Below are 285,680 nucleotides of genomic sequence, written 5' to 3'. Positions count from 1 at the left end.
ATGAGCTTTTTTATTTTTTTTTTCTTTAGGAATCCCAATCAGAATGATGCTGAGAAAGCAAGGATTTTTCAGAAATGTTTTAGTACAAGGCAAGCTAAGTAAAGTGGCCACATGATGCCAGCATTGTCTGGGAAACTGCAGAAAATCCTATTCCTAATCCAAGTATGTGGATTCGTTTCTTTTTCATTCTAACCATGGTTTTTAAAGTTTTCTTTAGTGTGCATAGATCCACCCTTTCACGTCTCATTTTGCAGCAACCTTTTAATCAAGACTTTACAGCCTGCTGGGATCACCCCATGCAGAGCATGAAGCACCTCCACTTTTTATTCTTCCAGTTCTAGAGTTTCAGCAAGCCCATGCTCAGGCATCTCGTGACTCTTGCCCCCTTCACAGCTTGTTTCTGCTTTCTGCTTTGCATGCCAAGCATCACCTCAAACTTTCTGCTTTTACATACAAGGAAACCCCACAGAAAAATGCATTTCCACCTCACTACTTGGGTTTGCTTTCAGCCTAAGTCTGAACATTCAGGTCATTACAAATTTTGATCTGGATTACAGGAAATAAAAGAATAAGCATGGGTTTTTTTTCCCCTCCAAAACAGAATCCTCCTGCTCATCACTGTTTCTCAGTTCAAAATTGTCTTGAGAGAACATCCAAAGTATATCCTTGCTCCCTTCCTCATAGACCTTGCTTTCAGCTTTGTGATTTTTTCATCATGTTTCCTTAAATGTTGAAGACTTTCAGAAAGAGCATAGAACTAAAATCATAGAATCTTTTAGGTTGGAAAAGACCTTTACACATTATCATGTCCAACCATTAGCCCAGCACGGCCAAGTCCACCACTAAACCTTGTCCCTTACTGCCACATCTACACATCTTTTAAATGCCTCCAGGGATGATGTCTCAACCACTTCCCTGGGCAGCCTGTTCCAGTGGTTGACAACACTCTTCATCAAGAAATGTTTCCAAATATCCAATCTAAACATCCCCTGGTGCAAATTTAGGCCATTCTCTGTCATCCTCTCATTGGTGGCTTGGGAGAAGTGGCAAACCTCTCCCTTGCTCCAGCCTCCTTTCAGGTGGCTCTAGCGAGACCTAAGGTCTGCACTCTCTGCTTCTAGAAAAACTAAATGTTCCCACAATTTGGTCCCTCTGCTCTGAGACAATAACCTAAAGAATTCTGAAGACATTGTTAAACAGAGGCTTCTTTTATTTTTTGAAAAAAAATTAAAGAGACTGAGCACTTCTGTTTTCACAGTGATATCCAGCAGATATAGACTTGCCCCATAAAGCTTTTTATTCTTCTACGTATATGGCCACACTTTTATAAGAACAATTTCTAGGTGGAGGAGTCCTATTTTGCATTTTTTAATGCATTTGAGATGCACTGATTGGCAGGCCAATTGCACACACCTTGAGCTACCCAAATAGAGCCACTGCAGGGCTGGAAGCTGTAACTTGAACAACTCCAGGCAGATCACGCTTGTCTCCCCTCTCTCACCCCTCACAGGACCTTGCTTTGCTTGCCTTCACTTCTCACTGTGCTGCCCTGAAACAGAGCAGAAGTACACCCACACCTGCTCTTCTCAGGCAAAAAAAAAAAAAAAAAAAGAAAAAAGAAAAACCCAAAAAACTAGCAAATCAGAACAGCAGCATTTCAAATCTCACGTTTTAGAGGAGAAATGCACAACACCCAAGGTCAGACATATCAGGTACAGACATTTGGCACAAGGATAAATACTTCCCTTTGAAAATCCTCAACAGAGATTACCTGGAGTCTTTTTTCAGCTAGACCGGCCATACAACCCTGGCATTCACCTCTCCTCATACCAAGTAAAATATTTCCAATGGCTCACAGCCAGGCTGATCTCAAGACTCACATCCTAGTACAACAGAAACTGATCCCTGTTAGCTCAGACTCTGTGCAATTGTGTCAATGCAGGTTTCAAAGGTGCATTCAAACTCCCTTCACAGAACCAGGAGGATGAGTAAAGATATATTTACCTCTTTCATTTCCTCATTATATTCCCCAGTGTCTTAACAAAAGAGGTGCTGCTAAAGAGAGCTGGTCAACAGCAACCTGCAGCACTCCCAGCCTGTCATGCAAGGGTAAAAGGCACCTGCTTTGTTGGAAAAGCCAGAGCTTTAACCCAGCTGGATCTTATTCAGTGCTGCCACCAACAATGACCAGTTGCAGCACACTTTGTCCTAGTACTACATCTACATTTCCTACAGCTTTGAAAATGCCACCACCCCATTCTTTTCTACTTCTTCAATTAAAAATCTCTCTTCTTTCTACACAGTGGGATAAGCCCATATTAGAGGATGATCAATATGAATTCAGAGAGAGCTCTCTGTGCAGAGTCGACTCCACAAGCTGAGCAAACAAGGAGGTGGAAGGTGGGCTAAGTGGCATGAGGCAGGAGAGGGGCAGACCTGGGTATTGCCATTGTCAGGAGCCTCCCCTGGACATCCCAGCAGTCACAGAATCACAGAATAATGAGGTAGGAAGAGACCTCGAAGATCACCAAGTCCAACCTGTGCCCTGACACCACAACTTGACCAAGTGTCAAGTGTCCAAGTGCACCAAGTGTCAAGTCCAGTCTTTTTTTAAACATATCCAGAGATGGTCATTCCACCACCTCCCTAGGAAGACAATTCCAGTATTTTATTATTCTTTCAGTGATTTTTTTTTTTTTTTTCCCTAATAGTGAAACAGCTGCTCCATCTCTTCCAGCCAGACTGATGAGGACAGAGTGATGCCCATGTCCTGAGCACCACCCACTGCCAGCTTGCAGCTGGGACTGAATCACAGTCCTTGGAGGCTCTGGGTGCCACAGTGCCACACTGCCCATTGATTTCAGCTTTACACAGAGTTTTGGAAAGCCTCATCATTTCCCTGCAGCCCCACTATTTCTCAAAAAAAATAAAAACAAGCTAGCATGCCTAACTCCCACAGTTCTGCAACAGGCAGGTGAGCTTTCCTATAAATGAGAGCACCTGCCCTGGAGGCAGATCCAAGCTCTCCTGGAGAGCCTCAGTACATGATTTTGCCAGAGCCAGGCAATAAAGCCAAAGGACCTTTGCATTCTTGGCCACTGCTCATCATTCCTTCATATCAGAGTATGCCCAACAGCTCTTCCACAAACATTTTTTTTTAGAATTAAAAACACAAATGAACTTTCAACACATTCAGCTTTCACCTGCTGAATTCCTTCTGCCCCAGAGGTATATGCTGTGAAACTGGGGCACTTCCAGGATGATGGGAAGACAACCAGTTTGTTCATGATACAAGAATCCATCACAACTTCATTCACTTCCTGATAAATAAGGCACCTCTGCTATTTGATTTACCCAGACATTTTCGGTACAACATCTAGAGCATTTGAAACAACTTTACCTTTCAAGAAAACTTTTTAAATGTTGTGAAAGGGAGGAGGATGGCTGCTCAAGCAGGCTGGATGATCCTGTTCCACATCAGAAATCTAAAAAAGTGACATAATTGAAGTGTCTGGAGAGTATTACAATCACTTGGAGTTCATTGTCTAGCTCTCAGTACCACATAAAGGAAGCTACCTGTTATGTAGGGAAAGAAAATGGTTTTGCATCAAAAGGTGCATCAGTATAAAAATCATAATGCACAAGTGTCAGCCTCTGCCTTTTATTCAGACAATGAAGGGAACAGAGAGCCTATCTTAATGTGAAAAGTTATATGCTTCTGTCAGAAAGACAAAGCAAATTTGAAAGTTGCAAAACAAAAAAATTGTAACACGTTCTTTGCATGAACTGAATTCAGTTACCTCTTACAAGATGTATATTTGGTTATTCTAAAAATCCCAGAAATGCAAATTAAATAGTGCAAGAAAATTCAGGTGACTTTTTGTTCCCACTTACTAACACCAACTGTTGAAGCAGATAAAGCTCTGCACCTCTGTTTTTCTTTTAATTTACCAATCTGTTCCTTTAAAATAGGAATTTCTAGTAGAATTTCAAGTCTTCACTGAATGCTACTTAAAACTTATAAGCTGACAAAATACTAATCAGTACTAAGGAGTCCACTCTTACTTCAAGAAGATGGGGGAAAAGCAAGAATTTATTTTACTACTGAGATATTTTTCTTATCCGTAAAGCCAAATCATTTAAAATACTCATATCTTGGCTACATTATGGCTTTCAACAGCATTGAAATGGAGAATACTCAGAATGCAGTTGAAGAGTTTTTCTAACAATTATTCTGGTCCAGACAGCAGCATATTTGCTATGCTTAAGGTTATGACAAGTGTCTGTCATCTGTTACACATAAGCACATATTTGATGTGTATCTTTTCATACAGCTCTGTGTCAGTTGGCCATTTGTTCACACTATGTTGATATTGGAAGAGAGTTAAATATTTTACCATATCGTGGCATTGCTTCAGTTTCCTGACAAAGATGCCCAATAAAATATTAAAAATAAAATAGCTGCCAGAGCAGCTTTGCAGAGTCTCTGGATTCTCTGCTTCCTTAAGAGACTTGGCAAATCTTTGCTAGCAAAGCCAGAGAATGCAGATGTGTCTGTTTGGATTCCTACCTGAGTTCATGGCAGAATCCTCCCAGCTTACAGCGTGCCAGGAGATGGGACATTTGTTTGTGCTGCTAGCACAGCGAGGTCTGAGACCTCTGGTACAGAACAGCAGCATCTGAGAGCAGAGGTTTCCTCTTCTTCTGTCCCAAAGCCCACATGAAGGCACTGCACCATCTGAACCCCCTGGGCAGCCCCTGGCCAGCCTGCATCAGAGCCAGGAGCTGGGCTCCTGTCCCTGCCACCCAGCTCTGAGGTCAGGACACAAAGTGAGGGAGAAGGGGGAGCCCCTGTATTGTTCTTAGAGGTTATTTGCTGTCTAAGACCTTGCCTCGTGGGGAGCTCCCCACGAAGGCAGAGAAGACTGTAAAAGCACATGATCACATAATATTGTAAAATCCCTGCCCCAGTGCACGGGTGGCTGTCAGGAGGTTCCTGTGCACACCCCCTCACATGCACACCTGCCTTGCTCTGCCTCCACCACACTGCCTGTTCACCTGGCCACTCCTGGAGAGAGGACAGGGTCCAGAAAAACTGGTGCAGCTCTTCAGGTGTGCTCACCATGGCACTGCTGGACCTACTTGCCCAGAAGAGTCTCCAATCCTGATCAAGTGAGTTCCTGATGACCAACACACACACAACACGTGGACGAGGCAGGTTTAAACAGCCTGGCTACAAGAGGCTCCACGTTTAAAAGGGCTCCATCTCTCCCAGAAATATCCAGGCCACAAGGTGCCAGCACGGTTCCTCCTGCCACCACGTGCCAGGGAACACAAGCATACACAGAGTACAGCTACTCTGCCTAGAGCTACCTGGACTGGCAAGATCATCTGTGTTCTCACTCCAGAACTAAAATCAGATCATATTCTTGTTGAGCAAGCACACAGATTTGTGCGTTCAGGTCCCTCAGTTTGTTCATCCAGCACTGAACTGTTTTGATTGCCATGTGTTAACACAAGGAATGTGTCTCTTAGGCACGAATGTGTTGACACCGTTCAAGAGAATTAAGAGGCAGCATTGATTATTCCTGCCAGAATGATGTGGAAAAGTGCACAGACATGCTCAGTGCCCGCAAAAGAGTCCCAGTCAGGGAAATAATTTCCAACTCAATCACAGATATAGACCACTACAAATCGCAACAAATAGGACAGTTCAAAAAAAAAAAAAAATTCCCTGAACAAACACCATTTTCTCCAAAATATTTTCATAATGATATTTTGTCTTTCAGAACCTAATGTCTTTTTTTGATAGAAGACTTCAAAATATATCCAAATTTCAGTATATCCATCAAGCTGTTCCTTTGAACAGTCACCTTCAGAGCACTAGGCTTTGAGCTGCTTCTCTGACAGTGTGACAAGGAGGAGGTGTGGCTAAATTAATGAACTCAAAGTGGGCAGGAAAAATGCAGAAATGAGATATCAGGGTTTGCTTCATCAGTTAGTTAAAGAGCCAGACTGCTTAATGAAGAAAATTTAGGGTAGTATCCTGTTTAAAGCAATTACTGAAAATAAGATAAAATTTACGACCCTGTGGACACCATAAAGTGGTGCACCCAGCCTGTTCAGATGGCTTTAAAACTCAAACCAGCACAGAGGATTTGCTTGGGCATTTCAAAATGCCTGCAACTCTACCCCTGCAGAGCATCTCCAACAGACCCGGAATAAACAGAAGAGGAGGTAGACAAAAAACAGGCGAAAAAGTGAGAGCGAATCATACCCTTTACTGAGCAGATGTGCTTACCAGGGATCACCAGCATCCTGCCCCTGGGGTCAGGCCCTGCTGGGAGCAGCTCCCCTCATCCCCCTGAGCTCAGCCTGTGCCCTCCCTCCTGCACGGTGAGCACACAACCTCCCCAGCCTCTCACCTGTGCTTCACCAGACTCCCGTAGCTCCCAGCCACCTATTACCAAGATAATTAAATCTTATTACATTTAATTAATAAGTTCCCTGAGAAAACACACACTTATGAGCAGGGTTTCTCCTGCAGCCCTTTATGGGTCAACAGCTTATTGGTCTGGACTGATTAGACTTCCAAAAGCTGCCGCCTGACGGGTGTTCCTGGCAGGGCAGGAACGGGCAGCACTTACCAGAACCCGTGTCAGCAAAGCCATTATGTCACCCGGCTCTGCTCACACCCTTGGCTGCCTGCCCTCCACAGCACCAAAAGGAGAAGAAAACAAAGAAAAATCCAAGAGGCAGCGGGCAGGAAGGCTTTGTGACCCCAAAGGCTTGGCCAAGTAAATACAATGGGAAAGGCTCTTCAGAGTAACCAACAGCAGGGGAAATATGAGGGGTCAGAGCATGAAAGAAAAGCTTGAGTTACAGGCACTGTTTCTTACTAGAGTGTGAACGTGGGGTTTGCTTTGGTTTGTGTTTTGGGGTTTTTCTGCTCTTTCCTTCCACGCAGGGACCCAGCCTTAGCCTGGCTAGAGCCGCTACAGAGATGTTCAAGCCATGATTCAGAAACGCTGGTTTTGAAGTTCTTGGCTCACACAGAGATTTCCTGCATGACCCTGGGCAAGTCATTTGTCTGTACAGCACTTCAGCTTCTAATCCATAAGGCAAAGACAATGCCTCACAGGCAAGTTATGAGGTTATTAGTGACTGCAAATAGCCATGATGATGGGAGGCAGAGAGGCAGTCAGGCAGATATGGAAAACTCCTCCTGATCCCTTGGGGATTTGGTCCAAGATCAAACCTCCCACAAGTAAAATGGCCACTGTCTAATTACCATTGATTTCCATGCCTGTTTCAGCCTCACACACTGAAATTGCATTTATTACTGCAATATGGCTAAATCAGAATAAGGTGGACTGTGGGTCCCGTCCCTACACAAAAAAAAGTTCACCAGCTGCCAGGGAAAGAAAAAGCCTCATCGAGTCCTTTGGTCTTCACTTTCTTGACTCCACACTCACTTTTCAGACTTGCCTCTCTTCCTCTCCATTTCCCCTCCTGCTAGAGGGGGCACAAATATTCATGATGCCCTGGTTAGAAAGGGTGATTAAATATTAAATTCTGCTGACTAGTGGAGAAGCAGATGCTCTCAAAGTCCTTTTGAGGCTTAATATTCTGTTCAAATTGCACAGCCCTGTGTAAATAAAAGCTCAGACAAATGTCCATCATCACCAGCCTCTTGGGGGTCTCCCATGAGGGTCCCCACCTTGCCCAGAAATTTCTGGGCCCTCCAGAGTCAGTCCAGCACAGCCATGGCACCAGAGCCCTCAGCACAGCTGGAGCAGTCCCAGGCAGGCACACAGGGTCCCTGGTAGGGATGCAGCTGATTTCTGGCCAGCTGTGGGGCCCCAGGCGTGGGCAGCACACCCTGGCAGAGCCACTCCTGTCCAGCAGCCAGGGGATCCCTCTATTGCATTAAAGCAGCTGAGAAGACATTCTAGCAACAAAGGGCTCGGTGGAGTAAATTCCGACCTGCTCCAGTCTACTAATTTGCAGCTGCTGTGTTCTAAGTGTTTTTTTGTCAATTCATACTGTATGATTACTCACTGGGCTGGTTTATGATGTTTTACCGAAAGAGTTATAATACATGAAGCCATAAATTAGGTAAAATCCAGTAAGTAGTTGTTAATTAATAACTTCAATCTATTGCAGGCTTTTGACCTTTGACCCCTTGAGCTAGAACCCTGAAAACAATCATCTTTGCTTTCCCTATTTTTGTTAGTTTTAGAGAGCATCCCAACTTGTGCTATTTATTTTTAAAAATTAAGCAGAGTGAGTGGACTTCTGCCCTACAATCTAAAACATACAACGTTCTGTGCTGACAAAACATCCCATGCTGTAAGTTACTGGATCATGACTAATTTTACATCATTACTTCAATGATGGTTTGACTGAAGAAAGAAAACATTAATCCAGATCACAAAAGACAAGTATGCAAGTTCAAAGCATGGCTGAAAACATTCCCAAGTGCAAAATGTCTTTCAGACTTTGAAATCCCAGCCTTCGCTTGACTTTAAATCACTGATGAGCCAGTTGTAAGGCTGAAAGAAATCCCCAGTAGCAATTCATTAAACTGATCAGGCTGACATGGAAAGAATTATGGACAATTTCACCAGAAACATGAGCACAGCTTATGAATTGCAGTTGCTTTTTCAAGAGAGCTTCATAACATATGTCCTTTGCATTTCTGTGCTGCCTAGAAGACCACTCTAGGAGCCACAATATCGTTGTCTTTCAAACCTTCATATCCTCTTGGACAGCATATTTTAAATTCTCAGACCAAGCTCTTGGGAGGACCTAATGATTTTGCTGCTCTTCTTAATGTATCTTAGCAGGACACAAGTTGTAGGAACTGAGTATTTGCTCTCTGAGAGGGGAGCTCCCTTTAACAGGAGTGATAGGAAGACCTAAAATTCTGTGGCTAATTTTGGAAGATACACCAGCACTGTCTTATTTAGAAGCCCACAAAGTCGTTCCTCTCTCCATCCTCCTGCCCTGGCAGCTCAGAGAGCTCCATCCTCCTCCTGCCCCCTCCCCAGAGCACAGACACACAGAGCGAGCCAAGGAGGTGTGAGCAGCAACGGGGGTGATGAGGAACAGAACTCCACAAGCAAGTGCAGGGTGACCCTTCAAAGGCATGGAACGCCTCAGCAATTGAAACAAGATGCTAAACACAAGGGTGACTTCTCCAGAAACAAACACAGGCTGAGGAAAAACAAAACAGCCCCAAACCAACAGCTCTGCCACTTGCTCTTTTGTTTGCACCTTGGTTTGGATTTCGGGCTGAGATCATATTCCCAGCATAATGAAAGCCTTAGGCAGCAGCAGGAGGGATTACACTGAAAAAGGGAGGAAGAGCACTTGGGAAATAGGAAGGAATGGACACCTTTGTAAGCACAGCACTGAAAAAATGTTCTCTTAAGCTATGTATGGCAAGTCCCACATGCATTTCATAAGACACGGGGCAATGGAAAGCCAAATCAATTCCATTCTTCTCACACTTAGAGGGACAGAACTTCCCTGTAAGTACAGCCAAGCAGCAGACAAAAAAGTTATTTCACACCTCTATGTGGTGTCTAGACCTGAAAGATTTATTTGCAGATCCGTGGACCCAACAAATCTACAAAACCAAGGTGGCTTTGAGGGTCAGTCCCATTCTGCTGTCCATAATTAACTGACTAGCCCAGCTCACTATCCAGTCACAGCTACAAAAATGCTTTGTGTTCCCTAGGCTCCCACCAAATGCTAACTAAGGCATGGTAAGAGTACATCTCTTTTGTAACAAAACCAAGGCCCAGGCTCAGAAACTTCTTAAACTGGGCTGGTTTTTATCAGAAGGAAATAAAACTATAATTGCTCAGAGAGGGCCATTATATCTGTCCATAGCTGCTACCAGTTCAACAGGTACAGGCAAATAATAGAGATAGCTTGAACTAATTACCAAATATTTCTTTAGAAGTCACACTGATATAAATTATTTACCTCCTCATGGATGAATTAGAAAAAACAAGGGCATTAAAGAGGCTGCAGCAGAGTCAAATGATTAACAAAAAATCAGGAAAAAACAAGTAAAGCATCACTAAAACTTTGCATAGCAAAGAAAAAGAAAAAGGTTCTTGCTGCCTGGAGAGCACACACAGAAATAAGGAATAATCATACCTTTTGGGTTAGGTCTTTGTCACCACGTAGCCAATAAGACTCATACAAGCACTCTCTTGGCCACAGCCATAGGGGGCAGGTCCCATCAGATCTTCCTGCCTCTATTCCATCCCTCTAGATGAGAAAATAAAAATGCACTAATGCATTTCCTTTTATAACCCAAAAGAGGCACCTTAACTGTTCACAGGTGATTCTCCTCTCTGCAGCACATTGATGTAACAATCCCCAGCCTCTTCCAATTTCCCCAGCCCTGCTGCTCCCTCTCCCTCCCAATGAAGCCCAGGTGGGCCACTGGATGTCATTCCCAGTTCCTTTAAAAAGCTGGTTACTTACCAGCAAAGGGGAATTACACTGGAATCGTGGGAAAGAGAGCCTGGAAAGACTCAGCCCTGCAGAAAAAACTCGTGGCAATAAAGACGGGGCCATTCTGTCTGAGCTGGATGTGGGCTGTACAATCTGTATCCTGTGTTGCTGGAGCCAACAACACCAATCCCCTGACTCCAGTGGGCACTGAATCCAGCTCCAGTGGGGTACAACCAAAAATTAGCCTGTTTCTTGATACATACTATTACAACTCAAACAGTACAAGCTTTCCAGTCCATGATTAATTATCATGTCCACCTTCCCCATCTCAAACTTTGAACTGATGGACAGAGTAATTGGCATGGGTTGGGAAGGAGAAATCTGCCAGCAGTGATGTGTACCCACAACACGTGCTCACGCACATCAGATGAACTGATGGGGCTTAGCACCACGATGATAAATACTGAGGCTATGAGTCAGCTATGACAAAGCAGTTTTTCATGCTACCCTTAAAAAATAAACAGAATTTGCAGGTACCATGTGTCATACCAGTGTAGAAAACAAAGTTACTCATGACTAAAGCTCGTGTTCACTAATGGAAAGCAGTAATAGTCAGCCACTCCTGAAAACTGGGCTGGAGAATAAAACACATAAAAAATAACCCACAGGTTCTGGCACACCTCTGGCAAAGGTCTTGTGATTGTTACTGTTTTTCTTAACAGTGCCAAGTATCATGCAATTAAGACAATCTGGACTCTCATTAAAACAAAATTAAGTTCCCGGAGCTCGGAACTGCTTCAAAGCAGGTATCTTTTAAGAATCAAAACCAAAGTCGAGTGAAACCTGAGTTTGTAAAAACATGTATGTTTAGATTGGTTTTAGAAGCTCAACTGCTAATTTGTGTGTGTGTTGGTGTTACAAATACTGGGCTGTGGAAGCATTTTGGGACACACACCTTTGATAAAGCTCAGAGCTAAACAGAGATATGAATGAGAAAGCAGATGTAGAATCACAGAAGGGTTTGGTTTGGAAGACACCTTGTCATCTCATCCAGGGCCACCATCCACTGGACAGGTTGCTCAGAGCCCTGGAATGTTTCCAGGGGTGAGGCATCCACCCCTCCTCAGGACAACCTGTTCCAGTGCCTCACAACCCTCATTGTAAAAAACCCTGCCTAACACCAAGGCCTAAATCATTAGTTTGTTTTTCTAGCCCATAAAAATTGGCCAATTGCAACAATCATACTCAGAGTCCAGATGTGCTCCCATACGTCTGGTTGGATATCCTAGGCATGGGTAAAGGAATATTGGAAAAAATAACAAGCCTACAACATGATTGCTTAGGACCTGTCAGTCCAACAGCATGAAAATTGCTGTTAATCAGTACATGTGTAGTAGCATAACCCTAAGCCAGGACAGCTAAATCCACTCTGATCTTAGGTTTGGTGCTGCAGAGCACTCATGCTTGCACAATACTTGGAGCAAGCCATTGTGCACAAGCATTTTCCAGCACTCCTTGTCACAGACAGTCCATTCACTTCTTTCAAACCTCAGCAGCTGGCCAAGAGGACATCAGCCCACGCTGGGCCTTTGCTGCCAGCAGTGGGACTCGCTGGTGCTGTGCCCTGCCCCGTGTGCTGGCTGGGCAGATCCCCTCACCAGCTCCCCTCACCAGCTCCTGGCACATCTCCCCTCACACAGCCTGGGCCTGAAACCCCTAAATTCAGGGAAGTTCTGGGAACAGAGAAGCAGACAGCCAGAGAGGTGGATGGCAAAAAGCCAAGGGCTCTAGTTTTTATTCTAGTGTGGATTTCTTCAGTTCAGCTCAAACACTGGTACAGCCATTAAAGGCACAGAAATAGAAACTCCCTCTTGGGTCATCTTGTTCACTGGCCTGGAAGCCAGCTCAGAGAAGGACAGCATGGCCCATCTAACAGCTATTTATTATTTATTTACAGATTTTATTTATTAATTTTCAATGAGAATCAATCAATCAACACATAATGCCAGACTGGCACTCTTAATACCTTCTCTAGTCATTTGTCCAGTCTTCTGTGAAAATCCTGACAAAATGGACCTCTTCCCCCAGAGTGTCTTCAATAAACACTTCCCTAAATTATAACTTTGCTGTCTGAGCTACTGAGGGTTACCTGTCTTTCTATGTAATCTTCTAGGCTCCTAAACACATTTCTCTTTCTTGTCAATGCACAGAACTGTTACCATCAGCAGCTTTTAATTATTGGGACCTGTGAGAATGCAATAACTCAGATAGATTAGAAAAAATGGACAATGAAGCTCCTAAACCCATTTTGTTTAGAATAGTAATCTACCTTGGCAAAACCAAAAAAGGGGGGGATACAGAACACAGTCATATTTGTGCCTGGGAGAGCTCAGCTGTGAGAGAGCATCAGCAATAGTCCTGCTCAGCATGGACATCTCAGTCCAAGGGACTCTAGGCAGGCTGGGTGCACATCTCTGGGATTTTTGGGAGACCCAGAGGCTCTGGCAGAGCAGCTGCAACTCCTCCCCTTGCTGCACTGTCAGAGGTCAGGAAACTCAACAGCAGATGCACAAACTTAGCACATTTTGGGGATCCAACAGCAGAATGCCCTTCCTTGCTCCAGAATACTGCCGATGAGAAGTGTTTTAGGGTGACAGCTTGGACCTGCCACCCAGCTCACTCAGAGCAAAGACAGATGTCACTCCTTGGGATGACTGCAGCAAAGACACACGGTGAGAGTTGCACACCTACCTGAAAAGATTGTTGGGCGCTGTTACCACCTTCTGATCACCAAACAACTCTGCCAGTGACACAGGGGAGGCTGAAGGAGAGGTGGGGCATGGCAGGAGCCACAGCACCTGCAGGTAGCACAAGGCAGAGGGAGAAGATGCTGCAGAGCTCTGCAGGGTCAGAGCAGGATTCAGTGTGCAGCTCCCCCACTCTTCAGGGCCACACAGAGAGCTCAGTCCCTTGGGGTGCAGTCAGTGCCAGCAGGACCTCGCACACCATGGGGGCAGCAGGGGAACCTGCCCCAGGGGACAGCTCCTTCCCTGTGCCCCTGGCTGGCAGGGACACCAGCAGCAGTGCCAGCAGCAGCACATCCCTTCCATCCCCCTGCAAGGGCAGCTTAGCGGCAGTGGGGTTAATTCATCCCTCCCAGCCATGAGTGGAGGATGCAGAAAAAAGCCAAGTGGGACAGGGTGCCCACGCCCTGTTTATTTTGGATAGCAGCGGCCAAGGTTCAGAGTTTGTGTTGTTTGTGTTCATTTCATTTCCCCATAATGCTGAGACGTCCCAGCACAGAGAAGAGTGGTGCCAAAATGGGGAGTGTGTTTTCCAAGCCTCTAGCTGAGCCTCCTCTGCAATAATGACTTATTTGAGGCAACTGAGCATCCTCCTTGGCCAGGCACAGAGGGGAAGTGCATCCAGCACCCAAACCTCCTCCCAGTGTGTGGCTATAGGACACGAGAAAGCACAACACGAGCCACTGCGATGGCAAGGTAAAAACGAAGAAAGTTTATTTTCTGACTCCAACTTTTATACTTTTCCAAAGGTGACAGTGGGTTGGAGAGTGAATGGGCCGCCTCTCCAATGACATTGGACAAACCACCAGTACATCAAATTTCTCCATCCCCATGAAGGAATGCAAAACAATATGTTGTTTATAGAAAATGTGTGGGAAAGTTTTCTAACAGAATGTAAACTCAGAAGGCTTTAGAAAATCTTAAGAATCAGGGTGACACCAGTGGGCACAGCTGCCCAGCCTCTGGCACTGCCAGCTGCTCTTGGCTGAGCGTGAGACTCCCCAGGGATGTCCAAGACCATGCCCAGCTAGAAGCTGTTCACTCAAGAGAGCAGCAGCTGTGTTTCCTGCAGCACGAGCTGGAGGCAAACTTCAGCAGCAAAGAGCAGCCTTAATTACCCAGCCTGACACATTCCACCCTAAGAGAGGTGTGGGGCAACTATTGCCTCCATGGGCCTCAGGAGTACAAGGCACAGTGCCCAGGGAGAGGGGCTGTGTAAGATAGGGTTTATAAAAAGATTTTATCATCTTGCCTTGTGGGAAACTGGGTTCAAAATATCCATGTTTTTCAAGCGTCTCTCCAGAATTAAATGAGACCATGTCAGCTGTCTCATGAACAGTCACAGGGATGAAAACTCTGCTTCTGAACACACCCAAATTTTGGGAAAGCTTGGGATTTTATGACTCAGTCCCATTTTCCAGTCCCCACCCCCTCACTCTGTAATGAATAAACACCGCTTGCAGTTGCTCTGTGGTACAGTGTTTCCTTTACACCTCATGGATTAAAATCCACAGGCTGAGGCTGAGAAATACACAGTTAACAGCATCATTCATCCTTGCTGTACTGACTATAACCTCACACTGGTTTGGTAAATTTAAAGAAACAATATTTTAAGCCAAACACTGCATAAATTCACAGCAGTTAGTAAATAGTTGCTTACATGTTAATAAGTGCTAAATCAGAAAAGAAGGAACTACAGAGACAAGTACAACAACATTTATTTTATAAATATCTGTGTCACATTATCATCACATTGAGGTCTGGATCACTTTTGTAAAGATCAGCCAGTCATCCAGACGGATCTTGAGCCGCTCTTTACTTCATGGCAGAGCCATTAGAACTGTGGTTTTCACTGTGGGTGGAGCAGCATGCTGACAATCTACCAACACCTTCAAAATTAAAAGCACATCTAGACGTCATGAAACCAAAAGTAAAAGTCTGAGTAACTCATCTTGCACATTTGATACCAGCACTGTTATCTAAAGCCAAATGACATCTGGGTTAAAGTTTAATGGTCCCTCATTCCCCATTTTCTGTTTCCTTGTCTCCCTCCTCGAAACCAGGCAGCTTGTCCTGGATTTGCCAAATTGTATGGCCATACCACAGACCACCTTCTGATATTTATTGTATGTGCCAATGCTCATTGCTGCATAGTAGGCTGAGACTTGTTTGCATGATTCATTATGAGGAAATTTTGCACATTCTTCCATTTTCCTTACGCTGATCTTCCTGACTTGTGATCTAATCCTCATCTTGTTCTTACTGCATAATGAGTCAGAAACACAAATTAAAACCGATCAATGTGAAAAATATTTACAACCTGTGAGCTGTTTATATATTGTTTAATGGTGCTGTGACATTTCCCATTGTGGCCAGTATTGCTCCTGTTTCCTGATGGAATGCCACTCAGGTGAAGGAGAGGTGTCCACAGACATGCTGGGAGGCACCACCAGGGCTCAGGACACTCAGCCATGCACAGACAAGGAGATACCTTTACAACAGGGCAGGGCAGATGATCTTGCAGCATGTGAGGATCTCACTGATATTTTCTACATGCCAGCAGAGTGGTTGCCTGCAGGTAGCCAGTTTATTTTTTAAAGACTGCAGCTGTGCTGTACTGTACACAATTGCTGCCCACAGAGGCTCTAGCTGAGAGATAAAAAGAGATATTTGCACACCCACGGCCATTCAAAATTCTTTGCAAAGGGAAAAAATTACACAAAATCCTGAAGTGACCAGGAGAAACAGATGTGCAAGACATGTATGCACCTCCCACAGGACAGGTGAGAAGAGTTTAAGGGAAAAAAGCATCCATGGAGGGGCACTGGGATGAGGACACCACAGTGCTTGCCTACCAGGCTCCCAAGGCTGATGGGGATTGTAAGATTCTGCTGAAAAATCTTATAAATGGGGCTCTGCTAGAGAAGTGCATTGTCGTGCTTGCAAGAGGAGGGGCACCCAGCCTCCACCCCACGCCCTCCACAAAACCAGCAGGGACCCAGCAGGTGTTAGCTCCCTCCCCTCTTCACTCCAGCCCCCAGGAGATGCTCCTAACACCAGAGAGCAGGGCTGTGCAGCTGCCCTGCCTCCTCGCCCTGTGCTGCTCCAAACCACCTCCTTGCTCCTGCCCCTGTTCCCTGCAGGGGGGAGATGGAAGCAGTCATCTTCCTGTGGCTCAGACTGCTCAAACCTCTGCAAAGGGAGTGGGCACAGCACTTCCTTCCTTCCCTCCCTCCCTCTGCCTCCAGAACTAGGTGATATCACATTGTCAGCTGGAGCAGAAAAACAAAAAAGTCTGTGGAACCAAAGGCTCACTCTGGGATTCAGCAATGCTCTCTAGACTGGCCGAGACCTTCTGTTTATTTGCTTTGTCAGATACTTTAGTTGTCTGGTTTCCCTTGTGCATCACTCTAACCTGTATGCAACACTCCAGCATGCATTATTCAGTCACAGGCCTGATCAGATCCTAATTAAGCTCTTTGTTCTTTATACCTGAGTGCAGTAACATTTGCTATGCACTGGGCCATGACAAAGGGGAAACTGCAGTTTTGCAAAGGGAAGTATCACAGAAACCAGCAAACCAAGCAAAGTGATCCTGCCCAATGCAGCAGCCCCTCTGAGCCCTGAGCTGGAGCAGGAGGTCCCATGTAGGAGACCATAAGGGAGCTGGGCTCTGTTGCCATCCCCAGCATCTATCCCAAACTGAGCTGGAGCTCAGGAAACAGGAGATGACCCAGTTTTGCAGAGGCACCAACACCTGCAGGGCAAGGACACAGATCTCTGAGGGTACCTGCCCAAGCTCTCACCTCACCCGTGCCAGGCTGAGGAGGAAGAAAAGTTCCACCATCACCTGGAGAATACCCACTGCCCCCACAGTGACAGCCCCAGCCCATGCATTTCAGTCACCAGCAGGTGTTGAAGGAAACATCTGCTGCTCCCTCGGGAAATTCTACCCCTGCAAGCTGGAAGGGCAGGGGGATGTGCCTGAAGCCATCTGGGGCTCTTAGCCAGCAGGGCTTCCGAGCTGCACCAGGGCTGCCTCTTGCCAGGATGTGGGCACTGCTCACCCTCTCACGGGAGCTGGTGGAGATGGCAGCCCCAGATACGACACATTTTGGGGCAAGGCTCACACAAAGCAGCGTGGGAGCACTGGCAGAGGTGCCATGCTAGGAGACACTTGTGGGTTTGGGAAGGCTGGATCCAACCCTCGCCAGTGCTGTTGGTGCCTCCAGGAGTCTGTGGCACGTTGCCAGGTGGGTTTTCCTTAACAAAGCACATTGTCTCATCTCACCAGCTTTCACATGCTGCCAGGTTTACTGCTGAACACTCCTGTGACAAAGCACAGCTCTCCCTTTTCCCTCTGAAACGTTTCCAAGGAGAGTAAAAGTGGCTTGTCAGACAACCAGATACAATCAGAGCCTACCAGAACATTCAAACACAGCTTTGATCCGAGCTTTCCCTCCTTCCTACCTCAGCATATGGCATGCAGGGTTTGCTGCAGGCCACCTGTCAGGGCTGATGGAAAAGCAGGAGAGACTGCTGCTGCTGAGCTGGGAGCAGAGCAGGTCTCCTCCACCCTGCCAGCACATGAACCCATGGAGTCAGCTCTTCACCCATGCCACCAACGTGCTCCAGTAAACTTGGGTTTGGGGTTAAAAGCAGATCTCTCTGACTGAACTAGATTGCCATTTACCTGGCACACAAAGGCTGAGAATTGGGATTGGAAGACTGAGAAAGGTGGGGTTGTTCAGCCTGATCCTGATCCTTAATGCAGCCTTTCTGTACCTGAGAGGGTCCAGAAGAGATGGAAAGGGACTTTTACAGGGGCATGTCATGGTAGGACAAGGGAGAGTGGCTGCAAACTGAAAGAGGGTAGATTTAGATCAGATATCAAGATTTCTGTATAGGTGGTGAGACACCAGAACCCAGAGGGGCTGTGGATAGACCATTCCTGGAAGTGCTCTAAGAAAGGCTGGATGGAGCTATGAGCAACCTGCTCTAGTGGAAGGTGTCCCTGCCCGTGGCAGGGGGGTTGTAATTAGATGATCTTTAAGGTCTGTTCCAACCCAAACCATTCTGTCAGATAGCAGAGACAACAGTGATTAATACCTCACCATGCATGTACTTTAGTCCAAAAGGTACATTGCACAATGTCTCTACCAAAAAAGGTGAAAAGCCACGTCAAAAAAAAAGATAACTTTAATACTCACTGTGTTTGCCACAAAAGTAGAAAACCCTTGGGAAGCCCATGAAAACTGCTATAAATAGGAACTTGTTCCACCTGTTAACAGTGGGAAGCAAAACAGAAGGCTGCATGTTTGCCAGGAGCTGGAATCAGCTGAAATGGAGAGCCAGCAGGTCAGAGCCTGGCCAGATCAGCTCTGCCAGGTGAGTACCAAGGTCCCCTCCGAGGGCAGCAGAGGGTGGCTGCTCCCTCCTTTGCCCTTCCCTGGTCAGCAGGGGCACACAGGCAGGCTGACCCGGGTAAGTGCAGCCTGTGAGTGCAGGGCTTGCAGGGGAGGGATGCTGCAGTCCCATCTCCTGCAGTAGCCCATGACCCTGGAGCAGCCCACACACGGACCAAACCTGCCCCACCCTCACAGCCAAAAAATACCCCTGGTGGGAGCAGACCTTTGGCTTCTATGCCCTGTTGAACCAGCAGGACAGGAGCTATGGGTCATGAAATGGCAGTGACAATACTTTGCTGACATTCCCTCCCTTGCACAGCCCCCTGAATATCAGGCTGGCCCAGAGGTCCGAGGCTGGGAGGGGAGGAATATCAGGAGATGGCAAAGATTCCCAAAAGAGGATCTTACCCCAGATATGTTGGTTCAGCTCTCTTTATTCTGTGGTGTCCATGTGGAGAGCGGGACAAAAGAAGACAAACAGAAAATGTCAGGGGTCTGTACAGACTTTGGACAGGGTGGGCTTCCCTGGCTCTCCACCAACCCTGTTGGGCAGGAAGGAGGGTCCAGAGTTATCTGATCAGAACCACAGGGTCCCAGGGAAGGGGAACAGAGTGCCCATGAGCTCACTGGAACACTTTGCTAAACATGATGTCACTGAGCTTTCCAGCACTCACAGCACTCATCGCTCTGCTGGTTCCACCACAGAGGGCTTCACCAAGCTAGTTTCTGATGCCTTCTCTTCTTCTGTCCCTGCTTCACGTGCTGGAGAAGTGTCAATTCACACACACCCAGGCTGTTACACAACAGCTGTGCTGTTTCCAAAGCAATCAAAACAGGGAAATCCATTTGATGTGACTGGAGGTGGACGTTGGGAGATGAGATTAGATGAACTTATGATGAGCAGCAGAAATAGGTCTGTGTCAAACTGAAATCCCCAGAGTGTTATTGTAACCTTCTCAGCCATGTTTGTGGTTTTACTTCCAGCTCGGAATGTTAAACTCCAGTAAATAAAGGCACAAAGCAACAAAACCCCAGTAACTGCATTTTATCATCAGAATGAAAGTGGTGGAACACAGGCCGAGCCAACTACAAGAAAGGCCAGACAGACTGAAATAACCAAAAGAATAATTTCTTAGAAAAGATCTCTCTGGAGGAGAGGAGCATGTTTTCTCATCCTGAATCCTAATTCAAGGAAGAGGGAGGGGGTTTTTGGAGGCAAACTGACATGAGAAGTTCATCCCAGGCAGAAGAACCTGGGTGTAGAAAGGCACCAGGCAAAGTCATGCTTCAGAAGAGCAGCAATATCTGACTTCAGCAAGCATTCAGGATTTGTTTCTTCAGGCTGCATTACTCTACAGGCACTCTGTTTTAAGCTTGGATTTCCTCCTTTCTGACAGAGAGCTCAGTTCTCCCTCAATGGGGGAAAATATCCTAAGCATCAGGCCTGGGGAAGGTGTGCCACTGCCACTGCCACCCAGGGTGGCTGAAAGTGAAGCTCCCACAGGAGAGCACACCTTCCTGACAGGTGAAAACTACACTTTGAGAGCTGTTGGTGTGTGCTCCAGCTGGGATGGCTCAGCCATGCTCACCCAAAGAGCTGCTTCTTGGAGACATGCATGGTTTCCCACCTTATTTCCACTCAAAAAACAGGTGGAGAAATGGATCTGGTTCTAACTTCAAACTGTAGGGCCTGAATGTAATTCAGTTGTAACCAGTGGTGACTGTGGCTATAAATCAAGGCTGTGTATTTGTTTTAATGTACCAGTTGAACTGGGGTGAAAACTTTGCTTTTCTCCCCTTCCACCCGCCCTTCACCAGGCTGATCCCCTCCCTGCTCCAGTTCCAATGCAGGCAGAAAACTGAATGGGGCTGTCAGCTAGCAAAGCCAAGAGAGTAACTTCTCTGGGGAAATGACAGGAAATGAGCTGCAGGATAGAGTTCATTCACATTATAAAGGCATGTTACTCCTTCCTACCTCAGCAGGCTGTATTACACAGAGCAGAAAAAACACACCAAAATAAGGAAATGCTTTCTGGTAGGTGACACATCTACAGCTGGACTGAAGCACAGTCACCCACAATTAACTATATAGGCCAACACAGTGCCACTCAGGAGTTTATTCTACATTTACAGCCCTGTATCCAAACAGAAGTGAGCAAAATTCCAGTCTGAGCCTCTGATTCACAAATTCACATCTAACCTAATGGTTGACTGAGGCCACTTCCTGCCAGCTTCCTCAGAATACAGTTTTACTGCTGTTCCAGGAGAGAAAGGAGACTAAGAGGCAATGAAATATCCTCTGGAGGCTTCCAGATTGTTTTCATTCATAATTCTGTCCCAGTACTGTAATTGAGATCTAAATAATCTCCTTGTTTCCACTTCAGTTACTTTCAACCTCTCCAGTGTGAGAACAGAATCTTGTATCTCTCAGGTACCTCAGAAAGAAAGTTATTGCACCAGAAAGCAAAGATGATTCAAAAACTATTTTCCACATCAGCTCAAATGATAACACAGTCATGCAGGTGTTGTATACCTGATATTATATTCAGAGTAGTTTACTTTGTCAAAGTGAAGTATAAACATTTCAAGCATACCTACTTACAAGAAATATGCTTACAAAGCATGATTACTTCCTATGAGGAAAAAACCCCCAAGACTCTTCTCTTTAAATGGGCAAACAATACATTTCCTCTTCCCATACCACAGCAAAGGCTTGCACATGCACACCACGTAAAGGTTCACATGTGTAAGATCCACCACAATCTAAAAAGGAAGGTGCCATGAAAGGACCCCGCAGTAATTGGGTAGCACATCTCCATGTAAATGAGAATATCTCGGGAAAGCTGCAGGCCTTGTAGTCTGGTTCTGCTGTGCTAACCACACGCAGACACACACACAACAAACTGCTTTCATGTTAGCTCAGCCCTCCTTCCACAAAGCTTGGTGCTAAAGCTCTCCCTCACATCCATCAAAGAAGAGACCGAGGAGGTGAGAGCTGATGAAAGTTTTGAATAGCCAAGGGAGCTGATGCTTCGAAGAACTTAATTCATCCCATCTTAAACAAAAGCTTGTTTCCCTGGGAACTCATCAGAGTAGCTGTTCTGAGAAAAAACTCCTTTTTTCTCCTTGCTGTACCCTGTCCTCAGGACAAAAGGATTCCTCTGGCATGTAGCTACCCATCTCAATTCCAGTGTGGGCAGCAAGAAGGGATATGCATTTTTGGAGCAGTCTTTGCCTCAGCCCAAAGTAAACATGTAATATAGGTCAGCTGAGTTACCCACCCCCCAAAATGCTGGGGCTGAATGCAGGAAGGAAGCATGGTCCCAGTCCAGAGGTTAAACCTGAGGACACAAACAGGGTGCACCATTCCTCCACCAGAGCACTGGACAGTTTCTTACTTCATCATACATCCTGCCACTATCTCTCCATCTGTCCCGGGGAGAGGAAAGGGCTTCCTCCGTGGCTCCTACATCCCTGATGCACCCCAGCATGGGTTTAGTAATAAGGGAAATGTGAATGGTGACTTGATCACCTTTCCAATCCCTTTGGACATGCTATTTCAGGGTCAGCTGGCACATGTCTTGTTAATTATTAAGAATTTTCTTCCTCTGCTGCACAATAACTTCAACAATTCGGTGCATTCCATTTTGAAAATTATCTAGGTGCTTACCCCCATTACACTGCTTGAGAGACTGATCCAGAGAGACTGATTTCACTGCTGGAGAGACTGATCTTTGAATGGTTTTACTAATTTCAAGCCTGAACTCCCTCATGACCAATTTCCAGCCAGTTGGGTTGGAGCCAGTAGTGTCACTTAACTCAAATGCTTCTTTTCCCTCTGTGATTTTCCCCTCTCTCTCTGTTCCCAAAAACATATTTATAAGGAGACATCATTAATGTCTCCAGTTTAAGAAGCCAGTGTTTTTTCATGGTTCTTGCAAAGGAAGATAGGACATTCTTCTCCCATTAACCATTTAATTAGTTAATCCTTCTGGACCATAGGTAACCAAAGTTATAAAAACAATTCACTGAAGAATGTCAGTATAAATGTACCAATACTTCCCTGTCTCTATTCAGAAAAAAAACCCTCACCTGCTAATCAAGTTTGTCATTGTTGCTCAGTAGGAAAAAAAAAGACACAGAGGTGTGGGACTCAGATTCAGTCAAAGAAAGAAACTGAGAGTTTCTAGCCAGGCAGAAGACTGGGAAAGAGCTGGGAAAGAATGTAAATAATTCTTTATCTCTCTTGTTTTTCACATTGTTTATAGTGAAGTTCTATCACTGTGCATCAAGCACTCTGCACCAATGCTGTGGGTTGTTTTCACTTCAGAACCAATGGAGTTGGTATAAAAAAAGCGGTGTATTTTGAATAAAGCAGAGTTTTACTCTCAGCAGCCTTCTGTGTCAAGCCTATTCATTCCCGTCCTGCCTCGACAGCGACACAGAGGTTGTTACAGCATCCTCTCACCAATCCACAAACGCAAACCTCTTTCTTCAGCTCATCCCTCCAGAGCAGCAGCTGCTGTGAAAGGAGAGCAGGGCCCAAAGCAGAGCCAGTGCTGAGCACTGATTGCAGAGCAGGGACAAAAAGGGACTTTGGGGCTGGCAGTGCTGGGCAGTGCTGAGCCCACACCAGCTGCTGGGAGGGGTGCTGTGAGCTCCTGGGCCAAGAGGCACAGCTCCCTCTGCCAGCCCCACTCTCCTTTCACTCCCCACTTCCCAGCCTGGCTTTCCCTCTCGAAAGGGACGTGGCTGAACCAATCCTCTTTGTTACACTGAGCTCATGGGCACTCTGTTCCCCTTCCCTGGGACCCTGTGGCTCTGATCAGATAACCCTGGACCCTCCTTCCTGCCCCAACGGGGCTGGGGGAGAGCCAGGGAAGCCCACCCTGTCCAAAGTCTGTACAGACCCCTGACATTTCCTGTTTGTCCTCCTTTGCCCCGCTCTCCACATGAACAGCACAGAATAAAGAGAGCTGAACCAACATATCTGGGGTAAGAGCCTCTTTTGGGAATTTTTGCCATCTCCTGATATTCCTCCCCTTCACAGCCTGCTTACCTCTGAGCTAGCCTAGGATATTTTGGGGGGCTGTGCAGGGAGGGTACATCACCTCTTCTCTCAGCTCCCCAGGTTGGTGCCAAGGACGTGCCAGCCCAGCAGCCAGTGCTCCTGCCATTATACCCCCAGACAGGAGCTGTGTTCTCTCTCTCCCTTTCCCATGTTTCCCTAGGAAAAAGGACAAAGTTAGCACACATAGGGATAAATTGAATAAATGCACGTTTACAACAGACCCTCGCTTCCCCCTTGTTTCCTGTTTCTTAGCAAGCCAGTGGGATTCAGCCCCAGCAGCCTGTTGGTTCTGCATGTTGAGAAGCCTTTCTCTGCCAGAGGAGCAAGGCAAGCACAGGGCTTGGCTCAGCCTGTGGTGATGGAGGCACTGCAGTGCCCGGAGCAGCACAGCTCCTGCCTGCAGCCCCAGGCACAAATGCTCCTCCAGCTACCCAAAAGAGCCTGTGCTTGTAAGGTCCAAAAGCACTCGCCCTCTTGGGACTTATATTTAGCCTGAGAACAAACAGTACTTTTGGCTTATGGCCTGGATTCTCATCAGAAGGAAGGAAAAAGCTGGTCTGAGAGGGTTTTTCAGCTGCTTTCCCTAAAACCATCTGATTTTACTCCTCTTCATGGAAAACATTTGTGGTTTTGTGCTAAGGAGTTCATTCATCAGTTCTCCAAAATACAAAAAAAAAAAAAAAAAAAAAAAAAAAGCAAAAAAAACCCCAGAGTTTTTTCTAAAAGGTGACAGAAGTATGAAAAATGAAAATATTTAATTCCAGCTATAATTGCTGGAGTTTTGCATTGTCATTCATTTTCCTAAGTAATACCCAAATATTTTTTCTCACTGTGCTGCAGCCAATACCCACTTGAGCTTTCATATGTGGCAAGTAAAATAGATGTGAATTATTCAAATCTAAAAGCACCAAATCAACCACTATACAAACTTAATGGTGCATACTGGCAATCTTGTACAAAAGTATCTATGACCTATGTCATTATCCTCTGTTGAAAGGTAATGAGGTGGGGGAAAGGACCACAATGAGATTATTCATAGAACTGGATATCTCACAGAGGGTTAGATGAGCCCTCAACCTCAGCATCAGCAGAGTTAATTAATGGGGTTATTGTTCCACTGGGGAAAGACCCTTTGTCTGATCCTTGACTAGATTAGTCCTACTCTGTGTACATCAAAGGAATCAAATCTGATAGGCAATGCTAGTGATCCCAGCTCCCTCAACCCTTTCTATTTTATGAGAAAAACAAATGAATTTAGAGCAAACAACTATCCTTGTTCAATCCTGTTCTGTTTCACCCCACACCAGTCCTAGTTCCATTAATTAAGGAGGGACTGCTGGACAAGGTGGCCTTTGATATAGATCCCAACAAGCAGGACAGCCACCTTCCAGAGGGGACAGGCAGGAAAGGTTTGCAATCAGATGGTGCTATACAATATCTTGTAACTCTTGATACATAAAATTTACGTATTTCATACCCACCACAGCTGGACCACAGCTGGTGACAGCACTCTGAGCCCAGGTGATGCTTTGGTAGCTGGAACTTGGTGGTAGGCAGGATTTCCAGAGGCATTCACACCAGGGAAAAGCCTGTTAACATAATGTTGCTACAACCTTGGTCATTGAGCAAAAACTTTGGGTTAAAGCATGAGTGTTGTCTCCCTCAGCAGCATGCTCAAAAGGATGAGTGAACCTGGAGTACAAGAAAAGTTTTGGGTTTTTTTTTTTTAACAAAAACTCAAACTTTCTGTCCCGTAAAAAAGAAATGAGAGCAGCCCTGTGGGTATTTTCTGGAAACAAGGAAATGAAGAGGCAGATTCATTTCTTTGCTGAAAGCATTTCACTGGGCATCCAGCAGCACAATTCCTGTGGTGCTGCAGAGCCTGTGGGGTAGGTAACTGCTGCCACAGCACTGTTGCTTTACTGACATGGGTAAAATGCAGCTGGTGTGGTGGCAAAGGCCCCACTGCATGGCACCCATGCTGAGCGACCAAGCCACATGAAATACACCTTCTGCTTCCTTTGCTAAATTCACATGACAGGCTCCCAAACCACTGGCATCCGTAAGAAAATCCTTTAAAAGTTCTAATGGAGTTCAGCTCTCAGCTCTGTTCAGTTGTATAAAGCAATGCACTTGACACTTTTGAAATTAATTATTGAAAAGACTGAAAGGGACTATTTTGCAAATATTTTGCTGTCTGTAGTTCATTTGTGGGGCAGTCCTGATTTCCAAGAATGTGTCAGTCATTCAGTTTGTTCTGCCACAGGGATGTTGAAACAGCTTGAAGCCCTACAGTTGGTTGAAAACACTTTTGTTCAACTGTTTACAAATCATTAAAATAGTTTTGTAATGCCAGCATTACTTCTGCCTTTCTGACTGAGACATTCTGAAAAGAAAAGTATGAATAATGATCAATAAATAACAGCACAATGACTATGGAAATAAATGCTTGAAACCACATACAGATTCAGGCATTTGTCTGAATGAAGGACAGCTTGCTGAACACACAGACAAGCAAAACCCAAGCTGCCTGGAGCAACCACCTTTCCCTCTAAGCCTGGCCTCTTCTGCATCCCTGCCTCTTCCCAGCAGCACATGGGACTTTTCATTGATGACTTTTCAGTGCTATCTTTTCCATCCAACATCTGGTACTTTGCTATCAAAATGCTTTCAGGCTAAACACCACCCCATATATACACAAAGTGACGTGGTCAAACAAGCATACCGAGGGCTGGGCAGCAAGGAAACTTCAAAGGTTTGCCTACCTAAGAGCTTCTGGGCACTTTGTGAAGTGCTGGAGCAAGGTTTGGGTTTGCCCGAGCCAGTATCTGTATCTAGCTGGTCCCCAGCAGCCTCATCCCTCTATCCCCCTGACACTCAGGTAGCCTGATGCTGGGTGCTGGCACTTTCTGCAGCACAGAGGGGAGCCAGCCCATGAGGTTGCCTCATCTCCCCTCTCTGAAGCCCTGGTGGTGTGTGGGACTCAGATTCAATCAAAGAAAGAAACTGAGAGTTTCTATCCAGGCAGAAGCCTGGGAAAGAGCTGGAGAAGAATGTAAATAATTCTTTATCTCTCTTGTTGTTCACATTGTTTATAGTTAATTCTATCACTGTGCATCAAGCACTCTGCACCAATGCTGTGGGTTGTTTTCACTTCAGGATCAATGGAGTTGGTCCTCGCGAAGCTCTGTATAAAAGAGCAGTGTATTTTGAATAAATCAGAGTTTTACTCTCAGCAGCTTCTGATCAGTCTCTTCATTTCTGTCCTGCCTGGACAGCGACAGTGGTGACCATGTCCAGTCAATTCTTCAACACCTCCAAGGGTGATAACTCCACCACCTCCCTGGGTGGCACATTCCAACACGTGACAACCCTGTCCATGAAGAAATTCTTCCTGATGTCCGACCCAAACCTCTCCTGGTGCAACCTGAGGCTGTGGCAGCTTGTCCTCTCATCTTGCCAGTCACTGCCAAGAAGAGATTGAGCCCCACCTGGCCACAACCTCCTCCTCCTCCCCAGCTGTATGAACATGCGTGGTGCCCCATTGTTTTAGGGAGCAGAAAAGGCCTGGGGGTGGGGATGGACATGTTGTACTTACAGAGACTCAGCACAGAGTCTGAGCAGTGCCCATCACTTATTGAACAGCCACTTCAGCCTGCTGCTCCTCAGGCCCATCACACACAGAGCCAGACCAGGGAACATAAGGGAGTCTCCTGTAAAGAGACAGCCCTGCACAGAGGAAAATTTGGTAAACATTTTGGAGATGGTTCAGTGACTGCAACACACAGTACAACGCTGCACTGAGCCAGCTGCAAAAAAAAACCTAATTCCTGGTTAAGGCCTCCTAGGACATGGTTAGAGTACACATGGTGCCATTTCCCAGAAATTTTTATAGACTTGAGTGGCTTTGGCAGAGGAACACGTCTGCTGTGCAGTTGCAATAGGTTATAAAGAAGAGCAGGAAAATATTTTTTCTGCAGGACATTTTTGGTACTAGGAGTCAGAGAGCTACAGCCCAGTGATGGCTGAGCTTCTGCCTCCACCTCTGGGAGCAGAGGCATCTAACAGCAAGAGCCAAAATTAAAAGCAAGACAGTGGAAGGAACTGAACATGCTCCTGAGCATGTCAAATCTATGGGCTATTGTCACTATTGGACACAAAATGAGCACACAGAAGCTTGGAAAGTTCAAAAGAGAAAAAGACACAGCTTTATTCAAACATCTGGTATTTCTAGAATTCCAAAGGTGACCGTGGATTGGAGGATGGAATTACCACCTCTTCAACCACACTGGTCCAAAGATCCATCAATCATTTCTCTCTACTCACAGAGAAATATGTAAACTATTTTATTTATAGATGAAATTGTATGGGAACTCTGACTCTCAAATATGTAAACATTATCAGAAGGATAAAGAAGTTTTATGAGAACTTTAAAACTTTCAAAAGAACTATAAAAGAAAATTTAACACTTTTAAAAATCAGGGCAACAGGCTATCTTCCTACCTTGCAGGCAATCAACAAGTTTTCAGATCGCTTTTCTCTGAAGAATATTAATTCCGAACATATCATTATTACCACCAGGACACTTAGGGGAACATAATCATGGGGAAGATACAGCTGAGTGTCACAGCCTAGCTCAAATTAAAACCATCCCACATCATGCCCAGAAGCTGCAGCACAAGGGTCTATCCAACATAAGAACCATGATTTCTTTTCTACACATTGACTCTCTAGAAAAATAATGGCTGGAAACTTGAGCCAAAGGTGTTTGGACAAGTCAAGCAAAAGAAATTGCATCCAGTGTTGAGCCTTAAAAAAAAAAAAAAAAAAAAAAGAAAAAAACAGAGAAGAAAACATTTCTGATAAATCAATATCTGTGGTAAATGCACATAATTTCTCTGCTTTTTCACAGCTGTGCTAAAATTTTAATTGCAATAAAAGCCCAGGTTCCCTGCTAACACAGGACAGCCCTCAGCTTCTTCCATATCAAGCCAAGGGAGCTCCATTCCATTGCAGTCAGCAAGTTAATGAAAACAGGAGTAATTAGGAGCAGGGGGGAGAAACGAGATCCAGTAAGTGTCTCAAGTAAGCAGTTTTTGTCAACTCAGTGTGAAGCTGAGTTATGTCTTCTATTTTGACTGACAAATGTTTTCCATTCTCTGAAATTTCTCATTTTCCTTTTTCAGAAACTATAGATTTCCATCTCCTACCCTAGCAACTATTTTGGTGGTTAATTATTTTTCCAGCCCCTTCTAATTTGTTCAGAAAACACAGATATGCCAGCTATAATAAACCATAGCAGGATGTGCAAAACCTCCACAAGAAATAAACATCTACAGTCTCTTCTTGCACCCACAATGAAACGTTAAACAAAAAGCAACCTGCCATGTGTGGGTGAGATCTGATTTCTAATCTAAACATCTCTTAAGCTTTCTGAGTGCTGTTTAATAGATTATCAGTTGGCCTCTTCTAGGCATAAAATGTCACTCAGAGACACAGCATTGTTTTGAGATGGCTGAAACCTCCAAAGGATGAGCTCTTGCCTCCCAAATCGAAGTTACAGTGAACCAAGAGTTTAAATTTTGTACTCTGCTTTTAAAGATATGTGCATGGGCTTTGCTTTTCAGCACTTACTCATCATCGTTTCTATATTCCCAAAAAGAAACACTGGATATTCATGAGCTCATGACATGTACTCCCTGAAACAGCCCTGGGCAGCCACCTCCTCCTCTGGCTCTCCTGGGAGTCACCCACTTCATGTGTCAGCAGAACCCACCTGACCTGTCACTCTGATACCCAGCAGACTCCTCATTATACAAATTATCTGTCATTACCAAGCAGATACAAAGCTCCAGAAAAATATTAATAAAAGGCTACATAAAAAAACAACAAAACACTCCAGATGGACCAGCAGCACACAGTTGTCCACCTTTTTGCCACCATTTGTGCCAATGCAAAATGATCAGATGGTGTTTTACGCAACACTTTAAATTACTTTTGAAGGCTTTTTCTTAAAATCATCAGCACAGAAAAGCACCCCAGTGATTTGGATGTAAGGGAAGTTGGGAAACATTACTAGCAGCTATGATTTAAGCAGTTTTAAACCCATAAGGCTCCACCACCTGAAGGAAAGTGTGAGACTCACCCAAAACTGCCACGCACCACATTTTCCAATCGTACAACCCATAACACGTTCAAGCTGAAACACCTGTAGGAAACTCAGGTTAAAGGAAAAGAAAAAAAATCAAATTATCTGCTCTGCTGACCCATTGAAACTGAACCCAACAGGTGGGCTGATCCTCAACAGCACTCCTCTGCTAGAAATTGCTTCAGCATCTTCCAAGGTGTTGCCAGCCTGGCCAAAAGCAACGACTGGGACATTACAAATGACAATCAGACATGCCTAAAATCCTCCAAGTTTCTGCTTCTTGCCATGTTTTGGTTGTGATAAACTGTTTTAGGGTTCAATGCTTCACCAAGCTTCCAGGATGCAATGCAATTTTGGTGAACAGGCTGATATATATATAAAAGGAGGAGCAGTCAAGGTTAATGGCCCTCTTCTCTAGAGGAAGCTTTGAACAACAAAAACAGCCCATGTTCATGTAATGAATTCTCCATGAGCTCTCTCACCAACATATAATTCTTGATGCAAAACCTTTTCAGGATAGGAGTTGAACACAGAAATAGGAGTGAAAGTCTGGTAAATATTCTTAAGGAAGCACTCTCTCATATCTGCCAGAGAGGAAAAGAAATGCAGCCTTTATTTTTCTCTCCATCCATGCGGACTCTGTAAACCTGTTAGAAAGAAAGTCAAGCCACAATCATTGCCCAGATTTGTTCAAAGTAAATTTAAGTATTGCTGGAGAGACATTGATCAGTAGTTTTGTCCCCACACCATGAGAGACTAAGTGCTCTTTTTAACACTTGTCTATTACAAAAAACAAAACCAAAAACCAAAACAAAACCAAAAAACCAAATATAATTCAGTTTGCTAGGGAGCTATGTAAACTTTGGTGTTAAAGTCACAGAGAAAGGGGTAGTATATTAACTGACTGCTTGGCCTGGGGAAAAAGGCTCAGAGAGTAATGTGGAGATATTGAAAAAACCCCAAAATAAACCACTTCTGAGTAAGTTACTTAACTGGGAATGCCTAGGTTGACTTTCCTCTGTCACCCTGGGAAAGTCACTTGTTCCTTGTGTCTACCCCAGCTGTAGGACCTCTGAAGCAGTAAGTCCCAGCAATGACCTAATGTGGAGAAAGTGTGCTCAGGTAACTCTCAGAAACAAAGGCTCTAGTGCAGGAGAAGCTGGTGGGAAAGGATTGAAAGAAAACACAAAAACAAGCTGGTTACCAGGCATTAGCAAGCCCATAGTAAATTCCTAGAAGAGATAAGGTGGCTGTGTTTTTTACCACAAGATAACTAATGAGGACAACTTGCTCCACTCCACCCATACCTAACCTCACCACCTTCTTCTCTTCACAGTGCTATGGCATTTGCAGTGAGTAACCATATGTAAACTGCAGATAGCATATCCCTAATGGGCTGCTGTGATCTGCATGCTCTTTAACTCAATTATATTAATCTCCTCATTAACATAAAAAGTCTTAACTGATGGTTTTGAAAGCTTCATTTCAAAAGGCTTCATTTTCCTAGGTGTGGATTGCCTCACTTCTCCCATAGACAGAGACACACAAAATCAGAACCAGCCTTTGAAATGGCAGACCTTCACTCCCACACACACATTTTCTTAAAAAATGTGAAAACCAAGGGCCGAGCACGGTCTCATTCACAGCCCCAGCTTCACAGTGGTTTTTCCATGTTCTTTAGTCAGTAACGTCTCACTGGAAACGTGGTGCCAAAAGGTCATAGACCACCATTTGCCTGTATATGGAAGTGGTACAGGCTATGGGGTTTCCCTGTAAGAGCCTGAATTCTCAAGCTTTGTCTGTAAGGCTTACAGGCTTTAAAAAAAAAAATAATAATAATAAAAAAAAAAGTAAAATCCCACTACTACCAGTTGTAGTTGTTTCGTTTAATGGAGCCTACCATATCATCTTCTTGTGCTTGAAGCCTGAGGGACAAAACAAGAACAAGACTCATGTGCAAGACCAAGCCCAGAAGTGAGGGCAGCTCCCCAGGCTTGGCTTGCATTTCCCACAGCTCTGCCTCTGCTCCCACCTGTCCTGCAGGGAGCACTTGTCTGTGTCCTTTCTGGAAGGGAAAGCAGTCTGGACTACCAAAGCAATGAGAAGGAGAGGTTCATTATAGCATCACAATTTTTTTTTTCAAGTCCTAAAAATCCTTTTAAGAGCCCTCCATGCTTTGGCACGGGTGGGGAAGGAGTGTTGTGCACTACAGCATCCAGGACAGAATTTCCTGTCCCATAACAGGTCTGACAAAAAAGACAGAGAACATCAGGGTGCCAAGAACTTCCAGATCTTCTCATCTATCTTGGAGCTTTCTTGGAGAGACAGTCCCCAGACCTTGATGGGTGTACCAATCTGACAAGCTGAATTAAGTGGGTAGAGAAAAGTTGCTGTGCTTCAGAGCTGCAGAGAAAAACTCAGGGAAAGACTTCCATGGCACCATTTGTAATTGCTAAAATCCTTTGCAATACTAGGACCTTGCAATTTTGAGTCACAGGACTAATTAGTGATGCAGGACTTGTGATTTGGATCGCAGATCCTGATCCTGTTTTTGATGTCCAAGAAGACAGCTGGACAGCATAGGTGACCAGAGCCCTGTGCAGGCTCCATGTCCTCCAGGACCTGCACTCACAAGCTCCCTAGCACCACGCTCAGCCACTCGGGCTGGGAAGCAGCATGAGCTTGTCCTCTAGCTTTGGAAACCCTGCATGCTGCAGAGGGAAACACTGGGGCTGGTGCTGGAGGTTCTGCCAGGCTTGGGTCAGCTGGGGCCAAACTGGCTACTGCCATGAGAAACAGGTCGTGATTTCTTGCTAAAGCTTGGCTGGAGCACGCGCTGCTCCCTCTCCCATCAGCAGCCCTGCCTATACCTGAGTCCAGGAACACCTTTCTCCTTCTCTCTCCTTCTATTCCCATCCCCTCACCATGGGGCAGTCCCCAGGAGCATCTGTCCCTTGGGAAGGTGGGCAGCTTGAGCAGAGCAGAGGGATGGCACCAATCCAGAAGTGCCTTGGTGCCTCCGTTTGCCACCAGCAATGCATGTCCCACCCCTGGGGTGACCTGCTCGTGTGGGGGGCTCAGCTGGTGGTCAAAGGGGTCTGGACATGCCCCCTATGCTGGCACAGCCACCAGTGCTGGGGAAAAAAAAATAGAAGAGGTTCTGGAGATGCTGAGCCAGAGCAGTACCAGGACTTCCCCACCGTGGTCAAAGCTGGGCTGACTGAGGCAGAGGTCACCCTGCAATTTTCCTGAAGTGACAGAGTGAGCTGTGACAAGATGCCTGCATCACTTCTGTGGCAGCACACCCTGGCAGGGGAAAACATTGATTTTCTCATTGCTCGGATCACAGTGAGGTAGAGAAGGTTCCCTCTTTACTGGCTGCCAGTTGGAATATGACAAACCACCCATGATTTACCAGGATCCCTTTTTAATGTACCCAATACACATAAACTGTAAACTCAGCCTTGCTGCTGCTCCTAGCTGTGGAACAGTAGCTACCACTTCTGCAATTAAGAGAAAAACAGAGCAGTTTATTAAGCACAGTTGTGGGAACGTAGTTTCAGTTTTCAGTGGGTTCATCTGAATATTTTTTCCATTTTAGTTCATGTAAGTTCACGCCCTTTGGGTTTCACATAAAGCCGTAGGGTCTGCGAAGCTCCAAAAAATCTCAAAATCAAAATGTCAAGTTGAAACGAAACCATAAAAGGTATTTGGATTTGCATGAAAACGGGCCCAGATTTGCTCCAGGAGTTCCTGAAGCCTGGTAAAGCTTTTGAAGAGCCTAATCTGAGTTTTGTGGTTTCAGTGCAGACAGAAGGCAGTGCAAGGGAGCAGATGGGCTCCTTCAGGAAGCCAAGGCAGAGGGGAATGATTGAGAAGCTATGAGAACAAGAACCATGGAGCAGGGGGGAAGTAGGGGTGGGGAGGGAATCTAAAAAATGTCCAAAACCAGATTTTCAATCGCTGGATACCTTATATCAGGATCTAAGAGATCATGGGTCACGTCAAGGCACTACAAGGTAGCAGACAGATCCTGATTCTGAGAATCAGAACAGAGGTTTGGAGATGAGTCCAGCCATGACAGTGCCTTACACCCTTCTGCCATACACTGAACATCCCTCTCCCCTTATAAGTAATGCTCTTCCCACAGTACTCCAGCCACACATGAGGCAGGAAAATAAAAAGAAAATAATCTACCAGGCTTATGCTCTCTGGTTAACACCTATAAACCTGTCCCAACATCAAATATTTTAAATTCTGGCTTTGATCTGTTTTTTAAATGAGTTATTTCAATTTCATATGCTCTAAATTTATCCTTATTGCATTCTTTTACTGACATAAAAATAAACATTTCAGAGTGACAAGTCAATTTAGCTGCTCACCTGAAAAGATGCAGAATAAATTTAATTGAGAAATTAACTTTTCTTTCCACTAGGAGTCTATACATCTCATTCAATTAAACTCTTTACATTAACATCTTTTACATTGACAGATGCAGAGGAGATTCATTGAAAAATTGAAATTTTTCAATTTCATTGATTGCTTGAGATTTAGTCTCCTGGCTGAGCAACTGGGTGTGTTAAAAACAGAAATCTCTCACCATGACTGACATAACAAGGGCATACAATGTTATGAACAATGTAAACAAACTGCAGCACTGACAAGTATCTTTCTTTGAGAGCATTTTACCTTCTAACTACATGAAAATTGAACATCTAACCAGCAAATTAAACTTCCAGTCTCCTCTTCCTGACTTTTCTGGGAAAAAAAAAAAAAAAAAAAAAAAAAAAAAAAAAAAAAAAAAAAAAAACAGAAAAAGAAATTTTCTTCTTTAAACAAAAGAAAATATAAATTTGGGCTGAAACACTGTGTTTTTTTCCCTTCCATCAAAAGGATCCATACTTTCATATCTTCTCATGAGTTCATCTTGCCAAAGAAAATAAAATGGTTTTGCATAGCTTCAGCATTTGCTTGAATTCTCAGGAACTTGGAGTGCTGCTGGCATGTTCTGTTATCCTCCCAGGAGCACTCAGGAGATGTGACACTCCTGCTGACATTGTCATGCAGCGTCACCACAGACCACAGCAGCATTTCCAGCATCTGCACATCTAATAACCATGGTTTGAAGAACAGGATAAATCATTACTTTGTTGTCCCCTTGCTTTGGCATTTCACTCTCTCTCAGGTTTACTTTCATGCAGGCCACTAAACTTATTTAACCTACAAAGCCATTTGCTCTCCTTACCCTTTCAGCACCTTTTTCTGTGATATAGAAGAATTCCATTGTTTGGCCTGAGCTCACAGCACCCACTCACAGCCATGGCTCTTTTTGAGAGTCCATCACAAGTGCTGTCTGGCACTGCAATTGTACCTTGGATCCATCTTTCAGGCAAGATGTTCTTTGCACTGTCAAGAGCTGTCTGCATCCTCCCAGCTAACACCATACCTGGCATTCAAAGGATGCTTAGTCAGGCCATTTCCATTGAAATCAATTTTTAAATGCTTAAGCATGCTTGCAGGCTGGGCCAAACAGTCTTTGTGCCTCATCCAGTAGATCTGCAGGCAAACACTACATTCCCACACCACAAGGATAACAACTAGGTTTGTTTGGAAAATTGTAGTGGAGCAGCTTCACTATCTGACAACTCAGCCCTGATTTCATCAATACCCTGGGTCAGAGTAAAAATGGTCACAAGGCAAAAGGTTCCATGCCCCAGTCACAGCCAACCAAACTACTGAGGAATCTTCTTTCCAAATTATAATGTCTCAATAAATTTTCTGTTAATTTCATAGAAATGGGCATAGTAAAATACACAACCTTAAGATGCAAGCCAAATCCCAAACCATAACAATTTACTTTAAACTAAACTAAAAAGTGTAATTTTCTGTCTTGGAAGGAAAGGTTACAGGGGGTAGTCTGAATTCTTGTTGTTCAAACAGTTTGGACCATCGTGCAGCAGTTTCAGAAGACACCCCAAATGATAACAGTCCAAATTCCCACCATTTCCACAAGCAGGATTTGAAGTGTCCAGCCTGGCCCTGGAGGGGGCCCAGGCAGCTCTCCACCCTCCACATCTGGCATCCCAAACAGCTCACTGCCCCCAGGGCCACTGAGCCCCCAAAGAAGCAGCTGATTCAAAGGAGCAGCTGCTGTGGCCACCAGATAAACAGGGCTCATTTCACAGAATTCACAGAATCATTAGGTTGGAAGAGACCTACAAGACCATCAAGCACAGCCCAGCCCTAATGTTGCTATCGGACACTAAAATGAGAGCACAGAAGCTTGGTATGTTCAAAAGAGAAAAAGACCCGGTTTTATTCAAACATTGGTATTTCTAGAATTCCAAAGGTGACCGTGGATTGGAGGATGGAATTACCACCTCTCCAACCACACTGGTCCAAAGATCCATCAATCATTTCTCTCTACTCACAGAGAAATATATAAACTATTTTATTTATAGATGAAATTGTGTGGCAACTCTGACTCTCAAATATGTAAACATTATCAGAAGACTAAAGAAGTTTTATGAGAACTTTTAAACTTTCAAAAGAACTATAAAAGAAAATTTAACACTTTTAAAAATCAGGGCAACACCCTAACACCTCAACTAAGCCATGGCACCGAGTGCCACATTCGGTATTTTTTTAGACACATCCAGGGATGGTGACTCCACCATATCCCAGGGCAGACCATTCCAGTGTTTTATCACTCTTCCTGTAAAAACTTTATCCTAATATCCAGCCTATATTTCCCTTGACACAGCTTGAGGCTGTGAGCTCTCGTTCTGTCAGTTCCTGGAGAAGGAGCCCAACCCCAGCTGAGCACAGCCACCTTTCAGGGAGTTGTAGAGGGTGATAAGATCACCCCTGAGTCTCCTTTTCTCCAGGCTGAGCACCCCCAGCTCCCTCAGTCATTCCCAACCCTCTCCCTGAGAATGTGTATGGACTATGTTAGGGTTACTGCTTCATCAGGGGGTGGAAATGGGGTCATGAGGATTATCTCAATCATAACTCAATTTCAGCTTCAGAAACTGGATGACAATTAAATTTGTTACTGCAGGGTAGTGAGAAGAAGGTTTTGGCAGCATTCCTGTTGGTTTCACAAATTTTCTACGAGCCTTTAATTTTCTTAGGTGACCTTAAAAGCCACTATCCAGATCCCAGCGTCACTGTAAATTGTCTTAGCAGCATAGAGGGAAAGAAGAGATGGTGGTGGTGATATCTCTAAATCATATTTTAAAAAGAAAGAAAAAGAGGAAAAAGCAGAACAAGGAGTCCTTGCATTAATCATCCATTAACAACATCTAACAGTCACAACAAAAAAAAAAGGAGGAAATGGGAAATAAAAATATTATACAGGGTAAGGGAAAACACAATAGAACAAAGGTATCACCCAAAGATTAGCTGGTCCCCACACTTAGCTGCGTGCATGAAGCAGTCTTGCTCACTAGCTTGTGGTAGGCATGGGGAAGGCTGCAAGCAGCTCACTGGGTTTGCAGTACTTGCTCTGAAATTTGCCACTGAACCTTGTCCATGGCCTAAAGCAAAACCAAAAAACAAATAAACAAAAAGAAAAGCAGAAAAAGAGTGAAAATGCTACACCACAATGTTATGTAAAAAGAGAAGCACAGCTGGAATCATTTAGAGAAGATTTGGGGTTTGTCCTGTGACCGGTTCATCTCTGTGGTTTTTCTCGGTACTGATGCAGTGTGAAAAGTGTCCAGCTGTACTTCCCTTCTTGAAAATCAACACACAGTCCTAAGCAGAAATCGCTTGGTACACAAGGGAGCCAATTCTGCCTGATGTCACCCAGCTCTACAGGCAGGAACTTCCCCAGAAGTGCCACTCTGGGCATGCGAGAGCCAGGCACGGGGGATGACACACTGGCACGGCGTGGTCTCACCCAGACCTGCCCCATCACACCCTGGGCACAGCACGGGGCCAGGCCTGAACAGAGGACACGAGCCATGGCACCCAAGGAAATGCAGCTCCTGCAGCAGGGCTCCAGCATTTCTCAGGAGCTCAGCAGTCCAGCAGACACCTAAACACAGGGCTGGTTTTTCCCATAGCTCAGCACCGTGCTCTTCGGAAAACCTGACTCACAACGTTGCCAGCAGCATCAGCAGCTCAAACCCTGTTATTTATCTGTAGGACAACAATGTCTAGAGGCCCCAGGCGTGGCGTAGCATGGCTCTGGCCAGGCACTGCACAATCCTGCTGGCTGCGAGCAGTACCTCCAGGAGAGCTGACCTGGCACTGGCAGCCACCATCAGCTTCCCAGGACACTGAGCAGGCGTGGCTGCCTGCCAGCCCTAAGCCATCCCATTTCTCTTTTCTGATCAATCACACCACTGCAGAGAACATTTAGCTCTGAAACTGTGAGAACCTTGCTCTGGGATCTCATCTGGTGGTATAATTTTTCCTCCAAGCCTTGCTTCCAAAGAAAAACTGTGCAGGTTCTTGCTGTTCGGTCTCAAGGCAGTTTATTGCAAATTATCTAAAAGATTTTCTTCTCAGGCTGTGGCTGCTTGGTCAGCAGCTCAGGCAGAGGCACACACACACCCTGACATCCTCTCTGTCTGCTGTCTTCTTCTTCTCTCCCCCCACCCAGGGCTGCTGCTATCTTTTATATGATATATTACGTGTTACATGTTTATAGTTTTCCCCCAATACCTACTACCTATATTACCAAGTGCTTTTCTACTCTAAACCAATCTGTGAGTGCCAGCATCACCAAGAACATGGAGGCAAGGAAGAAGAAGGAGGAAGAACAGGATCAGCCCACTTTCCTCCATCTTAGAACTTCTGACCCCCATGTACAAAGTAAAACCCCCCTGGACAGGTGCTAAACCCCCCCTGTACAATACTAAAAAAAATTTCCCTCTGCTTTGTAACTACTCTTACTATACTATCTAACCCTTTGTGACTGCTTGTTCCACCTCCAAAGTTGGTAACTCATTCCATGGCTCAAACCCAAAATCACAGCTGTTTGCAGCTGCCTGCCAGGGTCTAAAATGCTTCTGACCAAGGCCTGGAACCTCTAAAAATGTCTGAGGGACATTTTGAGTTCCAACATGAAACCACGATGCCAGGCTCCAGCAGCTCTGCTGCTGTTGGGGAGCATCCCAAGCACATTGCCTGGCTTAACTCCAGCCCTGCTAGCTTGGATCACAGGTGAGACAGACAAGGGCAGCCAACATCTTTTTCTATGGGTCATATATGTGCTCCCAATCCTCCATCAGCCCTTGGGGGAGAAGCTGCCACTGCTTCCCTGAGCTCACATTTTCTCCAGCCCATCAGGAGTTTTCCTCCAGCTTGCACTTAGGAAGGCAGCATGAGCTTCCATCCCTCTTGCTCTCCTCTTCCTGAAAAGATCTGGCTGTGGCTTCCCCTGTGCACAGACATTTAATGGGGACTTTGTAAAACAAAGCTCATGCCAATGGGGACACAGCCAAAATTCGTCTGGCATCAGTTTCACAATGAAAGGAACACAGAGGAAAAGAGGGAGGCAGCTCAATCTTTTGGCCAACACAGGGAGAGGGAGCTGGCTGGCAGCACCCCTCCAGGAGGAGACAGACCTGGCTTAGGGACGTGCAGCAGTGATTCCATTGTTCAAGAACCCCTAGCAGAAGGAAATGCTCTCTGCAAAGGAAGAAGGGGACTTTCTCAAGCAGACAAAGACGGAAAGACTGGTCTGGACCAGCGCAGCATATCAAGATCTAGATTTACTTCTGGTTTTCCCCCCAGCCTTCTCTGTGACCTTAGACAACTTGCCCTAATCTTTGAAGAAGTTTTGTGTGTTTTGCTCATGCACAGTAAGGGCCCAGGCTCAGCACCCTGGCAGACAGGCTGCGTGCCCACCTGCTTGCCACTGGTCATGCCAAGGACAGCATGGCACCACAAGGACATGGAAAGGAGCCCTGACCAGAGCAAAGCCAGGGCAGAGGCACCTTTTGTGTGAAACACTTCCAAAACAAAAAACATCTCATGTTGCCATCATGAGAGGACTGAAGTCAAGCTCTGAAAACACATAGACGACCTCTTTCAGAACTCAAACAGTGCTCCCCCATTCCCCAAACGTAAATATACCCAAGGGAAGGAGACTGGCAGCAGTGCTGTCAGACATCATAAGTCTTTTCAACCCATCTGGCCAAGAGCAGAATAGACCAGAAGAAGAAAAGCCCTTGCTGAACCATAACTAATGGTCTAGCAATGTTAGTCAGCAGGAACACATGGGTTTCTGTGGAAAGGAGGAACAGTTCCCACAGGATAAACATACCTTCATGCTTTTTGGTAAAAAAAAGTACCAAAAAATACTCATAGTAACCTGTTAGCCAGAAACCTGTGGTGGCTAACAAGACATCTGAAAATTGACCTGCAATTTAACTTTTGGCAGAAAATGAGCAACAGAATAGGTCCTTGTTTCAAGCCTACACCTCTAAGACAGATCTTGGACATTTATTACCAAATGTGAAACTCTTAGTTCAAGCTAAACAATAGAATTAAGGAAGTAATTTGTTTATTATATAAACATTGATGTTTCAGAATACACAGCTGGCAACAGGCACATCTCCAAGGGCTGCAGCTCATGGGTAGAGATCCCAAATCAGTATTAGTTGTGTACCATCAGCTCACTCACGTTTGCCTTGTTCCTTCCCAGTCTCAAAGGAGCAGACTATAAGAATAAGCCTGTGCTATCAGCTGGAGATTTTTGGCTTCTGTGTTTGGGGGCAGTGAGATTGCCCACCCAAATTCATCTCACTGCAGCACATGGACATTTGAAATTTGCTCTTGCCCCACAGACAGGAACAGTTCTGAGTCACGCTGAAAGCGACAGGGGATTTTCAGAATTATCACAACACAAGACGTCACCTTCCTCTGCTGGCAAGAGGGGTTGAAAATGACTGACCTGATTTCATAAAAATATCAGCGTGTGAGTGGTGTGTGCTCTGTTACTCCTCCACACTCCTGCGGTTTCTGGGCACGCAGCAGCAGCCTGCCTGCTACAGATTGTCAAGAAAAATACAGGTTGGGAAACTGAAAAAGGGGAAGAGGAACAAAACAGAAATGCCTGGACAGATCTGTACCCAGTGTAGAGCAGCTAACATTTGAATCAGAACAAAAGTAGTAGCTGAATGGGAAACGTTTATTTCCTCTCCTTCTGGAACAGCAGTAATATGAGGCACAGGAAGTACACATGCTCTCATGTTTTGATTTTCAAATAAACATCAGATGAAATGACATCAAGAAGAGATGGAATAAATCTGGGAAAGTCCTTTGTTTATTTTTTTTTTCTTTGTTTTCTTTTGCATAGAGGCAAGGTTTTGGCTTATTTCTACATTTGCAGATTCACTGAAATAATTTCAATCATACCTGTAATTCAGAATATATCACTACAAACTATTCAGCAACTGGGCTGGAAAATATTTTTATGACTTAAAACCATAGTTTACTTCAAAATTGAAGTATATTATCTCCTTATAAACATTTCAACAAGACAAAAAAAAAAATGGCAGGTTCCAATGCACAGGTATGAATTTCTCCAGTAAAAGCATAAAAATAATTTGGTTTTAAGTTATTTTTTCTTACATCATCCACATCCTGCCCTCAGCTCACTTTCACCCTCCTAGACCTCATGGAAAAGCCTCATTTCCAAAGCCCTTCACTGCTTTAAAATGTATTGAATTTAACAGGCTTGATGCAAAGGCATTGTTTTTACATTGTTCCCTTCAATTTCTTCAATTTCTGATTCAGTTTTGGGGTGTTTCCATGTCTTTTCACTCCAGTTTAATGCACTTCTGGGTATCATTTCAACTCTACACATTCAGAAGCAGCTTCTGTGGATCCACCAACCTCTCTGTTGCCACTGTTGGGAAGAGGGAGGGAGCAGAGCCCTCTGGCTGAGAAGGAACCAACCTTGTGGATGGCAGCCAGGGAATCAGAGGTGAGCCCACCCCCAGCAGCTGCTGGAGAGTTTGTGTTCCACAGGCTTGCTTCTCCTGAATGCTCTGATCCTCTGGGGTCTTGAGGCTAACACTGAAAATGCCCATTTTGGCACCACAAGGTGCAATACAAACACCCCATGGATAGCTGAGGTGGTGGCACACATCACCAGAAGCCAGAGATAATCTGATTTACTCCGTTCTGCTCAATCTCAGAGAGCCAGTGTGCTCCAAGCACTCACACTGACAACCATCAGAAGGGATGAGCACAAAAATGGAGCACTGATGATAATGTCCCAAAAACCAGCTAGGGATCTAGCACTGCTCAGGATGCACCAGCATCTTGAAGCAAATATTCAGCAGCATCTTGCTCCCTACGTGGTCTTCTCCCCCCTGCAGCAGGTTTGGGGCCAACTTCTGAAAAACAGATTAAAGGACTCATACCCCAAACCAGCTTCTGTCCTAAAAACTAAGAGCAAACTCTGGCCAGGTTCACTTTTTGAAGGTCAGAATAGAAAATGGGATGGGGCCCCTGGTCCTACAGGCTTGTTCCTGGGGAATTCTTCACTCTTCCAGGCTGGGGTGGCAGCTGCACTGACTGCAGCCAGCCCACACGCCCACCAATTCCTCTATCCAAGGACCCCTCTTCAACGTGTCTGCTCCCCAGCCAGCACTGAAGCTCTATCAGCTTCTTTACACCCATGAAATGGCAGAGGTATTATTGCCTTGAAACCCGTGAGCACAACCTCTGTGCAAGGTTAAAGCCAGGGCAGCTCTACCTGGCCCAGCAAAGAGCCTTGCAGCAGCAGCCCCTACAAGCAGAGTAGCTCATCTCTGGGAAAACCCTGATTCATAGACCAGCTATTCTTAAATCACAGTGCAGACACCTCTTGCTTTTAGGAAGCAGCCCAAATGTGCATGTGTCTCACCTATTTCAAGGGAGCTTTTTCTTAGTAATTCTTCCCCAGATTAGTTTGCAGCAAGAGGGCTCGCCAGAGCCTCCTACGTCATGCAGTGATGCCCCGTGTCAGACAGCACTTTCTGTTCTTAGAGAGAGAGAAACCAAGATCACTCTCATTTTCCTAAGGCACATTTATTGTGAGTGATTTCAGCAGTGTTGTAAGCTAACTTCAGAAAGGCAGGCTAGGTGATTCAACCAAGCCAAGCATCTTGGTAGTTACTGATTTTCCCTTTGCTCTTGTCACTTCTTCTTTTGGAGGAATTTATTAATTTTAAAAGTGATGGATATTCTTCTGTTTTAGAAGGTTACAGCCAGACAGAATTGTGGTTTTCCTCCCCTTTTGTGCAAGTTAAACAGCCTCCAGTGGGTGCTGGATTTGAAGAAGCCTGCTGGAGCTGGGAAGAAAAAATCATCTTCCAGTAACATGAGCATCCCAACACAAGAGGTGGAACCTGCCTGCACACAAAGCACTTCTCCAGCACATCAGAAACATAAGAGAAAGTGCAAGTTGAAAAGGCAGGGTGAGTGCAATATCGAAAAAATATCCTTGAACCAGTCTGCTTCGGGGTGTACTGCATAGCATCCATAGCAATTATACCAGTTTGCTATGGCCAGCTTATTTTCTCCCTCAGAAGAAGCCAGGCATGAAAAGCTTTGATTTGAATTCAATTACCAAGCAATATATTTTCCTGTAGTGATAAATGATGACCTTTCATCAAAATGTGCTTCAAATTTTGCATTCTAGGCACTTTCTGAAAGGGAAACTCCTTCATATTTGACTTCTGAGTAGAAGACAAGACTCTAACCATGACATTTTCTGCTATCTGGAAAGGACTCCAGGAATCCCCCACCTGAAGGTTAGTTTCAGATGTGCAAAGAGACCACTGGGTCCTGATTAGCTACTTGCAGAGGGAAATTTCAATGTGTTCCCCTTCTTTGCTCCTGCTAAAACCTTACTGTGAAAGCCTCACTGAGAATACCAGTTAGGAGGAAAAGTGGAAGCTGCAGCTGTGGTAGCTCCCAAGTACCTCAGGGTCAGAGAGGCTCAAAGATCAACCCCAGAAATTATATCTTCAGTAAGGAGAGACTGCAGAGTCTCTGCTCTCCAGCAAGAGAATTGCTGCTTTCATCACAAACAAGATAAGCAACTCTGAGTTGTGAAATGTCCTGTTTGACACTGAAACATGGAAAGCACATGAAGATCACAGGCAAGAACAGAAATGGCTTTGGTTGGCGCTCCCCATAGACTTTTCACACAGCCCATGGGAATCCAAACATAGATATCAGTGTTGCTTCCCATCAGATGCCAAGTCATCCTGCAAGTTAAAATATCCAAAAGCTCGGGGTCCTCTTAAACTACAACAGGCACTTGAAGATTTGCTGCCCTTTTTCTCATCCACCATTTAGAAATACAATCAGGCACCTCCCCACGGCTGCAGGTAGAAGCAGCTTCTCGTGTTTCAGCCCAGAACAACTCGGGGCACGTCCCACTGCTGCACATCACAGGCCACTCCAAGTCTGGAGTTATGGAAGGACAAGACTTCCACGTCTTGCTGTGTCAGCTCAACAGCTTAGCACCACAGCATGCCCATAACCTGCTTTCCTCCTTAGCACACTGAGCCACAATGGGCTCATTCCAAGAATTTACGTAGGTAAACAGGGCTGCTTTCATCTCCAGCGGGTTACAGATAACGAGTGGTTTTGCTGGCAGATCAAGTCAGGGCTTTGTGTTGTCTTCCTGCCCAGTAGCTTGCCCTGCACCTCATGCTGAGGGCAAGCCCCCAAAGCACCAGAGGCAGCTGCTTGCTCCAGGCAGGAAGATTGTGCCTGGGAAATGCTCCCAGGGATCCACCACGGCACACCGGAGAGGGCTGCTGCTCCTGCAGCTTCCTCCCTCTGCAACAGGAGCCAGTGGGCAGGCAATGGTAATATCTTCCTTTAGCACAGCTGGTTCAAAGTGAACTTGCCTTAAATTATAACTGAGTAAGCAATATTGCTTATCAAGATACTTGAAGGCAAAAAAGAAGTCTTCTCTGAAGAAGCAATCAACTTAGAATCCAGCTCTTATAAAACTACACCTTAAATTTGAGATTATTAATTTTGAACTCGGAGGTTCTTTGTTGCAAGACTGAGATGGAAAGGTCACTCTTAACACAATATTACCTTTGAGCTATGAAGTGAATATATTATCTAACTAGACAAGACATTGATAAATATCTAAGAGGGTGGGGCTTTTGGCAAGCACAATTTCTCATTTTCCACTGATGCAACAGATATTGCTTTTTTAAGTACTGTCTAATATTGTCCAAACTGAACATGCATCACAGACCACAATCTTGAGGCACACAGAATAGATGATCCCTGGTTCCAGGCTCCTCCAGTGATTTGCAGATGCCCCACATGCTCGTGACACCCACAAGGTGATCAGTGACTATCATCACCAAGCGTGGTATGCAAATTCCACAGTCTCTGCCCTTTGCTGAACCGTGGGCCAGACACCACCAGACCAGTCTGGGAGGCCATTTCAGAGATGTCAGTGCAGGTGGCCAAGTGGCCACCTCCTGAGGCAGAGACAGCACCTAATGTCCTTTCCCCAGGAATGAGCCACTTCACAGCACTGACTGTAGGTAAAGAAGTCTTCCTCTGGAAAAAACACACATCAGCCAAATGGAAATGTGAGCGAGGTTAAAAAGCAGATGTGTTTGTGAAAGGTTGGGGAGGATCATCACACATTAATGTTGAGCTAATTTTAGCCTCTAACTTAGGTGCTGTAGCAGGGCTAGGGACTCAGCAGAGTATCCAGAAGCTGACTCAGATTCCCAGAGCCCACCCTGGGTGCTCTGCCCTGCCTGCTCCCCTGGCACAGGGGGCACCTCAGGGGCTGTGGCTCTGCAGAGAAGCTCCCACCCTCCAGAAGAGAATCCCATTAAACCAGGGCTTCAGGAGACAACAGGAGAATGCACAGCACCCAGATCCAAAGAAGTTACCGTAGAAGTAGACTGATGATTGCAGAGCTAAAAGGCACATTGCCTACAGCCACCTTCTAGTGGAGGATGTGGAAGCAGAGCTGCTGACACCCCGGTCTCTGCTCAGACCCCTCCTGGCTCTGCACCTCCACACACCCTTTCTCTGCTGCCTGGGGACCTCTCCACACCAGCCCATGTGTTCAGGAGATTGTCTGCATGCTGAGACCCTGTGTTCTCAGCAGGGAGCAGCAATACTCAAAAGCAGCTCCTGGCCAGTCTTGCCCTCTCTGTCAAAGCACAAATGCTCTCTTCATGTCGCAGTCTGGAACAAATACTTTAATGGGAGCAGCTTCAGAGGACTTCCAGCTGCATGCTCAACACCTCTTCCAGACACATGAGGTTCTACAGATGGAAAAGTAGCCAAGCCAGCATATGCTTCCTCCCAAGTTTACAGGAGCCACTTTTTAGGAGGTGAGACTGAGATATACCTTCATCTAACCACCAGTCAAAGTTCCTGTCCAGGATTCACATGTAACTACCCCAATTTAAGAAACAGATGTCAGATGTTGGACTGCAGCCAAAAAATCATGCTGAAGAGCCTTCTTTTCAGGAATAAACACTATTCTCTGTAGGCTGGAGTTAAGCTACTCAGTTACAAGAGAGAGATTCATTATCAATGCCCAAAGCACCTACTGGCATGTGCAAGTGTGTTTTTTTCCTCTGCTGTGTACACATACACATGGTCACTTGCAGCAGCACCTGCAAGTTCACGGGCAGCAGTCACACACAAGGTAGCTGATCTGTGACTGTCACCCTCAAGTGTGGCACAAAAAAGTGCCAACCCATGGTCTCTGCCATTCCATGAGCCACAAACCGACACTGCCAGACTCTGCCAGGAAAACCATGTTAGAGATGTCAGTGGAAGTGGTCAACTGGCCACCTCCTGAGGCAGACACAGCACCCAACGTCAGCCACTTCCCGTGGGAAGCTCTGCATGGACCCACTGTGTGAGAGAGAGGAGGAGAAGAAAGACATTTGATCTATCTGACTTAGAGGCTTATCACTGTCAGGCAAGAAAGGCATTTTTGCCATCACAAAGCTGGTCAATGCATGGAAGAACCTCAGCAGAGGTGCAATGCCAGGCTCAGCATTTGGTATGACTTTGGTGAGCCCCAGATTTCCCGAGCCCAGAGGCAAACTCTTCTCCTGACTGGCCTGGACCCTCCACACACTAGGTGAACATGAGGAGTAAGGAAATGCCACAGAGCTGCCAGCCCCCGCCCAAACTGACAGCAAAAAAACTGGGGAGGAACAGTGCACAGATTTGCAACAAGTCACCTTAATTACCCTACAGGTTGCTTAAATAGTGAGAGCTTCCCTGGAGCACATGCTGGGTCTCCAAGTGCTCGTGAAACAAAAGCCATCGGTGTTTCCAATGTCTTTTGGAACATAGCATGTTCCTGCTGCTATTATAAAACAACAAGGGCTGGCAGGAGTCAATGGGGACCTGCCATTTCATATCAGCTGGGAGGAGAGCACTGAGTTACTGCAGTGCTGTTTTTCTCACATGACTGCTCTATATGATAAAACTTCTAATTAGCTGCATAAATGCCATGGGAAGACTCTTTTGCTAATTATTTCTATGCCTACAGGCAACAGAATAAAATCAATATGTAGCAAGAAAATGATAGTTAAATAACTGTGGCAACTTGTGCTGCAAGTAAATTAACAGTGTGGCAGCAGAAGGGAATGCCTCCACAAATCAGGGTGCTTCAGATGTGTGTCACCCACCAAAGCTGCCTCTGCCTCCTTCAGTACAGCCTCACAACTCCCTGCAATGGGGTCCTACAGATTCTGCTCAAAGCAGAATAGGCTTCCTACACTTTCTTGTATTGAAAAGTCTCTACTACATTTACTTGCTTTAATGCCACTGGAACAGCCAAAAGGAGAGGAAATGACCTTTGGAGGCAGGCAACTGGCACATTTCTTGTTATCCCTCACAGGCAAAACAATTTTTGGATTCAGTCACGTTTGTGTAAAACCAGGGCTCAAAACCGTGTAATTCTATTACCCCTCATCAGTAGTTACTTTCCCACATAGAAGGAAAGACGAGATTTTAAGGCTTAAACCCGAGGGATTTCTCACTTTGGAGCTCTGTTTTACTGCAGCCACTTTCCTCACGCTGGAGGGGATCTGTGTTTCCAGGAGCCACTGAAGTTTGCTCGGAGCTGGCACCTCTGAGAGCCGGAGCACGCTGGCTTTGACAGTCGGCCACAGCGTGGTTTCACAGATCTGGGCACCAGATAACCACTTACAAAACAAAACCACAACCACTTGCGAGCCCCGAGTGCCTCCATCTAAGGCTGCACCAATTCAGGCGTGGAAGTGCAGCCGAAGGGTGCCGGCGTTCCCTGGCGTCCAGCCCCATCCTGCCGCGTTCCCATGCCGAGCTGGCAGCGCCGGGGCAGGCGCAGGGCAAGCCTGGCAAGCCTGGCAAGCCTGGCAAGCCCGCTGCCGTGCCTAGCTCTGCCTTCCTGCCATAACAGCTCGCCCAGCCCCACATGGGCCTCGCCATGAATTCTGCCGCGTGGGTTCCACGAGCGGCAGCGCCAGGTCGGCGCTCGCTGCCGCTCTCACAGGCTTTCTGGGCCTGGGATATCCCCTGGCTCTCACACACAGCTCTGGTTGCTGTCAGGCACTTGGGCCAGGCCCGCTGCTCCACTACCAAGGCACTGCTTTTGTCCGTACCGGTACATCACTCCCAAAAATGCCCCATGGGCACAGAGTGCAGCAGGGCAGATGGGAGCACAGTGAAACCCCTTCCCATTAAACCACACCAACACACCCAAAAAGACACACAGGTTCTTCAAACCCAGTGCTTAGCAGCCTCCACCTGATAAATGCCTCCTCCCCTTCCATCTTTTCCCTCCCTCCATAATGTCCCAGAGTGATATACTTTGAAAGGCACGTATCATGGGTCCATACTGTCATTACACACCAGAAAAAGCCTTTGCAGCTTTCAAATCTTCAACAACAGAGCTTTCTTGGCTTTCAAACACAAGATCTCAGGCTTGTTCACAAGAATGAGCTTACATCAAAGCAAGCTGTCAGCAAAATTGCACTAACTGGCACAAATCAGGCACATCCAGCAGTTGTTTTCTCTGTTGGCACTAGTTCTTGCTTCCATTTCCTCCACGCCGTGCTCTTGGCAAAGTAAAATACTCATTTGTCCCAGGTCCTGAACCCCTTAGGATCATTTCCACAGCCCATGATTGGCTAGCTAGGAATAGCCACATAAAAATTACTGCTTCCCACACTGGGGGTCTCACCTCTGCCAAAGAGGAGTTGAGCAGCCCACCCTTGCCTGATTGTGGATCCCAGCATGGACTGGATAGGCAGAAGACAACCTGAGCAGGGAGATAGATACAAGGCTGCAGGCAGGGTACACCCAGAGGGACCAGCCCCAGAAAACAGACTGCTAGAAGAAACTTTTAACTTGGGTTTTCTAATGCCTGCCATCACTGGGCAATGATTTGCCAGCATTCACTGAGCCTAGAGTCTGTGCAGGAACCAGGGGGACCACCCTAAAAATAATGGACGGCTTTATTTCTCAGGGCCCTGTAAAGTAGAACCATGTCACTCTTTTTTTTTTTTTTTTTTTTTTTTGAGGATCCTCCTTGCCCTGATATCTTTAATTAAGAGGCCTGTGTGTTGTTTTTCTTTTACTGTGTGGTAGCTTTTATCTAACAGGCATATGTAAAAAGTGTGCCTGGGGAAAATCATATTCATGGGAACAAACTTAGCAAAGCCACTTTAACCCAGCTGCTTTTTTAAGAAGCACCTGAGGGCAAACCCTTGAAGATATTTATGCTCTATGGCGAGTCAGAGGCTTCTGAAAACTCCCACTAATCCCACTTCCCTTTATTCCCCTGGGTACAAGCAGTGGGAAGCACCACTGTCCCTCTGCTCTCAGTCTGGAACATTCATAAGGAGCTGCTTTAAATCCAGATGATGGGCTCCACCCTGTGAATTGCTGAGGGCCCCAGCCCCTCGCAGTAAGCCATGAGTGCCCCAGCAGCTCAAGGGGTTTGAACGTGATTGCCAAGCTCATGCAAATCTAAATAGCTGCATAAAACATTGATGACGAGCACCTTATGGCTACACCACACAGGCCAGGTACACATCACCAGGCTGGGGGATTTTTGGCCAGAGAAGTTGTCAGTCTGCAGCTGGGATGTCTACATGATGCAACTGGTGCTGGCAAAATGTAGCACAGCTGGTACCACAGTCACAGAATCACAGGATGGGCAACGTGGGAAGGGAGCACTGGAGGCCATCTGGTCCAAGCTCCCTGCTCAATGTGAGTCCCCCAGATCTATTACTCAGGATTCTGTCCAGACAGCTTTTGAATATCTCCAGTGAGGGAGATTCCACAACCTCTCTGGGCAACCTGTTCCAGTGCTTGGTCACCCACACAGTGAGGTGAGCTCTTGCTCATACTCAGGTGGAACTTCCAATGTTCCACTTTCTGTCCATTTTCTCTTGTCCTAGCAAAACCGCAAGAGAAATTAAGATTTTAAGTTACAGCTGGAGATTAGAGAGGTACAGGGCATTTTTACTATGCTTCATCATTCCTTTTATATAATATCAATCTGCAACATCATTTCTAGATTAGACTTTAGTTTCTGTTTAAAAAACTACAGAAGCTGCCTTAAAATCTTGATCCAGCTCCTCATTAAGTCCATGTGAAAAGGGTTTTCTGAAAGGATCACTCCCTAAGCAGCTCAGGTCTGTGCTTTTGTGGAGGAGACCTATCTGCATCAGAAGGAGGGGTAGATGTAATCACAGTGAACAACACAGTCCTGTTGCCACTTTCCCCAGCTTTAAGCATTCAGAAATTAGGGACAAGCCCCTTTCCTCTCCACAGCACAGATCTTTCCCACACCAGCTAAAAAAAAAAAAATCCCCACAAGGCTAGCTTGTAAGTTCAGGTCTTCAAGAGAAAAAAATTTAAAATAACAAAATCAAAAAACCCGAACATCTGGGCGGTTTGCCTCCAGGTGCCTGAGCGTGGGGAGTTTTCCAGCCACAACCCCAAATGCTTTCACCACAGCCCCGGGGCCCAGCAGAGCTCCCAGTCGAGAAGCAGAAGCAGCTGGTCAGCAGCAGCTCCTTGGCAGCCCAAATCCTGGCTGCAGGATGCCAGGCTGCTGCTGTGAGCTGTGACCCCGTTTACAGAAGCTGGCACAGCTGCATGGGATGCACCAGCATGTTTTTCCATCTGTGGACTGGAAGCCCTACAGGGAAAGGGGGGGAGAGGGGGATCCACTGGGCATTTTTTCCCAATGGAAGTTGGTGGAGTTAAAAATTGCCAAGAACAGGCTAAAAAGGGTTAGGCAAGGGGAATTCCGAGTGCATCAGGCAGCAGCTCGAGCACAAGAATCTGCATGGCACTGCCAGCCCTGCTGCCACTGGGCTCTGCCACCTGCACTGCACCCAGGCAGCACGGACCTCAGGAGAAAGAGTCCCAGCAAACTTCCAGAAACGCATGCAGGCCCTTGCTTGCCAAGGAGGATGGCGAGCGTGCCGCCATGCCCCGGGCAGCACCAGGCTCAGTGCTCGCTGCTGGGCACGATGCCGTCCTCACAAGCCCTGCCAGGATGCTCTGCTCTGGCACCTGGCCACCGAGCTGGGAGCCTGGGGGAGAGCAGGGCTCAGGCTGCTCCCCTGAGCCGAGTGCTGCAGGAGGGGAGGGTCTGACCTCCCCACCTTGGTCCCTCTCCCCTGCTCTGGGACAGGGCCAAGTCCCTGACCAAGCAAACCTTGCCTGACATTCACATCTCTGATATTAAACAAGCGCCGATTTCATCCCTGCTGAAAATTCCAGACAGGAACAGGAGTGGTTCCTTCCAGACAGCTCCTGTTGTTTTCCAGTGTTTCCTTTCTCCTTCACCATGGCACTTTTCCTGCTCCCTCTCTGGCTGTGGCACGGTAAGACTGGAGTGAGAGGGAAGGTGCAGGAGTGGGTTTTGCTGCTGAAAGGGACATTTAGACCCTCTCTAGCTGCCAAGGCATTTGGACATGGGCATGCCAGTACCATGCACTGGCATTCCCTCCGTGCACAGCTGCTCTCACCACATCTGCAGCACCAACAAAAGCAGAAAATCCCCACGTACACTCTGCTTGTGGGAAGCAAGCAGAGGAGCATGAACGTGATAAAATAAAACCACCGAGCACTCACACTGTTTTCTGTGCCCTCATTTACACTGCAAACATGGACAGCCACAGCCGGTCTCTTTGACTCTGGCTAAGCTGGGAAACAAAGGAGCCGGGGCCAGAGGCCAAGGCTGCTCCCCTGCAGCCAGCCTTCCTGCCCTCAGCCAGGAGATTGGCACCCATCCGTGCTGTCCTGGGGGACAGCCCCAGGGATCAGCGCCCTGCTGCCCCAGGGCCAGGGCTGCTCTCAGCGAGGCAGCACCCTGGCACTGAGGCTGGGTGCCCGCCCCGGGGACGTGCCCCTGAGCCTGCTCTGGCCCTGCTCCTGTGCCTGGTGCAGAGAGAAATCCTCTCCCTCTGTGTTTGTGCCGGGCATTTCACACAGGAGCCTCTGGGGACCACTCTGGGAGCCCCTTGCAGCCCACATCCCTGCCTGGCAGCTCTGAGGCTGCAGTGTCACCTTTGAGATGAGATGCACTTAATTCTCACCGGAGCAGGCAGAGTAAAAACTGTCCTACAGACCTCCCTGCGCTGCTGAGGTGTCCTGGCAACACAGACAGACTTCACAAGAGGCCCGGAGCAGCTGCTGATGCCATTCCAACACCACTTCTCTATGGACTGGACAGGGAGTCTGCTGAGGCTCCCAAACCAGGATACCAAAATACCAGGAAGTGCATATTGGCCAGGCTGGGGGTTTTGATACAGAAGATGGAACAGGGCTATTATCATTATTGCTGTTGTTGTTTAAAAAGTACCTTTTTTCCAGGAGGACTCAGGAGCTTCAGTCTTGCTCTGGACTCCATATGTAATAGGAGGATGTTCCTGTCCCAAAGAGCTGCTCAGCTCACCCCAGAGCACAAACCAGCAGCCCAAAGTAGCACAGGTAGAATCACAGGTGCAAGCTTTTATTTTCTACCCTCAGCCTGGTCAGTCAGGAATGAGCACTGCTGGGCCAAATCTCCTAAAACAGGCACAGGTGATGTATTACTACTTGAGATGTACTCCTAGTAGCAAACTAAGAGGCCTAAATCACATATCCAGGTATATAACACTGTAAAACACCTCCAGCACAATGTTATGTCAAATGTCAGTCCATTGAGAGCTTTCATATCAAAGGGCAAATGCTGATTGAAGAGAAGCAGAGAAGCAAATAAAAGGAAAGGTCTTAAGAGGCTTACAGCCACCCTGGTATAAAAGAATAATCTTTCAAGCTGATAAAAATATTGTTACATGCTCTGATAAGAATAATCTCTCAGGCTCTGATAAGACTACAATGAGAACAAGGCTTTTACAACACAGCATTAGTGAACCACAGCCCCATCCTGCCCAGAAATACCCTTTCTAGCTGCCGCTTCCTTTTGTTCTGCACTGGGGCAGGCACTGAAAAGAGCTGCTGTAGCTTTCTCCCTGTGGAGCAGGGACACAGCCAGGAGAGGACTCGGTGGACTCCACCCTATTGAATATGGAGCAATTCCCTCCAAAGCAACTAAAGCATGCAAATAATTGCATTGACTTCAAATGAAATTATTCCTATGTGTAAGTGCTCGACTGAATCGGGGCCAGGGTGCTTAACACTCTGGAGTATCAAGTCTTAAAAGTTTTGGAAGGCTTTAAGTGAGAGAGAATGGTTTGGGAAATGGGGGGGAGGAAAGTGGGTGGGAAGGAGTTCTCCCACTGAATAATAGGTCAATTATCTCTGAAGTCTGTGATGGGTACGATCAGATAGGAGAATTGGAAGGTCTGAATCTATTCGGGCCTCTGCCTTAACCATGACTTAGCACCCCAAATCCACACTGACCCAAAAACTGGACTGGCTTTATGGTTAGGAATTTGAATTTGGAAATACATCCTGTAGTAGCCTATGCACACAACTTATCTTCTTTCTTTCCTTATTTCCACCACAATACAAGAACCTATTCAGACAACCTGCTGTTCTTGAAGGGATGTGATGATTTCCATGGCATAAAAAGTGGCTGAAGAAGGTAGAAACTTTTTATTGAGTGAAACTTGAAGTCCATGAAGTTCCATGAAGCCCGCTGAGCAGAAGCACCTACTCAGGCCCTGTAATTCAGGGGGACAGCTCAATGCTGGAGGCCAGGCATGGAGCTGTTTTGCTGGGTTGGTCACACTGACAGCAGCAGATACAGGGATGGCTCCCCCAGAACCACTGGTTTGGCAGGTGGGAGCAGCACAAAAACCCAGTGGAAATGGACTACAGAGCTGAGTGCCACACGGGCATTTGGCTGCAGACATCCAAAGCAGCCTGGGGGCGAAATTAAGGGAAATATGAGGTGAAAATGGAAGGCCATAACTTCAGTTTAATGCTGAAAGACCAGGAATATTCTTTGGTGTGTTACACTCATGAAAGGTCTCATCCCAAGAATGTGGACATAGCCAACAGCTCATTCCCAAACATCTCCCAGCATCACTGGCTTCCCTCTGCCCTAACAGACACTAGTTGTGTGCACTTCTCAGGTCTGATCCCAGTTTATTCCAAAAACAGATGAAAGGCAGCAAGCATTAAAGTAAATAGGAGTTTTGCTCTCAACCACATTTGGAGCAGAATTTGACTCAGAATTAAGAGGACACTTTTTACTGGGGATCTAGCAGGTTTCTGATGCTGTTCCAGTAGCTCCAGGAGGCACACCTGCTCTTGGATCTGCATGGCAATTTCTGTGGTTTGGCCACTGAGGAGGGTTTTATATTATTTTTAAATGTTACCATTAAAAACAAGGAGCTATTTTTTTCTTTTCTCTTCACTTTTATTTTTTTTGCAAAAAGCTTGGACAGGACTGACTAAGCATGTAGGTGACAAAGTCATACATAAAATATTCTATACAGAAAATATGTCCCACAGTTGTTCTGGATTCTTCACCCAGCCTCAGCCTCTCATGCTAGAGCCCTTCCCTCAGCTCCTGCTGCTGCCTCTCAGAACTGACCCCCACGAGCCAACTGCAGCAGCAGAACACTGGCGCATCTGGTGTGATTCCAGAGGACCTCCCCAGCCCCTGCTCTGTGTTTCTGACTCACTTCTCTCTCAATAATCATGGGAATTGAATGGCAGGTGATGCCAAGCTGATAGACTCCAATAGCTTTTAATCCACCCATTACTATCCCACCTTACATAGGGAAAGCCATGTCACAGAGCCAGGCTGGGAAGCAGAGGCTGTGGTCTAGTGCTTCCCACCACTCATACCCTTGTGCTTTGGCCATTCATAAATGACACGAGATGGCATCTGCTGTAAATTACCAAATCAGAAGTGGAAATATTTATGAAAACGTAGGGTGATGTGGCGCTGAGCTGATATTGAAGCAGTTTTCCACAAGTGTCACCAGCAGTGCAGAGGACAGCTCCAGTTCAGTGAGGGCAGCTCACAAGTCCTGGTGAAACAATCTTGTATGATGTGCCTGTCAGGAGAAATAGGCCAGGAAATGGGACAAAAAAGAGAATCTTTAAGCCATTTCATATGATTTTAAACAGTTTTGGATAATAGCAAAATGATGCTGCGAAATGATGCTTAGGTATCCAAAACAATTTCTACATAAAATGGGGGGTGGGGGGACAAAAAAGATCCACACATTTAAATCAGAAAAAAAGGCCAAGCAAAGAGTATTTCACACCAAAAGAAATGAAACCCCCCTTTCAACATAACCTACCTAGAGCAGGAGCTCAGCCCCCAGGGAATTTACAGGCTGCCCTTCACCAGGATGTGGGGAGCAGCAAGGGCTGAGCAGGGCACTCCTGCCCGGAACCCACGGCGGGGCTGGCATTGGAGCCGGTCCCTGGCAATTAGTAACTGCTCCAGCAGCTGGGGAACGCCTGTGGCTGGATAAAAACTGTTCCTGATGCCAGTGCCTGCTGGGCACCGAGCTCTGCCCATCCCACCGGGGCAGCCGCGCTGGTGGCAGAGACGCTGCCGGGGTAAAGCTGCCCAGGAACGCAGGGCACACTCGGGACTGACGGCAGGAGATGCTGGGCCAGCCAGCCTGCTCCCTGCCAGTGTGCACAGCCTGGGCTGGGCTGGGGATTTCCACAGCCAGAGGCTCAGGAGCACGGGGAGTCACATCGCAGAGCAAGGATGCTCACTCTGGCCGGCAGAACTCAGAACGCCGGAGCTGCTCCTTCAGCCAGCTTATCTTCTAGCGTTGCACAAATCAAACTTGTTGATAAGTCATTTCTGGAAATGTGGAGAGTAACAACGTAGAGAAATTGGAGCTGGTATGGAAAATACTTTTACATTCTCTGTGATGAGGCATTTTCATGATTCAGCCTAGATCCGAAGGAAAACACTTCTACCATGTGTCACAAGTCAGGCAGTTCAAATAGCATCAGTGAGATGTGACGTGTCTCTCTGCTCAGCAGCTCTCAGGTATTCACTTCTCCATCATCAGGTAAACAACCAGAAAAAACCTGCCAAACCATTGGCTCTGAGGGAGTCATCCCTGGATCTGCTGCTGTCAACATGACAAAGAACATGCAGACCCCAATTTTAGCCCTACCAAAGAGGCAAGTGCTTTTAAATCATATACCTGGGCAATCTTTTGTACAACTTTAAAAAAAAAAAAAAAGAACTCACCATCTAGATATAGGGAAGGTTAGGGGAGACATTCAGAGGATTTTAGGCTTTTGGTGTGGCAGTGGCAAAGGCATCACTGTATACCAAGGACAGGAGACACAGGAGCAGGTGAGGCAGGCTGAGCACAGCAGCTCTCAGCAGAATTCGACTTATCAGAATTGATAAACCAGAGCTCTTCAGATATTGCTTTTTTTGCCCTCAATAATGAAACACCAAATATTGACTGGTGGCTAACTGCAATTCATGTAAAGTTTATTTCACTCCAAATTCACAGTTTCCCATTAAAAATTACATATCACTGGCACTCAGAGATGATCTGGTGAGAGATAAGGAGCAAAGGATCAACTATCTAATCCATATGGACAAAAAGAATAGTCAGAATTACTGCTGTAAAAGCATGGAAGAGTTACTCAGTCTCTGGTTTGGGCCTTATAATACTTAGATTATTAGTCATCTGATCTCATAGGCAAGATAATCCCGACTTTCACAGTTTTTGGATCACATCTCTAATAGTTTTTAGGTCCTGGCATCTGCTGTCCTATTTACAAACAAAACCATTAAAAAAAAAATGCTCATAAAATATTAAACAAGGCAAAGGAATACACATACTACAGAGCTGGAAGGAAAACCAGCTACTTAGCAACACCATCATTTTCCAGTAATCACTTCCAATAAAAAAAATTGTAATAATGTGAACATATTAATTCCAGATCCCTCCTACTTACAAATCTTAGATGTTTTCTGTGGATTAAGTCCACTGCTGATGTAATGGTCTGGAGCCAAGCAGAGCTCGCAGCTACCATGGCCTGGGTTCCACCTGTTTTTAGGTAAACCATTACTTCCTGCATTAGGCATATCCAAGAGCCAGAACATGGAGATAAACTGTTTGTTTTATTGCTTTGTCATGGCTGAGTTACACTGTCCTGACACCCAGACCCAGCTCCAAAAGGCAGCAGAAGTGCAGCAAACAGCCAGGGTGGAGAACTGTAATGGCTGTGAGAACAGGCAGGGGCAAGAGCATATTTGGCAGATAGGAAGGGTGTGTTGTAAGGGTTTAAAAAGTATTTCTGTGCCACAGAGGAAAGCTTTAGAGAGAGCAGGGGACAGAAGGAGAATAGTGAGCTGTTGCATTAAGCTATTAGTGCCTTTCTTGAGAGGACCTTGTATCACTGGTGTTCTCTTCCCATCACAAAAGCCTATATTTGAAAAACTCAGAATAGAAATCTACATTATTTTCCATCAAAAGGAAATCTCTCTGCAGGTCAGTGGTAACACTCACCTGCAAGCACAATCTCACAAGACTCCATGTGTCTAAACAACACCTCTAACCCCCAGACTCCTTGGAGTAAAGTAACAGGATAGCAGGTAAGAAAAGCAGGCTGCAAGAATGGAGCCCATTGCAGCCCTGCCTTGACACTTGACACCACTGCACATGCCTGGAGTCACAAATCGAGGCTTTACAGCAACCAGAGAATTCCTATCCAAGCACAGAACAATCTCTACTCAGCAGGAATACTTAACCTGAGCCAATAAGGGGAAATGCATGCCTCTTAGGAAGACCTCTTCAGTAGCAAGTAATGAAATTCATTTGATGCAAATGTAAGCCCCTATTAAGAAATACAAACCAGACATTGCTTGTGCATTTCCAAACCAGCATAGCTATTTTTATTTTCATTTTGCATACATCCTCACAGATTTTCAGAAGGTGTTTTCAACTGTCTGGATTTTGCTAGAGACTACATCCTTGACATCTTGTCTTTTTATGCATTGATTGGTTTGGTGTCATAAGAAGCAATATGTGCATTCTACCTCTTCAAGTATCCAATGTCTCAATTTTCCATATGGAACAAATTCCTATTTACCAGTTCAAGCAAATTATCGAGGGAGAAGGATGACCTTCATTTACTCACAATGCTTTCACATACTTTCTCTGCTTGCTGTAAGCCTAGAGCCAAGTTCTTTCTGGGTAAATATTTTTCCATCTAAGAAACCTTTTTTTTCCATTACAGGGTTATATAAGCTGTTAGCAAACCCTGTTTTAATCAGGAATTAAGCCCTGATGGAAATGAAGAAGTGCGTGAAATGCTGGGAAAAGGAAGTCTCTTTCAAAGGAAAATATAATGAAAAAGAAAAAACAAAAGAAAAAAAAGAAGGGTGAGGGTGGGGGTTGTCAATTGCTTAGCTTAAACTGGCTGGAGTGCTATGAGCATTTGCTGCCTCCTCTTACACTAGATGAGGTTGCCAAGAGACACCAGAGATATAGACCATCAAATTGTTCCTTACCAATTTCACTTTCCTAGCCTCTGGCCTTGAGGAGGAGGTGGGAGTCAAGGTGGGCAGCAAAATCTTATCAGTTCCCACACTGGTGGGCAGAGTGGGCAAAGAGCTCCCGAGGCCCCATCACCTGCAGCCAGCATCCACCAGCAGGCAGCTGGTGAGAAAGTGCCCTGGCCAGAGTGGGGCTGGCAGTGTGTGACAGGACCTGAAACCCTCCCAGGCACCCAGCAAACCCTCCCTGTGTGTGGCCATGGCCCCAGCCTGGGCTCTGCCCCGTCAGGCTCCAGGCTGCTCACTGGTGCCCAGCCAAGGCTGGCTCCTGGCTGGAGTTGAAGCTGTGTATTTGCTAGCACCCTTTGCTTCCCAAGAAAACCAGCAGCAAAGCAACCCAGAAGTTTGTATACCTCATACTGATCAAACATCAATACAGGAAACAACCAGACAAAAGATCAGTACAAAAGATAACCAGAAATAGTGTGCTATGTCTTCAGGACAGCAAATGCAAAGAATTAAGTTTAAATCATTCCATTCTTATTCTGCAAATAAATGATCCATTTCTTCCACTTCAGTCCAAACAGTTTATCAAACCAGCATATCACATACAGCAGCAGCTCCACCTCAAGAATTAACAATATAGTTACACAGATACATATAAGTGTGTATAAACACTCACATTAGCCAAGGTACAGGTCTAGCCTGCATTATATTGGATTGTATAATGTTAACTTGCTCTTGGTTTCTTTGCCATTCCAGCTGTTAAGCAGAATCCAAATATTTACGTGATTGCATGTTAGTTCAGCTAAAGAGCTGTTAGAAACATCAGCACAGAGCACAGACAGGGCTTATGTATAATTCATACAACAAGTTTTTTATCCCTGGCTGGATCCCACATGTTGCCCATTTGCAAATGCAGACACTGGATATCAGTTTTGGAAATGGATGTGTAACAAGTTGTAGTGTATAAACTCCTAAGGATCCTACTTATTTGTTCTGAATGATCAGAAATGAGATAGACTTACACCAGGATAAGAATTCATAAAAGGCATTGATTTGCATTAAGCCAGAACAATTAGGTCAAACCATCTCCTCTCTGACATCTACATGACCACCCAGCAGCACTGAATTTGACAGCGTGGAAGGAACCTGGGCAAGATAGCATCTGAGCTGCTCGAAGCACAGGCTCAGCCTGCACGACACAGCTGCTGCTTGCACAGCTCCTGCAGCCTGTCATTCACTCCAGCTATGCAGAACCAAATTTTCCTGGCCACCAAATACAGCAGCTCTGTGCAGTCAGTGGCAGGGCCAACACTGTGAGGTGACAAAATGTCCTGCCATTGCTCTGCTCAGGCAGCTCTGCTTCTGACACAGCTTTATGAGCCTTAAACTGCCCTGCACATGGCAGCTCTGCTGAGTTTTTCCTGAAAAGCAAAGAGGAAGACATGCTGATTAAGCAGGAATCCTGCATCTGGAGTCCATGTAAGACCTGGAGCAGGAGATCTCCAAACCTTTAGAAGGCCAAATAGATAGGATGTCCAGCACATTGCCAGGCTGTTCTCCCTGTCATCCTTCCCAGCCTGCAGTGATGTGCCTGGAGACGTCCAAACTCAGCCTCCACCTGCAGAGGAGCCCTAAGAAAGATGAGTTTACCACAGCATTGGTATTGAAGTCAGGGAAGTACCCAACCTAGCAACAAGAACATCACCCACCTACCAAGAAAAAGATGAATCACCTAGCTCACAAGCTACATGAAACCTTGATTTATTGGCAAATTGTGACAAGTGGGCTGGGTTCCTCATCTCTGAACAGGCTGTGCTGTTCAGACAAACACCCCCAAGCATCATTTGTGATGTGAAGTGCTGGTGCAGAGCTGCTGAGCTCATTGATGGGAAGGAACTGGCTTCCTCAAGTGTGGTTTTACTCTGAAGAAACTGCCTTGAAAAATTACCATCCCTCCTCAGGCTGTGTCTCTGCAGAGTGAGTCAGAGTGTAATAGATGTCTTGGGTGGCCAAGATAAGTTTGCATGGCCAGACACAGGCAACATGCTGAGCACATTCTGCATCCTGAGCTCAGAGCTCAGCCCCAGCTGTGGAGCAAGACCACCCACTCACCCCCAGGACAGGCTCCTTCCTGATGATCCAGGTGGCACAGCTATGCCTCATGCAAGCAGCCTTTCATTTCTGACTGCTTTCTATTTAAAGCACCTCCTTCTGGTGCATCCTGATGCTTTCTCCCTTGGGACATTAATCACAAAAGCAGTCACAAACAGCACAGCATTAAAATGCAGGAGACCCATTTCTGCTTCTCACAACACTGGGACATGAAGATCATTTGTCCCCATGATGTCTTGGGAAGCTGGATGTTCAGTCCTCAAGAGAGAGATTGTAGCAGGTGTGGAAACAGCCTGAGTGTGCCACATCACATAACTGAGTTAACATGGACCATGAAATTTCCTCTGAAGCGTCTGCTTTTGGTTCTCTCCAGACCCACATCCGTGGTCAGTGGCCTGAAGCAACAGATTATGATCACCAAAAGGTATTTTGTTAAAAGCCACATAGAAGAGGAAAATGCAGGCTCTCCAGTTAGCTCGTTTTTTCACTTGGATGTCTGGCTCACTTTTCCCCAGAAGGAGAGGTGGTGGGATTCCCCAGCTGGCTTTTGCTGCTAAACACCACTTCTGTCTGCCACATTTTTTCCTGAAGGCAGCCAAGCTAATAGAAGAAAAAGACTTGCAAAGCAGAAAAAAATTGTTTGCTGGAGACCTTGTTTGGCTGCATAGTGAAAATACCTGAAATACTTGGGAAAAAATGTCTTCTTGCTTTAAAAGAAAAGCCTGCAGATTATCCATCAAGGTTCAAGGAAAACTAGTCAATTACTTATTTCTTCATTAAGTTCCTGAACATATTCCAAGGAAATCTACTTACCTATGCAGTGTTTTTAATGTAGCCAAGTTATGAAAAAGGAGAACACTCAGTAATCTCTTTCTTAAGACATAAACTATGACAATCAGGCTGCATCTCAAGAATGTCCTCTTTTATATTTAATTTTAAATTTTTACTTGAAGTTACTTTCCTTTAGAATTTCTGAAAGGGAAAATAAATAGTTGAAAGAGGGACATGGAGATACTCTAAAAGCAGAGGGGAAAAAAGCACTGCTCCAAATTACCTTCAGATCAAGTCATTCTTCTAAACCCAGGTTCAAGCTAACCCTGGGTTAATACTGATCTAGCAAGAGCAGAACTCTCTGTGAAACCATTCACTCTCCATTTATATGTCAGGGTGAGGAAAATGAAATAGGAGAAAACACAAGCCTATGTACGAGGTCAGATCTCCTTAAGAAACCAAGAGCTGGGCTTTTTTTTTCCTTTTTTTGTCATCCATCTCGCCTTTCCTTTGTTTGCTGCTGCTCTGGAGCACGCACATTCAGGTTATCCACACTTGTGGCCCCACTGGAGACTCACAGATCTAAATGTAGTCAGTGCACAGATGCAGAGGGAAGGCCAAGCCCACGCCTGAGGGCTTTGGTGCAGGAAGGTTCACCAGCAGGCTCTGTGGCGGTGCCAGACACGGCTCTGACCACGCAGTGCCACGCAGACTGGGGAAGCCCTGGGAATCACAACGGGCACCTTCCCAAGGGCTCTCGGGACATTTCAAGCCTAATTCCAAGTGTAGTTGACTCGAGCACGGCCGCTGGCAGAGCTGCAGGCACCCCACGCGCTCGTGCTCCACCAGCTCCTGGCCATCTCTCGTCCCAGCACACCCACACCCCAGCCCAGGCCTGTAACGCCTCCATGGCTGGGACCTGGCCTCATCCCTCACTTCTAGGAGCCAGAGCTGCCCACACAACCCCTTTGCCACCAGCCATGACCCACCTCTGCACTCTGCAAGTGGGGATCTAATGGAAAGGTGAAATAAAATTCCCCCTCATTTTGTACATGGTGGAAGTGCTGTTGGACCCACCAGTAAGCACACTGGTGGACTGATGGACTTCTCTGAGCCATCCACAACACTTCAGCAGGATTCAGCCTTGCTGCCACCCTGTCCTCAGCAGAACAATGTTCCCAGAGCTGCCAGACTCTCAGGAGATAGATCACTGCTGCACAGAGCCACAGACAGAGAAAAACATGAGCTCATGTCACCCTGATTCTTAAGATTTTCTAAAGCCTTCTGAGTTTACATTCTGTTAGAAAACTTTCCCAAACAATTTTCTATAAACAACATATTGTTTTGCATTCCTTCGTGGGGGTGGAAGAAATTGATGTACTGGTGGTTTCTCCAATGTCTTTGGAGAAGTGGCCCATTCACTCTCCAACCCACTGTCACCTTTGTAAAAGTATAAAAGTTAGAGTCAGAAAAATAAACCTTCTTCTTTTTACCTTGCCATCGTGGTGGCTCGTGTTGTGCTTTCTCGTGTCCTGTAGCAACAAGCTCAGATCTACTGGCTGACACAAAGAAAGGCTGACAGTGGTGGGGTTCCCTGTGCAAGGGACCCAGCCTGGGCTGTGGCAGGCAAGAGAATGGGGAGAATCCCAAACCAGCCCTGGCACATCTACAGGGGAAGGAATCACGGTGCTGGCACCAAGTATCTACATCTTCCACCACAAACTGATCTTCATCAAGCACATTTCTGAGTGAGGGGGAAGTATTGGTATAAAGCATGCTGGTCAGGGAAAAAAAATCACCCTGAAAATTTGGGCAGACTAAGCAGAGCATATGAATCTTTTTCTCTGAAAACCCCATCAATGCCATTTGGCAGTTTGCTCAACCCTCCAAATTGTTGCTGACAATTTTGGGTTTTTCAGCAGAATTAGTCATGCCGTAAATTGTTACACTTGAAATGAGAACCACAATCAGCAGTTTATCATACATCTAATTAAAACAAACCTAAGTATTTCACGCTATATATACACTGTGGTGTTCATGTGCCAAACATCAAGATACAAAATACTTTGGAGTTCATATTGACGTCAGTTTTCTGCTTCAATCAACATTTACCTTTTAGCTCAATACATTTTTGTGTTTGCCATAACAGAAGCTAGAATCAACATGCTTATGTCTGTAATTATTTCATTTAACTCTTTCAGCGTTTGAAATAAAGTTTGTAAGGAAAAGGCAAAGCTGAATACAAGTGTGCAGTGGCTTTGCCTGGCCTTTTGCTCAGTTAAAATCAGAAAAATACTATTGCAGGGCTGTTATCTGGAAGAATCACCTTGTTCTTTGCCAGCACTGGCACAAAATACACAACAACATTGCCAGTAATATTAAATACCAGTAATAGCCCACCTGAATAGCCGGGAGACAAACATTCAGTTATTAAAAGTGATGGTACAGAATTGCCTCATTAAGCCCAGGAGCTCACTGTTTACAATGGGCTAGTGCCAAAACAAGAACACAGTTTTACAGCTTTTATTGCCATTGTCTCAGTGCATTGAAGTATCTGTTTTCAGATAACCTACAAAAAAAAAAAACAACCCAATTTTAATCAACCTGAGGTATTTGAACTCTGTGGCCATCATTTGATCCAGCCCTGCTAAGTAGGAGAATGTGTACTTATCTGTTTGGTTTATACAACAAGTAAACTTCTTATACTCTGCTGCTCTTGCCAGCATTACCAGTGCTGGCTGGAGAGCTGCTGGAGAAAACATCTGCCCAGGGATGGATGATCTGTGTTATGAGTGCCACAAAGGCTGGCAAACCATGACCATGGGTGCCAATGGCTTCCTCAGCACTGCCATCCCAGGGAATGAGTTTGTGTCTCCAGATATCCAAGTTTAAAACGGGCTCAGGATAAGAGGAGTGTGTAGGAATGGTATAAAATGTGCAGGCACAAAGTCACATGTGCCCTGCCAAGAAGTACACACACATATTCACATGGAGGCTTGTTGGCAGGCTCAGTCTCCTGCTTTCTCTTTCACGTGTTTACATATATATGCATGTATATGTATGTATACATATATATATATGTGTGTGTATTTTTTTTTTTTCTGGGCCACAGGTCTTTCTACAAGCCCAGAATTGTCAAAACCCCTTTCACTGGCCTTACTCTAAATTGTTGACAAGAGCAGCAGTTGTTCAGGGAAGTGAGGAAAAGACATGTGTGTACAGCAGGGCAGCAAAGGTGGGCACAGGGTGTTTCAGTGGCTGCCCACATCCAGGACAGAGCTGTGATGCCAACAGTGGAACTTCTCTGGTGCAGCACCCGTTCCACACCTCCCTGCACTCATCCCCATCCCAATTACAGCTCCTCAAAGGAGAAGGGAGGAGGAAGCTCAGTGTGCTCCATTGCAGACTGAAAATAAAGATAAAAAAACATGTAAAATTGTCTATTAGTGCATGAAAGACAAACACTGTTTGCCTCACTCCCCAGTAACTCACACCTTAATGGCAGAAGATAGACAATTAATAGTGTGGCTTCCGTGCTCAATCACGTTGGGGGCTATGGCTTAAACCCACTTTAAAGAAAGTAGGTCAATCATTTTATGAGGCGTGGGAATTGTTAAATTGGGCTACCCCTTCTGCTTTATACAATTGCATGAAGGCTGGTATTGTGGAGAGGCTTTAATGAAGGCCTTGTATAGCCCTAGGTCAGGACATTTGCATTTGTGAAGATTACACTGAAGACACAAGAAATGAAACAGCATGAACAAACAGCAGTGTTTTCATCTTAAAAAAAAAAAAACACCTCACATTCCATCCGTGGGAATATGGTATAAGGGACTGGGAAACAATAGTTTCTATTTCCAGCTCTGCTGTCAACTTTCAGGAGTCTGACCTTAAGCAAATCATTTTACTTTGGAACCTCATTTATCTGCCTCGGGTGTGTAGAGGCTCATTAGTACTCTTACTAATGAGCTTCATATAATCATATGCAAAGCACAGCATTTTAGTAGATTTTGGAAGAGTAGGATTTGTAAAGCCCTTTGAAATTCATGATGATGTAGATATGTAAAACTCTGCCTCTTGCTTGTTCTCTCTCACACACACTGTCTCTAGGTGATAAAGACAAATTCCATTTAAAATTTTCAATTCTCAAGCACAAACAGTGTAAACTCAAAGTCCAGTTCTTGAAGTTTTATTACTTCTTTGGAATAACAGCACTAACACACTCAAAAGAAAAACAAACAGCAGCAGGGTACTGGAGCAGTTGATCCTGAGCAAGCAATAAAAACCTACACAAAGCTGAACTTTGGATTACATGCCATGTTGAGTTATTGAATTGGACAAGTTAATTTGTTCATTTCTTTGCCCTGATTTATACACTCACTGTATACTTGCAGGTCTACTCCTCCTCAGGTGTTGCTTTTATACTTCTTAGCTCATTGTAGCCTCAGTACTACAGAGGCAGACACCTGCTCTGAGTGATTATATGATTGCAAACTTGTCTTTTATTAAACGAATTGGTATAGATGGAGAAAACCCTACTTGTCATGCCTACAACCCAAAATCAAAGGATTACCCTATTCCAATAAGAGTGTCATTTTTTTGCAATTATAACAGTTGGTTTGATGAAATATTACAGCTTTACCTACAAATCTCATCCATCTTTTGTCCTTTCATGACAAAATACCAAGACAAAAGCTCTGACTTAGCCTCCTCACTGGAAATGAGAGGTGCACCAGTTTTGACTGGGACATTTGCTTCATAGCAGCTCATACAGGGCTGTGTTTCAGATTTGTGACCAAAACAGAGTTGAGAGCACACTACTGTTTTAGCTACAGCTGAGCAGTGTTTGTACAGCAGCTTATACAGCTTTTCTGCTCCTCAGCCTGCCCTGACCAGCAGTGAGGGTCAGAAGCTGGGAGGGGGCACAGCCAGGACATCCAGCTCCAACTCACCAAAGGGATGTCCCACACCTTCTGCTGCCGTGCCTCCAGCACGTGGGCACCAAGGAGAGCCAGTTCCACCTCCACTCTCACAGGTGGAGGTGCACCTTGCTGCTCAGGGACACGTGCTCACATCTAAAATGGAATACTTTCCTGGGGAAGAAAAAAAAAGATTTGCTGTAGGAGAAGTGGCCAGAGCAGCCCTGTGTGAAGCCTCAAGGCTCTGGTGAGCCAGTCACCTTGCAAGGATATCCCAGCTATTTGAGAGTGAGGAGCAGTGCTAGAAGTTAATTGCAACGGTGGGGAAATTGTCCTGGTTTGTTTGGTGCAAGCTTTATGCACACTAATTATTTGCTTGGCTGGAGGTTTTGGGTGTTAAAAGTAAAGGGAAATTATATTTTTTTGAGTGCTAGATGAGGTCCTCTTGACAACTTAGGTTTCACTAGGGCAAGGAAGCAGCAGGAAGACCGCCACTTTATAGATCAAATCAAACTTTTATCATTGATCAGTTTTCTACCATTTGTTTTTTCATTGAACCTAATTGCATTACTTTGCATTTATCCTTGGGTAAGGCAAAGTTAAAAAGTAGGTAAGACATGATTTAAGAAAAATTAGGTCAGGCAAGGACGTTGAAAGGCTTTAATTACAGCCTTGTCTTACCAACTGACTAGTTTTGTTCACCCTCTGCACTTGCTATAACCTCTCAGAAACACAAGGAAGGCCCTCCACACCCTTCTACAGCCAGTCAGAAAACCTCACCTCCTTCACATCCCCACAAGGCTCTCAGGATTTCACCACATCAGATCTCAAACCAGCACCCAGATGCAGCAGGCTTCAGTGCTCCTCGAGCCAGCATCACTTTGCCTTGATGGGCCAGACAATCTCCAGCACAGCCCCTCCCCATGAGTCTGGGGAATCTGCAGCACAGCAGCCAGCTGCTCTTACCTATCACATTCCTCCCTAGGCTGCTCTCTTCCATCCCCAGGCTGCAGGGTTTGTGTCTCTTAATGGCACCCCAGAGCTGTCCATGGCATCAAACCTGTGAGCAGACATTGAAGGGTCCAGATTAAAAAGAACCCCTTAAAAAGGAAGTGCATGGGAAGGGTCACCGAGACCATTCAACACCTGGCAAAGCCACGGAGGTGGCAATCAGTCAGTGGCAGTGGGCACGAGGGAGGATGGGGCAAACCTTTGTCCCTGGAGGAGTCAGAGCTGGGGTCCATTCCCACCACTTCCTGATCTCCTCTATCCTGCAAAAGCTGGCACCAGTGCTTGGAACCCTTGGTTGGATCAGTGTCAAGCCCTCCTTGGTGGGGACAAGCCTTCCACTAGGGGCTGGGTGCTCTGTTCAGAGAAGCAGCCTTCAGGAAAACAAGATTTTTTATTTCCCCAACCACGTGCTGGCCCCTTGCCACTGTGTCCCTCCCCAAAACAGCCCATGGTTGAACCCCCCCAACAAGAAGCTGTGTGTCACCCCCATGGGGACAGCACTGGAGCTGGGCTGCTGCCAGAGGAAGCAGACAAGCCCCAGCACCCAGCAGCCAGGAGAGAGGGTGCTGCTGGCACCCAGCACCCAGCAGCCCTTCCCGAGAGGGAGAGGGGACATGGCAGAGCCTTGCATCCCCACTCTGCCCAACACTGAGCTGGCCCTGCTGTCTGTGACTTCTCCTGGAGAGGCCTCCCTCACTACATCCATGCCACAGGGGTGACAGCTGGTGTATAAAGAAATGTCAGGAAAGCATTTGAGGCCACCCACCCCCCCAAGGATGGCCGTGCCAGCGCCACTCCTGATGCTGCAAAATGGATGGGACTGAAATAGAGAGGAGATCACAGCTCCCCTTTGCCCACTGCAGAAAAATATCTCTTTCTTTGCAGACAGGAATGAACCAGTGTGGGGTAGGGCCATCAAAAATCCCCACACTGCTTCTGGAGCCAGGACTGATGCTGGGGTGTTTCCTCCCTCTCAGGCCCAGACAGCTAGCAGGCCCACCCACTCCCTCCTGAAGGGAGGGCTTGTTCCCTGCTGGGAGCATGAGCTGGCTCTACGTGCATTTACATGCCTGCTGACAGCACCCAGAGTCACCCTTCCAGAATCCCTGGCTAGAGACACCGGGAGCCTGCTGCTGTGATTAACACCAAACTCAACCCCCATCATGCAGACTTCTGTCCCTGTGCCTGCCTCAGGAATCTGCACACAGCTCCAGGCTGGGCTGTGCGTGATGATGAGCTTTCCCTTGCAGAACTAACAGGATGGTTTTGTGTTTTGGCCCTCCCCATGCACTCATGCACACATTTCCATGTGAAAGAGAGCACCTTGGGGTCTGAGAGCATCCTCCTGGAGCTGCATCCTCTTGCATCCTCTTGCATCCCAGGCAAGCTCCTACATGGACACTGGAAGTGCTTTGCTGCTCCTCTGAGATTAAGAAAGGGGAAGGCAAGAGAAGATTTTAAGAATGAGTCTCTGCTCTCCCCACCAATGAAGATCTCTTTCACTTGCACCGCTCTCTCTCCCCCTCCAAAACAAGGCTTGGCTCACCAGAAAGCAAACAAAGCAAGGAGGAAAACGTGGAAGAGGAGCATAGCAGCAGGCAGTGCCAGGCTGGGGCCTGGCAGGGCAGAAGAGAGCAAGCTGAGCCATGCCACCAGGAGCCCCCAGGTTCCCATCACCTCCCACCCTCTTCCACCGAGCAGGCGTGCCCTCCCCGCCGTGCCAGCGCCTCGCCCGCCCCTCCTGCTCCTCACCCATCCCAGCCACAGCATGCCAAGGCACACAGGCACTGGGCTGCAGCCAAACACACATTTTTGTGAGCCAATTCATCATCTCCTGCTCAGCAGCTCAGTCTCCAGTTCTGCAGCTGAATGATCACAGCCCAGCCTCACCCCAGCCAGCACAAGCACCTATGGAAAAGGGCACCCTGCACTGATGCTCCGGGCTTGCTTTCAAGGCCATTGTGTATCATACATCAAAATGACCAGGTATTTCCAAAGCTGGTTAGTAGCTGTTTTCTTGTTAGCATGTGTCTTGTGGAGAAAAAGCAAAAAGCCATCTTTAACACAGCTGGAGAACACTGAATGTGTTGTGAGTGCTGCAGTTGTGACCTGTGTAAGAGCCAAGCAGCAATTCCTCACCCACTCCCACATGTGCTGCCAAGGTGCCATTGAGCCACGCACCAACAGAGGCTGGTGGTGTTAGAAACAGGCTACAAGGAAGGCTACAAGAGCTGCAGGGTCTCTCTGCATTGCTTTTTCCCTCAGGCACCCCCACTTGGCATGAAGCTTCCAGCTGGGCTGACCGACTTGGAAGCTGAACTTCTGTTTAGCAAGAGAATAGGCCTAACACAAACTTCCCCACGGCTTTGTGATAAGGACATGACAGTCAGGAGCCACACCTAAGGAAGCTCTTCCCGGGCTTGTTGCAGTCTGCAAGGTCTCTGCCAGCCTTGGCAGAAGATGATGTTTTTGGGCAGAGAGGGGCTGTGCCATCCCCTCCACAGCAGCTTACTGGGATGCTCCTGGCAGCAGCCACCTCCCATCTCCTGGGGTACCACAGGGAGAGCTGGGCACCACACCCACCCTCACGCACGTTTCTTCACAAAGAGAGCAATTTTCACACGGACATCTTGAGAGCCTGCTGAGATTTATTGTTGAGACATTGTGCAAGAGGCCCTGTGAGCTGTGGCAGGAGCTGGCAGCTGCCATGGCACTATGGAAGGGAAGTCAGAAAGCTGTGTCCCTCATCTGAGGTATCACAGCATTTCTATACATTATGTTATGGACCTGATGTGTTTTGAGGGGACAAGCCACTGGCGTACATCCTGGTGATGCAAGATGTTATCACTTCATTAAGAGAAAGACTGAAGATAGGCAGATATGGACATGTAGGGAATATCTTGCTAAAAAAAAGCGAGGGGGGGATAAGGTACAGCATTCTGTGGGAAACAGTCTCCCACAGGAAGAAGTAGAGGTTTCTTTTAAGTGGGTTTATTCCTTTTCTCAACATTACAAGAATTCTGTTTTAAAGGAATGGTGTTTCACCTGCAAAACCAGAGTTCATTTTATCTCCTCCCACTCCTCATTAATTAACCTCAAAGAACGTTTTTATACTAAAGAGATACAATATTAGTTAAACTAATGACTTACACAGACAGAATCATTCCCGTAATCTTGCCGATGCTTGGAGCAAGCAGACAGGTCCTGAGAACTGACTGAATGAGCAAAGGCTGCTTGGCAGATGGCTCCCCAGTACCAGCAAAACACCCTGGCCTCACCAGCCTCTGTCAACTGCATCGCTGAGGCCATGAAGTCGTGGCACAGCAAAGAAAACACAACACAGACAGCAGCTGGAAATCTGTGTGCTCCAGTTTTGGGAAAGAAAGGGCAGCACTATGGAAATTGCTGGCCCCAGTGCTGCAAGGCAGGATGGCTGTTCTAGACAAAGCCTCATGTGCAGGCTGGGCAGGAGGGTGAGCTGCAGGCTGTGCCAGCTTTCAGTGTGGGTGCAGAGAGAGGCACGGGGGCTGTAGGACTGCTGGGAATGGTACACGAGGGAGAGAAGCAGGCACTCGGCATTTCAGCAATGGTTACGACCAGAGGAATTTGAAAAAGAGATTAAAGTGGGAGAATAGATTCATTCTAGGCTCATGAACAAGGTTTATCTGTTTTTAGGCTTGACCACTTTTCCTTCCTCTTCTAGTCACCTAAGTTTCTATTTACTTTTTCCACAGCCAACACTTTAGTAGCAGCCAACAGAAAAGGAAATGTGCTGGTGGTGCTACAAAGGAAAGCTGGTAGGATTTGCAGAAGTCAGCAGTCAGGAGAGAAGATGGATACAGTGTGATGCTGGAAATGGATTCAGTTCTGGGAACAGCAGCACAGAGCACAATGCAGAGTGGTGCTGGGCACTGAATGCTGCAGCAAACAGGTAAGCCTAAGCTCCACAGAGGTGGAACACTCCAAGGCACTGGGAGAGGCAGGATCTGACTGCCCAGCAAAGACACAGGGCTCCAAGTAGGAGCCTGAGCAGAAAATGGTGGAAAGGCCAGGTTGGATGGGGCTTTGAGCAGCTTTGTCTAGTGCAAGTTGTTCTTGCCTATGGCTGGAACTAGATAATCTTTGGAGTCCCTTCCAACCCATAGCATTCCATAATTCTGTGGTAAACAAGTACCAGAGCTAGATGTGCTGGACTGAAGACAATAAGATAGAGGCTTCTGGGAGCTGCTCAAGAAAAGGGTCACAAAGAGTCATTGGAACTAGTCTTGAGGAAAAAAAAATTTGTCAAAATGAAGTTTTTCAGCAAAGGAGAAAGTTGCAAAGTACACCTCACCAAAGGAATATGGACACCAGCAGAGAGAAGAAACCAAAACCATTCCCAAAGCAAGAAATAAGAGGGATAGGGGAAGCTGGACAGACAGATCAAAGAATGCATAAAAACAAACAGAGAAGAGAAATAAAAAAAAATAAATTGACCCACACCATCCAGTGCCCAAAAAAGGCAGGTAGGATGTAGGTTGTGAAAGAACAAGGCAAGAAGGACCTGGTGGACAGAGGGCTGCAGTAGGACCATGAATGCTAACAGGAAAGGACTGGAAGGATTGTCCATAGCATCAATGGAAGATACAAGTGGATGGGGAAGCAGGAGTAGGAAAAGATGAGAGAATGGCCAAAACAAGCCAGAAGCAAAGCTATTGGATTTAACAAAGGCACAGAAGAGTCTCTACCAGTATGGCAACCCTAATTAAGAGGATATAGCATCTAGATATGATGGCAGCAAATAATTAAAGGTTGTTAGGAGGAAGCAAATTAAGGCTAATAAGAGACAGTAATTTATCAGAAGCCAGCAAGAATAAAGAGTTCAGGAGCAGTAAATTCAACAATGGAGTAAAAATAAACAGGCAGAGCAAGAACCAGAGCCACCAGCATAACAAGGACAATGCCACAGCAGAGCATAAAGCCTGTACACAAATGGTGAGTGGCTGATAGAGTCCCAGATGGAGCTGTCAGACCTCCTCCCTCTCCTTATTCAAATGTTCCCTGAGCTCCCATCTGTGCCAGGAGGCCTTTGGGAAGATATCAAGCCAGTGATCAGGGAAGACACATCTTCTTGAAGTGGGGCCCCTGTTGCACTTGTCCCTGCACCCAGCAGCTCAATCAAGAGCTCTTGAGGCAGAGGTTGTCACAAGACCCACAGCACACAGGGGGAATGCACACAGGGTTGGAGGAGGGTGGCAGCCACCAGTAGATCCCTGAAGGAAAGTGCCATTGTTGGGCTTGCAGAGGGAGGGGCAAGGGTCTCCATAGCTGCAGCCCCAGCTACGGTGTGACAATCGAGCTCATTCCTGGGGAGCAAAGGACCATCCTCCCGTGGGAGCAGGGAAACAGGAGTCCAGGCATCAGCCTGGGAGCAGGAAGGCAGGGGGAGCAGGCTACCCTCCCCACAGCTCTTGCTGCATCTTTACAGCACCTTCCTAGAAAGCACGTGGAGCTTATTAGCCTCGTTCCTGGTGGTCCTGCTCTGTCACACTCAAACAGCAGATGACTGCTACTGTCCCTGCAGCAAGGACACCCCTCACTCACTCGTGCCCAGTGTCCAAACCAGCCAGCCAGGAGTGCACACCCGTGCCACTGCTCTCCACACCCAAGCCAGTCCCAGTCCTGAGCCCAGACTGCTCCAGAGGAGCGAGGGGCAGCCAGGTTTGCTGCAGAGCTCCCTCCCATCGCTGTCCCCAGGCCAGCCTGCTCTGCCAGCTGGGGACACGAGGCGTGGGGAGAAGGGCCCCCATGGAATCCACCTCGAGACGTGGATGCAGAGAGCGTGGGAAACGTTAACGACATGCATGCTCATCAGAGGGCAGATAAAACCACTGCAATAATAAAATTTCATTATGACAGCTAAGGAAGAAGAAACAAAAATTCTTTGTTTACTGTGTCTATAATAAAGTACAAAGGTACCTGCCTTTGCACTACTGGCTGCACAGACAGGTTTCAGCCCTGGGTGAGGACCAGAACTTGCTGGTGTGTTGCATGCTGCTTTCCAGGTGGCAGATCCACCCTTTGCAGTGTTAACTCAACACTCTGTGACACAAGGTACACCCAAAACACCTTTCCTGGGGTACTTCCCCTTATGGTAAAGGAGAGACAGATGGCAAGACTTACTATTTCACACAAATGTCAGATTTTATGGATTTATCAAGAAAGAGGGAGAATATTAGGGACCTCACCAAGAGCCAAGGAATGTGCTTCATCCTCATTAGGCATGGGAGAGTCTACACTGGCAGTCATTCTCAGGACGGAAAACCATTAGAAACCAAATTTTTATTCTTCATAGTGCTTTGGTTTTCACTAGTGCATTCAATTTGCAAATTCAAGAGAACAGCATGAGAAAAGTTTCTATTTTTAACAAAAGAAGGTTAAAAACTTCTAAAGTAATGAATTACTCCTGGATAAAAAGATTCATCTTCTTGAAAGAGTTTTGCTGCCTTATGTACTCCCACACAATACATTTTACATACTTACATTTTGCATGCATATATATACATACAATTCCCCTACAGAATACAAAAATAAATTGATCCATATTATAAACTTACTCTACATATGCATGTATTTTATTCACAGACATGTGTGAGAAAGTTTGAGAAAATGAATAATCATACCAGCCTGAGACTAGAGCCAGGGGCTAGAACAGAAGTGGATAAAAACTGTGTAAAAATACTAATAAGAAAATAAGCGGTAAAGCATCCTGTCCTATCTGCTAATTTTTAAATACTTTCTTTTTCCCTCCCATGTTTATTTTTTTTAAGAGGTCCATCTATCCCAAGCACCAAAGCAGCTGACTCAGTGGCATAGTTACTTCCTGATGAGTCATTTGACTTATCTCCCCTTTAATTTTTTAAGAAATCCATTAATGACCAACGATGTTTCATGACCAGCTTTTCAAAATGCCTTTATATGATTTTGCCTCACTTTAAAAAGGTTTCCTAGTTTTGACTCAAGTGTTCACAAAACACAGTGAGTCTAGAGTCGTGGGTCTAAGTCAGAGTTCCCTGCCATGGTAGCATACTCAATTTGCTCTGGTGCATATTTTCCTAGTCTGGCTCTGCTTTTTCTCTTCCTGTTCCAGCAATAAGGGCTTAGAAATGTTAAATTCTTCAGGTGAAAAAGCTCATTTTGGAGGCATTGTCCAACAGCTCCTCCAAACTGCCAGGTAATCCTAGCAGTAAGCAAAGCAGCATCACAGGCAGGATCTCCAAACTGAGCACGCAAAACACATGAACTCAACACGAATGACCAATAGATCAGCCATTACTCATTTTGTTATTTGACAAATTTAGAAAGAGCAGACATCTAGAAGGATAACTGCAAGCCTGCACAGCCTTTGGATGGAACTCCTCCTGTGGTTCTTTGAATCTCTTCAGACACGCTTCTTTCCTTTCCCTGCTTCGGGTTTCTTATCTAGCTGATGGCACTAGTGATTACCACTGGCTTTTGAAGCCACCTGGAAAGCTCCTGATGAATAATGGTAATAGCATGCTACTATCTTGAAGGTTTTTGTCAAACTACTCCCAAAACACTTCCCCTCAAAATGAACATGGGCTGTCACTGGTGACCCAGTTCTTACTCCTCCCCGCACATCCAGCTGCAGCACAGTGCAAAGGACACCGTGAGCATCTCTGGGGATGTTTCATCACTGTGACTTCAAACTTCCAATTCTTCTTATAGAAATGCCAAATTTATTGGCATCACTTACTGGGATGTTTGTAGTGGAGTGAAAGTCCTTGTGGGCAAGGACCTGTGTTCTGCCTGTGGATAAACAACAAAATGTACATGCTCAGCTCTTTGGGGTTTATTGACTAGCCATGAACAGCAATATTTACAGAGTCCTTGTCCTTTTTATGGCAAGCCTAGCTCAGAAGATTATGGGACAGCCCTGGGCCTTCCTACAAAAGCCTCAAGAGAGACTGAAGGCTGTCCTAAGGAGCCATGGACTGAACCCAAGTTCTGTCTCCCTCCCCCAGGTTGAGTCAATTGAGAGTACTCAGCACTGCTGAAGAAATCTGTTATTTGGGGCCAACACATAGCATTTGACACCATGACCTACCCTAGAAAAAGATGGTACCCACTGAGGTACCAACACGTCACCTGTGTGGCCCAGATCATCTGAACAGAACTACAAGCCTGAATTAAGCACATACAAAAGTATCTCTGCACTGCATCCACAAGACAGTTCACTCACACTCTTCAGTCTGCCTTGCAGCCCAGACACATCTACAGAAGCAATGTGCAACTTCTTTCTATTCCCTGTCCCCCCTTCTAAACCTAAAGCACCACCTTAGTCATCTTTCCCTCAGGCCTCCTGAGCAAAGGAGGAGGGAAAAATTTCACCACAAACTAAGGGGAAAAACATGTGAAGTATAAGTTGGTTAGTACAGCAATCACTTTCTCAAAACAGCTTAGATTACATTTTCAGAACTAAGGGTAAGGATTATCAGGTAAAACAAAGATTTATTAAGACAGTCTCAATCACAAAAGCTGAAAACAGACACTAAGAAAACACAGCTCACAATATTTTACTCTTTTCCAGCAAGAGAAGAGAGATAGGTACCTGGAGAAGAAACCAACATCTAAATTCCACTATTACAAGAGAGACTACCTCAGGTTGTCATCCTCATGGACTTCTGCACTAATGTGATTCCCAATTCCATTAAGGCTGCCTTGAGATTTTTTTGCTATCAGGAAGCAGATCTAAAGAAATACTGCCAAGAACAGCCAGGAAATTTTGCCAGGAAAAGAGCTGACCATATAGGCTCTGTGTACACATGAGCATTTCCTCCCAAGCCATCAGTATCTCAGGCCAAGGATATCACCAAACACTCAGGAAAAGTAATAGATAACAATAGAAAGATCTGAATGCATTGAAATACCAGGTCAATTTTTGGCAGATACTTAATTGCTGGAACCTGGTTTTATCTTCACATGTTCACTGCACTTTAATGAGCTTCAGCTCTTCCCCTACACAGAAGAGCATATATATTTTTAAAAGAAAGGCAACCCGACAAGCACACTGTCAGGTAAGAACAAGCAGTTTGTGTTGTATCCTCCCAGTCAGTTCCACCACACCCAACCTCTCTAAGAACGTACTTCCTGTCTGTGTTTTTGTTTTCTGATAAGAATATAAAATGAGCAATAAACGTGGGAAATGTACATTTTCCATCTCCGGAAGCAGAACACATTTCTTGTAAGTCATGGATTTCCACCTTCCACAACTCCAGCCAGATGAGTAGCCCACAAAAATCAAAAAGCAGCCCTTTACTGAGGTGTGGCTTACATAGACAAACAAATCAGAAACATCCTGGGAACAAAGCACCGTGTGTCTTAATATTCCTACTCAGAACCAAGCCAGAGTCTCTTCTGTCTCTACTGCAACCAGTGAAATAAATGGTGAGCCTATGTCCACATCAATAAAAGCTATTTGACAATTCCAAGAATCGTAAGTTATCAGGGAAACACTATTAGCCCGCTAAATATTTAGTGTCACTTGGCCTTTAGTAAAAAGGAATTGCTTCTAATAGCTAGTTAAATTGGGTCAGATATGCCAGACCTTCCCAAGATCATAGGAGAGAAATGAGTCAGAGCAGGGATGCTTTCTTGTAAAATTACCTACTGAACTCTCCAGACAATGAAATTATGCTCCAGGTAGATGAAGTAAGTTTCAAACACTAGAACCTCCCCCTAGGAATTTTTGGAGTGCCAGGAGTGCCCCTTCCAGAAGGGCACAAGTGCCACAGAAAGCAGCACACTGCCTGCTAAATGCCTCACCTTCACACTCAAGCACTGGCTGAACATGTGCCAGCCTTACACGCCCAGGGTATTTAATCCCTCTGTGAGAGGACAGTCAATGCCACTCAGAAAGGAGTGCCAGGCAGTCAGAGCAGGCTGATCTGAAGGACCAGAATATCTCATCAGCAACTCTTTCTCCTATGTAATCATCTCTTACTAAGAAAATTAAAATTAATTGGAAACAGTACTATCAGGTTCCTTGCATAAATCAAAAATGTATACCCAAGGAAGGGTCACTTGAGAAGTGCAGATGACAACATCTTCAACAATTAGCTGCTCACATAAAGAGCTGCCATTTCATCTTTGCATATCCTAATAAATTCAATTCTGTTTCCTGCTGTTGTGTGCATGGTACCATCATCAATAGCTTCCAGCTCTCATGCTGGGAGAGTGAGCTCATCTCCACTTAGGGTCTCTGGCCTGTAATGGCTCTGCAGGACTCGTTTACTCTGCTGCTCCTTGCAAGGAAGCTCCTCCACACCTCTGGGCCTCTTGCAATTCCCACACTTTCACCTGCCCACAAGCAGCAGCAAGGCAGGCTGGACAGCAGGTTCACAGTTACACAGAAGTCCTCTCGGCTTCCTTCCTTTCCTACAGATCCTAATGCTGCATCCACTTTTATCTCAACTATTTCCAGCTCCACGCTCAGCTGGGACAGCTCTTCCCCTGCAGGGTCACTGACAGCTCAGAACCACCTCATCACCACCTGTGAGGCAGACAGCCCAACCCCACATGTACAGCTGCATTTCCTAACAAAATCTGCCTCCTGTGCTAGGCTGACACTTGTGCCCGAGCTGCCAGAACTGAGGACCAAGGCAGGGAAGCCACGGGGAGAACATAACATTGTCAGAACTGCTACCATTCCTTCCAGGATGCAGGGACAAGTGCTCAGGTTCCAACCTGGTGACTGTAACTTGATTTGGGGCACACCTACTAAGTTCACAGACAACACAACTGCACGGTGCATGACGCAGAACACCAGCATCAAACAGCAGAAAGAATAACCAGCAGGATGGCAACGCTTCGTTTCATCTTAGCAAATGGCTTTTCAGCCCCACACTATTACCATGCTAAATCAGTTTTACAAATAATGATGAAGTCAAGCTTGAGGTATCACACACAGTAACCACCAGAACTGAATGAGCATGTTTATTCAAACACAAGTTACACATAACCCTTCAAGAAATACGCTGCAACTAAGCCTTTGCATATCAGATTTTTTCATTTAGCTTGTCTACAAGACATACTTTGCCAAAAGAGCATAATCAGACTAATTAAGTGGTTACAACAGAAAACTGCATGTGATGAAAAAAACAGTTTGAGAACAATGACCATACAGAGAACATATTACTGGATTACAGCCCAGCATGGATCATTCAGAAAATGACAGGAGGAAGTTTTATCCAACAGAACACAAGTAGACAGCATCATAAGTATACATTTTCCATTAATAATTATTAAAAAATAGAAAAACCGTTAACTTCAAATATTACTTTGCTAGCCACTATACCTATAAGGTAAAACCATAAATGGACTAACTCTGCTTAGGAGGTGGAAAACATTAAGTCTCTAGAATTAACTAGAGCTCAATTCAGCAAGCTACTTATGCATGTGCTTAAGCCCCACCAACACTAGTAAGGCTTACACATGTTGAAGTATTATAATTAACATTGAGAGATTTCAGCATGCATCAACAGTGTAGTGCAGGCCAAACATTTGCACTGAATCAGGATCATATCCTTTAAAGTACAAGTTACATACATGCTATAAAAATCATGAGCCTCCTCTCTCAATCTATTGTTCTATCACAAGCAAAAAACCCTACTGGGTACAAGAAAAACTGACACAGTCCCCTGAAGAGGCACAGCTTTTCATGTTTTATTACACAACTCCAAAAGCATGCAGTAATCAGTGCCAGGGACAATTTTAACTCTACTTTCCATCCTCAGTCTTTCAGAACAACAGAATTTACCTGATTTGCACCAGTACAGTATTATAACTCTGTATGCAATTTGCAAGGTCAAGATCAAGAAACTTGTTTCTTCAGATCCTTCCCCAAGTGATCAATAGATTCTTAGAACTATACAGCTGTACAATAATGTCAGTAACTATATACAATCCTGCACAAGATACTGGAACAAAGCCACAAAGTAACATAAATAAATGTTCAACTTCAAAAATATTTAATTTCTCTTGCATTTAAGTGTTACTAAAAACACAACAATCACTGCAATTTTGACCTGTATCAGCCCTCTCTAAAATTAAAAAAAAAAAAAAAAAAAAAAATTCCCATAGAATTACCCTTGTCTAGAAGTTACCTGTATGGCTATTTAAATAAAATCAATCTCACCATAGCTGTGAAATACAGAAAATACAGGTAGCCAGGAAAATGTTCCACATACTTGGGAATGTAGCATTCCCTTTTGGATGGAGGAATTTGATTGCTGGGTTTGGGGCTTTTTCACTCTTACGTAACCCACTATATAATAGTGAACAAAATAGTTTTGTTTCACAGAAACAACTAACATTTGCCCACACCAGGCAAATGCTCTATGTACAGATAGATTAGGACTGCCTGACTGACAGTGAGTGTAAGTTACTGAACTCCAAGAAACATGGAGCCTAAAACGGCGACACTCTCTGCTGAATCGCCTTCCCTTTGAGGATACGTCTTATCTGGAGAAGAAAAGAGACAAAAACATGAGTATTCATTGTCTTGAAGTGAGCCACAATTCGAAAAAAACCCACCCTATATCCAGTTTTGCATTCATTTATCCAAGCCTAGGTCTTCAGTTCAGTGACACTAGAAATGATCCCACTTTTTACAGCATTTGAACCAATGAAAGGCAACAGTCAGCAACTCAGCTGTGCTTAAGTTACTTCGGTCAAGTGTCAGTTTTTTCACCAAGCAGGAAAAAGGGATTTTCTTCACCTGTTACTCAGGCCTAAGAACTGTCATTACTAGTTCTGACAAGAGCAATAAAAGCATGAACTCAGGCCATACTGACATGAGCAAGAGAAGGAATATTGCCTCCAGTATGTTGTAGGGTTACAGAAACAAAGCCTATCTTGACAGGTAAAAGCTTTTGAGATGGAAAAAATAACATGAAACCTAAAGGTCTGTATATTCTGCCTGATCTTGGGGTTGAAGCTAAAGATCTAAAGAATAAAGTATTTGCTAAATCTTTTACAACTCAAAACCCCAAAGAAACCCGTGGAGCAGAACGCAGCTGTTGCGTGGACAGCTGGAGGGAGAGGGCTGCCGTGAACGTACCTGCTCCCCGACGAGGCCGTCGGGAACCAGGTGAACTGGCTGCTCGTTCTCCAGGTTCCTGGCGCTGGGATCGGCGCCCCGGCGCATGAGCAGGCGCACGGCGTCCAGCTGGCTCACGCGGTACTGCAGGCTGGCAGCCACGTGCAGGGCCGTGTTCCCGTTGTACGCCTGCGGACCACAAGGCAGCCCCGTCAGGGAACAGCGGGAGAGGAGCATCAGCCTCCCTCTATCTGTGTGATGGAAAAATCACCCTACCTTTGCATTAACAAAAGAGAGATAGTTGGGCAGCTCCAAAAAGAGACGAATGAGCTCCAGGTTTGCTTCTTCTGCTGCCAAATGTAAAGCAGAGCGACCACTTTTGCGATCCTATCGGAAAAAGAAACTGTTTAGTCTTCCCTGCAGGTGCTTCACCTATCCAGGGGGAACATGTAGACAAATAAAAATGAAAAGCAAAGTAACTGCAGAGTGTTGAGGAAACATACTTGCACTACAATTCATCAAAAGTGAATCTGAATACATATATTTTAGTATCAACATCTAATGAACAATGGAACCTGATCTCATCTGCAGGTAAGCTTACATAATCTAACATTTGATATTTTGGCTAAGTAATGGTCTGGCACGGCATAGACCTGAACTGCACAGGTAAGCAGTTTTTAATTAAAATTTGCAGCTCAAGAAAAAGGTGTCATCAGCAGCACCCTACTACTATGGGGACCTCAGAGTACTCCAAACACATTCCTACTTTTACAACACTACCCACTGCAGCCAGCGTAGCATCATTCTTAGTCTAGAGATTAGACTGTCATCTCCCTCTTTCCCCAGGGTTCGTTTGCATTGATAATACCTTGCTCTGAATAAATGCAGCATTCTCATCCCATCTGGGTAAATTAAGCTGTAGGGAAGCTTTCGAATTAGTCAACTTCCCTTGTAATAAATGCGGCGTGGGAGAAAGGGACATAGAGTCTGCTTCCACATTCTCTCTGGATCTGGCACTTCAGACTAAGGCATTTTACTCACTTTTGCTTCAACAGAGGCTCCCATTTGTATCAGGATCTTGATGGTTTCTACCAGGCTCTTGTTTCTGAGCAGAAGCTCCTGGACCTCGGGGGAGTGAGGTGGCTGGCAGTTCTGCAGCTCATGCAGCACAGTGTTATGGGCCAGAACCGCACAGTGCAATGCTGTCAAACCTGAACACCAAAAGAAAACCATAAAGATCATCATGAATGAACAAACGCAGCACAGAAGAATTGACTGGCTGCTTGTTTCAGAGCCTGGATAAAGGAGCCTTTAACCCCATTAAGCCCAGGGATGGTTCCATATTTGTAGGTGGCAGTGACTGGTCTCAAGCAGTCTGAGATCTGGACTGTCCATCAGTGAACAGTGAAGTAGCAGCCTACTGTGAGCCCTCAGCTAGCAGATAGTGAAAGAATCAATTTCTAATATATTTTTGTACAAACTATGCATTAGAAAGAGCTGTTTTATGGAAAAGGGGTCCAAATATAACAGCTTTCTACTGCCCAATTCTGGCTGCTGTATCCACTTGACACAAGGCTGGCACTCCAACATTTCAAACAATGGCCAGTTACCACCTACGCTCTCCATGCCAAACACAGCAATCACATGCAAGAGGAAAGAGCTCCTGACAGACACAGATCAACCACGTTTTCATCTGACAGATATTTGCAACTGCAAATTTCCATCTGAAAAAAAAATATTGCATTTTACTGCATTCCCATCAGTAGCTATAAAACACTGCACTGCCCAGTAAACTCTGTAAATTATAAACTCTTAACTACTCACCATCATAGTTTGTTGCCTCAAGGTCCACATACTGATTGCTTCCCATAGCTCCCTTTTGGATTGCCTACGAAAGTGAAAACAGGTACACATTTACGTCTTATCCAAACCACATACTGCTTCAAATTTGTTTATTGTCTTAATACAATAGCTGTAATAAAGTTGCAATAAATAACAGCATCCCTGGAAGTGTTCAAGGCCAAGCTGAATGGGCCTCTGAGCAATCTGGTCTAGTGAAAGGTGTCACTGAGCACAGCAGGGGCGTTGAAACTAGAAAGTCTCTGAAGTCCTTTCCAACCCAAACCCTTCAATGATTCTGTGATTAAGAGGAGACTTATTGTTTTGGTTTGGTAAACTACAGGATTCCTCCACAATTACTCAAAAATGTTGATGAGAACCTTAATGAGAAAATCAGTCCCATTTTAAAAACCAGTCAGTGTACACAGACTCGCAAGGCTGCCCAGAGAGAAAGATAAAGGAAGGAGTGGTGTTCCCAGAATTTCCCAACACAGCTAACGCCAAGAGTAGGAGTCAAGGGCCAGGGCAGAGCTGTGCCTGCCTGGCTCTTACCTGGAGGACCTGGGCATGCCCCTTCTCAGCACAGACATGCAGCGGCGTCCTGCCCCAGCAGTCTGTGGTGTTCACTTGAGCCCCCAAGCTAACCAGGTCCTGCACAATGAGATGCTGATTGGCAGCCACAGCAACCTGGAAAGCACTCTGCAAACATCAAGAAGAAAATTTAAGCTATTAGTCATCTGATCTCTAACAGGAAAGAGCAACTAAAAGAAATAAAATACCCTAGCTACCTGGTATTATTTAAGCAGTGATTATGAATACTAGGAAGCCAGGACAAATGAAGCAGAGCACAGTTTACCAGCTCAAGGTGATCCCAAGAAGTATTAATAGCTCAAGGTTAATATTAGTATGCAGGCTAAATCTTGGGGTTAATATTAAATAAGCATTTCACCACATCTTTCCCAGGGTGCAGACATGCAGAAGCACTCAGGTGCAGAAAGCAGGTGCAAAGGTTTTTTTCAGAACCTCACCTGGCCATTGTGCTCTTTAATATCCAGCATGTGCAGGGCAGCCATCTTCCTGGCAAGAACATAGGCGAGTGCTCGACGGCCCTGGGCCACGGCGATGTGGAGGAAGCTGCAGGAAAGAGGAGCAACAGAGTTACACCACCAGACACCAACCAGGGCTCAAGGCAGCAGAGAACCAAATGCTGCAAAGGGTTTTATGCTGCCAGCTTCAGACCTCCTCTTTGTAACTAAGATGGGAACACGGGTGTTTTCTTACCAGTGCAATCTAAAGCATCTAAATTACAATGTTTATTCCCCATTTAGCCAATTCTAACGATAAGCACCTGAAATTAGAAACTACATCTACTCAAGTGTCCTGGAGCTCTGCATGGCAGCCATCAGCAGCACCACACCTTTCCCCTGATCAGCCAAACCACTGCACTTGTGGCAAACACTGCTACTGAACCGCTTCACTATAACCCACGGACTGCCAAAACCCAAACAGAAACATTCCCCAACCTCCCACAGAAGAGAGACCAAGATAAACGGCACTCACGTGTCTCCATCGGCGTCTTTTGCAAGGAACTGGTCTTGAGGGATGTTAGCCAGTTTGTTCTCCTCCTGCTCCACTTGCCATTGAAAGAACGACTTGCCCAGCTGCGTCGTGCTTCTGGCAATGTTTTGGTCGGGCAGCGAGACGTTCAGAGTAGCCAAGGAGACGCTGCGCTCCAGACTACCGCAGAGGTTGCTGGAGAGCAGGCTGAAGCTGGGGGCGTGAGGGGCGACCTCGGCCTGCGGGTGGGCACTGCCCAGCGGCTGCAGGGCACCGGAGATGCTGTCCGAGCCCTCCGAGTCGTTCAAGAGGGAAGAGAAGCTCTGCGACGGGCAGTAGGGCAGCTCGTGGCTCTCAAAGGTGTTCTGCTGGTAGGCAGGAGACTGGTCACTGCCAACAAAGGGCCTGTAGTCCAGGGAGGCATCTGAAGGATAACTCTGGGACAGGTCGTGGCTCTGGGACGCAGGGAACTGGTAATGCTGCGGCGGATCGAGCAGATGCTGGCTGGTGTGGTCCTGGAACGCTTGGTACTTGTGGGACGGGGAGAACGCCTGTGCTCCCGGGCCCTCCTGGTACTGCTCGGCAGGCGAGCCGTGGCTGGAGACCGAGTGCAGCCAGCTCACCTGCACCGTGTTCAGGGAAATGGGGCTCGACTCGTTCTTGATGTTTATGATGTTCTGAAGCAGATCAGAACTGCCGTCGTGCTTTGGGTCGGTTTTATGTGTCTCCTCCATACTATCCATAGAGGTTGGTGTCTGGGGTGGGGTCTGACAGAGGAGGAAAAAAAATAAACAACAAACGCAAATCAAAACAAGCCCGAGAAAATGAGAGGTATAGCTGTATCTGGTAGTTTCTGATCATACAAAGCAAACTGAAAAATAAAGACACAGAAAAAAAATGACTACAGACTTACCAGGAGATGTGGGTGAACAGTCGCTTGTCGTTTGAAAGAAGATCCATCAGAAAGGAGTTCAGGAGCCTTTCTTTTGCCACTGTGGCCCAGTATGCTCTTCAGTTCTGATGAAAAAGAAAATAAATTCAGAAGCCATTCGGAGGTTACTCTTATAATTGATTTTAAATGTTATGTTAAAATGGTTTACCTGTGTATGGTTCGTAGTTCACCAATCCTCCTTGTGCCTGTTAAGAAAAATCCAAATTTTTCTGTTATTATAATGTTATTTCTGGGGGAAAACAAATAAAAACAAATAAACACAAAAAACAACCCACCCAAAAAAAAAAAAAACCAATAACAACAAGAAAGCAGCCATGACTTCCTTCTATAAACACAGAATACACCTTAGAATAATTCTAGTACGTGGTTGTATAACCCTAACTTAATTGCTATTAATTAAGGTTAGAAAATGGAAATACTTTAATGAAACTTAAATAAAACCCACTGTTTTTCTTTAGGCTTTTCAAGCCATTCGTTATAAAACCACAGAACTCCAAAAAATCTAGAGAAAGACATTATTCCTTCCAGAGACCAGAGGATTTTTTTGAAACATAAATAACCCGGCCAATTTTACACTTCCTTAGTGCTGTGAACTTCCCTATGCAAAAATCTTCCCCTGAAAACACTTATCTAGGAAGCTTTCAAACACACACTCAGAAAAAGTAATCTATAACCAAATCAAAAACACTCTATAATCTTCTCAGAATTTCCTGTAATTTCTGTCTTTTCAGATTGAAAGGGTTTACCCTTTACACTGTGTGTTTGCACAGAGAGGTGCAATAGCATGACAAACAAATCTGAGAAAAATCCCTAACCCTTCCAATGAATGATCTCATTCCAGCCAACACAGAATTTCTGTGGTTTCGCAACACAAGTGTATCTTTATCCAGACTCCCTTTAGAAAATAAAGCTTAGTAAGAACATTTTTAAGTGCCTCTTTCTCTCATGGCAAACCTTTCTGATTTCTCCCCAGCTGTATTTTTCCATTGAAAAGGAGAATTGTGTTCACAGCAGGTAAAGCAGAAGCTCATTTCTAGCATTACCGCGAAGAGCTTCCTTGCCAGCTCCAGTAGCCATTAAAACGAAAGCTGCCAGCGCAGAAAGCTGCCGGTTACCTTGCTGTCCTCGGAGGCAGGAGCCGAGGACATCTGCTTGCTGCTCCTGAAGTGCAGCAGGAGCTCCTTGACGGAGTTCTTCACACGCACGCCCTGGAAAGGTCCTCTGTGCTGCTTTCCGCCCCCCATGTGCTGCTCAACTGCGGGGACACGAAAACAAATCCAAACTGAAGCCACCCAAACGACATTTAACAAAGAAAAAAACACCCAAAGGAGAAACCCTCGTGTCACGGCACCCACACCCCGGCTCAGCAGAGGAGCCGGGGAGCTGCCCCGCGTCCCGCTGCGCCCTCCCTCCCCGCGCTCCCCAGGCCGGGGCCGCTCCCGGCACGGAGGCTCGGGGCCGCGCTCCCCGGGCCGCTCCCGGCACGGAGGCTCGGGGCCGCGCTCCCCGGGCCGGGGCCGCTCCCGGCACGGAGGCTCGGGGCCGCGCTCCCCAGGCCGGGGCCGCTCCCGGCACGGAGGCTCGGGGCCGCGCTCCCCGGGCCGCTCCCGGCACGGAGGCTCGGGGCCGCGCTCCCCGCGCTCCCCGGGCCGCTCCCGGCACGGAGGCTCGGGGCCGCGCTCCCCGGGCCGGGGCCGCTCCCGGCACGGAGGCTCGGGGCCGCGCTCCCCGGGCCGGGGCCGCTCCCGGCACGGAGGCTCGGGGCCGCGCTCCCCGGGCCGCTCCCGGCACGGAGGCTCGGGGCCGCGCTCCCCGCGCTCCCCGGGCCGGCCCGCGGGGACCCGCCGTACCTTGCAGCGCGGGGCGGGCGCCGCCCCGGGGCTCCCTCCGGCCGCCGCCGCGGCTGCTCACCGAGAGGTCCGAGTCGGAGCCCGGCGAGCCCGGCGCGGAGGAGTGCGCCGGCGAGCAGCTGCCCTCGCTGGAGTGGGGTGAGGCCCCGTAGAAGTAGGCGAGGTTGATGGGGCTGCTGAGCGCGCCGCCGTCGCCGCCGTCGGGCGCCGCGTCCCGGCTGCTCTCCACGATCATGGCGGGGCGGCGGCGGCGCGGGCCGGGCGGCGGAGCGGGCACGGCCAGGGCTGGGCGGCACGGCCGGGGCGGCACGGCCGGGGCGGCGCGGCCGGGGCTGCACGGCCGGGGCTGCGCGGCCGGCTCCTCCCGCCCGGGGCTGCGCGGCCGGCTCCTCCCTCGGCTCCGCAGCGGCGGCTCTGGGGGCGCGGGGCCGCGGCCGCGCTTATAGCGGAGCCGCCCCGCGGGCGGGACGGGCGGGCGGGGCCGCGCTGCCCGGAGCCGGCGGGAGGAGCCGGAGGGAGGAGCCGGAGGGAGGAGCCGGGCGGGAACCGCGGGCCGAGCCTGCCCCGCGGGCTCCGCGGGGCGACAGAACAGCCTGAGTTGGAAAAGCCCATCAGGACCATCGAGTCCAGCTCCTGGGCCTGCCCAGGGCACCCCACGAATCGCACATGACACCCCGAGAATCGCATATGAGCCCCAAGAAGCGCACACGAGCCCCAGGAATCACACACGGCACCCCAAGAATCGCACATGAGCCCCAAGAAGCGCACACGGCACCCCAAGAATCACACATGACACCCCAAGAATCGCACACGACACCCCAAGTATCGCACGTTACACCCCAAGAATCACACGTGAGCCCCAAGAATCACACATGAGCCCCAAGAATCACACATGAGCTCCAAGAATCACACATGAGCCCCAAGAATTGCACACGGCACCCCAAGAATCACACACGGCACCCCAAGAATCACACACGAGCCCCAAGAATCACACATGAAACCCAAGAATCACACACGACACCCCAAGAATCCCACACGGCACCCCAAGAATCACATATGGCATTCCAATAATCACACATGACACCCCAAGAATCGCACATGATACCCCAAGAATCGCACATGAGCCCCAAGAATCACACATGACACCCCAAGAATCGCACATGAGCCCCAAGAATTGCACACGACACCCCAAGAATCACACATGACACCCTAAGAATCGCACACGGCACCCCAAGAATCACACATGAGCCCCAAGAATCACACATGGCACCCCAAGAATCACGCACGGCACCCCAAGAAGCACACACGAGCCCCGGAGCATTGTCCAGCTGCAGCGTGGCAGCCCTCGCTCACAACGCGTGCTGCTGCTGATTGCCACGCTCTCATGGAGCTGCGGAGCTGGGCACGGCCAGAATCCCCGTCGGTCTGCCACGCTGCTGTGCCACCTCATGTCCCCACGGGCAGGTATCCCTCGCCCTTCGCCCCTGTCCTGCCAGTCCTTGGCTGCAGGACACAGGCGGGGAAGAACGGAGACTTTTCGGTCATGTGCGTCCCATCCAGCGAGCAGGGGAACGTGAGCAGTTCCTCACAGTGGGGATGAGTCACCTGTGTTCCTCTTACCCGAGCAGGCGGGGGCAGAGAAGGAGTGATTTTGGTTGTAGGTTGCACCATGCTGTGGTGCCAAGAGCCTCTCAGGCAAGGCCACGGGGAGAAGCGGGCAAGGAACACGACACCAAAACAAAAAGAGGGCAAAAACGTGCCATCGCTGTTAACCTCACTGAGTTATTCCCCATGTTCGCAGGAAGACTTCTCAGGTTTCTGCTTTTCAAACAAATATTTCTGCTTTCCAATTCCCACTGAAGTCACCGTCTTCTAAAATACAAGTGACCAATTTTGCCCACGAGCTTGAGTTTAGGATGTTTTTAGCACTGTGGCTACTCCAATAAATATGTAGCAAAACAGCATGGTCTTTCTAAAGTATATTATGCAAATTTGAGGTCTATAATTTATGTGTTTTAATTGTATTGAATAACACGGGTCAGGTGCAATACAAAATTATATTAATCAGGAGGGAATTGCTTTATATTATTCAAATATTTCTCCCACCGTCAAGTGAACGAAGGTTTTTGCTGAGACTGAAACTGTCTAGGCAGGTTTCTACTCCAAAGACTGTCGTTTTGAATCTACACAGCCAGAGTGAAACTTGCAAGTATAACCCATAAAACAAAATCAGATGCCAAGTAGTGCCAGAAATACCCTGATAAAGGTAAAAATCCACTTGCTCCCTGAGCAGAAACTCACCCCAAGCACACCTTCTCCCTCATTTAACAAAGCGCTTTACACAAGTGAGGATTTATGAATTCAGGAGGTGTGTTTTAAACAAGCAAGGAGATGGTTCCCTGTTCTTCAAGCCCTGGACCTCAGGTATGGTACCTTAACCTCAGGCAGAGGCTTGTGAGTATCTCCTCATTGAAAAGCACCTGGTGCTCAGAGGTCCTGGAGCCCACGAATGCTCTTTGCACATTCGGTGGCTGTGAGGAGGACCCACAGCTCAGATTTCCAAAGTGGACCCAACCAATGGACCTTTGTGTTCTCGTCCTGGCCAGGGAGCCCAGAAAGCCATTTCAACCTCACAACTACTGCAAAATGCATCTTGCCTTTCAACAAGCAGATGGTAATGCAAATCTGAGAAGCTGATAATCCAGAAAATTAGATTTGTCATCACAGTTGCCTGCTATTCCCTTTAAAATGTTGAAAGTAAAAGATTTCAAACCAGAAGTGGCTTTGTCTCATTGCAGTTCTTCAGTGTTGTAGAAGGTCCCTAAACCACATGCAGGCAGGGACAGGCCTTTATCCTTGCTATTCAATAACAATTTTGGAATGGATTTAATTGGAGATTAATCTCTACATATGAATGAAAACTTCTATAAAACAATTTAATGAGTTTGTGTTTGTTTTTTTTCCCTAAAGAAGGCATGGAATTTCTTTTTCTCTCCTATTCCAAAGTTTCTACTCTCCTGAAGGAGTAGATTGCTGACTTGTTCTCCTTTTACCCAGCAAAATTAATTTCAGGCAACACTCTGATACCTCAGCTCGTACTTGTTTCATCAGTGACACCTTATTTATCAGGTCTCCTGGCATAAATCTACTCCCAGTCAAAGCAGATTAAGGCAAGTCTAATTCCACCAAGCTCCATAACAAAAGGCTCTTTCAAAAATATACACACACCCATTGGTTGCACAAGATGTGCTGTCTCACAGCAGCCCTGCGTTCTCAAAGTGCTTCTATGAGAGTTACTGGTAAATTATTGCTACATCCACAAACTAATTATTAATGCTGCAGACCTTGAGCATTAATGGGTTTTGGCCCAAGCACTACGTAACATCTGTGGTGACCAAAACCCTGTGAGACATCTGCAACCAAAGTAAGTTCCTCTGGGGCAGGGTGGTGGCCAAAGAAAAAAGCAGTTGTCACCTCTTCTCCTGGGGAAGGCGTGCAGTGGTTTCAGCCTTCTTTGGCTGAGCTGTAACTCGGTGTAACCCACCAAGCTCAGGCACAAGGAGCCACCCCAGCTCCTCCATGTGCTGACTGCCCCTGTTTCTATCACACCACCTCCCTGCTGGGATGTATCAATCATGCCAGCTAGTGGCCATCAGCAGCAGCATTTGTCCTGAAACCACTTTTCTATGCACCTGCAAAAAGTGAGACAGGCTTGTCTTGGATCTCAAATAACAAGAAAAAGGAAAGAGAATGCACTTGTTTCTGAAAACTCTGTTTCTTCCCTCTCTTCTGAGCACAGCCCAGTACTGTAACATTAAAAGCAATCAGTCTTGGTTTAGGTTAATCCAATATACTTGATTAATGAAATAACTTTTGAGAGTGTGACTTGTGCACACTCATGAGCTACCTCATGGGATCCAGAAAAAACCTTTTGTTAAGAACAAAACCAAAATCCAGTTGTCTTGAAGCTTGCTGGAGGGGGGTCTCATTACAGAAAGCAAAGAGGCTGAATCCCAACACCTTAGCCTTTACCACCTGCTAAAGATCTAGGCTAACCAAAGTCACGTTTATCCCCTCTGCCATCCTAATCAGAAGAGAGAAAAGATGCAGTGTGCCTGCACTGCTTGGTCCCTGGGGCACACACTGGGGTGAACGCTATAGGGAATGTAAGCTTTAAATAAATAAATGAATGAACAAAGCAAGCCCAGTGAGCGGAGCTTTGACTTCCCTGTAGAGCAGCACGTAGTCACTCTGCCAGGCCAGTGTATGACCTCCTGTGTGAGTGAGGAGCACGGCAGCTCTCAGAGCAGCCCACGCTTGGCAGGTGTGGGAGCAGAATCCATCTCTCCCCTCAGCCTGCCCCACAAGCAGCAGCACGGGACAGCCTCCGGGCCAAGTGTCAGAGCACAAACTGCTAGTAACAAGAGCTTGGTTTTGCAACGTGTTTCTGGAGCAGCGTGACCTTTGTGGTGTTTCTTAAACTGGACATAAAAATGGTACTTTACAATCCAGTTGCTTAACGCAAGTGAATATTTGCTGTGTTGATGTCAAACGTGCCTTATTCTCCACTGGGTGTAACTGAGGCTCCTGCTGCCTGCCGAGAGCTGAAGTGTGCAAACACCTCTGCACCCCAGCAGTGTTCCAACAGCACACACCTCCCAAACCATGCAGCACAACACCCACTCTGCTTCTAGACTGGCACTGAGAAAACCAGGTAACATCTCAGGAGCTACCCCACTCCTAGAGAGCATTCGGGGTCTGTAGCTGTGTTTGCTTTACAGGCTCTGGAAAGCACTTGTCAGCAGGTTGGAAGTGGCCCAGTTTTACTCTAAAGTGGCCCATGACACAGTTTTACTCTAAAAGCTGGTACAGAGTTAGTGTTTCTTCCCTCTTTGCTATACTTGTATTGCTACATTTTTCCTAGACTTTGGTCTCCAAGGCTGACATTCTGGGATTAACCTGAACATCAAAAGGGGGCATGTATAATCCTTCATATTAAAGAAAAACTTAGACTTCTTATTATACATATTTCTTTTGGGCCTTATTCCTTTGATCCAGAGAATACCCTCAATTCGGTTTTTTTTTCTCTCAAGCCATCTGATATTTAAAAAAAAAAAAGAAAAAGTAAATTAAAAAAAAAGTGGTTTGCTCCTAAGTAGATCCTTCAACCTTGAGTATATAAAACAGCTGAAATCAGTACAGAAGAAAAGAAACCCTAAACCCAGCAAGTGTTGCAAAGCTGGCTGAGAGGACCTGAGTTCTGTGAAAGCAGTTTCCTTGTATATATACCTCGTGTTTGGGGACATTCCTCCCAACATACTCACTGCCCTGGTTAGTCATGTTTTCTCAGCAGCTTACCAATCTCATTAGTTCATTAGTGCCTTGCAGTAGGGAAGAAATGCACACACCACTGATGTCACAGCGTGCAAACAAGGAGCAGGAGGCTGTTTCCCCATAGCAAAGAGCAATGTCATGTGCTGCCTACCCTAAAGGATTCTCAGTGTACCTGGATGAGGTAGAGAGTGCACATTCTTGCCTCGAAGTACGTGGCTTGTTGTGGTATTCCAGTTCAGAAAGGGAGCTGGCACAGTTTCTCAGTGCTGTTAGGAGGTTTCTCAGTCTAGGTTTGGATGGGTCAGCATCAGTTTTCCTTGTCGCTCATGCTTGAAGATATTTTTCTTCCTAACCCAGATAATCAACCTGGCCAAAACCTGACATTCATAACTCACATTAATTTCATGTTCTGCTGTCAGATGCAAGAGCGTGTGCTGCAAGCACAGGAGGTGAGTTGGGCTCTGGTGTACTTTGATTTCAATGTTTTCAACATTGAAAATTATTTCAACCTTCCACAAACAAGGACCACTTCAACCACCTGTAAAACAAAACCACTTTCAAACAGGGACTGCAGAGCTGGCCTGCTGTACATTGCCACACAATACTTCAGCACAGGAATGGGAGGAAAAACTCCCAAAGTGAGATCTGAACCTAGAAAAACATGATTTTTTTTTAATTGTTTTCTACCCAGACACTTGCATTCCTAGATTCAGTTAGTATGTAGTAGCAGGAAACCTATCTAAGATTAAGATTGCCATACAACCAGGTTTCTAAAACATGCATTTTTTTCCACTCAAAAACATTGTCTGGGCAGATTTTGAAAATTTGTGCTCTTCTTGGACATGGCAAAGCAGTCACATCTACCAGACAGCAGTCTAAGAGCTGAGCAGTCCCGGAAGGCCAGGCACAATGTCAGCACTGTACAGCCCACCTGTGCAGCACTTGCGTGGCAGGATCAGCACCTGCAGGAAGCCTCAGCACTGATTTGCACAATCCTACACATCCTGTGTACATACCATCAGCTCAAGGGCGCAGATTAACGAGCAGGAAAGTCCAGGCACAAGCAAGACAACCAGCAAAAAGCACCTGTAGCATGTTGACACTGTAGAGTTCATTGAAGGGAATGCAATGCCCTCATCTAATGTCCTGAGCTTATTTCCAGCTGTGCTTTCCAGCTGATAGAGGCTAAATGCCTTCAGTTCAGATATCCATTCACTAGAGGAGTCCCAGCTTTCAAAATATACGTCCATCTGACCATTGGGAAAGTCCTGAAACTCAGCTATCCTCAGTTAGTCAGACAAAAATGCAATAAATAGGAAATTTTCTCATTTAAAAAAGCACCTAAGTCAAGACAGACAAATAAAACTTTGTTATAGTAGGGGAAATGTTAGGTCACTTCCAAACAGCAATACAAAAGTTTTCCCGGTGCTTAGGATGAACTGCATCTACTAAGGCAGGTTTTATCTTCAGTTAAATGTGTGCTGGAACAGGCTGGGACAATACTTCTCCACCTATGGGTCAGAATTTGCTGTCACATAAATCTCAATCACGGATGGCTGTGTAAAAGATTCAAATATCACAGAAAGGACCCAAATACTCTGTTATTTCTATTGACTTAACAGCCACCTGCTACAGGCTTAGCAAGAAATCCATGACAGTAATGTCGACTTCACAGGAATATGCAAATCGTGCACGAGTTAGCATAAAACATCAAGAAAGTTGGAAATAAAGCCTTTGATTTGGTGGGGCACTGTGCAGAGCTCTGTTCCCAGGCGCTGGCTCCCTCCTCCAGTTCCCAGCTGGGAAAAGACACCTTCCAAAGGCAGACACATCCTGTCTGACAGGACGCTGCTCTCCGCAGAAGACAGCCCATGGATGCTGAAGTTTCCTTTTCATTTCCTGCCAATTTCTTAAGAAGAAAGCAAAAGTAAAGGCAGCTCTTGTTTCTGCCTCGCGCGTTTTATCTCAGGAGTTTGTGACTGGGAACACATCAAGTCACACAGGGGTTTCTTAGCAGCACCATCGAGCTCTTGAAAGCCCAGGCGAGAAGCAAAGGCAGGTCAGACCACCAGGAAGGCAGAGCCAAAGGGATGGGATTGCTCCTGCTGCTGCCAGCAGCCCAGGGATGGGAAAGGAAGCTCCCAGTGCCCAGCACCAGGACTGCTGCTGCACACCTGCTTCCAGCAACTGGTGGTGATAATGATGACGATGATGATGATGATGATGATGATATCCCAACCACAACCTCCAGGGTGGCAGGCAGCAAGGCTGCCCCAAGCAGCCCAGGGCTTGGCTGGTGCTTGTCCCCCCACCCCGTGACAGAGGGCATTTCCTCCCTGCACACACCCTGCTCCCACCCACTGCCACCAAATGCAGCAGGAAATGTGGCTTGCTGCAAAGAAAGTAAATAGAAGTCTAGCGAACAAAAATCAGAAATCACTTGCTGGAACGTGATCGCTGAGCTGATACTGGAGTTTTGTTTGGAGCAGAAATGTGGCCCCTAGGTGACATTTGTCCCTGAATGCTGGGCACCCAGTCTGGCTGAGGGAGAGCCCGGGGTGCCTCCAGCAAACCTCCAGTCTCAGCTGGAATCACCTGGCTTCCATCTGAAGCAGTGCCAGGTGCCCACCCCCAGTCACACGTGTCCAATGTCATCATGGCACACACGTGCCCCCAGACATTTGGGGTCTGAAAGCCAGACCCCGTTTATCCTCTGCAGACTCTTCCTGCTGAGCTGCCAGAGACGGGCAGGGTTGATGAACGGGTGCTGCATAATCAGCCTCCTGTGGTGAGCCAGGGAAACCCTCGCCAGGTGATGAAAAGAAGTTTATGGTTTTGTTTAATAAACTCCTTAGCATAACAAAATTTAAAGCGAATTTTAAGCTAATTAAATGTAATTCTTTTCATTCCCACCAATTTTTTTTTTTTTAGGCGTGGATCCCTATTTCTATATGCTTCCCTGTGTTGTCTCACACTGCACCATGACAGTTTACTCCTGTCCTGTTGAAGCTGGCAGACTTATATGCTCATATGATGGTTCTCTGCTATTCCAAAATTAGCTGATGAGCTGTCAGGAAATAATTGTAATCAAGATTGTACAAAACACCTTTTTTCACTAACAATGCTTCTTCTATTCAGTAGTCTCAAAGCTTAGCTTTTCATCCATCCATCCATCCATCCATCCATCCATCCATCCATCCATCCATCCTCTGGAAAGTTATTACATCCTCCCCTAAAAATGCAGATTGTTTCAGAGAGAGAGTCACCAAGAACAGCTAAGCTATTTAGGAGTATTTTGCCACCAGATTCACAGAGGGTTTTCAAAAATCACACCATTCTTTGTGGTTTCTTTGCTCTTGGCTGTTACCCATTACCTTTCCAAAAGCCAACCTTTCTATCATACTCAACCCCAAAACACACACAGACTATTACAGCACAAGCTACTTGAGAGGCTCTTAGAAGTATAAAAACTTATGAGAAGCCAATATTGTTTCAATCAGTTAGGTTTTTTAAGCAATAAGTTAAATAAAATGATACCAGCATACCTTCATGTTGGAGGAGTGAAGTTAGAAATAGTTCTATGGAAAACAAGGCAGTTCTCTGCACCCCATTGGCAACTGATCATTCCTTATGGCCATGCCTCTGTGAATGACTGAGAAGTTCCTCTGAGGTTTAAAGGTGTGAAACAGAGAAGCAGTGGTAAGGAAATTTTTCTTCCCCTCCCTCACAAAAGTCCTGCTTTCTTTGGCTTTCTATTCACAAAAAAAAAAAAAAAAAACACTCCAAAACCCTAAATAACACCCCACAAGTTTCTTTCAGCTCTTGGCTGAGTACCCACAGGGCATCTTTAGTGCAGTGGCTCACACAGCATTTATCTTTAGCTCTGGTGAGCAGGAAACGGGGACGTTGTGACATGTGAGAGGAAGCAGGGTGGAGGAGGACAGTGGCTGAGCTCCCTGGACTTTTTCTGCACCCTGGAATTTCCCAGGTGGGGTAAGCCCTGGTTGAGGACATTCCCCTGTCAAAGAGGCTGGCAGGAAATCCCAGGCTGGTGTAACGCTGCCAAAAAAGGGTCTAGAAAACACTGATGAGATAAGAATCATGAAAAGGTGCTGTGCAACAATGGGATGAGGAGAAACCTGCGGGTACAAGCAGTGGGGTTCTGGCCTGCCAGGGTCAGGTTCTGCTTGCCCACCATACACTGCTGCATGCGTCTGGATGGCCACAGACATTAGGCTGCCTCTCACTGTCCCTTTTCTGTCTGGCATTACTGGGTAAAATAGCATTCACCTAGGAAGCAAGAGAGATCCAGTGTCCCACAGGAAAAACAAAAATAGCTCCAGCCTTTGGGAGGTGGTGCAGGGCAAACACCTCTCCTTGGCAAAGTCTGGCTGTCACCAGGACTTTGCCCTCAGGAAGTTTGCAATGAGTTTCACACGGCGTCAGTGTGAAAGCTCCATAAAAGCAGGAGCCTGGTTAAAATGGGAAGGGGGATATGTGTAAAAAAATAAATAAATAAAAAGGAAAAAGATAGTCTCATTTGTCACAGATGTATCAGGTGTATACAGATGTGTCAGTCACCTGCTCCAGTAGATAAAAACAACCTTCAGTATAAAAAAAGTCTCCTGGATTTTCCTAAAATGTGTGAAAATCCATATTAATCATAATCCCTTTTCTCCTTGCACAGTGGGATGGGCCAGGACTCACCATGCATATCAAACATGGTGAGCAAGGACAGGACACCCAGATCTTTTCAGGGCAAACTCCTCTCACTTCCAGGGCCTTGTGTTGCCCCTTCCCAAGAGCAGCAAACTGATAAAATTCCCAGCAGCTGGCAGCAACACCAGAACACTGGTCCCCCCCTGCCCCAATGCCTCCTGCACTGCAACACAGGTGTTAAAAACAAAGAGAACACCCTCAGACTTGATTCCCACCCTTGCCCTGTCCCAGCAAGCTGCAGGAGGGAGGTGGGAGAGAACATCTCCATCCCAAAGGTGATCAAAACCTTTCCCCTGCAGGCAGGAAACGGAGCGTGGGCTCCATCTTCCTGCTCACAGCTGTATTAGATCACTGGAACGTGTTCAGCTGATAATCTTGATGGACTCGATGCTTCTCTTAGAAATCAGGATGCTTTGTTCCAGCTGGGGGTGGCATTTGTGGTGTCCTCAGTCTGTGCAGCAAAACCTGCTGCCTCTGGGGACTGAGGGGCTCCTGAGAGCCTTCACCAGGTACAGAGATCTCTCTTTGCAAAGAGGGGGGGCTTTTCCTCCAAAAATCACAGGGGACATTTGTTATCAGCTGAATAGGAGATGGAGGGCAGCCCCCTCCTGGGCACCACTCACCCGTGCAAAGAGGTGAGCACCCGCTGCAAAGAAAAGTAAAATCCAAGAAAAGACAAGACAAGAAAAAAAAAGACAAGAAGAGTAAAAATGTCATGGCTGATGTGTGGCAGGGCAGGATGAAAAGTCATGACTCCAGCCACAAATGAAAATATCTACTTGCAGCAATGTTTGCTCCACACAAGAACACGGGCAACAGGAAGAAATGTGTTAACATAGGAAACCTACATTTCAGCCAGCAGATATGAAACTTCTGGGATTGGAAGATACACATATATGGAACACATTTTACAACAATGTAAAGTAATTATAATATCAGCTTGTTATTGGAGCACCGGATTTTTTTTATTGTATTTTTAAGACAGGACATTTTTTTTCAGTAAAGTAACTTTCTTTTCCTATTTTTACTTATCAAAGCAAGGGCAAAAGCAAGGCACAGCAAAAGCGAAAGCAAATAATAATAATAATACTACACAGGAGAAAATACAAATGTGGAGCAGAAAGATATGAAACCATCAGAAGAAAGAAACAGCTAGAGACAGAAATAGCTGCTTTGCTGAGAGCAAGCAGCAGTGCCCTGAGAGAAGCTGACTCAGAAAAGAGGGCAGGCAAGACTGGAAAGCATGACTCACAGAGCTCAGGGAAAACCAGAGGTAGGAAGGAGTGGAAAGAACTGACTGCAGGATGGCAAGAGGGGAAAAACCCTGTAATTTGTCATTGTTCTTTCACTGCAGGTCCTCCTTGTGCCGTGCCTCTCACCCACTGCACTCCCACAGGCATGTCCCACCCGGGAGCTCTTCAGAGCCACCCCACAGCAGAGGAATTGTCCTTGTCACAGAAACACTCCTGGTCACTGCAAACAGCCTCAGCAGAGGTTTAGGGAGAAAAGGGACAGCCTCGTACCAAACTGAGCCAAAAAAAAAAAAAACAGGTGCCTTCAGAGGATCCAAGCACAAGGACAAACGGTGAAATTCGGAAAAATTGTCCATGTTCAGAACTGACCAGGAAAGGAGAGAGTAAAAATTGGAGGGGACAAAATGTTTAGTGGGTGGCTGTCCCAGAGAACACTGACTGCCTCAGCATGTCTTGCTCTCAGACCACAGACACTGCTTAATTTTCTATGTTGCAGAAAGCTGTAACTTGAAATATACTATTCTAGCCTGGTAAAGTTTACGCCTCTCAATCCTTTTGTGGCTTAGGATAAAAAAAAATCAGATTTAAAAGAATATTTTTTGGGGGGAAAATAATCCTCTGAAACATAGTCTTCAATCTAAGAGTTATCAAATCTATGTCATCAACTGATTTCACTCACAAGCCTCAAGTCAAAGAGCCTCAATGGTATTTGTGACATTTGTTTTCAAAACACAAACTATGCAGGAGTTAGAAAACAAACCACCACCAAGACAAATATGTTGTGGCTTATGTTTTTCATCTGAGAGTCATCCCAGACTCTTTTCCAGTGCCTCAAAGCCCTCTTCTGGCCACATTCATTAAGGGATTAATCTCTTCAGCCCGAGCTGACTTGCTTGAGTTGTGATGCAGGGGAGGGACGTTGCACTTTCACTTAGCTTTAGTGACGTGCTCACAGAAAGTAACTCACTCCATTCTCTAGCAGTCCCCCACAAAACCCCTCTTTTGCCTCCCAGGCAGAGAAGCTCCTGTACAATTCACCGTGACAGACTCAGAGCAGAGCAGCTGGCATCACCCCAGAAGGGTGAACATGCTGAAAATGCCCACCAGAGGCTGGTAACACCAACAGGGAAGGAGGACACAGTAACTGGGACAGGACTTCCGAATCACTGCCCAGATAAAAGCTAGGTTCCCTCACACAAGAGTTCAGATCTGGGTGACAAGCACTGTGATGAATTAACAATTCAGGAAGACTCAAAGATCCAGATTCAAGGCCAAAACATTTCCGTGGTTTCAAATACATCAATCTTGCACCATGAATAGGACAGCTAATGTTAGAAGTTACCTTCTACGCTGCTAACTGAGGGCTAAACCAGAGGATGAGCACATGGAGCCCCATTCCCACCAGATCAGAAACCATGATGAAGTTTTGGCTTTTTGCCAGCCCTGGTGAGCCTCCTGTCCCTGTGTCTGATGGATGAGGCTCAAGCCCCTGCCCTTGCCAAGCAGCCTATGCCCAACCAGGCAGGGTACATGCCTCCTCTGAGTCACCATAGCCTCTGAGGAGCACTTGGTGCAGGATGAAAACCTGCCTGTGCCCTCCTCCTTCGCTTGGTTACAAACGCTTTGGGTTTCTTTTAAAAAGTTCCCCAGCTGTGATATCTGTCATGTGAGAACACAACACACAGGGCTTCAAACAAACTGCAGGCAGAGTTTGGAACTGTCCCTAACATGATTGCTGTGTCATTGCTCTCAGGAGGGCATAGAGGAAGAGGTGGGTGAGGAGCCTGGGTGGGAAGAACTTTCTTTTTTAAAGCATGTGGAGCACTACATCTATGTGCATTCTCAGAGGAGTGAGTCTGTCCCACACTGCCTTTGGAAATAATCTCCACGTGACCAAATCCCTGACCTTCCTCTCACTGGTGTCACAGAGCAATACATGTTTCTTTTCTTAAACTACATCCTACTTTTCTCTTCCCCTCTCTGTCCTACTCATCACTCTCACTTCCCCTCTGAAGAGGCCTGGGGCCTGACTAACCCTACACTGAGAAGCAGCTCATACTTTGCAGCCTCTCTCATTCATTTTTGGCTGAGTGAATGTCAGGGTCAGCTGGTGAGACCCCAACAGTGTGAAAGTCCTTATTCCCTTAGCCTGAGCAGCCAAAGAAGGAGCCTGGGATGGCTCTGATTGCGCTTCCAAGGTTGTTTATTTTATCTTATCTATAACATCCTTTCTCTGACCTGCTGAGCTCTGGCTAGCAAGGAGGCCATGGCCATCTGCCTTCGAGCCCTGGGCGGTTCCCACCTTATATACTCAAAACTACATGTATATGTTTACAATTTGTTCACCATTTCCCATCACCTATGTCAGACTTGAATCCCTACCTTAAACCAATAGAAAAGTGTCACCATCACACCAAGACATGGAGGACAAGACAAAGGAGAAGGCCAGGACAAGCCCAAATCCCTCCATCTTGTACCCCCTTGAAACCCATTCTAAAAATCCCCACATCCTTGGGCTCCACACAGCCCCACTGCCCTTGAACACTCTGACTCACAGGACACAGCTCGATTTTTCTCCCACGATTTAAATAAAAACTGCTCACAAGATAGAGAAGCAATGACCACGCTGCACCTGCTCTTCACCCTTTTTCTAAATGAAGTGGTTTAAGGATGTCCTGTGGGTCAGTCAGGCTGCAAAGCCCTCGGAGAAGGAAGCCTAGATTAGGTACAAGCTTTTATTATGTGTCGGGTCTGACACACCAACAGAGGGAAACATCAGGGTGCTCAGTGGCAGGTCTCATGCCAGTACAAATCACCCCTCTCCAAATACAAATCACATATAAAAAATTACTTGGAGTGAATTTAATCTGTAAACGATAGCGTGAAACTCCTACCCAACACACAGCACAAAGTATAATAGGTAAGCTAAGGGAATTACTATGCAGCTATAAAAATATAAAGGACGTGTGGTTACAGCAAACAAGATAAACTGAGACTAAATCAGATTAAACGGTTGAAGTAAAGTTGCCCTCTTTATTAGGAACTTTTCATTCTCTAAGCTTTTTGGCTATTTAAATTGTTTTTCTGATCACATCAGGAAACAAGACAGTAGAGCCTTCTGTATATTGTAAGCATTACAACAACATACATATATTAGAAAAAAACAAGTTCTTTGAAAACAAGTTCTTTCTCTAATATACAGAGTTCTTCACTTCTCCCAAGAGTGAGAGCTTTCCAAACAATCTAAATATATATGAAATTATCTGGACATAAGGAGTAAGTGCTTTACAAATGCAAAACACATTTGTGACTGAAGTTTTTTTGCTGTTTATTAAACTGTCATGAATGGAAGAATATTCTAACCCACAATTCTGCAACAAAACCAAAACAAAACCCAGTATCCTCCACCCCTCTAGAAGGCAACTTCAAACCTTCGTGTTTGTCATGTATCCATGAAATTGTCACCTGCAGTACATAAAAAACTGTACAGACACTTGTGGTAAGCAAAGTTTCCATTTTTCATTGCTTACCTATAACAAGCAAAGCAATGAAAAATGGTAATTTAAATCTCATTAAGCAGTGCTACATTTGCAGATGAAATTAGAAGCAACTGAAAACTTGAATAAAGGGAAGCTTTTGCTTTTTATCCTCCTTTCTCATCAACAATTCAACTGACATTTTTACTAAATTTCTAGAAGGAAGAAATCAGCCTAAGATGCACATGAGAAACAAGACTCAAAATATTACAGCGCAACACTAATATATATAAAATGGAGTTTACTTATTTTACAAATAAATTACTCTGATATCTTCTAATAAAAACAATAAAATTATCTTCTTTCACTGGAATTTGAGAAAGCTGGATTTTGAATTAAGAAATTAAAAAATAAAAAATATCTAATTAAAGATTAATAATCAAAATTATCAGTACAAGAATGAAAGTATACAAAATAATACAATTTCTTCCTTTCAAAGGAAGAAAATACAAGGAAAGGGAAGACAGGACTTTGAAAACCTTGTGAATTAATTTTTTACGTGTTGAGGAAGATCCTTAACAGATGCTGAGAAATTCCTTTCCAGTCTTGTTTCACATTAAGTAACTTCAAAAATAACCAACACCTTAACCTAAGTCCCTAGTAGAATCCATTTAGAAGTTTAAAGAAACTGATTTTAAAATATTTTATTGCTTCTGTGTTTGCATATCCCATACATATATAACTGGTAATATAATGAGATAGATGGTAACAAGATGAGAAATGAAAAATCATTCATAGATCACCTGACCCTCAGATTCTTCTTTGCTCTTCCCTGTCTATTTCAGAGCCTAAAAAATAAAATCTTGAGCCTCATTCTAAATCAACTGGCAATTTCCCTGAAGTTCATTACCGATAAGTTAGTTCATCTGTTATTAAAAATTAATCTAATTAATCTAAAGGATTAGGTTCTACCAGAAGGCAATTAGACACCTTTTCTAATAGCAGTTCTGTCCTCTTTCCCTCAACTGTCAAAGCATTCAAAAGAATATTTTTCTCTCTCGGTGCTCGGTAGCTAGCAGTGATCTAAAGCTGCTGTTGAGGAGCAGTAGCAAGCACTACAACACCCAGAGAAGAAACATGCAGCCACAACATTTTCACACACAATGTGGCTTTAGGAGTTCAATCTAATGGTCAGTCCACAAATTAAGTCGTTTCCTTCAAAGAAGTCTGAAGTCCTATTTCCATGAGCATTATTAGGATAGAGGTGTTATTCAGGATGAAAGCCTTTACCTATTATAAAAATCACAACTGGAAAAGATGAAAGTTCATGTTTCATTGTAGCAGTTTACTTTCCCAGACCTGAATTGGTGTGGCCTCTTTCTAGCAGAGGATAAATTGCCATTACCATATTAATGTAAGAAACAGTTACCTAATGCTAATGTATGGGCAGGTGCTGTGTGAGTTAGCTGTCAGTAGGAACCAGCAAATCTGACCTCTGAACTGCATATTTGAAAAGCTAAGAATAGGTGCTATTTCAGTGTACACAATTCCTCCAGACATGTTTAAACATTTTTAAATTGTTAAGTTTAGAGATGGATAGTACTGATGCCTTTTACATGCTGAAATAATTTATATTTGTTTTTCAATTACTTCTCAGTTGCCCTGTAAAATGAACACTGTAAGAAACACTGTTGCTGTAGCTGGCAGCATTGGCTCTCTTAAGGCTCTGGCAGTAAGGGCACAAACTTCCTTAGGAGAGCAGCAAACCTAACAAGGGGTGAAACTTTTCTAGCATAAAGATATTTTGATCATTTTACTCTGTGCAACCTGCCAATTTGCCTTATTAATCCTCTCAGTTTGCTCACGAAGACATGACTTGGTTTTGACACAAACCAGTGAAGACTGGCTTTGGCCTGAGTGGGACCAGAGATAAGACAGCATGGAACACTTCCCAGCTGTTTCATTTGGGAGTTGACTTTAATAAAAGCTGTTTTCAAAGTGCTTCTAGTTAAAACTGTAGACAGGCTCAATCAAACAAGCAGCAGGAAATGCCAGGCCAGGAGGCTGCAGAGGCACAGCAAGCCTGGGTCAGTGCCAAGCAGATAGATGAAGGCAAGCCTGGCACGCTGGACTTTGGGTGCAGGGTGTTCCACCTCTTCTACTGGCAGCAGGGAAGTTCATGAAGAATGACAGAGCTGCCAGACCCCAAAGAGGAGTCCCTGCACGGCCTCATCCACCACTGCCACAGCACACAGGGACCCTGGGGCACTCTGCCTCCCGTCCCCAGCGCGTGTGCAGAGCCAGCCTGGCCTGGCAGGAGTGTCAGCAGCGCGCAGGGATGGAAACACTTCCGTGGCAAATGAAACTTTCATGGCAAAGGAAACACTTCCATGGCAAATGAAACACTTCCATGGCAAATGAAGCACTTCCATTGGCAAATGAAACACTTTCACTGGAAAATACTTTAAGCTTCAAGTAGGACAGCCTGCAACTTGAACTTGTAAAAAACTGCCTGAGACAGTGTTTTCACTGAGGTCGTAAAACACACATATCCTTGCTAATGATAAATCAAGAACTAGACAGTGTATCAAAGCTCAAAAGATATTCAGTAGTACAAGAAACCAAACTAAAATAATGGCTATTAGCTCTATTAGCAGCCATCTGTAAAGAACAAAGGTACCTAACTAGGGTGCTCAATCAAACTTCAGCAAATTCCTCATGCCTTAACACTACAGATTCTGTGACTGTGCTTCCTTATTGGTGACTTTGGTACATTGCCTTCACATTTCTAATTAGGACTTTGAAACAAGAATAGACACTGTACTTCTCTGAAACACAGCTGGAGGAGACATCCCTTAAGCTCTGGAATGCTGAGAGAAAGACCATTCCCAAAATCCTTCCCAGGTTTCACACACTGTTCTGAGCAACAAGACCCTGGCAACAGAATCAGTGTCACAGGGATTAGATTAAGTGTACAGTGCAGAAAACTAGTAAAGCTAATAACCCAAATAGTCTCTTATTGAATCCTGCCAATTTAATTTAAGGTGCTCTCTAATAATCTCAGGTATGAATGATAAGCTTGAAGGAATCAACCTTGCAGGAAGATACAGCCTGAAGAGTCAACTCCTCTTTACCACCCTTCACAGCTACCCAGACTTTAAGGCCACCCTACTTATCCTGCGTGTGAGTACAGTACCCAGAGCTCCTCCACATCATCCAGCCTCATTCCACAGCTCGAAAGAGCAACTGTTCTCAGGCTATAGCAAAAGATGACATAGGGATACCCATTTGTGCTAAGTTTGCAGAGGGCACACATAAGATAAAAATGCATCTATTTGATTCTTAACTATTATTTCACTAGGGTGCAGGTTATGTGGCAAGTAATGAGCCACAGACATCTCCCAAGCGTCCACAAAGTGCACAGCAATTCCTGAGAACATTTTCCTCATGACAGAATCAAGCTGCAAGGAGTACCAGTCACTGTTGAAGAGGCTCACTTCTGGCCCCAGCTCCTGAACGTTGGCGGTTCTGATGACGATTGCAGTCTTGGGGCTGCGGTCCAGCAGCTGGAGGACGGCCCTGCGGATGTTCCTGAGGCGCCGGATGTAGAGCTCCACGGGGAAGGTGCTGAAGTGGGACCAGATGGTGATGGCCACCACGGTGTTCCTGCCGCCCACGATGCTGTTGAGCTCGTTGGCGATGTAGCGCAGCTCGCTGCTGAACACGGTGGAGAAGCGGATGGGCGGCCCGTGGCAGCGGAACTTCAGCAGGATGTTGTGCTTCAGGTCCACCGACATGAAGGGGCCCACATTCTTGGGGCTGCCCAGGTTAAACTCCACCAGATCTGAAAGCCCGGGAGCAAGCGTTAGCGAGAGGTGGCACAAGAACTTCAAACTGACAACAAGATGCTCGCGCCACGGGGGCAAAGCAGGAGTAGGTAAGGAAATCTGAACATATCTCTGAAATTAAACAGAAGGCGGGCATCATTTTTCAGAGTGGAGTATGTGGGTGTTGAAACCTGCAGGACAGCACATTTGGACTTCATAAGGCTGTCAATGTCTTTTCCAAGCTTCCCAAACTATTTCTTTCTCTCTTGTGAAAAATAAATTTTCCAAATAGTCATTGTTACTCTCCGAATCCAGGGTTCCCAAGAACCCTTCTAGCAATTTTAGGACTCCATTACATTTAAAGATTACCTCAAGTTGCAGGAATTTAGGCAGCTCAAAAACTATAATCCAACACAATTGAAGCGGTTCAGGGAAAAGGGATGAGGGAGAGGGGAATATTTAGTTGTCTACTGAAATTCTTCTACTTAAGAAACTTGAATAAGGCCCCAAACCTATAAACAGCAATGGAGGTAATTTGCTACTTCATTCCAAAATCTCTCCTGTGGCTGGGATGCTGCAAGGCCTTACAGAGGCAACTCAAGTGACTTCCTGCCATGCCTCCCTGGGTGGGACCTTAACTCACAATTACAGCAGCAGTCCTGTTACAGGGACAACTTTACAGATACCTGGTGGCCCCATTTACAAGGTTTACACGTTTTCAGTGTCTGCTCAAACATTTGACTCTCTGCCAGGGCTTCTGATGAGGTTTTTTCTTTCCTCTTCCTTTGTTTTGTCACTGTCAAAACCAGCTCTGTGTCTGAGATGTGAGAGATAAGGCTTCGCAAGGGACCTTAAGGACAAAGCTAAATAACAAAAAATTACCTGGAACAAATGCTGTCAAATATTCAAACCACTGCCTTATTGTGGAGTCTCCAAACAAATGGATTACTTTTCCTTGTAAGCACTCAATTATATCATCTGATTTGTTAAAATTATGGATCCAATGTGTTCTGGACCTCCACTGGTCTTCATAATAATAACCAGAAGGGGAAGCTGTGGGATCTTCAGCTCTGCCCATACTGCTTGAATCTGGAAGAGAAAAATCCTTTGAAATTAACATGCAATTAAAGCAGCCTCCATAATCTTCACACCTAATTAGCAACTGCCGACGCGAGCCGAGTGGCCGATTATAGTTCGGTTGAAATTAAGCGGTATCTCTGCCGCTGATGTACAAACGCATCTGCCACCTTTCTCCCCGCGCTAGAAGTGCTCGGTGGCGGGTGTTCGCCCGGCACCAGCAGCGGAGGCAGGGAGAGCAGCGGAGCATCTTCCGCGGCCCGCGGGGCGGAGCATCTCCCGCAGCGGAGTATCTCCCGCAGCGGAGCATCTCCCGCGGCCGAGCATCTTCCGCAGCGGAGCATCTCCCGCAGCGGAGCATCACCCGCGGCCGAGCATCTCCCGCGGCCGAGCATCATCTCCCGCGGCCGAGCATCATCTCCCGCGGCCGAGCATCATCTCCCGCGGCCGAGCATCTCCCGCGGCCGAGCATCACCCGCGGCCGAGCATCATCCGCAGCGGAGCATCTCCCGCGGCCGAGCATCTCCCGCGGCCGAGCATCTCCCGCGGCCGAGCATCATCCGCAGCGGAGCATCTCCCGCGGCCGAGCATCATCCGCGGCCGAGCATCATCTCCCGCGGCCGAGCATCTTCCGCAGAGGAGCATCTCCCGCGGGGCGCTGCTGCCCTCCAGCGCCCGGCAGCGCTGCTCGGCGGGGACAGCCCGGCAACACTCACAGAAACACCCAAAAAACCTCAAAACAAACCCCCCAAACAGACCAAATCAAAACCCAAAAAGCTGCTCCTACAGAGTAACACATATCCTGGCACTCTACAAGAGTTAAGTCTGAACCATAAGTAATCCAAACCTAGAAAATGCCAGAATTGAAGCTATGACCAAAAATGTTATATGAATATGATCATTGTAAGAGTCTCTGATTCCATGGATTTTGTAATTTCTCTCTGCTATATAGCCTCCTTCCCCATTTATTTCCTGGGACAGGCAGCCCCCTGAGGAGCAGCTACACATTAGGGAAGCTCTGTTCCATAGGATGCCTTTTTAACTTGCATAAAATGAGCAATACCTCGCAAGAAAATCTGGATTACAGGAGATTACAGGAAGAGAAGCTGCAATCTCATGGTTATATTAGCCAAATATTGCCACATTTCTTGTAGTAACCAGGGTGATATTGATACATCAAAGTTCCATAAGGTTGTTTCAGGTTCTTCCTTTCCCATTTTTGTGTATTCAAATACCTCAGCTGGACAAGCATGGAGATCTTCCCTGGCCATGCCCTGTCCTAACTTTCAGCTGTTTGATAAAGCACACCTTGCCATGGCCAAAATCATGCCTGGGACTGTTCAAATTATGTAAAAGCACAAGCACTGGAATGCCAGGGCCCAAAAGCATCCTCTGATAGATATTTCATTATAGCACACACAGCCAATAACCATCTTTCCTAATAAGCATTTCTAACAGCTCTTTTTCTATTCAATATCCTCTGCATGTTGTATTAGTAGATGTTAACCTTAGAGGTTAGAGGATGTTAACCTCCTTAGACTGCACAGGGAAACTAAAAAGCAAATTACTATTATGTTTGTGTAACAGAAATAATATAATTACAATTACCATCAGTAAATTCTATCTCTGGATGATTCTTTAAATCTGACAGCAGGAACACAGAAGTAAAAAAAAAAAAACTCAGCTAATAATGTGGACTCAACCAATATTTATTAACAGGAGAAAGGAAAAAAAAAAAAGCCTTCACATGGTCATGCAGTTAAAGATTAATTCATAATGCGAATTCACAACTTGAGTTTGACTCTAAGTTTTGATGCAAAAGAAATTCAATTTTTTACCTTTTAGATGGATTCTTATATATATAAAACTAGAACAACTTTTTGGTGTCCCACAGTAAATCAACATTTCAACTCTGTATAGTATCATACCAGTTTTGGCCCAGAATTCAGAACGGGCCTTTACTTTGAGATTTTATAAAAGAGAATAAAATCTCCAATCTGAAGTTAAAAACCAAGGATAGAAAAAAACCATCTTGTATGTCACAAAAAGAAAGGTTTTAAAAAACTTGATCTACATTTACCACCACACAGAAAAACCAGAACAAAAAGAACAACAGCAGAACAATGACTTTGTGTGTGGCATCAGTCCTAACAAATGCACACACTCACGAGTGGTACACCAATGAGTTCAGTTTATTCAGAGACTGCTTTACTTGGAAGGAATTTCCCTGAGGAAATGTGCTACTCCTACCAACCCTTTTTAACCTAGCATTAATTGTCACCACATTGTTGGCAGGCTTTGATCATTCTTAGCTCCTGGAAGAAGGGTGACAATCAAATTTTGAATTTGCAGCAGTTTCTGTCAGGAAACATACAGGATTAAAAAAGCAACAAAAACACATCAGCTAAAGGATCTGGACAAAGAAACGAGGTGGAGGGTAAAATGCTGCAAGCCTACTAGCAGAACTGCATTTTTTCAGTGAACAGTAAAACTAAAAGCAAGAAATTCTCTAAATTGCCTTCTGTTCAGATTTTATTACTCAGGTCACTAACTCTAAGTTAAAAGTGTCTTATAACCTTGTGGGAAAAAATATGAAAAGTTTTTATTTAATAAATAATTCTTGTGTATCACATTATATGCAGACTTTTTAGAAGCATAAAAAGCTTGCTTTTGGATAAGAATGAGACAAAACCTCTGAATTTATTTTAGTACAGACTTTGTTTTATTCTTAGAAAGGGCACAGAACAATTAGGTTCTAGCCCAGAACTGAAGATTCTGACATCCTGTGGTAACACAAACTATAGTAATACTTAAATGCAAGTTATCAAAATCTGTTAGACAATATCCTTAATAAAGAAAGAAATTAAGAAACAGAACACAGCTGTTTTCATTAGATTGAGAGTTTGGTAAGCAGTTACTCTAAGACATTTTACACTGTGAGTAAATGCTAGGGGAAATAAAATACATTTTTGGCCAAGAGAACAAACTTCTCTCTTATTTTGATTTCTTATTTTGCTAAAAATCCCATTTATGTATGTAATTTTAGGGAAAAAAAATTCTGAACTTGTATTACTGTTAACACTCAAAAACCTTCATCATCTCCATAGAAATCTAATACTGATTTTTTTTTTTTCCATGCTAAAAAAAACCCAAATTATTTGACGCCTGTTGTTCTTTTTATAAATTTAATTATGAATTACAAACAAGATCTCATGCAGTTCACCTTACCTGTAAATGCCTTGGGCTTTACAATGACTGAATCAGGTCCACTGGAGAGTATTGGCCTTTTGATATTCACATCACTTGAACAAAAAATGAACACAGCAGTATTTGTAAGAGTTACCGTGAAACTTGAAGGTAATATAAATCTCATTGTTTTCTTACTCCACTTCAAATAAGCACACAGTATGAATTTTTACTCCAAGTTTACTCTACTTCCTATAGCTGAATTCATTCCACATTTACTTTGAGACCACCATCACTATTCTCGATCCAAATTCAACATTTCATGGCACTGACACAAATCTTGTACACGCTGTACTGACACAACTCTCAGCAAAGCAACCCAGCTGTCAGAGGTCTGCAAGAAGCTTTTGGGGAATTGCCCCAAAGATGCTCCAGCTTGCAGAACTTGTGGGGACAAGCTCCTGCAAGGCTACAGGGCCACAGCAGCAGCCCCAGCTGACTGACAATAAGATCTTGTTCTGTCTTTTTCTACTGTTTTGAAGAGAATCCTTATCTATTTTTTTTTCTCCATTTCAGAATTATGTGGGATTTCTTTAAGCCACTTTGGTCAAGGATCTCAGAGCTGAACAATCAAAACTAAACCAAGAAAAACATCTTTCCCATTCCCAAATGGAAACATCACCAATAAATATAAGCTATATTTTACTGGTGGACTGGCAGAGACAAAGAAAGTCAAAAGACCCATTTACAAACTTGATACAGAACAGCCAAAAAAAAATTCTACTGATACTTACTTTTTATTTCTGGTTTTGGTTATGAACATGCACACACGCTTTCCTAAATTAAACTATTTGGAGCTGCTGCTCTAAAATCTTTCCCAATTTAGGCCTCAAGTGAACATTATGCCAAAAGACTTTCCTACATTTTGTTGTAGAGCGAGGCATTAGCCTATAACTACAAATCTGACACTACACAGTAACTAACTTTATCTAAATTCAGCTGTGTAATTTCATAAAGAAGCAGTTCTGTCACACATACCCAGGCACTAAGAGATTATTTGGGTGGTTTCTTTTAATGTTGAATGCAGAAATAAAACATGACTGTGAAACTAATTTAGTTTGACACTTGAAATTACATACACAGATCATTTCCATTTGCATGGGTATTGCTCAGCAATTTGTTCCACCAGGTGTTTTCTTTATGAAAACTGTTTCTAAGATTTGAAAGTCATACTGAGTAACAAGGGACACATTTGAGATAATTTTTGATGTGGACAAAAACAATTGGTAATTTCTGTAAAAATGAGTCTAAAACCTGGACCCTTTTTGGGTAGTTTATATTTGGACAGAAATACTTCTCGAAGCATTGTTACTAATATTGCAAGTGTAGGTATGGAAACAGAAAATAAGGAAACAGCAACCCCCACAAACCACCACCAGATGCTCTTGTGCAATTCAGTAGGGTTGAATTCCAAGCACAGAAAGAGAACTACATGTCAAGTTCCTTTAAGATTGCTGTGTAAGATTCTTGCACATGTGAATGGAGGGGAACAGACCATTCAACAACTCACACCAAACACCTGGTCCTGCAGAGCCACTCCTCCTCTAAGGCAATGTGGCATATTTAAGCAACAGGCTAATGTTTGTATTAAAATAAACAAACAAAACAACTTGACTGAATATATATAAATTCAACAACATACAAACCTTTGGAAAAAGAGGCTTTCTTCTTGTGTCAGAAGACCTTTCAGATATCCACCTTTGGCATGGCTGATTCGGCTGGCACAGGACAGTTTTCGAGGCTTGTAACAGAACCAGGGCTCACCCGTGTAGAGATCTGTGAAGTTGCAGACTGGGAGGCCTGCAGGCAAGCAAACGTTGCACTCTGTGGTCTCTGAATACCTGCCGGACTTGAAAGAGCTTTTGAAATAGACTCTGTCCGGCCTTTCCTCTCGCAGCCGCAGGAGGACTTGGATTGCTTCACTCGGATGGACGAGTGACACAGAAACTTTGACCTCTCCCGGCCAAAGCAAGGTAAAGAAGATTTTGTAAAGGCCATTATGGCAATCTACAATCCTTCCCGCCGCTCCAGCTTTCAGCCCGGGAGAGTGAATTCGCGCCTGTAAATAGTCTCCGCCATACTGCTTGGCTTTTCCTTGGAAATCCTTCATGCGAACGAGTACCTCCAGCTGATCCCCCACCCTGAGGAACCTGCTGGGGTTCACAATCACGAAGTCACTGTGTGCAGGGTCAGTGCTCTGTGCAAAGGCGACTCTGCCCTCGGGGGGCTGCGGCCACTGTATGGCAGCCAGCAGCGACTCCTGCTCCGCTTGCTCCCTTCTGGACAAGGGCTGCTGCGTGTCCCCACAGTAAGGCTTCCTGGTGCTTTTGGTTGTCTGCGACAGGGAATGCTGCACATTGTTTTCTGTAATCCAATTCGATCCGGAAACTGTGTCATCATCCAGGTGCTGGGGAGAAAAAGATGACCTGAAGCTGCGCTGTGAAATGAAACACTGGGAATAATGGATGCTTTGTTGGGAAATGATCCCAAGAACTGGGCTTTCCTTTGCAGAGCTTTGAAGCAACTTCTCTAGAAGACCCAAATCTATTACTTCGAGCATGGGATTTCTAAGGAAGCAGGTGGACAACCTGTAGTTCTCTTGCTTTGGCAAATAAGCATTTAAACAGATCACATCCGGTGTATGGCAGCATTTCAGCTACCAGTACACCCTCTAAATATCAGCAATGTGGGAAAAAAATGACAAAAGGTTGGATGGTTAAGTTCTAACTCACATTTTCTTCTGCAGGAACATTTTAGTCTTGGAGCACCATGAGTTCTAATAGCTGCCCCATGTGTTCTAATAGCTGTCTCATATAATGCAAGGAAATAGGGTTTCTTTGGGATGTTACACTGCAGGCTAAGCTGATGCACCCCCTGCACATGCCTTCCAGAGAGGTTTGCTGCATGTAGCAGCTGCAGTCATTTATCTGGTCACACTCGCATCGCTTCTTGGCTTATTATCTGAAATGCATGCTTCCTTGTAAAGTACACATGAAAAGAAATAAAAGAACAAAAGCCCAGATCCTCCTGGGACAATGAATTCATGAGCCAGTTGGCAAGTAGAATAGTGCAGCACAAGCTAGGATTAAACAGGCAAAAAACCTGCTTGTTTATTTATAAGATTTAAAAATCTATACACGTCTGCTTCTAGCACCAGATGAAACAGCAAGCAAAGCATCCCCTAATCACACAAGAGTTTAAAAATTAAAATACTTAAATTCAAAACTAGACTAAGAGAGGAGACTTCTGCTGCAACTTGAAAAAGCTGCATTTTGTGCAAAAATATCAGTGTCCAAAACTGTATTTACATGCAAATGACTGCAGATACCATCTTCTTTATGATATCACATAATTTTGCAGGTTTGCATTAGGAATATTTTTAAAATAGCACAGTCTAAGACTCCAGGGGTACCCATGAGACTTCTAATCAGCAAATTAAGAAAAACCCCTTCAAACACACACAGAATCAGCAGTTAATTAATTACCAGGTATATATAGTATACTTTCTCAATAGTTCTATTTCATAAAGAAGAATAGTTTTTCAAGCAAATATTAAAATTATACAGTGTATCATTCACATAGCATCAGATGATATGCTCATTTAGATTTGAAAGATTGCTAAAAAAATTCAAACTAAATTATTTGAAATCTTTAAAAATACCATTGTACTTACCAATACCCCAGTGTTTGCCATTTACTTCCTCCTTAACTAACTGCTCAGTAATGTACTAAAAGTCACAACACTCATATTAAAGCCTTATTCATTGTTATAAACCATTCTTAAGCCATGGAAATAACAGCAGTGTCTTAAAATAATTTGAACCACACTGAGATTCAACATACTTATTTAGAAGATAGGTAAACCTAACAAGCAATAGAAACATATAGACTTTTGAAGTCAGTGGCATAAATTGGTCTTGATCAGCTTTAGAGTAAGAGGATGAGCGCATGAGGATGTAGGATGACATGCAAAATCTTGTTTGCTTGATATCCAAGTTAACTATAAAACCTGAAACTTTAAATTGCTACACTGTAGCTCTAAAACATAAATTGACATATACCCATCTATGCACCAGATGTTAACATCATAAAATAAGCTTTAGCTTCTGTTTTATATTCCCACCCAGGATTTAATAAATTTTCCCTGAAGGCCATAATTCATAATCATTTTTGTTTTCCATTGCAGCAAGCCAAGCTGCAGATGTATGCTGCACATTACTTTTATTAGTCCAGTAAACTTCAGCCAAAATTGACAGTGAATCTCAGGCACAGTTCTACTTTAACGAATTCTTGAATTAATCCAACTTTCTATTTTTGGATACTTCACAACTTCTTCCCTTCACTTGCTCATGCATAAATATATATATATATATATATATAACAGAAAATGCTGCATGAAATATTTTTAAAAGTTAGCTGTATATTTTGATGCAACCAATAAGCCACAAACAATGTCTCAGCAAAAATATTTATGCATTTTATTAAAGATAAGTGGAAAGAGAGAATATGTGTTACAATTAATTGCTGTTTTCAGTGTAAAGTCCCAAGAGAAAGTTTCTGGTTTTCAGTTGGTTCTTCAGTGGCTGGTACTTTGGGTTGGTGGACATGGGAAAAACAAATCCTTTCAAATTAAGAAGAGATGGTTATGTAAGAGAGCTTAAAATTTTATGCATCCCTATTATTAATCTTCTATAAATTGCCTCGGGGTTTTTAACCCAGTATTTCTGTCAGAGATGTAGAGATGCCATTTCTGGCCTAGCTAGGCTTTCTGAAGTTTTTCCAGGGGCATACCTGTATCTTTCAGTGGGAAAGGGTGCAGGGAACAACAAGCCAACAAACTCAATCAGAAAACAGAATATGGTTTGATGTCTCCAAATCAGTCCACCTACACAGATTTGCAGCAGAGCATAAGGCCAAAGCTCTTCACTTGTATGCAGCTGAGAACAAGCACAAGCACTGCCACTTCAACATCTCCAGGTTATGTCCCACTAAGCAGAAGAGATCATACAACAAACATTTCCTCATTCTATCTTCAAGGGGCCTGTGAGGGAAGCTCCCTGAAGGTAAAAGCAGAGCTTCTTCAACATCCTGAAGGAGCATTCTTTCTCCAGCATCCTTGCTCATCTTTACAGCCCTCTCTCAAGCCCAACCAGGACCCTGTATTGCTGCAGAATTATAAGCTTATGTGTGAAAATAAGCTAGACCATGTATGCTATTCACAGGAGAAAATATTGCAGAGATTCTCTTGGCCAGTAAAGGCAGAAAAAGCTTCAGTCAATTAATACAGCTTCAGTCAATTAATACAATGATCCCAGACTGGAATATAAAAGCTTTCCAAACCATCTTCCTTTCTTAAGTGTTTCCCAGGCTCAGCTCCAAAGAAGCACTTCAGTCCTCCTGCCCCTCTGGATACACAAGGCCTGCTCTGAGGTAAATAATTAGCTCAGTTTGTGCCCACTCCATTTCCTGCTCCCTCCTGGCATTTCCCTCTCTCGCTCCCTGTGTTGTCATCCTGAGACTGTGCACAATAGAGGCCTTTCTACTGTAGTCAGTAGCTCAACTAAACAAAATTCCTTTATGAAAAAGAGATAATGAGCATTTCTCAAGAGTGCACTTCCTTTATGACACACATTCTTTTAGTGTTCATTACAGGCTCCATGCTGGATAACACCTGCTTTGCTTATTTCCATGTATACTCCATTCAAGGTATCGTGTATTTTTAAGTGCAATTCCCAAAGGGTGTTGTTTGTTTGTTTGTTGGGTTTGAGAGTTTTTTGTTTGTGTGGGAGGAGTTTGTTTAGGGTTTTTTTTGTTTTGTTTTGTTGGGGCTTTTTCTATCTTTTTTTTTTTTTAATTTACTGCATTTTGAAGCTAACCAAAACCCAATTGTGACCACAAAGTAATTTAATGGCTATCTGCCAAGTAACACAGGCAGGACAGAAGAGATTACATGTCAGTTAAGCACAAATAAATCCACTAGCAGTTCCTGCACTAGAGATGTCATAAAAAGGAAAAAAGGAAGCTGTATTTTTATGAGAACTAATGGAAGTTTCAGCTCATCTCCTCAGCTTTTGGCATTCTCACTGCCATCTAAGCAAAAATTAGATACAACATATAGATTAATCCAGGCAATAATGCTCTCAAAAATATGCTAGATGGGTCACAGAGTACTTGGGAAGATCTGCAGTGAACACCTGTCCTCAGTTAAACACCACAATGGAGGTGCCTGATGAAATCATTGAGCATTTCCATTGCTGCTGGAAAAGGGGAACTCCACCTCAAAGCCCAGTATCTTCCAGCAGCTGTTACCTCCTGCCTTGGCCAGGTACATCCTGAGCAGCTGCTGCAGACATGCAGAAGTCACTGTCACTAGAGCAGGAAACAGCACAGGAGATTCCCAGGCAACAGGCACAGTGGGGAAATAAAAGTTCCAGGGATCAGCATCTGAATCTGAACAAATACCAATTCCTGAAAGGTAAGTCATCTTATATTCAGTAATTTTACACTCCAGGTACTTTATTTGTTGTCTGTGACAGACATGAAATCAGTTCTCTATCATTACCATCTCACAGCACTAAGTAGCTGCTAAAGTACTCTAAGTGTCAAAGCCAGTCCTCAAAAGCCATCACCTGGCAGTCAAATGTTCCAGAAATAATTGGAATAAGATAAAGTTATCTTTTGTAGGCACCTGCAGCTTAGCAGTAAGAATTTAAAGCTTTGTTACACAGTTCTTTTGTTCAATTTCAGCTATCTGATTTCATACACTGTCCTGGCAAGAAGCTTCTCCCCATACACTCTCTCTTCTAGGTGCTTTTAAATAAAACAACCTATCCCAAAGTTGTTCTGTCACTCTAAAGCCACTGGTACAAATAACCAAACCCTCATGCATCCTGAAAACATGATGTTGAGCAACATCCTGATACTTCACAAAAAAAATCACTGTACAATTTATCTGTCTGGCTATACTCACAGAAAAGGATTATAATAAAATAAAACCACATTTCTTCTGGTACTATATGATCAACTATGTGACCTCAAGGGAATAGTTATTCCATAATAAAAAGCAAAGCAAATAATAAGGTGGCTACCAAACTTTTTGTGGACAGCTTGGGTTTTTTTTGGGGGGGGGAGGGGTTTAAACACAAGATAAGGAAAGTAAAATTCTGACATGCACATGGCTACTGTGAGGATGTCATTAGTAGCTTAAGAAATTAAGAGGAAACATTCTAACATGAAAAGTAAAAAAAGAAAGGACACTAGGTGACAATTGCCTTAAATCTTGAGCTGTAGCCAGCTAGGCTGGATGACTTGGGGATGAAAAGTATGTCTGATGCATTTACAAACACATTCTCAACAGTAACCAACAATAAACTCTCTTTCCAGAGCCTGAACAGATTTGGTTACAGATATTCTGTGAAAGCTTTATAATATTTTTTCTGGCTTTGATCTCTGACTGAAAAGAATCAGCATAAATGGCTGTATTAGACTGCCTGGAAAACTGAGCCAAGGTAAATACAGGAGCATGTCCATGCAGAAAAGTCACGTCAAGAGAAGGGGTCAGAGTTGCATGTTATAGTGTAAAGATTTACACAGCAGAGGGAAAAGGGGAAAGAGGGAAAGGTAAATAAAAAATGCATCAGTACAGGGCGAAGATGAACAAGCTAGTAACAGCTCTGCAGAAAAAGACCTAGGGATTCCAGGAGACAGCAAACTTACCATGTGTCAGCAGAACAGCACAGTGGCAAGGAATTAACAAGATCCTAACCAGCTGATTGAGCAAAGTTAGAGTTCTCCTCAACTTGACCATGGTGAAGTCATACCTAGAACACTGTGTCTGATTTTTGGACAACCTATGCCAGACTAAAGCTGGCAAGCCCAGCTAAGAACCCTTGAGATGATTAGGGAACTGGAATGACACTAAGGGAACCAAAGCATCTTTTTTAATTCTGGAGAAGACTAAAAGGGAGTCTAACTGCAGTCCTTCACTACCCACAGGGGAGTCACAGAGGAACTGGAGTTAAAGTACACTCTAACAAGATAAAAGGCAACTTCCTGTTGCACATAAGGCAAACATTCTTTCCTCTAAGAGGGAGGCAGCATTGCAACAGGCTGCCTAGGTAGGTTGCGAAATATGAGTGCCCTTGAATATGGTCAAAAGTCAAAATATCCCGTTGCAGTCCAAGCTAACTCTGATGCCAGCCTTTTGAGGAGGATGTTGGAATATATACATCCAGACATGCCTTCAACTATTGTCAGACAATACACCTTCTACACCTATTGTTCCCCAAACTATGAATTTTCTTGATTCCAATTTATAGCTAAATGCTGTCAGTCAGATAATACTAGCCTTACACTCAAAAGCCAATAATGTTGCTCAAGCCAGCTTGGAGAAGAAACAGGCTCCACTTACCTCTAACTGAAAGAAGTTATGGACCAGCACCACAAGAGCCAGCACTGCCATGAGCAGGCAGAAGAGCTGCAGCCTGAACGAGTCACGCCACATGGTCCATCCGTGCCTTTCCCTCCCATGTTACACACTGCCATGGCTTCCATTCACTGCAAACAGGAATGGCATTTCGTCCCAGCAGGGCACCAGAGAATTCACTTGACTTCCACTTCATTCCTGCAAGTGCATTTGCAAAACTGAATTAAGTCCCAAAATGTTACCAGAACTAAAGTCAAGTTTTGCACCGAAAGCTGACAAATGGTGGGTCAATAACGAGCACAATAGAGCAGTCAACACAGATTGTTTTTGTGGAACTAATCTGAACAGCACTATCTATCATGTTACATAAATCTCTTGGATCTGCCAAAGCAAACTCTTATCATAAAAACAAATAACCACCACCCTATTTATCTGTTAGGCCACACCACCACCATCCAGACATTACCAGACTGAAACAGAAATTTATGGGTTGAGACATCTCCCATTAGCTTTTATAGCAGAAACTTGTGGATTTGGACATCTCCCATTTACCTGCTTACACATTCCAATAAGTTGTTAAACACTGGTGTCTGAAACAAATTTAGATAAGCAAGACAAAACTTCCTCCAGTTTTCTGTTTGGGAAGAGGGGAAAATAAATCAACTGTAGCATTAAAGAGGAGATACCTAAGAGAGTCAAAAGCACTAAAATTTAGCTTCATGCAACATCTGTAAAATTACATCTTCCCTGTTTTGCTTTTTATCATTCCTTTTATCTCAGGTACTGATATGCAGCTCTAAAAATAATAAAAAAAAAAACTTCTGGAAAGAATACAATCTGTTGGGATTCAGTGTTTCTGGTTCTTTAAATCTAATAATAGTACTGTCTTTCATAAGCTTTAACTTCCATACAATATTGTTCCTTTAAGGTTGCTTGCTGACTGATCTGCTATAAAATCACAGAATTAACAGCCACTGATAAAGTTCTCAATGCTTGAGAATGACTCTCAAACCTTCCTTTTCTTCTGAGAAGGACAATTTTGATGCAGTCTTTTTGCAAGCAAGAAGGGTACTGTTCTTGCAGAAGCTCTAAACTTGGAAACAGAAAACAGATGGCAAGGAGAAACACTCAAAAGACACCAATCTCTCCAAACCCAATATCCTCAAAGCAGGATTAGTCATACAACCATGCACCAAGTGCAACAACACAATCAAATGATTATATAAACTTTGTAAAACTTTCTATAAATTGTATAACTGAGAATTTATACAATTAATATAATATATTGTACCTATAGTTTTAAGACGATTTGAAAAATGCTGTGTAAATTTAAATGAAGCATAATGATACATTAAATATCAAGATTGAAAAATTATTTATCAAATCAACACAGGCTAGAAAACTGAAATACATTACTGGTATAACCAGGACAGCCTCAAAATAGACCACACATCAAATTGCTTTACAAGGATTATAGGGATTATAACTTCAAATGCTTTGCTGAGAATTAGAGAGATTGTATTTCTGACCAGTGTACTAGCACTGAAAGAGCAAGACATCCATTAAAGTGAAAGTATCAAAATGCCACAAAAAATGCAGCTTTGTTGGAACGGTTCTGCACTAATATGAAATTTGCATAAAACAGCAGCTTGGGTCGTAAATTGATATTAAATATACCTAGAGTACATGAAAATGCTAATTTAAGGACATATATGTCCTTTTGAGGAAGAAAAACAAACACATTAGACAAAACCAGAACTTTCAGTTCTGTTGCTGAGAATTCTTTCCACATCACTGAAAAGCACAAGACATTGAAAATGTAACATAATTTCATATGCCTAAAATTTCAGATGTAATTTCATGTCATTTCAGATGCCTAAAAATACCACAAACACTGTTCCATATATTTTTATTCAAAATTTTCTGTATTCTGTAGATGTCACATGCCCCAAAATATTTAAATGTACAGGTTTAGAGCTTTCTTTATGATAAAGGGTGAATATACTGCCAGTTTCATCACAATTGGTAAACAATTGATCCCATTCATTTTTTGTATAAGGGAAGCCCACAAGTACACTAAAAAGCCTTAGGACTTACCCTACTCCGGAAGTGTTCTCTGAAGCCATCCACACAAAAGGCCAGATAACCTTGGAAACAATACATTAAAAAATAAATACATGTATAGAAAAACACACAAATATTTCTTAATAAAATTTATACATTGGCGGTTTGCTTACAGTGGCACAAAATAAAATGGCAGTTATGACTTTTTACCTGTAAAATCACTTTAGTTTCTACAATGACCCAAGGATTTTGTTGAAGTATTTTATTCTTTTAAACTTCAATGCTGTGCCCTTGAATTTTCTGCTATTTATTGCTAAGTATCGCTTCTCTCAGCTTTGTTCCATGTTGCCACAAGCCCCATTTTACCCAATGTTGAAAATAAAAACCGATTTAATGACATTTTTATGAATACATCATTAAATTATGCCGCATGCTCCATTACAGGATTGTTGCTTTGGGTTTTTTTTACGAGTTGCCAATTCCTGTCAGCTCTCTATCCCTGCATCTCTCTAAGCCAACAACCTTGCAAAGGCAGATACGAGTGCAACCTCTCCAAATTGTCATGTAGGGCACAGAGGAGTCGCTACCACCGGCGATGCCCAACCCGTGTCACTGTGGCACAGGGGCTCGATGCTCGCGTGGCTGCCAGCACGGAAAACCCGATTTCTGGCTGTTTTTCGCAGATTCCGCCCTGCTCCTCTGGGAGCTGGCAGCCCGCAGCCCGGTGACATTCCCGGGGCCGCGAACACGGGAGCGGAGCCGCACCACGAGCCACGGACGGTCAGCGAGCAGGAAGCGCCGCTGCCGGCAGTGCGAGCCGCGCAGCTCTGGTTTATCGCTCCAAAGGCACTTTTTAGGCTGCCGAGGGACGGGCATCCCCGGGAGGAGGCACAGGGCAGCCCCAGCATCCCCGGGATGAGGCACAGGGCAGCCCCAGCATCCCCGGGATGAGGCACAGGGCAGCCCCAGCATCCCCGGGATGAGGCACAGGGCAGCCCCAGCATCCCCGGGATGAGGCACAGGGCAGCCCCAGCATCCCCGGGAGGAGGCACAGGGCAGCCCCAGCATCCCCGGGATGAGGCACAGGGCAGCCCCAGCATCCCCGGGAGGAGGCACAGGGCAGCCCCAGCATCCCCGGGAGGAAGCACAGGGCAGCCCCAGCATCCCCGGGATGAGGCACAGGGCAGCCCCAGCATCCCCGGGAGGAAGCACAGGGCAGCCCCAGCATCCCCGGGGAGCGGCACAGGGCAGCCCCAGCATCCCCGGGGAGCGGCACAGGGCAGCCCCAGCATCCCCGGGATGAAGCACAGGGCAGCCCCAGCATCCCCGGGGAGCGGCACAGGGCAGCCCCAGCATCCCCGGGGAGCGGCACAGGGCAGCCCCAGCATCCCCGGGGAGCGGCACAGGGCAGCTCCAGTATCCCCGGGATGAGGCACAGGGCAGCCCCAGCATCCCCGGGATGAAGCACAGGGCAGCCCCAGCATCCCCGGGATGAGGCACAGGGCAGCCCCAGCATCCCCGGGGAGCGGCACAGGGCAGCCCCGGCATCCCCGGGGAGCGGCACAGGGCAGCCCCGGCATCCCCGGGGAGCGGCACAGGGCAGCCCCAGCATCCCCGGGAGGAGGCACAAGGCAGCCCCAGCATCCCCGGGAGGAGGCACAGGGCAGCCCCAGCATCCCCGGGAGGAAGCACAGGGCAGCCCCAGCATCCCCGGGAGGAGGCACAGGGCAGCCCCAGCATCCCCGGGAGGAGGCACAGGGCAGCTCCAGCATCCCCGGGGAGCGGCACAGGGCAGCCCCGGCATCCCCGGGGAGCGGCACAGGGCAGCCCCAGCATCCCCGGGATGAGGCACAGGGCAGCCCCGGCATCCCCGGACCGGCAGGAAGCACCTCCAGCCGCCGCCTCCCTGAAGCCCGAGCGGCGCGGGCAGCGCGGCCCTGCGGGCGGGCGGACCCGGCGCGGGGATGGGGGATCGCAGCAGGGCACGGCCGGCCCCGGGAGCCCGCGGCCGCCTCCCGCCCGGGCCCCGGCCGCCCGCGCCCCCGCCCGGAGAGCCGCGCCGCCCGCGCCCCCTCACCGCGGCCCCGGCGCGGCCTCGGCCCCGGCCCGCGGCGGTGAGAGCTCGGCTGGAGCGGCTCGGCTGTAAAATCCCGGCTGTGGAGCCCGGCTCCCGGCTCCCGCCCCCCGCCCGCCCCGCGCCTCCTCCCGCCCCGCCCCGCCGCGACTGCCGCAGCCTCCAGCCCGGGGGAAAAGGGAAACACGCAAAACACAACAGAAACGGCACCACCGGCCCGAATTTTTGAGCCACCGCAGGGAATGAAGCCCAAGAAAGCAGGCTGCGGGGAGGAGCCAGGCGCTATGGCCTGGCATGGGTCCCCAGCCGCGGGAGAAGCCCTGACACCAACCATCTCCCAGCCACGGGAGAAGCCCTGACACCAGCCATCTCCCATCCACGGGAGAAGCCCTGACACCAACCATCTCCCAGCCACGGGAGAAGCCCTGAGATGAACCATCTCCCATCCACGGGAGAAGCCCTGACACCAACCATCTCCCATCCACGGGAGAAGCCCTGACACCAACCATCTCCCAGCCACGGGAGAAGCCCTGAGATGAACCATCTCCCATCCACGGGAGAAGCCCTGACACCAGCCATCTCCCAGCCACGGGAGAAGCCCTGACACGAACCATCTCCCATCCACGGGAGAAGCCCTGACACGAACCATCTCCCAGCCACGGGAGAAGCCCTGACACCAACCATCTCCCAGCCACGGGAGAAGCTCTGGCCCGAGCCATCGCGGCTTGAACCATCTCCCAGCCACGGGAGAAGCTCTGACCCAAACCATCGCGGCTTGAACCATCTCCCAGCCACGGGAGAAGCTCTGACCCGAGCCATCGCGGCTTGAACCATCTCCCAGCCACGGGAGCCCACGCAGCTGCACAAAGGGCAGCACTTCGGGATGCTTGCTGAGGACACGCACACAGCGCTGAGCTTTGCACCCTGCGCCACAGCCGGGTGGCACTTGCAATCCGCAGGACATCTCTAATTAGTTTGGTAAACGCTGCATAAGTTTGGGAATGCCAAAATGCTCACTTGCCAGAAGTTCTTTGTATGAGTACAGCTTAAGGGTTTGAGCTTATTTTCACTAAGGAATGTGTGAGTTGCTTAAAACCAGAAACAAGACAGAGCAGCTGAAATATTCTTGTGAACACAGTATTTTAGCTGCTAGAAATTGCCTGCTTTTGTCTTCTGCCTCCATCCCCGTCAGCCGTAGCTATTTTGAAGAAGTGATCTTACCTCTATTCTTCTCCTTTCTTCATCTTACACAACAGTAGTTACCTGGTAGAGATAGGAGGCAAAATCTCAACAGGCACCAGTTTTTATTCCTATTATGCACTGTAGGTCAAGAACTGAAAGCCATCTGGCTGTACAAGCAGAGCACATTAAAAATACAGTATTTTGAATTATAATTGGTACTGATTTTTTTTACCGTCTCAATATACAAAGTCTACCAGTTCCATAGCAGTCTCATTTCTCTTCAGTCTTCCTTCATGAGCATCAAATACCCCTACAAATTCTGCAGCTCAAAGTGCAACCTAATGCAAAACTCACGTGCCAAATGCCAAGCATCATCTCATCTCTTAATACCTCTGGAGTGATGTTGGGGTGAAGGTACAGAAGGTGACAACAGTGAGAAAACGTGCCACTTCTAAAGGAATAGGTACTGCTATGCTACCTTCTGCCACATTTTACATTTCACCTCCCCTCAGAGATGGGAAGTGATCCCCACACTACTTCTCTCCATAAATTCTTCAGTTATCATTATACTTAGTCTTGATGAAGGCCTAATGATGAATCAAATATGCCTTTCTAATCTCTAACATGGTAAGCCCTTTTGCGGAGAGGCCAGAAACCAATTTCTCTGTGTTTGCCCCCATGCTCTACAGAAAGCCCCATGTAAAAGGGTGTTTGGGTTATTTGAGAGTCAATGGCTTTAGTGAGGTCTGTTCCACCTCATCACCATGCAACATCTAAATGCCATTAGTGCCAAAAGAAGTACAGCTGTAACAGCTGCTGCTCACTTTACATCCCTCCTTGTTTATCACACCAGAATCACTTGCCAGTTATTCTGAGTACAGAAAGCTGGATAATGAAAAATAATCAGTCTTTCCTTATTTTTTTCCAGAATTATATGCAGTAAAGATGAAGTTATGCTGGGCACTTGGCTCCATTGCCCTCCTCTCTTTTACCTACAAAGAAAAAAAAAAATCAATAAAACACAGTATTTTTGATAATATATATGGGACTACTGAACCCATTATTGATTATAAGCAAGTGTTGAGGAATATTTTGGTTTGCTCCCTGAGACAAACTAAAACATGCTTTCGTGCTGAAGTATGGTGAGATTTAACAAACAATGCATTGGACAGCCTGCAAAGAGCACAATTCACACTGCTTCCTTTCTATAGACAGCTTTGATCTGTCTCTTTTTGCTACATTACCCTTGTATCACTTCTCCAATCTTTTTTCCCTTCTACAATCATCCAGGTCTTGTTCTTCTGCAGTCGTTAGAACAGTGAGCTTCACTCTCATCTTGCACACAAGTTCAGCATGGCCCCTGATTTCAGGCACAGCAACAATAAGGTCTATTTAACTGTTGGAAAAACTCTTGCTGACCTGGTGCCATCCAAATGGTTTTCACATCCTCTAATGCTTTAAAGGGATAATGCTTTTGCTAGAAGAATTTTCTTGCAGTTTCCTCAAGTCCTTTTCCAAAAGGTTAAGAGGAAGATTTCCTATAGGCACCATCAGCCTTTCCATGAACCTGCATTCCCACTCCAGGACAGACAGGAAGGAACAGATTTCCATTTCTTTCAGATAACTCTGCTCACCTTTGGGACTAAGAGAAACTCTTCTTGGTCTTCCTTTCTATTTCTCCACCAGACAATGGACATGGCCACAGCCTGTCCAGAATAGATCCTGCCCGTTTAACACTGACACTGCTACACCAAAGGAAGGAAAGCATCAGGCAGCTAGGAATGTGAGAAAGCAGGTGAGATAAAGGTAGCTTATCTGTCCTAGTAGTAAAATAATACCTAGTTCATGTGCTTAAAAATTTCAGTATCAGAATCAGAGACCAATAGGAAAGCCAATCTGCTGTAAAGCTACTGAGCTTGGGAGTTAGCAAGCTGCAGTGATGACAAGTGCATCTCTGTCCTGGAGAGCTCACCAGTACAAGACAGCTGGAGGGCCAGTCTTGAAAACATGGGCTCCAACACCACATGCATTTGCCCAAGACTTCAGGTTGAAGGGGCTGTAGGAACTACTGATGGAAAGAAGAAAAGTAAATCCTGGTTGTAGAGTTTCTGTTGTAGAGTCCTGTCTCTCCCCACGTCCTACAGACTAAGGCATAAGCAGCAGTAAACTGCTCAGCACATCTTCCATGCACTTCCCACACCAGAAAACATCCTGCTAATACTCAAGGGACTGGATAACTTCAGCTGGGGTAACACTGGATAGGAAGAGATTTCCCAAAGGCTGCTGCTTGAATGCAGTTTAGCACAATGCTAAGCAAACTTCCCTGCCTGCTAGACTGCTGCCCCTCGCAGCAGTACATTGTCTGAGAATTGTTTAGGCTTTTCTAAGGGTTTATGGCTTTCAGTCCAACACATGAACACTTCAAACACAATGTGTCAGATTTTACATTTTCCAGAGCATCCTTTATGATCATGGGCTTCTTAATTTTCACAAATTAAAGCATCTTAGAAGTCAGACGCAACTCATTTTATTTGGGCATCCTAAGCACAATTTTCTGATATTCCTTCCCTTGGTGAATATCATCTTGCACATGCTAGAAAGAGCAGCTATACTGATTTTGGATGGGAGACAGGCAATTTTCTTCACAGTGGCTATGGTAGGTCTGTGTTTGATTTGTGCTGCAAACAGCACTGATAACATAGGGCTGTTTTAGCTACTGCTGAGCAAGGCTCAGAGCCAAGAGCTTTCCTGCTTCTCACACCACCCCACAAACCCTAGCATAAGTAAGGTTTTCAGCCCATAAAATTAAAAGTAACTACTTCCATTTGAACAAAATGGGCCCATCCTAGCCATACCTTCATTTTCCAAATCTAGCCAAAGATTTTAAGGTCTGATCTTATTACAAATATGAATAAAAACCAGGGACAACAGTGAACTTCAACCTGAGTCCCTGAAATACTATGGTTACTATCCCTACAACACAGAGCATTTAAACTTACTAGACCAGCTTTAAGGCTTTTAAAATAAAAGGGCACTACTCTTCTCTTTTCAGACCTGGAGTTACTTTAGCTGTGCCTATTCTTGATTTTTAAACAGAGTCCTAGAATGAGGTGGAAGGGACCTTAAAGATCACCTAGTTCCAACTCCAGACCAGACTGCTCAGTGCCCCATCCAGCCTGGCCTTGAACACTTCCAGGGGTGGTATCCATTCCTCTTGGCAACCTGTTCCAGTGCCTCACCAGCCTAAGAGCAAACACCTTCACAGAAGTGCAAGAAGAGTCCCACTTGAAATAAACATCTTTTCTCTGGTGTAATGAAGTAGAAACAACATAGTAAAGAGTTTAAAATGTCCACTAACCTCCATGAGTTACAAATGGAGTGAAAACAAAGTTAGCTTTGTTGTTTCAGTTTTGTTACTGTTGTATTCTTTTTACCTTTCAGAGAACTGTGTTGCAGTAAAACATGACTTCCATGTATGTCAGAACTGAACTGTTTCTTTTTGTTAAAGCCTAAAAAGATGTTTAATTAACCTTCGTTCATTTAAGAAGAGAGCAGGTATCTGACCAAACCAAGACAGGCAACACCACACATTGCAATTGTGTTTCTCTTGATAAGCCCTTAAATCTTAATTTTCTTTCCAGAAAACTATGTACAAAATACAGCCACATCTTTTAATTTAAACACAGCAGGCAATTAAGAACACAAAAGAAGGCCAAGGAATAGAAACAAAGGGCTGCAAATCACAAAGACCAATTTCAGAGCTGTTGGTGAACTCATTTCATGTACCCTACTACACTCTTACTGTTCTAGGCACTGGAACAGTGGCCACCAGCTGTGCCAAGTAAAGAAATGTCAACTCTTATCTTGTCATCACTTGCTTTCTATTCCTGAGCTTCCCATGTCCAGAAGAGTTCTCCAATTTTAAGATTATGACTATAGCCATAAGAGTCAATATAAGATACACCATAACATTTTCAATAAATGTACAAATCATTTATTTAAAATTCCAAACTCAGCAATACAAACCAAATACTTAAACCATAAATCCAAAATGTAAACACTTATAGAAAATATATGAACTGTACCAGTTTAACCACCCACCATTGTTCACAGAAGACAGCAAGAAATAGAAAGACAAACCAATACCAAATTATTTTCTTCTCAAATTCTAGTCTAGAGGTAGAAAACCACTGTGAAAGTCTCAAAAAAACCCAAATTAATTCAGTAGAATTATGCTACAAATAAATTTGGCCCAGATACTTATAAACGTAATGAAGCCAGAAAAAAAAAGATTCTTACTGAGAGCTCTTGCACAATGAAATTTGGCATGGCACTTTCCAAGAGATAAAGCACCTTTCCTGGTAAATACTGGTTTATGTTCTTGCAAGAAAAGGATCCTATGCTTTTTCCATTGCTGACAAAGAAAACATTTAAAAATACACCAACTTTTTGGTAGGCATATAGAAAGCAAGTGTTTCTCAGTAACTTGTCCTAGAAAGCCAATCTGGGAAAAAAAAAAGAAGTGTAACTATTAAAAGAAGACATTTTGAAAGACTTTATGAATATTTGATGCATACTTACTTGGGTGGCACAGTCCTCAAGGGGGAAGGGGGGAATTAATACCACAGGAGAGGAAAAATAAAGTGTCTTTTCCACTAGCAGGGGAACTGACTGGTTTTTACATTTTATTGTCATTTAGTCAGTCTCCCTGAACTGCTACAATTTTATCCTCTAAGGAAAAGATGTATCTGTGAGAGACACACTAGAACATCAAGTGCAGTAAAAATTACCCAGGTAATCTCAAAGGAACATATATTCCATATTTGTTCATCAGATAACCTGCAACAAGTAGAAACAAAAATTGCAATTCCTCAGACAATATATATATAAATTCATAAAAAATCAGGAATAATTTGCAAGCTCAAATACAAACATTATTCAGAAAAAACCCCAACATTTTAGTATAAAGACTGGCTGCTAAGTGCATCATTTAAACTGCTGCATGCAAACAGTGGAACCTATGGTTGTCTAAGAAACTTAACTATCAACAACTGTTAGGCATCTGCAATTTAGTTCAGCAAGGATTTTCTCAAGTATTTGCTGAAGGACATTTGTGGTTTAGAAGCAGCAAAATGAAATTTCAGTCCTAATGCCTTCTTGCTCTATTGTATATAGAGCCACTTGTCCCAGCCTTCAGAAAAAGAGGCAAGAGTAATTTCTGCCACAGACTAGCAGAAAATAGCTTTCATGTGCCTGCTACCTCATCTGAGGCAAAACTACTTGTGTGGTGCAGTTTAAATAGTCTGAGCTATATTTATATGATTTTTCTGAAGCAAATTAAAGAAGCATTTGGACTGTACTCACGGCAGAACTGGCAACATTACCTGTCAAATAACCAAGTGATCTCTCCCACTAACACTAGAGGATCAGCCCAGGACAAAACACAAGAGATAAGCATTTCTTCTACAAAGTACATTCTTCTGCTGAACATGAAGCCTTTCAGAAGGAAAGAAGATAATATTAACACAGGAACGTTTCAGATGTATTTTAGGTCTTCCAATTTATTTATGAAATTTCCATCACCTCTAAAGGAAAACTGTGCATCCCTACCCAACTAAAAGACTATTACATACCTAGATTAAGGAAACTTACTAAAAGATGAGTAAATGCTAAGCCATATATTAAACTAAGACACTTCCACATCATAATTCTTTGAGAGATCAAAAATAGGGCTGAAAGAAGAGAATTTTAAGTATACATCCAGTTTTATTCCTTATTTTTCCACTGTATCCCTCATTATGCCTTTCCCTGTATGTATTTCAATGATCAGGATGAAAATATTAGTTTATACAAACTAATTATATTTAGCCCTGTAAAAACTAATCCCAAACTTCACCATTCTTTGATTTCTCTATATTTAGGCAACTCATCTGCTACACATGCAAGATACTTCTCAGAATATTAGAAAAAAAATTTCTAGTATTTCACTGTTTCCCCAAAAACGTAAGATAAAGCTGAATATTTGTTGGTACATGCTTCGCTGTACCCTGCATAAAACCATTTTTGTATATCTAGGTTACACATTAATAAGGACAACAGCTGACCTTGGGATTAGTTAAAGTAAGTTGCCTTGTCTTTGTGCTTGCAAGTTCTAATAACGAAAGGAAATATCAAGAAACATCTAGGGCTTCCATTAAAAATTTACTTGCACCAAGGTTCCCCCCTCTGACAACTCCAAAATTAACTCTAATTCTGCAGCAAAATGAGAATCCAAACCAGCAAAATACATATGCTTCCCTCAGTTATCGAGGCAGGGTCTAGTTTCTTCCAGCTCTTGCAACATAGCACTCTGTCAAGAGAACCTACACTGACCACTGCCTCCAGAGTGCAAGATCCAGAACTGCTTCAAACACTGAAATAATTTCTCTCTCAATATACAAAGAGGGCTCTTTGAAGTTTGGGGGTTTTATATAACATCTTGACATTCAAAGAGCTAAGTCCTATGAACTGCAGATCCTCAAGCATGGCAGACTTAAAGCCAAATTCAGCACCTTCAGAGGACAAGGGTATGATCCTGTGGACTACACACTGCTTTGCCCAGGTAATCAGATGTGATGCATTAATGCACCTGTACCATTTTCAACACCCAAGCACAACTGTGCTCTAAGATCTAATTATGAAGATGGTCATGTTACAAATGTGTTGTGACTACATTCAGTTACAAAGAGCAACGTGAAGAACCTACCACCTCTGCTGAGGTGGGTTTTCTTTAATGCTCCCATATATGCACGGCACAAAGGTCAGCCTGACTGCACAGACAGCTCTTTGGAGAAGTTGGTGCCCTAGAACTTTTTTGAGGTGGGAGAAAAAAAGATGACGGATACTCTATACACAGAGGCAAGCTTTATTCTTCCAAGGTGAACTTCACCACTGGCAACATGGCTAGTACAAGATCAATCCAATTTATGTTCTAAATAAAGGATATTTTGAGGCCTCAAGCAGATAGATACTGGCTTCATCCCAAACTCCTGAGTAGTGGTAAATTTCAGCTTGGAACCTAAAGCAGACATGCAACCAAAGCTTTCACAAAAATGAAATTATTTCACATGGTAAAACATTTTACATGGTATGGTGGCCTCAAGTGTCCTTTTAAAAGAGTGCTAGTTGGTTTTCATGACATCATAGCACCAGAAGTTAACCTGTGGATCCAGAGAATTACAATAAGCAAGTGTCTTTGTAACTGAGAAGACATTAGCAAACTACTGCAACACTGGGCTTCCAGTACACGCTGCAAAATGCAGCATCAGCAAATGCCACTGATGCCTGTGAATCACAACACCAACTTTATTTCACTGGTGGCCATCCCAAATCACGTGGCAAAACAGACTTCTTTTGTCACTGTTGAAGTATGACAAGATACCCAATCAATTTCCATTAAAAATCCCAACACAGCCATGGCCAGGTAACATACAAACCCTGCTGCTTTCTCAGTGTTTAAGTGGAAAGCATAGCCTAGGTATCTCAGCATATTTGCTAACTGGGAAGAAAGACAACTTTTTATCCAGGTCTAATTAAAATGTCAACTACTGGACATACAGAGAGAAGGAAAAAAAACAACCAAAAATCCCAACAGAGATATCAGGAATGAGTTAAATCATAGGATTTGCTTTTACTATTTATACCTGTAGATAGAAATAGCTGTGATCCATCAAACTCACTAATGTCTTGAAAGCCATGCAAGTCCAAATCCCACATGGACATTAGCATCCTAGTGCAGCAAAACATACTCCTCCAAGTCTGCTGCTGTAACCCAGGGGGTTACAGGGCAGTCCTGGAAATGATGTTCCCAAATCACACACCCTTTTGAAATTCTTACTTAGTCCTGGCTGCTGCTGGTTCCATTTTGAGTCTTACCTGAGAAGGCAGGGAAATTCAACCCCAGGGCAAACAAACGTCAAGGCTTGTTTGAAGCTCCCTGAGGTTTCTCTCCTGTGAGTCCTTGTTTCAGTGTGTGTATGTAAATGATCTAATTCCTCGCCAGCAACTTCAACTTATTTACAAAATAGTCACTCACTTGGACACTGGTTTTCTGGAATGCATCTTTGATACACTGACCAAGTTACTTTAAGTCAAAAGAAGCTTGAAAAGCAACTTTTCATCTTTCTCAGGAGGCTGCATCCTGCCTATGACAGGATACTGCCTGTCTTGAATCCATTTCTTCCCACATTGTCTGCTTCTCTTTACAAAATAAGAACTTAATATTTCTTTGCAGAAAAAACAAACAAACAAACAAAAAAAAACCCAACCAAAACCCCAAATACTTACTAACACATTCACCAAAGTGAATTTACAGGAAACATTACCACCACCACCATCCAATCTTCAGAACTAATTTAATGGAGGCCAATTATTAGGATACCAGTTTTATGTTTGAAAATAAAGTGCATAATGATTGTCACTGAGAACTTTGCTTATTTCAGGTTAGCATAGTTAGTGTCAATCCTCAGCAACATCAATAAAATAGTAATTACAACAAATTCTTAACATGAGTCAAAATCTGAAACAACACACATGAAAAATAACTTTTGTATAAACAGGAAAAAGAAAGAGAAAGTGAAATGGAATCCTTAGTCCTTTGTGGAAGTGATCCTATTATACAGCTATCCCAACATGTAGCACCTGAAACGAGGAATCACAGTCTGTTTGCTTCCCTTCTACCATTTCTGAATTCAGTTTGAAGCTTTCTGGTGGTGTCTGACAGATTTCACCTCGGACAGGGGAAGATGTGTCTTGAGGGAGCTCCATAGAGACAGTGTCAGAGGAAGAATCTTGGCTTTCTGCTGACACAGAGATCTGTATACAGCTGCCCTCCATTTCCTCATTGCAAACTGTGTCTTCATCAGCCTCTTCCAGCTGCTGAACAGATTTTAAATACTGTTCTATCAGTCCGTTGTCCTGCTCATTACTAGAGCTCTCTTTACTTTGCCCACACTCCCCAGGGCCATCCTCTTCTGAACATGCTAAAACAGAATTGCCACATTGTTTGATGGTTTCCATTGAAAGGGAGCTCTCAGTTCCTTCAGCTGAGCTCTTTTCAGAGCCACACAGGTCACTGGCACGAGTCTGATCAGCTGCAGAAGTATGAAAGCCAGAATCTGGAAACTGCAGCAAGGACCTTTCCTGAGGCTCATCCTCACTGGCTGGAACTGACAAAGCAGAACTAACAGCTGCTGGGGCTTCGTGCTCCACTGCAGATGACTGAAGAGGTGGTTTGGATGTACATAAAATATTGGCTGAAGGGACCCCAGCACCACCTAAATTCTGCATCACTGAAAGCTGCCATTGTTGAAGGGATTTAACCTGTATAGAGAAAAATTCATTATGAAATGCAGCTAAATGTGTCTTGATTTCTAGTGGATTTCTTGCATTCAGCAACCAAGCTCTAGTATAAAATCCAAGACCAAGTGACAAACAAAAGGTTTCCTATATCATTAGGGAAATTTTGTTCTTCTCACTGTGAAATCATGGCTTTTAAACCCACATGCCAAACACTGACAGAGCACACAAGCTCCTGTTCTTAAAACCAGAAAGGATTTATCTGCTTTTAAGAAAACAGCCTTATTTTTGGAATCAAAGATTATTAAAAGGTGTATTAACAACTTTCCTGCCTCAAAAATGAGCTGCTCACAACCAACACTGCTTGATATCATCTCATCTGTCATGAGCATTTACCCATAACATCATTCTCCCCAGTCCTACTTATGTTTATTCAGCTTTTCTTGCATTTTGTGTTCCTTCTTACACCAGGCCACAATTCAGCCTTTAGTAATAAAACCAGTGTTCTTGCACTGATGTTCTGAGGGTTATTTTCCCCCACAGCATCAGTATAGCAGACAACACAGCAATAAGATTCTATTAAACCACTCAAATCATCAGAAAACTGAACCATATTGACTATCTCTTCAGGATCTACAGTAAGAAATAATGCAAATTCACATATAGGCAGATTCAAATTCGAATTCCAAATTCACATTTAAGCACAAAAACAAGAGGGCTAAAATTACTTACCTGGTTCCAAAGAAATTTGATAGCTTCCTCCTGTACAAGCCTCTGCACTTTATCTTCCTCTCTTTCTTTTCTCAGTCTGCAAGAGCACACATCCAAAATTTATGCAGCTTAAATAAGCAACATTTTGGTAACAAGAGCAAAAAGAACACATAAATATGCCTACTTATATAACAGCACTTTTGAAAGATACAACAGAGCCTAACATTAAGAAATTACTGCAGTCTGGCTTGCCATAAATACCCAGCTGCTGACTTCAAGTTTCTTTTTCAGTTACATTTAAATTCTGCTTCCTTTTACCGCAGCACTTTTGTTTACTTGGCAATAATGTGTCTTTTTCTAAACTGAATCTGAGCTCTTATTTTTTCCTACACAATTATCACCCCCTCCATACCAAATAGTACTTCTTCATTTCAAATTATGCTGTCCCATTGATGTATGGATGAAGTATGGTGTGTAAGCATTGGGAGTTTCTGGAGGTTCACTGAGCACTCAACTTGATTTACAGAACTTTTGTTACTTGTGACAGTGAAGAAAAAGAGCCCGTCAGACTAGCTGATCCAGGATGATCTAGAAAGATATCAAGTAAATATTGAATTTTTGGCTTACAAATTGAGGAACTTTGACCATGATCTTCTCCAAACATGGATTCACAGGATCAAAAATTAAAACAGAATCAAACACAGAATCACATTTTTAAATTGTATCATACAAGGTAGAGGAAATTCTTTTCACAGCAACAGAAGAATGGCTCTCAAGATGGACACTTAATTTATAGACTCTAATTGTGAGGAGACAAATTTAAAAAAATCCCATTCAGCAATTTCTATTTTGAAATATGCAAGTCTACTAAAAGAGGAATAGAAAAATGTGTTCTAACCCAATCCACTTATAGAAGGCACTTTGAGAGTATGAATAGCTATGTGCAAAACTGTGCTTACCTTACAGGAAGTGATCCTGTAATGTGATCAGTTTTATGTTTCTGATGCTAGGTTCTACTGTGAGTAGTTGTATCGTATATATCTGTTCTGAAATAATCTGGAATGATGGTTATATCAGACAGACTTGCAAATACACAGCAGACCTCAACTTACTTTTTTATTTCAGCTGTTAAGCAAATGATGTGCTCCTGCATTCTGTGCAGTCGAATTTCATTGCGCACTTCCTTGGCTCGAGGATGGTGGTTCCTCGTGTAAAAGCCTCTCCAGGAAGCTTGAAGCTTGGTAGCTGCTTCAGTCATCCTTTGCAGCTCAGCTGCACCTCGATCAGCTGGTGCTGCACCTTGCACAGCCAGTGAACCAGACCTTTCTTCTGTCATCTGGTCAGGACTAAGAGTTTTTACTCCTGATTCACCACCTAACGAGGTGCTGGGGTGACTGTGCAGAGCTTGGCCTGCAGAGGCTCCTGAAGAGTTGCCAGTCTTTGCAGCCAGGCCAGCTGCTACTGGATCAGGAGCAGGCACCTGCAGGATCTCTCTGACACTCTCTTGCCTTTCCACACTTCCTGCTGCCCTATTAGGGTGCTCTCCTGTAACAGACAAAGCTTTTTGCTTGTTAGTTGTTTCCCTACTATTATCTCTCACACCTTCAATCACTGTATCATCATCATCTTCTAGGCCCAGATTGATTCCATGTAGCTTCAGGCCTGAAGCAGGAGACACTGGAGACAATCCTGAAGCAACTGGCATGAAAGTTGACTCTGAGGATAAAAGGCTGCTGTTTAGTTTGTCTTCATCTGTCTGTAAATCTTCGAGGTGTAGCTCCTTGGAAAAGCTTCTTTCATGAAGAAAAGTGTTCTTTACTGCATAGGAATGATCACCGCTTGCACTTGGTCCAACCCAAGAATTCCTCTGGATGACAGGCTCTAGATAGGCAGAAAGCCACATTATAGTGTTAGAGTATTTCAAAAATAGTAACAGTTTGCTTAATTCATAGGGATTCCCAGTTTGGTTTTGACAGTTAGCACCTGGGTGGGCAAGATGATCTAACATGTTAGTAATGATGAGCATCATTTCTGTATCAGGACAATATGTACCACAGTAATATCCAAACTTGGCAAATACTGGGTACAGGAAATTGCACAAACTGCACTTCCTTGGAGAATAAACTTGTATGAAATGCAAAAGTCAAAGTAGTTACTCTTTAGTTTCTTGGATTGGGTTTTTCACCTAACCAGTCTACTAGCATTTCAAAACACAAATAAGCATGGACTGGATATTTTTTTTAGGAACAAATTATAACTTAATTTGAGAAAATCAAAGATCAATAAAATAAAATAATAACAGGGTCTTGCTCTGAAATTCCTTCCACAAAGTAACCCATGTTCAAAAGAAAAATATTTATTTCTAGAGGTGTAGATAAGCTACTTACCCTTTTCAAGAACCACCTGCGATGGCTGGGCCAGACCACTGTGTTCATGAGCAACTGGGACTGTTTTGCTGGGAGCAGAAGATGTAGGTGGCTCCTCATTTTGGTTTTCATGCATCAGCTGCCTCTGGTGGAGTCTAAGCACAGAGTGCCAACAACAGATTTTATGTTCCTTTTAAACTTTCTTTAGTACAGAAAACATCTAAAAGAAACTATGAACTATTTCAAAAGAAAAGTGATCAAAACATTCTAAAGGAGAGGCCAGTTATGCAGACTCCTACACACATAAGGCACTAACAGGACTATTCACAAAGCAGGAAATTGCAGTCTTTTCCTGCTCCCCTTCCTCTATCCCCTCTTTCTTCATTACATGTACCAAAAACAAAACAAAAAAAAAGCCCACCAAAAAAACCCAAACCGAAACAAAAACGAGAAAAAACCCAACATGCGATTCTGACTATAAACTGAAAAACATGAGGTTATTTCTACAAACAAAGAAAGCATGCAGACATTTTAAATGTCTAATGTGGAATACATGATGTGTGTAGGTATAGGAGTATCTTTTACATTTCAAAGTGAGTGTATCAAGGAATAGGTGCTCCTGTTACTAACAGCCCAAAATCCTAGTACAAATCAACAAATATTTTCACAGGGAAAAAAAAAACATCCTTTACAAATTCAGAGAACGCACAGGTTGTTTCAGCCCAGCTAAATCAGAAGCTCAGGAGACAGGACAAAGTCAAACTGTCCTATAAATCATATATGCATACAGGTGATGATCTGGGGGATTGCTTTTTCTGCTAGGGTTTGTTTTTTTTCTTTGCTTGGTTGTTGAGGGATTTTTAATTTTTGAAGAGTTATATTTAGCAGAACAACTTCCTGAATTTTCCCCAGAAACATTGAATGCTAGAGCACTTAGCTAAAGATTCCAAGGTCAAGATGCCTTGACTGCACCTCCTCCTCAGAAACAGCTACAACATTTCTGCAATTTCCTCCCAAGACCAATCTAGCCTTGCAAAGTGGGCAGTGACTCCTTCCAGATGCTCCCAAGTTTCTGGCCCTTTTGATGAGATACCCTTCTGCTAACTACAACACTTTTGTTGCTCAGCTTTTTAACCACACTATGCTACTTAGGTAGCCTGCTCCTGGGAGATTAATTTTCTGCTCTTACTGCAAGAAAAAGTTTGTAAATAGGTCCTGCAGAATAGAACAACCTGCACTGTTTTGTTTTCTGCCTTCTAACCAAAATTAGTTCATCTTTACATGGACAAAAATTACACCATGATAACTTTACTCATCTATTTGCACAGACCTTAGCAACACAGCTACTGCTGGCAGAGCCAGTGGCCTCTGCTGACAGAACTCAGATGCCAGATACAGATGGACAAATGCATCACTGGGAACAGTGTCTCTCAAAGGACAACTTTAAAACCAAGAAAGAACATCTCAACAGTAAAAAAGTGGCTGATACACCTGTGTACCACAATAGTCCTCATTTACAATTAGAACAAAAGCCAAGCTCCTTTTTGAAATTTTCATCATTTTTTTGTGTGGCAATAAAAAAATATCCCAGTGTATAGTTTGTTTATTTTAATCACATTTCTAACACAAATTACTTTCAGTGTCCTACAAAGCACAGACTGAAAAATATGAAAGAATTTTCCCCTAGATGGCCCAGAAAGCAGGAAAACACTCCTGCTGCTGCTGCCTTGCCTCTCATTCCCATCTAGGACACATCCTGTACCTCCATGACACTTTGCATCTCCAGTCCTCTCTGTTACTTTGAAATACTTAAAATGAAATCTTACTACATCTAACACATCAGATATATAATTATGTTCTTAATTACATTCTCTAAGAAAGAAACTAAGTTCTCACCTTCGCTTACTCAGTATTTTTTCCAGTTTGGCATCCTCTTCAGTCCGGAGTCCATATGCAGATGTGAGAGGACAAACAGTAGCCAAGTACTGAACTAGCTGAACATGCTGCCCAGGTCGAAATGACCTCCCTTTCCCTTGACTGTAGAGCCATTCTGCTTTCAAACTGTTAAGAAAGGGGGAAAATGGTTTAATAAATGGCAGCTTTAATAAATGGCATAGAAACAGTAATTCTGTTTTCACTACAGTTCTTCTAGTAGGTACCAAAGAGCTAATCTAGAAATCTAAGCAAAATTTGGAACATGTGCAATGCCCAGGGAAACTGGCAATGTCATAAACAGAACAATGACTAATGTATTCATTCATTTAAGCATCAATGAAACAAAAAAAAAAAATCCCACTTATCCAAAACTGTGCAGTCTGCTTTGTGTGTAGTCTTTGAGCACTGAAAACACATTTGTCTCAATGAACTTATTAGCAAAGCTTTCACAGAAACAGAGAAGTTCATATAAATATGCAAAAAAGACACAGAGCAAATATTGCTAAAAAGTATTCAACAAGTCTGTTTTTCAAATTAATTTCTGAGAATATTTAATACAATACATCACATGCATTATACAAATACGTGTATATACAGTTGTATATATACAAGTACATGTACAAACAATTGATACAGAACATCCCCTTAGTCATGAAAAAAAGTCTAGAATTCCAACAGGCAACTCTCTTGGAAAGTCATAGCATGTTATGGTGAAACAGAAAAAGAATTGGTTTACCTTTGACCAAAAAAAGGGCACCTTTTTATTTTAGTAACGGGGGAAAAGTACGTTAATGTCCTAGAATGTGTTAGTGTCCGGGATTGGAATGTGCTTATACTGGATAATCCTTATGCTTGGACTGTTCTGATATCAAGAACTTTGTCACACAGATACCATAGTGATGTAATGAGCACAGTGATACAGTAACAAATGATTTGAGCAAAATAGTATTTAAGTAATTGATAACAAAAAAAAAAGCCAAATCTAGAAATGCACACACAAATCATGCTTATATACGGACAAGTCTGAACTTCCCCCAAGACAACAGCTTTAACTCCTGCTGATTGTCACATACTACAAAGTCAAAGAGGCTGTAAAGAAAGGGTACCAGACTACTGATGAACTGCTACCACTGTTTTGCTTTGCAGAAGTGCTTCTGTAATTTAAGCAACAAAATAAAAGTTTAACCTCATACTTCTATCTAAACAAATGAAATAAAAATTCCCGTGCAACAGATGATAAATTTAGCTACAGCAATTTTAGCTTAGCCAAACTTTATGTAGTAAGTTTAGAGATTTACTAATACTATTATGTTACCTTTCCTTCTGAGAAATCACATATCCATCAAGAACTTTAAGGTTCAGACACCAGCTGACAATATAAGGTCTGTAGTCAAAGCCAGGAACGGAAGGTGTAGCTATCACACAGGGATTGTCCATAATTGACAGTTGTTCCAATTGGTGAAGAGAGGTCAGGAAAGAAACCTTGAGGAAAAAAAGACACATTTGTTAACTGAGCAAAACATTCCACATTTCTCCTAACTACAGCTGGACAGCTCATGCAAAACAGAATGACAAATAAATCAAAAATCACGTTCAATTTTTGAACACAAAGGACTACAAAGGACCTTCTATCAGCTACTGCCATTTCCCATTAATTCTTCTGTAAATGCTGTTAGTCCTTGGAAATTACCTTCTCTTAAAATTTGGGGCTTTATGTATAGAAAGGTGTAATATGAATCCAGTCTACTACAACAGGTGTTGGATTTTGATTTTGAAAACAAAGGAAAAGGAGAAAAGAAAAAAAAAAGGCAAGCCAAAAAGTTGGGAAAATCCTGTCCTGTTTTGAAGAGAAATTATTACCAAAAATTTTTCTTCTGACATGAAATCCCAGCCAAGAGTTTTGACTGCTACTTATAATACATCAAACAAACAAAACAATAAAGACAAAAGTCACAGGCAGATTATTTCTCTTACACAGTGTTTGAAAAATAGGTCAGTGGCAACAAGTGCAATGCAAACCTCTGTTCTAATCCCAGCAGCTGCAGAAGCTGTCTGAAGCATTTAATCACCTCAGCTTTCAACTTTCAGACAAATAGAAAAGGTTAGGCCTAGAAGTAACATCCTTGAATAACAAAAACATAACAGAAAAAAACCAAATTTCTTTCCAGACTAAATTCTAAAAGATACCACTAGCTCATGCAGCTAATGCAAATATGGCTATTACATATACACAATTAAACTATTAAAAGTTGGGTTGTTTCAAAGAAGAGAGCCCATTTTCAATTACAACCTCAAAAATATTGTTCAATTTCCTTCTTTCAGTCTACATAAAGACAAGGTAATCTATCTTCTATATCTTACCTCATTTAAGTCTCTTATTTCATTTTCTGCCAAAGAAAAAACAGTCAAACTCTGAGGTAGGCAAGCAGGGGCAGTGCGTAGTGAAGTTATAATATTTCCATGTAGCAAAAGAGTCTATAAAATAAAAACACATGATGAAATGAATGTCTGATCAAAACCCACAGATTTCTTTTTTAGGCATCACCTGACAAAAATACATTGCAAAAGAAGTATAAGTAAGACTTTCTGGTCACAGTTACCAAAAAATGCATTTGGAAACATTTTTCTCTACAGTGTGCATGTTGGAAGAGTTAGAAGTATGCTTTGTTTTGATTCATGATAGGAGATAAGAGAATAAAGAGCTATGAAGAAGGCATCACCATCACATCTTTATCAAAATCATTAGAGTGGCTATAGAAAAATCACTACCTCAGCTCCTGCAGCTTCAAAACAAGGAAGAGAATATTTACACCTTTCCCTCGAGAAATTACAGTTAATGAATTAAAATGCTCTAAAAGCTAGTGTTCAAGGAGTTAATGTCTAAAGGCAGCAATTTTCAAAGCTAATTTCTTTGTGTATAGAACGCAATAAAAACAGAGCTAGAACATCTACCTTTAGTGAGGTAAGCTTGGAGAGGTCGCCTAATTGAGCTATGTTATTGTCTGACAGATCAAGATGCTGAAGAGACAGGCAGGAATTGATTTGCTCAATGGCCTACAAAAATAAAGAAATTGGTTACTCACAGTAACTTTTTTTTAGCTACTAAATAAAACCAGGTATCAATAATCATAAAGTATTTTGAAAGATAAAAAAAACCCACTAGCTCAGTAACACAAAGTAAAAATTATGTTTTAATACAGTTGTATTTTAAAGATAGTAATTCTTTCTCCTATTTTGGAGACTACTTCCTTACTTTCATTTCATTTTGATATCAAACCTTTTATTTTTTCCTAGACAGCTCTACTACAAAAGCTGCCATCTTCTATTTCATAAGCCAGCAGACACAAAACATTAACATTGTTGTTCCAATCAAAACATATTCTGATTTCTTTGCAGCATTTTCCAAATTTCAATAACACAAAATTCTGGTAAACGCAACAGACTAAACACTTTACCTTAATGTTATTTCCTGCCAAATTCAGCCATTCCAGGTGCACCAAATCCTTCAGCCCTTCCACGTACCCAATACTATTATGAGGCAAGCTGAGCACCCGGAGCTTGGTCAGTTTTGCTACACCCATCATTCGCACCAAACGGTTGTTGGCTACAGAGAGCTGCAGATGGACACACAAAATAAAAGGTTTTAACTATGCAGATAAAGGTTGTACTTCTAATAGTTAAATCTCTACTCCAACAGATACTTGTTCAATCTCCGTATTTCATTTTCATGTAAATGACACAGACAAAAAACCCGCAAGAGCCAGGAAATAAATTACTGATCAAAGAACATGAGTCCTCACAGCTCATTCCACAAATTTAAGAGAAAACATTCTAGCAGTAGCTAAATAAAGGAAAAAGAATGAGGAATCATGTTATGTGAAAATGCAGTTGTAATATCAGAACTGCCAATTCATTGTGCAAATTTTTGCCCCATTCCTGGTGTAAAATTGCCCTTACTGTCAATATGGCAAAGGACAAAATGTATTTCATACAATTCTGAAAGAGGTCCTGTGCTAATAGGACTGTAAACCACAAACTTTTAAAGGGTAAATTCAGACTAGACACACACTTCAGTAACATGATCACCAAGCTGGCAGTGTGGAGAAGGTTTGTTGTAGCAACAAACCCCACCTCTGCCAACTCAGTGTAGCTGGGCTGTAGAAGTTATCAGGCAGCTTCGAGTCTATCCAGAAGAACTTTCAGTGATAATATTAAGTTATATTCAAGGTTACAAAGCCCATGTACTCAAAAGCTAACAAGTATCAAAATTTGAGTTATCAGTAACTTTTCTAAGTGTCCTTATGATGTCCCTCCCCCATTAGGATTTATTTAGCTCATTTTTAGTTACAGCCCCCTCCATTGAAGGCAAAGCTTTCTACTTTAGTCAGCCATCATTTATTTTCCTGTGAAGACACTAACTGCTAGCTTACTTCATAATATGGCCTGAAGACAGCAGATTCTAACATCATATCACCATTATTTGATAATAATCTCAAATCAAGTAACACTCACCTGCATCAGATTCCTGCATTTCTCCAAGTGTTCCAATTTAATTATCTGATTTTTGTCCAGAATCAGAGTCTGAGTATCAGCATCACAGGGCAAGGTTGGACCCAGTTTTTGCAATCCTTGACCTGAGCAGTTGACTACCAAGCCTTTGGAAAAAAAAGGAGGAAAAAAAACCAACAAAAAAGCACCACAAAGTTTATATATGAGAACATGTACTGGAAAAGCAACGCAAGACAAAAAGATTTGTTTTATAATAGATGCAGATAATTTAGAAAAATGGATTTGTTTTCTTTTCCATGTAAAACTAAAGCAAATTACTTCAGCTCGAACACTTTAAGAGTAACTGATCCAGTAACTGGAAAATATACATTCCAGACACTGTTCCAATTAAAAACTCTGGCAGAATTCTGGGAAAGTCACAACAGATCCTTTGAAGTGAGATGCAGCAAAATTCTGGTAGCTAAATTTAAAGGTGTGATCCTCAAAACCCCAAATTTCAGAAGAGCCTAAATTTTTTAATTCTTCAGAGAAATTTGAGCAGCTTGACAACTATGTGTAAGCATTCTATCTAAACTAAGAAGCCATCCATGCAGCCATACTACAGTACTGGGGGCATTGGGAGGAACAAACTGTAAATGGGCTAGCCTACTATTTACTTAATGCAACACACAATTCAAACGTTCCATGCAGAAAGGGTCACAACATAAAGTTAAAAGGCAAACATATGCCATCTACAGGGAGCTTAAATCACTGGGTACTCAAAGTGACACCTGATAACCAGAGTAATTTTCATACATTGAGCCTCTGCCGTATATTTGATGTACAAACATCACTGTAGTGCTTCTTGATCTCTTAATATCTGTTCAGTAAATAACGCTTCAGTTTTCAGCAACATAGGGTGTTCTCACCCTAATATGATTAATATTATCGTTTATAGGTTTTTAGGGTTTAGTTACACTATGGATGGAGACAAACATTTTTTTGTGTATATACTTTTTTTGTTTTGTCAGCTAGAGAACATGTATTTCTAAAAAATATGTCTGATGACATTTATTACATTTCCATCATTTTTTTCAAATCCACAGTTGCCCCAAGTGCTTTGGAGAGCAGCAAGGCAGAGCCAGCAACCATCACTCTCCTGTCTTTGCACATGCAGGGAGGAAGTACCACTTGCTTTTCACTCAAGCAGTCACTTCTGCAACCGCTTGGTCACTTTAATTGACCAGACAAACTTTGCATCTGCTCATTTTTCCAAGGGTTTGTTAGAAAAATTCACAACTGGCCCCTCCAACCTAGGAGAGAGGCAAGGACCCACAGTACTGAATTGCAATAGTCATCAGTTTATTTACACACATGAGGTGTCCCATTCAAACTGGGGCACTCAGAATGTGGCTGTACACCCAGTTCTCATAGATTTCCAGCATTCAAGTATAATGTGATCCAATTGCTACTTACTACACACAACTATTTGCAAAGAACCTGTATTTCTATGGCAACATCATCCACCTGCTTTGCTGTTGAACTAGACATCCCTGCAGTCAGACTTGCTATAATCATTTCTCCATGATGCTGACAAAGGAAGGTTTTCACAGAGGCGTTATCTCCCTTGTCTGGGGGTGTCCTTTATGAGCACCTCCAAGATTCAGAGAAGCATAGGTCCCTCTTTCACCATCGTCTGTCCTTCTTGCAACAAGCTTTACTTTGCTTGCTCAAGCATGGCGATTCACTATACAGCATGAATTATATACACACGTATAATTCTATGAAATTATTATTATTCCATTCCATAAAGAACGAGATTTTCCTAATAGGCTTTCAGGACCCAGGAAATTAAAAAATTTGAATTTGACCCAGGAGAACATTTCAAAATGGCCTATTTCTCGTTTGGCAGGTAGCAAGGAACCCCCCGAAGCGGCGCTGTCTCCAAGACCTCTCAGCCCTCCCCTCTGGGGAAAACGGGCCCTATACCATTCAAATCCCGGTTTATAAAGGTTCTACGCCGCGGCGGGACCGCCCAGCACGATGGACAGCCGCTGTGTCCCGCGCCCCTCGGGGCGGGGAGCGCTGCCCGCCCCGGCGCCGCTCGGCCCGTCACCCCGAGCGGCACGGCGCTTCTCGGGACCCGCAGCCCCACCACCGCCGCCCTGCCGGCCCCCGGGCTGCCCTTACCCGCTCCGGCCGCCTCATGCCCCGCCCTGGCCTCGGCCGCCGCCATGCCCCGCGCTCGCCGAGCCCGGCGGGCGGCGATGGGCGGCGATGGGCGGCGCTGGCCGGGCGGCGATGGCCGGGCCCGCCCGCTCCCGTCGCGCCGCGCGCCGCTCCGACACCGCCTCCCGCCGCGCGGCCCGCCCCTCCCGCCTCTGCCGCCGCCGCCGCCATCATGAAGTGAGCGTCCCGCCCGCCGCCATCCGCCGCCATCCGCGGCCATCCGCCGCGGGGAGGCCGCCGCGGGGCTCCGGCCGCCTCCCCCGGGCAGCCGCGCCCTCCCCTAACTCTTCTCTCCCGCGCAGGGTCGAGCTGTGCAGCTTCAGCGGGTACAAGATCTACCCGGGCCATGGCCGCCGCTACGCCCGCACGGACGGGAAGGTGAGGCCGGGGCGGAGCGGGCCCTGCGGCCGGGAGGGCGCTGCGCCTCTGGCGCTGTCCGGAGCCTCGGTAGTGCCGGGGCGGCCTCTGCCCGAGCCGTTCCTGTCCAGCTGTGGGAGCAGCACCGGCGGGCAGATGCCGTGGCTGCTCCGCAGCAGATCCCTGCTGCGCTGTAGCTTGCGGTTGAGTTTTAGAACGTATTTTCCAAAGGGAGCCTTAAAGTAGCAGGTGTAAAGTACCGAAGTTGTGTAGAAAATGGTGCTTAGACGTCCTGTATCAAATGCTAAGATCCGCTGGTGCCAACAGCTGGTCTTCCAAATTAATTGAGTAGAAATCTATGAGGTAAAATAGGGTCGAGAGCCCCTTCAAGCTGTCATGTCATAGGCAGAGAGGACTGTCCCTGCCTGTGAAAGGAGGGCTTGGCTTTTGAGTATCCCAGTACAGTCAGCTTTCTCTGTGGAATTCCCAGCAAAACGACCAGGAGATAGACTGGTTAAATCCTTGTGAGCACTCCTGGGAATTAGCTTATACTTTAAACGGAACTATATAGCTAATAACAAACCAGCTTGCACGTTCTGCCTGTTGATTTAGACAAACAGGTTAGTGTGACTAACCAAGAAGGTGAGCATTGGTCTCCCTGTGTTCCCTAGGCCAAGTTTTGAGTCACTCACATACAGGAAGTACATTGTTGCTTGAGGACAGACACTTGGATAGCATGATGCTGGACATAGCTACTCATGCTGTGCCTGAAATACACAGCAGCACTGGATGCAAGTGGTTACTTGAACTTTTTTCAGCAAAATGATGATGCTTCAGAATGCCTTGCAAGACATTAGTTCGACCAATGTAACAAAATGCAAAGCCTGAGATTTCTTGAGTTATCTGCTAAAATTTTGACTAGTCAGAGCTGTGCTTAAGAGCTCCAAAAGCACCAATGTTGAAAAACACTGACTCAAAGAATACTTAATGCAAACTGTGATAATGTCTTTCATGGAAACAAAGCTTACACAAAACATTTTGCCTTCCCAGGTTTTTCAGTTCTTGAATGCAAAATGTGAGTCTGCATTCCTTTCCAAGAGAAACCCTCGTCAGATCAACTGGACTGTTCTGTACAGGCGTAAGCACAAGAAGGGACAGTCAGTAAGTACACACCAGTTCATGGCACTGCAAGCTCATGACCAAAAGATGTGGTCACTGGTCTGTTGGAGGTCACTTAAGTGTGCCAGTGTCAGAAGTGCAGAAGCATGACCCAAGTTACCAGGATGAAGACTAGTTAATAATGGTTTATACACCACTTGTGTTGTAGCACTTCTTTGAGAGACTACTCAGCCACGGTATGTTCAGCAGATCATATCAGGGAATTGCATGTTTTTAAAAGTTAGCTTTAGGGAAGGTGGGTAACGGTGTTTAATATGCAGACTTCCTAAAAGTTTGGTCTGGTAAACTTCTCAATGGTGTCAGCATAGGGGGCTGATTTTGGGGTTAGAGGGGCAGGGATGACATTCCTAATACACTCTTCTTGAAGGCTTTGGGCTGTAGCTTAGCATGAGGTCTTTCCCTGTGTAGCTGTCATTGCATGAAAAGGATAAATCATGAGGGCATGTAGAATGAGGTATGCTGCAATGCTCTTATTTAAACTAGCACAGAAGAGGCTTTGAGAAAGGCTTACATCAGTGCAATAGGTTAGTGTTCTTGCCAGTTTTGTTGAAGAAAGTTGATGCGTGATGGCTTACACTGCTCCCAGCACTGGATCCACATGAATAGGCGTGGAGTGTTCTCCTTTGAGAAGGCACCATCAAAGGTTTATGGTTCCCACCTTTCTTCTGGGAGTTACAGATGGCTGAACTTCTAACATTCTTTCAAAATATTTTTTTTCATACTTTGCTGTAGAAGCGTGGAAGATACAGGGTCTAATGTGTATGTCTCCAACACTGATAGCTGGGGAGTCAGCCATGTTGGTAATAACACACTATGAAAAGTACAGGATGTGGCTGGAGAAGGGACCACGTGGAGGTAGGGCAGCACTGGATCCTCTAAAGTGAGGAGTAAAATTCTACTACCGTGTACAGTTTTAAATAACTTCAATTTGAGTAGCAGCTTGTTTCCGCAGTTGCCTTCAGCCCCGTGTTGAATATCTTGTGCTGCTGATTGTCTGTGTTGTCTCTGCCCTCTTAGGAAGAGGTCCAGAAGAAGCGCACGCGCCGTGCTGTGAAGTTCCAGAGAGCCATCACTGGTGCCTCTCTCGCTGAGATCATGGCCAAGCGGAACCAGAAGCCCGAAGTACGAAAGGCACAGAGGGAACAAGCTATTAGGTGAGAAGTCAGCTCAGTGGAGCTATCCCAAGCTTTTCAAAGACTACAGTACTTTACATACAAAAGCTTAAACTCTAGGTGAGCTCTGTGTTTTGTAGGATTTTTGTGGGGAGTTTAGTTTCTTTTAATCTGTATATTTGTATGTAATACTAAGTAATCTTGGCAAGAGATAGTGGCAGCAGAGAAGGCTCTCTCCTTGCCTTTTCCCTTTGTACTTTTGTACAAAGTTCTGCTGTCTCTGTAGAAATTCCTTCAGGGGATAGTGAATATAGAGGAGAAATCTGCATGAATGCATTCCATTCCTTAATCTTGGGAAGCTCTTACAGTACTGAAACAAGGAAACAGTGAAGGGCAGACACGGATAACTTGCACTTTTTCTGTGAATTAACAGGGCTGCAAAGGAAGCCAAGAAGGCCAAGCAGGCAACCAAGAAAACAGCTGTTTCTGCTGCAAAGGTGAGATGCAATAGGTGAACAGGGATTATAAGATAGAATACACCATGTTGTAGCATGATACGCAGTGTTCTGCTGTAGCACTTCATTGGAAATTCTGTTTTTGTTTTGTGGAAGCATTTTTGTAATTGCACAGCTGCATAGAATGAATCTTTTTTACCAAATAAGTATTCCAGTAAAACAATTCTCTGACCTAATATCAGAGATAATTAATAGATAAAAGCTTGTCTCAATGTGACGTCTTCATTATCTAGGAACTTGGTAACAATATATTGATGAATGCTACCATGTGTTTCATTATCATTTATTAATTAATACCATATGTTGGCTTAGCATTACGTGTGTAAACATCTGTTACCATGATCCAGATATTACAGATTGCAGTTCTAGTCGGATCTGATTTCTGTGAAGAGTGCATACAAAGACACTTTTAGGACTGCAGATAAATAGCTTCTTTTCATTCATACTTCATTATTTCTCTACAGGCCCCTACGAAGGCAGCACCTAAGCAGAAGATTGTGAAACCAGTCAAGGTTTCTGCTCCCCGTGTTGGTGGAAAGCGCTAACATGCCAAACTGTTGGTCATGCTGAATAAATCTGATGGAATTCCATTACTTGTGCCATGGTCTGCTCAGCTGTGTGAGATACACTGAAGGGAACGAATCTGTAAAATGACCATGTCTGGATTTTGCAGACTGAAAAGGATCTTCTGCCATAAAATGTTTCGTGTCATAGACAGTTCCCCCAGTCTTCACTGAGTGGTTCAGGTAGCAGGGAAGATGGAGCTGGTATTTGAGGAATGTTCTTGCCTGAAGGACAGAACAGCATCTAAGTTTATTCTGCATCTATGACAAGTGACATAAAAGAGGTTTCTAAGAGCAGAGATACATGCAAGCTAAAAGGGGGTGTGAAGCAACACCATCTGCAGATTACTTACAAAGGTCCTGTGGAATGCATGTGGCAAGATACAGAATCAAATACGGAAAAGGTAAAAAAAAAGGAAAGGATGGTTTCACAGACTGCATGACTCTTACACACAAAGATTCAGATGCAGCTTCTGGGTCAGGAAGTTCCAAAATTATGCTGGAAGCTGTTGTTAGGGAAAGGAAATGTGTGAAGATTTGGTTTCAAATGCAGCTGATGTTACACAGTTAAAGCACATTTAGGTTCATATTTAACTTGCTGAATGCAGCTAGGGGCTCCCTTAGTAATTTTCCACCCTCCCACTGCTAGAGGGATTGAAATTCCTTATGGGAGTTCCTGTGTCTGCTAAGTAACTGCACTGTGCAGACAGCTTGCCCAGACTTTGCCGGTTTTGCTGGACAGGAATGGCCTTGGCAAAGCAATGTCCTGATTAACTAGAACCAAAACAGAAAGCAAACCTTCACTATTTTCTGTATCAGTTACTTTTCTGTTGATACTGTGAGGGCTTGATTTGTTACCTTACGACCAGTCAAGAAGACGGCTGTGTTTCAACTTCCTGCAGTCCTGGGCTTCGAAAACAATGGCTGTAATGGGCACTGTGGATTATGGGCTGTACTTAACACCTTGTTTGGGTTTTAGTAAAATAGATATGGGTCTGGATGAAGGCTACAACCCATTTAAAAAGGTCTGGCTTGATGATATTAATTGAATCTGCACCATGATCTTCCAAACAATTTTGCTTTTTGCTATTAACAAAATCCAGCGCTACTTATTTAGAAAGAAATTGGAAGCTAGTTAGCACGTTTGAAAGCAAAGGGTCCAGAAACAAGAGGGGAAAAGAGAGGAAGAAAAATTGCCTGTAGTTAGGAGGGAAAGGAATTATAATAATTTAATACTGAAGGCTGAAAACACCTCTGAATATTACCCGTGCTAGTGGCGATTATAAAAATCACATCACTGTCTTCTACAAGACACCTGGTACCCTGAATGTGTCCTTGTGAATATTTTCAGCTAAGAAGCTGAAAATAAAGATGAGTTTTTACCATCTGCTTGAAATACCATTAATGATATATACAGAAACTGGCAGATATGACTAATTAATAAGTTAGTATTTGTTAATGCTTTGAAGTTTGCAGGCTTTGGCTGCCTGGTGTCACTGCAGCAGTGCACAGAAGGGCTTCACAATTTCTCTTCCTTGCTGCTTATTCCCGAGTTGTGATATGAGAAGAAGAGTGACAGCCCATCAGGTTACTCTTCTGAAAAGCTATGCACTGAGTGAGGCAGGCTGTTCAGAGCAGAATAAACAGCACTTTATTCACCTCAAACACAGATGTAATAGAATGAGTTACGGAAATTAATGTAAGCCCTTGTTCACCTAATTTAATGTAGTTGAGCCTCTATCAGGTATTTGTCAGGAGAAATTGCGTACCTACGTTTGTCACAGACCTACAAAATAATTTTGGTTTAAAAGGACATCAACTCTGTTGAAAATGCGTCTGTTTAGATGGGATTTAGTATCCAGCTGAGTCTTGAACACAACTCCAAGGACAGAGATTCCATAACCTAAGGCCGCCTGTTCCAGTATTCGACCAGTGCCATTGTTAATCCGAAAAACTAAATACAGAGCCCTTTTTCTACATAAACAGCGCTTTTGGGCGGCTTTGCTCAGTCTGGTGGGTATCTGTGTGTGGGGACCGCGGTGCTCCCCGTGCGCCCCGCAGGTACCGAGCGCAGGGAAAGGGATGGGGAATGGAACTGGGAATGGGAAACAGCCACAGCCCCCGGCTCCCGCCTGGCGTGCCTCTGTTACGGGCGTAAAAACCAGCGCACAGCTCGGACAAGCAAAACGCGCAGCCGCCTTCTAAAGGACTTTGTTTCTTGCCCCTTACGGACGAACAGCGCGCCCCGAGCGCCCCGGGGCGTGGCTGCGGCGCTGCTGCTGCTCCCGCTGGGCACGGGTGACCCCACTACTCCCCTGGCAGCTCCTGCCCGCCGAGCAGGAGTTTGGGAGCCGGGGCTGCACAGGGGTTCATTCCAGGGGTTCATTCCTGGCATTCGTTCCCTCGGGAGCGCTCCCGGCTGCACCGCCGCAACCGCGCCCCGCGGCGGGCTTTGCCCGGCTCCGACATGGCGGCCCCGGCCTCGCGCCCGTGCTCTGCCCTGCCCGGTTCCGACATGGCGGCCCCGCCTTGTGCCCGGGCTGTCCCCTGCCCGGTTCCGACATGGCGGCCCCGCCTTGTGCCCGGGCTGTCCCCTGCCCGGTTCCAAGATGGCGGACCCGCTCCCCCCGCCCCTTCCCCGCCCCTCCCGCGCGCGCGCGGCGCCGCCTCACTTCCGCTTGTGCAGCAGCCATTTTGTCTTTCCGCCGCCGCCGCTGCCCGAGCTTCTCCCTCCCTCCCGCCGCCGCGGGCCGCGACACTCCAGTTCCCCCCCGGCGCGGCTCCCGCCGGGCCGGGGCCCATCCCGACCCCCTTCCCGCACCCCGGCAGGCTCCTCCGCAGCCCCTGAGGGCTCTGAGGGCGCGATGTCCAGCGAGGAGAGCTACCTGGCCATCCTGCGGTACCTGACGAACGAGCGGGAGCCGTACGCGCCGGGCACGGAGGGCAACGCCAAGCGGAAGATCCGCAAGGCCGCCGCCTGCTACGTGGTGCGCGGCGGCACGCTGTACTACCAGCGGCGGCAGCGCGACCAGCAGCGCTTCGCCGAGCTGGAGGTGGTGCTGCAGGCCGAGCGCCGCGCCCGCCTCATCCGCGCCGCGCACCTGGCGCCCGACGGCGCGCACCGCACCCGCCTGCAGACCTGGCACGGGCTGTCCCAGCGCTACTGGTGGAGAGGTGAGAGCGCGGCTCGGCGCGGCTCGGCTCGGCTCGGCTCCCCTGATGCGGGCTCGCAGCCTGTGCCAGCGCGCCGGCGCCTTCACTCGAGTGCTCTGGTTCTGTTCTGTTCTAGCTCCTCGCGTTCTCGCGTGGAACTTCCCGTGCATTAGTTTCCCTTCCTTGTGTCATTGCTTGGCACCAGCGGGACCTCGCTCCGTGCTCCTGGCACTCTCTATTTAGATATTTACCGACATTATGCGGTCCCCTCTCAGTCGTCTCGTCTCGAGGCTGAGCGGGCGCAGTTCCCTCAGCCTTTCCTCCTAAAGAGATGATTCGGTCCCTTAACCATCTTCGTTGCCTCCGCTGTAGCCGGAGTTGCATGTCTCCCTTGTGCTGAAGGTCTCCCTTCCGTGTTCCCATCCCTGGCGGGACAGGAGGGACTGTCACTCGCTGAGTGACCAGAGCCTTTAAACGCCACCTGGAAGCAGTGTGGCAGTGAGATGTGTCACAGCCCGAGAGGCAGGGCTCACCCTGCGCGCTGCATCTGGTCAGCGCATTGTCCAGGCTTCTGGTCGGGTGCTGGCACCTTGAATAGGTAGAAACGCGGAGTACAGCTGTCCCCTCCAGGTCTTGCACGCAGCCCAGGTAAGGCAGTGGCATCTCCACTGTGCCCTTGGGATAGGGTGATAATCCAGTCCACGTCACCTGTGTTAGCTTTGGACCTCATTCGTGCATGTGATGGTGTTCGTGTTAAAGTACTGCAGCTGCCAGTGGTGGTTGGCAGTCCTGGCATTCATTGCTTTATTTGTCTCCTTCTTGCAGCGACACGCTGAAGAGACCAGGCTAATTCTCAGCTGGGTCCTGAGTGATGTCACAGCTGTTAGAAATGCTGGTGCCTGAACAGCAATCATTTCCAATTGGGATTTTCTTTTGCCTGAGGAAATGACTCCATATCTTGTTCCCTTTCGATTTGCTGTTCTGCTTTTAGCCCTAGATATCCATGAAACAAATAGCCTGCTTTTCACTTGCCATGGGCCCAGTGTGTGTTTATGTTTATATTGCTTCTCTTGTTCTGCTCTCTTCATCCATCAGCAAGTCTGTAATTTCAGCTTTAGTTTTCCCTATTTTCAGTTGGAGGGATTTTGCTCTAGCTGCAGTCAGTCCCTCCAGTCCAGATCTCATTGACTTGAAGGTATTTTCATGTGAAGAAAGGGTTTGGCATCTCAAAGCTGATACACCCATTTTTGTTTCCTTGCCTTTATTTGCATTCTCATTGTCTGCTCAGCATTGTGCTGTTCTGGCATCTACTCTTATCCTGTGCTGGAAACTTTCTCCATGGGCCTGCCTCAGTGTAGCTTCTGTTAGTCAGGAGAAGGCATTCTGTATTCTTTTGATCTTATTGGTCACCTTTATTTGCACACCCTAAATCCTCTTGCTTCTCTTACACTGAGAATACTAAAATTCATTCCATGCTTTCAGTTCAAGTGTTATGTTTCTTACATATGTCTCCCTTAAGACAATGTTTTCCCAGGCATGACAGTACTCGCTGGCTGCTATGGACAGCAGCTTTGGCCCAGCTGCCATCCTGAGAAGGACATCAGCCTGCTGTGTGTCTGTTCTGTAGCTGCAAGGCCATGGGCTGGAGAATGGCTCTGAGGCCAGGAAGGGTGTTAGAGATGTGATTTGCAGCCCCTGTCTCATTTCAGATGAAATCAAGGAGATGTACAAATGTTGAAATGGGAATTAATATCTTAGCTTGCCTTAAGTCTCTGTTTTCCTCACCCTTGCAGAGACAGGTATTTAATGATAGTGCAAGTCATGCTCTGAGGAGATGTGAGCAAGCAAGTCTTAAGTCTGGGTCAGCAAAGCTTTTGAGCTGTGCTGGATTTTAAATCATGGCCACCTGCTATACGTGCTTTTATATTGTGCTGGTGAAGAGAACGAACTTGGATTGAAAGCCATGCGTGGCAAATGCCTTGGTATCTAGAAGAGGACCCTGCACCTAGGACCTGTTGAGTGTCTGAAATGATTTACAGAATTGCAGAAGGTGCTGAGTGGGAAGGGACGCACAAGGATCACTGAATACAGCTTCTGGCCCTGCACAGGACCATCCCCAAAAGGCACAAGAGTCATTCCTGAGAGCATTGTCCAAACACTTTGTGAACTCTGTCAGGCTTGGTGCTGTGACTGCTTCCCTGGGAAGCCTGTTCCGGGCCCAAACACCCTCTGGATGAAGAACCTGTTGTTAATATCCTACCTAAACCTCCCCTGACACAAATGCAGGCTATTTCCTTGGGTGCTCTCATTTATATTTAGTTCCACTGGTTAAAGTAGTGGTGGGAAATGGAGTTATTTAAATCCCAAAATCATAAGCAATTGTTTTAAATCAGCATTAATAGTTCCCATCAGTGTCATTGCATGTAGCACCGTTGATCCCAATTTTGCTAAAGCTCATAAGTGAGCCTTCCAATTCTTGTCCTCTTCAGGAGGAGCAAGCCATTTGTGTGGGCTAAATACAGGATTACATTACATTTGTCATTACCTTGGGATGATGAGACTAAATTTCTGAATACCGTGTTGGGTTTTGTTTTAGCCTTAATAACCTTTCTAGGAGGGTTTTCTTGATGTAGTGGTATTCAGAATGTTCTGTCTCAAATTAGCAGTAGAGACATACAATATATTGCAATGGTGAGACAATAGAATTGATAATATTGCATTAGAGAGGGAGAGTGTAGGTGACTCGCTTTATTTTTCTTGGTTAGTATGTAATATTTTTGATTATTATTGATATTTTGCTAATCTTCTACATAGTTATTTGTTTACAGTAAATGGAATTAAGATTAGAAGCCTAATCAAGCTCCATTAATTTTTTTTAGGTATTCTTAAGCAGGTTAAAGATTACATTAAAGAATGCAGCAAGTGCCAGGAAAAGCTAGATCGTTCTAGATCTCTGTCAGATCCTTCTGAAATGCTGGAGGAGCTAGGACTGGATGCAAAATCTCATGAAGACAGTAATGAAACAGATGATGAATTGAGTAACACAGCATCAATCCCAGCAGCATCCCCAAAGCCTGTGAAGAAGAAGCCAATAGCAAAGCACGAGCTTGTGTTTGTAAGTACCACTGTTTACAGCTGAATAGATTTGCATTTTCTATTACTGCTTTCTTGGTCATGTACTTCTTTTCCATTGTTGTGGTAATCTTGTTACAGCAAGACTATAAATTTTGCCAAAGATACCGAATATGTAGAAATGGGATACTGGTGTATATGTCATGAAATTAATTACAGGACACCATTGCTGGGAAATAAAATCACCCTATATATTACGCATATAGAATCTAAGGTAAAGTGAATGGCAGTAGTAAAACATCACATACCCGATTCTTATGGGCTCTATATCTTTCTCTTAACACATGATGCTGTACTGATATGTAAACTTCTTGTTCATAACTGCAGGCTCACATGCACATAAAAGACATTTGAATTTAGAAACTTTTTCAGACTGTAACATAGAAAAATACAGTCAAAGAGCTGTTTGAATATGTCTTCCCATTTTCCCAGTTGGTTTTAATTGTGTTTGGAGGGAGGGTGAAACTTAAAGAAAGAAAACAATAGTAAAGTTAAGCTGTATATTCTCCAGGCTTGAACTGATTGTATGGTTGCAGAAAATAATCCTTTTCTGTGTTTCAGTGTGAATGCTTAAAAAGGCACAATCTAAATGTAATGAAGTTCTTAAATGTTGTTTATGACAGGTTGACAGTAAGGGCCTTGTGAAGCAGTCATCTTCCAAACATTGTCTGTCAGTCTTAAACCAGCTGAATCAGCAGAGGCTTTCCAATCAGTTCTGTGATGTGACTTTGCTGATTGAAGGAGAGGAGTACAAAGCTCACAAATCTGTCTTGGCAGCCAACAGCGAGTACTTCCGAGAGCTCTTCATTGAAAAGGGAGCTGTCACTAGTCATGAAGCTGTAGTGGATCTGTCAGGTGAATTGCTGTGGGTTTCAAAGCTAGAAATCTATAATATCCTAAGTAAGGTGTACGGTATTTAATTCAGTCTTTTTTGAGTGTTAAAGACAACCAAATTTTATCTTGCTTTTTTCTCTATTTTAATCTAGAAATATTTTGTGTGGATTGTAATGCAAAAGTGATCACTCTGATTTTGCCTAATCTGATTTTCCATGGACTGTGGTATTTAACCTTAAAATTTCTGAGAAGCTTTTGAGGGATTTTTACCTTGCTTAGGCATGTTCCCTCCTTGTATTAGTCACAAATGTTAAAAAGGGAACAAAGTCGAATGCTTGGGTGCATCAAGTGGGGATGTTGACAAGCTGCTTGGAGAGTAGTTCAGCTTAACAAATGCTAAATTGCTTCTTGTTTCTGTGAAGCAGAATTATACGTGTCTGCTTATTTCTCAGACCTGGTACATGAAAGACAGGAGCTAAAATATATGTTCTAAAAATAGCTTTGTAGTGATGAAGAACAGTGTACAGAACATATGCCTTCTTCATTGCTTTCTCATTTATTAACTGTCTTTCTCAGCATGAACAATAATTGCCTAGTAGGATAGTCCAGAAGGTTCCCCACATTAAATATTTTATTTATTATTTATGTAACTGTGGACGATTATACCAAATTCTTATATTTCAGCATTACTATCTATATGTCCATATTTTTATTGTTTTCAATAGCTACTTCCTTATTTTTCTACCACATCACTTGTTACTTAAGACATGAGTACTTTCTGAATGTAGCAGATCCAGAAAGTCTTTGGTTCAGTTAATCTGCTCCAAAAGTATTGTGGCTCTCCCAGCAACTTGAAATATTCCTATTGTGAAACTCTTTAAGTACTACTTAGTTTTTGAAAAAGTTGTCTGAGCTTTCCCATACATGGAAACTACATGAGGAAAAAGCTGTAGTGTAAATGACAAATTAATTGAGTGCCAGTGATGGGCTTGTTATTTCCAAGTGTGTTTTGCTCTAAGTTTCAGGCTTAGATGTATCAAAGGTGAATTGTTGTATTCATCATGGGATATTTTGGGGTAATTTCAGCTCATCATTACTTACTCTAATATCTTGTTTTATTCCTGGTAGGTTTCTGCAAGTCCAGTTTCCTGCCTTTACTGGAATTTGCTTATACTTCAGAATTAACGTTTGACTTCTGTAGCATGGCAGAAGTGGCCATGCTCGCCCGGCATCTCTTCATGTCAGAGGTCCTTGAAATCTGTGAGAATGTGCACAAGCAGATGGAAGAGAAACAAATTACAGTGTACCAAAAGGGAGATATTCAAACCGTGGAGTCAACACAAAATCTAGCAGAGCAGGCTGAAGTGGAGGTGCAGCCCATGGGTGGTGCTGAGCAACCTAAATTCACAGCCAGTGAAGTGCCAGTAGCTGTGAATGGAGCTCCTTCCTCTGCTGGGACAGAGGAGGCAGCAGCACCCCAGCCTGACCTCCTGCACCCAGAGCCTCTGGAGGCCACTGCAGGTGATCTTTCCAAGGCTGTGGAACAGTGTGAAACAACTGAAAATTACATCAAGATCCAGCTGGTGGAGAGCATTTCCAACAGCCTCTACAGCAGACTCGGCACTGAGCCATCGGCTGTGGAAGCCATGGACGTGCAGAGCCAAAGGGAAACCGAGACAGTTCAAAATCACAGTGATGAAGCACATGTGGCCTCTGCTTCTGAAGACTCCTCAGAGACACTCAAGCAAAAAAGTGATGGGCAGAGCAGCTCCATTTCCCAGCCCGAAAGCATCACTTCCAGCCAGGATGATACTTACAAAAGCAAGCTTCGCCAGCGTTCAGTCACTGAGGGGGGATACATCAGGCTGCATAAAGGAATTGAAAAAAAACTGCAGAATAGAAAGGCAAATCCTAAATCTGCAGTGCAGCAGGTATTATGTCTGTCATTAGACCTTGTAGTTACCAGAGTCATTTCTAAGCTGTGACATTTGGGCAAAGAAAATCCCAAAAGTATTGACTTGGCATCAGTATTCCTTCCATATTGAAGAGTCTTAGAATGCACAGTGGCCACAGTCTAGGTTGAGTATCTTCTCACAGCTTTTTATGTTTGGACAGAAATTGTATCATCTCCCCAAAACTCTTAATGATCTGTGAATTTAATTCTGAGCTAGCTCATGTGTATGTCAGTCACAGATATATACATTTACCTATTAGAGAAGTGAGATCCTACATTTGTTCAGACTTGACAACAGCATTGGGAACGAAAAATTTTACATCCCTTGTAGAGCTTAAGATGTAATCATGAGTCACAATGCATTCCTGCTACCTTCTGATTGTGGTCAATTAAGAAAAAGGTTCAAAAAGCACTGGTGTTAAAAACTCTAGCACCTGAACATAATGTTAAGTAATTGAACTACTTCTAGTTACAATTTTTTTTTTTTTTAATGAAACACTCTTATTACTCTTTCCCCTTTGAGGGCCTTTCCTCTTTCAGTGCCTTTGGATAGTTGACAGTCATCTCACTGGGCATTCATGCATTTAGTTTGTGACAGAGTGCACTTCTCTGCATGTTGGCTAAGTCTTCTGAAGAACTGTTAAATTGCAGAGGAGTCCTGAGAGTTTTTTTGTATACTAGAGCCACCAGTCCCACACACAGGACAATAATTTCTAATCATTTCAACACCCTGGTAGATAGAAACTGTAGCATTAGTGTCTTTTTACAGATGGGCAGCTTAAAGCCCAGATGCTAAAACTAGCACTTCAAAATACTTGAGCAACCTATTTATGCTGGTTGGAGAGCCACCAGGGTTGTGTTCTGTTTTGGGAAGGAGAATATTTACCTTTGAGAATAGTTCCTGTTAATGTATTTTGCGGTTTTTAAATCCAGCTCCTTGACAGACAAAGTGCCAGACCTATGGAAAAAATAAATTTATTTGAATGATTACTCAGGATTGGACTCAGGAATAGGTTTCTGCTTTCCTAACTTGTTTCATAGCCTTTAGTGTTTTGTGCATCCCTCAACTCCCCCTATGGCATGGGATGTCATACAAGCTTTGGGTAGGAGACACTCTCCTGAGTTCCCAGTTTTGATGCTGGGAGAATAACAGGAAAGAGATTGCAGGAAAAATGCTTCTGGTTTAAGTTACAGTACTTGCACCTGGCTTGGAGATATTGGGGGTGAGGTGTGCTTTCTAGGAATTCATTCTTTTCCTAGCTCTTACTAATCACATACTGAACAAAACTATTTTTGTGGCTTCATAATTTAGCCAAGGTTGCATAAGTTTTCAGAGCAACAGGAAAATTAAAAAAAAAATGTTAAAAAGTTTTCTCTGTTTCAGTTTGGTGTTCAGAGGCATGGAAGGGCTGGCATGTTTTCAAAAACTGCTAGCTACCTCACTTGTTGGGTATGGGGATAAATCACGTGAGACTCCATTTTCTGCATGTGGGAAAAGCCGAATCTTTATTCACTTGAGGTTTTGATTTCATACGGCCTTCCTTTTTTAATTCTTCTACCTGTCTACAACAGTTGGGAGAACAGGATGAAGAAATTGGGATGCTTGTACTTCTTTCCCTTGCCTTATTCTCAGGAACCCAAATGGGACACACCTGATACAGGACATTTCAGCCTGATCACTCTAGAATTTGCCTTCTAAAGAATTTGGCAAGTTTCTACAAAAGAAGATGAGATTATCAGCTCCAGGTAGCACTGCCAATACCGCCTAGAAAAACCCCCTGGTGCCTTATTCCTAGATAAAAATCTCTAGGAAAAGCTGGAATGCCCTCAACTTTATAGAAATCCTGACTGGCAGTATTCTGTGATTCTTCTTTAACTATCCCATAGCTGTCACTTAGGCAGTTAGGGCTGAAGAGTTCATTGTCCCTGAACTGGTAAGTCACTGTGTGGCCATCATCACAGTAAGTTTAAGGTTTTTAAAAAAGAATGGTTTTTCACTCACCTTGACATCTGTAGTTTGGTAGTGAACAAGGCAACTTTCAAGCAGCTTAGTCAGCTAAGCAAAATTAAGAGGTATTACAGAAACACAGAACATCAGCTTTTAATATAAACTTTCAGACAAGGTATGAAGTACAATGCAGTAAAATTCATTCAGAGGTTCTGTTTTTCCAACTTAGGTTGCCATGAAGCTGGTACAAAGAGGGAAAAAAATGAAACAGCCCAAAAGAGAGACCACGGAAAATAACGAAGTGGAAGCGCAGCACAAATGCACTGACTGTGGGATGGTGTTCCAGCGGCGCTATGCACTTATAATGCACACGCTGAAGCACGAGAGATCTAAGGAATATAAATGCCCAGTAAGTTGAGGGGTTGGGTTGGTTTTTTTCTGTGTAAACCTTCCTCCTTACAAAAAATGATTCTGTAATTATTAGTAATTGTTTTTGTTGCCTTTTTTGGTATGTATATTTATTTTCCTTACTGATTTCAGAGTTGGATATAGCCTTGATCTGGATGAAGTGAGGCAGAATGGAGTGCAGCCACTTGGCCTGACAGTAGTGTGTGACTTGCTGCTAAAGGCAATGCTAGCATGGGATTTGCTTTCAACCCTACCAGTAAATTTGTGTTTAGTCTAGTCTGGAAGTTAGTCTCACTGGGAAGTGATCAGAGGTTCTGTCCATAGCCATAAAATAAAAATTTACAACTAATCATTAACCTCATACAAAATGGCTGTTGGAGTTGGGTTATAGATTTAACTCATCGTATTGCTGGTCTTAAAGCATTTGATTACTTCTGTTGTGTTTTTGTTTAACAATCCAGAGTGTTGCATGCAAAGTAAGCTGTAGTGTTTTCTGTCCAGCTGTGCAAGAAGGAGTTCCAGTACGGTGCCTCGCTGCGGGCGCACCTGGTGCGGCACACGCGGAAGACGGAAGCCGGCGCTGCAGGAGCCGAGGGCACGGGCGTGTCCTCGGCCAGAGGGAGGACCAAACGGGAGTTCGTGTGTGACATCTGCGGGAGAACTCTGCCCAAGCTCTATTCCCTCAGAATACACATGCTTAAACATACCGGTGTCAAACCCCATGCCTGCAAGGTAAAGTCCCTTTGCTCTCTTCATCAGATCAGTGATGTTCTCTACTGCCAATATTTTGGTAACCAGTGTAACATTCATGATGAAATTGCTTGCAGTCCAAGAGTGAGAAAACAAGAATGAATTTGAGTTGTGCAAGTTCATATTCTTGTCTCTAGAAGGATGTCTTCCTTCGATAACTCCTCTTTTTTCAACAGGCTAGTTCTGTCACTGGTGCAAAATCACAGGCTCGGCCGCTCTAGTTCCCAAGAAATACAGCAGGTTTTGTTCTGTTTGAAGTTAAACACCTATTACATAATTAGTTTGATTTGTCCTATTCCACCATGTACGGGTTTTTTTTTAGGTCTGTGGAAAGACCTTTACGTATAAGCATGGATTGAAAATGCACTTAGCTCTCCATGAAGTACAGAAACAGTTCAAGTGTGATTTGTGTGAAAAGTCTTTTGTCACAAAAAGAAGTCTTCAGGAACACATGAGCATTCATACAGGTAAGTGATGAGAAAGGGAGTCCTTTTCCTTTGCTTGGCTATTTTTTGCTGCTGAACTTTAATGTTTGTTCTTCAGTGTCAAAAGAAACTGTTGAAAAAAAATAAATAGTAGTTTGTTCTTTTTCTCATGCTCAGGCAGCTGAAATAGAGGCAAGTAGTCATTTTCTGGGGCTAAATCATAGTTTAGTATTATTATGCAAATGTTCTATACAAGAACAGGTTGGTCTGTTCCTGTGGTTTTATGTATTTAATGCCTGTATCATGTCAATTCAACAAGAAGTAGGCAACAGGCTGAAATGTTCTAATGCACTTAATCTCCCAGCCTGTTCTTTTAGAAGAAAACATGCTAAGTTAAATCTCTACGTGTATGTTTTACAAGATTTTCTGTACTGACATTTTGTAGTGTCTTGAAAGATCTTAGCATGTGAAAGATGGCAACATAATAATTCAACACAAGCAGAATTTAAAAATTGTTATTTGTGAAGATCATCTGTGTTTCTGGTTTTCTGGGCTGGGCAGAATCAAGAGAGATACTCAGAATAATTTGTTCCTGAAATTAAGGAATTTATATTAATAGTCATCACTCCTGTGTTGATGAAATGGATCAGAAACTTGTATTTTAAGGTGTTTTTCCACAAATGCAAGATATAAGCAATAGCCCATAAGCAATGCTGTGTTTCTGAAGAAGTTGCATAATACATAAACACAGGCAGTCATGGTTTTTTTCACACAAGAAGGCAGGTTTTTAGGCTGCTCACTTTTCCTCACTAAATCATAGTTATAGCAATGTACCTATGTTTAAAAACATGAAATAAAGTAATTTAGAATTGCTACTGCCCCCTTGTGTATTATTAGCACATACAAAATACACTTACAAATTCCCTCAGCGTGTAATTAAACAAACTTGTTTTGTAGTACTGCTCTGATTGCTTAAGGTAAGTTATATATGAATTAAAAACCTGTCTCACAAAGCACTCCAGAGAAATGGAGACCTGGCTTGGTAACATGTTTTGTTTTGTTTTTGGTAGGAGAATCCAAATATCTTTGCTCCATCTGTGGAAAATCTTTCCACAGGGCATCAGGACTCAGTAAACACATAAAGAAACATCAGCCAAAGCCTGAAGTTCGTGGATATCAGTGTACTCAGTAAGTCAGGTGGTTTTGGTGGGCTTTTTCTTAGTATTGATAATCCTAGTAATTTTTAATATGAAAATTTTATACTCCTTGTTGTAGCGTAAAACTGTTCCACTGGCCTGGGATAAGACTTGGAAAGCGTGAGAATAAAAAATGTGTTTTTGTAAATACATGTGCTGGAGAGCAAAGGCTTGGCTTGAAGCTGTTACCTAGCTCTAGTGCCATGCAGCTATCTCTAAAGAAGAGGGTCCCAGTGCTTTTGAAATGGGTGCCTTTCTTGTATGGGATGCTAAAACATTTGCTGTTACAGGTGTGACAAGAGTTTCTATGAAGCTCGGGATCTTCGGCAGCACATGAATAAACATTTAGGTGTCAAGCCATTTCAGTGTCAGTTCTGTGGAAAATGTTACAGCTGGAAGAAAGACTGGTATTCTCATGTAAAGTCTCATTCTGTCACAGACCCTTATAGGTAAGAGGAAATTAATTTAACAACTGAAATATGCTAATCAGAGTGAGGCTATGGAGATGCACAGCCTGTCAGCAAGGCACTGCCTAGTCCACTTCTGAAATACCAATGGATTGATGGTGATTGGGGTCTTGAGTACTTGAGGATGGATGGGTGACTTTAAATAGTGTGGGTTAGCTGCTAACCTGGGACACAGTGCTGGAACTAAGATAAGAAGTCATAAATACAATCCGTGAAGTTACAAACTTATGTGGTCTCACTTCTCTAGAAGGGGAAGCTTTGTGGCTGTGGATAAGAGGAAATGTAGTTTGGGCCAACAATATTACTTCTAATTATGGAACTACTTACCATGTAAGACAGTATTGCCAGTTATCTTTGCCTACTGTAAATAGAGTGCATTTTGGCTTAAAAGACATAAGCGTACAATAATGGTTATAATAGATTTCTCACTTAACACATTTTAGATGTAATGTATGCGGAAAAGAATTTTATGAGAAAGCTTTGTACAGAAGGCATGTAAAGAAAGCCACACATGGTAAAAAAGGAAGAGCAAAACAAAATCTGGAACGAGTTTGTGAGCACTGTGGAAGAAAATTCACACAACTCCGGGAATATAGGAGACACATGAACAATCATGAAGGTATGTAGAACACAACTAATCATTACATCCCTCAACCCCTAAAAACACAATGTGCAAGGGGGTCATTGTTTCTTTGAGTCTTTGTGTGTGCTGCCTGGCAGGACATGGAGGATCTTTTACAGATTCTCCTGCTTTGGTAACTTGCTGTCAGTGATTCCCAGAAGTTGCTGTCGGGCTCTTTCTAAAGCTCCAGTCACACACAGACTGTGCCAGTTTGTCCTCAGGTCCTGAATAGAAGAGGATCATTTTTACAAGTGACTAAGAGGGGTAAATCTGGCAGAGAATTGGATGCACTAAAACATTCTCCATTTTTAAAGGCGCACAAGTTAACAACTAAGTACTCTTCAGATAGGAGAATGATTGGCCTAAATTTAAAAAGAAAAAAATGGACCAATGTTGGAAACTGATCAACTTCCTCTAATTTATGACAAGTGATAAATTGTATGATGTTTGGAGAAAATACGAAAACATTTTCTATTTTTTGTTAAAGAATTGTGTGCATTTTTACTTTAGATGTAAGGTATTAAATGGATTTTTGAGTATTTGGTTCTTTCAGCTGTGTTGGGAGTCTATATTGTCCTGTCCCAGGGCAAAACCCACTTTTTTTGAAGCATGTCTCCTTTTAAAGAGCTCTGAAAATAAGATTTTGTGTTTGTGTCTAAACAGAGGAAGTGTCCCATAGTAGGTACCTAGGCTAAATCTACAGTAACTGTCACAGAGGAAAAGCCAGTAGTGAGATGGTGTTTGTCACCACCCACACGCCCCATTAGACATTACAGACCACAGAACTGAGATGTTACAAGGGAAAATATGATCATACAAACATCAGGTGCTGTATTTGAACATATGCAGTGAAGAGGAGGGATAAAGCTGTAGGTGTACAGAGAATTGACAGAAGCAAAGGATGACTAGAAATGTAAGTGACAAGTCCTGTGAAGTAAAACATGGCTTCAGAAAAGCGCCAGAATGATCCAAATTCCATTAAGCATTGTGCACTTAAAAGAAACTGCATTAAAAGGAATCTAGAAAAGGTTTTTAAAGTAGAGTATTGGAAAATCTAACTGCTGAATGCACTACGCTTGCACTGTATTGTTGCACAGAAAGGGTGAGCAGGCTCTCTTTGTTCATGGCCAGCGTGCCAGTGCTGCTCTGTTCCCCCATGTTGTGCCAGTGCTGCTCTGTTCCCCTGTTGCGCCACTGTGGCTCTGTTCCCTGCCGTGCCATTGTGGCTCTGTCCCCTGTCATGCCATTGTGGCTCTGTTCCCCATCATGCCAGCACTCCCTGTCCCTGTCGTGCCATTGTGGCTCTGTTCCCCTGTCGTGCCACTGTGGCTCTGTCCCCTGTCATGCCATTGTGGCTCTGTTCCCCATCGTGCCAGCGCTCTCTGTCCCTGCCATGCCATTGTGGCTCTGTTCCCTGTCATGCCATTGTGGCTCTGTCCCCTGTCGTGCCATTGTGGCTCTGTCCCCTGTCGTGCCACTGTGGCTCTGTTCCCTGCCGTGCCATTGTGGCTCTGTTCCCCATCCTGCCAGCACTCCCTGTCCCCTGCCATGCCACTGTGGCTCTGTCCCCTGTTGTGCCATTGTGGCTCTGTCCCCTGTTGTGCCACTGTGGCTCTGTTCCCCATCCTGCCAGCACTCCCTGTCCCTGCCGTGCCACTGTGGCTCTGTTCCCTGTCGTGCCATTGTGGCTCTGTTCCCCGTCGTGCCAGCGCTCCCTGTCCCTGTCGTGCCACTGTGGCTCTGTTCCCCATCGTGCCACTGTGGCTCTGTTCCCCATCGTGCCAGCGCTCTCTGTCCCTGTTGTGCTATTGTGGCTCTGTCCCCTGTCGTGCCACTGTGGCTCTGTCCCCTGCCGTGCCATTGTGGCTCTGTTCCCCATCCTGCCAGTGCTCTCTGTTCCCTGCCGTGCCATTGTGGCTCTGTCCCTGCCGTGCCACTGTGGCTCTGTCCCCGTCGTGCCAGCGCTCCCTGTCCCTGCCGTGCCACTGTGGCTCTGTCCCCGTCGTGCCAGCGCTCCCTGTCCCTGTGCCCCGGCCGGCTCTGACGTGCTGCTGTGCCCGTGCAGGCGTGAAGCCGTTCGAGTGCCTGACGTGCGGCGTGGCGTGGGCGGACGCGCGCTCCCTGAAGCGCCACGTGCGCACGCACACGGGCGAGCGGCCCTACGTGTGCCCCGTCTGCAGCGAGGCCTACATCGACGCGCGCACCCTGCGCAAGCACATGACCCGCCTGCACCGCGACTACATTCCCTGCAAAATCATGCTGGAGAAGGACACCCTGCAGTTCCACAACCAGGGCACGCAGGTGGAGCACGCCATCAGCATTCTAGCCTCGGACATCCAGGAGCAGGAGGCCGAGATCAGCTTTGGCGCCGGCGAGGGCGAGACCGTGGTGGTGACGGGAGAGACGCTGGAGGCCATCGAGGCGGTGGCGGCTACCGAGGAGTGCACGTCGGTCTCGACCCTGTCCGACCAGAGCATCATGCAGGTGGTGAATTACGTCCTGGCGCAGCAGCAGGGACAGAAAATGGCTGAAGTGACCCAGGCCGTCGAAACCGTGGAAGTCGAAGTGGCCCATGTAACAACAGAGTCGATTTAGCGTGTGAGAGCGGGAGGGTGAGCTTCTGTGTCTGTGAGAAGCAATGCTTAGCAGGTTAGCTGAGGCTTTCAGCAATGCCCGTTCTCAAATCTCAGGACCGAATGTTGTGGTGGCAGATACCGCACCACATGGTAGATGGAAAAAGTACCAATACTCCAGTGTGGGCCAAGGCTTTGAAAGCTAAGATTTCTGTACTGGCTGTAACTTTAAACAAAACAAGGTTAAAATAATGTTTTTGTGTCATGAAGTATCATACTGTAACTTTGAAAAATTAAAAAAAACATATAAAAAGGCTGCACTATAATACTAGAAATGCACAACTGTTGGTAGCTTTTTGGTTTGTTCTGATGTGCATTTCTTCAAGTTTGTGAGCAAATTACCTGTATTGGATTCTGTCTGTTTATTCCCAAGACAAGGGAGGTGGTAGAATACTTTGTGTAGGCTTGTGCTTCATGTGGCATGCAGAAAAACTGAAGCTTTTTCCTCTGGGCAAATGCACCATTGGTGGTTAGTGAATCCCAGTTCTGAAGAACTTACTTAAATTCCAGGTGTGTGGGTGACTGGTCCAAGGTTCAGCAAAATGCTGTAAAATGTTTTCTAGATAATGGGCAGGGATCTGCTGAGTCTGAGGAAGTGGTTCTCCAAGGTGGTTGTGAATTGAAGTTGGCCAGAGGACAGCCCAGCTCAGGGAGGCTCCTTAGGGAAGTGAACTCCTTTTCCTTTGGAAGGAGGAGTGTGCTCCGCAGGCTCTGTGCAGAGCCACGTTCAGCTCTGGGTTTGCAAGCTGTTGCCAGCACTGGTGTGTGAGCCCAGCACAGGCAGCCTCATGAGGGATAATTCTGCTTTTGCTTTACATTTGATGTAGCAACTGTCAAAGGAAAAGGTCTTATGGCACACGTCTTCAGGAAGTTCAGGTAGTTATGGACTGATCTTTTCTTGTATTGCATTGAAAGGATGAGCCCTGCTAATTCCCAAGCAGGACACATGACAGTACCAGGGTAGAGAAATATTAAAATTTTAGGATGGGGTAAAAATTAAATTTGTCTCAAAATTACCAGAATCTCTAGAAGACCTTATTATTGCTGCTTTAAGAGAAATCCTTCTAGGGCCAGTTGATACCTGGAGTTACACCACACAGTTGGAAAAATCCTTACTGGGTGCTCCTGAAAGTCAGTGTGAATGAGAGCTGTGCCTGGCCCAGGTGTCTGTGTCCCTGGTTTGACACCACGAACAGGGCACCCCTCAGTCTGTACAAGGTGGGGTTCCCTTGCTGCTGCGTGGTTTCTTTGAGCAAGCAGCGTGTCTGTCACAGAAACTGAGAGTGTTTGCATGTGAACAAGCAGAGCTGTAGTCTTTGCATTCTCAGTCTGTAGTGGTATCACATTTGCTAACCTGGACAGCAGTGGGACACCCGAGCAGCCAGAAACTTGTCATATTGCAGGGTAAATGTCATAAATAAAGTGACATGCATATAACTGCTACCTGTGAAACACATCCACTGAACAAACCTGCAGCAAACCCTGTGGCAAAGTAACCACCTCATTTGAATTAGTATTTCTACTTTTCATCTTATTTAACTATGTGGATATCTGTCTACTAAGCTACAGAGTGGACTGTTCTTTTTATACTTTGCAATTCTGTAGATAAGCGGTTGCTGAAGATTTTTTATGTTTGAGTTCCTGTCTTGGATCCAAATTAATTTGTAGATGCCTATTTCAAAAGTCAGGGTCTTATTTCAGAGAAATAATGTAGTTATTTATATATCCTGCACCCCTTTACAATTGTATTATTTTCTAATTACCAAATGGAGTAAAACTAAAATGAATATTAAAAAAAATACTGCTAGCTGTAACTTGAATTTTTGTATGGTAAAGAATCTGGAAATAGCCATCCTGCTTAAAATTAAAATATTGCCATTATGATGGAAAAGGATTTAAAAGAGCACTAGATAAACTTGAAAACTTACTTCAGTGTCTGTATCCTGAAAATAATTATGTATTACTAAAGTGAAGAAGTGTTCAAGGAAAAATAGCTGTAAATAGTGCTAGAACATTATTTGTATATTTAGTGTGGTACCTTACAAAAAAAAGAATATTACCAGCACCTTAGTTTAATCTTTGGTGCATTTATTTATTTGCCCAATCTATGGAAGAAGCAAAAGTGAATTTGAATTTTGGAGCCTTCTTATCCACTGTCAGAATGCTTTTACTGACTCAATGATCTGCTGTTTAAAAACAGCCACCAACCAAACTAGTAACAAAGGGTTGTTTTCTAAACAAGGCTCACCAGGAATGTCAAAGCTGAATTTTGTGGCACCCTTTCCTAACGTGCTGTGCCTTACCTTTTCAGAACAGTGTGAGGTAAGTAGGGAGTGCCACTCTTGGCTTTGCTGTCCCATCCTGTGGGGTTGCCTTATGTTTTCCTTTGGACTTCAGCACTTAAGACATTCACTACCCTTCTACAAAAGTCAGACTGCAAATATGCAGCTGGTATTTGACTTTTTAAGAAATAAAATTAATAAGTGTCTGTTCATTTAGTATTCCTTGTGAATTCCTGTACATAATGAATCAGATTTGTACATTCTGCTGTTTTTATTTAGTGTAAGATGTATAAAGTTATGGTTATTTCTGTCATCAAATAAACTGAGCTCTGCCATCAATTGCTGAGAGACGCTGCCCTGCTGAGTTGTGTCAGGCCGTGGCTGTAGCAGGTAGACAGCGTGTGTAGGGATAGTGGGATTGCTGCAGCTGCAGTCCTCGGGGTGGCTGCTCAGCCCTGGTACCCAGCTGTGACCATTCAGCTTTGCTTCACACCGTACTCCTTCTGACTCGGGAGTGCAACGCTGCACCCCAAAGCCAGCGCCTGTGGCAGCATGCTTCTCAGGATTTTTCATAAAGGTGCACAGAGAGAAAGAAAGAGAAAACAGTTGCTGTTTCTGCTCCTCGTTTCTCCCATGTGGAATGTGTTTGGAGAATTGTTTCCCTGGGGTGAGTGCTTGGTTGGATTCTGGTGAGGATTGTTTGAGCCTGGTGGCCAATCCAACCCACCTGTACATCTTTTTGTTAATGAAACCAGAGGAAATAAGGGATGTGTTAATAGGATAAAGTAAAAAAGCAAACTGTTAATTATACAATATTTGTGGTGTTCTAGACACAGAGACACTAGACAACAAATTCTGGTGAATTTAGAACATAACCTTCCCTTTTGTAGCTTAAGGGCAGAACTACTCAGCATTCCTCAACTTGTAGTTATGTAAGGAATTAAAAAAATCCAAACCTCTTTGCAGAACACCCTTTAAGGCTACCAAATACACAGACAAAAAGCCTTCTTGAAACCCTGCAGCTTCTTCAAACAGGTTTATCTTACAGACACCTATAAAGAGTTCTAGTGACACCAGTGAATTCCAATAGTTTAAAACCTGTTTGCCTCTTCAGGAAACAGAACTTGCCATTTTCTCAAAAGCCGAGTTTTCCTCCCAGGTCTCTTCAGAAAGCCAAGCTTGGTACAGCCACTGGCAGCACACGGAGCTGAGCAGTCCTGTGAGTTCTGGCCAAGGGGTGCCCCCAAACCTGGCAGCTGTGGAGAGGGAGCTCGGCAGGCCTGGTGGCAGCTGTGGTGCTGCCCTGGTGCTCCCAGGAGGATCTCAGCTGCTTTGGCCAAAGTTCAGTACCAGGATCGAGTCGTCTCCAAAATGGGCACGGCTCAGGCTGGCAACTGGCACCCCTCAGCTGCCTTGACAGGCTGGGGCCTCCTTCTGCTGCTCAAACCTTCATTCTGAGAACCTGGACAATGCAGCTGCCCTGCTTTAAAGGAATGAAATCAGGTAAGGGGCCACACCCAGCACACCTGAAACACAGACACCAGCAGCTCACTGCACTGCTTGGCGGGGCTGTTTTGGTGTGGATTCTTGGGAGGGGACTTTTCTTGCCTTTTTGGGGCTTTTTTTATTATTTTAATACGTTTAGATGAGTTTGGATCCATCTCCAAGCCAGCAGGACAGCACAGGGAAGGTTACTGGGTAACTGCTCTCATCCTCCCCTTCTGGCATCAGTGTTCTGCAGGCTGCTCAGCTGCCAGCTCCTGCTAAGCAAGCGTGAGCCCCATGGGATGAAACCACACCAGCTGGCATTTCACCCACTGCCAGGCACACACAGCACGCTGTACTGAGCACTTCAAGGTCTCAGCATAGCTCCTGGAAGCACTTCAGCCAATTCAGACCATCTACATGACTTTCAGGAGTCTTGAACATCCTTAGAAAAAAAAGCCAAACCAACTAGCCAAAAAAAAAAATCACACCAAGAACAAAAAAAGGCTCTCTGCATGCAGAAAACATGACTAACAAGAGCCTACAGCATCAAGTTAATCCCAGCTTTGATGATATTGTTCAGATCAGCCAGGTTGCTTGTGCAAGTGTCAGACATCAAACAGCAGCAGCCAAAATGCAGCTTGTCTGGCACCCAGCCCTGAGGAGACTGAGGCATCCTGGTGGCTTTGCTCCAGGAAGCCCAGAGAAGGATGAGAACACCTGCACTGGCTGAGGCAGGACCACTGCTCACCTGCAGCTGAAGGTCCGAAGTTTCTGCAGTCTCTCACAAGGTCTAGGATTATTTACTGACCATAGAAGAAGATAAATGTAACTTCTGCTCTCTCAGTTGCGTGGAAGGTATTTCATAGTATGTCTGCTCTTCTGCCTAGTTGAAGTACAAGGAAATTCTGGGTATGAACATCTACTTCAGACAAAGATGTGAAGGAAAGTTGGTGGTAGGTTAAAACAAGGAATAGATCCGAGTCATTCTCTTATTTGAAGTTCTGTTTTGCTTTGTTCCTGTACAGATTGATACAGTACGAACCAGCTACTGAGGAGCACAAGAAAATAGCTATTCACTATGGATTACCACTATCTTAAAGGGATTTATTCAGACAAACATAACCACATGTGATGAAAATAAGTGAAAAGTTTGTCTTGCCTAGTTCCAGTAATGCCCAAATTGGTTTTGGAAGGCCTGAAAGTCAGTTTTTAAAGTGTGTTTTAAATAAACCAGGTATTTCTGCTATGGAAGAAAAATAATGTATACATTTTTATGTTAAGTTTATAACAAGGCTTTTAAAAGAAAACAATTACAGGTATTCAACTGCATCAGACTTCAAAAGAAAAAAGATTACACATACAATACAAAAATACAAAAGATATTTTTAGAACTTACAAACTCAAAAGTCTAAGTGGTCAGAGCTTTCCTAAAATAATAATAATAAAAAAATACATTTCAAGATGCACTTTCCTTTCTGCACTTGCAAGTTCAACTTCAGCAAGAAGCCAGTTTTAGGGGCAGGATGAAAGCAACTAGTATATTGAATGTTACAACCATTTCCTAGCTGAAATTAATTTAGTGGTTGACACTATCAGGTATTTGAGTTGAAAAAGAACCTTATGTTTATTTGGGGTGCTGTTGGGACAGGTGGTGGTATTGCTGTTGGTAATTTAACCAGTTACACTGCTGTTCTATTTAACCAGTTCTGTTAATAAAATGCTTTTACAAAGACTGAAATGTAGATGGGCATTACTAGCACTGAAATCCTTCAGCACTGCCCTGCATGGCAGCTCAGAAATAAACTGACCAGATTCATGCCACTGCAGAAAATAACGGCCAAAGGAAGACAGGCAGGAAAAGGCCAAGTTTTATTTCTGAAGCTGATACTTGTTAGGAACATCAGCACTGCACATACAGCATTCTCTGACCTGATAGTGTCCACTGAGGTCACAGGCATCAAGGCATTTTATCTTAAATGGCAAGACAGGGAAAGTGCATCTTAGATTTTTCATACTTAAGCAGTGAGTTACCCATTTTTGGTGTGGCTTTTATTCCTTCTAGGCATAGTAAAGAAAAATATTTCAACCAAAGGTGAAGCTTAATGTACATTAGCTTGTATTTTTGGTGGTGGCTTTTGAGTACCACTAGGAAATGCCAACAATAACTACTCAAGGCTAATGATTTAAAAGGAGCACACTGAAAATACTGATTTACCTTTGTAATGAATATTCTTTACAGACTGTATCTAATATACAGACAAGGCCCATTTCCTTACACAGAACAGGCCACTGAAGGTTACACACCCTACATGAAGTTTTAAACAAAATCAGAGCTAAGTTACCAGAGCCACTCAGAGCAACGTAATTCCTAGTTTGCAGAGACTTAACAAAAGGTGACTGCAGGGAGAGAAAAAAATCCAAGTTCTTACTATTTCCTGTGTAAGATTATATTCAAAGTAATAGTCCAGTAACACTTCTAGTACGAGACAATGCTCACTCTCTTTAGCAGAATTCATAGGAGTCAACTGTTTCTCCTGTTATGAAGAGGGAGCCAGAAGTGAGAATGCAAGAGCATTCAATTTTAACCTGATTAAAGAGACAGTAACCTTTTTCATCCACCTTATTTAAGCACTGACAAAAGAAAATTATCTTAAAAAGGTATCACTCCAATTTCTTTATTATCCGTAACCTTTTGAAACTAATCACATGAACTACAAAATTAGCAAATGCCTTGAAATCTGTATACAAAACATAAATTACCTCTAATTTCAAACTCATTTATTAGTGTACCACTCAAAGTCTTAAAAAAGTGGCTCCAAAGATAGTCTCATACCATTCTTAAAAAAGGAAACTGTTCCTTTAATGTTACACCCTCCCCTCCCCCCAAAACACCCAACTTGTAATCCACATCATTTAGTTATTTTCTTGGTCATGGACGTTTCCAAGATGAGATTTTATATTTCGTTCCCATAGCTTCTGGTTGTCAGAAAATCCATGCTTTCCTTTATTGAACGAATTTGGTCCTGCTGAGGTTGGTGTATCCCTGTGAAAAGCACAACAAGAGCAGTTGAGAAAGCCAGCTCAGCTATAGCAGACTGTGCCATATGACACTGCTGATTCCAAGCCCAGCCTGTTCCTCTAACTACCACACGAGTTTCCTTCTGCTACATCAGGAGCCCTCACTATTGGCAACTCTGAGCTGGCCACAGAACTGATCTGTACACAGCGTGTCAAAACAGAGTGAGGAGATGGGGCAGGAGAGGAGGCGGCAGTAACTGCTGCCAGCTACAAAGATTAAGAAACTGAGGCTTGAAATTTGTTACTGGAGAAAAAAGAAAACCCACCAGAGAACTTCCATAGTTACTGACTTTAAAAGCAGTCTATAATGACAAACACCTCTGAAATACAAATTCTCAACATTCATACATTCATCCCTAATTTAAGTGAAGACTCCTCTGAAAAGGTCCCAACTTATTTTAGGACTGGTCCCCTACCCTCTCAAATCTGTGGCAAGCAGGAGAATTACATGATTTATTGTAAAGAAGCAATTCTTTGTCTTTCTGAGAGATGATTCTTATCTTCTCCTTGCACATGAGTTTAAAAATGTGACCAGACTACCTACTTCAAGGTAATTTATAAAAGGGAGAACCAGAAAAATACAAAGTAGAGACAAGCAGGAATTCCCACCTATTACACTTAAAAAAAAGAAAAAAAAAAAAAAAGTTTTTATTTTTCTATTTAATGCAGACTCAATTTCTTCCTCAAAAAATGCAAATAAGATTCAAAGTTCAAATGCAAGTGTAGATGACACATTTGAAAATCTTGTTTCTGGAGAAATGCTTCTTTCACCTATTCGACCTCCTTGCATTCTCAAACCATCCTCCAGGCCTGCCCTGAGCCGGGCTGGCTTCCCACAGCTCCCCTGTCCCAGGCTCAGTGAAGGCTGCCTTACCTTCCGATGTTCTTCATGCGCATCTTGGCCTCGGGGGGCATCTCCTCGGGCTCGCTCTGCGGGGAAAAGCAGGCCAGACTTCAGTGCCTGGCACGGGAAGTGCCCAGGGACCTGGCACAAGGGAGCTCCCGCACGGTTATAGCACAAAGTACCAATTCCTTTGTTCAACTCCATCACAGAAGGAGCAGTAACATGACAACAAAATTATTTAGCAAAACAGAAGCACATCTTTCCTTTGCCTCCCTCTAATCAAGCCTAGAGAAAGCAAGTATTCATGCAAATTATGTTGTGCATCTTATTTTCAGGGAGTTCTCAACATTTTAATGATTTCTTGAAGCAGAGGTATTGTACATTCTTAATCTAAGCCAAAAGAGATGTTTCTAGGTTGAAAATTCCTGACATTTATGTTAAGAGCCATAAATAACCCACTCTCTCTGCCTACCACGCCAATGGTATTTTGTGTTGATCACTGGCTTATTACTCACATCTTCATCTTCGTTGAAAGCTGCTGCTACAGAAAGGGTTTTTGGAGCCAGGGTTGGAACAGGCTCTTTAGGCTTCTGGAAAAGACAAAATGCACAAGTAACATAAGTCTACTAACTCAAAAAAGCTATCCTTGGCTTTTTAAGTATTTTGGTAAAATTAAATCAAACATCTTCACTAAAATGGGCAGCCAGGGTAAAAGTTTTTGTCTGAATCCACCACATAAAGGATTCTTTAATGACAAAGGAAAATGACTGTTCATTTATGTGTGATCACCCTGAGCAGCAAGCTGAGCCCTCTCATATTACAACTCCCCACATGCAGTTCTTCACTTTCTAGAACTCTGCAGGGGTACTCAGCCACTGGTGCATGACATGAACAATTAAAACAGAACCTGAATAACTTGTAGAATTCAAAATTTTACTGTGCCACTATTTCCAGTATTCTTTTGGGATCTTCTTCTCCATCAATATCAGAAAAAAAATAATATGTTTATTTTCTTCTACTTTAACAACGTGACAGCTTTCTCGCTTAAAACAATTCAATGCATTTAAACTACTACCAGTATCTATCACACAGTCCGATGAATAAGTTCCTTTAAAATTTCTTTTATTTCCAATTTTTTATTGCTCTACTTAAAGTGTAGGAAGTTGTCTAACTCAGAACTGTTACGTGTACTACAGCAGTGGTACCAGAAGTTATTTCAACACCACTGAGAAAAAAACCAAGTAACTAGTAACAGATTGCTACTGTAGTACTAAATAAATCCTATACAGTGCTTTCTGAATTTTGCCTTTACTGGCAATTCTTTAATGCACGCTCCTAGAAGCTGGTACTGCAGCAGAACCCTTATGCAACTGCCTACAGCTGTTCTTTACTGATACTGCACAACATATAAATACCAACATTTTGAAAGCATCTGCGCCCAAGGAATGAGGAATGTTCTAGGGGAGTAAAAATGACTGAAGAGAAGCAGGGTAAATTTCAGCACTGTCCATCACCCACTAAGTTCTGTGAACCAGAAATCCTGAGCCAAATTTATTGCCACTTCGGACATGAGAAACCGAAGCGTGCTAGAAGCTCAGAGAAGGAAGCCTTGTCTATTTTTCCAAAGTCTGAGCTGACCTGGCTGCATTTATACCCTAGAATGCTGCCAGCCCACATCTCCCTTCCATCTCAAAGTAACAGAGCACCCTTTTAATCCTCTGCAGGTTCCTCAAATGCTGGCATTGCGTGTGCAAGGCTTCCACAATTAAGAGTCTGAATTCGGTGCAGACAGCTACTTATATCCATCCCAGTGATAGGCAGGAAATGTAAATTAACTGTATTAAACAGAGAGGCTGTTCTGTTTAATACCCTGGCTTGTCCTTGGCCAAGCCAGTGGAGGACTACTCTGGAAGTACAGAGAGTCATCAGATTCCCATCTGAACAAGCACAAGGATACCTTGTGCTGGACAATCAAGGGGATCAGAATTCTTAGAAACCTATCAAAGCCCCATCTCTTACATTTAACACAAATCATACTGACCTTGCAAAGAACAAGCAAAGTCATGGAAATACGCTACCATTCTCCATACTAAAATAAGATCTTCGGAGTGGAAGACAACTATTAAGCCATCTAGATGCTTTCTTCTAGCTTTAAGCATCCTATGCAATGAAGATCCCAGCACTCATTTCAAAGTAGCTCGAGCAGCTTAACAAGTCTCATTTCCCTCAGGAAATTATTGCAGACTTATCAAATCTCATTATAAAATTATTCTGCATGTTCAAAGATCTACAGTTCATTTCAATCAAGTCTTATGATTCCTGAGACTACCGACCTGTTATTAATCACCTTGAAGTACTTACACATGCACGACCAGCTGGCCCTGCAGCCCCTGCCTAAGCTTTACCCGAGTTACCCTCATGGGAATTCAAGGTTTCCTCTGCAAGGAAGCCTCCCCAAAGTCCCTTTTCCCTCGGTTTCCCTTAAATTAAAAGCCCTCAGTAAACTTACATTTGCTCCCAGTTTGATGGATATTGCAGATGCCTTCTTTGTTGTCTGACTGCCTATGGAAAATCCAAACTTGGACATTTTGGCAGGAGCGGGCTTTGTGTTGAAGTCTTCAGCTTCTTCATTAGCTGCCCGTTTCTCTGCGCTGCGACTCGAACTTTCTCCTCCATTACTGGAAGAAACAGTCTTAGTTTTCACAGGTTTTTCTGCCTCTTCTTCAGGTCCTGGTGAAGTCGAAACAACTTACCAAGATGAGCTACTTTTACTGAGCAGATTGATGGGAGCAGCAACCTCAAAAAGCATTATACTTTGGGTGCAATAGGTAAGGTGTTTTTAGTGACAGCAGTTTCCACCAATGTATAATTAGTGGACAGCAAAACACAAAGAGGAGAAGAAACTGCAAGCACTCCACTACTTGTAAAGAACTTCTTGTATGAGTCAGGAAAACCATCTTGAAGCACCATCTCTTTATTTAGTATGGAAGTCAAAGTTCATGTAGTAAATTAAATGTAGATGACTAAATCTTTTTAAGCTGCCACAGATAAGCTTTCATAATTGGAATCCCAATTCCAAATCTAGAGTAGACAATCTAAGTTAAAACTTATTCTACTACATTTCTACAAAATCATGTCCATGCCAGTCTCTAGGCTTGTCTGGCACAAGCCTAAAATCATGGGAGTGACTACAGTGAGGCCGGCTGTCTCAATCATGTTTCAAGTCACTGCTTGTCCGCATCTCATCTGTAATAAATCTGCCAAGCGCTGCTTGAGGAAGGAATCAGCACTAAAAAAACATATATATAGATTTCATCTTTTCTGGTTTTGTATAGCCATGGAAAACATAGCAGCTGAACAGTGATCCACAGAGAAAAAATATTCAAGCAACACTTCCATTCCTATAAAATCAGCTTCTTCAGCTACACCAAGAGACAAAGGTGTCCTTGGAAAACTCATACTGAACAGAGTAAATGCTTCAGCAAAAAGACAAGTCCCTGCTGCTGCAATAAGCAAACCACTGCAGTAGCAGAAGGGGGGGAAAACCAACACACATTAAGGAATGGACAGGGAAGTGCTCACAGCAGCAGTTTGAAACAACTGGAGCTAGCACAAGTTCCTCATCACATCAAATGGAGAAGAGCACCTTCCATGAACAGCAAATTCCAACCATCGGGATAAAGCTCTGTGCACTGCTAACGCAAAAAGCTACTACGTAAGATGAAGCAATGGGAGAGAAGAAAGTCTGAACTGGGGGTCAACAAGATTGTAGCTCTGAGAAAAAAAAAGAAGCAAACAACATCAGGAAAGAGAAATCTAGGGACTCAATCTATATATATATTTGTCTGCTATTTCCCGAATCAGAAACAGCAGAATATACCACTTCTGCCCCACTCTTCCAGGTGTCAATAAGTGATTGAAACCAAAATGGATTTATCGTTCACCTTCAGAAATATGGAAGATCAGAAAAAAAATTTGTAACTTTAATCAGTTTCACTGTATTAAAAAATGCTACTAGAAATTTGATCCAGAAAATACAGATATAAAATTGAAAAACAAAGCAAAGGAGGAAAGAGAAACAATCAAAATTTACACAAGTGACCTTGGGTAGCTGTCTTAGCAGAGTTTACCCAACAGCAGTCTGCAGAGACTGTGAGAGCATCCTTATAGCCAGTCCATGGAATGACATCAAACAGAATGTTCCAAGTGCAGCCTCGGTACACCAGAGACTGTCATTCAAGGGGAGCTAGAAGATTCACTGGCCAGATTCACTGGTTCCTGCTGGAACCTTAGGGATAAGCTTTCTTTTTCATAACATACAAAATCCATAGCAGCCCAAAATTCAGGGCACAGGGAACCAGTTCCTACACTAGTGCTAGCTTGAAGGTTATTACACTACTTCTTACAGCTTACTTCTTTTAAGTGCAGATTCTCAAATACTGCTAAGCACAAGGTGAAGCCTAATACAATCTACCCACATCTGTTTATGTTTTCTCACCAAATCCCAAAGAGCACGTCTGGCAGAATTAGCACTGCATTCTGAGCGTTATTTCTCCTGGGCCTGCCAAAGGATGAACACCAGACTGCTGAAGGAAACACTCCTGCTTGATGAGAGAGCTGCAAGGGGCACGGGACAACTGGGGAAGGAGGGGAGGGAGCTGTTGTGCTGTTTGATTTCTGCAGGAAGCAGAAATGCAGGCACATTGACCATTCAGCAGGTCTTCACCATATCCCATGCCAGTCCATAATACAATCCAGGGTATCAAGGCTGCTTTATCATTTCCTGGAGGTCTTATTCACCCACAGAAAGCACCAGCACTATTTCCAAACCAGCCTGGCTGGTTTCCATGGATTGCAGACACTAAAAGCTGTCCTATCCTCAGCTAAGTTTTACTCATGCATATCAACAGCCCCACGAGTGAACAACTTCCACGGCCCGGGTGGCCAGAGTGCCAAGAGTGACGGTGCCAGCTGCACAGCACTTCAGCATCTCTTATCCGTGGGGACCAACCTGTCACAGCTAAGCTAATTTTAACGTGAGCCCCATTATCTTGCCAAAAAAGCTAAGGACTGCAAATTGCTTTCAAAAATCGTCAGGGAACAACTATTCTTCCTTAGGGCCAAGGTACCTCAACTCGTTCAGATCATGTTTCAGCACACAAAACAGTATGAATTACTGATGTGCTGATCCTGTCCAGTTATTGTATTAATAACACAAAAAACCACCCAATGCCACCAAGAAAAAATAAATTCCAAAAAGCCACCAAAGCCCAACAGAGAACCAAGAGACAAGGAACTACCTAAAATCGATACTCTTCAAATGTCAAGGATTATCAGAAATAACATTCACTGTTGAGGTTATCCTGATTGGTTTACAAGCCCGATTTAATTTTTCGACAGATCTAAGAAGTTCCCTCTCCCTACAGATATACCGAAACAAAAAAAGAATTAGCAAAACCCAATTAAAACAAAAAAAGAAACACACCAAGAAAGAAAAGCTTTATCTTTGCAAAGACACTGTCCTCCCAACTTTAAGGGAAGAAAGAAGAAAAGAAACATACAATTAAAATTTTCGAACCAAATACTGCAGAAATTACAGGAATGTCCAGTAATAATATAAATACTGTAAGACCAAACAGCAAGCTTACAGATTGTTGTCAAACAAAAAAATCCCCAAATGCTCAAAACAGCAATTAAAGAATATTCACTGTACCCATTTATAAAAAAGGTACCATAACTGCTGAAAGTTAATAGTTAAGGCTCTGTCTTCATCCTTGCAGACAGCAGCAGCGGTATTTCTCTCCGAACACGGCGTAAGCAGCCCATGTATTTTTAGGAGAGAGAAACAGCGCATTGGCAGGGACAAAGAGCAGCCGGTGTGTTTTTAGGAAAGCGCTGTAAAGCTGAGCGCAGCGGGCGCGACTCGGCCTCTCCTGCAGCGCAGCCCCTCAGGCCCAGGCCGCCTCCTCTCCCCGCAGGGCCGGGCACCGCACGGCGGGGCGAGGCGCACCCGGACCCCCTCCACCCCCGCCGGGCCGGCCCGGAGCCCGTTCCCACCCACGGCTCCGCGGCGAGCGGCGCTACGTGTTCACCTCCTGCGGGCTGCGGCCGCTTCGCCTTCTCCCGCTCGGCCCTGCCGTCCGCCATCTTCCCCCGCCGCCGCCTCGCGCAGCGCGCACGCGCGGCGCCCGGCCCGGCCCCGCCCCTGCGGCGCGCGGGGATGGCGCGGCGGGAAACGGGAGCGCGCCGGCGGCGGGAGCGCGCCGGGAGCGCGCCGGGGGCGGGAGCGCGCCGGGCGGCGGGAGCGCGCCGGGAGCGCGCCGGGCGGCGGGAGCGCGCCGGGCGGCGCCCATCCGCCGCTCGCCCGGAGCCGCTGCTCAGGTGGGCACGGGTGCCCGGATTCCATCCCCTCCCCCGGGAAAAGCCGGGGGATCAGTCACGCCCCGGCACTCCCAGCACCGCGCCCCAGCGTCGCCTGTAGCAGCTCATGACCACTATTCTCACAGGCTCAGCTGGCTTAAAAATGGCAATTATTTCACCTCCCGTTTGGGGCACACCAACTCGGACTGGCGGGAATGTAGTAGTGTTTACTTCCCTGAAGCATTGTTCAGCTTAACAGTAAGTGTTTCGAGGAGGAAAGCAGATGTTCCAGCTCTTGGAAGATTTGGTACATGAGCTCTGCGTCTCGGGGGTGCGAAGGAACCGCTGCCGCACCCTGCAGATACCATTGCCTCCTCGCCTCCTCGGTGCGTGTAAATAGCTCAGGTGAAAACACAGGCACTCTGGGATAAAAGTCTTACACAGAAGTAGGTAAGATTAATTTTTCTCAGCACAGTAAAGAAATTTGCCTGATTCCTTGCAAACATGGACTTTATTTAGAACATCCAGAAATAAATTGTGCAGTTCCCCAAACTCACGCAAGGTTTAACCATTTAGTTCAGCTATCAATTCATCTGCATACAAGAGGATTCAGGAAGTAATGGGAGAGGTCTCTTCTACTTCATCTTAAGTGATCTTTTAGAATAAAACTGTAGGCACCCTCCAAAGCAGCGAGCTCTGGAGACCTCTGCATTCAGTAACAATCGCCTTTGTCCAAGCACAGTTCAACTGAACAGACCGAGTCTCCATGTAGAGTTGTTTTTTTTTAAAACAGATTATCTCATTTCTCTTACATAATTTCAATAATTTGTGAATAAATTTAAATATCTGGACTACAAAAGTAATTTAAAAACCCAACTCTTAACAATGGCCATTTCAAACATAAGTGACAAACATAAGTAGATTAAGAGTTGAACAGAGTTCCAGATGTACCAAGAAGTCAGAGCATTAAAGTTTGTGTGTAAAAAACTCATTTTCCTCCCCATCACTCTACTTCTGCTTTATTTTATACTTCTTGGGGTAATTTTTGGCAAATTGCTTTTCTACTTTTTCCTGTCCCTTTCCAAGTTTAAGTGTGTTGATCAGGTCTAACGTTTTTTTCAGTTCCTTTACAGGCTTGTTTACAAAGCCACAGTATTTCCTTTTTGGAACAAATTCCAGAGCCTTTTTCCAGTCAGCAGTATCTTTTAAGGTTAATAAAATATGCATCATTTGATCCAGTGTGAGATTCTTGGCACCAGTACTCCAAAGCAAATACTTCTCCAGTGGAAGGGCTGCAGTCTCCAGCCCCAGTCGCTTTGCCCGTGCTAGAGAGACTCCTCTTTTTATGCTCTTGTCAACCAGCGACCCAACAATATAGATCTTATCGTGATCAAAAGTCTTCATTACATTGGGAGAATCGGCCGTCAGATAGATGAGCTTATCCTTTGGAAAGATTTCTGTGTAGCACTGCTCTGTCACTGTGATAAGCAGTTTGTCCCACGCATCTCTGTAATTCTTGATGAACTCCCTGTGATAGAGGCTGTCATCCTTGAAGTTACAGAAGTGGATGTGGAATGGATCCACAGATCTGCGATTGCTGCTTTCACTCATCACTATCTGGCTCACTGTGTTTGTGACTTCTCGCGCAGACATTTCTTTTTCATAAGACATGTCAAATACCAGAGGCTGGCCAAAGACCATGGCTTGAGCAGCTCTCCAGTTGTACGCTTTATCCATAGTGCGGGACCATAAACACACGAATGGACAGTTTTTGGTCTCATCTGTCTTTGAAGCTTGATCTTGTGCTTCCAGCCTCCTCTCCCTTTTCTCATCCATCTTTCTTTTGTCATTTTTCTTGTGAAGTTCTTTGAGATGCAAATATTTTAAATACTTCTTTTTGGCTGACTTAGAAGGACACTCCATAAAAGTTTTTAGCTGTTCTTCACTAACATTTTCTGGAACTGCTCTGCCAGCTAGCCTCCACATCTCCAAAGTCTCACGTGCAGCAGCCAAACCAGAAAGCTCCTTAGGCTCCGAGGCTGTCTCACTGACCTCTTCTTGCAACCCAGATTTCATGACCTTCTTCCACTCATCTAAATCCAGTTTTTCTGAGGGTTCACATGACTTGTCTTGCTTCAAACAAAGTGATAAACTCAGAGTTCTACCGAGCAGAAACAAATCCTTTTTCATCCCATGTTGCACAGCAAATGGAAGGGCAGAACATCTTACAATTCTTCTCAGAAGCATATTAGCAGACTGCATACTTAGACATGTGCTGTGCTGCAACACTTATCTGTGAAACACCAAGAACAGGAGAAAAAAACTTGTCAGAAATCACAAAGAAAACACATGCAGATTTTTATTTTTATTTTTATTTTTATTTTTATTTTTATTTTTATTTTTATTTTGTTAGTAACACTAACAGACAATATGTTACTTATTGGAGGATGCTAGAAATTCCTCCTTCTAGTATGCATTTTTTACTATTTCCTAAATAAAACCGGCTTAAACCAGCTATACTTACTGCAATTCAAAATGCAGACAAACAACCTTCAAGACTGCAAGATCTCTTCAAGTTATCTCTGTCATATGATGAGCCTTCAAAACCAAAATCAGTGAACTGCTGCAAGGAAACCAGAAGTGTTTTTATATCATTTATCTATCCTGTGAAAACAGAAAGAAGAGATGGAAGAATAAAAACTAGTACAGGAAAAGACCCATCTTTCTTCTTTTTGCTAAACTGTCTGTGAAGTTGGCATAGGCACATAAACCCTCCCCAGTCCCATTAATTTTATCCACATTTGTATTTAAATATGAAAGGTCTGCAGAAAGAAAAACACAGACAAGAACATTTAACAGTTTCCTTGGCCTATGCACACTACTGAAGTAAGCATCAGTGAAGTTTCAGTCCCGGAGGAAACGTGACTTGGACGAAACTAGAATTAATTCCTAATTTTAAAATAAAAATTCATAATCTTCCTAATAAACTGAAAATAATGTGATATACAGAAGAAGAAGTTAATTAATCAAATGCTGGGTTTGTAAATATATACCTGCTCAGATACAGGCACAGAAGGAGCTTATTTAGAAATGTTATATAACCTGGCATGTGTTTTATTACACAGTAATTGGTCAAGTTGGTGGCTGACCTCTCATGTTCTACCGTTATTAAGATAAAAGAAACAAGATCAACCAAGCAACCTAACAATGTGAAAATTTGTAAGTGCTACAATGGAAGTATCCCTAATATCACACTGAAGCATTACACTAATGACAAAAGTAATAACCAAAGAAGCATGGAGAAACCAAGGGATCAGTTCTTCAATTAATTTACATTAGTGGAGCTCCAGTTACGTCCATATTGAGCACCAGATTTACACTGTCAGAATACCTGATGACAGCTTTTGATAGAGCCAAGCTACCTTGCAGTGTCATTCACGCTAACACTGCTACTGCAAGAATTCATCTATCGCTCTTTCAAGAACCTAGATTTGTAGCACTGAAAGTATTTTTTCTTTTCTTTTCGAGCATGACTTCACTGCAACTCATCTCAATAACAGAAAGGCTCTTCAGTGATGTTTCAGAGACTGAACAAGCTGCCTTACTCTTCCAGCACAGCTGCACACCCAGAATCACAGGCTGGGTAAGGCTGGAAGGGGCACAGTGGATCATCTGTTCCAACCTCCCTGCTCCAGGAGTGTTATCCCAGAGCACACGGCACAGAACTGTGTCTAAGCAGGTCGGGAGTGTCCCCAGTGAGGGAGACTCCGCAGCCTCTCTGGGCAGCCCGTTCAGTGCTCGGTCACTGCACAGTAAGGAATTCCTTCCCCGTGTTCAGGTGGAATTTCCGTGCCTCAGTGTCCAAACCCGCTGCCTCTTGTGGCAGCACGAGCCTGGATCCACACTCCGGACACCCCTTTAGACTCTCGCTGATGAACAACCTCCCAACCGGCCCAGGAGCAGCCGCCCGCCAGCTCACACCTCCCCAGCCCTCAGCGGCCACCGGCGCCCCGCTCCCGCCGCGGCGGGGCCCGCGGCCTCCGGGGCAGCGCGCCGGGGCGGCCACAAGCACCTGTCCGATGTCCGGCCGCTCGCCGGGCTCGGTGGGGCCGTGCCGTGCCGTGCCGTGCCGTGCCGCGCCGTGCCGCGCCGTGCCGTGCCGCGCCGTGCCGTGCCGTGCCGTGCCGTGCCGTGCCGTGCCGTGCCGTGCCGTGCCGTGCCGTGCCGTGCCGTGCCGCGCCGTGCCGCGCCGTGCCGCGCCGGTCGGACCCCGGGCGCCCCGCGGAGCCGCTGCGCCTGCGCGGCCGCGCGGCGCTCCCTCGGCTGTCGTCCCCCGGCGCCCCGCGGCCGCAGCGCCGGCGTTCCGGGCTGCCCGCGCCGTCGCGGCGGGAGCTGCGCCGGGCGGCCGTCCCAGCTCTCCCGGTTTGCATCGCTGTTCCATCGCTGTTCCATCGCTGTTCCATCGCTGTTCCACTCCCGCGGTGGCCCCGGGCACTGAGGGCGCTGCTCCCGGTCTGGCCCCGCCGCCGCGGGGTCTGTCAGCCCGGCCTGCCGATCTCCGCTATCTCCTCTCTCCTCTTCCCTCTCCCTCCCTCGCTCTCTTCTCTCCCCTCACAGCCTTTTTTTCCTTTTAAAACATTTAGTAGCACAGAGAAGTGTCTCTTCTTTTTGCCCCGCGGGTCGCTGCTGTTTGACGGTGCGTTGTTTTGTTGTTTTTTCCGCTGTAAGGCTGCGGTTTCGGTGCAGACCGTGATCTGTCGCCATGAGTTTCCTGCTGCCCAAACTGACCTGCAAGAGGGAAGTGGATCAGGCAATAAAAAGCGTCGCTGAGAAGGTTTTGGTTCTCCGTTTTGGAAGAGATAATGATGCTGTTTGTCTGCAGCTCGATGATATTGTAAGACCTTTTTTTTTTTTTTTTTTTAACAGACTGTACGAGTATATATTTGGTGCATAGAAGAGAATGTTGCTTTTGCTAAGATGGCCACTCGTGAAAAGTTCAGTGACTAGTATAGAATGAAATTACACTGTATTTATAAAAAGGTTTGAAAAGCAAGCATCTGTGTTACTATTGTAGTGGCTGAACAAAGGCTCGAGGTAGAGAAGATGTGATATTCTATATTCTACACCTGCTTTAACTGGTAACACACAAGAGAAACAGGCTTTATAAATCTTGCCAACCTCTTTTCCTCATATATCAGTCTAGTTGTCATCTGCCTTTCTCACTCTTTCCAGCTTGCAAAAACAGCTCATGACCTAAGTAAAATGGCAGTCATTTACCTGGTGGATGTGAACGACGTCCCAGTGTACACCCAGTACTTTGACATCAGTTATATTCCATCTACTGTATTTTTCTTCAATGGACAACACATGAAGGTTGATTATGGGTAAGTCATCCTACCACTATTATGTCCGTAAGAATTATCAGTCTTTTTCTATGTTGTCATGTCTGGGGAAGGTAACATTTGAAAACTATAATGTTGTTACCAGCATCTGCATTGAGAATTCTGTAGGAAGCTAGAAGGATGTAATTAGGAAAGCCATTTGAAATATGCTTTCATGCAATAAGTAGGTTAAATATGTCCAACTCTGCAAAAAATAGTAAGAAATTATTAAAATCTTAGACATGATGCTGCACCCGTTTGACCTTTGGAGGTCCCATTCCTGACTTGGTTATGCCATTACAAAGTTAGTTCATTCATTCAGAATGACCAGATCAGAACTCCTTATCTCATTTGGGCATCTTTGCACATTTTCAGGTGGTTTTTCTCTGAACACTTTAACGTTACAATTCTACCTTTGTCTTATGCTTATATTTAGGTCTCCAGATCACACCAAATTTGTGGGAAGCTTCAAAACGAAGCAAGACTTTATAGATCTGATTGAAGTGATTTACCGTGGAGCAATGCGGGGAAAGCTCATCGTGAGAAGTCCTATTGATCCCAAGAACATTCCCAAATACGACCTCCTCTACCAAGGCATTTAACGGTCTGACCTGAGATAAGAATTACACAAGACCTGAGATAAGAATTACACAAATGGACGATGTTGCAGATCCCTTTTCCTTTGAGCGCTTTTGGCCTCCCCTGACGTTGTGGGACAGTTTGAGCATTTATCCTGAAGGATCATATTGGTCTCCTTCTGAAGACAGATATTCTGTCACCTCATGCTGCTCTCATAAATAAAGCTACGTGTTCCTGAATAGAGTTGACAAAAGTTCTTGGAGCTGTGTGCTGAGCAGCCCTTACAAAACAGGCAGGCTGTGTGTATCCATGGCTGTGGAATCTTCTCCAGGGAACTGAGGCACTCCGGTAGTTGTCTGTGTAGTACCATTTTCATTCAGATGTAATAACAGTAAACCTGACATTAATAAAAAAAGCTGTGCTTGCTCTCAAGAACTTTCAATTGAATGTGCCTTTCCAATGGAATTTTATATTTTATCCATTGCTGTGTAACAGCAAGTTTCTTCTGAGAGAGATGATGACTGAAATCTGAAATGGATATAAATACAAAGGCAAGTTGATGCTCTCTTTCTGAAATCCATTATTACTATTCAATAGCTTTTTTGACTGAGATTAGAATGCTCTACACTTGTAGGAGAAGGTTTTGTCATCCTTCAAAGGATCCTTTTTCGTGGCCATTGAGCACTTTTGATTCCTATGGGTTCAAACTGGAATTTAAGAATAATTCTTTTCTTTACATTCACTTTAAAGATTATTTAAACTTCTGTTTGTACACATTGAAAGCCTTGAGTATGTAAAAACTGTGTGTCCCACCTCTTTCTAAAGTTAAACAAGTGAGAGGAAAAAGCAATGTAATTCCCTTGCATCAGTTTGGTAACTGCAGGTTGCCAGACTAGTGTATCTCTGCAGCAGATCATGTCCAGTATTCTCACAGGCTCAGTGGGCTTTAAAATGGAAATTATTTTACTTGCATGTGCCCCTTTGGGGCACACCAACTCCGACTGGCGGGAATGTAGTAGTGTTTACTTCCCTGAAGCATTGTTCAGCTTAACAGTAAGTGTTTCAAGGAGGAAAGTAGATGTTCCAGCTCTTGGAAGATTTCAAACAGTACATGTTACATAGGAGCAAAGATTGGTTACACGTTTTGCTATTCCAGACTTGGCCTTCTAATGAAACTAAGCACTTAAGCAAATGTTTTCCTGATAGTTTAGTCTGATTATAGAGCCAAAACTATAGAATGTTTATTATAGAAAATGATAGATGAGAGCTTGTATACCTTTAAATCCTTAATTCAACTTTAAATTTCACAGCTAGCCAAAGGGTTGTGGCTTAAGGCTTTTAACAAGGCATATATTTCCTAATAGTTAGTGTTTTTCTTCTCAAAACCAAACATAGTTTCAAACTCAGAACACTGTGAATTTCTCCACAGTGAGATGAAGGTGCTTAAGTGATGGAAAGGAGCAGAAGCACTTATGAAAGGTAGAGACCACTATCAAGAACAAACCAGTGTACCTTTATTTATTGCCTGTCTTCTTTCTTGTGCTGCTTCTAGTTGCAGCGGGTGAATTCCTCAAGGCTGTTGCAATCTTGGCTTTCAGCATGGTTTTCAGGTACTTAAAGATGGATTGTAAGCAGCAGGAGGGTGCTAAACTATACTTTTCTGTTCCAGCAGAGAAAGTAGGACAATTTGCTCTCATGAGAAAGCGCACAGTTTTATTTAGGGGTTTACTGTTAGACGCCCATTCTTGGCAGTTTTTGTGTATCCATTCTTGTATTTCTGGATCGTGTCTGCTCTGGTGCTGCACGTTGTGCGTGGAGTCAATGAATGCCACACAATACACTTTATTCATCACCTCACATTTCCTCTGCACCAGCAGATCAACAAACACCAACCCCCCATAGCCATGGGCAATGAAGGCCACGTTCCTGGCTGCACTCTTTGCAATGAAATGATCCCATACATACACGGTATGCTCTTCAGGGCTGCTGCTGCCCCTTTTGGGGATCCAACAGGCAGACTGTGTAAAAGTAAGCGCTTCTTTCCTGGCAGCAAACCTCTTCTTTTCAGCGTTCAGATCAGTGAAATTGTCATTGGGGTTCAGTACAATCACTTCCCAGTGGTTTTGCAGGGCCATTTTGATGAATGGCATTTGTGTTCCATGTTTCAGGCCCTCACTGACAATTGCCCTTCGCCCCCACTGTCCAGCACAAAAAACTCCACGGTCTTGAAGAAGGATAATCAGGCTAGAGGAACTTGTTAGTGCATCCTTGCTCATGAAAAAGAAGCTTCTTGGCTCATCCTCTGTAGCATCAGTAGGAATGTAAACCTTGTGCAGCATGCAGACTCTTTCCAGGAGCTCATAAACATACTGAGTAATAAAATGTCCCAGAACTTCATAGCGTTTATGATTCTGCTCATGTTCATTCTTGTAGTAATTGAAAACAAAGGACTCGTTTGTATCCAGATGCCTCAGTTCCCCTTTTATATTGAAGTCGTAATTTAGTTCCTCTTGATACTCTGAACCCTCTGTTAGTTTCCTCAAACTGAGTTCACCTTGTATTTGTAACCACTACAAATTAAGAAGACTATTATGTCAAAGTAGTGATAGACCACCTGTCTACCCACCCTACCCCCATTAGAATTTAGATTTAAAAGCTGTTACAAATTAAATACTTGTTAATCCAGAGTATTTAATGGTGATGTATAGCAAACTAGCTGCTTCTAAAGCCCCTTAGAGATGTCAATTGTGAAGTTCCAACAGCAGTAACTCCTCTGCCTTTATTTCAGTTTGGTAGTTAAAAATTTCTAAGTAGCATGTTTATTTAAAGATCCGTTTAAGGTAGTTTGAATTAAAGACTTTAAGAAGGAGGCACATGTACATGGTTCACTGTTCACTTGAACAACTTTTATTGTGCTGTCTCCTAGCCATTATCTTGGAACTCCACTGAGTTTCAAGGCCACCTTTGAAATACAAGCCTAGGCAGTTGGAAATAGTCCAAGTGTCATAACTGGATCCCGAGTTTTTAAAGAAAATAAGCTGTGCTTACTAAGGACTTCAACCTTCCCATTGCTTGTGTACCAGCATACTCTCCATGTTCTTCTACCTTCAACTGCACTAGAACAGATATGTACATACATGTATGTGTTTGCTTTGTCTAATCTCTCTAGTTCGTCATTCATCCTTGCAAGCACTTGCCACATGGAAATAGAGGAATGGATGACAAAATAAACTAGCCACTGTGATCCAGGAGCAGGGAAAAAGAAAGTCCAGGCAGCAAACTATCAGGAGGTTGGACTGAGGTCTCCAATTTCAGATCATCTCTAATGATTGATATTAATTATACCAGAAAGTGATTTTTGTGCAGCTGAAAAATTAAGATTAGCAGAACCTTCTGTTTTCTGAGTGATTCCTCAATCTACTACTGACTGTCACTAGCTGTAGAACTGCAAATAAGGTATAACCTTTGGTATGGCCAGTATCCTACCTTTACAGGAGTTTAGTCCTAATGCAGTAATTTATTTTTTTCCTGTAAATTGTCTGAATCAAGTTATATTTGGCAAGTTAGACTGTATACCTTTTAAGTTTTTCTTGCTGTAATTCTGCATTCTAAATCAGCATTGATAGCTGTTTGTACTTCACTGTCTATATATAAATGCAATATTCAAGGCTGTATATGCTGGCAGCTGGTAGCAATTGCTACCTTATTTTTGAAAATTTGCTTTTGGGGGAAACATAATCCCTCTTTCCCTTCCTCCCACTTTTCTATTCAGAGCCTAAAATGCTTCAGATGTATATTCACCTGGTGCTTGTTGCAGCATTTGGCATATTCTAAACACTACTGCAGTATGAGTACTATGTAAGATCCATAAAGATTACTTTGTTTTCCATTTAAAACCATCTCATTCTAGTAAAGCCCAATATTACCGTATCTTCTTCTGTAAAATCTGTCATCATCATAAATGGAAATCTTCTTCACTCTGGGAGTGTAGACAAGTTCTCTGCATGAAAAAAATAAACCCGATCATGGTTTTAATTTTCATTACTTTATGTACTGGGGCGTGTACCTACAAAACCTGTCAGTAGCTGGTAGTTCGTGGCTACCTAAAGCGCTCCAGATAGTTCCAAGTTACAAACTCACCTCTCTCGTTTGTAATTCACACCTGACAGTAAACTAAGGCTAAACCTCGAGTATGAAACTCAACATTTGCCCACACCAGTTTTAATTCCCACGACTAAGAAGAAAACAAAGCTGAAAGCGGCACACAAAACTTACAATTCTGAAGCTGTCCTGAGGGGAAAAAAAAAACAAAAACAAAAAAAAAAAAAAAAAAAAAAAACCAAAAAAAAACAAAAAAAAAAACCCAAAAAAACCAACAGCCACCAATTCTCGTCTCCCCTTAGCCGCATAGGGTTTCTAAGGCCGGCCGGGCAATGAGGGCGCTCCGGGACGGGCCTGGCTGTCCGCCGGGCAAGCGGCATCAGCAGGGCACGGTTCAAACCTGGGCCGGGCCCGGTTCAAACCTGGGCCGGGCACGGTTCAAACCTGGGCCGGGCACGGTTCAAACCTGGGCCGGGCACGGGTCAAACCTGGGCCGGGCACGGTTCAAACCTGGGCCGGGCACGGTTCAAACCTGGGCCGGGCACGGTTCAAACCTGGGCCGGGCCCGGTTCAAACCTGGGCCGGGCACGGGTCAAACCTGGGCCGGGCACGGTTCAAACCTGGGCCGGGCCCGGCTCACGGCTGCTTCCTGCCGAGCACGGCGGTTCCGCCGCTTCTTCGCTGCCTCTCAGCCACTCGGCCCGGCACCGAGCGCGCCCCGAGCGGGTTAAAGCTCGGAGGCCCGAGGGGCGGCGCCCGGCCCGGAAGTGCCGGGGGAAGCTGCGCGGCGGCCCGGTACGGCCCGGTACGGCCCGGTACGGCAAACAGCTCCGGTACGGCCCGGTAAACAGCTCGGGGGTGCGGTGAGTGCTTGTGCCGGCCCCGGCCCGGTACACAGCTCCGGGGTGCGGTGAGTGCTTGTGCCGGTACACGGCTCCGGTACACGGCTCCGGTACGGCCCGGTAAACAGCTCTGGGGTGCGGTGAGTGCTTGTGCCGGTACACGGCTCCGGTACACAGCTCGGGGTGCGGTGAGTGCTTGTGCCGGCCCCGGCCCGGTACGCGGCTCCGGCGGTGCGGTGCGTGTTGGTGCTACCGCCGGGTACGCGGCTCCGGCGGTGAGTGCCGGCTCCGGTACCGGCTCCGGTACACGGCTCCGGTACCGGCTCCGGCACACGGCTCCGGTACCGGCTCCGGCACACGGCTCCGGCACACGGCTCCGGTACCGGCTCCGGTACCGGCTCCGGTACACGGCTCCGGTACCGGCTCCGGTACACGGCTCCGGTACCGGCTCCGGCACACGGCTCCGGTACCGGCTCCGGCACACGGCTCCGGTACACGGCTCCGGTACACGGCTCCGGTACACGGCTCCGGTACACGGCTGTGCTTTTTTATTCCTTTTCACGCTCTAGTGAGACAGAGTGAAAATTTACCAGGGTAGAAATCCATTTGGATTTAAGTGAAATGTGCCACTTTGAGCTTGCTAACATAAGTGAAATACGCTGTTTAGTCTAGTAACTACAGCACTAGCAAAACTACCCCAGCTAAGGAGAAAGAATGCAAATTTCTACACTAAAAGATAAGAGATAAGAAAGACTCCTCAGACCTTGAAACAGACAGCGCAGTGACCCAGGAGTTCTTTCTGTACTTTCTGACAAAAACTGAATACAAGTGTAACTAGCTGTAAGTGTGACTTGAAATTAGCAGAATGAATATGCGTGAACCTATTGTGAAATTCTATGCATATGGAAATTAATAAGGGTAATAAAAAAGGATCGGGAGTTCTCAGAGGTGCACATGTCCATTGAAGGGCAATGAGTCCCCACATGGTCCAGCGCTGTGAATAAACAAACAACCCATTCCATATAAATCTTTATTGGAATTGTGGGGTTTGATTTTTCATCTGCGTTTCACTAGTTTAAGTGTGAACTGCTTATTAGTTGTGTGCTTACAGCAAGGAGTTAATCAGTAAATATCTTAGCTAAGGATAAATTCTAGGACAATTTCATTAACAATTTAGTCTGTGCTGACAATCCAGAGCCTTGCCCAGGTGTGTGTCTATCTTGTATTGTGGCTGTCAATTACTTTTTACCAAGGCCTGTAGTGATGGGGCAAGAGGGGATGGTTATAAATTGAAAGAGGGTAGGTGTAGACTGGACACGAGGAAGAAGTATTTTTTTACAATGAGAATAGTGAGACTGGAACAGGTTGCCCAGAGAAGCAGTGGATGCCCCATCCCTGGGAGTGTTCAAAGTCAGGTTGAATAGTTTTAAGCAAAGTTGAAAGATGTCCCTGCCCATGACAGGATGGCTGAACTATAATATAAAATCTTTTAAACTCCCTATCCAACCCAAGCCATGTTATGATGTTGTTCTTTTGTTCTAGATTGCTCAAAAATTTTCTTATTCTTTCTTAGTGCTTGCTGCTGTGGTTCTACTTCCCTCTTAATAAACTAGAAATTCTTAAATTTCTTTTTTTTTTCTCTTTGTATTTTTTTTCCAGTAGAGAAAACCATGTCAGGACGAACATCAACCTCAAGTCATGTCAGTGTAAGTGTTCCTGAAATTGTCAACATTTTATTTTGAGGCTGTAGGTATCCTAGGGTGTTCTAATTAATTCTTCACTTTGTTGGAACATGCTTTCTTGACAAACTGTTTATTGTGGTAGCAGTCAATACTAATGTCTACTGTTGTACACTTATTAATACGTTATAGGCTTAGCATTTGATTAGGTATAAACAGGGTATTTTCAAAGTTATTTTAAGACCTAGGAATTTTAGAGTAATTTTAAGTAAATAGAAAACAGCTGCAAAACTGTGTAAAACTTTATCTGCAGAGCTGTACTCAGAGGCTTCTTATGCTAGTGTGTGTTTTTTCCTAAAATATCCCTATTAGAAGCAGTTTCTAGCAGTGGGAGTACTGGTGAGAACAGATGGTGGACAAAGGAACTGGTGTGATTGGGTGAGGTCCAGGGGACATAGTGGTTTAAAAATTAGCTTTTTTAATTTCCAGCACTGTGTTTATGCACTTTCTCTGGCCCTTGCTTCTACAGGTGGGAACCTTCAGGAAAGTATTGCTGCTTTAGATGAGTCTGCTGAGTGCCTACGCACATGTATGTGTAGAGTTAGTCACTTTTTATTTGGGAAAAGCTGAGGCAACTGCATACCTTGTGTTTAGCATAGATTCAGACCTCTCTTTGCCTGTTGACTTTGTGCTTGCTCTGTAAGTTAGTTGTGGGTGCTGTAAACCAGCGTCTTCTTAATGAGTGCAAGCATTGGGAAGATGCTGTGTGGTGAGCTGGAAATGTTGCTGGTTTATGTATGTTGTGCTTTTTATCCCTTTCTGTCAGTTGTCTCTTCTTTTTACTGAGTCTGACTTTATCTGTACTTAATGTTGTCTGTTATGTCATTACAGAGGTTATCAGAACCTCTTTAATTTTAAATGCATGTTAAAATTCTAGATAATTGTATGTTCTTTGGACTGTCAAAACATAAGCTGCTAGTCAGGCAGCAGGTGGAGGTCTGAAGTAAGAGATCTGTTCCTAGCCATTACAGTGCAGATCAGAAATAGGCATTCTGACTGATGTGTTTATAGGCCACTTCTAAAACAAAACCAACCAAACAAATTGGAAACAATTTACTTGTAGAAGTTCTTGAATAAAAAAAATGTTGTTTCAATCCTTCTGTGTTGATAGAAGAGGAAGGGAGAAGTTGTTGCCTGTGTGTGACATTTGTATCCTTTAGAGTTTGAGGAATCTGTTATTAAGGGAGTATTTTTTGCAGTTTTTGACCAGCAAAGGCAGCCCGAGATACTGTATAGAAAATTGGGTCTAATTACATAAAACTTTAATCTTAGTTTCAAAGAAGTTTAGAGAAGGAGTAAGAGCACTCACGATTGAGACTGAAGGATTGAAATATTATCTCAGTATGGTGCAGCATGCTTCCTTATGGTCTGTCTGAAGGACTACCTGCTGAGCTAATGAATGCAGTTAAGGTGCTAATAATTAAGTTGTCAGAGTCACTGTTCTGGAATCCCTGCTTGTAATTTCATGTTACAACGCAAGGCATCTGGTGGCTTGCAAATCAAGTTCGTAGGATGCTTTACAGTGTCCATCATATGGAGTAGCTTCAGCTTTTTCCTGCCTGAGCTAGATTCAGTTTTCTGAGAAGTGTAAATGTTGCATTCCCTCTCTTATGCATTCTGATCTGGTTGTACTTGCAATGTCAGGTTTTGCTTCTCAGGATGCCTGGAGCAATATCGATGCTTGCACTTTTATTCTTTCAGTTGGTATTTTAACTAGTTTAATTAACTGATAGGAAATATCGTTTCCTTATCTTGATGAACTAGTACAAATTTAATTTGATTAATTTTTGATTTTCAATGAACAAACCTACTTTCCTACATATGATTTTTTTCTGAACTGGTGTATTTATGTGGATTGCTAACTGCTTTCAATAACTACTTTCAAAGTGCTGGGTCCATTTCTGTGGGAGTTGGCAATGACAATAGCTGATACCATTTTGAGTACATTAAAGTCTGTTTGATGCTAAAGTATCCTACCAAAATATTTGTACAATAAAGAACAATAAGATGTAATTGTTCTTCATCCTGAACTTTTGAGAACGCAAACCTGGTCATGACATTCAGCTATTTTGTTTTCTCTTTATCATTCTCTTAAGATGAGACAGTTAATCTAGAATATAAACAAATTAAAATGAACCAAGAACACTGTGCCGGTGGATTGGTTAGCACCTTTTTGTCATGTTTGAAGATGTGAAGTTAATGAGATGGAGCTTTTGCAGATGGTTCATGTGTTAAAACTAGCTCATGTGGTATGACACATGATTTGGGATCAAGCATTAATGAGGAATACATTTCAAGTAAAGTCACACGTCAGGGCTTCCCTTACAACTTTATTTTGCCAAGTTAAGACAACATTGTACATGGAGGTATGTCAGCTTATAGCACCAGTGGATAATTTAGTTTTACCATGTGTAACATCATCTATTTTCAGTTTCATATGCCAAAGAAGAAAACAAACACCAAGTCGGAGGATGTCCAAGTTCAGTCCCCTTTGGCAAGGCTCCCAGGCTCCTACCATTGTGACTACCCTTTAAAAGAGGTAAAGAGAAGTTCTTCAGAGTGTAAAGTGTCTAGGAGAATGTTACATGAGGTTTTGGTTTAGTTTTGGAGGCTGGGTTTTTTCAACACTAAGTGCTGCCTTGTGACAAGAACTAATCCAGACTGTCTTGAGAGACAACTGTGTAAGTCTGAAATCTGTTTGTAAATGTTTGCAAGCACACATTTACAGACATGGGAGTCTTAGTGCCATGTTTCCTAAATCATTGAAAAGTAGTTTGTCTTTGGGCATAGTTTGAAACTACCTCAAGAATCATTCATTTAAAGGTAAATATGATATTCAATTTTTTTAGTTGATTGTCTTCTGAGTGCTGAACTTTTAGGTTATGTTCAAATCACTTACCAAACTTTTTGTTATATGGAAATAACTTTTACATTGAGTTTTCAGTTATCCAAGAGCTTAAGCTTTTAAAAGAATATATGAAGCACTCTATGCCTCTTGATAGACTTTTAGGTGCTCATACAGAAGTAACTGTATTAAGACTAAAAGACTGTAAGAGTCTTATGGCATTTATCATAACCGAGTGTCTGGATTATTTCAGTCATGTATAAAAGCAAGTATTTGCCTCTGTAAATCTGTTGCAGATTTCATAAGCGTTTCAAATGTTAAGTGTTGGAAACACATTTTGCTACTCTTGCTTCCTTCAGCTCAGCATCCAGAGTTTGTTGGTGGCTTCAGTGCTTTCAGAATCATGGGCCTGAATAAACAGACCTCCTCTGCCTCAGAGGAGGTTGGAAGGTGTAGTGAGGCAGGCACTTTTCTTGACTCAGAGCAGCAGTGGTGATGTGACCCAGGTCTCTTGGGAGGCCAGGTCATCTGAGAATGCTGTGGCAGAGACTCCTGTGGGCTGTGTTCTGTACTGGTAATGCTTTCAGTGAGCAGATCATCCACTTGCAGTCAGGTTTTGAAATGGGAGGTGATGTCTCCTGTGGCTACAAGCAGCACCTGTCAGGCACATTCAGACAGCACTTGCATGGAGTTCTTCCTGTATTTCCCTCTGCCTTTGTAATAATGATGATTTGAATGGTGAATTGACAAATACTTGATATCCTTGTTATTTCTTGGATGTTGTCTAATTTTAAATTTCTTATTTTTCCTACCTGTGTCTATAAATATTTTGAGTTTCCCATATATTGGGGGATTTCAAATGCTTTAAACACTGCCTGGTTTTTATGTTCTACTGTAAAAAACTTGGTTGTGCGTTGTCAGAGTTGTCACCATGTTGTTTGAGAAACTTGATGCAGTTTTCAGTGACTGTAGAGACTTCTCCTGTGCTTGAACACTGGTGGTATGAGGTGATCTAGATGGTGTTTGAAGGCAGGAAGAGGGGAGAGGCTCAGCAAGTCAATGTCTTGCTGCCAGCTTGAATAATGGGTTATTTTGCATTAAACTGAGTCCTTAGGGTAGTGAAAAGTTTGATTTGGGATGTGCCTTTCAGACTTCATTAAATGTTGTAGAATTTGCATGGGCATGAACTTTCCAGATACCCTTTCAAACCACACTTAGTCAAAAATGAAGATAAGTTTGTTTGCTCTCATCCCGAGTGCCATAATTTTCAAGCATCTCTTGGGTTTATTATATTTTGAATTTTAAGAAATGAGGAAGATTAGGAGGATTGGAGGTTTCTGGAATTGCAGCAATAACTATGTTTTAGTGAGGCTTCATTTATTTAATTTGAAAATGTAAGTACTTTCTGGTAAGGTAAGAGAATTTGGAAAAAAATTGAAGTCTTGCTGTTCTGGGGTTTGCAACCTAAGTACCAAACCTTCAAATTGCTTTTCCTTCTCAGAATTTTATATCTTTTATATCCATATTGTAGCCTGTGAAATTTGCCTAAATGTACAGCATTAGCCTCTACTTTCTGCATCTTGTCTATTTGTGATTATGTGGAACAGGCCTAATATTTAAGTCTGTTTGGTATAGTTCCCCCTTGAAATTGGGAAATAATGGAATTGTCCTCTATATTTCTTCAGGAGAAAAGTTCTGTTCAGGCTCAGGTGGTATGTATATTCTTTAAATCAAGCAAACTAATTATTTGCAAAATTGTTGTATATGCTCTTCATAACTTTGGTCAGTTGCATTGTTTTGCTGTCCTATTTTCCTAGTGCATTATCCATTATGACATACTCAGGTTTTTTGAGATCTGCCAATTTTATTTCTTTTGTTTCAGTGGGGATTAAGTGCCAACAATAGAAAGCCTTCCACAAAAGGAAAAAGGCAAAAGGATTGCAACAGGCACAGCTCTAATGATGAAGAATCAATTGGGTAAGAAGTAATCTCAAAATTAGATTCTCTCTGTTTGCATATTCAGAGTTTCACAGTCTTTCTTGAAGATGAGTGTCTCTGGTCTCTAGCTAATTGTTTGTGTCATGCAGAGATGGTTTTCAAGCTGTGTGGTGGTTCACCTTTAGAGAATCATGTTTCCGTGGTCTAATGTCAACTGTAGCCTTTCCTTTGTGTAATAGAGTGAGAGTGCTTACTAGGGGAATTACTGCCTGTTAACCTGCTTGGAGTCCTGGAAGGTGTTCCTTACTCTTAAGTGTGAAGTGTCATTCTAGCCCTCGATACCTTTAGATATGCAAGGAGCTTCTCAGAATTATTTTTCTCATCCCTTTTTGTTCTGTAGTCCACACTCATTAGCCTAAGCTTTATCAATTCTTTAAAACAATTAAAATATCCCTTAAACAATATGGTGATTAGTAGTGGAAGGAGGTGAAAAAAAAATGAGAGTTTTTCACCTCTGTGTTACTGTCAAGACACTTAAGTAATTAAGATTGCTGATGTATCACTTCTTTCTCTATTTCCAAGAGCAAATATCGTGGTTTCTTTGAGGTTATGGCAAATTATTAAAAGCTATTATAAGATAAAATCATCATCTTCAGAGTTGTCAGCTAGGTAGTTGTTTTATCCAAGAAAATGTTGAAGCTGTAATTTCTGCAGTTGACAAATGGAAATAAAAATATAGTTCTAGATTTATTAGCAGGAGCTTGACACCTAATGACTTCGTGACAAAATGAATATGTTTGCCATAATTAAACAGTTGTTATTCCCTAAATCACTTAATTCTAAATAAATGAATAAGCATTTTCTGCCCTGTTTTCTGACTGCAACTAAACTTGCCCATAAGTGGTTTCTTATCAGGAGAGGCTGTTAAAAACAAAGTGCACAGGTAATGAAAATGCAGGTGATTTTGACACTGCCGAGTGCTGTAGGTCTGTGGTTTATGAATAGTCATTGTTTAGCCTAGTCTGTATATTCAGAATGCTTCAAAGTGTTGCAGGGAAGAGCTGAAATTGTAAAAGATGCTGAGTTTATTTTTAATTCCTCTCAGAGGCATAGCTGTCAATTTACATGTACTTACCTCAAAAAGTTTCTGTCAGTAACTTTTAACTGAGGATGCAGCTCACAGGGTCAACCTAACAGAATTTAATTACAGTTTTCTGAATTTTATTTATGTTTTGACATGGCTGATATGTGATATCAAGATACCCATCTCTAGAGGTCTTTCAGTAAACTGAACTGATCTTTAAACATTGAGAAGTTTGGTTTCTTTAAAGCTACCTTTAAATCTGTTGTGTATTAATTTTCTGTTTATTTCAATATGTAAGAGATTTTCAAATAGCATTTATAGGTGTTCCGTAATTTTTACACAAATTGTCACCAGCACAATACTGAGAAATAATTTAGACTACAAGGAGACAGCAAGTATTTAGATATTAAACCTGTACATTTTTCAGATCCTTGAAAAAAGATGTGTTTCTAGAGACTGGCTGGAGCCTCTCAATAAAGTCAATTTATTCTCCTGTCTGCAATGAAGCTTGTACTAAGTGTTCCACTGGGGTTCTCAGTGTTTGTCAGTAAGTCTGAATCAACATGGGGACTTCATTGCATAACAAGTGGAAAGAGCACACAGGTTCTAAAGAGGTGGTGTTTGTTGAGCAAGAGTCTGAGAACTGACAAAACTAGAAAGAGGAAAGAGTGAAGTTATCTTACTTATGCAATAGTTTTTATTCCCAGTGAGGAGAATTTCATTTGCATTACAAAATAGGAAATAAGTCTTAATGGCAAACTCCTGTTAGCTCCTATTAGATTTTAGAAGCAATCTACTTTATTGATAGGAGCCAATCTCAGACAATCAAAAGGTTTCCTCACAACAATCAGAGATTCCTGTTAATGATAGTGTATCACCTTACTCCTTTGGGCTTTGAAAGTCCAAGGAGCTCCTGGGCTGTGCATGTGCTGCAGAAGCTCAGATAGCTGAATACCCATCAAGTCTATCAGTGACTTTATTCTGTAAACACAGGACAGACCCCCAGCTTGTGTAAGGGCTGTAGGAACACCCATCAAACAGTATGTGACATCCCACTGCCAAAATATTTATTTCCCAGAACTTGGGTTCACTAGTAAAAGAATATAGCCAGGAAGTCAGTGGTGCAAACAATTAATAGTAATTTAGTCCCAAATGAGCCAGTAGTCTCCTTGTCTCATTTTGATCACTTTCTAATACAAATTTGAATGAATTGGAGACAGCAGTTCCAGCACTGGTATGTGTACACAATATGATTGTTGGGTAGGGAGCCATATCAAGCAGCTGTGACTGTTGTGTGAAATAGATGTCAAACATTTTTCCCCAAAGTGGTATAAACGATAGCTTTTGTTCCTGTGGTGTATAGGTTAGGATAATTGTTTTATTGCCTGTGAAAAGTAATATGAGACTTGTCAGGGGCAGCTAACAGCATTTTTCATAATATATTCTTTGTTTTTTCCATCATTACATGCATAACTATGTTTTCATTGCCCTTGTATTTTTTTTTTTCAGTTTTGGCAAGGTAGATGAGAGACTATGGTAAATACTTGTTTCAGAAATAGGGATAATTGCCTTTGGTTTTCCTTCACCAAGATGCCTCCAGTGTTACTGTTACGCAAATTACGTGCTGGGTCTGCTGGTGGGACTTGCTTTTAACATATACTTTGCTTTTTTCTGTTTGATGCTTACTTTAATGCTTGAGTTACTTACTTTATTCTGTGAACAATTTAACAGGTAACTTAGGGATCTGTGTCCCAACCACTGTTTACAGATGTACAGGCTGGTTTAAGTTGAGATGTTTCCCTGAATCTATCATACTCCCAGTCTTAGTGACATGATTTTCAAGAAATGCTGCCAGAGGCCATACTCCTTTTACAAAGGGAAGCCATTGAGAATTCTTATGCTCCTCTTCTGCTCTGAAGGTTTGGTCATAACTGGTTCAAAAACTTCAGTCAAAACCTGGTGCCAGATCAGAAGTGATGCCTTGGCCTGGCACTGACCAGTATATACCATTGGTCTCCTTGTTTGTTGAAGGTTTTTCTCCTTTGCATAGATTTCCACTGCAAAGCTTGCTCATGACGTGTGTGTGCTTGAAATTATAAGATCATTTTTGCTAAAGTACTTGCCTAAATTCTATAAAACCCATTTAAATCAAGGGAGTGGGGAACATTACAAATTCTGTTTCATGACGATCAGTAAACCAAATTATCTAGGAACCTGGAGCTTGTTAAGGTCTAGGCTGATGTGAGTGTGAGCAAGGGATGCCAAACCTGAATTTTCAAGGTGGCCAACAAACTTTAGGTAGTGAAATATTGCCTCTGACTCCTTTGGCTCCTGCTGTGGACTTTTTCTGTCATTATGTTTAAACACTCAATGTTGCAATATTTTCTGGTATCTTTACAAGACTTGATCATGCCATGGTCACAGTGTCTTTTAATTGTGTCTTCCCACTGGACTAATTACCTTGTTGTTTGAGGCTAAATTTAGTAAAATTTCATTGTGATATCATGTGTTTGAGAAATAAAAAGAAAAAAGATAGTATTTCTGTGAGGTGGAACAATGAAAACTGAAAGAATTGAAATCTGGGAAATTGATAGCCTTGGTTTCTTTTTCATTGGGAAAGCTGAAGTAATCCATTGAGAATAGCACATTTATGTTGTCTCGGGATCCCTGCAATAATGATTTAAAAACATGTTTTTTAAGAAGGAATTTTCTGGTTCACATCTGCGTATTGCTAGGGCTTACTTCTATGACTGTTTTCTGTTTGGAGGAAAAAACATAATTTAGTTACTTTAAGGTTTGATTTTTAATTTTGAGTCCTTTTAGAGGAGGAGGGGAAATAGCTTAGACTTTCATTGCATCATCTCTTCTGGCATCCCTAGAGCTGAAGTGGCTTCAGTTCTTTGGTCTTCAGTAACTGGCCCTATAAACTTGTCTTTAGGGAAGCATTTTAAAGCACAAGAGTGAATGCCTAGTTTCAAAAGATAACTTGAACAAATTTTCTTGATGAATTCTACCATGAAATTTTCCTTAACTACTTCAGTTTCTGTTAATTTTCTTAACACCCTAATAAGTTCTTGTGTAGCTGAATTTTTTAATTGATCATATTTTCTATATCCTTAGGTACTGTTTATTTTTTTATTATTTCTAATATACGTTACAGTAGACAAGCAACAAATGATGCAGAAGTCTGGTTGCTTGCTATAAACTCTTCTGAGGTATTAAACTGTGGTTCATGTGTGAGCTCAACATTTGAGAAGTCTGGAAGAAAGCTAGAACTTCTAATTTAGTGGGGATTTCTATAGGAAAATAAGTCTCTTTCTTCCTTTGCTGAATCAAGAGCACTTGCCAGACTTGGGATGTGCTCACTAAGTTGAGCTCCACGATTGAAGACATTGATGTTACTGAGCTGACCCCCAGGACCTGTGTTCACTTTGTAAGGTTTTCAGTAATGAAAGCATATCTGGAAATGAAACTCCAGTCTCTGGATCCTAGTAATGTTGAACAAGCCTCTCTGACATCTCCAGTATTTGAGGCACATTCTTGGAACACTTTTTTGCTTTAGCATTCATAGACTGTGTATACAGAAGTAGGTGAAGGAAAAGAAAGAGGAAAGCCTTTTCCAGGCTGCATCAAACATTCTGGAGCTCTACTGTGCTTTAGGTTGGTATTCAAATGAGACTGCCTTTGCACATGTGACTTCTTATTGCCTTCACAGAGCCAATGTCCCACTTGATAAACTGTGGATTGTTTTTCCAACAGCTAATTAGGGCCAGTCTTACATAACACTTTGTCCTGTGTCCATGTCCTTGGCATGAGAGTGCTTTAAATGGGTTTTGGGGTTCTTTTTTATTGGTGCCTTTTCTTTGTCTTTTGAGGTAAAGCCTTAGCTCCTTTCCATCAGTTTTTCTTTGGCAATTTCTGATAGATGTTCAGAGCTCAAAGGAAACTGCCTTCACTTGAGCTTACGTTACTTAGGTTTGAAAAGGAACCATTTAGATTTATTGTGCATTGTCTAGGTAGTGGTCTCCAAAGTGTGGTGTACAAGACAATTCACTGGGATACAGGAATTGGCCAGGAGCCACCATCCCTGAAAGTGCTCAAAGGCAAATAGACACAGCACTTTGCAGTATGGTTTAGTGGGCATGCTGGTATTCAGTTGAAGACTTGTTATCTTGGAGGTCCTTTCCAAACCTTATGATTCTGTAAGAAAACTCTCCAAGTTAATGCAGATTAATTCTTTATGTGAAGACTTCAGTACCAATCTAGCAGAACTACCAAAGTATAGATAGTTTTTTAAAGAACTTCAGTAGGGCATTTTTACTGACTTTGTAATTCATAATTCTAAGTAATTTGTTTAGTGACATTGAATAGAAATGGAGCTTCAGAATTGGAAGATTTGTAATAACTTCTTTTTTCCCCAGCAAGATCATAATTAATCTGCTATATGGGAAAAAATAATATTCATGGTTTCAAAATAAGATGACACAAAATGAGTACCTATTTTCATATCCTGCAAATGGTCAAGCATACACTTTCAGAATAGCTTGTGAGGCCATAGTGATGCCGCTTCCAACATTTTGTGATGACAAGATGCACCAAAATTTCCATTCCAGTGTTTCTGCACTGAAAGTTTATCTCTTCAGAATGGCATATGGTTATGTTAGTCATTCATGTCAGAAGGAGAAACCTTAAAGAGCTGTCCTGATCAAAAGAAGAGTTTGTGATTGCTCTTTTCTAAAGAGAACTGCTTTGTAAATTGCCAGGGCAGGGATCTTAATTCTACAAGGTATGATGCAGAGACAGCAAACTCGTAGAATATCTTCCTTGAATTCATGTGACTTAAAAAGTTCTCAGCACTTAATGTATTGTTATATGTATGGCAGGCAACCCAGAGTTATCTTGACGAATGTCCTGAGGATGAAAATAGGACGAAAATACACACAGGCGCAACCTAAAACTGGTGTTAATTTTTCTGAGGCTGGCAAGCTGCTGTCAGATCAAGCACCCTCATCATCTGCTGCCAGTGTAAAGATATGGCAGATTTTAAACCCTACTCTCCAAAATCTTTTTCTGTCTAAAAGGTATGTTGTCTTTGCCTCATGTCACTAAACAAAATAATTTTCCTTGCAGTTATTTCTTCATGAGAAAATGTTCTTTATTGTGCCACAGTTTCCTAGTTCATGATATGTATTTTATCTCACTTCACTGAATTCACTTGTACCTGGTTCCTTTTGATAATCATTGAGAGAGATGGTGCCAGGCATGCTTTAGTGTTTTTTCTGATCAAATGGCTTCTAGATGATCTTGTACTATCAAGACCAATTGATTATGGTTTAGCCATTGGATTCTATAAATGTTTGGCTTTTTTTTTGTTCTCATGAAAAGAATACACTTGTATTTAACTGCAGTGCTTCTCTAAGAGGAGATACCAAGGAGTATTTTCACTGTTACTGCTTTAGGCTACTCATGAAAATAGGCAAGCTGGCATAAATGATCAGAAGAAAAGCATATCAAGTCTAGTATCTTCTTTGCAGCCCTGCAAGCAGTGGTCAATTGTAGATATTCAGGGAAAAGTATGGCTGGAATGAATGCTGTATTCTCTGGATTTTCTGTTGAGCTTCTGATGACAGACAGTTTAGGGGCTTCCTTTATTGGAGGTTACATCCAGTCTACATGTTCTTCAGTATTAGAATTTTCATCTTTAAGTTGTATCTCTTAATTGTTTATCCCCTGTGGGTCTCTGCAGTAGTGTCTGGAAGGTAGTCTCCTAATGAAAAGCAAATTTACATCTTGGTGCCAGAGGAGATGTGAGTGCTCTCCAGATGTCACAGAGCCTGTGCTGGAGCATGAACACAGGCAACAGGAGAATTATGCAGTCAATTCCCAAAAGGCATTGTTGTTCAAAACACATTCAAAAAGGCCATAGCCTTACAACCTAATACAAAATAAATTGCAGTGGAGTGGTAGCATTTAAATCCCAGTCTGAGAAAGGAAGTGGATATGGGCTGCTGTGTCACTGTGTCAAGTTGAGCTGCTCTTACACATCATGTGCGTGTTCAAGTAGGAGTTGCACCTCTGTATTTCTGCTTGGCTTATTTTTGATGCTTGTCTGTTTTAACACCTGGGGGTATTTTTCTGGGTCTTGCAATACTGTAGAGTGCCACCTCATATTTGAGGAGTGGAATAAAATCTAATGCTACCTTTTGTGTACGGGCTACTTCTCTACCTTTTCACTAAGTGCTTTAGAAAATTTGCTGTTTTACTGGAGGCTTCTTGTTCACAGGAAAATCAAGATTGTTTGTTCCAGAGTCTGGCAAATGTGTACAGATGCTGCATGGAAGCTGTTTAGAGAGAAATATTTACCAGTTTTTTAAACAGTACTGCAGGATATGTTAGAGGCAATGCAGTGTGCATAGTATCTGGCTCAGGTAAAACTACATGGCTAGTTTTTCTTACCTTGGTCTTATTTTGTGTTTGCCTGCTTTCCATGTACATTATTGTGGGTGTGGTTTTTTTTTTTTTTTTTTTTTTTTTTTTTTTTTTTGCCCCGAAGGGACTACAAAATGCTGATGTTTAATTACCAAGCCTCTAGGATACATGAATTTAACAAGAAGCTTGTTTCTGTAGATTGCAGTGCAGTACTTATGATTTACTATTATATGTATGGCAGGCAACCCAAAGTTATCTTGACGAACGTCCTGAGTACGAAAATTGGAAGAAAGTACATAGACAGCCACGTAATAATTGATGCAAATTTACCTGCTGCAGACAAATTGCAATTGGGTCAACTGCCCTCATCAGCTGTTGCCAGCCTACAGACATGTCAAATGTTAAGTTCTCCTCATGAAAGTTCTTTTCTTTCTGAAAGGTATGTTACTCACTGCTGATTTTGCCAGTCTTCCTGAAATGACCTAACTTCACAATGGAAAAGAATTTCCCTGAAACAACTTTTGTTCTACTCTTTTCTTGAATCAGGAGATTGGTTTGTTGAGTGCAACTTAACATGCTTCTCCAATGAGCCATTTTAACATTGCCTTTGTTCTGGTTTGCTGGACCCAATGTTAAAAGGCTACTTTTCTTTCTTAGAAGGAATTTCTGTTTGCAATGCATCACTGCTTTGATTTGGGAAGAAACACAAGTAATTCTAACACATCTAAGGTGGTTTTGTGTCCAGAACCAAAGTCTTGCTTTCCTGTTGGTGTTAATGTGTTCTAGCATGATTTCAAAAACTTCTTTTGCAAAAATACCTCCAAATTCCTCTCTGTGATAATTAATTTCTTTTCACATTAACCCACTGGTGGTGTCAGTATTCCTAACAGGGTGGCTTTGGTTAAGGGCTGTGTGTGTCCTCCTATCACTTGACATCTACTTTTCATCTTTTCTTCCTATATTTAGGTTGACTGAGCATCACAGTAATGTTTGACATATAAAACTAGCAGAAGTCAGATATTAAGATTAGATAACACATATTTTGGTCTAAGGTGGCAGTTGTATTCAAAGTAAGCTGCCTCTTTTTGTCTGTTATGGCTACAACAGCAAATTTGCCACAGGGAAAAATAACAGGAAATTCTGAGGAAGACAGTAGAAAGATGAAGATAAGACTGATGGGGTTTTTTTTGTTTGTGGGGTTTGTTTGTTTGTTTTTGGTTTTTTGTTTGGTTTGGTGTTTGTTTGTTTTTTAAGGCAGGGGTAATTAAAAGTTCCCAATTAAAATAGAGAAAAGTCAGTCATATTCCTCATTCTGATACATCAACATATTAGAGAACTGAAATTAATAGCAATTTTTTTTCCTATTCAGTTACCTATTGCTGCTTAGATTAATCTGACAAAGCTGCAATTAAAATGAGATTTAGAGAGAGCAGTTTATTAGGTTGTCTCATTTTAAAGTATCATATTTTTTGCTAATAATTTTCTGTGACTTAAGGCTGGTTGAAGTGTGGGGCGTTCATTTGGATTCTTGTGAGTTTAGGTTTTTGGGTTTTATTGTTTTATTTTATTGCAAAATAAGACTAATTTTTCAATATCTGAAAGTTTTTTAACTTTTTGAAGTTTTGGATGATGGGAGGTAGTGGATTTATAGAGAGGAAAACATGAACTCTTGTATTTAACACTCTAAATCTGAGGGTATATCTTGTGTATTTTTTCTGACTCATATCTGGAGCACAGTATCATATCTTAAGCACAATAATAGTTTGAGCTAGCAATCTTTTGTAGTAGTTGTGAACTCAACTTGCTTTAGATTTGGAGTGGTTCAGTGTTTGAATGATTAATAATCTGTACCTGTCCATGGTTTTCTAATGTATTGTGTAAAAAGCTTGTTATCAGGAACCAGCATTAGGATGACTTTTCTCCCTTCCCCAGTGACTAGCACTTTAGTGCAATTTGTAATAGATACAATATGGGAAATGGAGAATTGAGGAATTATTTCAGCAAAGTCATGGCTTGATTCTGTCACGTGTCTGGGATTAAAGTCAGTGCATTCCACAGACTTGGCACTGATTCATTTGGGGTCTCTTCTTTGGAGGAGAATAATGAAAGCTCCCCCCTTGTAAGGGTTGTGCACATATATGCACATGATCATACAGAGAGTCTCTTGCACCATCAGAGTAGCCAGAATGCATGCTTTGTATTGCTGAAAATTGTGCTCGTTCTGTACTGTGGAAATTTCTGATTGAGTTAAAGAGTTGTGTGGCATCAGAACAGGGTCATAATAAATGAACTTATCTCTACCAGCTAGAATTTACTGCCAACTTCCTCTTTCCATTCATGCTCTTTGTATTACAGAATTTGTGAATTTTTGTTGCTTTACCACAACCCAGTGTGAAATGCACTTATTTAAGTGAGCGCTGACTTGTCAGTATAACTAATGAATTTGAGGTAGGTTTTAAAGATAAGAAAGCTAGGGTTTTAAAGTGTTTACAGTATTTATTTCTCATGGTTGTTAAGAACACTTTACAATATATATTGCCATAGCTTCATAGGTGATGCATATATCTGTTGAGGGGTGCATTTTAAACTGAATTATCAGTGAAGCTGGCATGGAAAATAAAACATGTGAAATTTGTGTACAAAGTGAACATGTTTAGGAAAATCTGTTAGCTGAAACAGCCCTATTCACGTGCTTTCTGTTGTTAAAATCCCTGAATTGTGATGTTGGTGTAAAACAAATACTGAAAAACACTTGATGGTTTTGTATGGTCTTTTAAGACTCTCAGCTAAAATATTTGTATGCATAACAGCTGTATAGAGTTGACAGAGAAGTGTGGGTTCCAAAATAAAGTTTTCTATGGTGACCTGCCTAGTCTGTGTAAGACTGAGCGTCTTGTTCCATATACAGAATGAACAATAGCACTTATTGGAAACTACTTCTGTGTCTGGTCCAGTTCATGATTCTTTATGAATGGAAAGATAATCAGTAATTTTTTCCCAGTGCTCATTACTGTAGTATTGTAGCACTCCAGGATTCTTTGTCTGTACAGAATTCCCAAAGAGCACTGATACTCCAATTTAGAGATGAGTCACTAAAGAGTAGTCATCTGTTCAAAAAGTGTTCAGCAGTTTTGGTTGTCTGGTTAGAAATGTCAAGAATGATTTTTGCCATGGTGGGTGATGATTTTTAGGAGTTGAAACTTGGCTGTGATATCAGGTGCTGTGATGATCACTTGCTCTTTGAAAATTTGAGACCACAACACTCTGAGTTGAACACATTATAAAATGATAAGCAGAAAATCCATTTGGATTAAGTACTGTCATTCTTTTCTGTTTCTTTCTTTTGATGGCCCATCCCTTTCCACCACCTTTAAAGTTGCTGTTTCAGGCCCTTTTGAGCAGGAATTTCTATTTCAAATAATTTCACATTTTAAGATCTTACTCAATGGATTCTATCACCAGTTCTGAACCTAAGTTAACAAATATGGTGAGAATGTAGTATATTTTTACAAAGGTAATGTTAGTCAACTGACTGTTGTCTTTTTTCCTTGTGTTCTTGTTGCAGTCATTCCTTAAAGCAAAATAATGTTTCAGTGTCTGATCTCAAGCATATCAGATTCTCATACTGTGCTTTTTAGAAGCATCCGTTTCATTAATAATGTTGGAGTATCTGTGTATTTCCATAACTGGCCTGAATTAATTTGTGCTTAATTTGGTAAGGTCCACATGTTTATGGGAGAGGCAGAAGTTTGAAGTCTGATCAACTCTTGTTTCTGTTGGGATTTTTATTCAGTATTATTTCAAAATTAAAGATAAGTCACAGTTAATACTATTTACAGATCTGAACATTGCCTGAGAAAGACAGATGATGAACTGTGTAAATTGACCAAGGCTTCTAAGGAACCAGAAAAAGTTAATGCTGTCTCTTTCAGAAGACGAGAGCTGCAGAAGAAAGGTTTGTAGTTAGCAGTCATCTGGTAGTTAAGTATGAATTTCGGAGATTGTTGGGATATTTTCCTTTTTTACTGTGAGGAGAGCACAGAAATAAATTAAGAATTGCACACAGTGTATATGTTTCCTCAGAATAAGTTGGTTTTTTTTACAGCTACAGTAAAAATATATCAAATGCCTGGTTTTAAATAGGAATAAAACTGTGGTGAATCAAATCTGTGGAAGAAAAATGAGACTGAGTGCACCCTCACTGCACCAATATAATCTTGATTTTCTAAAAAGTCTTATAATAAAGTATGTAATCCATTAAGAATACTCAAATAGTTTGTGAACCCTGCTAAAACACTCATGCTAGACAATATCTGTTTTTACTGCTGAAGAATTATGACCACTGTGCACATTCTCCAGGGGTAATGTGTTGTCTTTTTATGCTGACTACTCATATTTGCAGATTAGAACAGGAAATGGAGAATACTGCATGTGGGAGAAGATAAGAATGTGGAGTATAAAGTGCTAATTTTTGTTTGGAAGGGAGCTATGAAGTTTGTTATACCCTAGACTAATTATGAAAAAAATAACAATAATTTTAGGAAATATGTTTTGGCAGCCATATACAATTAAAAAAGGAAAGAACTTACTGTGGAGAACTTATTACACCTGCTTCCATGCATTTTATATAAGACTTAAACAATATGAAGAAATGTAAAGGTTTTTAAAGACAATATGTTAAATTATTTTTTTTTTGGACACAGAAAACAAGCACTGTGGTGAACTGGAGAAGAGGAGCAGACACATGAGCAGCACTACTCTTAGTCAAAAGGAATCGGGCTCTTCTGATTCTGAGAAAAGGAAAAGAAGACATAGTGGCCATATTTCTGATAATTTCAATGCACAGGTTCCACAAAAGTTACTTGCATTCTCTGTAAGTTACACTTAATTTTAGCACACATTCACACATACTAATGTAGCAGCATCCCAAATAGAAGGATTTTGCCAATAAATAGGATTTATTTTACAGATATATTAGCAGGTTTTACCTGTTGAGGTAAAGTAGTTCAGTGATGCATCACAAGGAGTGAATAAAAGTTCTTTGTCCACATCATCACAATGTGCTTATTGTAGCAGAAAGGTTGAGAAAGATGAATGGCAATGTTTCCTTCAGGCAGGAGCATAGATTCAAACAATATTGAAAATAATGCATCTAGCTACTTAAGTGAGGCTTCTTTCACAGGTGATCTAGAATTGGGCACTAATTAGGGGCATTAACAGCAAAACTGCAAAGTATACCTGAGGTTATTGGAATCTGGCAGATGTCACCTCCTTAGTCTATTGTACTTTTCCATGAAATTTTGTTCTTACCCATCATTAGAATTTGAAAAAAAAACCCAACAAATAAAAGACTGAGGGCATCAGTCAAGTACAAAGTGTGGTTTATATTCAAGCATTTGAATATAAACAATAAAGGCATCTCTGTAGCCTTCTGATTTAAGCCATACAGAGACAGGCAGTTATCAAACCTCTAAAATCCAGTTGACCAAGCCACACTTTTGGAAAGTGAAGAAAGCAGTGATTATTGGCCTCTCCATGTCTGACACTGACAGAGCTGCTGAAAATCAGAAATAGTTCCTTGTCCAGTTTGAATAGGGGGTCACTGTAGCCTTTTAAAAGGTTATCCCTCATGCTTTTATGTAATAATACTCTTTGGAATATGAACGGGGAGACATTATCCAGAATTGAGCATTAAATGTCACTGTGTTAAGCCATAATTATTTTTTCTAGCACATAGCTAAGATCAGTGATTTGAACCATCTAGAAATGTCAAGTAATAAACTTGCATGCTATCTCTGATTCCTGTTTCTAGGAAGATAAAAGTTTGAGTTCAGCTCAGTTTCCTGGCTGCAGAATACCCTGTGAAGATGGACAAAACCACAGATCTGATCCTATTCTGGTGTCAGATTGCCCAGCAGAGAGAGACTCTAAAGACTCTTCCACCCACAACCACTTAAGGCCTGCTCACAGTTACACAGAGGCCTCTGCCTCAGAGTCTGCTTACAGAAATTTGCCAAAGAAGCAGCTTTCTGCCACCAGCGAGGATGTGATTTCACCACGGGTTCCTACAATCACGAAGTTAAGGATGGACAAATCCGAGTACCTGAGCAAGCTGCGGAACAGAATCTGCAGGGGTAATCAGCACCTTGTTTCCATTGACCCAAGTATGTACTGTGCCTGTGCTGGTGACAATTCCTGCTGTTGCACTTGGTTCTGGGAGAGCTGGAGCATAACTGGCTGCTTGAGACATGGGGAACCAAAGATTGAAGACTTGCTATCCTGTTGTTGTTAATGCATTGTGGAGGTTAGGGAACAGTGCCTAATATCAGGGTCTTGTACCTGAGAAACAGGATGGACAGCAAGATTCTTGAATTCCAATCCCCTTTTTTCAGCTGATTTTGTGGCTATGGAAAAACCAAGCTTTTAATTTTTAATGATGCTAAAACTGATAAAAATTACTCTCTTCTTTGAAGCAGCTGCGCTTTGTCCTGTTTCATTTAATAGCCAAATAATTTTGAGGGTCTGGTATAAAAGGTGTTTGTAAAGATGCAAAGCACTGCTTGTTGCATACCATTCCATGCATGCAGATCTTGACCGGTCTGAGCAGTGTACTTTGATATCATGACTGTGAGACAGAATTCTTTACTTGTCTGAAATCCGCAAGTAATGAAATATTCACAACTCTGTAATTTGTAGTATATGTATACTTCTTTTTTCCTTTTTAGTTATCCTTTCCAGTGATGATGAAGATGGATCTCCTGAATCACAATGCACAGAGCTGATACAGGATAGTATCACTGAAAGTAAAGAAACAGACCAACAGTCTGACTTCTGTTTTTCAGACAAGCAATTAGAAAACAAGATGGAAAGTTACACAGAGCAGGTAGTCCAGCTTTTGGCCTATGTATTGTTATGCCAACTTATTTCTGTAATGTTTGTTATAGAAAATGATTGTTTATTATGGTCTCAGCCACAAGCAGAAGCTGCAGTAATTTATTTCACAGATAGAATACTGGACAGTCTTCAGAGAATTTCTCTGGTTCTGAAGCTTGGGTGTTTTTGCTGCACACAATGTATTTCCTATTTTGAGAATAAACATTTGGAAATACTTAATTTCAGAAAACAGGAAGATCATATAGTAACCTGAGGTAGAAACAGACATGATAAAGATACATCTGTGGAAAAATTTGTTTTCACACAGTTTTACATTGATCGTGGTTTCTTTTTGTCATCCAATCCTCTGATGTCATTCAGGGCTTATAGAAGTTCAGGATCTTTGTTGACAGCAGAGATAAGGTGAAGTTCCCTTTCCTGTCAGGCTAGCTGTAGAACTTGAATCTAAAAGTAGCCATAAAGGTTGTTTGCCCCATTTTGGGCTTAATTAGCTTTTGGGTACTTGCTCTGACCTGGATATGGGTTATCTCTAATCCTGAAACAAGTCAGAGGAGCCATTGCTGCTGCCTCTTCTCACAGGTGAATCAATTCAATCATAAGCACAGAACTGAATCCTGAAGCTTTGCTATGGAAAGAAGGCTATTATTTTGTTGCTCTGTTGTTTGTGCTTTTACTAATTTAGAACCAAGTCAAGAACACAGATTGTGTCTTGGTAATGGAGGTGTAGCAAGGTACTGTTAGACCCTTAAGGAAATTGTCAGTAATGAATGTAATAACATTTAGAGCTTTTTAATATTTTTTTAATGTGGAAGCTGACTTTGAGAGTCAATTCTTACAACCATGAAGAAAGGTATTCCTGAAGTTACAGATGAGGCATATCTAACAAATATTTTTTTTTTTTTTTCAGTTATTAACAGAGTCAATTGAAGATAAATGTCCTTCTAGCTTACCTTCTGGAAGCATACCTAGAAAGCAGACAAATCTGGCACTGGATGTTGAATTTGACAGACTACACATTGGGAAATTTAAGTGTTTATCAACAGGCCCTGCTAGGGTAAGTTGTTCTATTATGCTATTTTGTGAATATTTAAAAATAAAAATTCTGGTTAAACAAAGTCAGTGGTACTTAATGTGGAAGCACAGAGTTTTTATTACTGTTGCATTAAATTCCTTTGGCTAAACAATGGAGTGTGTGGTCCATTGCCTTGTGCATTTGGATTGCTATCAGTATAAAAGCTAACTGTGATTTGCTGTAGCCACAGTTTTCATGTGTAAAGGTTCTGTATAAATGCTATACTGGAATAAAGTCATACTCAGGAAGTTTTTAATGAATTCTAACAGAAAACAAGGGCCATATTAATGGCCAATTAATGTCACTTAAAATAAAGACCAATTACTTTTCTGGAATAGTGGTTGTGTTCTAATAAAGTAATTAAGAATGATCAGAGTTCAGATATATACTATGCTCTTGCCTTTTAAAAAAACTTGCTTGCTTTATGGCTTCAGATAGCATAAAAACAGTACTAAAAGCTTTAGTGTGTAGACAGTCTGCTACTCACAGGGTGTAGAAACATAAGTGAAGATGTTCTTTAAATGGAGCACCAACTCCAGGAGTTTCAACAGGTCTTTGACCACGTTCATTCTGTATATTGCAACTGAAAAAGAGATGCTTGAACCTACATCTCTTTTGCCTTCTGTAAGACATTTTGAAATCTTGGATTGTAATAACAATTTCATCTTCTCACAAAACAGCAGTTGCAAAAACATTTCATGGAGATTTTCTAAATTAATAGGCAAAAATAATTGAATGATGAGTTGAAATAAGTTTAGGATCAATGCTCTTATGTGTAAAGTAGAAATCTTGCTTGGGAAACACAACTTTGTGCCTACTGTGGTGCCACGGGGAAACCTCCTTTGCTAATATTATATAACCTTTTGTCAAAGTGACAGGAAAGCATTTTTCATTTAGCAGAGTCTCTTTAACGTAGCAGCAGTGCAAGTGCAATCTTTCAAGGCCTTTAACTCAAAGATTGATGGAAAGAAATAGCAGCATAAAGTTGAACCACTTCTATCATGTCCTTATTTCATGCAGTGCACCTGACAGCTTCACACAGGTTGTTGTAGCTCCTTCTGTCCCAAGTGTTCTTTTCTTTTTAAGGAGCCTGTAGAGAGTCTGCAACTTTCTGCTCATTTCTCAGTACCTTGCATTTCTGACAGTTACGTGCTGTCACTTAGGTTCTGCAGTGCCTTTAGGGATGTTTTTTGGGTGATATAGGCAGTGTGAAGTCTCAAACTAAGCATATTTGACACGAGCTTAATGGTGTTTTCCAGACACGATGATTCTATTATATTCAGTTTATTTCACTATAAGGAAAGAAATGCAGATATTTAAAAATCCATATATTGTTTTCATCAATTTGTGAAATGTAAACTAATATATATTTTTTAAAAATCTTATTTCAGTTTACAATGAAAAATATTGTGATCCCATTTCGGGGTAAGAGAATTCTCTTTAGCCTTTTCTTAATGGTATCTTTAAAGTATTGCATTAATACACTAAGTATGTATTTCTGTTATGAATAATTTATCTCTCACAAATATGTTAGATAATTTTTTGTGTTTTTCAATAAATAAAAGTTTTGGTGTCTGTAGTGTAAGCATTAACAGCTTAGCAGCTTCTTGTACTTTTAAGGTCAATTTGTATTTTTTATGGTGTGCCTCCCATATTCCTGCATATTTTAGGTGTTGAAGTATAGCAGATATGACTGTGCATGTTTTTGAGGTGAAACATTGAACTTTTCAAACTAGCATTTTAGATCCTTAGGTTTACAAAAATGTATGTGTAGACTAAAGTTAATAGGAATATAGATTTGCATTCAGTTGATTTTCCAATATGACATCTAGTAGGAAAAGGTTTATGAGCAGTTCAAAATTGAGTTGACTGATGGCATATAGGAATTAATGATTTGCAGTATTCTTTTTTCCATATTTGTAGGTATTAACTGTGGTTATTTTGAGGAAAAACCATTTTTATTTCAGGAAGAATCCTGCATGCAGGTGTTTATATTTTTGTGTTACAATTTGGTAACTTTGTTTTACACAGCTTGATGTAACTGACTTAAATATTGAATTCTCAGTATTTCATGTAATGCAAGGCATAAAATCTATAAGTATTGTGTTAATACACTCCTGTCATACCTCTCAGCATATGTAGTACTCTGTCTATGGCTGTTAAGAGCATGGCTTTTTGAATTCTGTTTTCTACAGTGTTTCCGAATAACATTCAGCTTACAGTGGATACACTGGATCTGAGAAGATTTGGCTGGTGGAAAAGTGGTGGTGGCTGTTCTCAAACAATTATTTTTCTTTGGTTGTCTGTGGATTATGTAGAAGAGATTGAAACCCAGATGGGAATGTTGGTTACCAGCCAGCCATGTGAGTAGTTGCTTTCCTTAAGTGCACTGAAAAGGTCACGTCAGTAAAGTAGTTGTTTTACAGCTGTGTTTCTTGAATGCAGAGGGAAGCCTATAGTGTTGTAAAGATCACAGAATCAGAAAATACACGGAGTTGGAAGGATGATTGAGTCCAGCTCCTGGCCCTGCATAGCACCATCCCCAAGAGTCACACCCTGTGCCAGACAGCATTGTCAAAATGCTTCCTGAACTCTGTCAGGCTTGGTGCTGGGTGAACAATTCCCTGGGGAGCCTGTTCCAGGGCCCAAACACCCTCTGGGGAAGAATCTTTTCCTGATATCCAACCTAAACCTCCCCTGACACAACTTCAGGCCATTCCTTGGGTCCCGTCACTGTCACCAGAGCAGAGATCAGTCCTGCCCCTCCTGTCCCCCTCACAAGGAAGCTGCAATGGGGTCTGTCCTCAGCTTCCTCTTCTGCAGCTGAACAAGCCAAGTAATCTCAGCTGCTTCTTGTACGACTTCCCCTCAAGGCCCTTTACCATCTTTGTGGCCCTCCTCTGGATGCTCTCTGATAGCTTAATGCCATTTTTATATTGTGATGCCCAAAATTGCATACATGCAGTCAAGGTGAGGCCTCTGGGAAGGGCCCCGATTGTGTGTGTCTTGCTTAGTCTGTAATTTGGGTTCCTACCTGCCATTTTGGTGTGCTCCTCTCAGCCTGTCAAAGTGGGACTTCTGTGGGCTGATGGCTCCTGTCATCAACCTGGCAGGGCATTGTTTGGGCTTTCCCTGTTGCCATTGTCCCTTTTATGTTCCTTTGTGGGTGTTCAGACAAGTCTCTATCACATAATCTAATAGTTAATATTACCATTCTCTCCCTTTTCCAGCCAAATCAAATGAATTTGTATTTTTTGAACTGTCTCGACCACTCACAGAATGGGAAGAAGACAGACTGACTAAACTGATTACAGGTGTCAGCAAGAGGAACAGAGCACCAGATCTTGCTGAGTTTTTGTCTTGTAAACAAGCATTATCCTTGCTTAAGGATCTTTCTCCTGAAGAAAGCTCTTTTGTGAGTTGCAATAAGGATCTACTAAAGCAATACATGCCGAAAGAGAATACCTCAGATGTTCATGAGCCTGTAATTCAGGTTAGTGGATAGCTGCTGTTTCATTCATCACCACTGGTTGGCATTCACACATTTGAGTAAATTTTAGGTCAGCCTCCTTCCTTAATTCATAGCTCAAAAAAACCCAGTCAGGATTACTCCAAAATTTGCAGTCAGCTGGATTGTGTCCACAGAGGGATAGTCTGTAAACCTCATATAAAGCACTGGTACTTGCCTCAATAAGTGGCAACTCATGGTTGTGTAAATTTAGAACCACAGGGGTGTTCTGCCCTTGTGGTGTCTTTAGGGCAGCAAGCAGGAAGTTAATCAAGTAATGAATAATGGAACCATTTTTTTGGTTGAGGTGGAAGTGCAGCAAAGGAGGAGCTGTGTAGATGGTCCTCCAGATACCTTTAGATGTACTTGTGGGGTCTCCACAGCATGAAAATACCGAATTATTCCTCAGACTGCTGGAGAAATGAATCCGTGCAAGTTGATGTGTTATCTTGGTTTGATCTCTTGAGTAGATGTCCAAACCCAGCCCCACATCATTGTCACACAGAATTTACATACCTTTGTTCCCACCAGTAAAAAACCAAGAGACAGCATATGAATCTGAAAGGTCCATGAAATTGGGGACTTTAAAAGGAAGCCAGCCAGCTCTAATGTGGGTTGTTTTTAGGCATATTGTTCAAGGACTAGATTTTCAAATCTTCCAAGCATATACAGCTTCTGATAAGACAGTCTGACACTTGTCTCCATTCTTCTATGTTTCTTCTCCAAAACCATTTCTGGTTCACTTGGCTAAATAATACTTGAATAGTTTTAGAGAGATTATTATGAACTAAGATCTGTCATTATTTTTTAAAATATTAATATCTTTTTAGTTATTAATTTAGTCTGAACAATGGTATTTTTGCCCAAATACCAAATTTTATACTTTGAATCTCCAGCAAGAATCCTTTTCAGTGATGCAGGATCCTCCTGTGGGTTTTAGGCTTGGGTTTTGCATCTTGTGTTTTCTGTATCAAGCTGTATAATGCTTTTTACATTTGTCTACGTTTTTCTCATAGGAATCAAAGCTAAAAGTCATCAGGCCCAGTTATGCCCTTGCAAATAAGCAGAATAGTGGCTGCTATTGTATCTCTTTGTCCTCTGCACTGAATGATGAATGGAAAGAAGTAAGAGAAGTTGGAGCAGTTGAGAAGTAAGTGTATTTCATATAAATAAAAAAGGGAAAATATAATAAATTGAATCAATTAATTGCTGAAATAAAAGCCCTCACCTGCCATTCTCTAGTTGATTTGAAGGTGTTGTATAAAAGTCACTCTTCAAATCTAAAATATCAGCAAATGTCAATGTAGTTACCTGTTACAAGACAATATGGGTGTGTTATAGGATGACAGTCTCACAGAAATTGGAGTAAATCTGATTTGTGACTACAAGGTCATATCATGGGTGCATCAACAAGGAGGGTGGGATCTCATGGGTTCTGTCAGTACCCATGTAATCCTATCTTAGCAAAACTTCATAATTTATGCCAGCTTTTTGTAAAATCTGAACAAAGTTTTCTTTTATTGTTCTGTTGCACTCAATCTTTTTATGACCATTTGTCCTCTAGTATTTCTTCACATTTTATATAGCCATTTTTCAAATACTTTGATCAAAAATAGGAAAATGGGATGAAGACAAAAGTTTTTATCAAAGTTTCAGGGTGCTTTGGGGTGATACTTGTTTTGTACCACCTAACTGTTGGAGGAGGAAATGGTAAGGTTTTGAGAACTACTGCTTTTCACAGGTTTTATAGAAAATCTCTGCATCTAAGACAGCCATATTCAGAACAGTGTCACATAAGAGTTTGTCACTGTTATGATATGATATGATTTGTTTTCTAGTTTAATTGTTTATCCACCCCCACCTGCAAAAGGAGGCCTGGGAGTCACAAGAGAAGACCTAGAGTGCTTAGAATATGGCGAGTTTCTCAATGATGTCATAATTGATTTCTATCTAAAGTAAGTGATCTCAGCCCTTCTTCTATCCTTCACGCTCTCTGTGGTGTGATGTGGACTTGAATGTTACTGGAAGTGTTGGTCACTAAATACAACAATTTCAGAAGTAACAATGGGAAAAAGTGAAATGGACAATTTAACTGACCTGTTTTCCATGCTCTTAGAGTAGGCACATAGTATAGCACATACAGGTTTGTACTTGCAAGTCTGTCTTAATTGTAAGGGCTAGGTACCTAACTTTCAAAATAAAGTCAGAAGCTTGAATACTGGAGAAAAAAATCAGGGACAAAAAATAAGTGCCTTCTTAGTAAGTGCTTGGCTGTTATATACTCTGCTGATGTGAATAGTTAAAAGAGAAAAGTTGGGTGTGATTAGTGGCTGTGAAGGCAACTGATACTAATATGTTCTAGTATCAGTTGCTGAGTATGGTAAGTCATTAGAATAACTGCCATTTTTTTTAACAGTAACAGTACTTTCTAGAAAATTAGTTTCATAATTTTGTTTTCTTCTTTGGTAGGTATCTGTTGTTGGAGAAGGCACCAAAACATGTTGCTGACCGTACACACATTTTTAGCAGTTTCTTCTACAAGTGCCTGACCAGGACAGAAAAAAACTCTGAGGGGGATGTCAAAGTTTCGTAAGTTCATTTTAGATGCATTTATGACCAGAAACTGACTGGTGTTCAGATGAGGGTTTTGCATTTAGTGCAGTAAATAATAATTGCAAGAAAACCACTCCAATCTATGAATGATTGTGAGGTTTTCTTTCAAGAAGAGCTTAAAATGGTTCAGAAATGGCTCATTAGTCACTTGGGCTCAATGGTTTGTCTAGGAAATTTCTAGAATAAATGAAAAACCCATTGAGGGACTGGGGAGATGTAGGAGTGCTAATCCCTATGCCTTGCTGTAAGTGAAAGGAGTGAAACCAAACAATTGTCATTTGTTTTTTCAGTGCAGCACAGAGAAGACACAGAAGAGTAAGAACATGGACTCGCCATATAAATATCTTCAATAAAGATTATATCTTTGTGCCTGTCAATGAGGAGTAAGTCCATATGTTTTCAACACCTTTTCTGCTATTTAAAGATTTCAGTGAATGTTGTAGTAGTAAAAATCTGTGGCTGATCATTGCCTGTGATAGATTAGATTTTGAAGAAGTAGCACATGTGAAATGAGTAATTTTTGAGAGCTGTTCAAAAGGTCAGATGTTTATTCAGCTGTTAACTTTGTACCTTTGGTATTTGTTTTTACTGAAAATTACTGTTAGGTATTTCTCAGACTAATTTGTGTTATGATTGTTCCTGTGCACTTCAGTAATATTTCTATAAAGAAATCACAGCAACTCATATTGTCAGTAGATAAAAGTAGAACTTCCATAATCTGTGCCTTGTCCTGGTTAAATAACCAGCCTGTACATGGAAGCTCCTGTAAAAGTGAATCACCATTGGAAGGTACATAATGGAAAACAGCTGTGGAAAGGTGCCATACCTTCAGCTATATACAAAACTGGGATCGCCATCACTGATTCATATTCTTTTATTTTGGATTTCAGTTGAAGTGTGGAATGGGTGCTCATACACTGATAAATTGCTGTGGAGGGTTTCTTGGGGTTTGTAAAGGAATTGATGCTTATTTTTGCTGTTATGCCACAATGCAAAGTGAAAAGTGAGGGAGAGGATTAGTATGAGATGCCATGGAAACCACATGGCAGTGATGGTTGTGTGTCACAGAACAGTTGTCCTTGAGCTCTCAGTATAGAAAAGCTTTTCATAGCCTTTTCAGCAGCAAATCCTACAGAATTGTGACACCTTTTCCCCCTCTGCTGGCAGGTCTCACTGGTACTTGGCAGTTATCTGTTTCCCCTGGCTGGAAGAGGCCGTGTGCGAGGAGCGTCCCCAGCAGCCCCAGCCGGGCAGGGAGAGCGCTGCAGCTGCTGCACGGTGCCCCAGGGATGCAGAGGAGCTGCACGGTAACACAACTTCTCTAAACTAAATAGAATTCTCCATAATCAACTCCAAACAGGAGTTCTCTAAAGGCAGCAGCCCCAGCCGGGCAGGGAGAGCGCTGCAGCTGCTGCACGGCGCCCCAGGGATGCAGAGGAGCTGCACGGTAACACAACTTCTCTAAACTAAATAGAATTCTCCATAATCAACTCCAAACAGGAGTTCTCTAAAGGCAGCAGCCCCAGCCGGGCAGGGAGAGCGCTGCAGCTGCTGCACGGTGCCCCAGGGATGCAGAGGAGCTGCATGGTAACACAACTTCTCTAAACTAAATAGAATTCTCCATAATCAACTCCAAACAGGAGTTCTCTAAAGGCAGCAGCCCCAGCCGGGCAGGGAGAGCGCTGCAGCTGCTGCACGGTGCCCCAGGGATGCAGAGGAGCTGCACGGTAACACAACTTCTCTAAACTAAATAGAATTCTCCTTAATCAACTCCAAACAGGAGTTCTCTAAAGGCACATAATCTAGGAGAAAGTAATGTCAAGCCATGAGCAGTTCGAAGTGGCTTAGTCCTTGAAGGAGGAAAATCATGTGAAAGATGATTTCTAAAACTTCCAGACTGGTGTAGTATGTTTTTATGTACACATACATACTAAGGATTGCAAGTTTTATGGAAAACACTGGAAGAGACATGGAAAATCAGGGATGGCTGGAAAGTTCTTTGGTTTCAGTAAAAATTTTATCAGGAGGGAAGACCTTTGGTAACACTGCTATTTCAAAATTCAAAAGGGAATGTTAAAAAGTGGTATATAAATTAGCTCTTTAATGTTTTGAATACTAATAATCATGAACATGAAAATAAAAATACTTTGCTTAGGCATTATTTTCCTTAATTTTTTTTTTTGTTCTTTTGTACTAGGTGGCAGTGAAATCGCTGCTTCTGCTTCAGTTCTACATTCAGCTATTTCTAAAGTAAGTTCCTTTTCGTAATGACAGAGAAAACCTATTACTGAATTTCTAAAGGCTGTGAGATTTGACCAAGGGATATTGCATAATCTTTTTTGCAGTAGTTATTGATGTTTGCATAGCCTGCAGCATGTACAAGGCATTTTGAATTAGCTTTGTCCTCCTCTGCTTACCTATTTGCTCTGCTGTGATTTCACCTGTTTTTAAAATTGATTTATCAGTTTCTACTTTTCTGAAATGAGAACTTCTCTAACTACCTTTAAATTTGTGAAGATCTTAGCATTTATAATTGGTGTTGGCTTTTTAAGATTTATTTTTATTTTTTCTTGTCTCAGATCTCCCTAAGTAATTCCAAAAAGCAGATTTGTAAAAGGTATGTTTCTGTTTTCTTTCTAATATTGTAGCGTTAAATTAGGAAATTCTGTAGTAATTTAGGTATTGTCATAAAACCACAGCTGTAGGTACTTGTCCATTTTTACTACATTGGTTAAAATATTAATTATTTTGGGTGGGCTGTATGCAAACAAAATACTTCCTTCAATGGTGTTGGTGATGAAAGACTGCAGTGACTTACTTTTGTTTTTGTTGTGTACAGGCCTTGTATACTCATCTTGGATTCCTTGAAAGCATGTTCTGTGCAGAAAACAGTTCAGGTTTTGAGAGAGTAAGTAACTACAGCTTCTATCTTTTAGCAATCAATGCTGCTGATTATATTTCTATATGCAAAGTACTTTTGTCTAGAAAGGTGTATATTTGCAATGCTAAAGGAAAATCTACGAAAAGTCATGACTAAGAAAACTGTAGTTACAATGCAGAGGCTTCCATGAAAAGCCTATGTTCTGCAACCCACATACAATGCAAAAACTGTAAAGTGCAGAGTGGAGAAAAGAAAAATAGAGAGGTTTTTGCTAGTGTTGTTTTTGTGGCAGGAGGATTTATCCAGTCTAGTCTAGCAACTGAAGGTGTTTTTAAGGGGAGAAAAACACTTAAAATGAATACTTTGAAATCTGAACAATAACTTTCTAGGGGACTGTTGTTCATTTTTTTGGATGACACTTAGAGAATTAGTGTTAAATCCACTCCTATGTACAAAAATGCAGAAACTAGACTGAAGCTGTCTAAAAGCTTGATGTGTCAGTAGAGTTATAGTGGAATGGTATTTGTTTTGAAAAGTGTAAGAATATATTCAATTTTGTATGTGAGAAGTATGTAAGTATAGTAAGAATGTAATAAGAATTTTAAATACTTTTACACATTCCTAATGATTTTAATGTCTATCAGCAACTTTCAAAATATTAAATATCTGAAGCCAAATGCAATTGTTCTTCATGTTCTCCTTTCACTGAAGGGTACAAAAATCTGTAAACTAAATAGCACTACATTATTGTAAAAGTATATTCTTCAAAATGCTATGAAAAGTTTAGATGAGATTTAGAAGTCCTTGTGAAACCATCTTTTCCTTAAATAATGAGACCTCCTTGCCATGTGTCTTGGGAGGAAGAACGAAATAGGAACTTATATTTATTTATTGTTAAAATCTCTGTGGGATGTATTATTTTAGTGCAGTATTCTTTGAATGACTCCTGAGACTGAAATTCCAGAATGTGGTTTCTTGGAGTTTAGAGAGATGTCACAAAAAGTCAGAAAACAAGTGGAAATCTGTGGAGTCATGAAATAAGGGGAGTTTGGGAAACAAACCTCTTATTCCTTCAATTTCCACTTACACCCTGGAAGCAGAAGTTTAAGTAAACTGATGTAGGGATTCTATGACATCTTCTTTTCCCTGAGTTGATTTTTGTTACGTTTTGGGCAGTTTTCAGGCTCAGACAAATGAATTAGAAAGTCTACAGTCATAGGTTCTTGCAGTTTCTAGAAAGGGTGCTTGAAATGTCATCTCTTTGAACTGCTTCATATTTGGTGCTTTTTCACAGTTGCCATTTTCTCCAAAAGCTGCTTAAGTGTTCTATATGTATTTTTATTCTCGTGACTGCAAGGACTTGGGGCTTTTAGAAATCAAACACAAAGTCTGATTTAATGCATATATTTATTCTTTTAAGTCAGACCTTATGCTTGATTTTCAGGAGCCCTGAGACTGTAAGTCTAGCTAAAGCCAGGAGAAGAATACAGATAAGTATTGCCTTTGCAAACCAGAGCCTTGGGTTTTCCATCTCATCTCTAAAATCAGCAGAGCCCTGAATGTGGAGTCAGTGAGTTGCTACTGAAGCATGAGAGCAACAGAAAAGCCTGACAACAGATATATCCTAATCACTATAGAAAAACTTTCTAAGGTTTGCATCAAGACTTTAAATACCTTGTGCACTGTTTGAGTGCAAGGATTATATACCTGCAATTATTGCTGAAGTCTTTTGTAAGGTGAGGTTTAAGAGGGCTTTAATGGTTTGCTTAGGTTGAAAAGCACTGCTGGCCTCTTAGAATGAACCTGGGAATAATGTGTGATATCCAAGAAAAATTTTTCCTTTAGTTAAGGTATAAAAATGTCCTGGTATCCTAACAGCTTATAGAAACCTTGCATAAATAGCTGATTTTAAATGACATCATGCATATTTGTTTTGTATATTGCCTATTATGTAGTAGAAACACCTCTGAGTGCAATAGAATATTGGCTGTTTGGAACAATGTTGAGTTGTGTCCCAAAAGGTTTTGAGCTTGGGAGTCATTCCTCAAGTATTTCAACTGTTTTCTGTCTTTTGTAGGTACCTTGAAGTGGAATGGGAAGCTAAAAGAAAAACACATCGGGAATTCAGTAAATCAACAATGATTGACCTGTGTCCCAGAGTGCCTAAACAAGATAACTGCAGTGACTGTGGGGTCTATTTGCTGCAGTATGTGGAAAGCTTCTTCCAGGTACAACTTCAAACTGCCTTCCCCTTTCCCCTTTTCCCCAAATTATCTTCAACCACAAAAACCCATTTTCTGGGCAAAATGGCCAGACACAAAAAAAAAAAAAAAAAAAAAAAAGCTGTCAGGAGTCAAAAGTGTCAAAGCCGTTTGAGAAAAAGGAGATGAAACCCATTCTTAAGTAATGGCAGAGGTCTGTCTGGTGTCTTGTATGTGTCTATCCTCAAATGTTTCTGACCTTGTAGTTTAATGTTGCTTTTATTTTGACACATGCAGTATCCCTGACTACCTGCATGTATTTGGAGCCTAGAAGTTCCTTCAATCCCCAGCCATTCTGTGGTTCTCCCATAGATAGGTTGAGCTCTTGTGTAGGTGGAAAATTAAATTCTTACCAAAGCTTTTGAGCTGCTCATTCTCTAACAAGGGGGACTTGTTTTTCTTGAAGAAGCAAGGTTTGGGACAAGGTGTTTACAAACCCCTTGTAAATTGTGTTAAAGGTGTTTGTAACTTATCCTAAACATGCCAGGACTCATAGACTGGAAATCATGATGTGTTCTTTAGATTATTGTTTCAATTTATCATATATTACTTTATTCAAAGGAAGGAGGAGGTGAAACATAAGCATGGCAAAAAGAGTGAAGAGGGAAAGAAGAAAAAAAATTGATTTTGGCAAATCAGATGTGATGTTGTGGTCTTGACTACCAAATCTGCCAGCGCCTCTCAGCTATTTAATTTTGCTATCCTCTTTTGTTCCAAATTCTCCCCTTCTCATGTCCTGCTAAAACTATTATTAATAGTTTTGTTACTTTTTGTTGTCTCCTGTCAGAAGACCCTCTCATGACAGAAAAAACACATGCTTGAGACAAAAATCTCAGGATGCTCGAGCACAGTATGCTTGATTCTTTGCTATAGTTTGCTATAGTTGCTATATATTTGTCAAAATCCATGAAATCTGCCTTTTAATACATGTTAATAGTGATGTATCTTAGTGATGATAACCTGTTTGAGTACCTTTTGGTAAAGGCACATATATGTGTGATTATGATGAAGGAACTGCAATTTGACTTTGAAGGCTGGCAGACTTGTATGGAACTCATTTGTGCCTCCTTGATCTCAGCAGCAGTGGAAGGGTTTGAAATTCTTTCTGAAGGTTGTGCTAGGAAATTAACTCCATAAATATTCCTTTTTCTCTTGCCAGAATCCCATAGTTAATTTTGAACAACCACTGAATCTGGAGAATTGGTTCCCTCGTCAGCTGATCAGAAACAAAAGAGAAGAAATTCGAGACCTGATCTTGCAACTGCACTTCCAACAGCAGAGTGGCAGCAGCAGCTAATAAATCCAATAAATCAGGCAGTCCTGGACACTGCTGTGTAAAATAACTGGAACTCTGCATAGTGGTGTTCAGTCTCTCCCTGCCTTGCAAGGAAGAAAAAAAACTAAGGCACAAGGAGTACTTTTTATTCATCATGTATTTATTTAAAGATTTTTTTTTTTTTTTCCCTGGTGTTGTGTGGTCTTAAGATGCTGGAATGGGGAAAGGTGAAAGTTGTAGATAAGAATGTAAATATATAAGTTAAACCTAATGCATATGGATTGCTAGTTGATTCTTGGAGGATGAAAGCTGCTTACAGGTATATGCCTCAAGGATGTAAAAATACTTCTATCTTTTGGATCATGTTCTTTATAATTCTATATAAACATGAATGACCCTGTAGGAGTCAGGCCTGAAGACAGGATCTGGATCTTGTGTTATGTCTCTTGATTTGCAGTTGATACAGATAGAATGAATACTATGTATTTTTTTACTTTAAGGATTTAATGTTAACTCTCTTTAGAGATGTATTTTTTTTTTTGTTTCTGGTTATATACAGAAGTAATCTGCATGTGTCAGAAAATTCTGCCAAGATTTGAGGCTCATGAGTTTTGATGATTTTTTTAAAAAGATATTTTCCCTCTTCCTAGCATTTTTGTACGAGTGTGTTCACTTTGTTTGAGGGTGACTGTTGAAATACTTCAAAGTCGGGAGTGCATTTTCTTTTAAGTTTTTTTTTTTTTTCTTACCAGATTTTAGAAGCAAACTTGCTCTCAGAGTACATACCAATACAATATGTGTAGGCAGTAGATTTTTAATGCTGTTCACCTGATTTTTGGGGAATAATTCCTACAAATCTTAAGGCGTCACCTGCATTAGCAAGGCAAACAGGCTGTGGCTTAACAACTTCAAAAGTCTGAGGTGTTTCACTGAAAAATAAGGTCATTAAGATACATTATTTACATATAAGACAAAAAGGATTTGTACCTTGATTAGGAGAACTGAGTAAAGACGACTGAATATTGACTGTTTGGACTCAGACTTGATTTGATAAACTAGCAAAGTTCATTGTTTTAATTTGTATTTATGTAGCTTTTCCTTGAACAGTGGTCACATTTGGATGTGTGCACTTCTTTCTGTACTCACTGCACCTTAGCAGGTGACTGTTCTAAAAGGATGCTTTCTCCTGTTCACTGTGACTTTACTGAAATGTCATCTTACCCTTCAGAAGGACTGTGTGTCAGAGAACCACCAAGACCATTTGTGTCATAAAATAGTCTACAAAACCAGAGCTCTTAAAGCTGGAAACACAACCGAGAGTTAAAATAAAAATTGAGGGCCACCCAAAGATGCAAGCATTTTTGTCATTGCCGAATTCTCAGGGCCCCTTCCCTCAAGACAACTCTGAAACCTGGCTTCTTGAAAATCCAGTTATTTCAGGTTCTGTACAGCCATCCAACACCCCTCCACCCCCCTTACTTGTTTCTCAAACCAGGAAGCATTCTTTCAGGGGGAGAGAGAATTTTAAAACAGCAATTTGCTGAGCACAGTCTGTATAGCTGTGAGCAGCCTTGTGCAATGACTGTGTATGTTTTTTGTCTTTGTTTCTACCTTAATTTTGTAGTTTGGCACTACCCCTTCTTCCCCTGCTTCCCAACATCTTTCCTTCTCATCCCAGAGTTGCACCTAAATCACAGCACCAGCATTACTTACAAGAATAATCTGTGTATTTATTGTAAAACAAAAGATTAAATGCAGTAATATGTTCCCCTTCTCTACAACTTTCTTAATTGAAGAATATTTTCAGTGTTCCCTTACGAAAAATAATTTGGGCTTTTTCTTATGTTAAAGTTAGGCTTTATCACCAACCAGTTGGTTCTTTTTTAGATTGACTGGTTTTATAGATACTGAAAAGCAAAATAACATATGCAATTTTCTAAACTGATTTTATTACACAAAAGGATTGCCTTTTTGGATTTCTTACGTATGTGCTACAAGAATGCCAGTGCATTTGATATTAAAATTATCTCCAGAAGTTGCTGACTGTGGTTGTCACCATTCTTTTCCCAGCTGTTACAAATAACCCACAAGTTAAGTGTAATAGAGGCCACCTGAAAGCTTCTAAGGTACGTGTGTCTTAACCCAAATGTCTCACCCAGTGATTGTGGGACCTTCAGCCACCACCCACCCAGGGTTTGCACTTACCAGACATGTGGTTAATGCTAGGAAGTGTTTCTGTGGAAGAAGCTACACTCCAGGTATCCTCATGTTTCCTTTTTCCTTGCTGGAACTGCCCAAAGTTAGCTTTTTAACCAGACTGACTCGGGGACCTTTTTGCACATCACTTCTGTTTCCATTTCCTGTATAAAGCCCTGTTTCACTGAACTAGTGGAGTGACAGGGTGTTCCAAAGCAAACCTGCCCCTGCAAGGCTCTTTGCCCTAAGCTGTGTCATTGTGTTTAAGGCAGTCAGTTGTACCCGAGTGTACCTGGCAGTTTCTTTAAAACAAATTACTGTATTTGGTCTGTGGGACCAGAAGATACCTTCCACAACGACATCCGAGTCCTGGAGATCTGCTCAAGGTACTGCCCAACACAAGGAGCAAGGTAGAAGAGAATTAACTTGTAGGAAGGTCATCTGCCAGGAAAAATCTAAAAATAGACACCTAGTTTTCATCAAGAATTGGAGAAGCAAACCTGAAAGTATGTTTTTTGAGGGTTTTTGTTCATTTTTTAAGTATGAGGGGACTGCTGTCAGTGGAATTGCAGGCATGGATTATTTATAGTTCATCTGGGCTTTTGTGGTACTCACCTCCTGGACCTTGACCCTGAGATGAACTTGCAGTGCTCAGGAGGTACTACACCTTAGAAAATAATAAAAACTTGAGAGCCACAGTAGTAACACTTTTATCCTGGTTAGGACAGAGAAACAGAATATTGCTTCTGGCACCCATCCCCTCACCCCCACAAAAAAAAGAAACCCAAACAAGCAAAAAGAAGACAATTGTTTTCTAGATGGAAAAGCAGGAATTGTGGCATGAAACTTGGGAAGCCTCAGAATTGAAAATGTGTTGAATAAAACCAAGACTAACAGTAATCATTCTGCCCAACCAAACTGAAGTTGGAAATTGAAGTACAAAGAAGCACAGACACTGGGATCACCTTTGACTGTTGGACAAGGTAAGAGATTTCTGGTCAGCAGTTCAGAAAAGGAGGAATGCTGGAATAGGTTTACATGACATGGACAGCATTGATAAGTGTGAGATTAATTTGGTTGACCTCACTTCCTAATTTTTCTGCTCAAAACACTCTACAATACTGTATGATGGAAGAGGTGGCAGTACAGCAGGCTGTGGTGGGCTGAATTTCATCAGCTGGAAATTTGAACAGCCTCATAACTTGTTTATTCTTGGGAGGTGTTCACCAGAGAACTCTTAAGGAGAACAAGCAAAAAGAGACAATGGTGAATGCTTAACCACAGAAACTGAACAAGCTAAAAGGTTTTGGCTAACCTATTTGTCTCTGCTAAACTGATTGGGAATTTTGTTGGTAAATCCTCTCAAATGCCATAAAGTCATTTTTTTTGTCCAGTTATGGGAGACAGTTTAGATTCTGGATAGTAACCCTCATGAGCTTGGAGATAGTGGGTATCTCCATAATAAAGAACTATGGTGTGGCTCTATTAGTCATTTTCATTAAAGTAATCCTTTAGTTGACCTTTTTTTAGTTACAGGTGGATTCAGTTTTTTGAATAAATTGCATTTGAAAAACAGGGACATTATTTAGAATGGTATGTGTGCTGCAGCTGTATTTCAGTGAGCATTGCTCTGTAGAGAACTGATTCAGCTAATCACGTTTGCTATATGAAAATACATGCTCCTTCTCAGAAATGCAAGCTGTCAGAAAACCATCTTTATTTTTGGAGGTGCTGGGATGACTTAGTTGTGTCACTAGAATTACAGTTCCCTTTTTTTCTCATTCAGCCAGAGTTCTTTGCATGAATACTTTTGAACAGATACAACTGCTGCTCCTCTCAGGTAGCACCTGAACAGAGACGAAGGAATCATGGTTTATCTTTGGAAGAAGCACTGCTTTTGGGATGCAGGGGATAGCCTTGTGCTGTTCCAGCACTTTCTCCTTGAGCACAGACTCCACAGCAGCCCTGTAACCACAAGAAACAGTCCCACAGAGAAGTTGCTTCAGTATTTACATACACCACGGTGCTTAAGCGAGTAATGCATTTATAGATGGGTTTACATTTGTGCAAGCAGAAGACAAAATGCACGAGACTTTCTGCTGGAGATCAGTGTGCTCCCCGTGATGTTCTGTGGCCAGCAGGATTTTTAAAAAGAGCAGAAATGGAAAGGCCAATGAAAAAGCGTGGTTAATTAAATGTGAAAGGTGCTGTCCTTGTTTGGACCGTCTGTTAATGGTATGACAAGCCCTGGTAAAGAGCTTAGCTGGCCAGATTAAAATTAAAAAATTGTGTCAGTCCATCTGCTAGCTCCAAGGAGTCTGCTTCCATCACCTTTTCTCGTTTCTTCACTAAAGCAGAATATTGTCTTCAAAAAGAACAGAGCCAGGATGTATTGGTTGACTGTTTTTACCTAATGCTTTCTCCAAAGATAACGATATGTGACGTCAAGACATTTTCAACAAGTGCAATGCTCTTGGTTGGTTCAAGGCTACGGTAAAGGCAACAGCTCTTTTGCTAAAAGGGATTGGGAATTTTTGCTTTTATATTTTTTATTATTATTATTATACAAATAAGCATGTTTGGCTTCATGTGGAAAATCTTTCTTTGCCTTCCGGGAATGATTAACACAGATCTTCAAATGGTTGCAGGTAATGCAGACTTCTTTCTTATGTTCTTGGTTACAAATTTAGCTATGGCAGTGTATAGAATTAGAGATAGCTCTCTGATTTAATTGTAACAAAGGGGGCTAATACAGAGAAATGTTTGGTCAAATCTGTGCTGTGATAGCAGTGTGAATATGGAATACTTAGACTGATTTCCAGGTAGTATTACTGCACATTAGTCTTGAGTGTAGAAGTAGCTGTAGGAGGCAATTTTTTCAACTTTGAAATGTTAAATGCTGGCATTTTTTTTCCCTTTTCATTTTCCTTTATTAATTTTGTATTAAATCTTAAAAAGTAAGATGCTGTCTTCTGCATATGGGCACTGAACATGTATCAGTTTGGGTAAAGATTGGAGGTTTTTCTTAGAGACCTTTTCAATGTTCTTTCTGTCTCTGCTATACCATCTGGTGATCTGCAACAGAGCTGGTTATTAATACACTATCAAAATAACCATGCCTTTCATCTTTCAGCCATAAAAGTCAAAGGTCTATTGACTAGAAGTTGCAGAATAAACTCATAATCTGTTGTATGACAAATGCCATGGGGTTATTACTATTCTTTCTCTAATAAATGATTGGTTGTGATTGTTTTTCAGGTATGTTTTCCAGGGAAAAAGTGAAAGAAATTGAGTTTAATGGTTTCAGATCAGCTGACCTTAAAGGATGGAAAATTAGACTGTCAGACTAAATCTCAAAATACATGTTCTTACCTCAGATGTTTCCTCTGGAATGGTGTGGAACAACTTACATAAGAGGGAATTAAAAATTAAAAACACCAAAAAAAAAAAAAAAAAAAAGCCACCACCAAAAAAACCCAACATAAAGCTGATGAGCCCTTTTATTCCTCCTTCCCCCCCTGCTGCTCTAGTAGAGTAGAGACCTATCTCAGTGATGGAAGGTTAACTCTCAGTTCAAGCAGCTTTCTTTTTGCAAGGTATACAAATCTGTTATGGAAAGCAAGTATGGAATAGGATTACTTCTCAAATATTTATTTTATATCTGAAAAGCCTCAAAAGCTTTCAAATACATGTTTGTTCACAAATATAGCCCCACTGATTTAATGGCAGATGGGAAGGTAAACACAAGGCGTTAGAATTCGAAGGGTTAGAGCCTTATTCTGTGTTATTAGAATTCAGAGGGTTAGAGCCTTATTCTGTGTTATTAGAATTCAGAGGGTTAGAGCCTTATTCTGTGTTATTAGAATTCAGAGGGTTAGAGCCTTATTCTGTGTTATTAGAATTCAAAGGGTTAGAGCCTTATGCCGTGTTACCATTTGATGGGATATTGTAAAGAGCTTAAGGTTGTTTATAACATCACAGTCAGAGACAGGTTCTGTTAACAGAAAAAAGCATTGCAATGTCCTCCAGAGAGCACAGAAGTGGCACGAAGCTAGTGCTGATTGCATCCTCCTCTCAGCTGAGACGTTCTGTGTGGTTTTGATTTCACAGCAGCGGCTCACCCGGCGGCAGGACGAGGCCAGGCTGAGGATGCTTCAGCAGCCCCTGGGCTCAGTGCCTGGCAGCTGGCAAAGCCTCCTCTGCCCCCCGGGCTGGCAAAGGCCCCTGGCAGCAGGGATGCTGAGCAGTTCCACGGGCACCTGCAGCTCCGCAGGAAGCGCTCCATCCTCTTTCCCAGCGGGGTGAAGATCTGCCCCGATGAGTCTGTTGAGCAGGCGATTGCCAACCATCTGAGGTACTTCAGGCTCAGGGGTAAGTGCACCTCGTGGGTAATTGATAAAGGACATTCACTTATTGAAAAATAGCTCACGCTCTTACACGTAATAAATACCAGGCCATAGGAAATACATTATGACTGGTGAAACTTTGCTGTGATAATCTTGCTTATGAGAGCTGTTCTGGCCTAAAACCCCACCCCTCTCTGTCTATACCCATATAGCATAAGAGCTCTTGCTCCCTGAAACAGCATTGTTTACTAAAATAATTCTTTCTCAGAACAATTTGAATGCTAACAAAAATAGATGCTATGTACAGAGTAGCTAAGTAATGGAATTAGTTTGGTTCATTTAGTGTTCTTAAGGTGCCAGCAGAATTCAGTGAGGGGCCAGTCAGGAAAGTCAAGTCTGAGGCATTGGCATTCAGCCATGTGACTTTTGGCCATGGCTGGTTGTACAAATGCACAATCTCTGTGTGTCAGGCTGTAGTATAATAGACAAGCAGTCTTTCTTTTAATGTGTGCAAGCTGGTGTGGCAGAGCTTTCTCTGAAGAGCTGCAATATTTCTGCTAACATCTTCTTTCACTTGATGAAATATTACAGTAACACGATGTATTCCAAACCCTTCTGTCTGACAGCTTTGGAATGGGGCATCACAGCCATGCAGCTGCTCTGTGTGTTGTGGCATTCAAACAATTTGTAGTTATCTTAACATGTCTGTACAAAACTGGCAAAATGACAGAGCTGCTGTCAGAGAAGAAGGAAGGGTGCTCAGAGACTCACGTTGTATGAGACTCATGTTTTCCTCTATAGAGAAACTCACTGGTGACAGTTCCTTTACTGAAAACCACTGACAACCAGGAGTTGCTTAGTGTTGGCATGAAAGTAAACATAAACAATGTATTTGGAGATAAAGTGGAATTACATGGGGTTTAACATTTCCCTGCCAGCAGTAAGGAACATCATGCCAGACACTAACAAGCCCAGCCCCCTCACTGTCCCACTATAGGATTCCCACAACATTTTTCTGTAGAATCTCCAGCTGCCATTAGACACAATTTGTGTTTGTCACAACACAATGAACCACTATTACATTTACATGACTTTTCCATCAGCAACCATTACATTAGACCATTTAAAAGGACATCAGTTGGAAACACTCTAAGACCCAGCCTACAGGCCTACAGTACCCAGTCTGTAAATACCTGTGACTGATTTCCATCCCCACATTCCAAAAAACAAAATACAAAGTCAGCCAACGGCAGCAACCTCTGCACACCCTGCAAGAGGTACAGAGACAGGGCAGGACAGAGGCAATCATAATCCAGGATGCATCTCAAAAGAGTGAAAATAGCATCATCTGCTACTGCAAAACTCTGTGCTGACTGTAGGAACAAAGCAGCACTTCAGAAATTTGTCTTCTAGCCTGTAGGTATAGAAAAACAAGTGCAACCCCCCTGTTTCAGGCTAATGCTTATAAATATCACAGTAATAAAATGACCACCAATAATCATACTATTAGTGAGACTTTCATATGTTGAAGGGTGATACTGCTGTTTTAGAAAATGCTGATTTTTCTCCAGATCCCTGTATTTTGTTGCACTTTGATTTTTTAAATAGTTTATTATATTATGTATTTATAATATTCTTTATATCGTATCTTTTTAAGGCTCAAAAAAACCCAGATGTCAGGAAAAAAAAAGCTGTACACTGTAAAGCCTCCAGCAATATGACAGAAGCACTTCCTTAAAGCCTATGACAGGAATGTTCATCTGCCAGTCTGACACTTAGAGAGGCTTTTGCCACCTAGCAAAAGTAAATAAAGCTATAGGAGCTATAGACAGATAATTACATTCCCACCTGTTTCTTTCTAAGGTAGACACAGATAGAACAAACAATCTGGATAATCAGCATATGCAAACCTTTTCTTATTTGGGAAATGGCAGCCTGAGCAATAGAGAAATAAACTTTATTACAGGAAAAACAGCCATGCCCACCCAGACCAAGTCTTTTGTGACCAGTATCCTTATGTGCCCAGTTCTGTGAACCTGTCCATTCTCTGTTGGGCACGTTGTTGGTAGAGGATTGTAGTAGACTTAGAAGTTGAATTAGCACATAAAACAGAAACACTACAAGGATTACAAGATGGGTAAGCACTACAAGCCATGCTATCTCATGCCTCTTAATTGGGCTGCTGGATTTTGTCACCATGGCTCAGGGTAATATGCTGCTTTGCCACCTTTGAGATGTAATTACTCTGGTGGCTACCTTTCCTAAATTCTCTTCACAATTTCTTCCTACTGCGACTCTCTTTCTTAAACTATTCAGTGTACATTGTAAGTACTTTTTTTTTTTTTTTTTTTTTGTGAGCACTGATCTTCTTTTCACATGAGTAGATCAGATAGTCTCTCTACCAGAACTGTTCTTGTCAGCCAGAGCTTCAGATAAAGCCAAACATTTAAGCATGAGCTTTTAAAGATACTGACCAAACAAGGAAATAGATGATACTGTAGTGAGCTGTAGCTGATGAGACATTTTTGAACTTTGGAAAGAATTCCTGTTTCTCAGGAATTAAATTCTATGCATGAATGTGATCCCTAGAGTGGACATAACACTATGCCTGCTCATTTCCCCTTTCTTCAGTCCCTTCAAATCTGTTTACTGAAGTATTAGAAATAATGGTGTCATTTTCTGCACATTAACACAGTTAAGAGTAAAGTTTCAATTTGATACTGAAATCACAACGTCACAAATTATTCAGGTCTTGCTAATAATGATGAAAGCAAAGAGCCAAAGGTCATGAAAAGTGCCTGGCTAAAAAGCATACATTAAACAAAGAATCTGTCTGAGTGAGCCTTTTTCCCTGTTTCCCCCACACCCCTGGCACATATTACATGTACCTCATACTCAGCAATAAATTTCTGAAGTTTATTTGTAGAAGGTCTGTTTCCCTCTACATTTGAATTTTTAGATACCAGCATATGCTTCTAAGAAACTTTATCCATGGAGGACACTTGTTAGTTTTTAGTGAAATATTATTAGTGAGAATAATTTATGTGCTAGAGTTTAGTGAGTGTTCAAATCAAAAACCTTTCATGTGAATTAACGAATTCACATTCAATTATTTTCTCAATTGAAACCCCTTGTTTGTTTTCTATATTGTTTAAGGGTTGCTGTGTTACAGGCCAGACCCAGCAGCATGCCAGCAACAGATGAGTGATTTCTCTGCACGTGTGGATTAATTTGTTTAACAGATGCTAACACAGCCTTTGCAGCAATGACCTCTTAGAGGGTCTGTCCCTGTGACTGTGCCTTTATCAAACCCCTCTGCAATTCTGCTGTTCACTTGTGCAGGAATTGTTAGAGAGGATGAGGAGCTGGCCTCACGTTGCCTCAAAATAGAATATTCAGCCTGATTCGGTGCTCCTAGTTAGCACAGACGATTCAGCTCCTAAGCAGCACTAATGAGATTTGATTGGGATTAAGCTCCAGCCCTGCCCACTTACACAAATGGCCAGAAAGCCACCCTACCCCTGCAGTGTTAGCCTCAGAAATCCCTGAGCACAGACTGAGTGTAATAGGCTAATTGTCTGCCAATTGTCTCTGCTTTGAGAGGTAACTGCATCCCCAGTGGCCCAGCTCTCTGCTTTGAGAGGTAAATCCATCCCCAGTGGCCCAGCTCTCTGCTTTGAGAGGTAACTGCATCCCCAGTGGTCCAGCTCCCTGCTTTGAGAGGTAACTGCATCCCCAGTGGCCCAGCTCTCTGCTTTGAGAGGTAACTGCATCCCCAGTGGCCCAGCTCTCTGCTTTGAGAGGTAAATCCATCCCCAGTGGCCCAGCTCTCTGCTTTCAGAGGTAAATCCATCCCCAGTGGCCCAGCTCTCTGCTTTGAGAGGTAAATCCATCCCCAGTGGCCCAGCTCTCTGCTTTGAGAGGTAACTGCATCCCCAGTGGTCCAGCTCTCTGCTTTGAGAGGTAACTGCATCCCCAGTGGTCCAGCTCTCTGCTTTGAGGTAACTGCATCCCCAGTGGTCCAGCTCGAGGCACAAGGATGATGTACCTTACCCAGGTGCACGAGGGGTAGCTGGAGTGGAGAATTTCAGAGCAAGGGAAAGGTCATCTAATCACACCACAGATCTTGGCTGGAGATTTTGAGAACAGTGATGATGCCTTTGGGAAAGGAAAACTTCAAATAAACTTTTTTCACTCAGTTCTGCAGATTAGTAAGACTGAAAAGAGCTTGTGTCTGCCTATGAGGAATTTTTTGGGTTGAAACACAATTTTCTTAAGCTTTTCAGGATATTTGCTATTAATTTTGAGTTTTACTTGAGCACAGGCACTACATTTGAAGTAGATAAGCTCCAAGGGCTGGGCTTTTCTGCTTTTGCAGCAGCTATACTGATAGACAGTTCCCATTGGAATTGCCTTATGACATGTCTGGCTTTCTGAAGCAGCCTTGGGAACCTGATTTGGCCTTTAAAGGTTAAGACATTGCTTCCTTCAAGTACCTGTGACACTTGGCTCAGTAAAGCTTGGACAAGGGCATGGACCAGATGTGCCCATCTTTCATTTTTTCCTATACCCTTTCATGTTGAAGATGATTATCTCAGTGATGAGTTAAGTGACTTCTAACTTTTGAGGCTTTCAGGATGGAGTACATGGAAAATGTAGTATATGCATGCGAAATATACTTTGGAGACAAACTGCAAGCAAGCTGTGTGATTTGCATTCTTGGTTTGAATTCTGGTTTATTGTGCCAGTCAGTTCCATGTCTTCAGCATAACTATTCCTTTTCCTGTAGTCAGCTGGACCTGATCACAGCACTTGTAGCAGGGAGCTTCTCTTCTCATAAGCCTTCATTCTTTTTTTAACATTTGAATTCTTTGCAGGAAAATTGCAAGGTAGCTGAGAGGTCAATAACTTAAGAATACAAGTTATTTATTACTGCAGCCATGGAATGAGCAAAACAATTTTCCAGGGGAGCTCACCTTCCCACTCATGTGCAGCTTCAAGACTCTTAGCTCACTGCCTTAAAAGATTGATCTCGATTTTATGATGCTTTTAATCAGTATTGCTTGCTGGGGATTAGAAGCCTCACCACAAATCCTGTCTCCTCCAGGGCCTGGTGTGGCTAATGCTGTCCCACATATCCGTGCCCCTGGGCAGGCTGGTGGCAGTTTGGAGTGAGATCCAGGCATGGAGAGCAGCTCTGCACATGGCCCGAGGCTGGGCTGCTCTTAGCTGGCAGTGGTGGTGCTGCTGGCTCTGCTCAGCAGCTCCTGATGCTGGCAGGACTCCCTGCTCTGCTGTTTTATTCTAAGAGTTTTGTAGCTAGTCTTTGAAAACTAAATCCTGCCCAGCAGCTTCAATCATAACCCTGAATAATTATTTATTATATGCTCATGACAATTTATTATAAGCTCTCATGCAGCAATTTCCCCCCCATTCTCTCTCTCCTTTAAATGTTTTATATTTAAAACTCAGAGTAGCATTTCTAGTTGAAAAGCTCAGTGGTCAACATTTGGGTCCTCCTGACTCTCATTTTGTTTCATTCCTGCTTAGGTGTGAAGAAGTTACTATTTTAAATCTTAGTCAAAAGTTGTTTTATTTATTGTCAGTGTGTCTAGGTAATGTATTTGACACAGATACTGCAAGTTTCTGGAAGGACAGAAAGGAAAGGTAGTGAATTATTTGAAACAGTAAGTTATAGTTATTATCTGAAGCTTTCAATCAAATCCTGTTTAACTTTGGTTTTGTGCCTCCAAATTTTGTCTACACTCTCAGAATGCTTAAAATCTAGTTAATGGAAAACGTGTTTTTCTTTATGGGAGTTCTCCAGAATTTGAGAAACTGAAAATCCTCCCTCACAGATAGCTGAAAACCCATCACAGGATGGGCTACACCTTCGAGTTAAAAGGTCAATCACACTTTGTAGCCAATTAAATGCACAGTGAGGCTGGTGGCTTTTCAGTTCCCTGGGTGACCATGTCAGGTCAAGATGAGAACTGGCTCCCTGTTGATGTTCCTGAAGGAGAGGGGGAAGATTAAATCTCGCTTGTCTCTTTCTTTACATGTGTGTGATTTGAACCACACTAAATAAATTGTGTTGTCCTCTCTCTGTGTGTGAAATGGCAACTCTCTTTTAACTGTAAAACAATGAAAATATTTATGAGAAAGAAATAGAACAATTTTGTTTCAGTCTTTCTTCGCCGGTCCATGAATGTTCTCTGGAGCAGCCTATGGGTAAGCACATCTGAGGATGGTTCCTGTGTTGAGCCCTTACAGCCAGGATTCGTTATCCTGCAGAGCAATGCCCTGCTTTACAAACTGGCCAGCTGGGCTAAAGAAGGCAGTGACAAGGTGGACTGTGTGTCAGCAAGGTGCTGCAGGTGCCTGTGCTGGTGAGCAGCTCACCAAGGAGTGCTTTCCTGGCCAAGGCTGCCAGAAGTGTTCACAGGGCAGCTGTGGTAGATGTTTGCTTGGAGTTTTTAATCCCTCCCTGTGTGTCAGAACTCACACACTGACTGTGTGCAAGGAAGAGGATAGAGAAGGAATTTGTATTTTGTTGTCTAGCCTGTTGCTCACCTCAGTGGAAACGGCTGGAGAGGGCAAGATGTGACTCCTTTCCCACATCTCCTTTTGCAGAATAATGGCTGCATTGACAGCTTAGGTCTAATTAATAATGGGCTTGGAGCCCACAGATGGCACAAAGCCTTTGCTACTGGAATTCAGTGGGGTGTCTAATTCCAAATGAAAGGACACACAGAAAATCCTTAATCTACTGGGAGCCGATTGGAACAACTGTTTATACAGGAGCAGCTTGTATTCAGGCGGGACACTGTCTCATCACATTTATTTTAAACTTGTTTAAGAGCATTAAGGAAAACTATCTTCAATTGCTTGCAACTGGAAAGCCACTCCTTTGCCTGGTGGTGTTTGAAAACTCTAGGATTAGCCAGTGTCCCTGCAATGTGTTTGCAGGCTATTGCTGTGGCTCCAGTGGTTACTGAGTCTGCTGAGGGCTTACCCCAGGCCCAGGGAGTAATCTCATTGTAGGCTTGCTGCTCCACAGCGTGGCACGTGGAGTGAAAGGTATGGAGGCTACAAGCACCACCAACAGAAATGTAAGCACGTGGGATTCCTTAGTGTAGGCTTCTGCATTTGAAACCAGACTTCAGTCTTCTCCTGGATGCCTAACTCTTACAAGTGGATGGCAGAGAGAATATCCTGGATGTTATTCTGCTTCAGGAAGCTTGTTAGTACTCTGGCAGGAACCAGGAATCCCAGAGCAGGATTATGGCTCACTGCCCCAGCTTTGTGCAGAGGTCAGATGGAAATGTGGTCTCTGCCTCAGCGGGTTTACAATGTGGGGGGAATGGGAGGTGGTGCATGGATGTTTGTCAATTTGCCTATTTGTTTCCGATTAATAGAGACGCATTCACTGATTGCAAACATGGACAATACTTACCAGATTAGTGTGTTTTACAGACAAAGTTAACTGCCTAGATGCTGAAGGGGTGCTAGAACAGTAATATACTACTGACAGTTAAAAATGCAGAGTTTGGGGACTTTATTGTTCTCTGGTCCTGCATACCATGTGAGCTACAATGCTAATCTCCATGTCATAAACCTGGGAGTGTGCCATGGAAATGAGAAATGTCTTTGTGTCTGTAGAGTTCCACAACACAGAAATGGTCTCAGCTGCTCTCATAAATTAAAATTGAAGGTGAAGAAAAGAACTTTTTCTGCATGGTGCCATCCAGTGCAGTAGTCAGCTCAGCTTTAAGGGTGGTGCTGCATAGGAAATAGTTCCTTAAGGTTGCTGTGGTAAAGCTTTTGCATTTAAGAGAAATGTCCATCTCTTGGTTGAATAATAATATTTCCATATGTGATCTATGTGTTAAGTTTTACATGGGTACATTTCAACTACGGAATTTGGAAAACAAAGCACAGGGAAGAAATAACAGCAAGGAACTGGGTTTGGCAGCCCAGAGCTAATTTTAAAGCTGATTGAAGACAATGGATTTCTGGAGATAGATTTAGTCTCCTGTAAGGGCTTGCTTGTGGTGTCAGGACTTTCCCAGAATGGAAAGCATTTCTCTGCTGAACTGTCTAATAAGTGAAATCAGATTAAGGCAAAAAAACAGGTTTGTATGCTACTCCTCCAGGATGGCATTTGGTACAAATGATTTTGAGAGTTCACCTTTTAATGTTGGTCTTTTCCAGGACACAACAAAAATCCTATAAATCTTTCTCTCTTTGAGTTATCCTGGGTCACTGAGTGATTGCTTGAGCATCACGTGACTGGCAAAAAGAGCATCTGCAAGGCTGGGAGATTAAAGTAGGCAGTGTAGGATATGACATTAAACCTTAATTCTCAGGCTGACTCTTCAGAACTGTCCAGTTCTTTCTCAGTGAACATGCACAGCACAGTTAGTTTGACTTATTTAGCAGCATATTCTTTTGTCATCATCCTGCCTTGTTCTTTGAATTATGAATGCCGTTGTAATTTCTGAAATGTATTTTAAATTCTGTGTGAAAGTGATTCTGAAGGAATTGTTACTGACTGAGCTTACTAGACTTTGATCAGTGCCACCATCTTTCTTACAACTTAAGCTCCACATCTACTTCCTATGAGGGCACTTGCCATGGTATTTTGGTTTTCTAGGTTTTCTAAAAATTTAATTCATCGATCAAATGGCAGTTTGGCTCAGTGGAAATACTGTTGTTCAGGGAGAGAGGCAGTATGAGTGTGAATGATCCACCATATCTTCATTGCAGTCGCTTCAATGCTTTCCCCAATTCCATGGAGATGTCAGGTTGCTGTTTTCTGTATTAAACGTCCTGCCAAGCTTACAGCACTGGGCCAGCAACAGCCTGGCTGCTTGTGCCACAGAAACAGCCCTGCTGTGCTAACACCAGCCCTTTCTCGTGCCCTCAGTGTGCCAGGAAGCAGTCTGGGAGGTCTTCAAGACGTTCTGGGACAGGCTGCCGGAGCGCGAGGAGTACAACAGCTGGCTGGGGCTGTGCGAGGAGGGCACGATGAGCATCTTCCAAATGGGCACCAACTTCAGCCAGTCCCAGGAGCACCGGAGCCTCATCCTGAAGGTGGGTACAGCAGCTCCTGGGGAGCTCTCGTGGGCAGGGACATCGTGTCCCACTGCCTGGGGAGCTCTTGTGGGCAAGGGATTGTGTCCCACTGCCTGGGGAGCTCTTGTGGCCAGGAACATCGTGTCCCACTGCCTGGGGAACTCTCGTGGGCAAGGGATTGTGTCCCACTGCAATGAGCACCTGCAGCAGCTGCTGGGGTGATCTCATGTGCAGCACAACTTCTGCTGTTCGTAAGGGAATTTTCAGCTGGCATACGGGACTCTCTCCTGAGTCCATAGCAAAAAGCAGCTGAAAGCCTGATCCTGCAGGGCTTTCAGTGTAAAGTTCTGTCTGCATCCTGTATTTCCAAAGCGGGCGTGTAATACATGTAATAATTGCAATTTCCCCAGATTTCAGTCAAATGTCAGAAAATCAAGTTGTAAGGAGTTGCTGTTCCTTACAGGTCTGATGACAGTCTGCAATGACAAGAGATGTTGAGAACAGCTGTTGTGAGAAATGAAGCCTTACAGGACCCCATGCAGAGTAACCTGTTGGGCAGATGCTCAGCCACTCCTGCCCAGGGCTCCTGTACAACCCCACATCTTTAACAAAGTGTGTCTGACAGTGTTGGGCAGTTGTTGCCCTGTGCAACAGGGCACAGCTCCTCTTATCCTGTTCTTGGGACAACAGGAACTAGGTTATGAATCCTTTCTGAAGGAAGAAGGTCTGTGAGAGTTTTTTTTGGTTGCTGGTGGGAGGAAAATTTGTGCTCTGCCCACTGTGGTGGGTCTGAGAGCCAAGAGTTAATTAAGCTGAGATTTAGCGTGGAAAGGAGTTTGTGGTAGAGCTTTCCCTGAGGTTCAAAAGGCAGACAATTTCCCCAGGAATCCCCAAAACTGTGATGGGAGGTGCTAACCTACTGAAAGGCACCTTGAAGAGTTCCCAGGACAAGGCACACGCCCTGCAGGGTGTTGGCTCAGCAGTGCTTTTGTGCATTGACTTTGCAGCCCATGGGCAGCTCCATCTGCATCACTGCCTCTGCAGCACAAACTGCTCAGTGCCAGATGAGGGTAAGAGGGGACAAGGCAACCCTGCCTGAGGATGCCTGGAGCACCTCCTTAGCATGATGGAAGGGCTACTTAGCAATGTGAAAGGAGTGATTTTGCCTGAAGTCTGAGAGCCATATTCAAAGGTGGGATGTGGCATCCCAATTATATGAATTATTTGTAACCACTTACTCCCAGTGCTGTTTGAATACTTCACAGGGGCAGATTATTTGGTATTCCTCAGGTTCCTGTGGAGATCTCTTCTGCTGTCTCTCCTCTTCCCCTGTTCTGTGACTTTCCTGGCTTACCACTGTCCTTCTCTGTTTAATTAAAGGTCCTAACCACTCTTTCCAGTCCTTTGCATAGAACACCTCCTTTAGTTTCTTCTAGATCTGGAAAAAAGCAGATTTTATCTGCTCTTTCACATCCCCCATCCCCCTCTATCCATGCAAAAAACAATTTTTCAGTTGCCCTCCTTTCAGCCATAGTGTCAGACTTCCTGCAGCCCTTTTCTTATCCATGCACTTACTGTTCTCTTACTGATTTTCATTGCATTACAAGTCTTGGCCCCCTCTGGTTTAAAAAGAAAACCCCTCCACCTTTGCCATGTGTGTCTCTAGTTTCATTTCAAGTGGCACGTAGCTGAAACAATGCCTGTTCCACTAAGCTGCTCCTACTATTTCTCCTCTAGCTCACTGCAGATGTATTTTTAGCTAACCTGTCAGGGGTGTGCTTCAGAGCACTGCTCCCTGTTCTGCCTTTCTCTGCAGCTTCAGTTCTGGACATTTCCTCCCTTTCCTGGAATAATCCCCAGTGCTGTGCCCTTGCCTCTGTGGCAGCATGGCTCTGCCATGCCCCGTGGTGGGAAATGAGCACTGGCAGGTGGAGAATCATTTCTGGTATCACTCTCCTGTTGTAAATGATGTGTATAGGTGGATTAAAACAAATATGCTTTGTATAATACTGCACAGATGGGATTAACTAATATGGGATTATTTCAGATCTCCTTGACATTTCCTTTGCCTTTTTCTCGTGCCTGGGATTACCCCCAGGATATTTTGTCTTCTGTGCATAACGACAGTCTCTTAGGATCAGGCAAGAATATTGTATATAATTGCTTTTCTGCAGCATCCTGAGTTGACAGAAGCTCATCTGGTTGGTACTACATGTGATTTGCTGTGTTGTTGCAGCCTGTGTTTAATGTATTGCTATTAATCCATGATAACTTTTAATTACATAAAATAACTGTTTAGAAAGGTGAGCACTAAAGCAACGGACACAAAAGTCAGCTCCCAGCATCAGGAGCATTGGTATAATAATGTCAGGAAGGTCTCACTTCAAGAGAACTCATTTTGTACAAGCACTTGCCAGAGATCTTAGTGAGTAAAAGCTCCCCTCAGCTTTAGTGTGGCTGCTGCTGTTGTGGAGGATTATTTGTAGATCACTTCAAGTATTGAAAGTGCAAACATTAAATAATCTTTGCAGTCTGTGTGCAATAGGTAAATGTCCAACTCTGTCTTAATGAAGGAACTGAATCAGAGAAGTGAGGTGTTTTGGCAAAGGCTGTTCTGTCCTAAATGATTAAACAAGCCAAAATTAGAACTCTAGAGATCTTGCCTTCTAATTAGGGGGAAAAGTGATGTTTGCCATGGAGTTCAAATATGTCATTGCTTGCCCCCACCCCAGCCTGGAAAGCAAATTAAACTGCCCAATAAGCAGTCCACCAAACAATCCTTTTTTGACCCTCTAAAGCAGAGGAGTAGGAATTTTGTGGATTAATTCTCTGTAAGTATTTGATATTCTCTTTACATTGGTACAGCAGCAGGATACAGCATTATTTCTCAACAGATCCCATTATTTCTCAGGACTTCCTTCAGTTCTTGTGGTGTTCCTCACAGAAGCATCTCTGACTCACCTCTAGAACTAATGGCACTAATACTTTGAGAATTGTGATGAAAAAAATATGAACTGTGTAGCCTACACCACTACAGGAAAAAACATCATTCCTGCCACTTGTACAACTGTGAGCAAAGTCATCAGATTAACCCTGCTTGTGGTACTTTAAGCTGTGGTTTTACTTTCAAAAGATGGTTTTCAATCTGCAGGCAATTAGCAGAAGTAATACTGAATTTCTGAAGACTGCTTGCTTAAGAGGTTCTTATTGTTGGCGTCCTCTAATGTGGGAGAATGTTGTACCTGCAGAACACTTTAGGAAATGGAGAGCACCTCTGACAAACCTAATGCTCTTTACACTATCTGATGTCGAGTTTCAGTTGTATTTTGGAAATGTCAGACATATTTCCTTTTCAGCAGGGACTTTGTTAATAAATTTTGAACTTAAATGACGGTACAGAGAAAAGAGTTATTTCAGCATGCAGAAGGAAATAAAGTGGTATAAACTGCACTTCAATTTATTTCAATTTATATTACTCAAATATATTTAGGATTTGTTTTTGTTTTCCAGAAACTGGCCTACACCAAGGAAGCAATGGGCAGGTGGGTATCTGTGCTCTCCTTGTATTTTATTGTCTCTGGAGATAACAAGAGGCCTGAGCTGTGACATTTCGTAACCTTTTCTCTCTTTTTCTTGTCAGTTCCTGTGCTGACTGGTCGTGTGGGTAAGTAATTCTCCTTTTCTGAAGGCTAGTGGTCATTTCCCTGGTTCTTGCTGCTGCTGGCACCGATTGGTGCGCTGGGGATGAACAAAATTCACCTTAGTGCAAAAGGACCCACAGGAAAGTGTGGTGGAGAAATCTGGTGGTTCTTGCACGTGAACCTCTGTCCTGGTGTGGTTGGCATGCTCAGAATGGCTCAGCCACCCTGAGGCTTGTGCTTGTGCTTAAGTGTGTCCTCACCTTGGTGGCTGCCAGGCACAGCCACGGGCTATTCACCGGGAGAGGCTTAGTGGGGGAAATCTGTTCTGGGAAAGAGGTGTCCACAGTCACTCGTGTCAGTGTTCTGCTCGTCTTGAAAATCTCTCCCAAGGGCTCTCAGGTAGTCCTGGTCATCATTACAAAACCAAAAAGGAATACTTTGAAATGCTGTTTTGAAAGACTTTCAAGTGATGTGTTCTATAAACAGTTACAAGGGAACTGGCTGTTTGTGCTCCTCATGCTTTTAAAAAGGCAATAAAACCAAAAACTAATTTGTGGCATCTTTGTAGCAAAACAAACCTGAACTTGTCCTGTTATTTTCATGTCTTTTATTGGACTGAAAAAAAGTTCAAATTATTATTGCTACATTGCTCCTCAGAACTTAATGTGAGCTGTTATTTGTAGGGTAATTCAAGCCCAAACAATCTGGTGCTGAACTCCTCTGAAAAATTGGCAGGATCAATTCTCTGCTTTACAGGCCACATAAAGCTATGCTAAATATGAGTAATTAAAATACCAGGAAGAGTAATTATTCAACAGACTTCTTAGAAAAGCCCCCAGCTTCTCAAATTTGGTGTCCTCCTAGTGATTTCATAAGCTGTGACTTGAGTAGATTGATACAACTCATATAATCCTACATAGATGCCACTGTGGTGTCTCTAGCTGGAAAAAGCTGACTTCACCTGGTTAAATGCTGGGATAGTTTTAGGTAGCCCACAGAAAGGTGCCTTGTGCTCTTGTGTTTAGTTTCTGGAACAGCTCCAGCCCAGCATTACTGCAGGTGGAAGTTTGTTCCTGTGAGGTTTGCAGCCTGCATTCACAGGCTGAATGCTCACTACCCTGCCTTTTCAGGAACTGAGGATTGAGCTAAGGACCACCAAGGAGAAAGCCTCAAAAGGAAAAGCAATATATGGGTCACAATCCACGTGTGTGCAGAGCAGCACAGTGCACGTTGTAGAGTTTTTGCCCCAGCTGGGAGTGTCAGAGCACTACATCAGCTGAAGACTTTTACTGATTTATTCAGTAAGCCACTGGCATTTCACACAATGAAATCTGTCTCAAGATTAGAGTCTGTCTCTTGACAGTGGGACAGTTCTGTCTAATTCCTGTGGGATCAAAAGCCAGACCTTGAGAACCAGCTGCAAGCAAGGAAGTAGCACAGAACTGTTGCAGCAGAAAACAAGAATTTTATGTCACAGCCTTGCTGGAGTGCTGTATGCACAACAGCTACTGAGGAAAAGATAAAGAGGACATGATAGCTGAAAAGGAGGAATATAACACACTACCTGTTCACTCCTTCAGGAGCATTTTTTAATGTAAAATGAAATTTGTAGAGGTACGTGCCCTTTCTGGTGGTACTTGCTGATTCTAACCTCACTGAAATTAGTTGCAGTAAACCTTGTTCAGACCTCCTGTGTTCTGTCCATGTTCTCTGCCTTGGCAAATCTGAAATCCATATTTTATCAGCAGTGGTAGCAATGGATGGTGATGTATCAATTTGGCTTTTGTACTATTTATCTAAATGTGCTTCATGAAAGAGTGTTTGTCTTCCATGCTGGGATAAATTCATCAGTTCAGCAGTTCTGCCTGCAGGGACATGGAAACATACCTGAGCTTCTTTACTGCTTGCATGTGCACTTGGCAGTGATATTCGTCATTTCTTACATTTTTTTATCATCTGCACAGCTTTACCACATGTGAAGAGTTCCACACTGTTCCTTTTCAGTTCTCTATTTTCTTTTGTGCTTCCTACTGTCTGGTAGGAAATATTAAAGGTTTGTCCTGTTTTAATTAGAACCATGAGAGATTAAAATCCAAGAACTACCTAAATGAAAATTAAGATAAATGCATGTAAATTTTAAGACAATCTGAATACAAGCCTTTGTCTTGCATTTAAGTGTAAAAATACTGAAGCTGCTTGCTAGTTAGTTCAAAGTTGTGTAATTTAAATATTTAAAAATGAGAAAATCAGTCAATAAATTTTTCTCCCCTTTGTGCAATGTGATAATTGAAGTAATATTGTTCAAGAAAAAGAAATGCTTGACATAGCCAGCTATTAGAACATTCAAATTGACCAACCATCTTATAAATAATGGATAACCTGGTAGATGTCCAGAAGATGTATTACAGATCTGAAGATGTTACTTTCTTCAACTACAGAGTTGGGTTTGTCGTAAACCTTGAGGTAGAGAAAAATCGAAGGAACACCTTCCTCCTTGACGGGGAGCTGTGAAATGGTGTCAGTGGTGGCCCTTTGGCAGGCCCAGAGCAGTTTCTGCTCGGTCCCCAGTGTGGCTGCACACCAAGAGCTGGTGTGGCCCGTGGGTCAGTGGAGCTGGAGCTGCTTTGGTGGGCTGGAACTTGTCATCTCCTCTCCTGCCGTGGCCGGCGTCCCACGAGGAGGGGGATGTAGCTGTGTTTGTGAGCTGGGATTGCTGTTCCTGTTGGAACTCAGAATGTCTCTCAGACATTTTTAGAGGTTCCAGGCCTTGGTCAGAAGCATTTGAGACCCTGGCAGGCAGCTGCAAACAGCTGTGATTTTGAGTTTGAGCCATGGAATGAGTTACCAACTTTGGAGGTGGAACAAGCAGTCACAAAGGGTTAGATAGGATAGTAAAAGTAGTTACAAAACAGAGGGGAAATTTTTTTAGTATTGTACAGGAGGGTTTTAACACTTGTACGGGGGGGGGGGTTTACTTTGTCCATGGGGGTCAGAAGTTCTAAGATGGAGGAAAGTGGGCTGATCCTGTTCTTCCTCCTTCTTCCTTGCCTCCATGTTCTTGGTGATGTTGGCACTCACAGATTGGTTTAGAGTAGAAAAGCACTTTGTAATATAGGTAGTAGGTATTGGGGGAAAACTATAAACATGTAATACGTAATATATCATATAAAAGATAGCAGCAGCCCTGGGCGGGGGGAGAAGAAGAAGACACAGACAGAGAGGATGTCAGGGGGTGTGTGTGTGCCTCTGCCTGAGCTGTGAGCAAACCACGGCAGCCAGAGAAGAAAATCTTTTAGGTAACTCACAATAAACTGCCTTGAGACTGAACAGCAAGAGTCTGAGCAGTTTTTCTTTGGAATCATGGGTTGGAGGAGGAATTTCACCACCACATGGGACCCCAGAGCAAGGCTGGGGTTCTCACAGTTCCCACGTGTTCAGGCTGCCCATGAGCTCTGTTTGCTTTGGATCAGCTCCCAGCCCTTTGGATCTCGTCCCTGGGTGCTGGTGTCTGACAGGGCTGGGTGACCTGAGCCCACTTTGTGTTTCTGCGGGGAAACACCACGCAGTGTTTGTTCTGGTGCTTGCACATCTGCCTGTCTGTGCTCCTTCCTGCTCCCCGTACCTACGTGTATGTTTTTATATTTTGCTTACTGCTCAGCCCAGATGACCCAGGGAATCACTCGTGCAGGTATGAAATTGCATTTCGTATGTCTGTGTCAAATTCACAATAAACTCTTCTTTATTGTGAATACAGTCCCTCTACCTGGAGTGGCTTGCTTGTGTAGGTAGAATTAAAAATCAAGTGTGGGTCCTGGATTAATCCTGAAGAAAAACCATAAAAAATCTTGTGTGTTTTAAGTGGTGCAAACAAGCACAAAATTGAACCTGTGTTTACCTTGAAAAGTGATGTGTTCAGGCATTTCAGTATATGCCATGTGCATTTTGAGTGACTTCCTTAGAGATGCCTAGTACAATTGATGAGTTTTTAGGTGATCAATAAAGTAGGCATTTGAAAAATGTTAAGGGGAATTAGAAGGCAAAAGGAAGGCAAGCCTCATCTTTCTAGTAAAGTAATGAAAAATCAATATTGTGCAAAAAGTGAGCCTGGTTACAGCATAGTGTCCTTAAAACTGTATTTTCATCCTCTTGGAAAAAGTTGTAGCTGATCATTTGACCAAATTTGGTGTTTGACTGGTTTAGTTAAATTTATTAGGGGTTTAGTAGGTGATGTTCAAGTGCTTGCTTTTTAATTTTCAGCCAGCTGTGCACTGGAATTCTGTCAGAAAATTTGGTAGCTCCTGAGAGCTTGTATTTAAAAGCCCCTCAGTGCCAGGAAGAATATATTACCTGGCCTTGACAAAGAGTGTGCTCTGCTGTTTCCTGAGGAGCTGGGTTGGTTACACAGTCTTGGGCTGTGGTTGTCACCGTGGCTAAAGCAGTGCCTAAGGTGATGCTCGTGACAGAAGTGCCCTGTTGGAGAGCTGCCATTTGTAGGGGTCAGTGGCAGAGAAAGTCCTCTTGGACTTTTTAAACTCGGAGAATTCACTTTTACATGTCTGTGACCAGTAATCTGATCTTGAAGTAGAAATTGAGAAACATATTAGGGCTTTCCATTTGTAAACGGCTCCTGTTTTGAAAGTGTGATTTATGCCACAGCATTTTGTGTGGGGCTCCTTGTGTACTTTGAGGGTTTTTCTTTTAAAAACTCAAGCAGTTTCGTTCAGGGGCTCCTGCCTGGGTGGGTCTGGGCTGCCCCGAGGTGGCTCTGACAGGCAGGGCTGAGTCCTACCCTGGTGGCAGTGACAGCTCAGGGAAATTCTGGGTGAAAAAGGGCAGAAACTTGGTACAGGGAGAGGCAGAAGGAGAAAAAACATGGGAAACAGCTGTGTGGGGAATGCCAAGGCTAAAGGCACCACGCCATGGCAAATCATGTGTTCCCTGCAGCTGAGGGAGGACTCAGACTGGAGCAGGCAGAACTCCCCTGGAGGAGCTGCTGCCCCTGCAGGGTGTGCACTGGGCACGGGAGTCCAGAGTGAAGCTGAGCCTGGAAAGGGTGAAGAAGAAGTGGTGTGTTGATATTAGTCTGCTCCTCATTACCCAAATGTACTCAAACATGCAGGAAATTAGTTTTTCCTAAGCTGAGTCTGATTTTCCCATGGAAGTAATTGGGGAGTGATCTTCCTGGCTTTATTTCAACCAAGAAACTTTTCATCCTATTTTCTCCCTGTCTTACGGAGATGAAGGCAATGAGAGAGTGGCTGGGTGGGTGTTTGGCCCTTGGCCAAGGCTAACCCACCCCAGAGCTGGGTGCTCAGTTGGTCAAATAGCAATTTTGGTCCTTTTGAGATGGCCTTAGTTGCAGCACGAGTGTGCACAAGGCTGGCAGGGACAAGGTGGGATGCAGGGGTGACCTGTGGGGCAGGAGCTGGAGGTCAGGAGTGCCTGGAGGCCCCTCAGAGGATGCTGGGCACCGACCTGTGGCCACCTGGATCCAGCCCCATGAGCCTCAGGATGGGGTCAAGGCTTCCCACAGCAAATCACGTATTTTGTTGACCTCTTCTTTAGCAAAGGGGTGATACAAGACTCAGCTAATGGCTAGTTATAGGTTTGAACAGACCAGAACATTAAAAATCCTGTGGCAGAGCTTTTACTATTCATCACTTTGCTTTGGTTGAGTTTTATTCTGACCCTAGTTACACTGAATAGTTTGTAAGAAGTAAAATCCCAAACTGGTTCACCTCTACTGAAAAGTAGAGTCATTACTGCTTCTGAACCTTAAACATGATGCACTAAAATGCTCTGATGCTGTTATTTGGTGACACTCTGTTACAGATGTAATATGCTTCCTATTGAAACTGGAAAAAGAGGCATCTTGAAGTTACGTGAACTTAATTGGGAAATGTTTCATCAGACCAATTAATAATTAAGAAATAGTTTTTATTGCAGTTCTAAGATGACAAATGAGTAAATAAACTAAATCCCTCCAAAACATAACCAGCATCCTCAAGAAAATACCCTTAAGAGAGGCTATCTTGTCTAAATGACGCTTTTTAGTAAAATGATTTACTGAGCTTGTCAAAGATTTGGCAAACTCAAAAGCAGTCTTGCACTGTGCTGGCTGAAAACAGGTACCAGTGTCCATGAGATGGAAGCAGGCAGAACTACACTTCAAAGCTTGTATGGAATTTATTGATTTTACTTGTACAAGAAAATACATGATGTTACTGTTTAAACTCTTGAATAAGTATTTTCTGATTTGTTCCTGTGGAAGTTTTTATATTTTGTTAATTTTTTAGAATCGTTGTGAAGATCTCACCCTGTCAGTTTAACATTCCCTGAATTATGTTTTGGTATAGTTAATTATTTTGTGGAGGTTTGACTGTGCCTCCTGGGAAAACATGGGTGAAAAGATTCTTGACTTAAATAGAAAGTTCATCAGGTTTGCCTTCAGGTCTGTTTATTGGCACATAAGCCTAATGTGTCTGTGAGGGGCAGAAAGTGTTCTAGACATTACCTCAGGGACCCTGTGGTCTCTGGGCATGTGCTGCTGCTCTGCTGTCTGTGGAATGGACCTGTGAGTCTGGCTGGTGCTGGAAGCCTTTTTTGGGTAATACAAAGACTGACTGAAGGAGGCAAGAGATCAGCTTGGTGTGGGATTTTCTTGGGGATAGGCTGGATTGCAGGGCCAGCTGCAGAACATGTGAATCATCAAACAAACCTGGCAAGGCCAGGAGCCAGGGATGATGCTGTGTATGTTAGAGGGAAGACTTGCTGCAATGCTTGCTTCATGGCACAGGTATGACCACCAATAAAAAAGGTGATCCTTTAGAAGTGAGAAATATCGCAATAAAATGTTCAGTTTCTGCCCAGCAGTCTTACCACTTGTGCTGTATATATTAACAGTATGACAAACTCAAAGAATGATTTTCCCTTCATTCAGGAAAGACTTGTTTCTGTCAGAGCATGTCTCCCACCCTTGGTAACTTGACAGTTGCTCCAGGCTTGCAGAATTGGCTCCAAGCAGCTTGGGTTTGCTGTAAGAGTTGTGTCAAAGCTGTTCCTTTTCCTTCAGGCTGCCAGTCCTCGTGTGATTGCTCTTCTGAAATGTTTTTCACATTTGGCCCAGAGTCGTTTCATATGTGTGTGTGCATCCCATTACTGGGTTTGGAAACTGATGTGTTTTGAAGATTTCCAAATAAGCAGAGTAAAATTAATTATGAAAAGAACCCATCTTCTTGCAGTGATTTGAGTGGAGTTATGGTGTTTGAGCGCACTGGGGAATGTTTTAAAAACAGAGTGGTTTATTTGGTATACCCAGTTATCTTTGTGTTTTATCTCTTTGCATTTGCTTTCTCTACAGAACTGCTAGAAGGCAAAATGTATTTTTATATGGGACTCCAGGATATTTGGGATATAAGAGGCTTAGCAACCCAGAGACGCACATGATGTGTTGTATGATGCAAGTGACCCCAAATCTAAGTTGCAAAATATAACTGAAATACTGCTAAGCCTAATTTTTATGAAGTTATGAGCAAAATAGTTACATGAAAAATTTCTTATGCACATGTGCTTTTTGGTGTGCTATCAGAATCACAGAAATATCAAGAACTAATACATTTATCTTACCATATCCAGCTTCAGTTTCTGATTTGTTTTTTATCTAGTGGGACTCCTGCTCCACCTTTGGATGCTGATGTTACCACACTGAGAGGTCAGTTTTTATCTAACTGCTGTTAAGGCTGATTCTGAATTATCAGAAAATTGAGACATTTACACCTCTCTAATGCCATTTGTAACCTGGAGATCATGTTATGTGCTGACATTTCATTATTTCATGAATCATGAAAATCCTGCTCAAGAAATTAGTTCTGTGGTGGTTTTACTCATGTTTCCAAAAATACCTCTGCTTAGGCAGAATGTTAGCATCTTATAGTGATTAGTGTATTTGATACCTTTGCTCAGGCTCTTCATGTGTCTCCTGTGCTTTTGCTGTCAAGATAGTGGGAATAGGAATCAAATTTGACTATTGGTTTATGCTTGCTGAGCTGCTTCTGTGGGTATATAGCAGAAAACCAACAACAAACAAAATAATGCTGTTCTCTTTCAAACTCAGATGCAGCTGCCAATGTTCCTCCCCCTCACGAGGTCTCCGTTGAGAGTCCTGCAGGTGATGCCATCCATGAGCATGACAATGTAGACACCACTGTGAGTGGGATTTTTACATTTGCTTCAACATTCTGTTGCTTTCCCTACATGATATTGTTTATGGTCATTTACATTTTAATAGCAATTAAAAGTGTTGTGAATATGGTGGATTTTAAACTAGGATTTCACAGTGATGCCTTTTTCTTGGTCCTAAAATTAAGATCCAGACAAGGTTAAGGCATAAAGGGGTTTAACCTCAGTATTTAATAAGGATTTTTATGCTGAAAGCTCCAAGAAGAGTGTGAAACACTATTATTCCTGTGGAAGCACAATATTCCTTAGGTTGCTGTGCTAGAGTTTCAAGGGTCTGCAGAGTACAATTGTGTAGGACAGCAGAGAGGTGGCCTGGGCAGCCTTGAAGACTCTGATACTCTGCTCTTTGCCCTCTGTTGATGTAGGTGAGCTTTTATTTAACATCATACAAGTCACCATTTCTGCAATATTTAACCACAGCTCACAACGCAGAGAAACCTAGACCCCATATTTAAAACATCTCTGTAGAAGTGAGCTGACCACCACGTAGGTCTCAGGGCAGTATTTGCTTCTAGAAAACAGATCCTCCAGATGTAAATTTAAATCCACACCCTAGAATCCAATTGCAGTATTCATGGGCCAACATGGCTGAAGACAAGTTTGTAAACCAGTGTTATCAATCATCTGACTTTTGTTTCCTTATAAAAATGAAATATCAATGGATCCCAGAGAAGCTCACAAAGTTTCACATAGTGCATGTGTGAAGCTGATTTATTGTACTGGATTAACTAGGCCATGTTGTTCAATAACCTGGCCCTGAAACAAAGGTGAGCCAAACTGTGCTTTCTTCTAGAGCTCTCAGTGCTGACTGGAGCTCTGATGCTGGGATAAATAAAGAACATGAAACAGCTTCTGACTGAAGTGCAGGGACCTGCCTTATCTTATGTACCAAGAACACTTGTATTTGGTCCCAAGAACAGCATTATTCTTTAGAAACAGAATTTCCTGGGATATTTTTACTGGAGCAGAGAATAGGACCACTCAGTAAATTGGGAAGGAACCAGAATTAGATTGCTGCTGCTACAGAATTTTTTACTCTTTACAGTTAAATCTCACCTCATGTATCTTAGCAGCCAAAATGCATTGCTGATTACAAGGCCAAGAGTGAGCAAAGCTCATCTTCTGCACTTTGTATGCTGATTAGCACTATGTATATATGCCAGCTAAATGTGCATCTCTCAAATGCTAACTTTAGGTAATGTACCAGTTCTCATGGTCTTTGGACAGAATTATCCAGTGAAAAAGGAATGTGAGGGGCTGGAAAGAGAATTTAACTAAAAATTTTTAGAGGGTTCTTAAACAATGTAGGAATTGCTCACTGATGGCAGACAAACTTTCTGAAGAAAGTTTTTTTCCATTTCCTGCATGATGCATAACTTAAACTGCAGCTTCATTGAAAAGATCTGTTTTACTGGCTCTCTATTTTTCCTTTTTAATATGAAAAAAGCAGCAAATATGTATGTAAATAGTCAAATACAAAACATCTAGCAAAAGACATTTGGCTGAAACTAACAAGCCAGCCTTCTCTTCCCTCCTAGACAAGTATCTATTTATTATTATTTTTCTGATGAATTCAGTACACCACAAGGAATAGTATGCTATTTTAAAAATACTAGGGAAGTAAGCAGAAAGCATGCCCAGTCATCCAAATTAGATTAAAACTTGGCATTCACTGCTGCCTGAGGCAACAAGCTGCATGCATCCCTGCTGCACTGCAGCCACTGCCCTGGGGCTTTTTGGGCAGCTGCAGAGCAGCTTTAGCTCAGCAGAGCTCCCATTCCCCGTGCCCACTGTGTGTCTGGGGGGATCCTTCCCCTCCTTTGGGTCTTACTCCAAATGCAGAACTTGGCAAAGGCAGCTTGTCTCCCAGCTGGAATAGTGACGAGGAGCCTTGTGACAAATGAGTAAATTTTGGGTAAATCAGCCTACAGTGACTGGGCTCAGGTGAGATGTTTGAGTAGCCATGGTTGCCCTTTAAACTGCCTCGTGAGCAGTCCACACATCTGTACTTACATCTGTACTTCACTTTGTACCTGAGGTCAGTGAGATGGGCTTACACTGAAGGTGTCCAACTGGAAAACAGAATTCTCTCCAAATGAGAGTTCTCAGGAAATGTTCTTGCTTACCAGACTGCTCGTTAGTCACTGCCTCTGTCCCAGGGCAGTGCAGGGTGTGCTGGTGGCTGTGCTCTGCGCTGCAGCATCCACCGTTCTCTTACCTGCTCTCCCTTCTTCCTCCCTTCCAGATCAATAACGAGATCAAGCAGCAGGATGAAAAGCTGGTCAGGCCTGTAACTGAGCAGATGATTGAGTTCAACATTTTGATTGTTGGAGAACAGTACAGTGAGGAGCTGAAGGACCCATCTGCTGCCAAGTACCAGCTGCTGTCTGAACGATTCATTTCTCAGGTGATTCCCTTCCCTACCCTCATTTTTCCTTTTGCTGGCTCTGCAAAGCAATAGCAGCAAAAAGCATCCGTGTCAGGGCTGCTGATTTTTGTGTACCTATGGTTTCCAATATTTGTTTTTTATTTTGTCTATAATGGTGGTAACTATATTGCTTTCTTTTCTCCTTGGAGAGGCATCTAAGTTGTCATATCACAAGGCTTATCTTTTCTCTAGCTTTGCCTCCTGCTCAGCCCCATTTAGTTGGGGTTGATTCTCTGAATCCTTATTACTGGGGCTAACCCTGTGCCAGATCCTGGGCCAAATGGGAGAGGGATGTACTCTTCACTGCAGCCAAAACCCATCACCATGGCTGTCACAAGTTGCCAGCGTAGGCTGACATCTGTTTTCCTATGTGAGTCCAAGTAGCAATGCCACGGTATGTGTGTGTGTGTAAAAAATGTCAAATGGGACAGAGTCCACCTGGCACATGGATATTCCACTCCTTTGATCCCTTGCCTGGTTTTCTCTGAGTTTGAATAAAGAAGCTCTCAGAAAACAAAAAGTCAGCAGCACTGTGATTGTTTAAGTTTCACCAGAGACAGTTTAAAAATAAGGAGATGGGGGAAGGGAACAAGAATTTACAGAGTAAAAAATAATCCTCAACTGGCAAAGATCTTTGAAAGCTAAAAAACTTTCTAAACCAGCATGAACTTTCAGTATTCTCTATCTTGGTTTTGTCTCCTGTAGCACAGTTGATTATCTTGGCAGTGTCTTTCCATTTCTCCCCTTGGAGTGTTTCTATACAGTTCTTGGGGAGTACTGGATGTTGTTCTTCATACTTTTTATTTCCCTTTTTTCTAATAATGAAACAATGTCACCAAAACTACTCTTCCATAAAGGAAAGAATATTTAACTGTTTTTCACCTATTCTATATAACAGCTCAGATACACTTCCTGATTTCTCACCACATGAGCAGAAGGAAACTGAATCAGTGTTTTTTTTGTTGCTTTTTGTTTGTTTGTTTGTTTGTTTGTTTGTTTTGTTTTGTTTGTTTTTTTTTGTTTTTCCATCAAAATAGATTAAAAGCGTATTTGAAGGACAACCTGGATACAAAAACATTCATATCCTGGATTACAGGTAAAAGATCCTGATACATGTATGGTGATGGAGCGTGATCATGTATGAAGATGCAATGAGCTTAGCAGGATGCCAGGCGTGTGTGGGGGAACTCCCAGGATGTATTAACCAAGTGCTCTCATCTTTGGTACCTCTATATATGCAACTGAAAGAGAAATACACAACTGATTTTTTTCCTCCTGGCATTTTTCACATGAAATGTTTGCTGCGATTTTAAGACAAGGCATTATTGTTCTATCCTAAAATTAAAAGATATATTCTTATCTGCTACTTCTAATATGTCCAAGTACTAAACAAGGAAGGACACAGAAATCCTTTTGGAAAAATGTGATGTATTTAGATTTCTTTTTCAAATTCTTGATGTTAATTTGGGATGGCTCTAAAGGATATGTAAAGTTCTCTCTCTCCTGTATAAAAAAAAAGGCGTGGGATACTTTGATAAATGATATTAAATGTTTTAACTCTCTGTATGCATCTAGAAATGTATTTTTCAGGTATAGAAATATACCTGATTCCCTCAAATCCATTTGTGCTTCAAAGTAAAAAGTTAATTTGTTAAGTTAATGCATCAAATGTAAAATGTCTGACTTTTGGAGTACAGGGCTCACAAATTGTGATTTTTCTTGAATGGATTTGATATAACTTTTAGAATCTAACAAGTTCTAATTTTCATGAGTTAATCTAAATTGTATTTTATATGAAACTGTAAGCTGTTTCTTAGACTTTATTGCCTGGAGATTTTAGGTAGCATACATGTAGGTAACACAGCAGCTGTAATGAGAGGTCTTGTTGGAACCCTAGGCTACATCCAGTTTTCAGACTGGAAGGGAGCAAAACTTTCCATCTTGGTATCTGCAGCCTAGGAGGTCTGCAAGCACTTAGTTAACTTGAGAAGACAAATACAATGCTGATATTTCTGGCAGTCTGTTCTCTGCTGTGCATGACAAAAACCCATTGCTTGTAAGTTAAACCTTTAGGTAGAATAAGGGAGCCCTGTAGAATACCAAAGCAAACTTGTTAAAGTTTTAAGACTTAAAGGAAGTTATGATATTGATTTAATAGATTTTGCTCTTCTGTTTTGTTTTTATAATCAGCCCTTCTGAGGAAGACAGGTAAAGACAACTTTCTAATAGATATTGTCATAATACAGATGGGAATAACATGTTTTGCTGGAGCGCATTTTTTGGGGGGAATTGTATTTTTGTGTTCAGAGCAAGATAAATAAATATTGAGAGAGGGTTCTACCAGAAACTGCAAGTAACTGATCTGTTTCAATGAAGATTAAACCTAATTTGCTTATTTAAGTCATAATAAAAAGAAAAACCCTCAGGAAAAATCATCCTAAACACAGGTCAGCTACTGGGGTAACTTGTGTATAAGTGTCCCTTTTGTGAAGAAAACAAAATTGCTTAACAATGATTCAAAGTCCTCATACTTTGCTGCAAAGTCTTGAATAGATATAGGATTATTATTGTTAATGAAATAGAAGTTCATAAGAAACTTACAGTTCTCCAGCAAAACCCAGGCTCCTGGGTTTCATCAGTGTCTTTGTGAATTTTCTCTGTTGTATCTGGAACTGGTGTTTTAAAGTCTTCTCTAAACAGAGCCATTGTTTTAGAACTCAAATCCAGCTCTGTGGAATCAGGAAAACCTGTATCCAGAGCACATGTTTCTAATGCTTCAGAGGTTGTTTAATTTTCTTGCTGTGTTCTATCTACAGCCAAAATGTTTGTATCTGGTAAAGCTCCCTTGTGCTTTTGCCTAGTGTATGGTAAATCTGATTGCAGCCTATCTGTCATGTGGAAAAGGACATCCAGATGTATTAAGGAAAAGAAAATTAAGAAAATGGAGGAGAGTTAATATGAAAAAAAAAACCCTTAAACTGTACACAGATACAAAACTGAGTTATAGAATGAATAATCAAATGAGTCTAGATAAATTTCCCAATTTGATGAATTAAATACTATTTTATTGCTATTAAAAAAACATTATTTCAAGCAGTTTAACACTGCACAGTGACAGAGATTGGGGCTCTCACTTGCTCCTATAGATTGCTACTATGTACAACATGTTTTTCCTGTCTATTTTCATACCTCAGAGCCTTTCCTATTTTTGGTATAATCTTAAAATCACCACTCTCACCACTGCATGCTGGTGGACCCATTAATAATGCTGCAGAAAGTCAGTGTTTTGGTCTGCTTATGGGCTGTGTGCCATTCACTAGTAGCAATATGGCACTGGGACCAGACCAGAAGTCAGTTTTGGGTAGCATTTCCCTTGAGCACTTTGTGAAAAGAATCAGGTAGTTTATATTCATCCTTTAAAAACATGTATTTTTATATTACAAAGGGTATTGATGTGGACCCTTGTGAAAAAATATAGTGTTTGCTTGCTTAGGAAAACCTGGAATTTCTCATGTGTATTCTTTCTCTGTGTACAACTGAAGTGGGGTGGAAGTTCACTATGCTGTCACATTTGATGGAAAAGCCATCAGCAATGCCACCTGGGACCTGATCAACCTTCATTCAAACAAGGTGGAGGACAACTCCTTCATGGGCATAGAGGATAATCCAACAGCTGTGTACACCATCAGTGACTTCCGAGATTATATTGCTGAGATCCTCCAGAAAAGTGCTCTGCTTGAAAATGCTTCCATCTCCTTAGACCCAAACTCTCTTCAGCTTACTAATGGTGGGTATTGATTATCACGAGTCAGTGTGCCACACATCTGACCTCTTATAAAATAAAGCTCAGACGGGTGAATTATTCAGCTGTCCTCTGAAAAACTAAACAGAACAAAATCAAGTATCATATAGCCTGTTTTGCTCTGATCTTAACCAGGCCAAGTCATGAGCAGCAGCATCCTATTCCTGAACCATTAGCCTAGCCCCCCATTTTATCTTTTTATTTTGAAACGGAAGCTTTTAGTGTGCAGTTTCAGTAATATTTTCAAAAATTAAGAGGAATAAAAAGGGGAAACGTGGTTCACATGGTGCATCATGTGAATCAGGGTGACCTTCAGCTTAGTAGCTCTCTGTTGGCCTCAGGCAGCACAAAGGGAATACCCAGATAATTGCTGAATATTCAGTGATCCTGCTAGAGGTGATCAAAGAGTGCTGTCACCCCTTTATTGTTATTTCTCCCTTCACTTCCTGTCAGTGATTTGGATGCATTTCCAGAAACAAAATCTCTCTGGCAAACTTTTTGAGAAGATTTGACTTACAAATCTGAAATCAGAGAGGGTTTTTCAGTCCGTCTCCCAACACAGCTTCCTGACAGTGTGGCTGCAGCCTTTGGATCCAAGTGTTTCTGTTTCCACAGTGAAGGAAATACTGCACCCCACGTCAGAGGACCCGTCCTGGGCTCCTGAGCATCCCGTCGTGCTGGAGCGCCCCGAGCTGGATGTGAGTATGGCTCTGAGCAGTGTGAACAGCTTAGTCCAGCAAGGCAGAACTGCAGCCAACACTCAGAGCTCCCCTGTCCTTTTGTTCATGCAGTACTAATGAAAGCACACTTATATTGGAGTCAGAACTGGTGAAATCTCTCGTGTGGCAATTGTAGTGCTTGCCGCCCTGCAGTTTTCTGTGATCATCTTCTTTTGATTGTAAACATCTCTAAAGAGGTGATCCTTCCTTCCATGATATTACTTTTCTTTGGAAAGAAGAAATAGATGTAAATCCTACAGCCGGCTGCTAGAAGGGATAAAACACTAAGTTTCATAATCTCCTTTTGTTACTGTATTTATTTCAAAGAAAGTTCTTAATTTGGTTTTAAAATGATGCCATTCTCTTAATAGCAGCAGAGGAAAATTACTGGCACTGGTTCTTTTTTTTGTCTCTTGAAATTGTAATTGTTTTTTCTGACTCCTTCTGGAATAATCCAAGACACAGACTAGAGTTGTGTATTGGCTAAGAGACTTGATGTCCCTCACCATGTCTGTACAAAGTGATTTTAGCAAAGATGCTGAGGTGGGTGCCAGCAATGCTGAGATCAAGTCAGGCAGTTCTGCCAACACGGAGATCTTCTGAGTGCTGAATCATTGTCTGGGCTGTTGGTTTCTGCTCTCCACTCTGTTCTGTAACACAGATGTGCTTTCAACAAGAAATGAACTCAGAAAATGTCTTAAAATCCAGATCCACTTGTGCTGGCTGATAGGTTCTCAGTCCATCATGAGATAATGTTGAGAACACAGATACTTTTAATTTTAGCCAACCTCTGAAAATTTTATTTGAGCAAAATTTGTTTTCACAGAATGGACGTAGGTATAATGTCCTTAATTTCATAACAGTTTTTGTTGAGTCTTAAAACCTACTTATTGATGTCTAAAATAAAAATTCACATGGATTTGCCATAATGGATTAAACATGGTGTAGATAAACATGAATTTAAGTTAGCTTTCAGAAAAGGGATTTCTCTTTACTGAAGACATCTTACTAGAGATATTGAACTAGTCTAAAATGTTGTAGGTGTTCATTTTAGTGAGACAAAGAATCTGCCATTCTGTATCCTGACAGATGTGCAGGCAGGAAGATATTATTTTGCAATAATAAATTTTAAACCAGTTTTTGGGAATATTATGACAAAAAATTGTGGAAGTTACTATATTTTTCTAATCATGACTATGGAAAAAGACTTCTATGCCTTCAGTTAAAAACTCTGATTATGTAAAAGGTATCAAGTGTATCCCCAAACTGGCTGTGTACAATCTGCAATACACAGGTAATTTGCAAAATAACTTCAGACAAATATAAGAAAATGCTAAATATGATTAGACAATATGCAATTGATCAATTATTTCCACAGATGTTAAACCTGTATCGTTCAAGTAGATGCTTTCAAGTAGAAGTGCTACCTGTGGAAGAGAATTTTGCTGTAGTTTTCCCTGGGTGATTTGAGAATAAACTGGATTTGCATTAGCACACCAGTATAATGACATAACATGAGACTATCATCATTTCATCATCCAATTGCTTCTAGATGGTACAAATAATTCTTTTGAGTTTTGCAGTTCTCTTTAAAAGTAAAACAAAAATCAGGTCTAGTTTCTGAAATCCACAATTTCTTGTTGTTTTTGTTGAGTTGTAAGAGGTAGAATGCTCTGGCTTAAGGAAAACAATGCCTTTCTGGGAGCAGAAAATGAAAAATCAGGGAGAAGCCTTCTGTGTTTACAGCCATCTATCATATTGGTGAGCCTTTTACATTGGTGAAAACCAGAACTAGCCAATATGATATTAAACTTGTTAGTATAATATATTGCCCTGTAACAAGGATCTTTGAATAATGTTAGTTGCCATAGGACCATTTATCCATATTCAAATAAAAGAATATGAGGTGCAATCCCTGGCAACTAAATGCTTACATTAAATTAATGTATTGAGGAAAAATTGCTGGTAGTCTTAATTCATTCTTTATTCAATTTATGTGTGTAATTTATTTCTAATTTTGTACAGCAACTCTTTTTACAGCTTTATTTATAGTGGCTAGTTCTTGCCAAAAATAAAATTGCTGGAGCATGTCTGCATGGTATATATACTTTTCAACTGATTCTTACTATATAAATTTAAAAAATTGATGAGACTGTGCTGGCATAAATATTGGCATTTTTGAATATGATAATACATGCAAACAAGTAATTTAAAAAAAAAAACAACCCTTAACTGGCCTGTTTACAAAGCATTCATATGCAGTTTGAATTAAGCTGAAAATTCAATTCACCCATGTCTCAAGCTGGAGAAAAATTTCAAATTGAAGAGTATTTGGATTCTTCCTGTTATTCCTGCTGGTCAAGCAATAGAAAGAGATTTGACAGGAATGGTGAGCTACAGAAATGATTACAGTGGTTTTGAACTGTAATATGTATTACAGAAACCTGTGTCCACTGTAACTTTACTTGTTACTGTTGGCAGTTTTTTAGCCTTAGCAAATTGCTGCTTCTTGAAACTGCTTGGCAGATTTTCATACCCTACAGGAGTTTTGGTCCATATCCCACCCATTTATATGTGGGCAGGTATCCATGTAAAACACTAATTCCTGAGTTTTAGGCTATCAGCTTCCTTTCAGAGCCTTGACCAAATAACTCAATGTCTTTATTGCCTTTTTCTAATATCATTATTTCATAAGACACCAAGTAGGAGATTAATATACAAAGATTAAATATGCTAACTACTTTAACTGTAAACCAGCTAATGATTGGGCCGTGGAATAGCAAGTAAACAGTGTGGAAATTGGAGATGTAATAACAAATTATTTTTTCTCATTTCAGATAATTCACAAATTCATTCTGCATGCACTTTGTTGTTCATGATTATTGCTGATAGATTTTTTTTTTTCCTGCACAGGTATCTTGGCTTGAGACTAAATTATTGCAGGTTCTAAATGCTCTTCATTAGGTTCTGGTCTTTGTTATTCTCTTGGGTACTAAAGATATACTAAAAGATATCAATAAATTATAATTGGACATGCATCCATTGAAGTTCACTGTTTCACGTATCATAGTAGCTTAAATATTAGAATTAATATATTAGTTGCGTGGCTGATGAATAATAGCTGTTAGAATTCATCATGCTTTAGGAAGGCAGAAAAATGTTATCTTTGATTTAGTTGGAGATGGACAGATTCATTTTTTCAGCATAGGAAAGGAGGTGGGGTTGGATATAGATGGTAAATCTCTAAATAGCCCAAGGGGTTCTCCAGACAATCGGAGTGCTCCTTTCCCTTTTTCATGGACATGTCATCTGTGGGGAGGATGTGCATGTCACAGGGCCAGGTCTGTACCTGCCACCATCCTGAGCGCTGCTCCCTCGGAGGCAGGGCTCCTGCTGTTAACCCCTTCAGTGTGCTCAGCCCAGTGCAGGCAACCTGCTTCCCCTGCAGCATGGAAATGCTGACAGAGGCTCTGTGTTCCAGGACAGCACCTTTTCAGCTGAGCGCCCTTCTGCAGATGAGTCGACCGTCAGCAATGCCTTGCCCTTGGACTATGCTGGAGCAGACTCCAGCTCGGCTGCTGGCAATGAAATCCAGCCAAGGCCACAGAACGCTGACTATGGGGCTGGCTGGGCACCTGAAGCTCCGCTTTCCTCAGAAGCTGATGTCACTTCTTTGCCTGACGGGCAGGATTTAGAGACTACTCATTTCGTCATGGTACCGCTGTCAGAGCATGATTCTGTGGACTCTCTGGAATGGCTTTCAGCCCCCAGTTCTTTAGATGGTAAGCTAATGCCATTGACTGAAGTTTAAATTTGGATACAAGTATTTCCTGATACTCACCAGATCATAGTTCACTGAAATGAGTCTTCAGAAAGGTCTGAAAATTGAGTCTCTTTCTCAGCTTTTACCTTTTGTGTGTTCATGTATCCAAGAGCTATTTACCAAAGTAAAATGCTTGTAATAGCTAATAATACCTGCTTCTCTCTTCTGGAAATGATACATACTTGTTAAATAGCATAGAAATAATTTAGTATATCTTTACTGGGCTTGTAGAATTTCTGAATGGAAAGTGGGAGAGGGGTCCTTATGACTTTGGTATACATAGGCCCAGATATATTATGGAAAATTATGGAATACATTTCTACAGATAATAAAATGAATGAAATTTGACACTTTTTATCATAAACAACATCTAATTGTCAATTTGTTTTTGTTTTTACTGTTTGAAGATACTGGACTATCTGAAGAACTTTTGCCTTTAAGTCCTTCTCACCTTGTGCCTGAAGAATCTCCATCTACCGAGGACTCTGCAGTTCCTCTGCTCTCTGCACCAACAGTGGCCTCTTCGTCAGTCATACAGACTGATTCTAAAGAGAAGGAAGAAGTAATCCAAGGTAGTCCTGAGGGCAGTGACAGTGCAGACTCTGTGGAAGAAATGCCTTTTCCCTTAGAAGTGCCCCCTATGGAAGACGAAACTGATATATTTCTTGGAGATAGAGTTATATATGATGATGGGTCTGGTTCAGCTTTTGATGGTTCAGGAAAAGAAATGGATTCAAGTATCTGGCCTTGGGAAGAAGCAACCCTGGAACCAGTTTTCTACCCTGGTCCTGATAGCTGGCTTGAAGATGACAATGAGTCTTTATTAACCAAAACTGAGGATATTCCTGAAGGCATGATTTTAGACTATATTCTTAACTCTGGGAATAAATTAGATTATGATCTTTCCAAAGATGAGAATGAAGGGATAGTCGATATAAAAGGTTTCCTTGATGAGTCTGAAATATTTGTCTTTCCAGAAACCACAACTCTGCAAGTACCTCTGTTACAGACAGAAGAGCCATCGTCTGTGGAGCCATCTACACAGACAGAAACACTGGGCATGTACGATTCCTCTTTTGTCATGCCAGCTGGAGAGGCCCCTGTCTCACCACCACAAACAGATCTGTCTGTGGAAGATAGTCTCCATGCATCCACAGGGACTGTCAGCATGGAGCAAGCTGAGGAGTCCAGTGTAGGCCAGAACATAATCCCTGAAGACAGGCCAGTGGTAGAAGAGCTATTCACAGCGAAGCAGCCAGACGTAATGGAAGCTGCTACAATAGAACACTTGGACACAATCTCTTTGGAAACTATTCTGACTGCAGACCCTGCTGTGGTAAAGCCTGATGCCTCTACAGAAGAGCAGCAAGCCCTGGATTCATCACTAGCAGACCAAAACACTCGTGGATCAGCAGTGGGGGAGCCAGCTGGAGTTTGGCCGACTGACAGGGCACTGGAAACCTCCTTAGCTCAGACAGTGCAACCAGCAATGCCAGTGGCTACTCAAGGTCCAGCTCCTTCTGTAACTGATCACACCGCCGTCCTAGAGGGCTTTGCTGGACAGGATGGAACAGACCATGGCACACATATTCCCATGAGCTTCAGCACTGCTGGGGATTACCAAACAGCGAGTGTAACAACCAGCACCACTGAGCTTCAGTCCCACCCTCCTCCTGTGGGATCCACGCTGTCATCGTCTCTAGCTACCCCAACAAAGCTGGGAGATGGAACAACGAGAGTCCTGGATGTTTCAGTAGGCCTGGGTCGTGTTAGCACTGTCCAGTTTTCTCCTGAGCAGGCTGAGGAGGGAAGGAGAATGACTGAAAGTCACGTGGAGCTAACAACTCGTGTCCAGTCCACAGAGATGGCCAGCGTGGCTTGGGCCACCCATGAAACTCACTACAGCAGCACCGTCCCGTCCCGAGCCCTAGTTGTGTTCTTCAGCCTTCGGGTCACCAACATGATGTTTTCAGAGGACCTGTTTAATAAAAACTCCCCTGAATACAAAGCCTTGGAGCAGCGATTCTTGGAACTGGTAAGAGTCACTTCTATGCTAAATTTCCACTACCAGATAGACAAAAAACATTGGTAAATTATGTTTAGTCATCTCTCTTTTGCAGAAAGCAACTCAAAACTGGGGTTCACATATAAGACTTGTGTCCCTCTGTGGAGGAAGTTTTGTCTGGAAATGGGTGGTGGGATGCTGTCCATCTTTTATTCAGATAATAGTCTCTCTAAAGGAGAGCTGCTTAGCATCATGGAGCAGCTGCTCTGCAGGTGTCAGTAAATACAGCAGTGCAGCTGAAGTCACTGCTACACTCCCCCTGCGTGCTTCCAGAGTGCTCTGCAGTTAGTGTATAGGGAGGAAGATGCAAGGAAACCCAGGGCTGTGAGCAGGTAACCTTTCTGCAACACATTCAGCCTGTCCTAGTAAGAGGTAGCTGAGGGAACTTGGAAAGCCTCACAGGAGTTACACAGCAACAACTGCCAAATTTTAACTGGGAAATTCCCCTCTTCTGAGTGAAACAAGCATTCTCTTGTGAGAGATGAAGGAAGAGAGAGGGAAGGGGGACATGCTTGAAGGAAAAGCCCAGTGAAATGGCAAGTATTCCATAGATCAAGGGAGAACACAATGTGTGTCCTGAAAACTGCATTTCTGAATTGTAGATTTTTTAGAAACTCCTTGCAAATTGCTATACTCTTAAGAACTACCTGAAGTACCCAGGTTCCTGGCAGGCTGCCAGCACAGACCTCAGCTGGGTAAAGATTAATGACCTTGATGTAGGATTTGGATAAAATCATTCAGACTCTGTCTGCTGCAGTAAGAGTGCAACTGGCTTGAGCAGAGAGAGACTCACAGATTCAGCTTTTCTGACATATCCCCTGTGCTGCAGCTGGTGCCGTACCTTCAGTCAAATCTGACGGGATTCCAGAATCTGGAAATCCTGAACTTCAGAAATGGCAGCATTGTGGTGAACAGTCGAATGAAATTTGCCAAACCTGTGCCTCGGAATGTCACCAACGCTGTGTACATGATCCTGGAAGATTTCTGCAACACTGCATATCACACCATGAACCTGGCCATCGACAAATACTCCCTGGATGTGGAATCGGGTAAGGCAGCAAGGAAATGCAGCTTAAAGCAGGAGATAAAGAAAAATTTCTGGTTTAAGTGCTTAGGATCCCACAGCTCAGAGGCTGCCCACTGCTTTTCACAGGCTGGGCTTTAGAAAGACAGTTTTTCATAGGGTAAAAACAAACAAATGAAAATCTGCTCTGGGACTAAAGAAATGAATGTCAAAGTGGGACCCAGACAGAGAAAGCTGTATGGGATCCATATAAATTTATGGAGAAAAATTAATGTATAATGCCGCTGTATTTGACCTGGGGAGTGGAGGAGCAGACAGCTCAGGGAGAACAGTGGTGCCCATCTCTCTTGTGCTTACTTTCATGTGTGGTTTGAACTTACTCCACATGGTTATTCCCACAGGTAGTAGCCAGTTTACTTGCCAGGTGGGCATCTGCTCTGGTAACGTGACAAGCCCTCTTGCTTCACTTCTCTGATACAGGGAGAAGGTTGTTCTGGTTTGTTGTTCTGGTTTTTTCCCCTGTCCAAGTTAGACAGTAGTTTACCATATAAGCGACCCAGAAATCTCTCCTCATTTAAGGTTAGATAAAAATAAGAGTCCTGACCTGTTGGCATATGGTGGCTGTTCTTCCCAGATAGGTCTCTTATAACAATGGTCTAATTAGCATGGCAAATGTTCTGCTAGTGATTGTTTAGCTGTATGCCAGCCTCTTAAGCCTGATATAAGTGAGATATTTTGAATGCTTCAAGCTTGTACTCCTTGTAGACAAAAAGGCAAATCCCCTTACAGCAGATGGTGAGTGCCTGACATCCCACTGCCCTTCCCCATATGCTGCCAAGATTTTCCATAGCAAGAAATACTGGAGACCACAAGTGGTTTTTTCATTTGTAAAAGAAAGTTCCAGCAGACAGAGAAAATATGAGGTGCTGCCTGTTCCAGTATGAAAAACTCACTTAATACGTGCTTTTTTGACTGTTTTTTTTTTGTGTGGTCTTAGCCATGCCACTGGCATGTGCAGACAGGGCAATATTTGCTAGTGTTGATTCACCTTTTGTTACTCGGGGAAGATGCACACTGGGTTTTGGTGGGTTATCAGGGAGCCATTGGAGATGGCAGCCAGCACCTTGTCTCAGTTAAGGCTCTCCCCTTTCATGAATAGTTGTGCTCTGTGTATTGTCAGGTGAGCAAGCGGATCCCTGCAAGTTCCAGGCCTGCAACGAGTTCTCGGAGTGCTTGGTGAACCGCTGGAGCGGGGAAGCAGAGTGTGTCTGCAACCCTGGCTACCTCAGCGTGGACGGGCTGCCCTGCAGCAGCATCTGCGACCTGCAGCCCAACTTCTGCCTGAACGACGGCAAGTGTGACATCAGCCCCGGGCAAGGGGCCATCTGCAGGTGGGTCACCCTGCTGCTGACAGCTCTGCTTCCTCCTATTGCCTCCTCCGTTGTAGCGTTCTAGAGATCCGTCCAAAATTCCGTGCAGTGTCGTGCAGCAAGCGAGCAGATTGCGATTGTCATTCCTGTTGTGCTGCTCAGTGCGAGTCGCAGTGTTAGCATTGCTTTTCCTATGTGTGTATCATAAATGAGACAGTAACAAATTAATAGAGCTGAAACATCAGGAAAAAAAAACTAACAAGGAATAGAGGTTGTAATGGAATGCACTCAGTTGTTCAAATCACTTGTATTGGCCTTTGGGGACAGAATTCACCTCCAGAGGTTTTCTCAAGTGGCAAAGCGATAGTGTCATGTCACCTGTGAGAGTTAATTCCATAACAGAAATTTGTATCTGAACATCACATTGATAGTACATAAATACATTATTTTTTTGGTCTGGAAAAAAGATAAAAGTAAATAATTGTAAATTTGGGAAAAATCATGTAGGTTCATAAAAGGATGAAGGAATAGGCCCCAGATATTTGCTTAAAAAAAAGATACAGATGCCTTTGGGGACAGAATTTATTGGCCTTTGGGGACAGAATTTACCTCCAGAGGTTTTCTCAAGTGGCAAAGTGATAGTGTCATGTCACCTGTGAGAGTTAATTCCATAACAGAAATTTGTATCTGAACATCACATTGATGCTGCATAAATACATTAAATATACTGCTTTTGGTCTGGAAAAAGATAAAAGTAAATAATTGTAAATTTGGAAAAAAAAATAATGTAGGTTCATAAAAGGATGAAGGAATAGGCCCCAGATATTTGCTTAAAAAAAATATACAGATGCATCTGAATAATATTGCTGTATTTTGCAGGTAATCAAAAAGACTGTGCAAAATGCAGACAAGTTGGTGATGCCCCTGACACGGCACTTTACTTTTTACTTTTCAAACACTGTAAAAGTAAAAACACTGTAAAAGTATTTTTAAAAATAAAATATGTTTATCAATAAAAATTAAGAAAGTGACCACAAACAATAGTATTACTACTAGTAGTTATTTATGTTACTTCATGTGATTTTGTTTTTAAAGTTCACCTAGAACTTCTCTAAATTCAATCTTAGACTGCTAACAGTTAAAAGAAGAAATAAAAGTGGTTTTTAAACTTTAAAATTGGACATTAACACAGATGCATTATACATTTAAACATTTGTGCGATAGTGTTAATCAGAAGCAGGTAAGTGTCTGAAACCAAGCCTGTTCCAGTTTTATCTTTGTAGTGTTGATATGTCACGTGCAGGGCTCAATCAGGGCAGGAGTTTTTCCTCAGTCTAAACACCTCCCACTTTAAACACCTCACATTTCATAAAGCACAGGTGTTTTGCACCACAAATACATGAGCCTTTTGCTATTTTACCTGCCTGCATTCAATTCCATGACTGGGGTGTTCATCCTGGGGAAGAGGAGGCTCTGGGAGACCTTTCTGTGGCCTTTCAATACTTAAAGGGGGCTTGAAAGAAAGGTGAGGACAAACTTTGTCAGGGCCTGCTGCGACAGGACAAGATGTAATGGTTTTAAACCAAAAGAAGGTACATTCAGACTAGATATAAGGAAGAAATATTTTACAGTGGAGGTTGTGAAAACTGGAACCAGTTATCCAGAGAGATGGTAGATGCCCCTGGACTGGATGGGGCTCTGAGCAACCTGATCTAGTTGAAGATGTCCCTGCTCATTGCAGGGGACTAGATGACCATCAAACATCTCTTTCAACTCAAACTGTTATATGATTATCTACCGAAAAGTATGTACATATAATAACAACAATAAAGAAAATTAGTGATTGGACGATGCAAAGATATTTATTGGGGTGACTTAACTGAGGCCACATCATAACAGGAACCTAGATACATTAACCAAAGCTTTTGCTGGTGTGTAATTTCCCCTGTTTCTTCGTGGCAGGTGCCGTGTGGGAGAGAACTGGTGGTACAGAGGGGAGCACTGCGAGGAATACGTGTCCGAGCCGCTGGTTGTGGGTATTGCAATTGCTTCTGTGGCAGGATTCCTTCTCGTGGCATCTGCTGTCATCTTCTTCTTGGCCAGGACCCTTCGAGACCAGTACACAAAGAGTGATACTGGGGACTCCCAGGGGTAGGTGACACCATCTGCTATTGTAAAACACGTCGGCTGCAGTAAGGATAATTCTGTCCTAAGTCTTATAGCACACAGTTTGCAAGCAGCAGCACGCGCAGGCACCTCCAATGCCAGGCTTCCTTAGTGTCTCTGCTGCCCTTCCAGGCTGCAGAGAGCTGACTGTGTTTGTTGCTCCCCAGGCAGGGTGACAGCCTCTCGTCCATTGAGAATGCAGTTAAGTACAACCCCATGTACGAGAGTGACACGACTGGCTACAGCCACTATTACCGGAGGTACCCGCAGCTCACGTCCTACAGCTCCACCAGTGCAGAGACATCCACAGACCACAGCAGTGAAGAGATCAGGCACATTTATGAGAACAGTGAGCTCACTAAGGAGGTAAATGACCTTGCTTTCACAGTGGCATGGGAAAGCTGGCGGGGGCAGTAAGCTCACTCCACACCTCCACCCTCAGAGGTGCGCCCGGCCTTTCCCCAGGGTCTGTGCTCCAGGTAAACAGGTTGCAGCTGCTGCAGCTGTTTCATAGATGACAGAAAGATTTGCTTTCCCTGCTTGCTTTTAGAGAAGGTTATGGGGTTTTTCTGACCTGTAATGAATTTCACATAATAAAGGAGCCGACCCCTTAGGTCACTTCATGGGAGTTGGGGAGGTTTGATGTATTACTTGAGGCATCTTTTAAAGCCAACTCTCTTGTGTAAGAGTGGTTGCACACTGAAAAATTGGTACATCCAGGCCTATTTCACAGGGTGCTTTTGTTTTGGGTTTTTTCTGATAGTTTTTAAAGTGTAATTCTTTCTATAAGCTGCAAGTTAGATCACATCTTATTTCTTCCTGTATACACAGTATCCAAAGTTTACTCTAGAGAAAAGAGAAGGGATTTACATCCCAGAACTAACCACAGAAACTTGAGCCACTGGGAGAGGCAAATCCAGTACATAGCTGGTAGGCTGACTGGTAGGCAAAGTATCTCTCAGAGATAAATGGTTTTGTTAAAGCCTGTTGAAATGCTACACTCTGTCCAAACCCTGGTTTTGATTTAGAAAAGTATTATGAATTCAAATGAAGTGCTTCACTTATTTTTTATTTTCAATTAGAAAAATTATAATAAAATAAAGAAGAATTTTAGTATTGGAGTGCCCAATTTTCAAGCTCCACTCTTTGAAATAGCAACACACAGGAATTTTATTTCCCAAAACCCAGAAATCAGTTATTTCAGTAGCATGCTGATTTCTATTATGTGCTTATAATTCTGTTTGTTGTATTCTAGGAAATTCAGGACAGAATTCGAATTATAGAGCTCTACGCTAAGGACCGCCAGTTTGCAGAGTTTGTTAGGCAGCATCAAATGTGAGTGAAATGTCTTGTCTGGCTAAATAACTCCTTTGGTATTTTGTCCTCTGGCCTTTACATTACTGTAGTATTTTTTAAGATTCTAGAAGTGCTGGGACACTAGAGGCTAAGATTTCATCATTATTTTTAAGGAGGTTCAACCCTTTTACAGATTTAATAATCCAAGAATAAAAAAAGAAAAGGCAGTGAAGGGGATTTCCAGAGTTAATGGGTGTCAGAGCTCTGACATCAATTTAGGTCCTTAAAAGCACCGATAGAATCTTGTTGAATCTTCTGGTGTAATTCCCATTGCCCAGTGCTTTGTTTAAAACCAGAAATTTTAAAAAGCCCAAACAAAAATGCTAGTTTGTCTGGAGTCCTCAGGACTTGGCATTGACCAGCACGGGACAGATCATTGGTGCAGTCCTGCCTGCTGTGGTGGGCACCAGCTGGGACAGAACTTTACAATTCCAAAATTAATCAGTCTGAGCTGGGTGCTTTGCTGGAAGCTGAGCACAAGGAAGGTCCTCCAAGACTGAATTTTAGCATGCACACTTGCATGAGCTGTATTCCTGCTGTAGGAAGCAGCAAACCACACTTTGAACCATACTGTAGTACAGTTCCTTGGCATACTATTAAAAATGTATACAGCAGCAAAAGCTCGTGTTCCCAGATTGTCAGCAACATTTTTTTTTTAATTGAAAGGAACAGCAGTTCCCATTTTCCCATGTCAGTTGTTCATTTTTTCATCTTGAAAAGGATCAGCATCTAGATTTTCCACAGCTGGAAAACAGTAAGGGCTGCCTTGTATAAGCCTTGAATCCAATGTTTGGAAGAGATGAACTTAACCACTGATTTTCTGTTTTTCATTTTAGGAAGCTGCTTTAAGAAAAAAAAGAAATTGATAGAATACACGTGGGAGATAAATGCTACCTTGCTGCCCCAGCAACGGGCTCAGATGTAACTGCAAAGTTACTTATAGTCTTAACATTGCATGGATGGATACAGATGTTTTCTAAATGAAAGGCTAAAATGTACAGATGTCTGATTATCTCAATTTCTTCTGGCTTTTCCATGTAAACTGACACCTTTAAGAGACAACCAGAAGTGGCAGAGGTTATGAAAGTTCAATTTTCTTTAACTTCAAAATGGACATAGAAAGATTTTGTATGCAAAAGAAAAAAAAAAATCTCCTTGGATAAGACAAGATACATGGACAACCAAAATAAAATGCACATTGAAAATCCCTGCCTGGCATTTTATCCCCTCACTGGAGGTTCCAGTGGCAATTTTATGGGTATAAAACACTAGCAGAAGGAAATATTTGATTTGCAAAGGAATGAGTTGTAGGGGAGAACCATTGTGCTAGAGTTGTATTAGCATTATTTTAAAGCATTTGCAAGATTTTAAAGCAGACACAAACAAAGCCTCAGTGGAAAAGCTATTCTTCTGTGCATTTGGCATTAGCAAAGCAGAGGACAGCACCGAGCCTGAGCCCCTGAGGAAATCAGCATCACCACTGCCCATCAGTGCCCCACAGGGAGCCCGGGCAGGGCAGGGCTCTGCCCCAGCCTGCAGCATCTCTGAAGCCAGCGTGGGTGGTTCTGCAGCTCCTGCTGGCACACACACAAGCTGGGCCACAGAAGGGCTTCCATCGTGCAAATGTTCTGTGAAGCTGAAGTGACTAACGTTGATTTTTACTTTTTTTTTTTGTATGTAGACATTTTATTTCATATTTTGTAAGCTAATTGCATTATTTATTTGTTGTGTGTTTCCTTCCCAGCTTGTTTTCATAGTGGATTTAGTTGTTGAAATGGAAGGATGACTAGCTTTAATAATGCAATACTATGCTGGCATTTGTGCCCATGTTTTATATCTGTATTATATTTAGTGTTTACTGAGGGTTGAGTTCAGCCAACTAATATTTGAAATTACTGAACTGGGCAATAGCCTGCCACGAGCTCCCTTTCAAAATTGGGTACTTAAGTCCATGCACATTTGGTAGAGGTCAGCACTTTCCTGTAGGGAAGGGAAACACTGAAATTATTCTTAGTTTACTGGAAATCAGCACAGAATTCCTTAAACAGAAGAAGCATTTTGAAATAGCTCAATTGAGAGGGGGACTTCCAAGTAAAGAAATGGAATTTTATCTTCAAGTTATGAGGAGAGTTCTGACTACGTGTGTTGGGGCTCTGTTAGTCACCCGAGGTCTCTTGTTGAAGCCACTAACACAGCTGGCAGGGTTAGGGCATCAGTTACCATCACAGTAGCTTGAGCTAGCAAGAAAGGCCAGGTGATTTATTTCTGCTACATCTGTAGTTCTCGGCCCACATGTGCCAACAGCCACCCGATACTCTCTAGAGTTAAGTGAGAGTGAGAATTTCTGGATTGTCTTTAGACAGCTTAGCTAAACAACAGAATATTTCCATGCAATTTTTCTACATCCTGCAGAACCTCACTGGATCACTCGTGTAGAACCTTCTTGCCTTGAGTGGCAGGGGATGGGAATCAGAGCCACAGGTCTGTCAAAGCAATGCTCATCTAAACCACTGGAAGCCAAATAATGCCAGACAGCAGGAAGCCCTGTGGTGCTGCTGAGCATGGGAGCAGATGTTCTGAGATGTTTGTGCTCTCCTGGCTGGCCCACGGCTCTCAGAGCAGCTGCTGCAGAGCCTGGGGGGCACAGCCACCCCTCGTGGCCCCGCAGCAGCAGCTGAGCCACCCCGAAACCTGGGGCAGAGCAGAGAACTGCTGGGCTCAGGTGGGCACAGCCCTGGGCGAGCTGGTGCTGCTGCTGGGGGCAGCAGGATCACACAGCTTCCCAAGGTGTTCTGCTGTGCACAGGCTGAGTGGGAGGTGCTCCAGGGAATATACAGAGATGTTCTCGTTGTGTGTGTGTGTATACATATGAACATGATGGTATGTTTTCACTACAATAAAAAATTATTTCCAAAATATTTTTTCCTATAACATTCATGTAGAGGCTATGGGTTTGACACGGAGAAGGTGTCTTAGCCATGAGCATTCATTTGTGTGTAGGATCAGAAAATTGTTTTGTTTTAACAGAGTTGGCTAAGCTGTTAAACTCCTTTGCTAACAAAAGTGCTGAATATAGTTCATTAACACTTGCAAGGTTATAGACAGAAAATTCCTGCTGGAAAGCACATACCTGGGTGCTTTGCTTTCAGTTAAACTTTTCTGAAGATGTTTCATCCCTATTCAAAAAGCCAAGAACTTAATGAATGATTGACTTTCTTTGATACTTTCCCAATCCAAGGCAAAGAAAAAGAACTCTAAATATCCTAACAAAACAAACAACAACAGCAAAAAGAGCCAACCACCACCCAACCAGCTCTGTGTACAAATCTGTCAGTCTATTATCAGTTAGCATGTGCCTTTTCACTTGATAGAAGTAAAAAGTGCAGGTTTGAATAACTTGGCTTAATTTCAGAGCACGGGACAAAGCAGGTACTGGTTACTAAATGCTGACAGGTCCATCAGCATCTGTGGCTCCCCTCAAGGCTGGAAACAGAGAAGAAAATGAGGTCCCTCAGGATGCTCCCAGCTGCCCCTTTAACAGAGGGTCTCAAGCAGCCCAGGCTGATCTCTCAAGGCCTCATTTTTAGACCTCAAGACATCAATCCACAGTGTAATTATGTAATTATCCTTAATGTTGCTTCGCCAAGGGTAGGGCAGAACTCTGAGCATTTTGTCCAGTCGGGGCCTCTGCAGCCACAGATAAGCAGGAAGGAAGGATTAAGCTGGCTGTATGCATCTATCCTTGGAGGTTACATGGAAAACTTTACTTCTGAAATATTAGTGAGGGATGTGCATGAGCAGTAGAGCAGAGGTTCTGCAGCTTCACTGCTCAGCACCTGTTCAAGAACTGTCTTGTATCAGCTGCCAAACACATTTTCCAGGGTCTCCTGAACAGACAGAACCACAAAGACAAAAATGTCCTCTGGTTTCAGGGTCTGACATTCACCTAATAGCTTATTATGGAAAGTGGCTTTGTGACTGACTCCTCTGCAGAAGACATCAAGTGCTGGTACAGCCTTTGCTTCTTAAAGGAAGACTGAATAAATGCAGTCCTATTCCCACTGTCAGCATGAGGTTTGACATTTTCCTTGCTTTGAAATGATTTCTTTAAATCATGCTGGAAATCTTATGCCTATGACTTTTAAAAAGCAACCTGTTCACTCAGATATTGACACATTACTGAAAAATGTGCCACAAAGTGTTTCTAGAGGCACCGTGCTGTAGTCAGGGTGCTTCTGCAGAAAGTTGGCTTTAAGTGAGTGTCCATCACCCTGGACACTTACCAGGCTGAAGAGCATCCAGCCACTGAACAAACCCCTAAGTGTTGTCCCAGAATTGATCATGACCCAGTCCTGGAAAATTCTGATCTAGGTAAACTCCTCCAACACTAATCCTGTGCTTTACACCTCCCTCCAAAGCTGCCACCTCCTCCCACAGTCCCCAAGGTCCCATCTTTGACTGTACCTTCAATGAGCTCTGCTGCCAGGACCTCGGAACAATCTCATCCCTGTCCAGCAGGTCCTTGCCAGCAGTGACAGAAGCACCATTGCTCACAGTAAAACACTTTTTGGTAGTAATAATTAGCTATTATCCACCCGAACACGTTTCACTTCCCAAGTTATCACACTTCTCTGCAGTTTGTCTCTCTGCTGAGGCTGCTGGTGACAGTCCATATCCACTGGAGGCTGCAATGATATGAAAAACTCATTTCACATAAGCCACCAAATCACTGTCTGAGGACAACTGACTTCCTAGCTGGCACTGAATCTCAGGAGCACTCACATAAAACCCCCTGTAATCCAAGTTACACCTCATCTGAACATTACCCACATAAATAAGGATGGATGTTAATAAAAGAGAGTTGTCAGCGCTAAAAGGTGTTGAAAATTATTTTAGGAATAATGAATACATTGGAGATTAACAGTAGCATATGGTACCTTTCACCTCCAATTTACTGGTACAAATCCAGCTAGAACAGCATGGATAAAATCCTCTACCATCTGGTGACTTACCACTTTATGGAAAATAAATAGGAGTTTATTGTAAATGCAGGTGAGCTTGGTGGGAAGAAATGATGTGTCTGACTCCAGTTCAGAAGGATGAATGATTTCTTTATTATAACTGTACTGTAATATATTAATATACTATTTAAAGGAGATACTAAAATTACATAATTACTTTTTCTAACTGCCATATCTCACTCCCAACTTGTGACCCTCTCACAACAGTTTAGACACAGGTGGGTTGGACTGGCCATTATCTCAAACAATCCTCACCAGAATCCAACCAAGCACTTACCCCAGGTAAACAATTCTCCAAACACATTCCACATGGGAAAAACAAGGACCAGAAATAGAAATGTTCTCTTTCTTCTCTCTGTGCACCTTTATGAAAAATCTTGGGAGAGAGAAGAATGTACCTACCAAGGAGTTTATATTTCACACACACAAAATCCACCACCATAACTGGAAGTCTTGTTGGCTTTCTCAGCAGACTGATCAAAGAGAGTTAGGACACTCTTCTCCTTCCCCAGTATAACCTTTCTATTTACCTGAGGAGTGAGGACAGCTGAATGCCAAATAATACCACCAACCAATGTCAGAAATCCAAATATGACCTTATTTTAGTCCCTTTATTAGGGAACAGGACAATTTATGGTTTTCAATCCAAAATCTTGTCTATTTCTTTCCTCCATCACAACCCCCTAAAGCAATAGGTGTGACAATAGTCTCCTTTGCTAAAGGCTTTAGCTTCTTAAATAACTGCTGCTTTAGCAGTGCTGCTTTATAATGATTCATTCACATTTAGCAGCTCTCATATCACCCATAACAAGGAAGTCTGAAGTAATCAGCTTCCACGCCTCCGTGAGTTCTTTTGGACTTTATGCTTTTTATTCAAGAGTACCATCCAAGTTTGAGTTACCTGCTTTGTTTAAAAATTTGCTCTCTCATGCTCCAGTTTCTCCCTATGAGTTAGGAAGGTTTTTTTCTAAAAGAAATATTATCATTAACATTGTAGGAAACATGCAAGCAGTTATTACCAGTTTTAAAATTAATAGAAAGAGGTACATAAATGTCCTCTGAATTTCCTGCTAATTTATCACTTGGGAATGTGGAAATCACCTTATATAAAGCAGAAGTTATTAGCTGTTTGATATATCCAATCTTTCGTAGTGGCATACAGGAGCATCTCTGAATAACTTGAAACAGGGATAGTCAGATAATTTGCTTGCCTTCTTTGCAGCTCTATTTTTATCCCAGAGTAAGCAGTGTGGTTTTGGCTAAGGCTGAATGCAGCTACTTTCACACCATGTAAGGACCAGGAACACAAATCGCATCAGAGAAATCTCTTAAGTTTCCTTGGCAAATCTGCACCTGTTGTTTTGTAGCCTCTTAATGAAAAAAAAAAAAAAAAAAACACCAAAAAAAACCCCAAAAAAAAACCAAACCAAATAAGTGTTCTTATTTCATTACCCCATGTACACTTTAAACACTACTGATCAAAGGCATGGCAATGCAAACTAGAGACTTTCTATTCTTCTTTGCCTGTTTTATCAGGATGATTAACACATGCCAAGTAAGACAAATCTATTAATAACTAAAAAGGATTGATATCTGCCAGAAAGATCACCTTGCAAATCATATTATGTGTTGTCATACTCCAGTCACAGCAGCTCCCTGGTCTGACCCCTGGGTCTGGATACAGTCTGGCAGGGCTCCCCAGGGAACATTTTCATGCATCTGCTAAATTTTTCCAGGTATCTTTGGGCTTTTATCCTTACTCTGAGAAAAATAATGTTTAAAAAAAGCATCAATAACTACTTAGTCATCAAATATTTGTAGCTAAAAGTAGCCCTGTACAACAGAGAACAGTCTGCATTACCTATAGCTCCAGGCTATAGCTTAAACACGGTGTGCACCTTGGTCTCTGCCATGGCTTCTCCCTTCCAGCTCTAGCATGCTTTATTTATTTATTTATTAACTGTACAACTGCAGAGCCACAGTGGAATTCCTGGCTGAATGAATGTGCAAAGTTTCAAGGGGTGCTCTTCTACAAATGAAGTGCAGTGCATGAAGAATTACTCAGGAACTTTAAGGACAAGAAAGGGCATGGCCCAGCTGCCTGCCATGTCTGCATGGCTGGCTGGAAAGACAGCCCAGTTTAGGATTTTCTTGGCACTTGTCAGTTTAAGATTTCAATCCACAGCCTTTGTCCTTCAGATTCTTCCATGTATTTGTGGCACAGAGTGTGGAAAGACTGTGGAAAGACTGCTTAACTTGAGCCTTGCTTTCAGCTAGTCCTGACAAGTTTCCTGTGTTTCATCAAAACAAATGGCTTCTTCCTCTTCATGAGAACCAAGAGAAGTACTCTGCTTTCTCAGGTTGATGGTAGGCCAAATGATACTTATCTGTATGCCTTTTCCTCAACCTATTAATTGTTCTCCTCTAATAGACAATGATTATATTAGTGCCTCATTTGGATGCTGAAAAGGTCCATTAAGCACTTGAGGAAAGTTAACGCATAAGCTGTACAAATGAATTTTGGTAAAAGAGCAAAACTTAAACCCAACAAAGGCCATTAAATGTGGCCAAAAATAAACAGAAAAGCAGAGCAGTGAAGCACCTCAGACCCTTATAGTGAAGGACAAATAAAGATTCATGACAGATTGTATAGCCTATTAAACATATATTATTACCTCTCCTCCAAATTACACGTAGAAAATTCTCTGCATTTACATGGTTCTCCTCATGTCTCACTAACCACAGTGTCAGGGTCTTTGCAAGCTGGTAACTGACATAAGGAGTAACAGTTGTCTTAAATTAAAATTGCATGCTGAGCTAACAGCACCAGGGCTCATTAGAAAGAATGAAGGAGAAAACCTGGCCAAACTTCTCTTCAGTTTTAATTTATCCTTTAAGGACAATCGGGAGAGCAGATGGTCTACCATTCCTGCACAGCTTCTGAGTAAAGAAAGCTGATCCATTTATTTAATAGTCTTACCTCCTGTCGGTCCCGTCTTTGGCAAATGGCAGAGTGCAAGCTTTCCCCTTACTACAAGACTTCTTTCCTGACAGGCTTGGAAAAATTTAAGCTTTCCTGTCAGTCAGATGAGTCCCTTTATCCCATTTGGCAACAAACCAGCAAGTCTTTAAAAATAGCCTGCCATCTGACTAAGCAACTGAGAGGCTGTAGGACTGCTGGGATGCACCCAGCCTGAGTGCTGGTTAATCAGCTGCTGCCTTCCAGCAGCTCCTCTGGCTGCTCAGAGCATTTAAAAGAACATATTTAAAGTGGGCATTTGCTTTGTCTTCTTTGGTGTGAGGATGCCTGAGGCTCTACTACAGCTTCCTGATTTTAAGGGTTTGCTAACTTGAGCCTATCTCATGAGACCTGTTAGAAAGTCTCACGCTATTTTCTTTTCATCTTTTGAGCTTTGGGACAAAAGGGAAAGAGAAGAGACTCAAACCCAAACATGGTTCAGAAGACTTCTACATAAAGGCAGTTTGATGTAGTGCATACCAGTTTGGCAGACAGGAGTGACCACTGTTGATTATTAGGAAGGCAGCAGACAAACATGGATCAATCTTTGTGAAAGAGAAGTATTTCATGGCACTCTGACAGTATCAAGAGTATTTTGGTATTATTGACAGAAATTTTTTCCATCTAAAATAAATTAAACTCTCTCCATTCAGACCAATCACTAACATGAGATAGAAAGAGTCAATGAAGTAGCTGAATTCCTCCTTCCTCTCAATATCTACTTCACCAGCTTAACCTCCTGAACAGGATAAACTTGAATAAAGAAGTAAAGTGTAAATGACTTGCTGACATTGATTTATTATTTCAGGCTGAATAAATAAAATGTGATGGCTTCAAATAAATAAAATTATTTTACAGCTACCAAATTCAATAATTAATAATAACACCTGAGAAATTTTTGAGGCGTGTATACAGGCTCTGCCTTGCTAGCTGAACCTCACATTTTGGATCACAGGGAACATTTCCTGCCTTTCCAACACTGCTTCTACTCCCTCTCTCTCAAACGTATTTCAGCAGGTGGCCTACAGCACACTCTGCTGGAATTTCTGGGCTGGTACTTGAGAATCTTTTCGCTCATGCTTTTCCAAGTAATTTACTTTTTACCTGTACAAATGATAATTGGAAGTCTTATATTATTGTTAACATTGTGCCCTAAAGATGCATTAGAAAAGGTACCTGCACTTCAAAAAAGGAGAATATTATTTTAACTAGAAGAAGGCAGCAGTATGGCACAATAGGGAAGGAAATTTCAGGGAAGTAGTCAATACCTACTGTCTTAAGGCACAGACTAGACTGTTACATCTAGGCTGCTATCCCAAATTACTACAGAAGGTTTCACTTCAACAATAAATTTCAAGAAAAATTTAAATAAATGCAATGTCAAATATGAGAGAAAAAGCCAATTTCCAAGAGAAAAGTGGAGATTTAGTATTCATTTAATTAATTTGTATCACAATTTTCCACACTGAAGGGAAGAGTGGAAAGAAGAAAGTTCCTAAATTTTGCTGTTGCCTATTCCATTATTTTATTGTTATTATTGTCTTAAAGGCATACCATGGTACTCTACAAGACTAGGTGATCAATTAATTCAATACATCTCCAGAAAACAACCACTTATTTACAGTTTCACAGAAAAAAAAATAATTATAGAGGAAAATATGAAGTCTTTGAGGAGAGAAACAGATCTCCAAGATATAACTATAATTAGGTCAGGAAAATTTGGCACTTTCTACTAAACTCCACAACAGAAAAATTCTGACTGGAAATTGTGCATCACGGACTGGTCCTGTGAATACTGTTAGGAAAAAATGTGCATCACTTTGCAACTGGGCACAACCCATTTGCAATTTAGGAGTTTTATTTGGTTGGTTTCTTTTTAAAAACTAAAAATAACATCCTTTTGCAAACAAATACCAGCAACTACTTATCTATAACCTGGCTATTTATCTATAACCTGGCTATTCATCTATAACCTGGCTATTCATCTATAATAACCTGGCTATTTATCTATAACCCAGCTGTTTATCTATAACCTGGCTATTTATCTATAATAACCTGGCTATTTATCTATAACCTGGCTATTTATCTAATCTATAACCTGGCTATTCATCTATAACCTGGCTTTCAGCATTTTTGGTGACAACACAACTGCCAGAACACCATCTTTAAATAACACTTCTGAATAGAATAGAATGCACTCATTTGAAGAGCTGCAGGTGGTTTTTATCGTTCTAAAATGGCTCTAAACCTGCAGCACTGATCCAGCCTGGCTGGCAGGGAGGTTCAGGAGGTTCTGCATGGGCACATTTTGGTATTTTCAGTGTCTAGGGCACTTCCCACTAGGCTCTCTGCTGGGAGTCAGAGCCAACAGCAGTGATTCCAGCAACGGAAACCTTTGAAAAGATGATCTTGATTCTGCTTCTGTCATCTTGCCTTTATTAACAAGAAACAATGCAGAAACAATTGTGCAGATGCAGCTGTTGCTACAAGATGATGTAGCATGTTTTCTTCAAGAGTATGGCACAGTGACAGGGCATAGCGAGGGCTCTCGGACTGTCTTGATGCATTTGCTATGTTTGCAGCATGTTTCCAGAATCTTTAAATGATAAATTGTGCCTGCAAGAGTCACTTCCACAGAAAACCAACATAGGGCATGCCTCTGACATGAGTTTTTGATGTGGGTATGTGCATGATGACGGGAGGATCAGATTCTGTTGTTCTAGTGATTATTTAGAATTGAGATTTACATTTTGCTTTGTAACCTAAGTCAAAGAGGTAGAATTACCTTTGTGAGTTGCTAACAAATATCTTGTCCTGTTAACTTGTTGGTTGAGGTTTTTATAATTTTTAAAAAAAGCTGTGGGGGTTAATTGCAGGAAAAGTTAGGAACATCTAAGGACCCTGCTTGCTTTGATGGTGTTCTAAAAACTCCTTTAGTTTATCTGTTGAGAAATAATGTAACATTAATTAATATAGTGTTTTTGGCATGTTCCTGTTGTCAATAGGGAAGATAGTAAAAGAGCCAAGTCATCTTAAGATTCTTCTTAATGCTTTTGCTCATCTTTGTGTTGTTTCTGAAAATAACCTGCACATTGGCACCCCCACATTTTTAATACATGTGAGCTGAGCCAGCTGCTATCTTCTTTAGAGATTTGAACATCAACAACTTAAAAGCATTGTTGCTCACCTAAAAATAGCATATGATGTTTGTGACAAAATATAATCTGGTGAAAATGAACTTGAATGTTCTCCGTCTTTTCCTCATTTAATCATCACTGGATAAATTTACTCCATATGTAAGCAATACCTTCGTTTGGATTCCCTTTCAACCAAACAAAAAATGCCCAAAAGCAGTATATTGCTGTCACCTGAGTAAGATGCTGACAAAGCTGCAAGTAATGAAAGCTCATTTTTTAATTACTTCTGTCCTCTCCAGGGTTTAGAAGTATAAAAGGAATGAAGAGGGAAAGGTGGCAGGAGCAGAAGTAGCTTTTGTTCTTTCTGTTAAGAATTGGTGCTTTTTGCTGGATTAAGGTGATAAACTTTAATTAATAGAAAAGCTATTCTTTTATAGAGTCTGCATGTTATTTTAGCATGTTTTTTGAGGGTGAATTTTGGAATGCTTTACTTCATCTCAAGAAGCCCTTAACATTGAACCGTGGCTGTCCTTTAATATTTTTGGCTGTAATATATGAATAATAGAATTGGAACCATACTATGGCAAAGAAAATTATGGATGTTAATACTAAAAATAAAAAAATCTCACATGAGAATGATAACAGTTTTCATGCCTTGTAGATTGCAGTTCTTAATGTGCTGCTCCAAAAGGAGTAAGAATGTGACATATTTTTCTATTTCTTGACTTGCTTTCAAATAATTTCAGAACTTTAATGCTTTTAGGTAATATCTCAGTTTTCAGGGAGATTATGGTGTGGTGATTTACAGTGGTTAGGAAATACTGAGATAGGAGAAAAAAATGGTGACAGAGTGATGTATGCACACAGACACAATTTTTCTATTTTTGTTGCCATAGTCACTTCCTTTGAGAACTGATTGAACTAATGAAGATGTTATTCTTTCTATGTTTTTCCCCTTTAAATTTTAAGGTATGCTCTTTGAGACTTGTTTTAAAGTTGCAAAATCATTTGTTTATAAAAGCAATCCTAAGATAACATAGAGGTCTTGTTGCTTTTGGGAAGGGCTCAAGGTCCCATGGCCTCATGGCTGGTTCTTGCTGCTCTAAACTCTGTTCTCTTGACATGCTGGACTGATGGAAAACGCCCCTAGGGAATAAGCCCACAAGAAAGAGGAGAGATCAGCCCAAAGTGGAATGTCTTTGGCTCACCATTTAATGGCAACTTTTCCTCTGCTTCTCTCGTGTGTTTTTCCTTTTCCTTTCGAAGCTGTTTTGGTTTCTGTGGTCCTGGTTTGCTTCCCAGATGGGACTGTACTGGTTAATTCCTCTGACACGGCCTAATATGGTGCCAGCCGTGGCCAAAACTTCTTGAATCTTTAAGACCTCGAAGATTTGTAACCTTTGAGAGTTAACCTTTGCAGTTTTGTGCAGGCTAAGCTATGCAGTAATCTTTTTTGTTTTTCCCTTTGGCATGCAGAAGTTGGATCCTGTATTGTGCTTGTGTGGACTCGTGTTCTGAGAGAATGTTCAGAGAATCACAGCTAGTGCCTACATTGCTAACTACATCTATTTTAATGACACAAAATGAGATGCTGTGAATAGATATGGAGAGTACGTTAATTGGAAGTATATGCATAGAATTAGCATCTGTAATTTAAAGACTGGACTAATTCAATACCCTCAGTTACTGATTTATATCTGGTGAACTTTAACAATCTATTAACAATTGCTTTATGGCAGCTAGGAGTGTTGAAATCCCATTCAGCCACTAACATCCATGGAACCCCAAATACAAATCTATGTCCAAAACTGCCTTCCAATGCTTGTTTCATAGTCTGCAGTGTCTTGTTTGCATCAGTTCCACTCCCAGCAGGCAGCTCTCCAAACTGCACAGGTAATTCTGTTTGTGGGTTGGTATCTTTGCTGGCAACTTTTGCTGAATAAACAGCTGAACTGGTTGGGCATTACACTGGGCATTAAACAGGTGGGGCTGTCCCCAGATGTTCTGGAAGAGGCCATATGAAGCACTGAATTTGTTCTTTCTGTGTCAGCTTCTCTGCTCTATCTTCTCACGTGTCGTGTGAGACATGTGCACATGTATCCTCTTGCAAATGTCATATTCAGCAAAACATTAATGGGAAAAGACACTAATCCATGTACTGTGGGAGATTCCACCAGTAATCTGAGAGCCCTGCATCATGGAAACTCAACAGACCTTTCAAACTTAACATGTGGCCAAGCACTGAAACATGGCTGTGCTTATCTAGCTATTTATTTAATCTTTATCATGTCATTTAGCTATTTATGTATATTGTATATTGTTTTATTTCTGTCACCAAGTGGATCAAATGCCACATTATTTTGTATTGTGAGAATTATTTTAATCTCGACTTGGGAAAATTGTAGAAATTGCAGTTCTTCTTGTGGGAAATTGTGAAAAAAATCCTTTGAAAAGTCTCTGGTTTGGCACAGTGGCATATTTTTGGTTTTGGCTTGTTGTGTTTTTCTGGGGTTTGTAATTCTTTTTGGTTTGGTTAACTAAGTCTGGACTGCTGACCAAACATCTAATGTTTAAATGCTTTAGTTCTGTTTATTTTCCTTCAGGGTAATATGAGTCAAGTGAGGTATTTGACCTCTCTCAGTCCATAAGTTAAATCTTTAATATGAAACAATGAAATACATTGACTTTTTCTGCAGACTTAGTTAATTACATGTAGTAAAAAAATGTAGCTTCCTCTATAGGAAGTGAAATAATAATTTTGTATAATAAATAAATTAACATTTAGAAGTGAACTGAATTATTAGCATTGAGAA

General features: G+C 43.0%; 11 protein-coding genes and 2 long non-coding RNA genes across 20 annotated transcripts; 5 read left to right on the top strand and 8 right to left on the bottom strand.

Moving 5' to 3' along the window:
- Positions 1–78,632: 78,632 nt before the first annotated feature.
- NFKBIZ (NFKB inhibitor zeta) lies at positions 78,633–87,195 on the bottom strand. The gene is made up of 12 exons (XM_021541427.2): positions 86,954–87,195; positions 86,219–86,358; positions 85,252–85,288; positions 85,065–85,168; positions 84,155–84,918; positions 83,623–83,728; positions 83,147–83,293; positions 82,580–82,643; positions 81,797–81,966; positions 81,032–81,142; positions 80,777–80,944; positions 78,633–80,178 (listed from the first exon to the last, which is right to left on the bottom strand). Exons 1-12 carry the CDS (start codon positions 87,186–87,188, stop codon positions 80,125–80,127), a joined length of 2,100 nt encoding a protein of 699 aa, XP_021397102.2. The 5' UTR covers positions 87,189–87,195; the 3' UTR covers positions 78,633–80,124.
- Positions 87,196–101,259: 14,064 nt separating this feature from the next.
- Positions 101,260–122,565, bottom strand: NXPE3 (neurexophilin and PC-esterase domain family member 3). 2 transcript variants are annotated; one of them, XM_021541425.2, is made up of 8 exons: positions 122,452–122,565; positions 120,408–120,457; positions 118,863–118,944; positions 118,296–118,508; positions 111,532–112,292; positions 109,868–109,941; positions 106,445–106,651; positions 101,260–105,579 (listed from the first exon to the last, which is right to left on the bottom strand). In XM_021541425.2, the coding sequence occupies exons 4-8, from the start codon at positions 118,386–118,388 to the stop codon at positions 105,029–105,031; spliced, it is 1,686 nt and encodes a 561-aa protein (XP_021397100.1). In that variant the 5' UTR covers positions 118,389–118,508; positions 118,863–118,944; positions 120,408–120,457; positions 122,452–122,565; the 3' UTR covers positions 101,260–105,028. The 2 variants fall into 2 exon arrangements, with proteins under 2 accessions (XP_021397100.1, XP_021397099.1); XM_021541424.2 differs by lacking the exon at positions 118,863–118,944.
- A 7,953-nt stretch (positions 122,566–130,518) lies between these two features.
- CEP97 (centrosomal protein 97) lies at positions 130,519–152,019 on the bottom strand. Of its 2 annotated transcripts, none has more exons than XM_021541420.3 (11): positions 151,826–152,019; positions 142,491–142,633; positions 141,434–141,592; positions 140,931–141,032; positions 140,340–140,453; positions 139,294–139,460; positions 137,940–138,104; positions 136,065–136,198; positions 134,790–135,558; positions 133,699–133,774; positions 130,519–132,990 (listed from the first exon to the last, which is right to left on the bottom strand). In XM_021541420.3, exons 1-11 carry the CDS (start codon positions 151,995–151,997, stop codon positions 132,283–132,285), a joined length of 2,709 nt encoding a protein of 902 aa, XP_021397095.3. In that variant the 5' UTR covers positions 151,998–152,019; the 3' UTR covers positions 130,519–132,282. The 2 variants fall into 2 exon arrangements, with proteins under 2 accessions (XP_021397095.3, XP_021397096.2); XM_021541421.3 differs by lacking the exon at positions 151,826–152,019 and adding an exon at positions 144,657–144,738.
- Positions 144,805–148,448, top strand: RPL24 (ribosomal protein L24). Its single transcript, XM_021541423.2, has 6 exons — positions 144,805–144,872; positions 144,998–145,073; positions 146,103–146,213; positions 147,249–147,385; positions 147,777–147,840; positions 148,323–148,448. Exons 1-6 carry the CDS (start codon positions 144,868–144,870, stop codon positions 148,401–148,403), a joined length of 474 nt encoding a protein of 157 aa, XP_021397098.1. The 5' UTR covers positions 144,805–144,867; the 3' UTR covers positions 148,404–148,448.
- On the bottom strand, positions 148,126–151,417 carry LOC116184166 (uncharacterized). The gene is made up of 2 exons (XR_004148913.2): positions 151,307–151,417; positions 148,126–148,646 (listed from the first exon to the last, which is right to left on the bottom strand). It is a non-coding gene; the product is annotated as an uncharacterized LOC116184166 (long non-coding RNA).
- On the top strand, positions 151,174–168,564 carry ZBTB11 (zinc finger and BTB domain containing 11). The gene is made up of 11 exons (XM_021541419.3): positions 151,174–151,595; positions 154,454–154,689; positions 155,330–155,561; positions 156,669–157,471; positions 159,672–159,851; positions 160,352–160,582; positions 160,923–161,067; positions 162,096–162,213; positions 162,512–162,670; positions 163,132–163,307; positions 165,376–168,564. Exons 1-11 carry the CDS (start codon positions 151,286–151,288, stop codon positions 165,903–165,905), a joined length of 3,120 nt encoding a protein of 1,039 aa, XP_021397094.2. The 5' UTR covers positions 151,174–151,285; the 3' UTR covers positions 165,906–168,564.
- Positions 168,565–170,796: 2,232 nt separating this feature from the next.
- On the bottom strand, positions 170,797–179,829 carry PCNP (PEST proteolytic signal containing nuclear protein). Of its 2 annotated transcripts, none has more exons than XM_021541422.2 (5): positions 179,728–179,829; positions 176,145–176,365; positions 174,151–174,225; positions 173,666–173,721; positions 170,797–172,756 (listed from the first exon to the last, which is right to left on the bottom strand). In XM_021541422.2, exons 1-5 carry the CDS (start codon positions 179,780–179,782, stop codon positions 172,627–172,629), a joined length of 537 nt encoding a protein of 178 aa, XP_021397097.1. In that variant the 5' UTR covers positions 179,783–179,829; the 3' UTR covers positions 170,797–172,626. The 2 variants fall into 2 exon arrangements, with proteins under 2 accessions (XP_021397097.1, XP_077647045.1); XM_077790919.1 differs by lacking the exon at positions 179,728–179,829 and adding an exon at positions 176,389–176,860 and having other exon boundaries at positions 176,145–176,313.
- A 658-nt stretch (positions 179,830–180,487) lies between these two features.
- On the bottom strand, positions 180,488–184,157 carry TRMT10C (tRNA methyltransferase 10C, mitochondrial RNase P subunit). 3 transcript variants are annotated; one of them, XM_077790918.1, is made up of 3 exons: positions 184,068–184,157; positions 182,520–182,618; positions 180,488–182,288 (listed from the first exon to the last, which is right to left on the bottom strand). In XM_077790918.1, the coding sequence occupies exon 3, from the start codon at positions 182,255–182,257 to the stop codon at positions 181,004–181,006; it is 1,254 nt and encodes a 417-aa protein (XP_077647044.1). In that variant the 5' UTR covers positions 182,258–182,288; positions 182,520–182,618; positions 184,068–184,157; the 3' UTR covers positions 180,488–181,003. The 3 variants fall into 3 exon arrangements, with proteins under 3 accessions (XP_077647044.1, XP_077647043.1, XP_021397090.1); XM_077790917.1 differs by having other exon boundaries at positions 182,520–182,659; positions 184,068–184,121; XM_021541415.2 differs by lacking the exon at positions 182,520–182,618 and having other exon boundaries at positions 184,068–184,156.
- Positions 184,158–184,334: 177 nt separating this feature from the next.
- On the top strand, positions 184,335–186,397 carry TXNL4B (thioredoxin like 4B). 2 transcript variants are annotated; one of them, XM_021541418.3, is made up of 4 exons: positions 184,335–184,417; positions 184,724–184,889; positions 185,228–185,379; positions 185,813–186,397. In XM_021541418.3, exons 2-4 carry the CDS (start codon positions 184,758–184,760, stop codon positions 185,976–185,978), a joined length of 450 nt encoding a protein of 149 aa, XP_021397093.1. In that variant the 5' UTR covers positions 184,335–184,417; positions 184,724–184,757; the 3' UTR covers positions 185,979–186,397. The 2 variants fall into 2 exon arrangements, with proteins under 2 accessions (XP_021397093.1, XP_021397092.1); XM_021541417.3 differs by having other exon boundaries at positions 184,341–184,528.
- Positions 186,398–187,447: 1,050 nt separating this feature from the next.
- LOC110476443 (putative protein ARB2BP) lies at positions 187,448–189,908 on the bottom strand. The gene is made up of 2 exons (XM_021541391.2): positions 189,882–189,908; positions 187,448–188,525 (listed from the first exon to the last, which is right to left on the bottom strand). Exons 1-2 carry the CDS (start codon positions 189,906–189,908, stop codon positions 187,470–187,472), a joined length of 1,083 nt encoding a protein of 360 aa, XP_021397066.2. The 3' UTR covers positions 187,448–187,469.
- Positions 189,909–190,735: 827 nt separating this feature from the next.
- On the top strand, positions 190,736–227,473 carry SENP7 (SUMO specific peptidase 7). The gene is made up of 26 exons (XM_077790345.1): positions 190,736–190,889; positions 192,558–192,604; positions 195,069–195,176; positions 197,365–197,459; positions 203,388–203,585; positions 205,175–205,372; positions 208,773–208,888; positions 209,637–209,806; positions 210,746–211,097; positions 211,659–211,816; positions 212,735–212,881; positions 214,291–214,324; positions 215,095–215,262; positions 216,130–216,392; positions 217,424–217,557; positions 218,246–218,362; positions 218,877–218,996; positions 219,311–219,403; positions 220,188–220,327; positions 220,495–220,607; positions 220,678–220,747; positions 221,218–221,270; positions 221,600–221,637; positions 221,860–221,928; positions 223,979–224,129; positions 225,322–227,473. The coding sequence occupies exons 2-26, from the start codon at positions 192,569–192,571 to the stop codon at positions 225,457–225,459; spliced, it is 3,279 nt and encodes a 1,092-aa protein (XP_077646471.1). The 5' UTR covers positions 190,736–190,889; positions 192,558–192,568; the 3' UTR covers positions 225,460–227,473.
- Positions 227,474–230,115: 2,642 nt separating this feature from the next.
- On the top strand, positions 230,116–272,721 carry IMPG2 (interphotoreceptor matrix proteoglycan 2). Its single transcript, XM_077790470.1, is given in 21 exon segments — positions 230,116–230,282; positions 231,745–232,005; positions 240,910–241,076; positions 244,569–244,600; positions 244,699–244,726; positions 252,341–252,410; positions 252,813–252,904; positions 255,183–255,344; positions 256,403–256,461; positions 257,325–257,327; positions 257,556–257,573; positions 258,908–259,152; positions 259,783–259,865; positions 263,368–263,668; positions 264,117–265,744; positions 266,604–266,823; positions 267,979–268,189; positions 270,131–270,319; positions 270,502–270,700; positions 271,590–271,669; positions 272,527–272,721. Coding segments are annotated over 21 exon segments (4,134 nt in total). The 5' UTR covers positions 230,116–230,209; the 3' UTR covers positions 272,540–272,721.
- On the bottom strand, positions 270,012–279,768 carry LOC144248373 (uncharacterized). Of its 2 annotated transcripts, none has more exons than XR_013341711.1 (4): positions 279,692–279,768; positions 277,813–278,081; positions 276,155–276,375; positions 270,012–270,336 (listed from the first exon to the last, which is right to left on the bottom strand). It is a non-coding gene; the product is annotated as an uncharacterized LOC144248373 (long non-coding RNA). The 2 variants fall into 2 exon arrangements; XR_013341712.1 differs by having other exon boundaries at positions 270,012–270,333.
- Positions 279,769–285,680: the final 5,912 nt, after the last annotated feature.

Source organism: Lonchura striata, chromosome 2 (genome assembly GCF_046129695.1).
Source record: "Lonchura striata isolate bLonStr1 chromosome 2, bLonStr1.mat, whole genome shotgun sequence".
Lineage (NCBI taxonomy): Eukaryota > Metazoa > Chordata > Aves > Passeriformes > Estrildidae > Lonchura > Lonchura striata.
The sequence above is the reverse complement of the archived record's forward strand: the minus strand, read 5'-3'. Positions and strand labels throughout refer to the sequence as shown.

What these genes read in the sequence shown, in the direction of transcription:
- NXPE3 (XM_021541425.2), bottom strand. Translation starts at nt 118,388, where the DNA reads ATGTGGCGTGACTCGTTCAGGCTGCAGCTCTTCTGCCTGCTCATGGCA. An exon ending in ATAACTTCTTTCAGTTAGAG is followed by an intron (nt 112,293 to 118,295) that starts GTAAGTGGAGCC and finishes TTTTCTCCCCAG; the next exon opens with CACCTGGATGATGACACAGT. An exon ending in GAAAGCCTCTTTTTCCAAAG is followed by an intron (nt 109,942 to 111,531) that starts GTTTGTATGTTG and finishes TTTTTGTTCAAG; the next exon opens with TGATGTGAATATCAAAAGGC.
- TRMT10C (XM_077790918.1), bottom strand. Translation starts at nt 182,257, where the DNA reads ATGCAGTCTGCTAATATGCTTCTGAGAAGAATTGTAAGATGTTCTGCC.
- SENP7 (XM_077790345.1), top strand. Translation starts at nt 192,569, where the DNA reads ATGTCAGGACGAACATCAACCTCAAGTCATGTCAGT. An exon ending in CCTTGTTTCCATTGACCCAA is followed by an intron (nt 211,098 to 211,658) that starts GTATGTACTGTG and finishes TTTCCTTTTTAG; the next exon opens with TTATCCTTTCCAGTGATGAT. An exon ending in ATGTGGAAAGCTTCTTCCAG is followed by an intron (nt 224,130 to 225,321) that starts GTACAACTTCAA and finishes TTCTCTTGCCAG; the next exon opens with AATCCCATAGTTAATTTTGA.
- PCNP (XM_021541422.2), bottom strand. Translation starts at nt 179,782, where the DNA reads ATGGCGGACGGCAGGGCCGAGCGGGAGAAGGCGAAGCGGCCGCAGCCC. An exon ending in GCGGCCGCAGCCCGCAGGAG is followed by an intron (nt 176,366 to 179,727) that starts GTGAACACGTAG and finishes CGACTTCACCAG; the next exon opens with GACCTGAAGAAGAGGCAGAA. An exon ending in CTTTCAACGAAGATGAAGAT is followed by an intron (nt 173,722 to 174,150) that starts GTGAGTAATAAG and finishes TTTTCCCCGCAG; the next exon opens with AGCGAGCCCGAGGAGATGCC.
- ZBTB11 (XM_021541419.3), top strand. Translation starts at nt 151,286, where the DNA reads ATGTCCAGCGAGGAGAGCTACCTGGCCATCCTGCGGTACCTGACGAAC. An exon ending in CAAAGCACGAGCTTGTGTTT is followed by an intron (nt 154,690 to 155,329) that starts GTAAGTACCACT and finishes TGTTTATGACAG; the next exon opens with GTTGACAGTAAGGGCCTTGT. An exon ending in TCTGTCACAGACCCTTATAG is followed by an intron (nt 162,671 to 163,131) that starts GTAAGAGGAAAT and finishes AACACATTTTAG; the next exon opens with ATGTAATGTATGCGGAAAAG.
- RPL24 (XM_021541423.2), top strand. An exon ending in ACGCCCGCACGGACGGGAAG is followed by an intron (nt 145,074 to 146,102) that starts GTGAGGCCGGGG and finishes TTGCCTTCCCAG; the next exon opens with GTTTTTCAGTTCTTGAATGC. An exon ending in CAGAGGGAACAAGCTATTAG is followed by an intron (nt 147,386 to 147,776) that starts GTGAGAAGTCAG and finishes GTGAATTAACAG; the next exon opens with GGCTGCAAAGGAAGCCAAGA.
- CEP97 (XM_021541420.3), bottom strand. Translation starts at nt 151,997, where the DNA reads ATGGGAACACGGAAGGGAGACCTTCAGCACAAGGGAGACATGCAACTC. An exon ending in CCAAGCTTACCTCACTAAAG is followed by an intron (nt 140,454 to 140,930) that starts GTAGATGTTCTA and finishes TTTATTTTATAG; the next exon opens with ACTCTTTTGCTACATGGAAA. An exon ending in GCAGGTGGTTCTTGAAAAGG is followed by an intron (nt 135,559 to 136,064) that starts GTAAGTAGCTTA and finishes CTGCCTATCTAG; the next exon opens with AGCCTGTCATCCAGAGGAAT.
- TXNL4B (XM_021541418.3), top strand. Translation starts at nt 184,758, where the DNA reads ATGAGTTTCCTGCTGCCCAAACTGACCTGCAAGAGGGAAGTGGATCAG. An exon ending in GTCTGCAGCTCGATGATATT is followed by an intron (nt 184,890 to 185,227) that starts GTAAGACCTTTT and finishes CACTCTTTCCAG; the next exon opens with CTTGCAAAAACAGCTCATGA. An exon ending in CACATGAAGGTTGATTATGG is followed by an intron (nt 185,380 to 185,812) that starts GTAAGTCATCCT and finishes GCTTATATTTAG; the next exon opens with GTCTCCAGATCACACCAAAT.
- NFKBIZ (XM_021541427.2), bottom strand. Translation starts at nt 87,188, where the DNA reads ATGATCGTGGAGAGCAGCCGGGACGCGGCGCCCGACGGCGGCGACGGC. An exon ending in TTAAAGAGCACAATGGCCAG is followed by an intron (nt 83,294 to 83,622) that starts GTGAGGTTCTGA and finishes TGATGTTTGCAG; the next exon opens with AGTGCTTTCCAGGTTGCTGT. An exon ending in TGAGGCAACAAACTATGATG is followed by an intron (nt 81,967 to 82,579) that starts GTGAGTAGTTAA and finishes TTTGGTGTTCAG; the next exon opens with GTTTGACAGCATTGCACTGT.
- LOC110476443 (XM_021541391.2), bottom strand. Translation starts at nt 189,908, where the DNA reads ATGACAGATTTTACAGAAGAAGATACG. An exon ending in ATTTTACAGAAGAAGATACG is followed by an intron (nt 188,526 to 189,881) that starts GTAATATTGGGC and finishes CTTAATTTGTAG; the next exon opens with TGGTTACAAATACAAGGTGA.